The sequence below is a fragment of the Cupressus sempervirens genome, chromosome 2 (genome assembly GCF_028749045.1).
Source record: "Cupressus sempervirens isolate cs-2001-9-10 chromosome 2, ASM2874904v1, whole genome shotgun sequence".
NCBI classification, from domain to species: domain Eukaryota; kingdom Viridiplantae; phylum Streptophyta; class Pinopsida; order Cupressales; family Cupressaceae; genus Cupressus; species Cupressus sempervirens.
In genome coordinates, this window is record NC_143119.1 from 650,187,693 (window position 1) to 650,476,050 (window position 288,358).

At 35.4% G+C, this 288,358-nt stretch overlaps 1 protein-coding gene across 2 annotated transcripts; it reads right to left on the bottom strand.

Annotated features, from left to right (window-relative positions):
- Positions 1-26,610: 26,610 nt before the first annotated feature.
- Positions 26,611-173,121, bottom strand: XEG113 (xyloglucanase 113). 2 transcript variants are annotated; one of them, XM_089814912.1, is made up of 13 exons: positions 172,663-173,121; positions 170,433-170,717; positions 170,090-170,295; positions 119,382-119,487; positions 93,923-94,179; positions 93,577-93,712; positions 60,655-60,749; positions 60,458-60,511; positions 60,195-60,308; positions 49,303-49,401; positions 27,728-27,850; positions 27,411-27,497; positions 26,611-27,305 (listed from the first exon to the last, which is right to left on the bottom strand). In XM_089814912.1, the coding sequence occupies exons 1-13, from the start codon at positions 172,778-172,780 to the stop codon at positions 27,138-27,140; spliced, it is 1,848 nt and encodes a 615-aa protein (XP_089671038.1). In that variant the 5' UTR covers positions 172,781-173,121; the 3' UTR covers positions 26,611-27,137. The 2 variants fall into 2 exon arrangements, with proteins under 2 accessions (XP_089671038.1, XP_089671037.1); XM_089814911.1 differs by having other exon boundaries at positions 170,433-170,714; positions 172,663-172,942.
- Between the last annotated feature and the right edge of the window lie 115,237 nt (positions 173,122-288,358).

Below are 288,358 nucleotides of genomic sequence, written 5' to 3' on the forward strand. Positions count from 1 at the left end.
CAAGGCAAGTGGGGTGGGGGGGGGGGGGGGGGGGGGGTGGGTGTAAATTGGTTATGTGCTTAAGACAACTCTCCCTATCCTTATTGATTTTGAAACATGTCAATAGAAAATTCAATAATCGTACAAAGATAATCATGCACAATAACACCAAATATGTTAACTAGGGAATCCCTTTATTAGAGGAAAAATCTCATTGGGAATGATGCCCACAAGATGATGTACTATTATAAAAATTCCTTGTGAAAGAATACACACTATAAGGAGTCAATGAAATACAATTAGTACATAGAGTCCATGTTGGGATACTTTGAATCCCTATTAGAAGCTATTTTAACCCTATTACAAGTTGAAAAGAGGACAATTGAACCCAATGTCCAAATAGCCTCAAAAACAATCTTCAATAGACAATCTTCTAGATTAGCATATCCAAGATCTCTGAACTAACTAAACAGCAACCCCTTTTCTAGTATAGTTCCTTTGAACCTCATAATACATCAATCCACATTAATATCTGCTTTGATCAAAAGATAATCTCATTCAAGTTCTCTCAACCAAGAATCACAATGCATATGATCTCACTTACGATTTACCACAAGGAAATGACCCATCCTTTATACCAAATCCTAATAACAAGTATTGATTTGACCCAAAGGATTTTCAAATTTCCAATAATAATATAGGACATCTTTAAGATATTACATAACAATTATACACTTTCCACAATGATATCAGCAATAGTCGGCTCACAGGAAATAGTACTCTGAACAGTCTTCAATAAGTCATCTCAAAATACATATCTAATTTCACTATCTCAACCATAGTATCCTCAACATGTTTGTGAGCTTCCTCCAAGTGCACTTAACTAGGTTCCATCTCTATCAAAAGCTATAGTCGATTTACCAACAAATGCTTTCAAGAAACTATCTCTGAAAGAAACCTCCAAAAAACTTTGCATAACTCTACCAAAACTATAAATCTCTTTTTCTGAGCATAGGCATACATCAATATATACTCCTAAAGCCACCCTCAAGTTTACCTAACATAATTCATTGACCATTGGTTGTGCCAAACAATTCTTCCTTTGTAACTCTGGAATTCTTCATAGAATAAAGTGTATGTCGACATTAATGACAAACTGTCATGAATACAACACATATGCTCTAAATCATGGCTCAAGCATTGCTAACATACTCCCCCATATGAATACCATTAGAATTAATGCTAACATCAACACCATGTCAAGCTTTAGTAGTACTTGCTCAATAGGCAAAAAATTTGACAATCTTCTCAAAAAGTTCATATGGAATTGAGCCAAAGAGGTTAAAAAAATCCCACTTGTCAACTAGGATTCAACATGTCTACTTAAAGAGGAAAACAAAGGTGGCCTTAGAAAAATGAATCTCCAAAATAAAACACTAGGAGCCAAGCTAACATAGAAAATGTACAAACCAGACAAATTATGATGCAAACTAATCAAAACCAAATGCTTTAGTGACCTAGATTGAATTTTTACTATAGAAATACTCCAAAAAGTTCAGCCTCATGAAACTTTCTTTGGGAAAGTAGAAATATTCTAATAGATCATATGTCTTCGCACATTGGTAATGGATATAAAGCCAAGTTCCAGAGAGACTCTTAGGAAGGAGAAAAACCAATCAATGAACTCATCAAGGATCATGATTGGATCCTTTACATAGAAAAAAATACAGGGACAAAGTTGCTCACTATCTAGAAGCTAATCCCACTCCTAGAGAGAGATGGAGTTGGATATCAATTACCAAAAAAGAAAAAATACATTGTGAACAACTGCAATATATTCTTAGTAGCATATCAATAATCAATACAGGCAATGAGGACTCCATTTTTTGGTGTACAGCAAAAACAAAATAATACAACACTAAACTAGGATATGAAGTGCAAAGACAACGTATCCATAAATTCCTCTTGGCCAAATCAACTTTGTTGGAACAAATCCATACTCCCTAAAGATGCATCATTCCTTCAGATCACACTACACGAGAGAATCTTAATGAGCAATAGCTTAAAATCTATTGGTATAGAAGGACCCAATTGGAGTACTTGTCTAAACAAAATGAGGAGACACAAAGCCACCTATCACTATATTGTTCTAATGCCAACAACTATTGGGATTGGTCCAATAATTCTATTGACTTTTTCTTAGTTGGGAACAAAAAACTTTTGGACTTTCTTCAATCTTGGCCAAGAAGAGAAAAAACAAATGGGGGCTATTATGGTTAGTCGGTCCCTCATTGATCACTTGGCATATCTAGAATGTAACAAATAGAAGAATCCTTACCCATGAAATCTCTTACCCTCATAATCAAAATAGCTATAGAAGAAGTCATCAATGGTAAATACAATCCAAATGTTAGATATTTTAATGATTTGGACAAGGCTATTGAGACAAAATGCAACTTTATGAAACATGACACTCTCCCATTCCAAGGCAAAAATGAAAATAGATCCAATGCTCACTAGTTAGCTCCTCTAAAGGGTTTAGTCAAACTAAATTTTAATGGTGCTAGCAAAGGTTGTAACAACCCCTTTTTCCGGTCTTAGCTAACAACTAGTATAACATCGAAAATGTAGATACTACTTCACATTATTAAGAAGATAGTTATAATAGTTATACTCATGCAAAAGAGATTAACAGTTATACGTAGCTTACTGAAATATCATAACTAACAATTGAAGGCATCATCAATAAACCTAGATAGAGGATTTAAATTTTCCATACCCTAATTTTTTAAAACTAGAATCCACCTAGGGCAACATCTGCAAAACCCAAGTTAGTCCATATATTTCACTTAGGACACAAATGGTTATACCATTGTATCATAATGACAAATTAAATTTAGGGTTGTATATGTGAAAACCTTCTCTATTGGGAGCATGCGTAAACAATAAAACGTTAGCATCATGTACATATAACAACATTGGAATCATGATAACTACTAACTAATATTATGGTTTAATACTAATGCAACCGATAAACACGAGTCCTCATGCAACTTTGGAGTAGTTGAACAAGGGTGCCCACAAGAGGCCTTGTTGGTGTGCTCAAGATTCAAGGATGTGGATGTGCTCTTCCAAACACAACTATGAATTCCAATGATATGAAAATTCGATAATGAATATAAACCTATGCTAAATGGTCAAGAATACCTCAAGAGATGGTTATGGAAACAACCATTCTTGAGAGCATTCAAAGAGGTCAGTGATGGATACAAGGAAATAAACTAAGTTAACAATGCAAATGAAAATGAACTAGCAACTACTAATGGTTAGAAAAAATGGATCAAATTATTAAAGAGCTCTAGAATTACACTAGCATGATAACAATGCAAATGAGGGAGATGAGAAATGCTTGAGACAAGGGCTCTATTTATAGGCTTGAGAGAGGCCTTGGGGAGTTGGCATCTATGTGGCATTTACATAGGTGCCACAAGGGAGACACATGGGCTAAGGGGACAAGCCATGCAAAGGTCAACATAAGCATTTTTGGTGAAAGGGATGGCTCAAGGTTTGCTCACACATGTGTGGGCAACCTTTGAGAAAGGAAAGGGGGACAAGTGTGTAAGAGTGTAAGACTTTTTAAATAAAATAGTAAAATGGAAGCTTTCTTGGATCTTGAATTGCTCACACATGTTAGCAAATACTTAGGGACTAAGATGTGTTTAGAAAGGTGTTTAGGATTACTTAAGTGAGATTAATTAATGGGTAGGATCAGAAGGATGGGAGTGATGGGTGTAGACTAGGTTTTTAGGATGAGATTAGGATTAAATTTAATCATTGGATTAAATAATTTAATAGTGGAGGGATTTAAATAAATTAGAATTTATTTAAAAGGGGATTTTATGGAGCACTATGCATTAAATAAATTTAATACATTAAAGTGGATGTATTTAAATTAAATTTAACTATATTAGGGAAACAAGCCTATTTAATTAAATAAGTATAACAATATGAAAAATATAATTAATTAATTAATTGATAATTATAATGTCAAATGAAATATTAAATAAATTAATATAGTGTTTGGGATGATTTTAAGAATCTACACTTTGCCTCTCTTTGATGTGATGTTAGGATGATATTATATCAAAGAAATGAAAGTATAGGTTTCCCTAAAGAGGATAGGAGTCCTAGGAGTTGTGTTGTAGTGACAATAGGGGAGAAGGGTCCCCTCTCGTGAAAATAGAGGAAAAAAACTTCTACATTTTTTGCAAAAAGGATCCTAGAAGAAAAGAAAGGGTAGAAAAAAGGCATGAATGAATATTTTGAATGACTTGGGGATATATAAAGGTATACATGGTCAAGGCATGGGTACGATCTCGAAAGGGGACCTCGAAGAGCCTATATAAGGCTTCAAGGGATACATTGAAGAGTCATTTTCATACCTAGAGAGCATAGAACCAGAGTGAATGATGGATCTGATTGAGAGATTAAAACTTGGAGAGCACATTCGGGAGCACCAGAGATCAATTGACATGACACCACTGGTAACTCGACTATCTTAGCTTGTCAATTTTTTAATTCTACTTTTAAATTATTCATTTATTATGAGGAAAATAGGGGGGAAATGGGGTCGGGGCAGAGACGACAGTTCTTCACAGATGAAAAACTAGAGAAAGTAGATTTGCAGAGACTAAAGGATACATGTTATCATCTTCAAAGACAATAGGGTTCATCCTATCATCTGCAAAGATAGTGAAAAGGGGAAATAATAGGTCAGAGATGGGGTTAGAGATGATGGTCTCCATGTCATCATCTCCACAGACAAAAATATAGTGGTTGCCAGCAGGAAAACTGGCATCTACATAGCTGCCAGAAATGTCAAATTGATGTCTCCACAGTTTGTCATCTTCATGAGTCCATGTCTACATGGATTGGCATCTCCACTGATTTGGACTAATCGGTATATTTGGGTGATGAGGATGACTAGAGGGTGGAACAGAGCATGATGCCCCATGCTTAGGTAAGCCAAAAATAGCAGAAAATAAATGGTAAATTGATTATCGCATGTCTATGTTGTAAATGGTGGCATTGACATTTAGATTATGAGAGCACTATCCACCAATGATGGTTTTATGGTAGAGACTCATGAAGGTAGAGTGGGGACACGTGTGGCTATATGGACTTGAGTACATCCATTAGTGACCAGACCTGAGGGCACACTCAACATAGCTATCAGCACTAATAGAGCGGTGGCATACATTAACTTCTAGTTTCCATCTGCCTAAAGGAGAGGTGACATTCACTTTGCTAGATGTATGGTGGATACTAAGAGTGTTGATGCATGACATATATGTAGAATATGTGCTAGAGGGTGTAGATCCCTATTTGCAGGACTACTTTGGGCAGCGATGATAGAGGCTAGTGATACAACGATCATGGTTGGTATGGAGGGAGGCATTGGACCAGGGGTTGCCATGGCTTTCTCTATATTTGGCCTCACTCGTATGGAGGATGGTACCAAACCATGTTGGGCATGGATTTCTAATCAGATGGACATGAGTGTTGAGCACTCTTTTACAAGATGATGGCACAATTTTTTATTGGGGTCACACCATCTTGGCCTAGCTTTATTATGATCTCCATATGAGCATGTATAAGACATAGTGAACCATAGGTCCAGGTTTGATTCTACTCATGGTATGGTCATGGGAGCATATAGGCATTACATGACCTATTACAAGATGAGACACATGTCTCCCTAGTGAGCCATATTCATATCGGTACAAGCCACTAATTCAGTACACATCCACCAAGGCGATAGGATTCTAGAGGAGAGGCCTAGATGAGATTATCATGTTTGATTGGACACCATATATAGTTGGTGAGTATTGGGGAGCCATATTGCCAATAAGGGAGAGGATGACACCAAGGATCAGCTCTATCTATGGTAAATTTAGATGGATTGTTGGTTGATCAGCCAGATAATTCACATTGTCATGTGGTATATGCCCTCTAGGGTGCAATGCCAGTTCAGTTAGATTTAGGATTATGTACTAGATAGGTTCTTATATCCAGTGGTATTCTAGGAGTATAATAGATTGTGGGGACATAAGACCACTTTAAGACTAGCTAGGCCTTCATGGCATGGCATGCAGCTAGTGACATGGGTACATGGGCAAGATATGAGAGATGTAGGTATGACACCAACATATACACAATAATGGAAAGTGCATCATCCATTGAGACTAATAGTGCTAGGAGTGCCCCCACTAGCAAAGTAGCCACAAGGTAGGGGAGATGGGGCTAGAGGAGGAGATGGGGGTCAAGTACCAATAGGGTCTACAGGGATGGTGAGTGTGTCAACACCAATAGGGCCACCATTAGGGTAGGGACCGCAACTAGGTCCATAGGTACAGGGGCCACTAGTATAGGTACCACAAGAGCCACCTCAGTAGGGAGATGTAGATACCGTGAGGGCTGAGTGAGATAGCCTCTAGACTAAGGTTGCTTGACTATAGGGAGAGGTAGTGGCTGAGAGTACCAAGGCTGCAAACACACATGCAAAGATTGCCAAATTTTAGGTTGGCATTCAAGCAGAGTAGGCCATGGCAGATAGTGCACAGGAGGCCCTAGCAGTGCTATAGGTGAGGTTAGATGTTGGTGAGTTCAACAATCTAACCATGTAGGCAAAGGTAGATGAGCTAGCCAAGATAGATACTCTTTGGTAGAAGGTGGCCACCCTACGAGAAGAAAGAAAGACATTTTAGAGGTAGGTGGATGAGTATCACGACCAGGAGGATATCACTAGGTAGATGGTGCAGGCTGGGGGTATGGTGACTATGATGCAAGAGGCCATGAATGAATGGTAACATGGGACATGAGCCTTGTGAGAGGCAGTTTATTATAGAATATTGTATCATGATGTTGTGTTGACAAATCAACAACAACCTAAGTTCCACAAGGCATCTTTCTCATGGGCCACAGGGGGTCATCAGAGGTCAAAGCCATTAGTGGGACATGATAGGCCTCCACAAGGAGGGCGGACAGGAGGGGTAGGGCCCTCACAGCCAACCACATGAGTCCTAGAGCATTCATTTTGACACAATGATGTAGATGCAATGAGTTTTTGATTATGCATTATGCACGATGTACTACATGATTCTTTTGTATATGGACTATACATGGACACTTATTCTTTTGATATATATGACATGATTGAATGAGCCTATATGTATATGGATGATGGTCTCTTATGCATGTGATGTTTATGATATTTATGATCATTGTGACTGACATTGTGTTGTAGGATGTGTGTGATGTTATGTTTCCTATGATGCATATATGATTACTAATGTGTGGATGATGTAGGTCCTATGGCAATATATGCATTTTGTTATTTCACATGTATGGATCTACTATATGATTTGTTATAGATGTATCATGATTTATATGTTATGTCACTAAATGTAATGATTATGATATCTAATGGATTAATATAATGAACAAATAATGTGAACTAATGATAAATAATGAATAAGATGTATAATGTAATATGTAATAAGTAATGAATGCAACAATATGAACAATGAATGTATCCTAGATGAAAATTTCAATAACATGCTAATCATGAGTGAGCTAAAAATGTAAAATGAAATGATGTAAGCACAAAGTGTAAATGAAAATGCAAAAATGAATGAGACCTAAATGGTGGACTTGTGTCAAACATGTTAACTCATAGGAATCAAGTAGCCTATCATAGGAGGGGGGAATAAAAAGAACCTTTGTCTCAAGTAGAGTGCAATGAAATCCTATACTACATGAATCCTAGCTCTATGATACTGAGGGATTCAATTGTGTTTATATAGGAGAGCACACCCTATTTTAATTTAGCAAAAGGAGTTTGCACCCAATGCTATAGAAGCATAGATGACAAGGTTCCTTTGAATAGACTAAACTCTAAAAAATAGAGACTTTAGGACAGTAAATGTAGTTTTCATAGTCATGATGGAACAAATGTCATGTACACTTTGGAGAGGTCTAGGCACATCCAAATTATTTTTAGGCATCTTGGAGGAAAGTGTGCTAACCCATTTCCCCCAGTGAGCAATGCATAACCATAACTCGGAATTGACATAGATGTACTAAAGAATCATGAAAATAGATCATATCACAAATGACATGTGTAGTCAATTGGAGCCATTTAGGTGATACCAAGATATGGAAGATCAAGGCACACTGTCAAAGGTTACTACTAACACACAGAAATGAAATCAACCAAAAGAGACCTCATGACCAAGTAGTCATTCAACCCATAGTTCCTTCCAAGAATGCAAGTCCAAGAATGAAGGTTATAGTGCCATGTGTAGGAAGGATTCATCTTGTGAAAGTTTGTTTGTCTAAGTTGTTGTTGTGTGTGTACATTGGCAACGTCTATGAAAAGAACAATTTTCTCAAATCGTTAAGTCTCAAATGGTGATTTCTTTAAGTTTTGAGGTGAACTACTTTTAAATCAAAATTAAATATAAATTTGATTTGGTAATAAAGATTTACCTTTTATTTTTTAGGTGAACTACTTTTAGACTATGGTTTAAGTTTAAATGGATTACAAGGTGAAGTTTCCCCTCTAAACTATTGTTTAAATGGCTAATAGACTATGGTTTGAATCAAGTAGCCTAGCATAGGAGGGTGGAATAAAAAAAACCTTTATCTCAAGCAAAGTGTAATGAAATCCTATACTACATGAATCCTAGCTATATGATATCGAGGGATTCAATGGTGTTTATATGGGAGAGCACACCCTAGTTTAATTTAGCAAAAGGAGTTTGCACCCAATGCTATAGAAGCATAGATGACAAGGTTCCTTTGCATAGACTAGACTCTAAAAAATAGAGACTTTAGGACAATAAATGTAGTTTTCATAGTCATGATGGAACAAATTTCATGTATGCTTTGGAGAGGTCTAGGTACACCCAAATTATTTTTGGGGATCTTGGAGGAAAGTGTGCTAACTCATTGCCCCTAGTGAGAAATTCATAACCATAACTTGGAACTAACATAGATGTACTAAAGGATCATAAAAATAGATCATATTGCAAATGACATGTGTAGTCAATTGGAACCATTTAGGTGATACCAAGATATGGAAGATCAAGGTACACTATCAAAGGTTACTACTAACACACAAAAATGAAATCAACCAAAAGAGACCTCATGACCAAGTAGTCATTCAGCCCATAGTTCCTGCCAAGAACACAAGTCCAAGAGTGAAGGTTATAGTGCCACATGTAGGAAGGATTCATCCTGTGAAAGTTTGTTTGTCTAAGTTGTTGTTGCATGTGTACGTTGGTAAGAGCTATGAAAAGAACAATTTTCTTAAATTGCTAAGTTTCAAATGGTGATTTATTTAAGTTTTGAGGTGAACTACTTTTAAATCAAAATTAAATATTAATTTGATTTGGTAATAAAGATTTACCTTTTATTTTTGAGGTGAACTACTTTTAGACTATGGTTTAAGTTTAAATGGATTACAGGGTGAAGTTTCCCCTCTACACTATTGTTTAAATGACTTATAGACTATGGTTTGAATCAAGTAGCCTAGCATAGGAGGGGGCAATAAAAAGAACCTTTGTCTCAAGCGGAGCGCAATGAAATCCTATACTACATGAATCTTAGCTATATGATATCAAGAGATTCAATTGTGTTTATATGGGAGAGCACACCCTATTTTAATTTAGAAAAATGAGTTTGCACCCAATGCTATAGAAGCATAGATGACAAGGTTCCTTTGCATAGACTAGACTCTAAAAAATAGAGACTTTAGGACAATAAATGTAGTTTTCATAGTCATGATAGAACAAATGTCATGTACATTTTGGAGGGGTCTAGGCACACCCAAATTATTTTTAGGGATCTTGGAGGAAAGTGTGCTAACCTGTTGCCCCCAATGAGAAATGCATAATCGTAACTTGGAATTGACATAGATGTACTAAAGAATCATGAAAATAGATCATATCACAAATGACATGTGTAGTCAATTGGAAACATTTAGGTGATACCAAGATATGGAAGATCAAGGCACATTTTCAAAGGGTACTACTAACACACAAAAATGAAATCAACCAAAAGAGACCTCATGACTAAGTAGTCATTTAGCCCATAGTTCCTACCAAGAATGCAAGTCCAAGAGTGAAGGTTATTTTGCCACGTGTAGGAAGGATTCATCCTATGAAATTTTGTTTGTCTAAGTTGTTGTTGCATGTGTACATTGGTAAGGGCTATGAAAAGAACAATTTTCTCCAATTGTTAAGTCTCAAATGGTGATTTCTTTAAGTTTTGTTGCAGTCACTATTGTGGGAAAAAGCTTAGTGTAATGGGAGTAGGAAAAACATTCGACAGGAAAGTGCCTCATAGACTAGAGGTCTTTTGAAAGATGAAAGTGAATAAATGCCTCGCAGGCAAGAGGTCTTTTATTGGATGTATGAAAAGAGCAAGTTAGATAGGACTTTTGCACAAAGATGGGATGAAATGGCAAAAATGTGGTGATGTGAGATGAGCCTTATAGATTATGGACCAAAAAACCTTTTCTTTAAGGAACTCTTTTCTCTTTTTAGTCATTTCTTTAGAAACATTTTACATATGCTTTTTGGAGTTTTTCTAATTTTTTGATTTTTTAGGATTTTTGTGAAACTTTAACAACACGATACATGAACTGCAGAACTCAATCATAGAACAACTTGAGATGTTGGATATTTACAGGATTAGGGAACGGATCTCCCTTTGAAGTGGCAATCTAATATGCCCTAGGATCATACTTGGTTGTAATGATAATTGGACCCAACCAATTAGCTTCAAATTTTCCTTTCTTTTCATAGTTCTGGAGATTCCTCATGTTATGCTACAAAACTAGGTCACCCACCTCAAATTCTTGAGGTCTAACTTTATTGTGAAACTAGAGTTGAAGGAAATTTTGATACACACAAAGGTGGTTTAGGGCATTGAGGCATCTCTTATCGAGGAGATGCAGCTCTTGCAAGTGAGCAACTTTGTATTCTTCTTCGGACATCAGATTCTTGAGAGAGATTTTGAGGGAAGGGAGCTCAATTTTGATGGGTAAAACAACTTCAAAACCATAAACAAGGGAAAATGGAGTGGCTTCTGTGGGGGTACAAATGGAGGTGTGGTAAGCCCAAAGGGCAGGAGCAAATTGGAGGTGCCAGTCACGGTCAGCTGCATCAATGGTTTTCTTTAGTATTTTCAAAATAGTTTTATTAGTGGCATCAACTTGGCCATTGTCCTGGGGGAAGTATTTGGTGGAAAAATTTAGGGTGATTATGAATTTCCTACACAATGTGTCAACTTCCTTTTTTTTGAAAGGAGTTCCATTATCAGTCATGATGTCTTGAGGGATACTAAAATGACAAATAATGTAGTTCAAGATGAACTTCAAAACCTATTTTTGGTTGTGTAGGTTAAAGGGATAGTCTCACCCCACTTTGTGAAGTACTTAGTGGTGAAAATAATATAGTTATGGCCATTTGAAGAATTTGGATATATTTGACCAACAAGATTGAATGCCCAACGGGAAAAGGGCCATGTTGTGATGGTGGGTTAGAGGTCTTGTGCGGGAGTATGTATCAAATCTCCATGTTTCTGATAAGGAACACATCATTTCACAAAATGATAGGCATCAACCTCCATAGTAGGCCAATAATAACCTATTTTGAGGAGATTTTTCGCTAATGTAAAGCCACTAGTATGGGCACCACAAATTCTTTGGTGAACCTCTTCTAATGTCATTTTGACTTCATCTAAACTAAGACATTAGAGAAGGGTTCCATAGAAGTGCTTTCGAAAAAGCGTATCACCTAGGATATTATATCAAGCAATGCAACGGATGAAGGTTTTGCTTTGGTTTGTGGAAAAAGATATGGGGATTTTTTTATGATGAAGTTAGGAAAAAAATTTAGAGTACCATGGAGACTTGGGATCAACAATTTCACACACCAGCTCTGATTTAGGTTGCTCATAAGTAGGAAAAACAATATTCTCAACAAGAAACTCACACTTACGACTGTATTTAGGCATTGCGATCATGGAGGCAATGGTAGGCATAACATCCACTACTTTGATATTAGTCCTTGGTATCTATTGAAAGATCATCTCAGTGAAGTGTTTTTTAAGATCTTCAACTATCTGGTGATATGGCAACAAATTTTCATCCATTGTCTCATGTTCATCTATGACTTTCCTAATGAACAATTAGAATCTCCAAAGACAAGTAGGCTCAATATTCCATCTAATAGCTTGACGGATCCCTATTACTAATCCTTCATATTCAACTATGTTATTTGTGCAAGGGAATGGAATTTTATAATACTTAGGAATAAGGCCTACTTGCGATGTAACAAAAAAAATTCTTGCCCTCGATCCCTTTTGTGTGAAGGAAGCATCAAAATATATTTTCCATTGTGTACTAGGGGTAACAATGATAATTGTGTCATCTGGAAATCTGATATGATAGGATGGTCTCCTTGAAGAGGAGCTTCGACAAGTTGCTTTGCAATGACTTGTCCCTTAATGGCCTTGCAATATTTATAGACAATGTTGAATTCACTTAAGATCAAGACCATTTTGCAGCATGACCAGTGAGGGAATCTTTTGATAGAAAATACTTGAGGGATCTATCTTAGCAATGAGGTGTGTAGTATGATTAAGCATGTAATTGTGCAATTTTTGTGTGCAAAAGACTACCACTAAAAAAGCTTGCTCTATAGTAGTGTATTTCAACTCATAGCCAACTAATGTTCAACTGAGATAGTAGATAGCTTGCTCATTACCGTTGTCATCTAGTTGTGCTAAAAGAGCACCTAGGGCAATTGAAGTGGCAGAAATGTAGAGAATCAATGGTCATCCTGCGATTGGAGGGACTAGTATTGGTGGATTAGCCAAGTAGACTTTAACTTTCTCAAATGCTTTCTAACATAGGTAATACCATTGAAACTTGGTGTCCTTTGAAAGAAAATCTTGGAGGGGATGACATTTATTTGCTAACTGGGACACAAATCGTCTGATGGACTGTAACCACCCTAGAAAACTGTAGAGTTGTTTCAATGTAGTAGGTAGAGGCATTTCCATGATGGCTTTCACTTTGGAGGGATCTACCTCAATGCCTCTTCTTAACACTATCCAACCTAAAAACTTTCCTGATTGGACTCCAAAAACACACTTCTTGGGATTAAGGCACACTTTGTATTTCTGCAATCTCTCAAATATGCTGGTAAGAACAGCAATGTGGGAATCGCATGTCTTAGATTTTCCTAGAATATGATCAACATAGTCCTCCATTATGACATGTAGAAGATCATGGAAGATTGTGGTCATTGTGCATTGATAAGTGTATCGACATTCTTCAAGCCAAAAGGCATGACTTGATAACAAAAGGTTCCCTATGGGGTAGTAAATGTCATTTTATGTTGATCTTCTTCTACAATTTTGATCTAATTGTAACCAGAGAAACCATCCATTAAAGACAACATTTCATGTCCTGCAGTCAAATCCACTATAATGTCTATGTTAGGAAGTGGAACATCATCATTAGGACATGCGAGATTTAAATCTCAAAGATCTAAACAAATGCAGATGCCCCCAAATGCTTTACCTATAGGAACAATGTTAGAAACCTACTCAGGATAATCAATATGTCGAATTAATTTTGCCTCTAGCATTTTCTGTAGTTCTGCTTTGACCAAAAGTGCTACCTTAGGATGCATCTTACGTAACTTTTATTTAAAAAGTTTAATCTTTGGATCCACCACTAAGTGATGCGCAACCATATCTATGTCTAAACCAGGCATGTCTTTGTATGTCCATGCAAATTTGATTTTGCCTTTCTATAGGAACTCAATCTTCACTTTTTGTTCTTTGAGACTTAGGGTAACAACAATGTAGGTGATTTGTGGATTATCTACCATGCCCGAGTTAACTAGAATTATGTCTTTATTCAATATAGCTGACTTTTCTGGCGGTAAAGATTTGAATGGCAGGTCAATCTCTCCCTCTTGTAGCACCTCTAGGAAGTTTTCACAAAAAGATGCATCCTTTATTTTGTCTTTTTCTTCATCCAAGAGTGTTCCAAAATAATTTTCACTAGAGGATGTTTCTTCTATTTATTCTTTTCCATATTTGTGACTAAGAGAGTTGACTCGGCTACCAAAGTAGGCTTCCTCATTGTATTGGATCTCATGTCCATAATCTTGGACATTCTTAAGGCCAAAGAGTGTCATCATTGCTTCATTTGAATTGCAAATATCAAGAGCTAGAAGTGTGCCTTGAATGTCCCAGTCTATCATGTCAGGGTTAGTGAGGGGTAGGTTAGTGGATGAAAGGTCAGATATGGTGATGGCATGGACGTATTTTTCTAGGTCATCTTCAATGTATTGAAGGGGATTTCGAAGAATTCCTACTCCTTAGTCTCAGAATCAGGTTTGACCATACAATAGTTGTCAACAAAGGACACCTTGGGTTTAATGGAACCCAAACCATGTCCTTTAGGATAGCTATTAGCCTTAAGGGGTTGTATGATTTCATCTTCTTTAGGTCCAAGGTCAGTGTCATCATATCCCATGTTTTCAATGATGGGAGGAGCCTTGACATATTTATCTGTAGGGAATTCCATGGGATTCTCTTTTCCATAAAAATATAGCCAATCTAAGATATTAGACTCCATGTGTTCATCACTAAGTGAACCCCAATGTTCAAAGGTTGTTTTATTAACATGCATGGTATACTTATTTGTAGAAGGTGGTATTTGGGAAGGTTTTCCAAAGGATTAGGGGGAGAATGCTAGTTGTCCAAAACACAAGGAATTTTCAAACTTATACTCTCCCATTCCTTGATCATCAAAAGTAACCTTCTTTGTCTTGATAGCTTCAACCTTCTCTTTTCCTTTACGGGAACTGGAATCAATATTGGATAACTTTGGAATTGTTGTGGAAGGCGATTTTGTTATGGTGAGGGATCTAGGTATAACCTTATAAAACTCACTGATTGGAAAAAAAATTGTTGGGGCACCTGACATCTCTTACAAAAAGAAAAAGGAAAAGGATCGCCTAGAATTGTGACCTCTCTTCCCTAGTGAGGAAATTTCAAGCATTGATGATATGTAGATGGAACCGCTTTCAGTGTATGTATCCAAGGTTGACCAAGAAAGATTTTATATGGCAAGTCCAATTCTAGGACATGACACTCAGTATTGATTACAATTGGCCTAACCTTTAGTGGTAGCATGATAACTCCTTTTGATTCTCTTTCTCTTTCATCATATGCTTTAATGGTTATCCTTTTATTTATGTCTAGGAGATCTTCTGGGAGCCCCAAGAAGTGGATCATCTTCAATGTACATAGGTTTAAACTAGAATCATTATCTATAAGGACTCATTTTATTTTATGTCATTGTATAAGGACTTCAATGTGGAGCAAAAAATTGTGGTGGTGATTAGGACCTTGGAAATGTTTGTCTATGAAGACAAGGTGTTTTGTGACAAGATCTCTAATCATGGCAATGAATTGGGATGCATTAATATTTTTAGGAACATGAGACTCTAAAGGAGCAATCTCAAGAATTTCTTTATTGATAGGTGAGGTAGTGAGAAGCTCAAGAATGGATATTTGTGCAAGAGTCTTCCCTAACTAAGAGAGGACATCATAGCAAGAAGTGGGTCTTTGTAAAGTGGACGGTGCATTAGGCACATGTGGAACTGGTGGATTAGTGGGATTGGGAGTGACAACTTGAAAAGTAATTCTTCCTCATTGAGTGGTTGCACCATAATTAGCTGCTTGTAGGACAAGGGTATTTACATGAGTGTCCACTTCTTCAATGCGGCCACACATTGAGTCAAAACCACATATATCGTTTGTTTCTATTTTACCACACAAGGAGTCAAATCTTGATATGTGGTTAGTGGAATAGTCATAATGTAACACGTTAGATATGGAAGCTCGGTTGACATTGTTCATATTGTTGTTTCCATTATTGTTATTGTCATTGTTGTGGTTGGGAATGAATTTTGAAATATGTTCAATTTAGCATTTTTAGAGGGTGGTCCTCCTTCAACCTCAATTTCCCAATCATCGACAAGATTTTTGATGAAGACTTTGATCTTGATGCACTTATTAGTGTCATGTCCTTTGATGCAGTGGTATTTGCATTATTCATTTTCCCTATACCACTTGGATTTAGGTTTATTTTCATCAAAAGGCCATGTGTTGGGATAAATCATCCAATGGTGATCCATTAACTTTTGAAATATGGTATCTTAGGGCTCACAAAAGCTAGTGAACTTTCTATTCCAATCATAATTATGATTGTAGTTATTAATTTTTGTTATTGCAAGGAAAGAATTGAGTTTGATTGCAAGATTGTTGGTTGTTTTGATTGTTGTTTTGATTTTGATTCTGATTGTCATGGTTTGAATTGTTGTTGTTTCGGTTGTGATAGTTGTTGTTTTTGTTTCCACCTTGAAGGTTTTGTACACTTTTGACATCGGTGACACCATCGTGGGTAACACCTTTGTTTTTAGACCAGAATTTGGGTTTTCTATTGTTTTTCGTGTCATTGTTTGAGGATCAAGAGCTATAATGTTTAATGGAACCCTTGTCTAAGAGTCCATTTTTAATGTTCTTTCCTTTCTTGAATAATGTGGCAAAGTCCTTAGGACTAGCCATCTTCATTTGGAAAGACATCTCTGAGATCAAATTCTTGATAAATATGTCTACAACGTGGGAATCTTCAATTTTGTATGGCATGGGATTAGCAAGATGTCGCCATCATTGTAAAAAATTGGCAAATGTTTCACTTTTTTGTTGTTTCATGTTGCATAAATGACTCAATGAGGCATGATGTTCAATGTTGTAAGAATATTTTGCTATGAATTTCCCTGTCAAGTCATTGAAAGATGTGATGGAACCTCTAGGCAAGTTCATTAGTCATTCAAGTGTAGGGCTGTCAAGGCTTCTTGTGAAGAGCCTCTTAAGATAATCCTCATTGTAGGCCACTTCTTGACATAAGACATAAAATTCTTTGAGATGTGTGACGGGACATGTTTCTCCTATGTATTTGTCAAATTTAGGAATCTCAAAGTTTGGTGGAAATGGTATCATGTTGATAGATCTGTCAAATGGAAAGGGACAAATTTCCTCAAAAGAGAAATCCTTCACCACTTTGTTGTTCATATTATGGACAAAAATTTGAAGTTCATAGAACTGTTGGGCTAGATCTTGGTTTGGTTGCATTGGTGATGGTTGGGAATTGATGAACCCACCTCCAAAGTTGTATGGATTCCCAAACATATTATGAGGTGGTAGAGGTGGCGGTGTACCCGTTTGGCCAATGTATTGATATGTAATCGATTGGCACAGATGTTTTCATCATATTTGTTGGCATTTGTAAATAAGAGGAATATACTGGTTGTGTTGGGATTATCATTTGTTGTATAGGTACTTGCCCAATGTTTAAGCATCCTATAAATGGACCTATCAAGGTTGATTGCGGAATACTAGAATGTGTAGTTGTGTTGGGAATAGCACTAATGATTTGTTGAATATGTTCTGCACTTAATTGGAATGTGGGTTGTGTGGAAGTTGATGTAGGCATGAAACTAGTTCTCACCATAGGTTCTTTTTCCTTGCCATATGTTTGGGCTATGTTTGGAGTTGGCAACACAGGAGCACCATCCTAGGTAATTTGTCTAAACAAAATTCTCTCATCAAAACTCATAGGGACATTAACACCATCTTTAACTAGGTTTAGGAAGATCTCAGTCTTGTTTTCCCTAATAGATTTTTCCAACATTTCCAAGTTGTATGGATCTGCAAGAAATGTTTGGACATCACTAGGGATGTTATTATTGTCAATGGGATCTTCATCTTGGTACACTTCTTCCTCATCATGTCTATTACTCCCTAGAGTGGTGTTTCGAAAAGGATTCTCTAGTTCTTGTGTATCTATGTTGAGCTAGGCATACCAAAGTTTGCACTAGGGGGAAATGTGTTCCCCAATGAGGTTGATTGTGGAGGAAAAGGATTCTCTATCTCTTGTTGTCTTATGATTCCAATAAATGAGACATAGGGTTAAATGTGAGTTTGCCATATTGTGTTTGTACCATACAATTGTGCCCAAACCAATGGGTGGAAAATTGTGGAAGAAAGAGAAGATGTGAGAGAGCAATTGAACCTTATATGATAAAAGGGAAAACAACCTGAATGTAAACAAAAGACCTTATTGATTTGGTAAACCAAGTGTGATATAGGATAAAAGTATCTTTCTCCTACCAAAGATGGACAAGTGATCTTTGGGCAAGATAGGACACCAAATAGTTTACTCGATATTTGGAGATGGACTTGTGATCCCCAAATGAGTGAGCACAACTATGATAAATGTTTTCTTGTGGATAAGGTCTAGTATTGTAATCTTAGAATTTTTGTAACTAAGATGTTCTTAGGCCAAAAGATTATGGTCCAATGATCAAGCTCTCTAGAGGAAATTTTGTAAATGGAAGACTTGAAATTTCAAAAATGTATTGATGTGGAAAATGAGGGTGATGTGGTCACTATGCAGGTAACTTAATCTTCACTCACTAGAAACAAAAATCTTGGGTTTACTCCAGGGAAAACATACCAAATTCAAAGTTTACCATTGTATAAGATTATCTCATAATGATCCTGTTCAACTTCTTCCTTCTTGATGTCTCTAAAAGTGTATCAGAATTGTTTATGACTGTGTGCTAGGCTTTTCCTATACTTGTAGGCAAATGGTTCGGATAATTTCACCTTCTTAAGTTTGACTTTGTCGGACAAAACAGAAACAAAATAACCCCAATTAAAAGACCAAGCATAAGAACCTTACAAAAAATATTGTGAATAACAAGACCCAATGAATTTCAAATGTTAGACCAAGTATAAGGACTTCTAAGAATAATCATATGTTAAGAGGACCCGCTTTCAACCATTTTACTCACTGAGTGTTTAGCTCACCATTTCACTCATTTTTAGATCTATTTGATGTTTGGTATTGGTTTTGGATGTTTGAACATGCAAGGATGCTTAACACATCAACAATCCTAACAAGGCTGCAACTAGGATGTACAAAGATCAACTAGAGGGTGTCCTTGATATACGCAAGTACATGAGGCCCAAATCCGTAGATGAAAAAAAATAGTACCACATAGCCGAGAGGAGACGGTAACCCAAATATAAAGTTCTTTGGGTCTTAGCCAAGAGTGACAAAATTTTACTTCCAAGAGAGGTGTCTTTCGATTCACCTCCAATATTTATACTCTGCTAGAACATTGGAGTTGAGATCGTCCCAAGGGATGATAAAATCCCCAAGCAGGCCTCCTAAAAATAAAAAGAAGACCACTTATTTCTTGTGCACTCAAGATCACTCGAAGGTGCGAGAGGAGAGAATACATAAGTGGCCTCGAGGTTTAAAAGACATTTTTTCTTTTCCAATGAAGCTTTAGATTTTCTATCTACTCTTGAAGACACTCATGTTTAAGCATACATTGTTCTTTCCAACTCGACAACATTGTCAACATAATAAAAGTGAAGATTCATTAACAAAAGTAAATTGATCGTCATTAACATAAGCAAATTGATGAAAGTAGAAAAAATTCCCTTAAGTCATTCAAGATTGAGTGTATTCATTTTAACCACCAAGTCCAAATGTTTCATAGCAAGCATCTTTGTCCCTTAAGCATTCAAGATTGTATGAGCATGTTTTAAACCCAAATTGAAATATTTCATCGCATTCTTCTTTGATCCTTAAGCATTCAAGAGTGTATTTGATATCTAACCATTCATTCCAATGAAAAGCATGTCAATTCCTTAAGGCACTCAAGATTGCATTTTTCTACTTTAAACATCCATTCTAATGAAAAACTTGTTCATTCTTTAAGGCATTCAAGATTGTGTTTGAACAACATTCATTCCAATGAGATGTGTGTAAATTTCCTTAAACATTCGAGAGTGTATGTGTAATGTTACATTTAAATGCATTCAAGAATTTGTTTGGATTTAGGTATTAGTTGCAACATACATTCCAAGGACAAGTGATTAGTTCATACAAGTTTATTTGTCATCTAAATCCTAGAAGTGATTAAAATCACTATAAAATCTCCACGTGATTAAAATCACAAAAAATCTCCCAAGTGATTAAAATCACTAATAATACTCCAAGGTTTGTCTCTTGCAATAAAAATTCAATTAGCAATCCCTGTATGCCAAATAATTAGTAAGTTAGGCAACAAAAACATAACTTAATCTGCAAATAATCATGGATGACATAACACAAGTAGAGACGACAAACTCCCAAACGATAGAACACAAACTAGTATGCTATACTGTTCGCTTACACCTTGCAATCATAGACAATAGAACAATATCGCCAACGCCAAAACTTAGACTTTACCAGAATATCGCAGATGACAAAACACTAAAAATATTGACTTTGTGCCGCCCACAACGTAGATGATAAAACTTGGGAAGTGGAGACAACAATATAATGAAATAACAAGTTTAAATCCGCCCACAAGGCAAATGATAGTTTATAGCTAAACTTCGAAGATGACAGTCTAAGATTCTGTGGATATGAGGCCATCCACAAAGGAGATGACAGACCAATTAAAACAACCTAGATGACAAAGAAATCTACGGAGACGTCACCATGAAGTGGAGATGACAAAATGTGTTGGTTCACTAGAATGAAATAGTTTCACAGGTAGAGATGCCCAAAAGTGGAGACACTGATCTACGGAGATGACAAAGCATCTTCGCAGATGACACTACGTCCTAACGAAGATGATAGTGCATGGTTTTTATATCAAGATCTAGATTTTTGACCAATTTTTGAAAGTGGAAGAGGAACATGGCTCCCACTGGGTGTGCCAAAATGTATACGTGAAAACCTTCTCTATTAGGAGCATGCGTGAATAATATAATGTTAGTAGTATGTGCATATAACAATATCGAAATCAAGATAACTACTAACTAACATTGTGTTTTAATAATAATGCAATTGATAAACAAGAGTCCATATGCAACCTTAGAGCAGCTCAAGAAAGGTGCCCACAAGAGGCTTTGTTGGTGTGCTCAAGATTCGAGACGTGGATGTGCTCTCCCAAACACAACTATGAATTCCAATGATATGAAAATGCAATAATGAATATAAACTTATGCTAAATGATCAAGGATACCTCAAGAGATGGTTATGGAAACAACCATTCTTGAGAGCATTCAAAGAGGTGAGTGATGGATGCAAGGAAATAAACTAAGTTAACAATGCAAATGAAAATGAACTAGCAACTACCAAGGGTTAGCAAAAATGCATTAAATTACTAAAGAGCTCTAGAACTACACTAGCATGATAACAATGCAAATGAGGGAGATGAGAAATGCTTGAAACAAGGGCTCTATTTATAGGCTTGAGAGAGGCCTTGGGGAGGTGGCATCTGTACGGCATCCACATAGGTGCCACAAAGGAGACAAATGGGCTAAGGGGACAAGTCATGCAAAGGTCAACACAAGCCTTTTTGGTGAAAGGGATGGCTTAAGGTTTGCTCACACATGTGTGAGCAACCTTGGAAAAAGGAAAGGGGGACAAATGTGTAAGAGTGTAAGACTTTTTGAATGAAATAATAAAATGGAAGCTTTCTTGGATCTTGAGTTGTTCACACATGTTAGCAAATACTTAGGGACTAAGATATGTTTAGAAAGGTGTTTAGGATTAGTTAAGTGAGATTAATTAATGGGTAGGCTTAGAAGGATGAGAGTGATGGGTGTAGACTAGGTTTTTAGGATGAGATTAGGATTAAATTAAATATGATTTAATTTAATCACGGGATTAAATAATTTAATAAAGTGGAGGGATTTAAATAAAGTAGAATCTATTTAAAAGGGGATTTTATGGAGCACTATGCATTAAATAAATTTAACACATTAGAGGGGATGTATTTAAATTAAATTTAAATATATTAGAGAAATGAGCCTTTTTAATTAAATAAGTAGAAGAATATGAAAAATATAATTAATTAATTATAATGTCAAAGAAAATATTAAATAAATTAATATAGTGTTTGGGATGATTTTAAGCATATACAAAGGCATGAAATACCACTATATCATAATGACAAGTACTACTTATGCATCAAATACCATTGTATCATCCTTTTTTCTTCTATTGCTAATTGTGACAATAACATATAGTTAAAAAATATGTTCATATTCATTATTAACATAAATGAAAGACATACGTAACAACCATTTGGTAAGCCTATCTCATGCATATAGATACATTTCATGTTCACTTGAAAAATCAACTGATTTGAATAAATTAGAAGGAAATGATTTTTGTAATGAATCAATCTAACATATCTTCAACTTGTAATTTCAAATCAAAGAAAGTAAGATACTTGTTACTTGTAGATAATTGAAGCATAACTTATCTCTGTCTTATGCATGTCTTGGCATTTGGTGGAGAGGAGAAGCATTGTCGAGTGCTTTACCTCCCAACTGTGGGCCCTTGAATATCCCCACACAATCTCAATCAATAAAGGTCCTCCCTACCCTTGAATTAGGCCTTGGACATCACTGACCAATCACTGAGCAACCTGGTACCAGAGTAACAAACCATCACTCGACTTGACAACAAGATTTCTTACAAAGATTTACATGAGCTATCATTTTATTTGATTTAGATGTTAAATTCATTATATTTTTTCTTTGATTGCGTGAATTCTCCCCTCTCTTTCCTCCCTTAGCTCGACCATGATGGTCCTTAATACTTAGGGGAGTTTATACTAAATCTTAGGATTTCATGATGTCTTATTCCTTTGCCATATATCATGCCTTATCAGCCTATGGCATCATGAGATATTAAACTCATAAATATGTTATGTTATTTTAATGGATGTAACCCATCTCAGAGACATATTAGTTGTGCCTCTGTATGGACCTCTTGATCAAATCTTTTATTATCACAGTATGTCAATAACCACTTTGCTATAATAAATCCACATATGCATATTTTAGTTTAAAGAATTAATTTCAAATCTTGCAACAAGTATTAAAATAATGAATAATTTTGTAAAATATGGTGTGGCACATATGACTGAAAACTTTGAATAAAAGTTTAGGCCTGATAATCATGATATTTCACATACGATTGGCATGGCAATGAACTCAAGGAAAGACAATGCATGACCTGAATCACGATGTCGATCTGAGAATAGCAGGACAACTTGGCTCTGAAACTTTGTTCGGGTCGATGAATAATACAGCCTGACTTACGAGCTACGACTACCAAATGGCTTAGTCACACTACCTCAATGAAACACACGACAAGACTATAAAGCAAATGATTCTCAATGCTCAAAAAGGTTCTTGTAGATGAATATAGAGAACGATGATTATCAAATTCAAGAGCAACCCTCATGTAGGGAATTATAAAACATATATAACTTGTAGCGACCAAGAAGGTGAGGCATTCTGCATGTTAGTTAGAGACAAGATGGATGTGGTGTAAACGCTGCAAGATTGCCTTGATTGAGTTTTAAATTAAATGAATTTAAATAAACTCTTTGGTTCGATAACATGATGTGGCAATATTAAGGTTGGTCGAGCAATATTAGAACCATGTCCATGCCAAAGAGAAGGATTATCAAAGCAAGGTGCACAAAAAAGATATTTAAAACATATCTTGGTATAAGAATACCACTTACCAGATATTCATTGCCTGCCTGAGTCCTATGATATGTAGGTATTTATATTTGCATACCTACATATTTATGTGTACGCTAGTGATTAATTTGCACACATATATTTATATGTGTATATGTATGCATACGTACATATTTCCTACCCACACAAGCATGAGTATAGACAAGGTATTTTTATACCAAGGTATGTTAGCTTACACAAAGTGAGGAATTAATAAAGGTATAATTCTTACTTAAGTTTTATATATATGTGTGTGTGTGTGTGTGTGTGTGTGTGCGCGCTTATTTTATAATTATCTTACCAATTTGCTCATGGTCATCCTTTGTTCTTCTTGCTTGTCTAGTCATTTCATCCTTGGTCATAGTGGTTTAGGACTCCCAACTATTTGCTCAATGGTAGGTGGTGCTCCCTCGTGCCAAATTCCTTTCTGGCAATGCTCCCCCTCTTTGACATGTTCCTATAGGGAAGAAATTCTCCATGATAATATCATATTCCTAGAGAAAACCATAATTACCATAATAGTTATTATTCATAAACCATCATAACAATTAACCACCATTTCACTTTCCATGAGTTCATGATGAATAAACAACTTTGCAAGATAACATCAAAATATCATCATAACAGTTAACTAGCATGCCAACTTCATATTAAATTATAACAATAACCATCTTACCATTTCACATGGTTGTAACAAATTTTCCCTGTCAACAAACTTCACATAAAACCTCCACAACTATATGAACATTTTTAAATTGAGCCAAAAATTGGGATGTAACAAAGGCAATCCAGGGGAAGTAGGCTACTGGGCCATCACCAGAGATAAACATGGCAAGTTCATCTTAGGGATTTATGGATATATTGGCATTACCACAAATAATGATGCTGAAATTCGAGCATTAGAAGAAGGAATCTCACATTGCATAGACTACAAATTCTCGAATGTCATTTTGGAAGGAGACTCACAAATAATCATCCAAGCCATTACACAATGTAAGTTCCAAAATGGGAAACTCCGCAAATGGATACCCAAAATTAATTATCTTTTAAATATATACAACAATTCAAGCTCCAACACACATATAGAGAAGGCAATTGAGCAACTAATGCCCTAACAACTTTGGGGTCATGTCAAGCACTTAAAAAACAGTCATCACAACATCTTTCTTGAATTCTTAAGCAATTATCAACATTGTTGATCATGATTTATCCCATCTTCCTAAAAAGAGAATCAGATGATTTTACTCCGCCATTGCCATCTCACATACATAAAATTGGCAAATGTGGTACCTCTAGGATGAGATGGCATCTAAACCCTATGCTACAACTATATTGGTTTAGATAGAGAAGCACATTCACATCTAAGATAACACATAAGTCTAATCTTCTTTAGTTCTTAGGATTTGCAAATTTGGGCTTTAGATGAATCTTCTCGAACCTCTCCTATATCTTCAGCTCAAGAGAACACCTAGTTTACACATAACCATGGCTCCCTTTGTCGGCTTAAGTTGTATGAATTATGAGAATTTCCTAGGGAGGTTGATCTCGGACCTCTTCAATACTGCTCACAACATATTTGAGGCAATTTTTGGCATAGTGGACATCTCACTCTCTTTAAATAGGCACTAATATGATGGATCAATCTATGGAGCGCTCTTTAAGACCCCTAGTAGAGATACTAGACTCGAGAGAAAGGTGTGTCAAACTACTTCATGGCTTTATGAAGACCATTAATGGTAATGCAATTGCAAAGGCAGTGCTCGAGCAGGCTCTCGAGCAGATTAACAACTTCTTGAGGATCTACTTCGACCACAACACTTATTTCCCTTTACCTAAAGGCCATTCCGCCGACAACAACTCAGAAGATGATGGATCTCCAGTGAACATTGAGGATGATCTGGATGTCGATGAGGACAACGATAACGAAATGAAATTGCCACACTATGTCGTAAAAGGGCCTTCATTACAAGGGCATGGAGAAAATACAAGGATGGCATAATGCAGGGAACTTAAGAACTTTCAATAACATGCAAAACTTGGGAGATTGGTGGCTACCTACAAGCTCCACCGAATATTTTCAAACTGTGCAGATTATTGATCCTAGATCCTCTTCCACCTTCGTGGCAACTAAGGGTCCATCTATATCTTTAGCTACTTATTTAGGGTTCTTTTAGATTTAGGTTCTTTCAGTTTCTTTTGATGTATCCTCTACTCTTCATTGTATTTATCTTCATATAGGTAGATGTCTTTTGTCACATATCTTCTCCATTTTGGGTTGTAAGAAGAAGATACGTTGGCTGATTACGCTGAAGCTATGCTCCATTTTAGCCCCTTAATGTAGCTACTTGCACTTTCCATATATCAATAAAGGGTGCTATCCCCACAGCTATAACACTTACTTTAAAAAAATAAAATCCATTGTGTATAGTGATCAATTTGATGCTTTGCAGTTCAATATTTTCATTCACAATAGATTAAATTCAATAAAAAAAGATATAAGTTACTTGGAAGTTATTCCTCTTTCCTGCATTTAAGATAACTTCAATTTGGTCATCCTCAACAACTCAAACCATATTTTAGTAGGCTTCAAAAGATTCAGAAGCTTCACAACGGGATTAGTACAGTTATCTATTTCTTTGCAGTTTTGCGTGTTTGTACTTTTATTTGAATATATCTAAACCAGAATACAGTATCATGTAGTCATTAATACTGTTCGCATTTATCACTTGTGCACATATTTATAGATCTTTACTCAAAAAATTTACAGATAAATTATTCCCTAATTTCCAATGCCACCAGTAGATTTTTGCAATAGATTGACCTGAATGCAACAAATATCTTCAAACTTGAACAGTCAACACGTTTTCCAAAATAGATTTTCATAATTGCAATACACCTAGAAGCAAACATCTGGAAAGGAATGCCATAATATGCTTAGCATGTCCTCCATAATTTTGTGTAATTGATCAAATGTCTCATTTGACTGATATGCAATGGCCAGACCTAAAGGTAGCTAAGAATTATTATTACAGAAAGAGATTCCTGCCCAGGTCATCTGGTCAAGGATTGCTTTGTTCCACAAATGATTAGAAATTCCACAATTTGTTAGTAAGAATGAGAAAGTAGTAGGTTGTAGCTTGCTCTATGCTCTCCATCATTTGGAGATTCCTATAATACACTCAGAAAATTTTGAGGCTGTGATAGAGATCACAAAAAATGATTTGCAGAGAAGTGATTCTTGGAAAGATTCATTCAGAATAGATCTTTAATTGCACCGTATCTTCTGCAATGTTTTTGATTAAGGGAAAACTGGTGTATCTTCTGCAATTTTACTTGAAGAAGGCATATATAGAATCTTTAAAAGCCTTAACAGTAGGACCTTATTTGCCTCACCACTGAGGATGATCTTCTTCTTGGGTTGCAGGGGGGCTTGGTTTCCAGCCAGGTTTCTCATCCCAGTACATGTCGTACCATATATGACCACGCTGTAACCCTTGAAGACAGCACCAGATTCCCACATATCTTTTGACTCTATTCCTGAACTTCATTTCTTTAGCCTACAAAAATAACAGATATATAAAAGCATTAGGGGCAAGAAATAAGGAAATTATACTGAGAATGTTTTCAGAATATCAGCAAAGGTAAATAAGCATCTGCCATACTTTATTTGAGAAAGCGCCCAGTGCATCATTCATTGAAGAAAATTCTAAAACTTTTACATCCTTATATGGCAACAATGCTGCTTTAACCTGCAATCACAACAACAAATTTCCAATAAAGAACTAGAAAATTCTAACCCCCAGAATTCAAAAGTTAAAAAACTAATGCTCATGCATTTGACAGTTATGAAAGATTGGGGATTTGTACAAAGTTTTCTCCAGAAGCGTGCAAACCCTTGGCCGTGCTAAAAGTATGTTTTACTTATTACTGAAGAATAACTACAACTCCTGTTGAAATTTGTACTGGAAAAAAATAAAACCTGTTTTTCTGACTTATTTCTAGGTAGCTTGAGAACTTCGGTTTGTTCTTTAATAGTGCTCATAATACATCCATCAATGCCCTCCTCATCACACATTTCAACTTTCAGCTTTGATTTGTTAACCTGTTGTATTGAGACAAGAAAATTCTCAATAAATAATATGAACAAGGTAGTTTAGCATAATATCATCAGGTCAAAAAAAAAACTAGCAAAAAATATCTGTTAAACGTTTTATTTCTCAATGGGAATCCTTCTAACAATTTGAGAGAGAAGGAAACAGACAAGGATAAATTAGGACAGCCTCATTGAGCAACATGCAAGAAAATAAAATCTCTAGACATTTACTGCCCTCAACCTCTGCCAAGCGTGCTTCTCATTAATCAAGTGAGAAGATGGCCGAGAAGATGGCCAAGCATTGAGCAGCTTGATTTAGCTACCTAGATATCATACAAGTTAGATTCTTTGTTAAATCAAGTAATTAGGTGTCCAAGCATTGACCAGGTTGCTCCATATAAGTAAATACTCAGCTTTATAGATCAATTTTGGCACCAGCAGAAGGTTCGATTCCCTGAAATCCAACTTAAATGTTTTTGACACCCTTGAATAAATTTCTATTTGGCGTCTGGAGTCCATTCTGATGCACTTGCGAGAAATTGAAGTTTTACATTTTTGAAGGAAAACAATATACAACAGATGTTGAATGAACATGTGATAATTTCTGATGTCCTTGAGGGCATTGAGAATTCTCAGTTTCAAACCTGTTTTGTGAATCAGGTGATCTTGAAAATTCGTAAATCTGTATCTGATACTGTATCCATTTCCATGCAACTCTGATTTTATCTAAATTGTTCATAATGGCTGTCATCCTATAAAAGGGCATGGTTAGGAATGTTTATTGTTTTCTACTGATTCTACACTATCATATTGCGGCAATATAAATAACCACAGTAGTTAGTAACACAGAAAAAAAAATATACCAAATAAGAAAATGTATTCATGTAGTCTTTATAATTGTTCAGTACAGGGAGGTCCAAAATCAGCATACCTTCCCCAACATAAAGTTGCATCTAAGATTCTAAAATGACAAATAATCATGAACAACTGAACACAAGAAATTATATTGCTGCCTAATACCAACAACACAAAACAAAATGGTTCAGCTAAAACAAAACATTGTTAAATTAACAATACACACTATCCTCCCTTTTAAGTAAAATTGAAGTCCGCCAGTGTTTGGAAACTTGATGCTTTATGTTTTGTAAGCTGGCTGAAAAGGGTTTCGGGTCCCTTTAAAACTTGTTTTTTCAATTAATCATAAACAACACAAGAATTAACTCGGCAAGTTGTAGGCAGAATATAAGACATCCTTTAAGCTTTGAGTGCTGGTGAACTGGTCACGCTCCATAGTCCCCCCTCAATATGTCATACAAATGCAAGAGAAATAGTTTCATCTAGAAGCTATTTCATAAGCTAAGGAAGACTAGCTGTCATAGTAAATTTGCAAACTCCAAACACATTTCAGATGATGCAAACTGACTTGCATGCTCTCATATATGCACACATTCTCAAGTGTCGACATCCTTCGCAGATCTTCCTCACATGGAATACAAAAATTCTACTTCATAAGCAATAACAATCCACCATTTAGTTCCTTCTAAATGTCTGCACAACAATTTGGCAAAAGATTTCGAATGGTTTGGAAATTGTGCAGCCAGTTTTATGTGGCACAAAACTCACAGTATATGGGCACCAACAACCTATTCACTAGATAGTTTTGAACAGTTTTGGATCTTGGCATAAGTATTTCAATATGAGGGTTGGCACCATGATTGCAGGTTCAAAAGGTGCAACAGAACATATGGTGTCAGTAATGGAGCTTGCAGTTGTGTCAGATATTGACCATTTAACAAATGCTCCATCAAACCATGCAGGTCATACAGCAAAGGAATCATCAAGTTTTTTAACATTTATGCATTCTCTTTTCTTGTTGTACAGTATTATCAAAAGAAAAAATATTACCATATTGTACACAACCTTGAGTGGAAATAGGTCATCCAATTTCAGAGTAACAAAAACCCTCTAAGCACACATATCAAGGCAACAAAGATATGACATGTAAATACAACACTTGCATCACGTATGATGGCAGCACAGTTACCAAGTTATACAGCAGCAGCTACTTTGACACTGTTTTCTAAAGGCCTGGCACTATTTGCCTGTTGTTCAAGAGGATGTATAATGCACTTTTTTCATTTAGAGCACAGCTGCATTGAAAATTGCAAGATGTCTACTGGGGGATAATGTTATGATTCTTAGTTTGCAAAATTTGAGTGCATGACAAGTTCACAATTTGTAGGTCATACAATGACTTGGTTGGTGGTGGGCTCCGCAATGGTGGGTTCCTGACAATTGGTTGCACAGTGAGTTGGCGGTTGGTTATCTGAAATGAGTTACTTGATGGACTGTCTGACAATGGGTTCCCTAATGGCAGGTTGCCTAACAATGATTTTCCTAATGGTGTTATGCTTGATGACAACTTGCTTGATAATCAGCAGTGATTCAAACAACCTAATTTATGTTTTCTATTGTTTCTAATTCATCTTTGGAAATAAATATATTAATTTTATCAGAAGGATAATCTCTTGCCAAATGAACCAACTTATAGTTATTATGCTTCCAACATTGTACAACTGAATCGTTAATTGACCTTGGCCACCATACTCAATCTGACTTCCACTTCCAACCATGTTCTAGTGTCTATTATATCTTTAGTTTTGGTACTTGCTAAGTGAAACTTGCAGACCAGCTAGGAGATGCACTATTGTTCTTCTATTTTACTGGGGTTGCAAGTGGTGTTGATGGCTCTCCTCAAGCAAAGGGTACTAAGGCACTCAATCTGGCTTTTGCTTCTGACAATGTCCTGGCATCTAGATTCTATTATATCTCTATTTTGGGTACTCACCAGGTAAAACTTGTAGACATGGTGGGAGATGCTCTATCATTCTTTTACTTGGCGTATATCACAAAACATCTTCAAAGACTGACTTTGGTATGGCCTTTTTGTAATCCATATGCCAAGAGTCTCTTCTTCACCAGTGCCCTTTAGTTCCATTATCATTCTAAACATATTATTTCGAATAGCCTAAACAGATTCATCATTATTATATCTTGAATCAAAACCATCATCTTCACTTTTTCTCTGAGATGTCTTGTTTCTACTTTCAATATCCATTGCATAATTATATGCATCCTCATAAGATGGTGGACCTGCCTTATTCTTCCTTCATAAGGGAAGATGTCAACTCTTCAACGAATCACTCCTTCAATCCATTGCCTGGTCCTTCTCAAGTCTACTTCAAAATTATTTAGGCCTCGAATTGTAGGTTCATACAATCTCATGTCTACTAAATTAAGACTACAGATTTCTGCAGCAATCTCATTGTCAACCCTTACAAGTGTGAAGTCCATCTCAAATGCCTCCCTAAGTTCATCCCATGTGGCTTTCTCAAGGTGTGGGATATTAGCATACTAGTCAATTTCCACTCCTTGAAGTGTTGTTGGAAAGAATCTCAATGAGTGTTGTTGATCTATCTGCCCACTAGCGATCCATATGGTGATGTACATCCTACAATGACAGACTAAATGTTCAAATACATTGCTAGTAAACTTTGGCAACCATTTCTGTTCCTCTATCTCCCATATATTTGTTTCATAAGCAGTTTGTTCCTCTTTAGTGAAGGAATCAATGTTAAAATCTTCTTCAAAGTCAAGAATAATGTTCAAAAGAAAGGGTTTTATCAAGCCTTCTCTGGAGTTCATAAACTTTGTCAAGCTTGCCAACCTTACCCAATCTACAAGATCAGCAAGTCCTTGCTTTCAAAAGGCCAAATAGTCACAAGATCTCCACTTAGAATGTTCAAAAGCAAGGGCTCTATTTAGCCTTCTATGGACTTCATATTACTTTGTCAAGCTTGCCAGCCTTACCCAATCTACAAGATCAACATGTCCTTGAGGCCCAATTGTCACGTGATCAGCTAGTCAACACTACTAGGTGGTGTATAGTATTTCAGTATTGACTAAACATTTATTTAGTTTTCGTTCCACCCAATGTCCCATATTTTTAGAATTGACTTCCTATGGGAGATAGTCTCTCATAAACCTTGTCTTCTTGTTATTTGAGCAATTTTGTAGACCATCAAATGGTTCAATCCACTTTGACTATAATGTCCCCCCATGGGGTTGCAAGCAGAGTGGGTTTAACCATGGAGGAAACTCCATATTTAAGCACGCTCGAGTTGGAGTAGTACTGGGATGGGTGACCTCCGAGGAAGTCCCAGTGCTTCACCTCTATGAGCATCACCTAGATCCAATGAGTGCTAAGTGTTCCATTTATTCTCATGAGAGATGGATTCATGTTGAATCACTACTCATGAAATATGGGTCAATAAGTTTGACTCAAAAACTACACAGTAAAATCATGATAGCAATATCACAATGTTCCCCCAATCATACGGCTTGTGTGCCCACATCAATATACCTCGTATGGCTCTCAACAACTTGTGTATGATTCTAGAAATCCTGTACGACCTTGCATATTAGCCTAGGGTCTTCTAGAGACCTCGTATGGTCATCTGCGAAGGATTTCTCACTATTGTCTATACACTACCTAATTGCTTCATAAGGTCCACGTGCGCATAGAAAGTTTTCTCTAACACGCAGTCACACGATAGGTCCAATTAGTCATGCCTGTACAAAAGATGTTGTATGGTAGTTGGCTTTTAACATCATCATTTTGTGCACTGGTTCCACTTGTACAATGTGTCTACTGAGCCATACGGTTAATGAGAATTCCCAACCATAAATGATTACTTCCACTTTGAACAAAACTTTGGGCATATGAAATGTATGGATCTAGTGATGAAGTATGTAGTCAAAACGATGCCTTGGAAATCGTGAAATAATCAAACATTTATTGATCGTTGTCCATGGTAAACCGCAAAAATGATTGACTGCTTTAGAGATGAAGATTCGCACATGCAACAAGGGATTTGTATTCAATAAAGATAGAACTTCATAGTACGATAATTTTGAAACAAAACAGAGTAGCGTGAGGAGTTACTCCCACCAAAATTGCAGATATCAAGTAGGGAGGACCATTCAGCCCCGAAATGGAAGACAATTGAATTCCAATAGGAATTCACACATACAAAGTAAATACCAAATTCATATACCTTAAACAATGACTAAACCTGCCTTATATATGGCTCCGAGAATCTTCCCAGAGAATAACAAATGCACCTACACAGCCAAAACATTACCAACAATAAAATAAAAAGGGGCCCAAGGGATAATAATATTAATTTCCGGAGCCATACACAATCATTAAATTTAGTTGTTTAATAATATCGGGAACATTACAGTCCTCTTGGCCCAAGAACTGCTTGCCATCAAGAAACTACAGACTTTGGTGCTCTAGAATCTGTTCGCCTTCCTAGGTGACATCCTCAATTGGTAGGTCTTCCATCACACTAGGAATTCCTTGATGGTGCGTGACCTCAACTTATCTCTAACATCGATGATCTTAGTCTATTCCAGAATTAGTTTCCCCTCTCCATCATGGTAGTTCCTTCAACAATGTGATATGTTGTCTAATGACCTTCTTGAGGCACGACACATTATAAAATTTGTGAATACGACTCCCCTCAAGAAGTTCCAACTCGTAGTCGATTTCGCCCACCCTGCGAACCACTCTATAGGGTCCATAGAAGCACGGTTCAACTTCTCTGTACAACATTTCTTCAAGGAGGATTGTCAGTACGATTGAAGTTAGAGGTATACCAAATCACCTACCTCAAAACTCCACTTAACCCTGTTTTGATTGGCATACATCTTTTGCTAGTTCTGAGCCCCCTGCAAGTTGTCCTTGAGAGATGTCAAGATATCTAAACTTTCCTGCAACTAGTCCCTAGCCCTCGGTGTGCGATTGTCACCCAACTCTAGATCTACAAATGACGAAGGCTCATACCCATAGAGAACATTGAAGAGCATCATACCTATTGGCATGTGATAGGTAGTGTTGTAATAGTGCTCTCCTAAATGTAGCCAATGGACCCAAGCCTTTTGTTGTGTTGAAACATAGCTCTTGAGGTAATCCTCCACCCACTTATTCATGATCTTCATCTAACCATCCGTTTTTGGGTGATAGCTCGTGCTTGAAGACAACTTTGATTCTATCAAACAAAATAAATCCATCCGAAAAGTGCTCAAGAAACGGTTGTCCATGTCACTGACTATATCTGTGAAGACCATGCAAGTGGAACACCTCTCAAAAAACAACTCGATCACTTGAGTTGTTTGGCATCCTGCAGAAATGACAAAGAAGTGTACATATTTGGTTAAACAATCGACCAAGAAAATGATGTAATGTTTCCCTTACACATTGGGAAGCCCCGTAATGAAGTCCATCGAGATGCTTTCCCACTTTTGGCTGGGGATTGACAATGACTAAAGCAGTCCCACAGGCAAGGTATGCTCGACTTTGTTTAGCTAGCAAGTGGAGCATTTCTACACATACTAAGTACGTCATTGTCAAGGCCCTTCCAAGAGAACCTTTCCCGAATTTGTCTGTAGGTCTTCAGTTGTCCTGGGCGCTCAACCAAGTCTGAGTCATGCATTTCTTTTAGAATTATTTCCTTCATCTTGGATTTGGGTATCAAATATATTTTTCCCTTGTAGTAAATGATGTCATCAACCACCTTGCACTTGTCATCCCACACTTGACCATCCATTAGCTGACAGGTGAATGTATTCTTGGAGTATTCAACCAACAAATGTGCCTTCCAATTGGCGAAAATCTATGATAGAGAACATATGGCAGGCTTGTTGACAAGGAATCGGCTACCGCATTATTCTTACCCTTCATGAACTCAATATCAAAATCATATGCTTGAATTTTTCTCACCCACTTCTGTTGTCATTCATTCAAATCCTTCTACTCCAAGAAATACTTGAGGGTTTTGTGGTCTATATGCACAATGAATTTTGATTCCACGAGGTACTATTGAAACTCTATTAGTATGTGCATGATGATGAGCATCTCCTTGTTGTAAATGGCATATAGTCGCTCTCCTCTCAAGAGCTTCCGACTCTGGACGTGATGTTTTGAAGGTCTTGCATTAATACCCCTTCAATGCTTTCTCCCAATGTATCGCATTCCAAGATGAAGGGGCGAATGAAGTCTAGTAGTGCTAGAACCAAATAATATCTCATGACTTCAATTTGTCGAAGGTGTGTTGCACATGCTCATCTCAATGGGAAGATACCTTCTTTGTCAGATCGTCAGTGGTGCACTAAGCTATGAAAATCCCTTCACAAAGCTTCTTTAATAATTGCACAATCCAAAGAATCCACACAACTCCAAGAGGATCTTAGTGTTGGGATAAGGTGACTAAACCTTAGGATATTTTATTGGATAATTATTTATGCATTTTTGGAAAGATGCTAAATGAGACCAAATCTTCTACAAAAATAGACTTGTAGCAAAAATCAGAAAGTTTATCTTCTTGGCATATTCTCTTGGATTTGTTTTTATGCAAGAGTTGTGTACAGAGAAAGTTTCTAATATGTGGTAAATACATTGAATATAAATGCTTTAGAAACAGTTTACTTTTGCATGAAAGTTGTGTGAATACAAGGTGTTGCCGAAGAGGTGTGAGAGAGAAGAGAAGTTCATTACACAAGGTTATGCTGCTAAATTTTCTCTAGGATGGAGCAAGATGTAAATCTCCATGTAAAGGCTGAAAATGTATTGTAACTTGTTACTAAATAAATTATAATACATTAGCTTGATGTTTTGGAGTGTGGTGACTTTACTCCACGTATATCTATGTTTTCTATCATGTCTCATTTTTCTAATTTTATGATTCTAGAATATTAAATCTGAATGCTTTAATGCTGCTGAAATTTGTAATATTTGTAAATTGCAATCACTTTCCTTTAAGGTTTTAATTGGGGGAAATCAACTACGTTTGTTTTAGCTTTTATGGCATGGTTGTATGTACTTGTATTTTCTTATTAAAATCTATTGACGAAATCATTAGTTATTGGATGTATATATTGACGTTAGATATTTTTTGCGATGCTCTCATTTCCCTTCAATTGGTATCAGAGCTTAGATTTGTGAATTGCATGCTGCTTGCCTGTGAGGATTCATAGTGTTTCTAGTTCTGGGTATTTCTTTTGTTAAGATATCTTAGCTTGCAGATCTTGAAGAAATTTGTTCTGAATGCATTGGCTAATAATTAATCCTTTGATGAAAGGAAATTTTGCATTGGATTTGGTATTTCAGGAGACGACAAACATTTTTTGAAGGACGTCAAAGACAGAGAACATGGAGTTGGTCATGTTAAAATGACATTGACTTGGAGCTCTTGGTTGACAAAAGAATTATTCTTAATGTATGGGTATTGGAAGGCATCTCTTTTGTTACCTAGAATACATAGAGGCAATGGAGTTGATCATTAGGTGGTCTGGAAGTTTCTAGATAGCTTATCTCTCTTAGATGCATATGCTAGTAGTGGTTGTGGAAATGCTCTACAAGTGGGCTTGGAGGTCCTGCACTACGTTTTACTCTTGGATGATTGTACTTGCATGGCTTGGATTCTTGTCTGTTGGATCTTAGGGGTTTATAGATTTTCCTTTAAAATCTAGGGTGATGCTCCATCTATGATAATCCATTGCTTTGGGATCAGTTGTTTGGTGTTTTTAGACTTATGAGTCTTCCAAATGAGAAGTGGGTGTGGATGTACATGGGTGTTCTTGAACATACTGGTTTTGCATGCTCAAAGAAAAACTAGTGGTTTTTCTTTGTGGATCTACTGAAGAGTTATTTTCTAGACCTTGGTTTGTTTAAGGTGTTACTAGATGAGATAATTATAGTTTTGCATGCATGATTTGTGCATGGTGAGAGAAGGTTTGATTCTTTCTTTGCATGAGGATGCTGGTATACAACAAGTTACTCAACATTTCTATGGTGATGCTTTTTGGATTCCTATAATATGGTGTTTGATGTGTATAGAACTAGCAAATCGGATATGTGCTTGATCTGGTATATGAGTCATGTTGTTTAAATGATTGTTCTCTTTGAGGTATCATTTTTACCATAGTAACATGGAGATGCATCCCCCCCCTCCTTTGCCCCACGTCTCTAACATGGGGATGCACCAGGGACTTGGGGACTTCGTCCCTTTGTCCCCAGCATCGCCAACAAATTCCGCCATCTCCACCAAGGATGAGTTAACATCCCAATGTTGACTGTTTGCTGATTCAGATATTTGCGCTCACTTTTTGATGTTCCAGTTCAATGCAATTTCAAGTATTTACTCTTTTACATCTTTATATTTTATATTGCAATACATCTTTTCATAAATAGCATTTTAAGTACCATATGTATATGTTAGCATGAATGTTGATGGTATTCCTACGGGCAAGTATGTTAGCATTGCTAGAGACATAATTTAGAGCTTTTATGTTGCATTCATGATAGTGTTTGTCATTGATGTCAACATACTTGTTATTCTATGAAGACTGGTAGAGTTACAGAGGAAGAAATGTTTAGCGTGGTTTGAGAAGTGAAGATCAGCTTATGCACACTTGAGGATATATTCATCAATATGTCTAGATGCTACAGCTATGAGCGTGTAGGGAAATATCAAGACTGGTTTGAGTTATGAAGGATTTACTGAAGGTAGCTTTCAGACAACATTTCTGGAAAGCAGGTGTTGATGTTTGATTTTATCCTCCTCGCAAGGATGGAATTGGCTAATAATTAATCCTTTGATGAAAGGAAATTTTGCATTGGATTTGGTATTTCAGGAGACGACAAACATTTTTTGAAGGACGTCAAAGACAGAGAACATGGAGTTGGTCATGTTAAAATGACATTGACTTGGAGCTCTTGGTTGACAAAAGAATTATTCTTAATGTATGGGTATTGGAAGGCATCTCTTTTGTTACCTAGAATACATAGAGGCAATGGAGTTGATCATTAGGTGGTCTGGAAGTTTCTAGATAGCTTATCTCTCTTAGATGCATATGCTAGTAGTGGTTGTGGAAATGCTCTACAAGTGGGCTTGGAGGTCCTGCACTACGTTTTACTCTTGGATGATTGTACTTGCATGGCTTGGATTCTTGTCTGTTGGATCTTAGGGGTTTATAGATTTTCCTTTAAAATCTAGGGTGATGCTCCATCTATGATAATCCATTGCTTTGGGATCAGTTGTTTGGTGTTTTTAGACTTATGAGTCTTCCAAATGAGAAGTGGGTGTGGATGTACATGGGTGTTCTTGAACATACTGGTTTTGCATGCTCAAAGAAAAACTAGTGGTTTTTTTTTGTGGATCTACTGAAGAGTTATTTTCTAGACCTTGGTTTGTTTAAGGTGTTACTAGATGAGATAATTATAGTTTTGCATGCATGATTTGTGCATGGTGAGAGAAGGTTTGATTCTTTCTTTGCATGAGGATGCTGGTATACAACAAGTTACTCAACATTTCTATGGTGATGCTTTTTGGATTCCTATAATATGGTGTTTGATGTGTATAGAACTAGCAAATCGGATATGTGCTTGATCTGGTATATGAGTCATGTTGTTTAAATGATTGTTCTCTTTGAGGTATCATTTTTACCATAGTAACATGGAGATGCATCCCCCCCCCTCCTTTGCCCCACGTCTCTAACATGGGGATGCACCAGGGACTTGGGGACTTCGTCCCTTTGTCCCCAGCATCGCCAACAAATTCCGCCATCTCCACCAAGGATGAGTTAACATCCCAATGTTGACTGTTTGCTGATTCAGATATTTGCGCTCACTTTTTGATGTTCCAGTTCAATGCAATTTCAAGTATTTACTCTTTTACATCTTTATATTTTATATTGCAATACATCTTTTCATAAATAGCATTTTAAGTACCATATGTATATGTTAGCATGAATGTTGATGGTATTCCTACGGGCAAGTATGTTAGCATTGCTAGAGACATAATTTAGAGCTTTTATGTTGCATTCATGATAGTGTTTGTCATTGATGTCAACATACTTGTTATTCTATGAAGACTGGTAGAGTTACAGAGGAAGAAATGTTTAGCGTGGTTTGAGAAGTGAAGATCAGCTTATGCACACTTGAGGATATATTCATCAATATGTCTAGATGCTACAGCTATGAGCGTGTAGGGAAATATCAAGACTGGTTTGAGTTATGAAGGATTTACTGAAGGTAGCTTTCAGACAACGTTTCTGGAAAGCAGGTGTTGATGTTTGATTTTATCCTCCTCGCAAGGATGGAATTGGCTTAAGCGAACTAAGACAGAGGTTGAAGACATGATAGAGATGCCTTGGTTAAGAGGGCATAATCAGATGATCATCATGTGAAAAGTTATGAAGACTATGAGCCGACAGTTTATTAGTAATCTTGAAAAGTGTAAAATCATAATGTAACATGTATTGTAATATCTTAAGGATGTCTATATTATTATTGTAAATTGGGAAAGCCTCAAGGCCGACTCAATAACTTGCTTTAGGACTTGGTATAAAGGAAAGGTTGTTTCCCTGGTTGTAATCATCAGTGAGATCACTTTTTTTGTAATGTGAACTTGAAAGAGGGATCCAATGTGGATAATTATTGTATGAGTGAACTTGAATGCGAATATCTTTTGATCAAAGCAGAGATTGACGAGGACTGATGTGTTGTGAGCTTCAAAGGAACTGTATCGGCAAAGGAGTTGTTGTTTAGTCAGTTCAGAGATCTTGGATATGCCTATCCAGAAGATTGTCTAGTGAAGATTGCTTCTGAGGCTATTTGGATGGTGTTCAGTTGTCCTCCTTCCAACTCCTAACAGGGTTGGCACAACTCCTAACAAGGTTGGAATCTCCTAATAGGGACTCATATGTACTAATTGTATTTCATTGACTCCTAGTAGGGTCTATCCATTCACACAGAACTTTAATATTAGTACATCATCTCATGGTCATCATTCCCACCGAGGTTTTCCCTCTAATCAAGGGTTTCCCTAGTTAACATATCTGGTGTTATTGTGCATGGTTATCTTTCTATGGTTGTTGCATCTACTGTTTACATATTTTGGAATTAATAAAGATATTGAGAGTTGTTTTAATTGCATAACTGATTCACCCCCCCCCCCCCCCCCCCCCCTCATTATCTTGGTGGACTTTACTTTCTAACAGTATAGTATATACAACGCCCCCATCCCCCACTATAGCCCCCACATTGTCCCCAAATTAAGGCCTCTCTTTCCCCTCGTCCCGAAAAGTTGTCCCCCCATTCTACCATCCCCCAAGGCTATGGAACTATGATTTTTACATGTCACTAATGTGATAGTTGGTTTGCATGTTGCAGTGATTGGATCTACAAGTTATGCAGCCAACTGGGTAGGCCGTCCATTCAATTGCAGTAGGATAACTTGGATGTGGACTATCTATATCCTCCAAATTTGATTTAGTAATGGTGCAAACTTGTTAGTTGGGCCTGTCTGTGGTCACTTGGGCATTGGTGTGATTACTTTGGGATGAGAGGTCGGATGATAAGTGATTACTTCGATAGTCAGTTATGGGGTCCTATAATATGGTGTATTTCCTTAGTTTGGAAATCTTGGTTTCACTTGGTGTGATGTGTGGGCCTAGATGATTTTCAAACTTGGGGGATGGTGTGTCATATGCCTAAACAGCTTGGTATCACATGTTAGTGGAAGCTTTAGCAATGAGTGTATATTCATCACATAGTGATGGATGATCTTTTGAGTGTTGCAGATGTTGGAGGATGCCTTAGATCATGTTATTGCAGAAGTTCGTTCACATTTGTTGGTTCACTAGTTGGAGATGGTATCTTAATGTCTTAGAGCCACAGAGGACTCTCTAAGTCTTCGGTTGAGGTGTTCGTGGTGCTTGTCAAGTGATGTTGGTTTAAAATATGTTTGTGTTATGTCATGATACACTCTTTGATCGGACATTAGAGTTTTGGCATAATATATTTTTCTTAAGACCATGGTTTCTTCACTTGGAGAATGCTATCTCTTTGGAGGAGATGGTTTAGATCATGTTGTCACATTTATGTTCCTGAATCCATGGTTGGAGATTTGACATTGATCTTGGTTTAGTTTCTTGGTATTGAGTACTTTGATCAATTGCTTGATATTTCATGATAGTGTTGTATTGCATTTCGAGTTTGGCATGGATTGATTGATTATAGGTACTCATGGATACTTGGAGACTTAGGTGAGTCTAGATTTCTCTTGTGATGAAAGACACGTTGTTGAGATGGATACTCTTAATGAGATTTCAGCAGAAAGTGCAATGAGCCTACACCTTGGTTGGATATGACTTCAAAACAGACCTATGAGGAGATTGTTCTTGAATAAGTCATGATGACTCACATATCTTTGAGGAGCATTCTCATTATCTGATCTTGGTCTACTTAGTAGTTTATCACTTGAGAGGTATTGCCCAATGTTACTTTCAGCTCCTTTATGTTTTCTTTCATGTTCATGAATCTTGAGCTGCAGTTAGATTGTTCTAGAGGATTCCATCTTAGAGATGGATAGCATGGTTATCTCCTTGAGGTACATTTTCATTTAAGATGATAATAGGGGATGGTAGTGGGCTGATTTCTTCAAATGGAAAGTGGAGTAGTTTGATCTTCTTTGAAAGGCTTACATCCATGTAGATTCATGACATCCTGCTATGTTTGATCTCTTGCGGATGAGCAGGTTTAAATGTTGTTGTAGCTTTTCTCTTGGGATTTTGAAGATCATACTAGGTGGAGCTGACATTCAGAGGTGTTTGTCCAAGGACATGCTACAAGCTCATGATTTGCAGGTTCTCTCTTTGGTCTTGAATATCTTCTTGGATGATTGGGTCCACATTACATTGTTTTTTGAGATCTTAGTTGGAACTATGATGATCACTCTTTTCTGGTCATGTATTATCACTTGTACTTCATTGCTTTTCTTCCTTGGATGTGGAGAACATGGGAGGGTTGTGGAGACTAAATGAGAGATGTTTCTTGCAGCGATTTTTCTACACGATTTTGCATATCATTGTGGATGGTCTTTGGTACTAAATGGTTACACTTTCTCTGTGTTGTTATTGATAAATTTGGTATGCCTTTGATCTTTCAGATTTGACATTACCCATGCAGTGGGAGTTCTTGTATGTGTTTGTTCACCATTGATTGGTTTGCACATAGAGCTTGAGGGTGCAATCTATGGGTTGGTTATGCTGCTGGCATGAGTTTGCTGATGTTGAATACCTTTTAGGTATGGGTGATTGAATGGGTTAGCATCTGTTGTGGATTATTTTCAACCTCATGGGTTTATCAGTTGGATTGGAGCAATCAGTTTGGTTGTTGTTTAGGTTGATTTTTATCTTGTTTTCTGGAGGATTACTTTGCATTTGTGTTGGGCTAAGAAGTTGATGTTTTTGATGCTTCTGCATAGCTCGTGAGTGTAGTGGAGAGGTGGTAGTATTCTATAGCCTTTGTTATCAATGGGATCTTATGCTTGTGTTGTTTGGACAGGTGTTCAGTTGGAGCATGAGAGCGTATGTTAAGATTTATGTGGTTTGATGGATGACTATGATGACATATTCACCAGTTTGACTCCTGTAAAGTCTTCGTCAAGTGGGAGATTGTTGGGATAAGGTGACTCAACCTTAGGATATTGTATTGGTTAATTATTTATGCATTTTTGGAAATATGCTAAATGAGACTAAATCTTCTACTAGGATAGATTTGGAGCAAAAATCAGAAAGTTTATCTTTTTCGCATATTCTCTTGGATTTGTTTTTTTGCAAGAGTTGTATAGAGGAAGTTTCTAATAGGTTGTAAATACAATGAATGTAGACACTTTGGAAATAGTTTCCTTTTGCAAGAATACTCTACAAATACAATATGTTGCTGAAGAGACGTGAGAGAGATAAGAGAAGTTCATTACACAAGGTTATGCTGTTGGATTTTCTCTAGGATGAGCAAGATGTAAATCTTCATGTGAAGGCTCAAAATGTATTCTAAATTGTTACTGAATAATAAATTAGCTTGATGTTTTGGGTGTGGGATTTTTACCTAATAAAGGTTTTCCCCATGTATATCTGTTTTTTCTATCATGTCTCATTCTTCTAGTTTTATGATTCTAGAATATTAAATTTGAATGCTTTAATGCTACTGAATTATTTTAGATTTGTACATTGCAATCACTTTCCTTTAAGGTTTTAATTTTGGGAAATCAACTGTCTATTTGCACCTTTATGGAATAGTGGTATGTACATGTATTTTCTTATTAGAAGCTATTGAAGAAATCATTGGTTACTGGATGTACATACTGATCTCAAATAGTTTTTTGGGATGCTCTCATTTCTCTTCACTTAAAATGCGACCAGTACAAAATGGCTTGAATCTCTCTTGGCATACCTAAACCTCTGAGGCACTGAAGACATATCCCAAGTACAATATCTCTATCATTCCAAACTCACATTTGGACATCTTGGCAAACAATGATTGTAACTCCATGATCCCCAATACTTTGTCCAAATGCCTTAGATGTTCCTCCCATGTCTTGTTGTAGATGAGTATGTCATCGAAGAGCGCCAACAGGAACTTGCGCGGTTGCTTGTTGAAAATGTAGTTCATGTAGGACTGGAAGGTGACTAGAGCATTGCTCAACCCAAATGGCATGACAAGGAACTCATAGTGTTTATAATGGAAAGGAAAGGTCTTCTCCACATCTTGCTCCCTCATGCGGATCTAATGGTAGCTGGAGCATAGATCTATTTTGGATGTATAGACTACACTATGTAATTCGTCCAACAACTTGTTGGTCTTGGAAATGAGATACCTATTTTTGACAGTCCTTTTTTCCAGTGCACGATAGTTGACACACATCCTGAGGCATCCATCCTTCTTTACTAGCACTACTAATGACGCAAAGGGACTAGTGTTGGGCCTAATCCATCCTTTGTCGAGAAGTTCTTAGACCGTCTTCTCTATCTCATCCTTGAACTTATTAGGATGGTGGTAGGGCATGGTGATACTAGGCTTGGCTCCTCCCTCTAACTCAATGGTGTGCTCAAAGCAATGACGTAGAGGTATACCAGGTCGAATTTTAATAAAAACCAAACTATGCTTATCCAAACCATTTAAAGCTCCTCATTCTTGTAGTGAGCTTGCTACCCATGTATAGGTTCTATTGATACTAAGCAGTGTGCCACCCAGATCATGTATGAAGATTGCTTCCATCCATCGTGTCGAGATTTCCTTCGGACCACCATTTTTCATTCCCCTCAGCACCACCTTTTTACCATCCACTTTGAAAGAGAACTCCATCCTCTTTAAATTTGTGAGTACTCATCGAGAGTTTCCATCCATTAGATGCCCAATTTAATGTTGGTATCATCCAGATCTACCACAAAGAAGTCATTTGTCACTGTGTATCTCCCTATGGTAATGCTTAGCTACAGAGCCAAATATGTGCATGACTAGAGATTTCCTCCCGCCACCTTGACTTCGAATCCCTTTGATTCATGAGTAATGAGTTGATGAAGTGTCGCAACAGCGCTTCCTTGTCATACCAGTGTGGCAATCCTTTCTACGCAGTTTAGGTTAGTTCAATTCGAGTCTTTCTATCTTCATTTTGCCCTTTCGATGACTTAGTTTCCTCATGCTCCTCTTTGCAATCGGACATCACCTCAATGTAATGGATTTTCCCTTTGCCTAAGCATCAGTGCCCTGGTTCCCATAGCTCCCAGAAGGTAAAACAAACTTTCCTCCTCTTGAGCTTTTGTCTTGTGGCCTTATCCAATGATGGCTTCTTTGGATGGGGTTTATTGTCTTTTTCCTTCGGAGTGAGTGTGGCTTGGGGTGCGAATAAGTCCTGGAAGAAGAAGAGAATGTTGCCATGTCGCATGCCTTCTTAATTGCTTTGGTAAATGTGTTTGGGTCGAACCCTTTCACCCAACTCCTCAAAAGGTTTGATCGACCCATCCATGAATAACACAATCAATCGCCTCTCCAAGATGTCAGTTACAACCACAAACAATCTCTGGAATTCTATAATGTAACTATCTACTGATCTGAATTGCTTCAGTTGTGCCACCTCCTTAAAAGGATGTCCCCAAGTCTCGAAAATGTCCCCGATATTGAGACAAGGAAAATTAGGTTAGAGATGCAACTGTGGGCAACACTAATATGGAGAGCCAAAGAAGCTAATAAGCCTAGGCTTCAATGGGTTTCATGATGGGTTGTACATGAACCAACATAACATTTGGTGGTCACCATTTCTTCATTCACAAGGGTGTCCTTATTCCAAGATCCAAGGTATTCGTGCTTTGCACTTCATAGACGTGACATTCAAATACCTAAGGATCTTTTTTTCGACGGTTACTATGAGCTTGCAGTCATGGGATCACCTTCGGGTCCAGTTTTGTCTATCTCACCAAGATCCACAAACTTATGACTTGTTAGTCTCAACTTTTCCTTCACACATGTTACAGAAGCTTGGGATTCAATCCGCCAAGCCATGATGGAAGGATTGGAAGTGGTGTCCTTGGACTCCTCTGTCCAATTACAAACCCAAGATGAGTTATCACTGGTTGGTTCCCCATTAGTCAATGGTCACCATTCTTAACCAATGTTTGCACTTGCAATCTTCTTAGAAAACCTCGAGACTTTGGTTTCTTACTATCAAGTCTGCTACCATGGAACCCAAGTTTACACATTTTTCTTGGTGCATTATTTTTCATGGGTTGCCTTTGGGTTTCAAACTTAGACATTAGGGGGTTCCTCACCCTAGATGCCCTTTTGTGGGCAACCAGAGATGTTTCTCCACATCTTCTAGTTTTTTATAAGAGCTCAACAACATTGGATCTAGATACATGATTTATTGGCCCTTTAGTCTAGAACCCTTTTCTTGGCATATGGTCTTGCTGGGTGATTCTCTCAGGCTTCCCTTCAAATTCTCACAGATTTGGCTTGCTTTCAGGATGGAAATTCTATTCACTTTATGGATTGATATAAAAAATTGTTTACTCACTTACAAATTTATGGATATAATTGTTTCAATGTACACTAAAGCATGTATTTGCAATGATGTGATAATGCAGATCCAAGTTCAAGCCAATAAAGTGGCTTTGAAGGTGGCCCACCTACAGGAGTTACATCATTATTGGGGTAATGCCCCTTGTACACTCGTCAAAGTGTCGTTGGATTCTTCCTCTGGATATCAGACTTTGCCCCATGGCCATCATTGTGGTTGTAGTTCCTCAGCTCGCCCTCCAGGAGGGAGGAGCTAAGTTGCTGATTCGGGTTCGGGGACGAGTTCGGGTTTGGGGTTCGGTTCGTGGGTTTCGGGCAATTTTTTTTTTCCCCATTTGGGTTCGTGGGTGGGTTCGTGAGTATATATATATATATATATATACACACACAGAAGAGAAACATGCATAGTTGCAAAACAAAATCATTTCACAATATGAACAATTGTTGCTTGATCATTGATCAATGCCAAATGCCAAAGGGTTTTGGGTCCCTTCAAAACATGATTTTACCTGAATCTAAAAACATTAAATACTCGCTCATTAATCTATCTTCATGATTGTAAAGAAAATTATACATTGAATTACTAAATTGCAAAACATAGACTAGTTCATCAAATAATACATTGAATTACTAAATTGCAAAACAAAGACTAGTTCATCAAATAATAAAGTTTGAAACATTATGATAGATGACAAGTGTTTAGTAGTTTATCAATAATCATAGTATCAAATGCCCTTTAAGGGTCAATTGGATCATCATAAAATGAGAGACCAATGGCTTCATCCCCAACTGCAATTATATCTAGAGCTTCATCATTGGAACCCAAACTGGTTCCACTAGTCCCATATGCTGCTATATCATCGTCCACCTTGACATAAGGGATTAGATGAGTGAAATGTTTTTTAAATTTTTATTAAGTTCCTTTGAGAGTTACAGAAGAAAACAATTTAAAAAACACACTCTTTAAAGTTGTTTTTAGCCCCGGGTTTGTTGTGGGTTCATCTGGGTTCGCTCCAGCAAGGACCTGGACGAATCCACAGTCAAAACTAAGGACCTTGCCCAGACCCGCAGCAAACCTGGGGGCGAATCCGGACCCATGCGGACCCGGACCCAAATCCGGGCAGCAAGGGACGAATCCGGCAACTTAGGGGAGGAAGGAGAGAAAGAGAAAGAGAAAGAAGACGGGTGGATCCTTTTAGACCCAACCCCTAGCCCCTTTGATGTATGGGGAAAATAGATGATTAGGATCCCCCCTTGGCTGGCACTGCTTTAGCCGCCTAATGTGGCTTTCTCTGGGTTTTTCCCTTCATTTTTTTCATAAAAAGTTAATTTTGTACTTTGTTTCCAGCCTTGGGACATATAACTCTCATGGGTTGATCTTGTATCGCTGACATTTTTTTGTGAATATGTACTTTAATTTTATAACTTCATAGAGAAGGCCTATTCATTAGAAAAATTGCAACACGAACCAAAACCATTGAATATTCAACATAGTAGCATTGTACATACCCATTAGTAACATTCAAAAATCAAAATTCAAATACCCATCCTAACAGCAGCATGGTTGTAGAATGGTGGAAGTGGAGGTACTCGGGTATTCAAAGTACCTAGTCTGAGGATGTTCCAGGAAAGAGTACTTTGAGGTTTGGAGGGCGGGTTGCGAGTTCTTGAGTTTCATTGCTTCAATGTCAAGGGAACACTACTGTAAAATTTATTTGAAGAAACACAAGTTGAATTCCTTGCTTTATCAAAAACCCATTCATAGTCAATCCTCAAAATAAGTTCAAGCTAGAATCATGCCCCTTTTGTCCCATGTAAGAATGTTCAAGTCTGGTATGGTTATATATTCCCTTACCTAAGCCTAATAGGATGTCATAACCTGAGGATTAAACAAGGTAATGAGACCTTGTGTCTAGACTCTATAGATGAGAGTAATTTCATTTATTAATATATTATTTATTCAAATCTAAAATCCTATTTGGTTTGCTACATTTACAATCTATGACTTGTTGACATTGTTTCTTTCACCTTATCTAGCATGCGCAATTAGTTTCTATTATTGCACACAATTTTTACTTTAGCCAAATGAATTAAACACATCCAAACGAGATAGCAATGACAAATAAAGGGATAAAAATCAAGCTAACATGTTTCTAATAAACTATGCAGTTAATTGATGAAGTTATTATTATTGTTGTAATAGGTAAGATATGATCCTAATCAGCTCATCATGATTAGCATGTAGGATCCCTTGCAATCAACTAGAATATTTATTGAACAGTGAAAATCAATGATCAAGCCATGAGGACTGCATAACAATAACAATGTAGTGATCCTCCTATTGGCAGAACGCTTATTATAGAATATTTGAATCATTAGAAGCCATCTATAAGTCTAATTGTAATGTTATAATTCCAGCAGCACTCTTGTAAAAAAAGTCAGTTGCAAGCAAATACATCCATTTTGATCCATAAGCATAAAATATTATCAATAATTCCAAATGTGCCATTCTATTATCATTTAAGGCTATTTTCTGTAACATATATTTTATTTGCTAATTGGTAATCACACTCATTCACCATCCCTTAGCCTTTGGAGGAAATTGCAATACCATTGGTTTGATTATTAATACCAAGTGATTAATATTTCATTCAACTGGGAACAGCACCCAGCCTTTTGTCTTTTCTCACCAACCTTAACATAACCACAAAGAATGTTGACCTAGCACTATCAAATATGAACTTGTGTTGTTATCATTATGGTCGCTCCACCATTTGGACGTGTTCTTTCTTATGGTTACATTAGCCAATTACTAGCAATTAATAAAATATTAACTATGGATATTATTTTCGCCATGTACTTGAAAGGAAACACTATCATTAGGGAAGACATTTAGATCTACATTGAAAGTAAAGATTGCACTAGTTTCAATAGGATCTTGAAATCTCAATTTTACATATTGGAAAATTTTCCAAAAAATATTTGCTAATGTAAAAATTTCTGATATTTTAGAATTACCAAGATGTACATGTGCTAAAAACACAGCTTTTCATCTTCCTCATAATCACTCTTCGAAAAAAAAATTTTGAAGATAAAAGATTACTAGCAATTCTATAAATATTCTCCAACCATTCTTAAAAATGTAAAGTATTTTTCATTCCTTCAATCTTTATTCTTAACCAATATAAAATTGCAATTGATAATAAAAAAGAGAATAAGGTTTCCTCTGAACCTAATGTCAACTTATATTGATAGATGATTTGTTATAATAAGTTCAGATGAATTTTCCTCAGAGACAATAAGATACAGATAATATGGAAGTGCAGACTGCTGTATACTGTCTAGAGTATTATGATAAAAAATAAATGAATTTGCTAAAGAAAGAAAAGTGCACCATCTATTCATTCAAAATTTTGCATTCTTGCCACAATTCAAATCATCTGTTTATATCGGAAATCAGAAAAGCTTAAAAATAGTAAACCTGATTTGGAACTCGTGGATTCTCAAGGAATGAATACTCTCGAAAATCAATGTTTGGACCAAAATCATTTTCTGGTAAGCTTGACAGCATAATATTTACCTGCAACATTGAATACTTGAAATTGAGTGATATAAAGCATAAAATTCTTCTTCATGCTCAAAAAGGAATATATTTATATGCATATAAATCAAAAACTTTGAAAATAAATGAAATTTGACCTTTAAAAGAATGTATTGAACCAGCTAAATTTGAGAAAACTTAAATTTATGAAGATATAAAGAAGAATTTTACATACCAAAGTTACATAAGGACCTATCCCCCACAAAAAAATGGGTTGTTTCAACGAGGGGGATGTTACTGAGACTCAACGACTACAATACATAATCTAACCACCCCATCACCACCACCTTTAGGTACATTCATACAATCAGGGACATCTCAGGTTTGAGCTCCTTTACAAGTTGTGTTGGGGTGCCACCACAACAAGGCTGGGGAGTACATAGGTGTTCCTTGACTGTTCTACAAATGCCAGGGAATCCCCAAACTTGCCCAAATTGCTCTCTATAATGATAACAATTTGATTTGTGTCAAAGCTTTGAACATTTTTATTTGTTGTTTGTAGACACCCATACCCTCTTAGGCCTAACATAACAAAAGATAGATTCCATATCTATTAGTTTCCCATTTCTACGTGCAACAAAAGATTGCAGCCAAGTTGCAAAGACAAACCAGCAGCATTTGAACGTGCAGTTGAAAAAAAACAGCATTGGTTAGCACAAGTGGCAAGGAGTGAGATAGCAATTGGGAAGACAAGTGGAAGAGGTATGTTAATCTTCCAATTTTTTTGTATTTAATATTTTTTTTTCAAAATTTCAAGGATGCAATTTGATTTTATTTTCCTCTATTTTCAGATTACAATTTCCACTTGCAAATTGTATAACAAAACAAAACAAAATGAGAAACAATAGTGAGTGTAGTGAGGATGGTGACATGCAAGAAACAAATAAATAACAAAAATGTGAGAGTTACAAGTTCACTTGGGGGTTCATTAGGGTGTGGGAGTACTATAGGTGAAGGATAGAAGCCACAAATCCATTTGATTACCTTTTTGAAGTTTTAAAATCTTACGTACAAGGTCTCTTTAATTCCAAAAAACCTCTTCTTCAATTTGTGACAGCCCTAAAAAAAAACAGAGTTAGGAGGTACCAAAGTGTGCTGTCACACTTGTAAAAGTAATTTTAGAGGGAGCTACACAAGAGTGTATTGTCATCTAGTGGGCTATAAAGAAAAATGAAGGGATGTTCCTGAAACTTAGAAACTTCAAGAAGCCTTTCCCTTGGCTGTCCCATAAAATTAATGTTTAAGTTTTGATAATTTGTTTGATTTTCACTCTCATGTGAACTCTAAAATTATTTAATACAAATGTTATATGTTAAGGTTCTATAATTCATAGAAGCATACTTTATCCATGTTTTGATATGAATATTTAATATTTCCTTATATATTTTAAATTTTCCCTATTTTTTATATAGCTGTTACCACTGTCATCCCCTGCCATCCCATGCTCCGAGATTTAAAAAACCATCGCGGAAACCCTTTTCCCCATCCCCTCATCCTGGAAACCTAGGGCACCATAGGTCACATGCCACCCCTTTTACTAACCAATTTTTCACACTTCTTCAGATATTAGATGATAAGTACTTTGTTGAATAGTTTATTTACTTCCATGAAGAGGTCTCCTGGTTTATAAAATTTAATGAAGTATGGTAGGAAGAGCTTACTGTCTCATGCTCATGAATTAATATTAGCAAATCAAATTTGAAATTCATTTCCAAGGCAGGAAGCAATGAGAAGATCTGTAACAACAGATGTCAAATTAATTTTCTAAACAAGTAAAGGTCATTACAGCAAGTACAGAAAAATGGATTATACAAAATGCTAACCTCAGAGGGCGAAGAAATCTCAGACCCTGTATAAGCATATCATAAACCATAACTGATGCTTTTATGCACACAAATTGCCTCAAATATTTAAGTCCTTACTTAAATATTATTTACCAATTTGTAATTAATGAACCCAAATTGATGTGTTAAATTTTAATAATACATACACTTGTTTGATCAAATTGATAGATAAGATATATGAAATATATTATTAATTATTATTGCTTATTAATAATCAATATCGATCAAAATCTTAATAGAAAATAATATCAATCCATTAATATGTATGAAACTATGTCAATAATCATGTGTGTGTGTGTGTGTATTAAATACAATTAAAAACAAATAGTACATCATTACCGATGATAAGTTATAGTTGGCATCAATAATAAATGGAAACTAATAAATGTTAGCTCCGAGTGATGAAGATGGGAGGTTGTGTCGAGTCTATAACATATTAATAATGTATTGGAAAGTGGGGATGATTAGGCAGTTCTTGGAGTATATATGGGGATATGTGATAAAAGTAGAAGAGAGATAAAAAAGTAAAAGGAGAGGCTAAGAAAATGTAAGACAAAACTTCAGTTGCAATGCAAGACATAAGCCAAATATAAAGCGGACAACATAAATAGGGTGTTATACGATAACTGACAAGGAACATTTAAATTAAAAAAAGGTACAAGCTATGTGATCAAAAGACATGTCATCATCATTGGACGCAAACCACAAAGGTATGTTTTCAGTGCCCTTTTTATTATTAAGTTGCTATATAATATATTAAATGGGATAGGCGAAAGAAGAAGGTAAGGTGAGTCAAAGCCTTGGAAAACATGTGAGTATGAAGCATACCGTGGAAGGTGGAAACTAGTCACTGGTCCACACCCCATGCATCAACTGAGGTATTAAAGTACTACGGACCCCATTCAGTAAGGAATGCATGTAATTCATTTCTACTAACAAAAGGGAAGTGCTTATAAGATATATGGTGTCATGTCCCCAAATTTTAATTAATGTTCTTGAAAATTTTGGAAATTTCCTGAACGGTTTCAGAGATGCTCCCGTGCTGCGTGGCCTCAATTACCCGTGTTGCATGGCCACTTTCCCGAATGGTTTTGGAGATGCTCCCAATGGTTTCTACTTTGATACCATTGTAATGTTTCCAAGTACAGAGGACTGGGTAACTGGCGGGGATGAAGCTTGAATAATCCATACACGAATGAAAAGATCAATCGTACAATGCATTAGGGTCCGTACAATGGAGGAAAGTGGAGAAAGTACAGAGTTGCTGTCAAGAAGTCCGTACAGTGCCGAAGCAAAGCGCAGGAGAGGCCGTACAGTATCCCCAAGAGGGTCGTACGGTGAAGAAGCAGGAGCCATATGGTGGGTGTGTCAAGGTGACTCCCATACGGTAGAAATCAAAAGGCCGTACAGTGAAGGTATGTTTCAGGTCGTACGGTGGAATTAGTAGGCCAGTAGGAAAGTTTGGAGGAGGGACAATCGTCAATGAGTATTTGTGTCCTAAGTGATACAACCACAACAATGACAGCGATTTTGCTCATACAAAAATAACAACAAATTTAGATGAACTCCAGACAATAATAGACTTCAATACAAATAATCCTTCAATTAATATTTGCCAAAGACGATGCTCCGATTAGCCAGATTCGAGCAAAGTAATACATGCAACAATGGAATAGGGTGAGGGTTGAATCCCACCAAAATCGCATGAGCCAAATAGGAAAGATCTTTCACTTCCGAAATGGTGAATGATCCAGAACTCGAACAGGAATTCGTAGTACATAGAAAATAATCCAAAAGCATACCCAAATACTACCTACAAGCCGTGCTTAAATACCTGAAAGGAAACTTTCCGAAGGTGTACAAAGATAGCCGACAGTGACACAAACTACGAAAACAAAAAAAAAGCGTCCAAGATATATTAAATCAATCAGAACCACAAATACAAATATTAACTTGGGCCCCATCTTAATTAAAGTAACTAATTAGAAGGTCCTTATATTATTTAAATTCTAGGACTAGTTAATTAATTAATTTAATTTAATTATTACATTAAAATTTAGGGACATGACAAATCCTTGCTACCCAATGATTGCTTGACCTCAAGCAATCTGTCATCTGATGAAACATCAATAGCTCCAGGGTCCCAAATCAAACATGTGGGCGAAATGTGTGAATTGTTATCAAACCTCCCTTGCACCACACTATCATTAAGCATCTGTTGCGCCACTCTGATATAAACATTAGTGTAGCCTTCACCAAGATCCCACTGACACAAATTGATGAAATCTTTCATGTCATTATGTTCAAAACTCTCTTTGGGTATGGTCATGCACATAGACGCTAATGCTGGCACAAACTTACTGACACAACCACAACGATCACTATTATATTCCTGATGGATGAAACCTTGACGAAGAGAGCTTCAGTGGTGTGAATGTCGACGAAGGGGGCCTTGACTGTGAGAACCTTGGCGACAAGGGCTTCGGCGAAGGGTGCCGCGATGATGGAAGCCTGAGCAAAAAGTACCTCAATAAAGGGAATCTTGGCAGAAAAAACCTCAATGGAGAGTACCTCAACGACAAACAAAATTTTAGTTGCAGATAAAACCTAAATGACATGTAGAACCTTGGTTGAAGCCTCGATGATGGATAGAGCCTTGACAGCGAGCAATGTCTCAATGGTAGCAAATGTAGCTATTGCGACCGATGTAGCCACAATGACGGACACACAATGATGATGGAGACAGCCATGACATCGTCGACAGATACAACAGCGATGGATACACCCTTGACGACGGATACAGACTTGACATTGGTGACAGACACAATGACGTTGACAGACGCAACTACGGTGACGAACATGATGATGGACTTGGCAATAGACACAGCTACACTGATGACAATGGAGATGACAATGATTGCGGTGTCAGACATGGCAACAGACAGGCGATGGTGATGACAACGGACACAATGATGATTATGGATATGGTGACGGTGACAACAAAGGACACAATGATGGTGACGGACACGAACTCGATGATGAACACGGACTCAATGTCGATGACGGACACAACGGTGACGAATACGAACTCAACAAGGGACACAAACTCGGCGTCGGTAATGGACACAACGGTAATGGGAACGAACTGGACGTTGGTGACAGACACGACAAGGTGACGAACATGAACTCGATGATGGACACAAACTCGGCATTGGTAATGGATATGACGGTGTCGGACACAAACTCGATGACGGACACGTACTTGGCATCGATGACGGACATGACGGTGATGGACACGACAGTGACAAACACAACGACAGTGATGGACACCAACTTGACGACGAACATGGACATGACAATGAACACGGACACGGACTCAGTGTCAATGATGGACACAATGGTGTCGGACACAAACTTGATGACAGACATGGACCTTAGCAACAGACACCACTTCTATGATGGACACAACTTCGACAACTGATAGAGCTTCCTCAACGAATAGTGCGTTGTGACAGGCACAACCTCGAGCACAACATGATCCGTCCATGTCTTCACAAGATCCATGCAAGCAACCTCTTCCTTTTTTTGGTATTCTGCCCATGTTGGTGTAGTAGAAAGAGATTTAGCAAATCCTCCTGGAGTGGCCCTGTAATCATGTCTTCATTCTCCTCATGTAAAGCATCACCCTTATCATTATCATCCATTTTTTCCCACTTGTGCAAATGAGATATTAGTTTTTCTTCACAATGCTTGAAAACATTACTGACCAATCTATATGTTGCTATAGAGGGGATACAATCTAGATTACGAATAACTCATAACATAGATGTGACAGGTTGGGATATCTCATCCATCTCTTCAATGCACGAAATCATAAGACTCTCCATAGCAACTGGAATCTTAGTATCATGATCTTCCTTGATGGTGACCAAGAATTGATGAAACATATCATGGACCAAATTTTGCAATTTGAGATCTAAGAGAAGATTACTTACTTTGACATTTGCACAATTCTCCAATATTGTAGATCTCCTACCAAAAGGGTCACTACTGAAGTCATCAAGACTCTGAAAGCTGTCAACTATCAATTGCAATATCTCTATCATGGTGTTATCGTCATACGGTGCTTTAGGAGCCGAAATTCTCAAGACCTCGATGAGACATGCTGCAACTGCCAATCTTTTATCCTTGTCATGGTGTCTCAAAACCCTGGGTTGACTTAAGGCATCCTTAGTTGGCGAGAGGATTCTCTGTATAAATCTTGAAGGTAATTGGTCCACCTGACACAAACATACTTCCAATATATCTAATGGAAGATCAACACCCTCACTGAGCTCTTTGCCAATCCTTTGTGGTGCCTTCAACTACCACTCTCCATCGTTGTTCGGGGCCATAGTGTGATCCAAGTACCAAAGTCTCTCAATCATCCCAATAGGTTGGCAAGATCACCAGTTTTGATACCATTGTAATGTTCCCGAACGGTTTCGGTAATGTTCTCGGAAGTTTTGAGAATTTCTCGAACGGTTTCGGAGATGCTCCTGTGTTGCACGGTCATAGCCCATGTTGTGCGGCCTAAGTTAACTGTGTTGCACGACCACTTTCCTAAACGGTTTCGAGGATGCTCCCGATGGCTTCTGCTCTGATACCATTGTAACGTTCCCAAGTACAAAGGACTGGGTAACTGGTGGGGATGAAGCTTGAATAATCCCTACACGAATGAAAAGATCAGCCGTACGATGCAATGGGGTCCGTATGGTGGAGGAAAGTGGAGAAAGTATGGAGTTGCTGTCGAGAAGTCCGTATGGTGCCGGAGCAAGGTGCAGGAGAGGCCGTACGGTATCCAGAAGAGGGTCGTATGGTGAAGAAGCAGGAGCCGTACGGTGGGTGTGTCAAGGTGACTCCCATATGGTAGAAATCAAAAGGTCGTACGGTAGAGATCAAAGGCCATACGGTGAAGATATGTTTCAAGCCATATAGTGGAATTAGCAGGTCGTACAGTACAAATGAAGGGCAGTACAGAAGTTTGGAGGAGGGACAATTGTCAGTGAGTATTCGTGTCGAAAGTGATACAACCACAACAATTACGGCGATTTTGCTTGTACAAAAATAACAACAAATTTAGATGAACTCTAGACAATAATAGAGACTTGAATACAAATAATCCTTCAATTAATATTTGTCAAAGATGATGCTCCGATTTGCCAGATCTGAGCGAAGTAATACATGCAACAACGGAATAGGGTGAGGGTTGAATCCCACCGAAACCGCACGAGCCAAATAGGGAAGATCTTTCACTTCCAAAATGGCGAATGATCCAGAACTCCAACTAGAATTCGTAGTACATAGACAATAATCCAAAAGCATACCCAAAAACTACCTAGAAGTTGTGCTTAAATACCCAACAGGAAACTTTCCAAGGGTGTACAAAGATAGCCGATGGCAACACAAACTACGGAAACAAAATAAAAATGGGTCCGAGATATATTAAATCAATCGGAACCACAAATACAAATATTAACTTGGGCCCCATCTTAATTAACTAAAGTAACTAATTAAAGGTCCTTATATTATTTAAATTCTGGGACCAGTTAATTAATTAATTAAATTTAATTATTACATTAAAATTTGAGGACATGACATATGGATAGATACTATAAATTGCTCTATGAAAGAAGATATTTTAAAAGCATCAAGCTCACTAAGCACATTTATTATTATAAAGAAACTTACAGAAATTAATAATAATAAAGCTATTTTGTAATATGTCAATATTAATGTCATGGTAAATTTAGAAGATAACATTATTAAAAAATTGGATAGGTTCATAAAAAATGTGTCAAAGCTCGTAATGGGTAGGGAGTTTGCACCAAGGAAAGAGTAATTCAATCATGTTGAGGCATTTGAGTCCCAAAATGGGTGAGAACCATGAGGAAGCCTTGGGTAATTGTTTCTTTCTTCGAGCCACGGTAATTGTTATAAACCATGTTGGCTCTCAAACAATCTAAGCTGAAGAATTGATTTCTTTTTTTAATTTTTGATGCTTTGCGATTTTTGATACAACAATATAGCAGCAAAATAGAAGATATTGCGATTATAATTTCAACTCAAATATTTGAATATTACATAAGAAATATACAGCTGAAAATTCTAGATTTTAATATCAACTTAGATACTGAGTATTTTCACAAAATACCAACAACCCAGTTCATAAAATATCCCTTATTATCAAAATCCACAATACCCAAAAAAAATAGAAGCTACAATCCATGAACTTACACGTAACACATGCCTTGAAACCCTCCGAAATGAAGACTATCAGTAACAAAAGAATACTTCAACAAACAAATGCTGCTGCAAATATGAAGAATGTTGCTCCCAAAGTGTAGATAGAAAATAACGGCCAGCAGCAGATATAAATGGACGCTCAACCAACTCCAAATTAACCAGCACACAATTTGATATAACAATTCCAGTGAATCCCTTCACAAATTCCAGAACAACCCCCAACAACAAGAAAAATTTAAACATCTCCTTAGCAACAATTAATACAGTAGGAGAAATGACAAATTGTATACCTCAATACAATTTGCCAAAAAATCTTGAAATAATTCTCAGAATTGAATCTACAATACTTCAGTTGTAGATCCCAAACCCTTATACTTCAGCAAGGGCACAATAAATCAAAACTTCAGGAAAACATCACAAAGAAAACAAATTGAAGTAAGATAATCAAATGATCAAATACTTTTCTCATCAAATGGGCTCATATTTGTAATCTCTAAGTGGCACAAGTTTTCCAAATAAACTCCATAGCATTAAAATATTATGAAGTGTCATTATAATATAATTTATTAATTGGTTTTGACTCCCAAAAATGATCTTTTCCACCATAACATAATATTCTCACACATGAGGCCACTATTTCTTGTGCCCACAATTTAAAACATTTTGACCCAGTTCCAACGAGCTATGATACTGAGGTGACCAACATACAACAACAAAAATAGCAACCTCAACATATTTAGATGAATAATAATAAATTAATAATTCACCCATCTTGTGAGAACAACCATAGAAGTATCAGAATCAAGATCTAACAATATCAAAGTGATCCTCATGAAAAAAGATGATGAATGTACCTAGCGGGGTGACTTACTATAAATAGATGCCCCCTCCAAGATTCTTGGAGCCTGAACTAGAAGCCCAAAATAAAAACTGAGAGCATCACTCAACTCCTCTATCTCAACTGAGCTCATTAGAACCAACAGATGACTTAAGTCCCTCAAACAAAGCCAAAACACACCATAGGCTACTAGAAAGCCTATAACCCCACAACTGAGACCCTCAAATCCCACTACCAGCTTACAAGGGTCACGATGGTGAACTAACCAACCCAACTATAGGAACCTACTAAAAATGGGGACATTATAGTAATTCTACCATCTATTTCTGCCCTTTGAAAGAGTCGCAACTGTTCATCCTTGATAGTTATTCCCTTTAATGGATTCATGAGCAATGGTTGAATGATTGCTGATTTGACGTATTGGTCAATGCTGATTGATAAGTGATGATTGAATCATTGGAATGATCTTTCCTTTGTGTCATTTTAGTGGAAGAGTCACCACTCTTCACAAGAATGAAGTCACCACCCTTCATTTATGTGACAAGTGGCTAATTTTAAACGTTCACAGGAACATTTGAAAGTGCATTGAATGATTCTATTAAGTTTCTTAAGTATTTTGGAAAAAGGCAACTTTGGTGGTTATAAGCATTTCCTCAAGGCCACTTAAGGTCTCGACTCCTTGAGTGATCTGAGGGGGATCTTATTCTTTTTTAGTACCTATAAGTTTGTGCAATATCTGTTTTGTATCAGTTCTAGCAGACTAAACTTCCCTCATGCCTTATGAAATTGAACCAGACAAATAGAAAGTGATTTATATAAGAATGACATTTTGTGGAGAAAATACTGAAGTTGCAGAGTGCCATACTAATAAATGCATACAAAATTGGAAATGGCACAAATGCAGTGTTTAAATCAAAGCAAAACCACACAACAACAAGATTTGGGGTTTAGTTAGAGATATTGATGTCAAGCCAGATAAACATAATGCTGAAGGAACATGTAATCCTATGAGCAGGACACTTCAAAATTTACACCTCTAAAAAGATTGCAGTTCTAAATGTCAATTGACCCCATCAAGTCAAGTTTGAGTCCAAGATAAAGATTTATCTGACATCAAAAAATTCAAAATAGCTTCATCTCATTTTCATTTGCTCAGTTTACTCTGACTAGTTTAGGAAAATAAATCAGATTTATTGACATTATTAACAAATCTCATAAGTGCACAAGGGGTAAGAACTTCAGATCCCTGTTATTTAGGCATCTTCAAAGCCGTTTAGAAGTGTTTTGGAGAGAATAAAACAATTTTTTGAATTGATAAGTAGGAGATAATTTCCACAGCTAGTCAAATTGTGATATGAATATCAGGATTTAACTGTGTGATATGGGTCATCGAGTTTGACTCAAAATCACACAGTTAAATCCTGATATTCATATCACAATTTTTTGAATGTTGGCTAGGGCATACCAAGGCTTAAAAGGACACATTAGGTCCTTGTATAAGCTTGTTTCAACTAGACTGGCCTATACAAGCATTCTAGTGATCTTTCAATCTTTTCAATATATAGTAGCCCCCTGGCATGAATTGTTTAGATTTTAGTGCTTTGAGTAGTAGAATGATCACACTTACAGGACAGTGATCAAGAAGAAACGATTCTGGTTAGGAATGTTAGGGTGAAATAATCTGTTTAAACAGACCTAACTAGATTATTTTCCCACAAAAAAGATATATTAAAAAAAGAATCCACAGATTAAACTACTTAGTGTCATTATTCACAGAGATAAACCTATTTTACTTAAAATAATACCTCAAACACATGATCCATAGGACACAAAAAAGGCTGTCGTGTTAGAGTTCCTGGTAATATCCCTGGATGTCCATACCACATTCTGTCAAACCTGCACCATAGTGGAGGCATAATCTGCACAGAAGATATCAGGTCAGAAGAGTGGAAACAATTATAAGAAATTATGAATATGAATTAGTCATTCTTGAACAAGAAATAGATGTTACATCAATAAAAGTGTACAACACAGTAAAAAATACAGCCACTAGGAAACCAAACTATACCAATGTTCTCTTCAGTATATATGCAACAGCAAGTGCACTCCGTATTTGCTTTAACTGTGACATGACAATAATAAAAATGGATAAAAATTGAAGGACCAAATGTCTTGAAAATTTCAATAGAAACTGTTGGAAAAAGAAATTCTGAAAAGAACTGATATATTTTACGGCTCAACTACTATCAAAAATGTATTACGTACTTGATAGTTGACCAGAGCAAAATGTGATTCAACTGTATGTTCTCCTCCAGTCAGTAACTCCTTGGGAATAGAAGGATTAAATGACAAGAAACCCCCTGGAAATAAGAAGAGATTAAAAGTTTCAGGAACAACTGACAAAAGAATAAATTAGGAGTTTCAAATGTGCACCTCCTTTGGAACCAAGATCTCACTATTAAATTATGCTGTTGTACAGATCAATTTAAAATTTCCATTGTAATATTTAATGCTTGTCTCTATTGCCCAGATTTGTACACATAAAATTACTAAATGCTTTCATTACAAACATAACTGGACAGAAGCAAGCACATCCAGTGTATTGGGTCAACCAAGAATAGGTGCACCCTATTTGACACTGGAAACTTCAATAGACCAAAAATAAATTTTCTGGAATTCATCATAGCACACAAAGCTCCAAAACAATGTTTTCATTCTGAATATGAAATGTTACATAATCAGAAGCATATTTATATTAAATGCTACAAAAAATATGAAACCGGAGAGAGGTTAAGCTCTACTTCAGATGAAAATACAAACTCTTATGACACCGAAAATGAATCAGACATATCAATAAGCTAAAATCGAAGAAAACTTGTGACATACACCTATACATCTTTCTAAATTGACCATGAGTTTTACAGACTATGAGGTGAGAAGTTGTATCATATATGTCAGAACTCATTCTGGAGGGGAAATGCTGAGCCTACCTGGTGTTCTTATTAGTCAAAGAATGGGACAGAAATTATGTAGAGCTACAATAAATTAAAACCAAATTCTGTCAGGGATTAGCTCTGTCATCTGCCTGCTGGTAAACCTCCGTGTAATAACCCTCGATGGTTATAACTCCAAAATACATCAATTATTCAGATGTTTGACAATTCGTCAAACACTTGGCAAGTGAACTCAAAACTCAAGCAAATGAATTGGAGATGGATAGATGCACATAACTATATATAATACCAATATGAGAATTGATTCTCCACTCTTTCAATGATTTGATACATTCACAAATTGACTGGAAATTGATATCAGAATATTGGCAGACAATTAATGAGAAACTCCCCACTTAGCACAATTTCATTTATTGGACATGACACAATAGTGTTGCAGGTAAACACAGTAAATCTGGAAATGAAATATACAATAACCAACCAGCTTCCTCATCAAACACAGCTTGGAATGTAATGCCAGGACGGATTCCAATCTCTTCAAATTCTAATCTTAGCATAGCCAAATGAATCGCAGCCTCCCACTTCTACAAATCTGAAACTCATCTAACCAAATGCTGCCTATAGACTTCAATAATCAGCCAATGCCTTCGAACAAAAAATGCAGGTGCAAATTTAATAATTTTCCCCAATGCTAGTGAAATTCTTCAACACAGAACTCTCCTTAGCTACAGTAAAATAGTAGGAGAAATGGCCAATTGTATACCTCAACACAATTGCCAATGCCAACTTAGAACAAAATCTGAGATGTGAATCTACAATACTTCAGCTGTAGATCCAATGGAGCAACTCAAAATTCAGACCCTTATACTTCAGCAAGGGCACAAAAATCAGAACTCGGAAAAAGCCACAAAGGCAACAAAAACAGATAAATATTCAAGTATGCTTTTCTCAACAAATGGGTTTGTATTTATAACCTCTAAATTCCCTTTTGTTGCCAAAATGTATCTTCACTCAAGAAGCTTCACTACACAACATTAATTAGAAGCTTCCCTTAGATTCTCTCACTTGACTTGGCTTAACTAATTAATAAATGGCACTTTCCAATGATAGCTCAACTCTCAACTTAAGTGAAATTATAAAGTGAAATTATAACTTTATAATAAGCCATTTAATAATTTATAATAATTTGGCCACTAAAAATATAATAACTCCCAAAATACTTATCATTATATGCCATCTGAAATAGGAGTCATACCCATTATTTCTCCATGTGACCAAATGCACTTTTCAAAAATAGAAAGGGTCCATCTCGATCAACACCAACTTACCACAAATAGTAAGTACACAAAACTAAACCCAAACAAAGTCCGATTTGAGCCAAACGAAGACCAACCTATAGCTTACTGAAATGTGGAGAAGATAAGACTCTCCCAAGCCAAGTCGCTACCACAGAAGACCCTCTATCCACAATAATTAGCCTACGAGGATAACAATAATAGGCTAATCCTTGAAACTCTGATGCCGACAATATTGGGGACATTACACTCCGAATACGGCTGTGGATTTAATATTAATGCCATTGCATTTCCAGCTGTTGATTTGATGATGTAATGTGGGTAATATCATCAATTAGAGGCATCATACATTTCTATTGATTTAACTTAACACAACACCAATTACTGAATCTTAATCCTAATCAGACCTAGTCCAACAGGTAATATACCACACAGAATATGCAGATATGAAATATAAACTCTTGTAAAATGAACGGTCTACACAACAGCTTGCAAAACTTGATTACTCCTGTTATTAAAACAGAAATTACACTTACAATCGATTCAGTAAGCTAGAGATTTCATAATGACAACAAAAATATTATCATCAGAAAACATAATGAATCTGTAGCCAGTGAGCTGCAGGAGCCACCTGTGAATCACAACCCTGGGCACTGAGAAAACTTTCTGAAACTCAAACAAGCGGACATTATAGGAGCCACCCAAACAGCAAGTCAGTAAAGCTAAATTATAATCCCTATGTAGAATTGTCAGCAACTGGTTCATGGGTTTGTGTTAACAAACCAGCTATGGAAATTAGGGTATTTCTGTACCCTAATCTGCAATGATAGGCAAAAAAATTATCCAATCTATTAGAGTAAAATTAATGGATAAACTACCATACCACTCTTGGTCCTAGGCTTTGATTGAATGATGATTGTTATTTTTTTCAAATCCCTTCAAAATAGACCCACACACAACTTACTTATCTGTATAGCATTTACAAACAACATCTTGGCTTTGGATGATGAGTGGGATGCATTACCACCAAGAGTGAAGGAACACTTGCCTTTTGACAAATTCATGATTTGAAGGAGAGAGCATAGTAGGCCAAGGCAAGAGAGAAGGCCAAGGAACCAAAATAATGATCTTAAACATGCCACTAGCAAGCTCACACTTCTTACATTTAATGGCAACAGGAAGTTCATAACCAAAGCTTGGATCAGAAAATTAGACACTTTCTTGACTCTTTGACCCATGACAAAAGTGGCCCAGGCAAGAGAGAAGATCAAGGAACCAAAATAATGATCTTAAACATGCCACTAGCAAGCTCACACTTCTTACATTTAATGGCAGCAGGAAGTTCATAACCAAAGCTTGGATCAGAAAATTAGACACTTTCTTGACTCTTTGACCAATAACAAAAGTGGATGTTATTAAGTTTGAAACATTGCATCTAGATAGTGCAACTTACAATTAGTGGCATCACGGAATGGTTACCTTGCAGCATAACCTCAATACTTCCTATCAGGAATCGTCGGACAGATTGATTGATCCCTTCAACAAAAAGGATCTAGAGGTATACTTCAGATATCTTACTCAGCCTAGACAGATGGGCAGTTTGAATTCTTACATTAGCAAGTTTCAGAGGCTCGTTGTGATAGTACTTGATGTGACAAAGATCCACTTGGTTATGTTGTTTACTGAGGGCTTTCAGGAGCCTTTGAGAGGTTGGCTTGAGGCTTTTGATCCATGTTGATTCATAGTAGCTTTGGTCAGATATTAGGAATTTAGGATGATAAATTGTACTGATTACAATCATATGTGCATGCATGCATATATGTCAGTTCACTAACTGACATACATACACAACTGCTATGCTAAATTAGAATAATCATTACAAACCTTTGAAAATAAATCTATCTCCTTTATATCCAAATCAAAACTCTATACAAGATCAAGTATACAGTAATCAGTACTATCAGATTCTAAATATAATTATTCTCTCTTGGTAAAGATTGAGAAATGATCTTGTTAGTCTATCAAACAGATCAAGTAATGATCGGACATGTCAATAATAAGCCTGCTTGAGGATCGAGAAAATGACTTCTCCAAGTAAATGCAGATTGGTGATTTGACATAAATAATGTCTGGTTAAGTATTAACAAGACTGATTAGTACAAGATTAATAATTGTTTATATGAACAGTCATGTCATATTAATGGACATGTGACATGTCCTCTCGTGACATGCCTTTTTGTTTCATGTCCTTTCAAACAATACTTATACCCAGCCGAAAAACCAAGAGAGGCATCGAAATTGATAAATGCTCTTTCTCCCTTTGGATCGGTGATTTCAGACTGACGGAAAAGAAGTACTTCAGCATCATACCAATAATTTACTTTGACATGGTATCAGAGCAAAGCCTGGGTGTTCAATTCAGTCAAAACTAATAAACATTGGTGAACTCTTTATTGAAGGATTATCTTGGAACAGGAAAAGGAATAATCTTCATCGCACATCCTTGCTTGAGAATTTGTTGTGAGTGATCATAGGAATCTCCTCGTTGATAGTGTGCCCGTTATGTGCTAAAAGTTGAAAGCCTAAAACGATCCTTGCATGCAGTAGTATTGAACCCCATCAATACAATTGGGATGTGAGGTGTCATGATTTGGAATCACTGTTAGCTTGCATCTGAAATAAAATATATATACTTATATTTCTTTCCAGAATTTTGGCTCAAAGAATTTGAATATGGGATTCTGTTTGTGGGCTTCATTTTGGCAAAGCGCAGTCCATTTTTTTATTGAATCTCATATCCGTAAGTGGAAGTGGAGCCATACCACTATGGATTGTAAGGGGAAATTGATGCCTTTGTTGGTGCATGAGGTCTGGAAGGTCATTGAGGATCTGTTACAACCTTGGAAGCATTACTGGGAAAGAATTCTCAGATTTGCATGAGTATATTGGAGCCGATTTTCTGTGGCCTTTGGTCCTGTGTGTGAAGGTCTTCAAGCCTCCTGTACATGACTGCTTTCTGGGCATGGGGAATAATCATTCACATTGCTTTTACCTTGGCATCAGTTTGGAGGTAGGTAGAAGTAGAAAAGAACAGATAAGACTTGTAGTTACTGTTGTCAGGTATTGCAACCCACTTGGCAGATTATTGTATGTATTTTCTAAGCGAGTACAATGCTTAACAATCTGGTTTAGCAAATCAGAAGGAAAACATGGCTGAGAGGAGGTGACTTATACTTGCTTTTGCTTGATCATATAACCACACTCAAGTAAACTGTCAATCAGAAATCACCAGCAATAGTTTCTACCTCAGGAAGCATAGTAAATGTTTGAGCCTTATAAATACGAGTTCGATTATAAATATTGTAGACATGCATTTACTGGGATAATTCTGAAAGATCACAGAAGCCTTACTGCTGAGGTTGAGTCTGGATATATCTCTATTATAGTCATTGTAAGTATTGATCCAAAGGGGTGTAAGTCATATTTCTAAGATCAGACATTTATCTGTCCCCAATATCAACATAATAATATCTATTCAAGAGAATGGGAGTGCCATTGAAGGGCCATTATTAGGCAATCATTATCAAGTGTCTAACAGTACAATGGTACTTGAACAAATGGAGATGCCTCGACAAGGATATTACAAGTAGATAGACGGATCGAGAAAAATATTATGTTCTTGATTTCAGGCAAACCAAGCTTTCTTTACAAGTTGATAATCAAGGCACGTTGGCGGAAACTTCAAATGGTTCATACTCCAAACGATTGAAAATGTTGAAAACTTAGGGTGCAAACATCTTTAATCTCTATTTAACCGAAATACATAATGAATATCCTTCTTCATAACGTGAAGGGGTGTATTAATCAATAGAGTTCCAGGTTACATATATCAAGACAGGAACTCATTATCTACATGCTAGAAGGGGGATCACGACTTACTTGGCCTAGGACTGGTTGACTCTGCCTACATTGAATTCTTCAATGATGATATCTGTAACTATTGTTGAGCCTAAGGTTTTGTTGCAAGAGAGCTATTTCAGATCAATCCTATGTCTCATTTCTTCTGGCCTGAGTTCAAATACAGTGGTTGGTGGCAAAGAACAACACATGGACACTTTTGTGTGATGCAATTTGCAGATGTTGCAATTGTTAATGCACTGGAGAACATGGTGCAAAATATGTATGCTGCAGATATCTATCAAAGTGTGAAATGGAAAATATGAATGAGCGAAAGTTGATTACTACCTCCAAATGTACTGAATGAATTCACCAGCCTATGACAGAAGAAGTTGCAGACCAGATCAAGTTTGAAACCGAGAATGTTTCATAATGGGACCAACTCAGATGAGAGTCATCTTATTATGAGAAATAATAATTTTGGGATCCTCATATTCAAGAAATTTCATCACAATTCAAAACATGGGGTGGTGCCTTCAGATCTTTGTGATCAACATTACTCTACTATGTGGTCCTACAATTCATTTTATTGGAATATATTAGAGGGAAAATTTCTGGCTAATGATAGTGTGCAGATTATGGCTGGTAAGCTTCTTCCACTCAGGAATATACAGCGTTAGATTTCTTGTGGTATACAAATCTCGAGACAAGCACACTAGTGGGGTTGTTCAGATTCGATGTGATTGTCTCTCATTGGACTTTTGGTGACTGAAAACTCTATAAAATGGAACGAGTGGGACTTTTACATTTTGGGGGGGCGGGAATGTTCCATTCCCATCTTTAGAGGTGAGATATCAGAGAAAGGATGCCACCATAAGTCAACTATGAACCATCCTTTGATTTGATGCACATGGATCTTCATTGAACAACTTGTATCAAGGATGTTGATGTACAGGGATATTTTTCCAGGAAGAGAAGATTGATGAATTAGGAATGGTACTAAGGCATCTTTTCGGGTGATAACATCCAGAGTATAAATATAAGTCAAGACAAGGGGCTCAACCATTGAGTGGGAGAAGACTGTGATAGAATGATGTTATGACAGCAAGTCCAAGGTAGTATTGGATCTAGAACTTTCAGCTGTATGGGAATCATGACAGATGATAAGAGTCTCTTGGAGCAAGATATCTTCCATGATTGTAAGCTTCCATGACAGAGTAAGTAACTAGAGGATCTACTTCAGTTGACATTGGAGGAGCTTGGACAAAAGGAAGTCGATCATGTTGAGATAATTTCTCTAGTGATCAATCAAGAGGACCAAGATTCACGAGGTGAAGTTCCATGTTGAAGAATAAAATAACTTACTACCATGGAGCTGAGTTGGTCGAACATATCTAGATCAGTTCTTTGAAAAGGAAGAATTAACATTCAAAGGAAGTCTGAAAATCTATCACAGGCAACCTTGTATGAGGAGGTCAAAAGGTTGACATATGATTCAGAGGGAGTTTGACAATCCAGACGAGAAAACCTTGGACAAGGAGGTCAAAAGGTTAGTGTTTGCTTCATGAGTTATTCTTCATGAAGGAGAAGTTGAAGGTGAAATCCCTTGTAATACATTCTTCTCTATAAGAAATAAGTTTGAGGTGAAAGTTCCTCTGGGAGTAGCTATGGTAGATCCACCCTCTGATGTGGTTCATGGTGGATGTCATGTGTGTAACGCCATGACAACAACATATGAGAGAATCCGTGATGACTTCATGTAAAACTCTTTTGTCATGTTGATGAAAGGTGCTCCCCTTAATACCACAAACACATAACACAAACAAAGAAATAACAACAATTTGTGAGAACAACATATGGACTTCTTATTATCACCGCAAATGCGGAATTACAAAATTTTGAAATACAATATGCAAACCCATGTGGGCACCTTCTTTACAATATTTTGTAACATAGAGTTGTCAACTATCACCTAGAATTGTTCTAGACAATGTACGAGAATTCTTTAAATAGGCATTTGTACACCACCTAGGAAGTTTCTAGACAAAAAACAGCTAACTCTAATTTTACATATAGAGTTGGCCTGATACACCTTTGACACTTATTTCAGAAATTTTGATTGGCCCAACTTCGAAAGGCCATTACTTTCGAACCATAGCTTCGATTGGCTATTATAACCACTTTTTGGAATCCTTAGCTTCTGATCTACAGGGCACCACTCGTGCAAGCTCCAGCGATCCCATTTTGGATCCCATTCAGGGCCTCTAAGGTCTTCAACAGTGAGCCTGAAGTTTTTATACCAAAATTTCACACCAAAAATCTGCAATAAACCCATGAATACTCATAATATGGTATTGAGCCTCAACTAGTAGGCTGATATATCCAAGATGAACATCCACCTTTGAAATTAGGACATTCAAAACCCATATGATTGACTTACTAAGTAGCAAGCCTCTAGAAACAAAAACTTTTCTCTGAGACAACCCTTATTCAAGAAACAAAAAGGGAATATTTTTGGGTGATGCAAGATTTCTCTTACACCTAAGATGCTCCTACATCAGACACTCAAGGTAATTTGAGAAGTGACCCCATCACGTCTCAAGTGTTTAGAAGAAAATCAAGATGGTCAACCTCCTCCCTTGCTAGCGATGATGAATCTTCTATTGGCCTCCCTTTCCATTTGACCAAGTATTCTTCATAAGTTCTATTCCTTGTACTTTTGGCAACACGGCTGTCCAGTGTCTCCTCAATCTCCTTTGTAGCTGAACTAGTTGCTGGAATACTCCATTGTGTTGCTACAGCTTCATCTCCATCACCTCCTTCATAATACTCTGTCAAATCTGAAATGTTAAACACTGGCGAAATATTCAATTCAGCAGGCAACTCCACTTCATAGGCATTTCTAGAATCATGCCTCTTCACTATCTTGCACGGTCAAAACTTTTTCATTTTCAACTTATTATATGTACCCACTGGAAAACACTCCTTTCTCAAATGAACCATGACTTTATCTCCAATCTAAAATTCCTTACGCCTCCTTTTCACATCTGCCTTAGCTTTATACTATGTATTCATCTTAATAATGTGTTTCCTCACCTCCTCATGGATATTCTTCAAATGTTCAGCAAATTCTTCTACTTCAGCACTACTTATTTCTTCTTTATCCAACTGTCTCAATTTAGAAGCATTTCTAGGACTGCTCCCATATACAATCTGGAATGGTGATTTACTAGTAGTCCTATTGACATAATTATTGTATGTGAATTCTGCTTGTGGTAAAATCAGATCCGGCCCTTTGGTTTATCTCCAACCAAGCATCTCAACAAATTACCCAAACTCCGGTTCACAACTCCTGTTTGTCCATCAGTCTGTGGATGATGTGATGAACTAAACTTCAAATTTGTTTGCAATTTCTTCCACAATGTATGCCAGAAATACCCAACAAACTTGGTATCTCAATTTGAAACTATGGCAAACCATGTAGTCTAACCACTTCTTTGAAAAACAACTCCGCCACATGAAGAGCGTCACTAGTCTTCTTGCAGGGAATGAAATGTGTCATTTTTGAAAATCTGTCAACCACCACAAATATTGAATCATACCCACACTGTGTCCTTGGTAAACCAAGAACGAAATCCATGCTGACATCCTCCTACGGCTTTTCTGGTACAAGTAATGGCTAATACAACCCAATATTTTGTTTTACACCTTTTGCTATCTAACATACTCTATAACTTTACAAGAACTTCTTCACATCCTGCTGCAATTGTGGCCAATAATAATTCTTAGCAACCAAATCAATGGTTTTATCTCTACCAAAGTATCTAGCCAACCCTCCACTATGCTTCTCCTTGATGAGATCTCTCATAGAACTTTTGAGAATGCACAATTGACATTCTTTAAACAACATACCATCTTGGATTATGAAATCCAACCACTTTGTCCTATCAAGTGTAATAGGTTTTGTACAAGCCCTCCAAGCTTCGCCAAAATCAGGATCCTCTGGATACAAATTCTTGAGTTCTTGGAACCTAACCACCTCAATCTGCATTTCTATCAGCAAAAGGTGTTTTCTACTAAGAGCATCTGCAACTCTGTTAGAGTTCCCACTCTTTTGTTTCAAAACAAATGTATAACTCTGCAAAAACTCAACCCACTTCAAATGCCTTTGGTTCAATTTTCCTTGACTATTCAAATATTACAAAGCTTGATGATCAGTATACAAAACAAAATCCTTATGAAGAAGATAGTGCCTCCACTTCTTTAATGCCTGAACTATAGCATAAAATTTCTAATCATAAACACAATATTTTCTTTGGCATTATTCAACTTCTCACTGAAATAAGCAACAGGTCTACCTTCTTGGCTCAAAACAACTCCAATTGCAGTACCACTAGCATTGCAATCTACTTGAAACACCTTATTAAAAATCTAGAAATGCTAAAATAGGCTGCTTCGTAATTTTTTGTTTGAACAGATTAAAACTCTTATATACTCCTATAGTCCACTTAAATACTTTCCTATCCCCTCTCATTGTTTTAGTCAAGGGTCCACACATACTGTTAAAACCTTTAATAAACTTTCTCTAAAAACTAGCCAGTCCATGGAAAAATCTTACCTCAGTTGCACTCCTTGGAGTGGGCCATTCAAGGATAGTCTTCACTTTCTCAAGGCCCATTTTCAGACCTTCTGCTAATACTACAAATCCCAAGTACACCAACTCCTTCACAAAACTACACTTCTTTCGATTTATTAACAGCTTTTCTTCCCTCAACTTATCAAACACGTTACAAAGATGCATCAAATGCTCCTCCAATGTCTTGCTAAAGATCCAAACATCATCTAGGTAAATAATGACAAACTTACCCAAAAACTCCTTCAGTACCTCATTCATGAGCCTAATGAAAGTGCTCGGTGCATTGGTTAGCCCAAAAGGCATGACTAACCACTCGTACAATCCTTCCCTTGTCTTGAAGGCAATCTTCCACTTGTCTCCTTCTTTGATGTGAATCTAATGGTACCCACTCTTCAGATCTATCTTTGTAAAATACACAGCTCCACTCAAACAGTCCATAATATCATCCATCCTTGGCATTGGAAATCTGTACTTGATTGTGATCTTGTTGATAGCCCGTGAATCTATGTTCATCCTCCATTTTTCATTCTTCTTTGGTGCTAATACTATTGGTACGACACATAGACTCAGACTCTCTCAAATCAACCCCTTATGCAATAACTCATGAACTTGTCTGTTCAACTCTTCACTTTTTGTCGGTGTCATTTTGTGTGCTACTTTGTTTGGCAAACTAGCTCCTGGAATCAAATCCATTTGGTGACTGATCTTCCTCACTAGGGGTAATCCATCAGGCACGTTGTCTGACACAATATCATGAAACTCTCCCAACAAATCTACAACTTCTGCAGGTACCTCCTCTACTTCTTTACCATCTATTGGGATTACAACAAAACACATATGCTCATGCTTCATACCTTGGAGAAACTCCTTTCCATCAACAAAACATATTTTGGCAGCACTACATACCTTTTCTTCTTTCTCCTTCAACGATTTCAACTTATGTTTCACTCCATCCTTTGTCAGAGTGTAGGTATTTGCTCACCCATCTTGTATAGCATGCTTGTCAAATTGCCACCGCCTACCCAGCAACATATGACATGTCCATAGCTATGATCTTAGAAAGCACCTCATCATGGAAACTTCCAATCTTGAACTTCATTAGGCACTGCTCATTGACCATGACCTTGTAGTCATCTTCCACCCAGGCAATACGATATGGACGTGGGTGTTTCTATCTCTTGAGATTTAACTTTGTGACCATCTTTTTTGACACCAGATTGTCAGTGCTTCCACTATCAATGATCACATTACAACACTTAAACTTCACATTTGCACCTTGTGCAAAACAAACTCCTCCTTTGATCGGGTTTATTCTCACCACTCAGCAAGGCTCTTCTATTAACTAGGACTTCTTCTCTTTCAAGATCTTCAGAATGGTATGATTTGGCATCTTCGGCAATATGCACAACTCTGGCCTGGCCTTCAATTCTTGTATCTGTCCTTCTTTGGCGCTGGGAACATTCAAATGCTACTTCTCCATAGTGAAAACACTTTCCATGAAAATCTCCTCTTCTAGATCCTTGCCCTCTTCCTCTTCCTCTCTGATCTCTATTATTCTGATCATGGAAACAATTGGAATTGTTTCCCCTCTGGTTCTGACTGCTACTTCCGGCCTCATCCTTGGTCTTTTGATCATCATTTTGGCCTCCATAAGACCATTCGCCAAATCTTCCATCGCGACCTCTTCCACTATTCTTGTTATCAAATTTTTTGTTCAACTTTTCCTCAACTTTTAGGGAAAATGGGTACGCCACCTCAATAGTGATCATTTGAACTAGACTTAGCTCCTCTTGAATGCTTGCCCTTAACCCATTAATATAACAGGCAACTTTCTCCTTATCAGCTTCCGCATGCCCAGTTATAATGAGAACTCGGTAGAACTCTTCAGTATACTCTTGAATAGATCTTCCTACTTGCTTCAACCCTTGCATTTTCTTTAGCAGATCAAGCTCATAATCCACGGGAATGAATTATCGCTTCAATTTAGCTATCATCCAGTCCCACCTGGTGATTTGTCCTTTCCTCTTTTGTTCCAACTAAATCTCCTCCCACCAAATCTTCGCATGTCCCTTCAGTTTTGCCTTCGCAAACTTGACCCTATTAGAATCCTCAATATCTTCATACTCAAAGTATTCGTTCAATTCATTGATCCAACCGATCAACTCCTCTGGGTTAAGATTTCCCAAAAATGTGAGAACATCAAACTTAGGATTTTCCCAATCTTGGAGATGTCCTTGAAAAGTCTTTCTTCTTCTAGGTTCAGAACCACCTCTACTTCAGCATTTTCTTCTTCTTTGCCTTCATCCTCGCTTTCATCTCTTACGACAAGATTTATTCCTCTACGCATTTGTTCTTCCAATGCTTGTACTGTCTTTGGAGGGCTCTAAAACCCTCAAGTTAACACCTACGACTCTTCCACCATGCTCTCTGCATGGAGGCATTTTTTGTGCTCCCACTGAAACCCTAGTGCAAACTGCCTCACAATCGGCAATCTGTCTACATGCTCAACCTAAACCATGAGCCTGGTGCAATTGCCTCACAGTCGGCGATCAATTTACACACTCAGGAACTCCTGCTTTGATACCACTTAATGAAGGGTGCTCCCCTTAATACCACAAACACACAATAGAAACAAAGAAATAACAACAATTTGCGAAAACAAAATATGGACTTCTTATTATCACCGCAACTATGGAATTACATAATTTTGAAACACAATATGCAAACCCGCATGGGCATCTTCCTTACAATAATTTGCAACACAAAGCTGTCAATTATCACCCAGAGCTGTCCTAGATAATGTACAAACATTCCTTAAATAGGCAATTTTACACCGCTCAAGAAGTTTCTAGACATCAAACCCTAGCCCTTGAGACCAACTAACTTTAAAATTACATATAGAGTTGGCCTGATACACCTTTGACACTTATTTTGAAAATTTTGGTCGGCCCAACTTCAAAAGGCCATACCTTCCGAAACATTGCTCCGATTAGCTATTATAACCACTTTTTGAAATCCTTGGCTTCTAATCTACAATGCCCGACTCTAGTCAACCCCATTTCGAAGCCCATCCAGGGCCTCTAAGGTCTTCAACGGTGAGCCTGAAGTTTTTATACCAAATTTGCACACCAAAAATCTGCAATAAACCCAAGAATACTCATGATATGGTACTGAGCCTCAACTGGTAGGCTCATATATCCAAGATGAACATCCACCTCTGAAATTAGGACATCCCGAGCTCATGTGACTTACTTACTAAGTAGCAAGCCTCCAAAAACAACTCCTCTGTACTAAAACAACCCTTATTCAACAAACAAAAATGAAATATTTTTGGGTGATGCAAGATTGCTCTTACACCTAGGATGCTCCTGCATCACATATGTGTGACTATGACTTTATGGGCCCCTTGTGTACATTATTGAAAGGTGACGATCTTTCAAATAATATACACTTGCATCCAACATTGTAAGATGACGACTTTACAATGTTCAATATCATGATGAATATCATGTGACTTGATTTCATAGACATGCCATGATAGTATCTCTTGGACATTTTGATAGATATCATGAGCCGTGATATCAATTAAATATCATTATGTTCTTTATGAGATAATCATGGTGAATATTATGTGATGTAATATTCACAGACATGCCATGATATGTTATGTTAGGCATCATGGGACATGATGCTAGTTCATGTATCATAACTTGGATATAAGAAGAATGTCATGTGACTTGATGTTCTTCATATCCTTTGATATCATGAGTTAGGTGATATCTCTATTGATATAAACTTGATTATTGTCCCTAGTTAAAAGGGAGTGTTGATTCATAGTAGCTTCGGTTAGATATTAGGATGATAAATTGTACTAATTACAATCATGTGTGCATGCATGCATATATGTTAGTTCACTATGTGAACCGACATACATACATACATACACAACTGCTATGGTCAATGAGAATAATCATTACAAACCTTTGAAGATAAATCTATTACCCTTATATCCAAATCAAAACTCTATGCAAGATCATGTATACAGTAATCTGTATTATCAGATTCTAAATATTTATTCTCTCTTGGTCAAGATCGAGAAATGATCTTATTAGTCTATGAAACAGATCAAGTAATGATCGGACATGTCAATAATAAGCCTGCTTGAGGATCGAGCAAATGACCTCTCCAAGTAAATGCAGATTGGCAACTTGACATTAATAATGTTTGATTAAGTATTAACAAGACTGATTAGTCTAAGATTAATTATTTTTTATATGAACAGTCATGTCATGAGCGGACATGAGACATGTCCTCTCGTGACATGCCTTTTTGTTTCATGTCTTTTTGAAGCAATACTTATACTTAGCCGAACAACCAAGAGAAGCATTGAAATCAATAAATGCTCTCTCTCCCTTTGGATCAGTGATTTCAGACTTATAGAAAAGACGTGCTTCAGCATCATACCAATAATATACTTTGATAATCTGCCTTTCTTGCATGGAGCCATAAAAAAGGTAGAGGAGTATGGAGCTTGCAGCTCCTAAGAACCAATTTCAGCCTAAGCCTAGCACCTTGCCTTTTGCGGAGGATTATCCACCAGTTGCAGATCAAAAGAAAAAATACTATGGTATTGGTGAAGAGATCCCTATGACCGTGATCATAATTGTCCATTGAGGCCAAGGGACAAATTCAACCATTCGATGAGGGTTAACTATGATGATGAGGAGTCTGAAATATCAGACCAGCCAACTCTTTCTGAAAAAAATGAGGTTTGGAAAGCCTCTCTAGAGTTTGGATTTGATGCCAAACTATCCTTCTTGGCACTATCTACCACTGCACCAAGTGCATCTTCTTTCAGAATCAGGGGTTCAATGGATATATGGCAATGTACTGCCATGATAGAGACTAAGGGTACACATAATTTTATTAGTGAGGGTTTTGTCAGTATGTGTAGACTTCAAACAGAGGACTTTGTTGGATTCCGTATTAGAGTGGCAGATGGTTATACTGTTTCTTGAACTAGAAGGATATGTAATCTCATTCTTTCACTTGATGACGACAAGCTACAGGCTGAATTTAATGTAGTCAACTTGGGTGAGTCAAATATGATATTGAGTATGCAATGGCTCCAAGATATTGGAGAGTTCACCCTCAACTTGCGTATGATGGAGATGAGATTTGAGTTCCAAGGCAGGAGGTATGTGTTGAGGGAGATTACAGAGCGGATCTTCCACTCTATTTCTCTTCTTAGAGAAAAGAGAAAGGTAATAGAGGAGATATATAAGATGATCTAGGAGTGTGACACCTTTCATGACTCCGACAATTCAAAGGTGTGCAGTTTAGATCAGCATAATGATGAGGTTCACATTGTAAACAATCTTTTATTTGCGGAGGATGCTGCATTGTCATAGATAAGATAAGATAGATAAGATAATGATATTAATGTCCAACAAAAGACCAACAAAGGGTCTATGGGACTGAATAATTACAATAGAGAGGCTGACAACAGCAGGAGCACACAAAGGTGTTTGAGAAAGAATACAACAAAAACAAGATAAAGCATCAAAGAACCAGAGAAGAGGCCAAGAAAGAGTTTAGGAATCCTTTCTAGGCGAAAAGAAGTCAGTCATTGAATGAAATGTATGTCGATGAGTAAAGGCCCTACCCTGTATGTGGCCACTAGTAGAGGAGTGTCGCTGATGCAAATAGCTGGTCCGGGATCTGACGTATTTGGAATGTTTGGTAGATCTAGTAGAGCTAGAAGGCCTTTTCACCCCACGCAAAGGAGATAATGGTGTGCAAAAGGTAGTAATGAGTTGAGTAGATGTAATGTCCCCATTTTAGCAGTTGACCAAGTGTGTATGCGTTAGCCTTGTTCTACATGGTCCCGAGGGCTAACGAAGGGTTTAATGGGATCTTGGAGTGTTTTGGCCTAGTCATTTCCAGTTTGGGCCAAAACAAAGTTGATTTACTCAGTTTCAGGCATACTTACTATTTTTAGTAAGTCGACAGGACACAGTGCAGGTCAATTTTGGTGATTGGATTCGATACTCCTCAGTGAAAGCTTTCCGATGAGCTATCACTCGCATTATTCGGAGTCCGATTGCTAATACATTTTAATGCCTGAAGTTTTATTAAAGTAACGTCTAATTTAATTGTAAAATATTAAAGTGTTACTTTAATATTTATTTTATGGTGATGTGTACCCAAGGGAGACATAAGGGGTATTTTAATATATGTTTTATATTACACATCTTTATCCCACATTACCCATATGAGTTGACCGGACCCGTGGGAATAGAATAAAAGGAAGCATTTGTAGCTTCATTAAACAGGTTGAATATGAGAAGAAATTGGTGTGTGAGTTGCAGCTTTGTTCTTGGCATTTGAGGACGTCTATCCTCTCTTGTAACATTCTAGACGTCATTCCCTTGGGGTTTGGCCTTTGGAATTCTTTCTTATTGGCTTCGTTATCAGGCAGTTTAGTTGCATTTCCGGCTACAGGCAGATTTGATATTTTGCTCATATCTTCTTCACTACTTGTCTGACGCTTATGCCGCTTGGAGGGAATGGTATTATGAAGGTAGTGGACTGATTGGAGGACAAAGTATTGTAGCAGCAAGTTCGTAAGCATGGGCTGGAGTATTATGACAATATTGCTGAAGTAATTAGTGAGTTGATAAATCTGCCATGTATTTGGTTTTATGAATTCTGAAAATAACATTTTATTAGCAGCCGTTCATTTCCACTTTACAAATTATTGTAGTTTCTTTCTTGTTTATGTTGTATGATACCAATTCCATGCACGAAACACAACAAACAAATAAACGTTTGATTTCCAGAGTTATAAGGGGTTTTAAGAAGTTGAATGCAAACTGTTTGACATAATTCCTTTCAGCAATTTGGTTTAGTTTTTGGGACATTCAGGGGTGCCCATTACAGTAGACGAGTGCCGATGCGAAAGCAGTGACTGGATCGTGCTATCACAGAGCATAGTGGTCTCTCGAAAATAAAGTGCAAGACAGTGCTGATCATAGTAGCTGAAAAAATCATAAAGAGAGAAGCAATCCCGAAACAAGTAGAAAAATATCCCTCTAATCTCATAATAAATGGGGCAACGGAAAATGAAGTGTGTCTCAGTCTCCACCTCACTCGAAGTGCACAGTCTGCAGATCCGTCTCCACTGTCTGGACCGAAAGATGGTGAGACCCAACTCTGAAAGATCCCAAAGAGATGCACAGAGCATGAGACCATCTTCGAGAAAGGTAGCTAGGACGAACAATAATACCATTAGACATCTCTAAAAAGTTCTTCGTGTAAAAGGACATCCGTGGGCGTAACCCACTAGGAGGGTTAACCCAGGTAGTGGCAATGTACTGTCTGTAGATGTCAAGTCTGACATGTTCATTCAACTCCTGCCGAGATGGGAGGAGATGAATTGAGGCATCCAGTGAGAACTGAAAAGGGGGGAGGCAGTCAATATCAATCCAAATCGAACCGAGTAGAGAAGAGGCATGTGCATACCAGCAACGTGTGCAAGAGCCAGACTCAATGCTCACAGTAGATACAAATAAACAAAAAGCTAAATAGGAGTACCAATCATGATCACCAACATGATCCGCAAAGCCACGGAGACGATGAAGGAACCAAACCAAATATAAAATGGCCGCAAGATTGAACGGATGAGCACCGAATTCCGCAAGAATGATACTATGAGGGATGAACTTGTGACATCTAATGATGCGCCTCAAAAATAAAGTCTAAACCCGCTCGATCGAGGCCCAGTCAGAACCAAGGAGAGATGGGTCCCAAACCACAAATCCATAGAGAATAGTAGGCCTCACAAGAGAGTCCAAGAGAGATAACTTGGACGAGGTATCCTAGAAATTATGCTTGAAACACTGTTTCTCAAGCAAAGCAAGAGAACCCATACCCTATTTAACTTAGGGTGGATAGCTAGCCTCATACTAAATCATGGTCCTGAAAACTCAACTCCCAAATAAGTATAGGATGTAGTGATCTTGATCTCTTGACCTTGAAAGAATAAGTGGAGATGTGAAATCTTTAAACAATTGAAAATCATGACCCAAGTCTTACTCAAGTTAACCACAAGTTGTCGCTGATCACAGAAGGAAGCCAAGCCATCAAGAAGCCTTTGTAAAATGTCTGGAGAGGGAGCAAGGAGAACCACATCATTGGCAAAAAGAAGGATGGAGATCAAAACCTGGTGAAGAAAATAGCCATCTCCATGAAGCGAGTACCTCCGTAGAAAGTCCTCAAGCTCATCAATATATAATCTAAACAACGTAGGGGAGAGAGGACAACCTTGCTTAATCCCAATGGTGTTATGGATCGGATCCAAGAAACCCTCGGGAGTCCTGAATCTACCAACCACGGTCTCATAAAATCTCATAATAGTGGTATGTAGCATCACAGAAATGCCAATCTCCCTAAGCCTCTCAAACAGAGCCACCCTGGGAACTGAATCAAAAGCTTTGCGAAAATCGACAAAGCAACAATATACCTTCTCCGATCTGTGTCTAGCCTCCTCGATAATACCTCGTAGAGTGAAGATGTGGTCCATAGTCTGATAATCAACTCGGAAACCTGCCTACCCTCTGGATCTACAACCAATCTTGTCCAACCTCACCTGATAACATAGTATTAAGGGTTGTTACATACACTTTGGCAAACGTGTGCCCAATCATGATGGTTCTGTAGTTCCTCGGATCAAAGACCGAACCGGTCTTATGAATAGGATAAATCAAATGCCTAGACCAGAAAGTCGGAAAACCAGTGTGAATCACTCTATTAAAAAGAATAGAGCGATAGGGATCCAAAACTAAGGCACCAAACTTAAAATGCTCAGTCTGAAAGCCTTCCTCATCAACAGCTCTACTACACTTCATGGATCTGATGGCCTCAAAAATGTGGGAAGGGGTGAACAAGTGCTCGAAAGGAGGCGGAATGGGATGGATGGAAGGCTGCCCCAGAATGTAAAGAGCCATGATGTGCAAGGGAAGGGAGCGAAAGTCGAGGGTAGAGGGAGGAGGAGAACCACAGGGGAAAAGAGTGCGCCAAAAACTCAGCGTTGAGCAGAGGGATTTGCACTTGGAAGTGGCAAAGGAATGCTTCTTACCACGAAGAAAGCGAAGATAAGAAGAGTGAATGCGGGTAAAGTCAATGGAGCGAGCCATAAAAGCAAAACGCATAAAACGATGGAAAGATTTGCAGTCTGTATCAAACCATTGGTTCATAGGACAAGTATTACGGCATTTTCTATGAAGGGGCAAAGGAGGGCGATAAGGAATGGAAAGAATGGCAAACTTCTAAATAGTTGTCGCAAGCAGGTCAAACATGGAAGCAGCCTCGCACGTGGCAGAGAATCATGAATGGTTGAGGAGCCTCAAAAGGTGAGTGGAAAAGAGCTCACAATCACCTTCGATAAAACAAAAGCGAATGGGTGAGTGGGCAGTGGCAGAGGAAAGATGAGAGGCCGAGATAGTGGACAAGAGACGAGAGGAGAGGCGAAGGTGAATACTGAGGAGAGCATGGTCTGCAAGAGGAAGGCACAAAATGGTGATACTGTGAATGTAAGAGATGAAAGAGGGACAGGCAAGGACATAATCAACAACACTAGCACCCCCACCATGAGGCCAACAAGTGAAGAACTCTGAACTAGGGAAGCAAGAAAGGCCATTCAAGATTACCAAAACAGAAGACTCACAAAACCACAACAGATGTCTACCATACATAGATAACAGCCCAAGAACATCCTCAGAGTGTCACTGAAGTCCAAGGGAAGTCGGATCAATCTCAATAGAGTAGATGATGTCCGAGCTACGATCAAAAAGTGGAGTTTGGAGTTCCCTAGTTCTCACATTAAAATCCCTGAGAATAATAATGTCACCAAGAGCAACAAACTGAGAAATAGTGTCTTGAAGATCAACGTACGGGTCTCCGTCCTTGGTACCATGAATAGCATAGTGGGAGAAAGTTGGCGGGAAATAGCAAGTAGCCAAAAAGAGATCTCTCTAATGGTGACACTTACAGTCAATGCGGACTCACATAAATCTGGCAAACATATTTGAGTGTACAATAGAAGTACTTCTGAAAACATCCTCCTTGATCAAACAAGCCACACCACTCGAGCCACGTACACCACCAGAAGCACGAACCTCCTCTCTACATATAGATAACCACTAATAGCCAATAACACCCAGAAGAGGATGTACAGGACTCTCATGAGTCTCTGTAATGACAAGAATATCTGCAGATCCCACAGCATTACATAAGAGGCCAGGTAATGACCAGAGGGACCCATTGCCATTCCAACAGTTAACAAGAAGGGAGCAAGTGGGGGTCTCCCTCTTGTCCGAGTGCTTGTGGGACCATCATTTGGCCTTGGGGGCTTGCCTCTCTACCCACCCACTGAGAGGGGAATCTCTAATAACTGCATTTAGATTCTTGATAATAGCCCATTTACTGGCTTTTCTCGCATCCACGACTATCCCACGAGCATGTTTTAGCTTTGCAACCTAAGCCTTCGTAAGATCTTCATCTAAGAAAATCTTGGAAGGTAGAGATAAAAGCTTACTCTTGGCTCGGAGAGTCCGGAGTCTGTCTGCAAGTGAAAAAAACTGATAAATAGGATGTCACCATGTCCAACCCAGCATCTATCCAACTTGATATTAATAAGACCAAGATGATTGCAAAGGAAAGTGTGTCTAGCTTCAAGATGATCAAGAGGGGGAGGGAGTCCACGAACTTGCAGGTTGAGCTCATGAACCTATCTCACCCTCTCATCATCGATCTTACCTTGTACCATTTTATCAATACTAGCAAGAGATGCAATGTCCGTGTTACTACAAAGGGAGGCCCATGACTTAACTTTCTCTTCAGACAAGAGAAGAGAGCTTAGCTGCAATAATGGATTGTTGTTCCTTGATGGCATCAAATTCCTCTAGTTGTGTGATGATGGAACCAATATTGGTTTGCAAGCCTGATGTTTCAATGGTGAAAGTATCTGAGAAACTTTGTAGCAAAGTCGAATTGGAGGTTGAGTCACTCTTCAGTTCAAAAATGGTGTTCGTTAAGGAAACAACCTTCTCCCTCAGCTGCATATTATCCATTTCTAGTTTGGAGATTTTGTCACACAACCTTTGCTATGTGATAGGGCAGGAATCTCCGATGTCTGCCATAATCGGAAGAGCAGAAGACCAATCAGTCAAAACCATTCAAACCCTGCAAAAAAAAACCTTACTATTCCATATAGTAAAAATCTGAGCCAAGAAAAACCTGTTTGCACAGCAAAAATTCGAACCCTAACTGAAGCAAATCCGGCAATGGTAAGTCTGGAATGAAACAGGGCAAATCTGGAATGAACCAGAAAAATCCATAACAATAAACACATTTGCATAGCAAAAAACCAAACCCTAACAATGAAGCAAATCCGGCAATGGTAAATCCAGATTGGAGAGAGAAAAATCCGCGCTGATAAACACGGAGCTCTGCAATTCGAGCAAGAAGAAACACCTGCAGGGAACTAGAAAGAAACCAAATCGAGCTCCCGGACCATGGGAAGGGAAAACTTGTGATGGAGTGCGAACGCAACACTGGTCGATAGGAATGCGTTGCAGAAGACGAACACAGGAATGAACAATGGAAAGACGAAGCAAACTAAAGAAGCCCTATGAACCCATAGTCAGTACATCACCGAGCTCAAATGCCATAGAAGACCATAGTGAGGAGCAAGTGCGGAAAGGAGAGATCGCAATGGGAGGAAGGCATCAGATCCAAGAAAGAAAGAGAAGAGCATATGATAATTCTCTCTTCAAGGTTGATGTTGATCACTCTCTTGAGATGAGCATTCATGGTGTTTTGGATCATACTAGTGCATCAGCATTCCAAACAAGTTTTGTAGAGGATTTTTCAAGCGTGTACATGGTAAGGAGTGCATAACGTTTTCCATTTGAACCTCATGTACATGATATATTCCGGATGCACAATCTAGTTGCACATGAGCTAGATGATATGCATCATAGATTAAAATCTTGTCGAGAAGTGGCAGATATCTTTGCTTCTCATGTGAACTTTTGAAAAATGAGAAAAGTCAAGGTTTTCTAGCAAGAAATTCAAGCCAAGAAGACCTTAAATTCTCGGCAAGAAGTTGGCAACTTCTTCGTGATAAATTGCAAACTTCTCACGGTAACTTAATTACTTTTGATAGGTGGCACTAGTAAAACTGTGACGCCCAACAACTTGCCCATTCATTGTTTATCTTGCAATTTTGAGTGTTAGGAGAGAAGGGTTTCGATGGAGAGATATGGTCTTTGGCAGACTTCTAGATCGACTGCAAGTGGATTTGAAGTGGACTCGAAGAGATTTTTCAAACGAATTTGGATTCACAAGTAAGTTTTCTGAATTCTTTTTCTCTTTAGTTAAAAATCATTTTGTCTTGCCTTAGTTGCACCTAACATTATAGAAACTCTAGAATACCATTTGCAATGTTCTCTAACACATTTTAGAGCATAATGAATAGATCTAACACCATTTTAAAGTTTTTTTATATTAAAAAATACAATTTTCTCAATAATCTCATAACCTAAACATTTTTGGTTTTTTCTTTTAAGTTTCAATTTGTGTTTAAACTTATTTAAAGTTTTAATCTAATTTAGTTTGCTCCTAAATATGTTTATTAAATTTCTAAATTTGTGGCTTCAATTTGTATTTTGTATGTGTAAGTTGATTTTATATTAAATAGCAAAAATAAATTCCTCTACTAGAATCTACCAATGGCCCTATAGGTAGATGCCCATCTGGGTTTGTAGGCACACACCCTAAAAGGGCTAGAGACAAGGCATGAAAATATGCTTTTGAAGGAACTAATTATAATAGCGTGATATGCATAAAATGCAACAAACTAATGGAGGCATATCCCATTTGAAGTACATGTTAGATTATGGTGACTGATCAGGAAAGTATTGTACATACTTCATAATTAGTGGAAAAAAAATTTTGGGCCGTGGCCGACGTTGTAGCCGACATATTATGGCCGACATGTTGTAACCCTAAAACGGATAAAATACTTGTATAAAAGGGTTTAGGGTTAGCTATTTTTCATTATGTTGTGATGCGAAATTGGTTCTTGCGGCGGTATTGGGCTGTAAGGGATTACGGACTGTAATCAGGTTGTAATCACTGGATTGTAATAAGATCGGACTTGCTGTTTGGTGGACGTAGCCCAAGGATTAGGTGAACCACGTTAAATTTTGGTGTCTTGTGTTCATTTCTGTGTGATCTATTATTTTCTGTTATTGGTTATATTTGCATGTAGTTTTTATTTCTGTCTGTGGTTTATCCTAACAAGTGGTATCAGAGCCTAGTTTTTTTAGTTATCCTCTGCAGGAAAGTTTCACAGTTAAGTGGGAGTCTCACGGTTGAGTGGGAGCAATGGCAGATGAAGTTAAACTGAGGGTTGATAGGTTTAATGGGTAGAACTTCCAGTTATGGAAGATGCAAACGGAAGACTATGTATCAGAAGGATTTATGGAAGCCATTGGAAGGCAAAGCCAAGAATCAAGGAACTATGTCAGATGTTGAATGGGATCTTTTGGACAGAAAGGCACTCGGAAGCATTCGGTTATGCTTGGCACCATCAGTGGCATTTAATATTACAAAAGCAAAGACGACAGAAGATTTGATGAAAACCCTAGCGACACTATATGAAAAGCCCTCCGCTTCAAACAAGGTATTTCTCATGAAGCGTTTATTTAATATGAAAATGGCAGAAGGTGGATCTGTTGCAGATCATTTAAATGAGTTTAATACTATTACTAGTCAGTTATCTTCTGTGGATATCAATTTTGATGAAGAAATTAGGACTCTCTTGATTTTGTGTTCTTTGCCTGAAAGCTGGAATGGCTTGGTAATGGCGGTGAGTAATTTTGTTCCTGGATCTAGTACCCTAAAATATGATGATGTGATCGGTGTTGTTTTGAGTGAGGAAACTCGTAAGAAATCCTCAGGTGGATCTACATCAGGAAGTGCTTTGAATGCACAAAGCAGGGGCAGAACGACTGAGAGAGGAAGTAACTCTGGAAATCGTGGGAAATCAAGAGGAAAGTCAAAGGGGAAGAGGTCTCAATCGAGAGGACCAAATGATTGCTGGTACTGTGGGAAACCAGGGCACAAAAAGAAAGATTGCTAGAATCGAAAGAAAAATGAAGGAGATAAATCAGATGGAGACAAGGAGGCAAATGTGGTAAGTAACAAATCCAAAGAGGATGCTTTGCTTTTGTGTTTAGAAAGTGTTGATGATTCATGGGTTTTAGATTCTGGTGCTTCATTTCATGCTACACCTCATAGAGGTTATTTCATTGATTATGTCCAAGGGGATTTTGGGCTTGTTTATTTGGGGGATAATGAACCCTGTCAAATTGTTGGAAAGGGAAAAATTAAGATTAAGTTGCAGAATGGGAATCATTGGCTACTACATGAGGTAAGACATGTTCCAAGGCTGAGTAGGAATTTAATTTCAGCAGGGCAACTCGGTGATGAGGGTTGTGTAGTTACTTTTAATGATACAAATTGGAAGGTTTCAAAAGGTTCCCTTGTAGCAGCAAAAGGTGTGAAAGTAGGCACCTTATATCTTTGTATAGGTCATATTGTTCCTTCAACTTTGATTGTTTCAGAGAAAAATGAATGTTCAGGAACAATTGCTGCAGTTGAGCAGGGACAACAAATAGCTGTTGTAGATTTTGATACAGCGTTGTGGCACAATAGACTTGGGCACATGAGTGAGAAAGGTATGAAAGTACTTCATTCAAAGAAAGTTTTACCAAGTCTGAAATGTGTTAATATGGATTTCTGTGAAAATTGTGTGTATGGAAAACAAAAGAGAGTGAGTTTTGTAAAGACTGGGAAGGAAAACAAAAAAAGAGAAATTAGAGCTTGTGCCTACAGATGTATGGGGGCCAGCTCAGGTATCTTCCCTTGGGGGCTCTCATTATTATGTTACATTTATTGATGACGCAACTAGAAAAGTATGGGTTTATTTCCTTAGACAAAAATCTGATGTATTTCAAACTTTTAAGAAATGGAAATGCTTGGTTGAAAATGAGACTGGTAAAAAATTAAAATGTCTCAGATCTGATAATGGTGGTGAGTATTGTAATCATGAATTTGATGATTATTGCTCCACTAATGGTATTCATAGACAAAAACTGTTCCAAGGACTCCACAGAAAAATGGAGTGGCTGAACGCATGAACAGGACTATAATGGAGCGCACAAGGAGCATGAAGTTGCATGCTGGGTTGCCCTTACACATGTGGGCGGAGGCTATCAATATTGCAATATATTTGATTAATAGAGGTCCCTCTACTCCTTTGGGCTATGGTATTCCAGAGGAAGCATGGACTGGTAAGAAGGTGAGTTATTCTTTTCTCCAGACCTTTGGTTGTGAAGCTTTTGCTCATATAGACTCTGAAAATAGAACCAAGCTAGAAGCTAAATCAAAGAAATGTGTCTTTGTTGGATATGGCATTAATGAATTTGGTTATAGGCTTTGGGATTTTGAAAATCATAAAATTGTTAGAAGTCGGGATGTCATATTCAATGAGAAAGTGTTGTACAAAGATCTGATGTAGCAACATGAGAAGAAAGAAGATGATTATGTAGTGCTGGATGATACTCCAAAAGCTAATGTTTCAGTCATTCCTCATGATGTGCAACAACTGCAACAACAAATACCACACACACCAGTGAATGTTAGACGGTCAACGAGGCAAATTAGACCTCCACAAAGATTTTCTCCCTCTTTGTATTCTATTTTACTTACTGATGCTGGTGAACCTGAAAATTATGATGAAGCTGTGCAGATGAATACTAAGATTCAGTGGGAGTCTGCAATGAAAGATGAAATGGACTCTTTGCTGAAGAATAAGACATGGGATCTATGCAAGTTGCCTACAAGTAAAAAGGCTTTACAGAATAAGTGGGTTTACAGGTTGAAAGAAGAGGAAGGAGGTGAGAAAAGATTTAAGGCCGAGTTAGTTGTAAAAGGATTTGCACAGAAAAAGGGAATTGATTTTGATGAGATATTTTCTCCTGTTGTTAAAATGACTTCTATCCGAACAGTTTTAAGTCTTGTGGCTACTGAAGATTTGCATTTAGAGCAACTGGATGTTAAAACAGCCTTCCTTCATGGTGATTTGGATGAAAAAATATATATGGCTCAGCCATAGGGATTTGAGGTCAAAGGTAAGGAGAACTTAGTGTGCAAATTGAAGAAAAGTTTATATGGCTTGAAGCAAGCACCTCGGCAATGGTATCTGAAATTTGACAGGTTTATGCATGAGCATGGTTATAATAGGTGTCATTTAGATTATTGCGTTTATTTTAAGAGGTTAGATGATGACAGCTACATTATTTTATGTTTATACGTTGATGATATGCTTGTAGCTGGGTCTAACATGGATCATATTAAGGGGCTGAAACACCAGTTAGCACATGCATTTGCTATGAAGGATTTGGGGGCAGCAAAACAAATCCTTGGTATGAAGATTTGTAGAGATAGGAAGAACAGAACATTGATGCTATCTCAGATTGATTATGTTGAGGTGTTGCAACGTTTCTCTATAGAGAATGCTAAAGCTGTCAGCACACCTTTACCTGATCATTTGAAGTTGACTAAGGAAATGTGTCCTAAGACACAAGAAGAGGAGGATAAGATGTCCAAGGTACCTTATGCTTCAGCTGTAGGAAGCTTGATGTATGCTATGGTGTGCACTAGGCCAGATATTGCACATGCAGTGGGAGTCGTTAGCAGGTATATAAGTCATCCAGGATTTGAGCATTGGAATGTTGTCAAGTGGATTCTCAAATATTTGAGAGGAACATCCAATAAGTGTTTACACTTTGGGGGCTCTACTACTGATTTACAAGGCTATGTTGACTCAGATTTGGCAAGGGATATTGATACCAGGCGGAGTACTACAGATTTTGTCTTTACTGTTGGTGGGGCAGCCGTGAGCTGGGTTTCTAGGTTACAGAAGATTAATGCTCTATCCACTACAGAGGCAGAGTATGTTGCTGCTACAGAGGCAGCCAAGGAGATGATATGGTTTCAGTTCTTCTTGGAAGAATTGGGACACCCTCAGAAGGATAATTATTTGTTCACAGATAGTCAGAGTGTCATTCATCTTGCAAAGAATTCAGCTCTACATTCTAAGACCAAACACATACAGTTGCAGTACCATTTCATTTGGTCAGTTTTGGAGGATGGACAGTTAAAGCTGGAGAAGATCCATACAAATGACAATCCAGCAGATATGTTGACAAAGGTTGTAACAAGGGAGACGCTGAACTCCTCTTCAGTTTTGGTTGGTCTTCTAAACTGAACATGAATAAAAGAATAGTAGAGTCCAGGGTGGTTTGATCCAATGGGAGCCCCATGTGGTAGTGGTATTGCTACAGGATCAGTCTCCAAGTGAGAGATTGTTGTAAAAAAATTTGGGCCGTGGCTGACATTGTAACTGACATATTATGGCCGACATGCTGTAACCCTAAAACGGATAAAATACTTGTATAAAAGGGTTTAGGGTTAAGTATTTTTCATTATGTTGTGATGCGAAATTGGTTGTTGCGGCAGTATTGGGCTGTGTAAGGGATTACGGATTGTAATCAGGTTGTAATCACTGGATTGTAATAAGATCGGACTTGTTGTTTGGTGGACGTAGCCCAAGGATTGGGTGAACCACGTTAAATCTTGGTGCCTTGTGTTCATTTATGTGTGATCTATTATTTTCTGTTATTGGTTATATTTGCATGTAGTTTTTATTTCTGTCCGTGGTTTATCCTAACAGTACCACCTTGTAGGTATCAAAAAGAATGACACAAGGATTTGCGATGAGATCGTAGAGAAAATAAAAAAATAAATGATTCCCTTGCTCACTGCCCAAGAAGAGAAAAAGTTGCAAAGGAAAAGGGCAAAATTGGCCATTAGAGCAGCCATTTCTGAGTTGCAAGATATGTCTCCTTTTTAAGAATCATTTATTATTTTATAATCACCATTATTAGTTTGGATTGTGTTAAAACAATGATCATAATGAAATGATGTGGGTTATAACTAGGTATCACAACCACCCTTGATGAAGAAGCAGTAGTTGAGGGCATAGTCGGCTCTTTTCATGGCCCACGGATTGGCACACCTACCATCCACTCAGCTTCCACTTTCGTTGGTTCTAGTAGACCACAAAAATCTTCTCTTGATGGTCTTTTTTGTGTATAGAAACACACCTGGGGCACAACCATCACTAGAGGGTATTGGACTGAAGAGTGATGTGCATCGGCAAGTTGACATTCAATGTGTCAATTTTTGGTATTTTAACATCCCCTTCAATGTTGTAGCAAGTCCCTATTCTCTAAATTTTGTGACTGGTTGATGGTGGCAGGAAAGGGCTACAAGACACCTACTCTTGTAGACTTGAGTGGGAGCTTAGTTCACTTCTTTCAAATTTTAGTACTTTTACAGTTTTACAATTTACTTATTTATGTTGAATGTAACTGCTTTTAATCAAATTTGTGTACTTAATGTCATTTTTATTTTGTGCTTATAGATTTCTCATGATGTTTATAGGGCTAAAGATGTGGTTGAAGATCAAAAATTACAATGGAAACAATTTGGCTGCACCATACTTTCAGATGGATAGACGGATGGAAGAAACTGTACCATCATCAATTTTTCAATTTCTTGCAAGGATCAAGAAGTCTTTCTTAAATTCTTGGATGCCTCAAACAAGGTAAAGACAACTAAAACTTTAGCTCTAATGTTAGAGCATGTTGTGATAGAGGTTGGGGCCGATAATGTGGTGCATATAATAATTGACAATTCAGTGGCATATGTGGAAGTGGGTAGGATCTTACAAGATAAGCATAGCACACTCTTTTAGTCTCCTTGTGCAGTGCATGTTATAGACATTCTTGTGGTATATATGGAAATTGGATTGGGTGAGACCAGTTCTAGAGGATGCAAAGAAGGTAACAAAATATATCTACAATCACCCTTGGGTCTTCACTTGATAAGAGAATACATCCATGGGAAGGAGTTGAAGCAAGAGTTTGTGAGTCAACTAGACTCAAGTTATTCAAAGAAGCCTAATGGACAGAATGTTGCACACATTGTCTTTAACAAACACTTTTTTGATGAACCTACAAAACTTGTAGAGGTAGCTTGGGAACTTCAAAAGTTGAATATTTAATTTTTTTGTATTCAATAATCAAGTCTTTCATTATTAATTTATAACCCTACTCTCTAAGTAATGATAATTGTTTTCTACGTTTCAATTGTAGGTCGCGAAGCCCTTGGTTAAAGTTCTCTACTTGGTAGGCAACAAACCCTAATGGGGTCTCTGTATGAAGCCATGGATAGAGCCAAAGAGGCTATAAGAAATCATTGCAAGGGGGACAGCCTTGGTTAAAGTTCTCTGCTAGGTAGGTAACAAACCCTAATGGGTTCTTTGTATGAGGCCATGAATAGAGCCAAAGAGGCTATAAGAAATCAGTACAAGGGGGACAGCCTAAAATTTGAGCCCATATGGGCAATTATTTATAGGAGGTGGAGCAATTAGCTCCACTAACCCATTCATGTGGTGGGGAATTTCTTCAACACTCATTTCGCTTCTCTCCATCTTACGGGGATCCCTATAAAGAGGTTGTGGAAGGCTTTAGTGAATGCATGCAGAGGATGGTACTTGACATTGAGGTGAGAGACCTCATTGTGGCCAAGATGGAAGTGCAAGCTATTCTCCTCAAACTTGGCAAGGAGAGGCAGAAACACTCAAACCCCAAGTACAATATTTGGATTTTGGAGTCTTTCATATGCATGATAAATAGATAAAAACTAAGTTACAAAAACATGTTCTCATTTTGCTTTCTAACTCTTTAATATTTATCTTGCATATGTTTGGTCGCGAAACTGGGGTGGAGATGTCCCAAATTTGCAAAAAAATTCCCTTTGCATCTTATGTCAGTCATGTAGCTCATCTAGTTGTGAGCATAATTGGAGCTTATTTGAAGCCATTCACACAAAGAAGAGGAACAAGTTGGCACAGAAACACCTAAATGACCTTGTCTTTGTGCAATATAACCTTAAGCTGCATATAAGAAAGGTACAGTCAACACAAGTCAGTCCACTTGATCTAGATGACATAGATCCCTTTGGTGATTGGACAACACAAGAGCAGCCTCCACTGTTCACAAAGGATGACATATATGATTTCGAGAGGTAGGCTATGGAGGAGGGTGGTTTTGCACCCGGATTGGATGACATTTGGGAAAACAGTGAGAGCGAGGATTCAGATGATGAGGAGTCATTGCCAGTGCCAGCACGGGCTATATCTAGGATGTAAATCGAGTCACAAAGACATTCACAGAGGACTGCTAGGGCTAGACACCCTCCCACTCCCATAGTTTTTACTAGAGCTAGTGGGAAGGGGAAGAGGAAGATGTAGATTAGTTTCATATTGTACTTGAAATTTGCATTTGCTTATCCTTTTACAAAGACAATTTGTTATTTTTAGTTTGCTTCAGAGTTCAAAGTCTCTAACTATGGCTACCATATGAGGATATGATTTTGTTACATATTTCATTTATATATATCTAGATCAGCTTGTTTAGTTTGTTTACTCAATTACTGACTCATTAGATGCATCTCCTTATTGAATTTTGCAAAAAATAATGCATTTCTAATTAATTTTAAGTCATTTTAAAATTCTCGACATTTTTCCGAGAAGTTGTTGATTTATCTCCGACATTTGCCAAGATTTTTTGTTTTGCCTCACCAATAAGTGGCAGAGAATGAGATTTAAAAACTGTCATATGTATGACAATTTACAATGCGGAGTCTCGGAGGGCAAATATTGTCAGTCTACAAAGTTGCTCTCACATGATATTTCTGTTCCTGAGATATTTGTCATTGAAATTGTTGTAGTTTGGCAGACTCTAGTGATTCCATTGATGATGTTGTTGCAGTAATTGGTTAGTGACAAGAGGGACATTACACAGCTCTAGCTGTGGGTGATTATAGAGGAGTTGTGTTTTCTCTTTAGGCCAAGCACAGTGATCTTCTGGATGAGAGATTGATTGTATACAAGCAATTTTAGGGAGGGCAAACTATAATGTCCCCGTTTTAGCTCACCTTGGTTTATGATTGGTTTAGCCTATCATTGGCCCTCACAAGCTAAGTCAGATTGTTAGAGGGTCCTAGTTGACAAAACAAGAGGCTCTTTCCCTTCTAGAATACAAAAGTGTTCAAGATTGCTCTTTGTTTGGTTCAATTTAGTACACTTACAATTTATTGTAAGTAATTTTTCTAGCATATCGTTATTTGGCAGGGCATCTAGACTAAGGTCAGTGCAGTGATGACCCTTCGAACAATTGATTTGATCAAGTGTTCAGGGATTCACTAAATATATTAAGTCAAGGATTGATAGAGAGGGACCCTTACTGCTTTTAGTAAGGAAATTAGTAGTACAATGGAAGCAGTGGTTGACCTACAGGCTCAAACGGGGCAGAGAAGTGATGAGCAATCAATGAGATATCAAAATTATAATGGCATTAAAAGATTTGTTTATAATAGTCATACTATAAAGTATTCTCAGGCTGCATCCAGTCTGATCAGCAGCAACATAGCTACTCATTCCTATCCATTCAGTTTGTGAGTTGATTTAATGCATCTTGAAAAAAATTGAAAATTTTGACACCCTATTTCAGATCTCATAAATTTACTGTTCTTAATGTGGTAATTTCTGGTTAAATTATTGATTATCAACAATGAAATGCTGCTATAAATGTGATCAGTTATATTTATACTTTCAAGTTTTCTAGGGTTTCATTGATTGCTATTCATTTAGTACTATTATCATTAAGCGACCTAATCTAACATTATATCTGATTTTTACAGGATCCAAATTGATTGTCCATTAATAATCTTCCAGATCTGTAATACATCAATGGTTGTGTTTAATTCTGAAATTTCATTTTTCGGATCAACATTAAGTTAGAGTTTTGTAAATATTGCATGTCATTGCAGTCTTCTATAATCAGAAAAATTAAAAAGTACAAAAATAATTGCACATTTTCCTAGGTTCCTGGTTGGGGACATTATAAACCATCAATACATCGTCTAAGAAATATGAGAAGGAAAGATATTACATTAATGTCCCCAAGTGACCAAAGGAGATCAATAAGACTCAAAGGCACAAGTTACAAACAACATCTACAGGTGTTAAAAGTAAAACAAAGAACTGATCAGGCAACCAACACAAAACAACAATAACCCTAACTAAAGGAACTAAGAGTCGTCGTGTAACACATGACATTCATAAGCACTAAACATGAATTACCTTTTGAATCGTAGTATTCTGGTCTGTCATAGAAGACCTTAGCTTCGCGCAGCCTATGTCGCTTGCCATCAGTTCCTGCAAATTGGAATGTAGTATGCACTGCATATGGGTCCAGATTTAGTTGCGCATATTGGGCCTGTAATTTTACAGAGATTAATCAGACAGACACCAATAGAAGGGTCTATTTAAACGACAAAAGATAATGTTAGAAGAATGCTTGAAAGGGTATAAAACAAAAAATATTTTTAATTGCAAAATAGAAACCCAAAAAGAGTTCTTCACTTCTTATTTTTTCCCAAACACTTCACCATATAATATTTCCAACATCAGACATTATGTGCTCTACCTGAACAAAATATGTATGACCACTGCAAAAGATACTTGCAGGTAGAATGCCGAGCTTAAGTGTGCCATCAAAAGCATAAACAAGACCACTTTCTGAATCAACAGGTGGACCAAAATGCCTATGCATAAGTTCATTAAAACCATTTTGGTCCCATATTGTATCATCTTCTATGAGCATATCATGCCATTTCTTTGCAAAAAATTTTGTCACATTTGACGAACGCCAATGGAAAATTCCAATATTTAATGCACCTGTCACTGATAATATAAAATTTACTAGTTAGTAGACATGATCTCTCAACAAATATGTTTCAGCAGATTTACTCCCATTTTCATATTGCATATGACTATGATCCTCGTCTAAAGACTTATCTTGTGTTTTATGTCAACTTTTTTGATAATATTTTGCAAATACGAAAAAATTCTATATGCTTACATATAGATCAGTTGAAAGCTTTATTGTCTTTTTATCCTCCAAAGAGATGAGTCAAAAGGAAAAGAATACAATGAGAATAAAGTATTTCTAAAAAGCACAATAAGTTGCACACATTTTATAGAACCCAAAACTATTAACAGTACTAGAAACTATTCCCACACATTTAAGGGAGATAATTCTGTCACTTATACAACACTATAGAAAGTACTATAATGAAAAGACTATCTTCAATATTCCTAGTGAAACAAACCTCCTATTTCTTTGATTGGCAATTTATCAAAAAACTTTCTATGTTAAAAAAAGAATGTATTTACTTATGAATGTTCCTCTGAAACAATTATGCATGTTAAAGAGAATATTATAATATATTAAAATGACCTTGAGATTGATCGACTAAGAAGTCTACCATCCATTCTCTTTTTTTGGAATATGTTGAATGCCTGTGGAATCAAAACATGTGCTTAGAGAGGAAAACTAAATTATTATTCTATATTAGTAACCCGCATGAAGGTATAGAACAGAGTGTGCGAACCAGCAAGTGAAGAGAAAGTAGGAGAAAAGAGGGACTACATAGTTTGGGGTTTCTAGAAGAGATTTAAGAAATTGAAGCTCAATTAGGCAACTTCCTAGGGATACCAAGCACATCATCTTCTTCGGCCTCAGCAGAAAAAGAGAAAACTTCAGGCTATTTTTTAATCTATGGACAAGGGAAAGAAGAATCAGAAATGAATGGGGAGAAAATGATGATGGAACAATCAAGTTTATTGATGGAGTATGGAATTCAGATGTTTGGGTTACCGACACATTTTAAAAAAAGGACACAAGCAATGAAGAAAATGGCAAACAATTAGATAAAGGAGTGAGATTAGGAGCTGCCCAACGTGTTTGAATGACATGGAAAATATGAAGACCAAGAAGACCTCTACATGCAAAAACTTGGTCATATAAATTACTGAATAAGTTCCTATCATCTCTAGGTTCCAAAAAGAAAAGTTTAAGATAAGGTTACAACAAGGTATTTGATATAGCTCTGATTTGCAAATTCATTGGAACCAAACAAGCAGGGAACCAATATTAGAATTTGTTGATTCTGAGATGTAATGAGCAAATAATTGCCTAATCCGAAGTCCTTGAGATTCCCCCCAAGAGCTTCCACCTGCTCGACACTTTGAATGCCTTCCAGGAGAAGAACTCTCTTACCCATAGACACTCGTGCTTACCTTGATCAACATAATCTACTCCACATGTGAATTGAAAATTCTAATTGGATATGAATTGGGAAACCTCTTGCAGTATATGGGTTTGCAGCTTTACCAGCCCATTTTGTTGTTGACATCTTTCTCCCACGCCCATTACAAAAACAATGCACTTCAAATTGACTGTAGAAAACACTTTTGCAAACAACTTTTGCCAGGGTGGTCTTCTTTTTCTGGCGATCTACTATGTTCAGTAATCTCCTCACATGCTCCACAGGCCAGTCTAAACCAAAGAATTTGGGAGTATCCAAATGAACCTTATGTCTCTAACATTTCCACTACATCCCTCATAACATCGCTGACAAACAGTTTCTTTGAAGAACCATGAGCTCATATCGGTGGATTCTTTGAGTTTATATTGATCTCCAGACCAACCACATGTACAGGAAACATTCTCTACTGTGCCTGTTAGACCTTGATCAAAATATTGAGCAGATATAACCATATTTTGGTGTCGAACCTCTGAAGAAACAATATCATAAAATAGGAGAACAATTTTGATGCTTGACTTAACCATAAAACTCACTTCATTCAAAAAGGATTGCAACTGCAGAAATGTTGGGAAGAAAACAGGAATACAGATCCTACTTTCTCGTATGCGTTGATTAGAAGGCTCATCATCTGTAAATTTTCTTTCTACGCAGGTGAAAATGCCTGCTCCATCAAGAGCAGAGCACAGTCGGCTAGCAAATCATTGGCATTTGTTGTCAGGGCCATAAAAACTCAAGTAAACACCATATATTTTGAGATTGCTGATTCCAAACAATGGCTGGGTGAGCGAAGGAATGGCTGTGGGAAACATATTGAGCCTGCAAGTTTCTCCAAATATGAAGCCAGATAATTCCTCAGACCAAAAATTTACCTTCGTTTATATGGATTAATGAAGTTTCAGCCTAGTTTCTTCTGAATGTATGCATGAAATTGTCATCCCCCAAATGGAATCCGCTTGGAAGCAGCAGGGAATAAATTTTATCCATAATTATAATATTCATTTTAGCCTAAACCATTGATTATTATCATAAATGCAATGCAATATATCACAAATGACAGATGATTTTATGGGATACAAAAGTTGAGTTGTAGCCAAAATGATGTGTCCACCACTCAAAATTACATGGAAAGAGTAGAAAATAATTTTGCTCTATCATCATCTTCATTTTTATACAATCTAGGAATGTTTACTGTCTGTGGTGGATGAGATTTGATAGGACAAAATTGATTTCACAGCCAAAATGTTGTGTCTGCTACTTAGAGTACTGTGTCATTAGTCTTTGGGGCGCAGCTGCATAGAAAGTGACATGATTCTGTTTTCAAGAAGGAAGGAGTTATTATTGCTCAGATATTCTTTTGTAAAAGGATTAAAGAACAACAGTTAAAAAATGTCTGATGGTCAAAATGACTTTAATGGTAGTCAAGACCTCTGCATGGTTTTGAACCGTTGGATTGAAAATTCGGCTCTTACATCCCATATAGAGAAACGCCTTTGGCATAATTACATAGAAATTTAAAACATGAGAGATTTCATGCAATAAAGTGGAATTTCTACTTAACATTGCATGTCATCACATATGCAACTGATTTTTCATTTCCACTATCAATATTTTGAGCTAAAATCGTAAAGGGGGGTTTTATAAATGGAAATACATGTATCAAAATCAAAGTTGTAAATACATGCAAAACGGTTCAAATAGCCCGTCATTATTCTTGATGGCCTTTTAAACATGATTGCACATATTATAAACACTTTGATTTCTCATATGTATCACTTTAAGCAAACACATGCAAATGCATTTGAAAAGTGTCTTAAGTGATTCTAAGAGCAAGGTGGTGATTTTGACTCACTTTACATATGTTTTGAGTTAAAAAATATCTGAAGTGTTTCTTAAAAGACATCATTACTACTTCTAAAATCTCTTTGAGTAAAAGTGGTGATTTTTTTCCCAATTGCATATGCATTGGTTAATAAAAAAAGCGTCATTAAAAGATTTTATACTTAAAAGCTCTTGGGTGGCGATTTTAAGAGAGTTTGCATATGTTTTGAACATTTAAAAGCACGTCTTATCCTCATCATTGCTGCTTTTTCTCTTGGTGGTGATTTTGGGTGTAAACACATGATTTAAATGAAGGCAATTTTCACAAAAAGGCCCATTTTTATTATTACATGCTGTGTTTTCCCTTCAAGAGACTGAAGGCAGCAATTTTGGGCTCATTCGCACATCTTTTTCACTTGCAAATACATTCAAAGACCATGTTTTTTTCCTCTATATGAAGCGTTTGGCTTCAAGAATCCATAGGCGGCAATTTTGAGAGCATTTGCATGCTCTTAGAGGCTGTGTTTTGCAAAGAAGAGTGGTGGACAAATGCAGGTTAGACTACTGCAGGCTAACCATCAAGAAAATAATTGACTTCAACCTTGCCAAGATCCCTGTCGGGGTTGAAGATGAGAATGATGTCCTTGATCTGGATTATGCAAAGCATCATGTGGAAAGCTTGCCTATTCTACCACCTTCATGGTTAAGCAAGGAAAGCACATCTATTTTGGATCAGTTTCAAGCTATCCTTGTCAATACCAATATCTGGTTAAAAAGGAGAGGCCTTAAGTGCATCAAGATCAAGCCAGGAAAGACTTTGATCCTACCATTCTACTTGGAGGTCTGAGATCAAAGGCATGGGTAAGGATGGTACATAAACTTCAGCATCAAAGCCTCCAGTTCCATCCATTCCAAAACTTGGAGGGAGGTAAGGCTAAAGGAAGGGTCCTTGAGATTAAGACCTGTGGAACCCCAAAGGATTCAGATCGATTCCAGTGATAATGAGATGCCTAAGGAGCCTAAGGAATGCATCCCTGCAGTACCTTATCCTGTAGATGCATCTCTTGCGACAACACTTCTAGATTTTGCGCCTGCATCAGATGAGTCTCTTGATTCACCGATGGACACAACTATGGCCGCATTCACCAAAGAACATGTACCTCCTATGGATTCGGTTATGATAACTCTAGCCTTCCCCATCTCCTCAGCTGCTACTGCACTAACATTAAAGGATCAATAGAACAACTTCGAGAATGTGTTTTGACACATATTCCATGTTTGTTCCCTCCATGTTAGCTCCATCTATGGAGTTGTTGGGTACCACCTCAGCGCAGTTCGAGCACTTCATGGCTGAGGTCACACATAGCAGTCCTACACCAATGGTCATTCAAATGGAGACTCCCCCTATTGTAACCACAGTTGCATAGGTGGACTCAATTACCACATTGGTTACTACATCCAAAGCAGCTTCATCTTCCTTCTCTTTATGTCCATGGTTGAGTGCAGTAACATAGAAGAGAAAGAAGAAAGAAATCCCACTTGAAGATTATGATTTCAGACAAGCTGCTAAACCCAAAGAGCCAAAGAAAAAAAAAGAAATAAAAGGTTTCAAGGATTCTAGTTGATGTCAATAAGGTCAAGTATGCTGAGGTAGTTAAACCTTTGGTTGATAAACCTACTAAGGAGATGCAAACAACTGATTACATGTTCACCTGAGTTGAAATTGGTAAGAAAACACACCTCAATTGTCAGTAGGATGCACAAGATGCAGCCACCTTGCTCACACAGAGGAATGATAAGTTGTGGGAGAAGAATAGGTTGAAAGAAGAAAATGCACAACTGCTTGAGACCATTGAAAAGATGAACTCTTCTCAAAGAGTTGATCCCATTTCTACATATCTTCTTGAGCATGTTGTACGAATGGAAATAAAAGGCCAAGGCTCAAGATGATTGGTGCGGTAGCTTGGGATCACAAGTTGTACTAGTGATCTGAGATGGATTTTGTATGTTGCATAATGCTAAGGGAGGTATTGCTAACTTTGATGATCATCTTGTATCATTCAATCAGCAACTGAATGTGCTAGAGGAAGACAAATGTTTGCAAGTTCACGTTGGCTCTTGATCTACAAATACTACAGGAATTGATGTCATCTCCTCATTAGAGATATATAACGATTACCTGGATCTAATGGTTAACAGACAACATTTTATCCAGGGGTATATAACAAAGCTTAGAATAGAAGTGGACTTGTGCAAAATGCACAAGAAGGTATAATCAGTAGAGGTTTCTCAAAAGCTGGCATGCATTTTGGTAAGTGAAGAAGGTAAGCTCTGAGACAAAGAAACAATAATGACTGAGTTCACAAAAGTAATTCATCTACAACTCGAGGCGGATGACTTTGGTTGTGATTCTATTAATAAGCTAACAAATTTCAAAGTCTTACTGAACAATCTCCGGAAGAGTATTGGGGAATGCAAGACAACATTTTATCCAGGGGTTGATAATAAAGCTCAGAACAGTAGTGGACTTGTGCAATGCACAAGAAGGTATAATCAGTAGAGGTTTTTCAGGAGCCGAAATGCATTTTGGTAAGCGAAGAAGGTAAGCTCCAGGATGAAGAAACAATAATGACAATGTTCACAAAAGTCATTTGTCTATAGCTTGATGCGAACAACTTCGGTTGTAATTCTATTAATAAGCTAACAAATTTCAAAGTCTTACTGAATAATCTCCGGAAGAGTATTGGGGAATGCAAGAGAACATTTAATCCAGGGGTTGATAACAAAGCTCAGAACAACAATGGACTTGTGCAATGCACAAGAAGGTATAATCAGTAGAGGTTTTTCAGGAGCTGACATGCAGTTTGGTAAGTGAAGAAGGTAAGCTCTGGGATGAAGAAACAATAATGATCAAGTTCACAGAAGTAATTTGTCTACAGCTTGAGGTGGATGACTTCAGTTGTAATTCTATTAATAAGCTGACAAATTTCAAAGTCTTACTAACAATCTCTGGAAGAGTATTGGGGAATGCAACAAGCTAGTCCATAAGAGCGCACATGTGGTCCTTAAAATGATCCTTATTGCTAAAAACATAGAAGCACTACATCCATCTGTCGTGCAAGAGACTCTCAACAAGTTCAAAGCCTTCATCAATTCACTCTTATGACGGCTCCAACGTGTCATGGACACTTAGTTATTTTTACAAGCTTTCATAGAGTAGGATAGTGTTGTGATAATATTTTGTAAATACAAAAAAACATGTACCTATATGGTAGCTTCATACAATCAAGTTGCCAGTGCTTTGGGCATAGCAACATTGAATAAGTCAAAGTTAGTTTGTCATATAATAAATCAAGGTGGTCGAGAGTTTCCCCTTTTCTCTCCACCTTTTTCTCTCCTCTTTTCCTTAAAAAAGGAGAGAGCCATTGTATATAATCATCTTTTGTTATAGGCAAGAAGGCTATGCTTGGATATCTTGTATTTTGAAGACATTGTGTTTCATAGTACAATTTTCAGAACTGAATAGACGAAGCAAGATTTTCCGAATTTGAGTTGCAAACTTGAGATTTATTGATGTTTCCTTATGTTGCATTAGTTAATCAATCTTGAATTCATTTGTTATCTCATCTTGTGTGAATCATTTGAGTGTTCAGTTTAGTTTCTTGAAGACTTGTGCTTCAAGGAAAGCAATTGTTATAGTTCAATAGCAGTTGCAATCACCAAGAGTTGGAGACATTGAGCTTCAACTTTGAGTGTTTTATTTAACTTTAAGGGTAATTGGTAGGAGACTTTGCGCCTTAGTACTTATTCTGTTCGTTTCTTGAATCAGATTGATCACAAGAGACTTTGGGCTCTTGTTCTTGATCTACCAAATATAATTGTAGCTGTTGTCTTAAGAGTTGTTCTTAAGTCAACCAGCCACCTGTATTATCGAAGCATTAGATACCTTTTGTTGAATTTGAAGTCATAGTTGTTCATACATCATTCCTAAAAAAGAGGAAATGATTCAGAGAACTGCCCATTTTGTAATTTCAATTAAGTCTCCATTGAAGCCACCTAGGATAAGAAGGAGACCTCCCCTATTGCTAAGAAGAGAGATTTATCTCAGTATATGTTGCCAAAAATTGCAATTTTGTATGTTGCAGTATTAGTGTCTTACAAAAAATTTAGCCAACAAGACTATTTAGGACTGACTACATGTTGTCATTCTTTAATTAAAATCTCACCTAAGTGGACTTTTCATTGACCATTGCATAACATGTTGGGTGTATTTACATGTAAAATGGAAATAATAATCCATCTTTATATGTCTGCTTAAAGATATATGAGCAATAAATGAGTTTATAATGAGAAGGTGGGTTCTAAACTCTGATTACGTGTTTTCATTTTTAAAGTTTGCTTGTGGATACACATGAAAATACCTGTCATGTGCAAGGGTGGTAATTTTTGTATCCTTTGCATGTCTTAAATCATGTTTGAGCATGTGCTTGTTTTAAAATCCATTATAAGTCAATAGTGGTAATTTTAAATGCATTTACATGTATTTACAAACACATGTCGATGTTCTATCTCTGTGCATATACATGCTATGCATATATAGAAAAACATTAGTATGTACGCGCTTTACATATGGAAACCCATCTAAGCTCTAAGGTGGCAATTTTTGTCTCCATTGCATGCTTTTAGATGCATTGATATGCATGAATTTTCCTTCCAAAATCTCATTATGAGTATTGGGGCATATAAAGAGTATTTAAAAATGTGTTTAGACTTTTTGTGTTGCATTTAAACTCTGTAAGGCTAAGTGGCCATTTTCTCAGCTTTTGCATATACGAATAAGGTCTTAAAAATGTGCTCTAACGCATTACAATACCTGTATTTTTCGTGAGACATATGATTGGCGATTTTTGAGATGTTTGCACATCTATAGATGAAATTAATACACGTGCAAATGGTTCCTAAATCCAGTTTTGGGGCATTTGAGTCAAAACGCAAGGCTTAAGGGCATGAACACAGCATATTAAAGCCTGTTTTGAGTCTTTATTGCTGCATTTTACATCAAGAACTCCTGGGCAGCAATTTTGGTTTCCTTTGCATCTTCTCTTTTGCATTTAACACCTGTGTTTTGCTTTATTCAGCCCACCTAGGGCATCATTTGGTCAAAAACAGGATTTGTAGGAGTGTTTGCAAGCATTTCAATTTGTAACTTTCAGCTACAAGCCTGCCTAGAGCATAAACTCTTCATTTTTAGCTTGGTTCCTTCATCAAAAATCGTGTTCTTGATACTTAGAATGCAGTTTTTGGTTGTGGTCACATATCTCAACATCTCCATTGCGAGAAAAAATATTTGCAATTTTTTCTCAAAAATTTTGGGAGTACATTTCCTTTGCTCTTCTCAAGAGGAGTGTCACATGCCCATTCATTTTCTATGTTAGAAGGAGCTTCTTTGCTGAAAGGAAAGGAAAAGAAAAGAAGAAAATAAAGTACCAATATGATAAGTATCACAACTTTATTGCATCTTCACAAGTGACCACAAATGAGGATGAGGTTCGAGATACCAACCTTACTCACTTAAACATGGAAGATTTTCTAAGAAGGGTTGAAGCTTCTACAATTTTTGAAATGGTTTACATTAAATAGAGCTAAATCCATGTGGCCTCTACGAGTCCAACACCTTCGAGCCATGCATATACAAGTTTATTTCCATGATCGTCAAATCCAAACAAAAAATCTTCTGGGGGGAGTCAATCAATGACACTCTCTATGAGCAATTATCTTAGGTTACCTCCACTTGTACATTCTACGTGAACTCGTACTTGGTATACATTGTTTGTACATTCTTTCTACCGAGGGGAATCGGTCATTGGTTCATTGTGGGACTACTATGAGCAACTAACCCTAAGACCCAATCAAGTACATTATAGGAGAGTATATGATGCTTTCTTTGGGTATTTCATGTGTCTCAGTGACAAAGAACCTCAGAAGGAGAGAGTGAGATGAAGTGTAGAACAAAGTAAATGAATATGGCTGCCTATTCTTATAGTTTCCTATTTTCACCTATCTCAGGGTTCGCTACTTTGGAGGTGAACATTGCACCTTGCCATAGTATCCCATTGATAAGATCATTTAGATGGAGTTAGTAAGGCAGCTCATGGCAGTGCAAGCATGTCAATCAACCTTGCATAGGCCAGGGGTGGAGATTACTTCACGAAATCCACTTAAGATTGGTGGCAATTTCTTGGAAATGGTCCCAAAAGCTAAGTGTATGGAGTTTGACCTTCAAGAGATTACTCTCAAGAAGTTTATGGCTAGGAATTGCTCTGACTAGAGAGGCATGAATGACAAGATGAGGAGACAATTTGTACACATTCACCTCCTCAAGGATATCTGGATTGACCTTTGCATTGAGGTTGATATTAAAAGGATGAATTACTTTTTGCTAACTACCTAACACTTAGTGGATTTTAACTTATGTTAGAATCCTAATAGAATTGAAGAAGATAGTGACATCTTGGATCCAGGATACACGAAGCATAATCTAGAAAGTTTGGCTATTCTACCACCTACATGGTCTCACAAGGAGGGGACATCTATATGGGACAAGTTCTAAAACATCTTGGCCAACAAAAACATTTGGTTGAAGAAAAGGGGTTTCAAGTGCATTAAAATCATGCCAGGCAAAGGTTTTGATCCTACTCGTCCTATTGGTTTGAGGTCGGAAATTAGGGATAAATAAAAGGACGGGATATTGAATTTGAAGCCCCCACTACTATCGTGAAGTTGACCATCAAAGAAGAATAGGGCATGCAAAAGGCTCTCGAGTCAATTGCAACAAGTCGGGAAATTGTAATGTCCTATGTCGAGACTATGAAATATTCTTATTTTAATATTTTGACATGAGTTGTAGTGTCTCTTTGTGTTAATTTCCTAAATTCATGGGACTAGGAAGGGTGGTTGCAACCAAGACTACTGGAGAAGGAGGTTTCTTTGGAGAACATTTTCTTGGCGGAGGAGGAATCTCATTGTCGCTAAGAACAATGTAAAACTTGTAAGGTTTGGTGGATTTCACCTCTAGCACACATCTTTTGCTTTTGTTTCCCTTGATGTTGAGATTTGGAATGGTTGTTGTTGAAGACTTTGTGTGATCCTTTTGTTTACCTCTCATATCAACCCTTGGACAAATTGGACCAACAAGATCAAAATCTTTTCCACACTTCACCTTTATGGTCTTCAACCCTCTTTTCTTCAGTCAAATGTTTGTATTGGCAAGAATAGGTTAAAAATGGTCCCAAATGGAAACGCTTTCCTTGGATGAATAAGATGGAGACGAGATAGGAAGCCTATTGGGGTGATGCCCAGTGTACTATGGATCCAAGACTTGACCATTGTCTTCAACCCTAACAAGGATCACTACAAGATCGAAGTCCATAATTTTCTGAAGGGTTAGCATACAATAATCCGTCTCATGGATATCAATCTCTGTGCACAAATCAACCCAAAGACCTTCAAGGTGATGAACATGAATTTATGATTTTTTAATTTTATCATCCATTCCTTGCCAATCAAAGCAAGCATGTACCATGAACTTCTTCAAAGTAATCCTTTATAGTTCAAACTCCATGTTCTTGGCCTTTGGCACTATGTCCAATGAGTAGCCGGAAATCATGAAATACTAACATCTGGCCTTTGGAAGGAAGATTAGTATGATTGTACCACCATCAATTGCCTTGCTAACTCCAAGAGAATGATCTTGTTGGTAGGATACTAAAGAAGAGTATATGGCTCATCTCTAAAATAACCAACTCTCATGTAGGTAAAGTTGGGAAATTGGAGGACGAGACAACTATATTCATTCACCTTCACCCATGCTTCATCATACACCCGCTTCTTTGCAATTCCTTCCCAAAATATCCCATATTGGCACTGTCTTGCGGTCACCCCTGGTAGATAGGCCTGAGAATGAACCTAGGGAAGCAGCAATATATACTATAGGAGTTCATATAGAAAGTCCCAGTTGAAGAGAGTTGGGATAGCTGCTCCAATAACATGTCACTCATCATCTCTCCCCAAAAGATTTTCTTTTGCTTTGAACAAACGATGAGAGATATACTTTTATATCCATGACTGGAAGACATTGGATTAATTAAGTCTGGCAATGCAACTAAGCAAAGTGATGAGATCATTGATTCCTTCTTTGAAATTGGAATAACACACACGCTTTGGCCATCTAACAAGATTCAGCCTCTTGTTTATTAACTAATTTGCATTCAAATACCTACTACATTCAGTCGTTTCTTGGATTTAGAATGATTCCACGATGGAGAATTAAACAGACTTCAAATCTCGAATCAATCTTTACAAAATTTGAGTCAAAATTTGCAACTTTCCAAGTGTAGGAAGTTAGAGATTAAAATTGCATCATTTTAGCAACCATTTTGACCAAACAATGTGTAGTATGCAATGCATATTGAAAATGGTGTCCAAAGCATAATTATAATGTCCCCATCATAAAATAAATGTATTTAATTAAATGTTGTTAATGGGTAGTGTCAAGCCAATATAACACCATTTTAGTTGAAGGATTGGACATCCTTTACTACCAAAGTACTATGCTGGTCTTCATTAAATATCAATCCGGGAGCGTGAACTTGAGATGATGTCTGCAAAGTATATGCTCTAGCCTCTACTAAAAGTCACTACTACCTTGAATAAAATAACCATTAAGGAAATCTATTTTATCAAAAAGAAAGATAACTATCTTATGACTGGAAGGAAACTCAGATAATTACTTAACAATACATCTATGCACCTACTGCTGCAGGAACAGTGACTGGTTCTGTTTCCAATGGCTGCAGGAACAGCAGTTCTAAACTTAAAAAACTAAGTCTAACTCCTAATTGCTAAAGGAAACTTCACCTTCCGTGTGGGCCCCCACAGAAGAGTGAAGAAAAGATTAACCTAGACTGAAGTGTAGAAACTCAGTAAACTCATGTATTCATTCCATAGGCAATGTTACACTTACTTGAAAAACAACAAAATATTTGATAACTCTTGACTAACTCTATTCACTCTTTCACTACTTGACCTTTTAGCTATAGACAAGGTCTTATTTAAAAGAAAGGAAATAACAAATTCCTACAATCACGACTTCCTCATAAAGGATAGTTCGTTACAGCTCCAGATTCATGCAAACATGAAACATGATAAGAAACATCGGGTATCTCCTTAAGTTCCCATAAATATAGAGTGTAGTGGATGCTAGATCTGCTTTGCTACATGACTTTAATGATTCCAAGAAATTAGGTACCGTGCAACAGTTCCTTATTAAGAATGCATGTTGACTAATTGATCGCCCTATTGACTTGCCCTCTCGTATAGTAGCCTCATCAGGTCCCTTATTATTCTATTGCTAAGTTTTCGGCTGTAATGGTGCCATAATGCACCTCCTTAAGTACTTGTGATTCCACAACGCTAGACCTTCGCTTGAGTTGTTTTAACCGATTCTGACTCAGCTTGGATATCTATGGTCATCATTCAGTGCACACAAGACTTCCTACAAACATTTATTTATATTTATTAATTTATAAAGAAAAAGCATTAGTATTCAATTAACAGTCTTTGCAATCTCTTCGGCTACAAGAACATCTACCCATGCCAAACATTCATGAAGAAAGATTTTTATCAACAGAATGAACCTTTTGAGACATAATTTTGATTATCACTTTTATGCCATATGTTCATAACTTACACATCAAAAAGTACAAAATATTATACTTAAAGGATGACAAAGTTCAGCATATTATAAGCAAATGTTCATAAAAAGGATCAAAAAGACATCTATTTCTTCATGTCATTAGGTTGATTGATTTAGTATATCCCGGAACCATTTTTATTTTGTTTCCGTAGTTGGTGTTGTCGTTGGCTATCTTTGTACACCCTCGAAAAGTTCCCCGACGGGTATTTAAGCACGGCTTGTAGGTAGTCTTTAGGTATGCAATTTGGATTATTTTCTCTATACTGCGAATTCCTGTTGGAGTTCTCTGTTGTTCACCATTTCGGAAGTGAAAGACCTTGCCTATTTGGTTAGCCGATTTCGGTGGGATTCATCCCTCACCCTATTCCGTTACTATGATTCTTCGCTCGGACCTAACAAGTCGGAGCTCATTATTGTTTGCAAAGTTGCATATTATCTAGCATTGTCTATATATGAGTTTCGTGTTTGTGTCGATTTCATCTCCCTTGGATACCACGACCATCTTCGTACTCCATTGTCGTACTCCCTTCTACCTCAATTTCACACTGCTTACACTTCACATCTCTAGCATCTTATCTCGCCATCATTAGCCCCATATACCATCCACGCACATTTCTGTACGGCCCTCTTACCATTGGCACACTTCCTACATACGAACACCCAGCCGTATGGCCATCACCCCCAGTTCATCGTACGGACAACAATCCTCCCTGTACGGCTATCAGATATCCCCTCCCATACAACCATCAGGCCCTCACCTCCCCATACGGCCATCAAATTCTATCTCTGTACCACCCCTCCCTGTCTACCATACGGCCAGACTATTCTTCCCTACGGCCTCCTCAGCATACAATGACCGTACGGCCTGTCCAAGCCTTCCTGTCGCCTGAGGTATTTGGAGAGTCTTCAGTCACCACACGTACAAAATCTATTACTAAGGGTTAGAAGGGCATGGGAACATTACAGTGGTATCAAAGCTTTTGATCCTGCCTACCTGTGGAAGTGAATGCAAGTTTATACTCAAAGGAGAAGGTTAAATAACCCTATTGATAGAATGGCAGATCATCAGGATCCTACGACAGAACTCATGAATCTTTTAAAAGAGCTGAATAGAAATCAAATGCAAATCAATGAAACCCAAAGGCTTATGCAGGAAACTCTACAAAAATTGGCCAAGGGAAAGACAACAGGAGAACAAAATGGGCATATCGACAATTCTGTTTTGGGAAGGGCAAACTTTCAACCCTCTTGCTCTCGACCCTCAATACCCATCTTCCTTCCGAGGACAGAAGCACCACGCAAAGGAAGAGAGCCCACTTTTGAGGAAATGCAAGAAAAACTTCGGGAAGATTGGTGGAACGCAAATATAGAAGGTGATATATCTTATAGAGACTATGTTGATCTAAGAATGAGATATTCTGGCAGGGGAAATCGCGGCTATTTTAATGATGATCTCAAGAGAAAGATCGGAAAGGTAAACTTATCGCCATTTGATGGATCTGGAGTCATTACCGCATAGTCATGGGTCCTAAAGGCAGATACCTATTTCCAACTCAATCCAATGCCCGAAGAGGAAGCAATCAAGTTCGCAGCACTTAATCTAGAAGGAGTGGCGCATGAGTGGTGGCATCATGGATTGGTCACTCTCGGTCACGACCAAGTGACCTCTTATGTCAAGTTCACTGAGAGGCTCATTGACTATTTCGATGGGAAGGATCCTGAGCTAAACTTCAAAGATCTAGCTCAGCTAAAGTAAACGGGCATAGTAGACAACTACATCACTGAGTTTCAAAGGTTGTTAGTACTAGTCATAGCCATCTCTGAAAGACGCCAAATTGTGTTATTTATGGATGGGCTGAGAGAGCCTTTGAGAGGTTGGATCAAAGGGTTCAACCCGTGTGCACTCAACGAAGCTATTAAGAAGGTGCGTAACATGGCCGCATCTTCCTCCAAAACTCACCTAGCTACACCAACATCATCCCCACAAGACGACAAGGACAAGGAGACAGTTCAGAAGAAACCTTAGATTGATGAAGATTTTCGGCAAGAACTCTAGAGGAAAAAGATTTGTTTCACATGCAAAGAACCATGGAGACCTAGTCATCGCTACCTTGCGAAGGGAAAGATTCATTATATTGAGGTGATGCCTAATGACGACAAAGGACAAATACCTGCAACAACTGATGAAGAAATTACCCAACAGGAGAGAATAAATGCCCTGATACAAAAAGGGGGTTCCATTGCTACCCTCATTACATTGACTGGAAGTGGTATCTTCAGGGTTCGCAACACACTTCACAGAAAACAAGTCCCAATTATGATTGATAGTGGCACCACACTCAATTTCATCAATTCATCTTTGGTCTCTAGTAAAGGCCTGCGCACAGTAGAGCATGGAGAATTTGAGGTGAAGGTTGCAGGAGGAACCTTGTTAAGTTGCACTCATGTGATCCCATGCCTACAAATTTCCATAGGAAACTATACCATGGCAAATCATTTCTTTGTCATATATCTGGTTGATACTGATATCATTTTGGGCATTCAGTGGTTGAAAACTCTTGACCAGTACACCCAAAGTTTCAAAAGGATGGACTTTTCATTCGAGACAGATGGCAAGAAGGTGATCCTAAGAGGAATGTCAAATAAAGGATCGAGGGAAGTCACAATCAAGAAGATGGAGGCAATTTTTAAACAGGATTTGGTCCCGGACGCGGCAAGTAAAAACAAGATAGTCAACACCACACCACATTCCTTGGATGATTGGCGGGCCCATCTACTGGTCAAGTATTCCAAGTAACACTTTTGCATGTGAATTGATGGATGGCTCTGTACATGATGTAAGATACAAAGTTATTGATGACATCATTTACTTCGGCGGGAAGATCTACTTAGTACCTGACTCAAAACTGAAGGAGCTGATTACAGAAGGTTTCCTAGAACCGGATGTGCATTTGCTTGAGGACAAGCAAATTTTGGGACGGGAGGACTATAATGTCCCCATCAAAAAATAAATGTATTTAATTAAACCTTGTTAATGGGCCGATTGATTTAATATATCTCGGACCCATTTTTATTTTGTTTCCATAGTTGGGGTCGCCGTCGGCTATCTTTGTACACCCTTGGAAAGTTTCCCAACAAGTATTTAAGCATGACTTGTAGGTAGTCTTTAGGTATGCAATTTGGATTATTTTCTCTATACTGCAAATGCCTATTGGAGTTCTTTGTTCGCCATTTCGGAAGTGAAAGACCTTCCCTGTTTGGTTAGCCAGTTTCGGTGGGATTCATCCCTCACCCTATTTCTTTATTGTGATTCTTTGCTCGGATCTAACAAGTCGGAGCTCATTATTGTTTGCAAAGTTGCATATTATCTGATATATTCTCTTTGCTCTAGTTACTTTCAATCTGGCATTGTTTGTATATGAGTTTCGTGTGTGTCAGTTTCGTCTCCCTTGGATACCACGACCATCTCTGTACTCCATTTCCGTACTCCTTTCTGCCTCAATTCCACACTGCTTTCACTTCACATCTCTAGCATCTTATCTCGCCATCATTAGCCCCATATACCATCCACGCACATTTCTGTATAACCCTTTTACCATTGGCACACTTCCTACGTACGGACACCCAGTCGTACGGCCATCACCCCCAATTCTTTGTACGGACAACAATCCTCCCCATACGGCTATCAGATATCCCCTCCCATACGGCCATCAGACCCTCACCTCCCCATACGGCCATCAAATTCTATCTCCATACCACCTCTCCCTGTCTAACGTTCGGCCTACCATACGGTCGGACTATTCTTCCCTATTGTGGACTGTATGGCCTCCTTAGCAAACAATGACCATACGGCTTGTCCAGGCCTTCTTGTCGCCTAAGGTATTTGGAGATTCAGTCACCACACATACAAAATCTGTTACTAAGGATTAGAAGGGCATGGGAACATTACATAATATGTAACTTGAAAGAGTTGTAAAGAAGATAGAAATGATAGGCAATGCTTTAGAACTTACCTTGAGCCCAAGAGTTGATTTGATGAAGAGAAATGCTCAATTACAAGGCATTTTTAGGCGAATACGTGCCCTAGATGGGTTATGGAATGAGCAAAACCTCTTTAAACTTAACTTTTGAATAGCTAGGAATGATCCTTGGACAATTACATGCAAAAACGACCTAAAGATCTTCAAAATCCACCAAGTATTGACCAAGATATGAGTAATTGTTTGCTCAAAATCCCGTTTTTCACAAATAACACCCAAATTGGTGGGTTTTTACAAGTAAAAAAATGTGGTTTTTGTCTAAAAATCGCCACCCATGCTTGTACAAACATAAAAGCCTTGCAAAGTGAGTAAAGAAACACTCTTTGGTGCTTAAAACATGTGTTTTCATGCCTAAAATTACAACCCCCTTCAAAATGCTTGCAAAATGAAGTGTGCTTTTCAAGATAAAATTACCACCCATATGCCCAAAAGTTATAAGATGACTTAGGATGCACTTTTTCGTAGTCAAAACACATGCTTTTGGGTCCAAAATCACCACCTCAATGTTTTTCGATCTAAAATCCATATAAGTAATGATGTGCTTTTTAATACAAAAGCATGTACTTCTCTGGCTTAACAATCGCCACCTTTATGCATTTAAAAGCAAATATAAGTAATGAAGTGCTTTTGGGGGTGAAAAGCACATGTTTTGGAGATCAAAATGGCCATCATATGCTTTTAACATATCAAAAGCCTCTTGTAGAAGAAGTAATGATGTGCATTTGGGGAGGAATAACACATGCTTTTGATAATGCATGTGCTTTTGGGTTCAAATTCCCCACCTATATGCATTTTAACATTAACAAAAGTTAATAAACACATTAATAAACTTTAAAAATGCAATAACATGTGCTTTTGGGTTCAAATTCCCCTCTTATAAGAGCTTGAGTGATAATTGCCTCTAAAAAGTCCACCTATATGAATTTAGGATTTATATTTATTGACAGTGAAGTTTTAATAGATCTTTTGCATGTTATATGTTTTTTATGCATTTTTAAATGTCTCATGTGATTAAATTTAATAAATAACAATGGTTTTCAATAAAGTAACATGAAAATAAACTTAAAAGGGTAATTTTCATAAAACATTAAAAACTATAGTCAAATCAACTTAGAATGAGCTAAAAATTTAAAATGGATGTCAAAATCCACTTTAAAACTCAAATATAACTTTATTTTGTGCAATTGCCAATAAAAAGCCCACTTTTGGAGGTTTTTTAATCACGACTTGTTGCCTTGAAAACCCCGCTTTTTCCTTCATAACTTGAACTAGGCAACTCCATTTGAAGCCTAAATTAGCTTGAATAAGAGGGATTGCAAGGGTTATTACAAGACAAAAGCAAGACTGAAAACTATTTACAAGAAGAAAAAAAACACACAAAAGATGCAAAAGTTTACCAGAACTCAAGCGTTTGCAACTTTGTAGTCAGAGAAGAAAAACTCTTTCTTACAAACATTGGGGATTAAAATTGATGGAAACCTTCAAAAGAAATATACAAATAAAGTTACATAGAGTACAATTTAGGGATAACAAATTGTCTTTAATGATGCTTTAACAATACATTAAAACAAAGAGGCTATATCTAAGAATTCATGAGAAAATTGTGAAGGTTTGCCTCAATTTTATGATGTCTAAATTGAGGACAATAATATTCAAATCTATTAGAAAAGGATTGTGATTTGAGGGATTGTCCTCTATATTATTTAAGCTTTGAACTTGAGTGGAAGCCTTTGCCTGAGCGATGGTGTGTTGAAGATTATCTTTTCAAGCACAGGATTGGTCCAACACTCCTAGATTTGGAGAAAATTCACTAATTTCATTATTAAAAAATGCAAACCCCTCATTGCTAAGAAATTTTATATTAAAAGGATTATTAACCCTATCTACTATATTTGGTACCATTCCCAATTTGGAAAGGCATTTTTCTAGAGTAGAAAATTGATTAGAGGGTACTCTCTTATTTTCGATAGGACCCAACTATATCTTTGGAAACAATTCATAATTGAAAATGTTAGTGGATACCGTGATAGATTTGGGTTTACAGATAGACACTCTATTTACAAAGATTTTAAATTCCCCTATATCGAAACCAAGTTCTTCATAACCCAAAATAAAATATCCCAATTAACTAGCTCAGCTAGTAGGTGGCCCAAGCAAAACCAATTAGGTTGAGATATCAAATTAAATGAAGTTGGAATAAAATTCAGAATCCAATCAAAGAAATGAAAAAACATTTCCATTGAATATCAATTTGCTATCAAGTTTTTCAGATCTAACTTTTACATTCTAACATAATAAATTTCCTTTCACAGTGCATAGTATTGACTTGCCCGTTGAAGTAGGAATCTCACCATTGCTCCATTCCTTTTATGCCCAAAATTGTTCCTCCCCACATTGCCATTAAAAATATTGACTCCTACCGATTTTGGCTTGATGATGCCATTGTAATTTGTTCATTTGCATATTCCTTAGCTTCCTGTTGCGGTCTAACATCACTAAGCTTGTGGTTTTTTTAATATCCCTTTTATCACAAGCCTTCATTTTCTGTTGAGTCATCGTGTTTGATGCACACCTTATGATGAATGTTGAGGCTCTAAATATCAAATTTTGACGATATGAACTCCAGAAAGGAATGTCGGAGTTGTGTCTGATAGTGGGATTGCCCATACTCCACCAAATTGGGAAAAGAGGATGAAGTTCTCTTTTTATTAACAACCTATGTGTGAACCTTGCAATTGCGATCTTAATTTCTAGTAAAAAAGAGAGGACTATGCTTGCAATTTTTTGGTGTCTATCTATATTTATGGGCTATGGTAAGGTATGAGCACATCATTGCCAAAAATTTTCCTTTACCAGATTCTTCCCACTACCAGGTACCATTCGCCTTCCAAGTCACTATTGGTGGATATTTCCTTATGCAGAGTGAACTTTGAAACGCCTAGGTCTTTTATCAGGACGGAGAAAAAACGCTCATTGCCTAATGTTAATTGCTAAAGTTAGTTGTTTTCATATATAGTAGAAAGTTTTTCGTAGATAGCAGAAATGCACTCCCCTTTAAAGCCTTAATATCACTCTTGAATAGGGGCCGAAATATCCTGTTGTTACCTTAAATTGGATTTGCCACATCTAAGAAAATTAACAACTGAATGTTAGGCTTAATTTGCTACTCAAGCAATGGAAACTTTATTGCTGATTGGAGGAGTTTGGTGTCTTATAATGCAAAGACCGAATTTGCTGTCTTATAATCCAACTAATAATAATCTAAATAATTTTAATTATTATAGAACAAATTTTTCAATATTTTATTTTACAAAATTATAAAGAAAAGTGATGTACACAATTGGACATAGTTTGTACTCCCTAGTATTCAACAATGGACATTTCTCTATCAACTCTACTAACAATTTTCAACACATTGCAATACACCATTTTATGGATGCAATCTTTAGTATCAAGCATTTACCATGATAAGCGTAAGGAAAACATGAAAGACAAAGAATAAAACTTGCAAGGGATACAATAATATGATTGCAATAGAAAGATAAACTAATGAAACCATAAAGAGAAAAAACTCTAGCAAGAGCGAGTATTCTGCTACTTCCCCCATATTCTCAGTATTCAACAATTAGTATCTCCCTATCAATACTACCAACAACATTCGGCACATAATACACCTTTTATGGATACAATGATCAACATAATGCAACATAAAGGAAGCACAAAAAAGATTTTATAAAGAATAAATTTGCACGAAACATAAACAAAAGTGACTACAACAACAAGATAATCTATTGAGACCCCAAAGGGTGAAAACTCTAGCAAGAGTTAGCAATTTGTAGCTCATCCAACTATTTCAGTAAATTTCATAGATTTTACAATGCCTCAAAGGATAATTGGATTCATTAAAATGTGTTCAAAGTCCTCCACACCTACTATGAAACCCTCCAACTCAATAGCCATGTGTCAATCCCTTACAATCACACTTAATGAAGAGCCAACACTTTAAAATATCAATTAATCAAGAGCCAACCCTTCTGAGGTCATTTGTTTACACTATTACCTACCGCTATCTTCCCATGGTACCAAAATGGAAGAACAAATATGAAACGATCCGATTCAATAGAAAAAACCCTTCATATTCCATTTTTTGTATGCCCAACAATAAAAATGCTACTTCCAACAAACTAGCAATTGTGCATTCACTACACAATTTTGCATTTTCACCATTGTAACAACCACTTTTTCCCGAGTCTTAACTAACAACTAACATATCAAAGAAATACAGTTATTACTTCATTTTCATAGGAAGACAGTTATATCAGTTACGCTCAAGTGAATGAGATTAACGGTTACAATCAGTTAAACGAAATTTCATAACTAACAATTGAAAACACCATCAATGAATTTACTATGGAAATTAAAATCTACATACCATGGAATTCGAAACTGAAATCAATCTAGAGATGCTTCTGCAAACACCCAGGTTAGTCCACAAATACCACTTAGGATCAAATGACGACTACCATCCAATACCACTATATCAAAATCAAATGACGATTACCATCAAATACCACTATATCAATTAGGGCATCACATATTGTTGCATCAATTAGGGCATCTATTATCATTGGATCATTTAGGGCATCACATACCACCGTGTTAATTAGGGCATCAATTACCACTGGATCATCTAGGGCATCAGATACCACTGTATCATTTGGGGCATCAGATACCACTATATCATTTAGGGCATCAGATACCATTGCATCATTTAGGACATCAGATACCTCTGTATCATTCCTTTTCTTCCTATTGCTAACTGTAGCAATAACATAAGATTAGAAGATATGCTCATAATCATTATTCTTATAAATGAAAGACTGAAATAACAATCCTATAGATATATTCCATATTCAGTTGGAAGATCATCCGATCTAACTGGTTACCAATTACACTGACGAGAAAGATTGCTTACAACAAAGGAAATAATTGAATTCAGCGATATAAATTAATCCATCATATCTTCTACTTGTATAGATATCATAAAAGTAAAAATACCTGTTACCAATAAATGTTTGAATGCTCAACTTATCTTTATTTGATACATATCCTAACATCTTGTGGAGAGGGGAAACATTGTCAGGGGCTTAACCTCCCAACCACGGACCTCAAACTTATCCCCACACTTTCTCTAATTAGAAAGGCCCTCCTTACCCGGAATAGACATAGAGCACCTTGTCAGCCACTGAGCATCCTGGTACTTAAACACACCACTCGACTTTACAATAGAGAATGAATTTGGACATGCATGAGCTATCAAATGATTCCCTTTAAAATAATAAATAATTGTAATGTCGCAATTGATTCTTATTTCATGCTAATGCAGATTCCTTTATCACCTCTTCCTTGGCCATTCAGCCGGATGAGTCCTAGGTGTTTAAATCTCCGAGTAAACCAACTCAATCTGCTGATCTTCAGCTAGTGTATGATTAATTACATATTCAGTATATCTCAGCTTTTATGGCTTATCAGCTTTTATGGCTTAAGGAAACAATCTTAAGACTTGCAAAAGTACAATTCGATTCTGCCTTGCAACAATAAAAGAAAGATGTTTGGACTCAACATGACAATTTGTCTTTACTCAATAAGGAAGATCAGTCTCTTTGCTATTACAGTGCAGACTTCTCATGGACGTACTTCCTTCTGCTATAATTTATACTGCAGAAATAAAAGAATGAAGATTCATCACTTAGAAAAGAAGTGACCACCCTGGTCTAACATAATATAGAAACATGAGCCTTGGCTTGATGTTTAATAGCCGGCTTTCTCACAAAAGCAATCCGTATGCAATATCAGAACGAGTCTGATTTTCGGCTTCAACAAGGATGTAGAAACAAGGAGTGAAACTGTGGAAAGAAAATGCAGGAGTAAAATCGTGTGGAGGCGAAATACATATCCAACTTCTCTCGGCTTGCAAATATAAATTGATAAAGAAAATATATATACATATCAATTGATTATGGAAAGTCGACCGCATAACCTGGTGGTTGAAAGAAGGAAGAGCCTTGGCTGGGCGCTAAGTTCTTCCACTGGAGAAATTCCGAACGCACAGCTCTAAGTGATTAATAATCACGACTTTCAGCAGAGGTAGAAAGAAAAAGGGAAGGACGTGACAAATATTGCAGAGATAAATCGAAAATAGAATGTGAAGAGAAAATCAATTCTTCTTCTCAGTTTCTCACGGCTCCCAAATATATAGGGGTATTCGATTTCTCAAAGGCTTTCAAGAAGCTGTAACTCTTAAAGAAAATGTTTTGCCTTCTTGGATGCCGATATAATATGCCAAGTGTACATTACGGTTTCTAGTAAAGAATTGAATAAATAAGGAAAAGAATTTGAAGGTTATAAATCAAAAGAATATTATAAACATATTTATTTACTTGCACGTAAATATATCTTATTAAGATGGCACATAGTAATGTTTATCCAAGGTCGTACCTTTTAAATATGTATATCTATATACATGTTTCATCTTGAAGATTTATTTTATCTTCTCGTACATGCATTTAAATGTACGTATTAAATAGATAAAATCTTGTATAAAAACAATATTATGATGTCACCTTTAATTTATGTGTATGTACATAAATATGCATTATAATGATGTGGTGGAAAAGTCAACCAAAAGCCATTTGAGGTACGAATTAATTAAGTTAAAATAATTAATATTTTAAATGTTTATTTAATAGCTCATGCGTGTCTAATGTGTGTATCCGGTTATACAGTCGTTAGGTCCTCAACCATGGTGATTCACAATTCATACCCATTTTCCCAGCAATGGTGATGCTCCTATGCTCAATTCTTTTCTGACAATGCTTCCACCCCTTTGACATGCTCCCTACAAAGAAATTCTCCACAGTTAAATCATATTACTATAACAAGTTATTAATCATAATTAATCATAATGGCTAACTGCCTTTTCAATTCCATGAATTTGTGATAAATAATCAACTAGCATGTTATCTTCATATGAAATTATAATGACTAACCATCTTACCATTTCCCAGGATTACAACAAATTTAACTATCAACTGACTTCATGTGAACCTCAACGGCTATATGAACATTTTAAATTAGGTCAAAAATTGGGATGTAACAACCATGGTATCAATGTTTTTGTAATGGTCAGTAATGTTTTCACCACTTGTGAAAATTGATAAAACATGCTTTCAAGTTTCCCACTTGAGTTGAAGTCTGCAACTTATTGCAAAGATTCTTAAGATGCTCCAGATCATTGCAGAGACCTCTCCCACATGTCCACAACTGCACATTCAATATAACCCGATGTTTTACCAAACTTGATTCCAAGTTATTAGCACCTTCCCCATAGAAGTGGTTCTACTTGACTGTCAACCCCACTTGTTTGATGTCTAGATTAAGGTTGGGGTTGGGGTATAGAGGTTGTTGAATCATTTGTCGTTGCACCAAAAGCTCAAACTATCAACACCTGATACAAATGCCAGATTTAACACCCCCCATGGGAGGTGGTTAAGCCAAATCTATGTCACGAGTCCCCAAGGAACTGCTAACCACCAAGTCAACAATATCCCCCTTAGCACAAAGCAAGCCTTAAACATTCACTAAAGGGAGATTCAAACCAGTAACCCAAGGCTTTGATCCCAATTGTTGGAATCATTTGCCATTGTGCAAAAAGCTCAAACCATCAACGCTCAATACAAGTGTCAAATTTAACCCGACCCATGGGAGGCGGTTAAGCCATGTCACAAGTCCCCAAGGAGATGTTGATGACCAAGTCAACAAAGGTTTGGGTATGCCAATATAGAAAAAATGTTTTGGGATTAGGTTCTTTTTGGATGTATTTGTTCAAAAATGATGCAAAAATCATAAATTTATACATACGTGTTCATTAAATGTTCTTCAAGTATGCTTTCAATCATATGACATGGATATTTTATTCTTTAAAAAATCAGTATTTATCTATTTGAAATTACAAATATATATATATATTTTGCAATGAATGTTGGAAATTCCAAAAAGGTATATTTCATTATGTATGGAAACTAATGCATCGTCATCTTTCCCATAAACTGCAAGAATTAAATTACAACAAAATTTGAGTTCCAAAATAACTGCAATAATCACCTCGATCCCAAGCTTCAAGCCTATCATCTAACACTGTAGGCACCAATTGATCACTTGATGTTAAAACATCTGCTGCAGGAAAGCGGGCAAAATATGGAAGAGGATTCTGTTTCATGAGATTGGGGTAAGAAAAAATATTAATTATTCACAAATTTCAAAGATGAGCATTATGCAAATGAATGCAATTCAAATAAAGTCCACATTTTTACTTTCATAACATGATCAATAGCCAAGAAATTGATATAGCAGGAGCAGGGTTCAAAGAAAATTTTGACATTCCCACCATGGAAAGAAAATTCACTTTATGTCTTTCTTTAGTCAGTAAAAAATGCCTAAACTTGTATGGTACTTTGCATGCATTTCTTTCTAATTTCAAATGACATTATTAACAGAGGAACTCTGAGATGCATTGATGATGAACACTTTTTAAAAGAGCATTCAACAATATTAAATTAAATTGTAGTTCATTACAAATGATGAGTAACCAAGAAACTTAAATTGAATTGTAATTGATTACAAATGAAGAGTAGCCAATTTCAACTAGCAAGCAATTGCCTTCAAAATGTCAATGAATTAAAACAATAACTATCACAAATATGTGACTACTAAGGAACCTTAAGAGAATTAGTAACATTATGAATATGCCTTATGACATCGTACACCAATTCATTTTGGTGGCACTTTTTTGTTGCATAAGGTTGACAGAATAGACCAAAAAAAGTGTCCAAAGGATGTTAGAAATGCCCCTCAACCAATAAATTAGATGCTCAGAAGTTTTTGGAATTATCTATTATGTCTTGAGCAATGTTTTGATGGCCTCATTCACAATGGAGTGACAAATAATATTAGCAATAAGTGCAGTATTCATCATCTCCCCCTCACAATTGATACCTTTAAAAACACTGCCCCTTAAGAGAACATTGATCAAAGGCTGATTTTTTGGATCCTTCCATCCATAAAAAATGATGGATACCCTTGTCTCAGCCAAAGAATCACTTATGGGTTTCAATAAATGTTCAACAAAATTCACGTCCCTGTGCAATTAAGGTGCTACACATCTTTTCAAACCCCATGCCCCCGTACCCTTTTGGAGCATCAACATTTGCTTTCACCATAGTTGCCAATGTGGTGAGAAAACAACACTAAAATCCAATCCATGTGAATAGACACATCTTGCAAAGTCAATTGGCAATCAGACTTGTTGTGAAATGCCATTTCCACCAATCCCTTTGATCTCTTACATGCTGCAAGTTAAAGTGGGTGGCTCTATACATGCTAAAGATTAGATGGCAATAAAGGGGGCTTCATTCCTCAAGATCAATTTTTAAGCAAAGGGTAATTTGATTTATGACCTACCTCTTTCTCTGTTTTTCCCTACTCATTAATTCATGCTATGGCTTTTGCTAGAGTGGATACATTAATTTTATTGGATAAGCACTGATGTCCAACCTGACCGTGCCACACAAATGGGATTCAGCCAATGTAGTTGGGTCATAGCCTAAGCAATACACCCATTGCGGAACCAATATAATCCCTACATGCAAAACCAATTGTCCCATAGAAATGGTATTTCCAAAGGGGTAAATATAGGTCTATTTTGAAGTGGGATCAGACCACAAAGGTTGAACTCCCACCATTGTTATACATATGGTAACAAATTAAATAAAAAACACCTTCAAAAAAAATGAAAACAAACATCATATAGAAACTAAAAAATTTGAGCATATGCCATTCACAGAAGGGAAAATTTTCAGAGCAAAACAAAAATGCAGGAAAGAAAACCAATAGCTTCTGCAAAAATTCCTCCACGGTATCCTTTGTAAACAATGGGCTCTTACACACACATTGGAAAAGCAAATTTATCATTTTGGAATCTTCACCAATCAATTTTCAACTCTATTTGGTTGATGGAAAGCAATTGAATTACTTTTCTGTTATGCATACACAATGAAACAAACTATGTTTCTGTCTTTGAAATGCCTTTAAATGAGGTTTTAGGACTAGGGATGCATTCAAGTCAATCTCAAATAATTTCAACCATTAAAAAATACAAAAAAGTGTCACAAAACATCGCATTCACCCATGGGCTGGTGAGAGTTGGCCTAGGTTCTCTTGGATGAACCCATTGTCTTCAAAGTGTCCCTAGACGCATCCCTGCCTTCCCCAAACCAATATCTGAATCCAGTACCAATTAGATCTAGTCTCAGCATATGCTTCCAACAAATAGATAACACAGCTTAAAATATTTGGGTGTCCCCATAATATGTCTAAAAAGGGAAGCTAATTGGGATACTCAACATCCCTGAGAAGACTAGGGGTCGTATTCCCAAGATCTAGTGACCCATACAAGGCATCTGAAATGTGGACATAGGCAAAGATTTCTTCTCACTAGTTGCCCTCCCTATCATCTATTTTGATATAGATATTGGATGTATCCTACATTTTTGTTTTCACAAGGAATGCCCTGGCATGCCTAGGACAATCATAATGTCCCTTGATCGTCTTGGGAAAGGAAGAGTATCCTCGCAAACTCTAAGCTTTGCAAAAAATTAAAATTAAAATTATGTTTAAAAAAGGGAACACTTATGTCAAACGGAGCAAAGAAGAGTGAGGAACTTAGGTTGCCTAATATATTTGATGAAGCTAAATTTATAGCACACATCTGCTCAATTTGTCACTCGTTATTCCAGTCCATTCGCATAAGGATTGGGAAGACTCATTCCTCAAAAAACTCTAGCTGAACCCAAATGCATTCACGAACTAAATATTAAACATCAATTCCTTGGCATACATTTTACTTATCCATTTTCCTTGGAGAGAAAATTAGCAAATTCTGCATGAAGATAAAACACCCAATGACAGTGAAGAATACAAAAAATAGAATACAAGGGGGCAAAAATGTAAAGAAAATAAAAATGAGAAAGGAGGTAATCAAAGAATCCCAAAAAAGAATCCATATCACAAGGATCCTAGAATAATCATCAATCAATAACATGAAATAAATGTAAGAAAATCTACCGATGTCATCCTGGAATAATCATCAACCAAGAGCATGAAATAACTCTCACCTTGCAAGCTTTTCATCCTTGTTGGCCCACATAAATCAGTGTAAACAATTTCCAAAGCCTTTATCATAGAATAATCCTTAGTTGTTTCTTTCTAATTTGGACATTGTTGGCAATTAATATTTCAAGGCTTTGCCATCTTCAACATGTCCCTTATGGCATGCTTTTTGTTGATCTTCACAATGTTGTCAAAGTTTAGGTGTCCTACCATGCCGCAACTAACTCTCATTTTATTGCCTCATATAGCGTTTCTCCCTCAACTTCACTAGGAATGTACATATCATAGATGGCAAACTTGCAAATTACTCTACGAATTTCACAAACTTGCAGAATTTTTTAGATGGGTGAGTTTTTCTAAGTCTTACTTGCCAAGGGAAACTTGCCAAGCTTTCCAAAAAGAATTCATCAAAAACCCAGCAATTTTTTTTTGGAAAACTTGGCAAGCTCGAACATAAAACTCAACCTGTCAAAACCCAACCACGTAAAGCAAAAAATGGCACTTTTTTTGTTATATTTGAGTTCTCAGTTTGTCTACTTCGCTGTGAGGGGCGAATGTAGATTTTCAAGCCCTTGGTAACTGATTGTAATCAATTAGAAGTAGATTTGTGCAGATTTCAACCTTTTTTTAAAAAAAATCACATTCCCAGATAGGTTTGTTGCGTTTATTTCTGTCTTTTTAAAACATTATATTCATTTATTGTTGCATGTAAATGAATAAAAAAGCATTCCTACATAGTTAGAAATTATTTTGAAGCATTAGAACAAGATTTAGCACTATTTTTGACACTTTTTGTTGTATCTTTCATTATTTTTTTGAAGAACGTCTAGTTTTTTTTTAAAAAATCAAACCCTAGTAGTTTTTTTGTTTTTTTAACTTAGAATGATGTCTAAAAATATTGAAACTAATTTAGATAGTTCGTTTACTTGTTTAACTAAAATACTTACTTTGTCTTTTCACCTTCTATGCATAGATCAGCAGTTCGCCATTAATTCAGAATGGCTGATTTAGAGAATGATTGGCCACTCGAACCATGCCCTTCCAGATTTATAGGCACCCATCCTAAAGGTGCTATTGATAAGGCATGGAAGTATGCCTATGAAGGACCGGAGCCTGAGAAGGGATTTGCATAAAATGTGAGAAAGTAATTTCTAGAGGCATAAACTGCCTCAAATACAACTTTATACAAATTAACAATCATGATACTATGAAATGTGATAAAACCACACAAAAGATAAAAAGATTTGTTAATGCCATACTTGCAGCTAGGGAAGAGAAAAAAATTGCAAAGGGAGACGACAAACTTAGCTATGAGGGCAGACAATTGAATCTCGAGGTTCTTCAATTGACATGAAGACGAAGAGGCATTTCAAAGCATAGTGGGCTCTCGCCATGGCCAATGTATGTGAAAAACAACCACCCCCTCTTTTACTACTTCAGCTTCCTCTAGTAGAGTACCTGCTCCCACATCATCATCAAGGATATAGCCTATAGGCAATTATTTTGTGCAGAGGAACACATCTAAAGCACAACCATCATTAGAGGCCACTCGATGGAATAAGGAGGTACATGTCGTCAATAGATTTTGCATTCTATAGCCGACTTGGTTATGCCGTCGGAGATTTTGTAGAGTACTATTGTTGCTGTTCTTGTTCATTGTCTATGTGCATTAATCAATTAATCTATGCGGTAAACAGTACATAAGAAGTGAGACACTGTTGCCACTAAATTTTGGTATTTCAACATCGCATTAAATGTGGCAAAGAGTACTTAATGGCTCAATTTGGTGACTGCAATGACAACTGTAGGAAATGAGTACAAGGCCCCTTCTTGCAAGGATTTGGGTGGGAGGTTAGTAAATAGTCCACTCGATTTCATTTTTTTATTTTAATTGGTTTTCTCATTCATTATATCAAAATTGTGTACTAATACATTATTTCACTTTGACCTTATAGGTCGCTCACAAATACAGTTGATATGGCAAAAGAGTGATGGAGAAAATAAAAGAGGAAAATAAATTTGGCTGCACCATTTTTTCTAATGGGTGGACAGATGACAAAAACCAGACCATTATTAACTTTTTGGTTGCTTCCAAGGACAATGTGGTGTTCTTGAAATTAGTTGATGCCTCTAATAAGGTGAAAAATGCACATACAATGGCATTAATGTTGGAGAATGTTGTCATGGAGGAGGGAATAGAGAGTGTGGTGCAAATCATCATAGAGAATGCAGGAGCATATGTGGCAGTAGGTAGAATCCTCCAAGAAAGGCACCCTACTCTTTTTTGGACACTTTTTGCAGCACATGTCCTTGACCCTCTTTTGGAGGGCATAGGAAAACTTGATTAGGTGACTCCACTTCTGGAAGATGCAAGGCAGATCACAAAATATATCTACAATCACCCTTGGGTAGTACATTTGATGAGAGAGCACACTCATGGGAGAGATTTGGTGAGATCAATGTCACAAGGTCTGCAATGATTTTCTTGATGTTAAAAAGAAATCCTAGTGTATTTACTTCTTTAAAACAAATATTTGTGATTCAACCATGGCTAGACTCACCTTTTACTCAAAGAAGGTTGAAGGAGAGCTTTTCATAACCATAGTCTTCGACAACCATTTTGCACAAAAGGCTACAAACACTGTGAAGGTAACTTTAAAACTTGATTTTGTTGTTATATTTATTTCGAGTCTCTCTTTATTAATTTGTAACTTACTATCTTAATTAATTAATCTTTTATTAATTTGTATTTTTCAATTGTCGGTGTTTAAGCATCTTATTAGAGTTATGTGCTTGGTAGATGAAGATCAAACCCCCATGGAGTATCTTTATGAAGCCATACATAGGGTCAAGAAGTCTATAAAAAATTACTACAAAGGGGATAGACTCAAATTTGATCCCATTTGGGAAATTATTGATAGGAGGTGGAACAATCAACTCCACAACCCATTCATGCAACAAGGTACATCCTCAACCCCCATTTTAGGTTCAAAGATTCTTATGCAGATCCTAACGAAAAGGTCATGGTGGGCCTCTGGATGCATTGATAGGATAATACCTGATGTTAAAGAGAGAGACTCCATAGTGGTCAAACAACAAAACTATGTGGAAGCAAGAGGTTAGTTATTCTCATCAAAGCTAACGAAGAGATCAAGAGGCACTCAAATTCCAGGTAAAACATTTTCCATTTGGATTTGTTGTCCTCAATTTTGACATCACAAAATTGACGCAACCCTATAGAATCTTCTCATGGATTCGTAGGTGCATCCTCTTTGTGAGACATCAATAAAACCATTCATTATCTTCGAATTGTTCTTGGTGTAGTTTTGTCTATGTGGTCTTTTAAAGGTTTTCCATCAAGACTATCCCCAATTGTTTGTTGGTAAGAGTTTTTTTTCTCGCACTGCAAACACTCGATTTTTGGTAAACTTTCACATATTTTCTTTATTTTTCTATGTTGTAAATAGTTTTTTTTTTTTTTTTTTTTTTTTTGCCTTACATGAATAGCCCTTGGAATTTCATTCAATTCGAGCTAACTTAGGTCCAAAACGAAGTTGTCTAGCTCAAGTTATAAGGGAAAAAGTGGGTTTTCTCAAGTCAATTGCATATTTTGATTAATAACCTCATAAAAGTGGGCTTTTATTGGCAATTGAACAATATAAAGTTATATTTATATTTAAAGTGGATTTCATGGACCATTTTAAAATTTAAACTCATTCTGAGTTGATTTGACCATAGTTTTTATGTTTTATGAAAATAGCCTATTTCTATTCTATTTTTTATGTTACTTTATTAAAAAGTTAAAACTATAGTTAGATATTAAATATAAATACATGAGAGAACTTAAGTGTGTAGAGTGAGATTTTTATTTCATATTGCATATATCCACATGCAAAACACTTCATAAAAATCCACTGCCAATAAATTATAAGTCACAACATCAATTTAAATGGACTTTTTATATGCAATAACACATTTTAATGTTTTAAGTAGGTTTTTAATATGTATTTACATATTTTAAACTTATTTAATTAATGTAAGTGGGAAAATATTACTCATTACATATGTTGTTGCATGTATAAGTTTATTTTATATATTAATGCATTTAAATGGGGTTTTTCTAACCCATTACATATACATCTTTTAAAATTGCTATATAATGGACTTTTTAAGTTAAAATACATGTAAATCCACTAGGTGGTGATTTTGGACCCAATTGCATGAGTATGTAATATTTAAAAACCCATTTCACTTAGCGTAAGCCAAAGTGGCATTTTTTGGCCCAACTACATGCATTTAACAATGTGTTTTCATGTTTTAAAACCCCACCAAGGCAAAGTGGCGATTTTTTGCCCAATCGCATGTCTTCCAAAAACATGTAAATGGTCTCCAAAAGTGCGTTTTGCACTAAGTCCTTGATGAAAAACACAAAGTGGCAATATTAAAGCACATTGCATGCATTATGATATATGTATTTGCACAAGGAAATCCCATTTTTAACTTGCAGCTTGCATTTGGAGGGTTTTTGGGCACATTTTTCACATGCAAATGCAACCAAAAAGTGTGTTTTTACTTCATAACATGAGACTGTTGTTGGATCTCAAAGCTTCACTTTTTTGGGCGTTTTTCTCCAAAAAAGGGGTTTTTCCAGCCTTCTCATACTCATATCTTGAGCATTTCTTGGTCATTTTTGATGATTTATGGGTCGTTTTTGCCTAAAATCACCCAAAGAACACATTGGGCAACTCAAAAATGGAATTTGTTGAGTGTTTTCTTCATTTTTCAACCCATCTAGGGCACATTTTTGCTCAGAAAATGCCCTATTTTTGAGCAATTTGCACCACTAAAATAGCAGGTGTTTGGATCAAGGTAAATTTGAAAGCATTTCCTATCCTTCCTAGCTTGCATTCAAGTCTTCTATATCACTTGTTATGCTTTGGACAACATTTTCCAAATTCTTTGCATGCTGCACCTTGCTCGGTCAAAACGGTTGCTAAAATGATGCAATTTTTTGCTCTAATTTCCTACACTTGGCAAGCTTCCAATTTTGACACATCTCTTGCAAGGATCCAATCAAAATTCGAAGTCTATTTAAAATTCATCTTGCAATCTTTCAAAATCCAAGAAATCTCTTTGATTGCGTTTTCAAATTTTTCACAAGTGTTTAAAACGACTTCTTCTCTTGCCTCTTGATAAAAGGGTATGACTCATTGTTATTTTTCATCAGGTTTTTGTTGTATATATTTGTTGCGTTGTGTATGCAAGTCTCATCATTTCCATTTTCAGATTTCCATGCTTTTGTATATATATTGTCACTTCTTTTTCTTTTGTCCTCTTCTTCAAGTTGCATATGCAAGGTCCCATTTACTTGCATATGCAGTCGAGGATAAACTCTCATTCAAATATGGAAGCAAGTCCCTTTTTTCCCCTCATGAGAATGCAAGTGCAAGTCCCATCAATACACATTCCATGAACCTCCATATGGTTGTCCTATGGATGAAAAAGAATTCCCCACATGCTTGCTAGATACATAGTATGACTTACACCTTTTAAAGTATGCTATGTTTCCATTTCATTACACTTTAACACATTCTAAAGCTTGCTGTCCACATATGCAATCCACTCCAGAAAAACCCATTTTTGTCTATTCTAGTCATTTTTTAGTCAATCTGAGCTTGTAATGTCCCTGTTTTTGGCTAGTCTGTGTGGTTGATAGAGTTAGCTCATCATAGTGACTCTCGTGAGTTGACAGGGTGTTTTCAGGGTCTCAGTTGATTACTTACTATTTTTAGTAAGTCTATTATGGGCAGTTGCTATTTTCAGCAGCGCAGTGGATGGCTTGGCAGTTGGTTGTCACCTGTGGTTGATTGGGTTAATAATTGCATTAGCTCTTATGAAATATCCCAAATGGATATTTGCTCTGCTGCTACTTTTGTTTAATTATATAAATTATATTTTCCTGTAGATTTTTCTTTGATCTTATAGAGTTAGATAGAAGTTGCAGAAGAAAGTTGTTTCTTTTTGTATTTTTCAAAATATATGTATTACAATAAATAAATAACAATAACTGATAAAATAGAAGTGATAGAAATCATAAGCAGCAATATATACTATTCTAGAAATGATTCTAAAACTGTACCAGCAGAGTTTGATTTATTTCAGAATAGTACCAATACATATGTACTTCAAACAAGGTCGATTCCAGCTGACGATGGGAACCAACTACAACCAAACAAGTTCAAATGATAGAGCCCAAGCTGCTGCAATAAAACAACTCCAGTCTACTGCAAATAAACACTCCAGAATTCCTCCTGCGAGTTGTTATAAGGAAAAGTCAGACTGAACCAAAGTGGCTGCCTTCCCAATAAATCCACTACCTGCAAAGTGTGACTACAATACTAGAAATTGATCCTCTATCGTGATCAAACTGTATGCATAAGAACCTTCAAATCTAATCTTGTTGAGCTACGTCCCAACAAATCTGCTCTCAACACTAGGGTTTGCGTCCTAGGTGAGGAATGCTCTTCTAGAGCAATGGCATCCAAAATAGGTTGACAAAATGATAAAGATACTCATCTTTAGGTTGCCTTCTCCTTATATTCCCTCTCCAAAGCAATTCGAACCCTAGAAGAACCCTAAAATGGATTTCATTTGAACTTTATAATATAACATTATTTTCCCAATAAAGGCGTCCAAATAGAAGGAAATCATTACTTTATTAATGACAAATAGCTCCAAGCATCAAATAAGTTCCGGCAAATGATAATCAAATACTAGAGACTGAGCTCTTTCCAATGAGCTATCACACATAGGCAAATCGATCCAAATGGAGCCAAAAAACTCCTTATTACTCCAAAATAGCTAAATACTTAGCCTTATTTAAATTATTAAAATGCCAACTTAGGAGAATATTTAAATATATTAAAATATTTCCCAAGTAGCCAAGGAACAACCCAAACACCTCTAAAAGATGAAACTGAGTTTGTCACCTGCCTGTGACTAATGCCAGACAACCTGGGCCAACTGGCAATCACACCCTCAAATCTAAGGATACTCCTAAAATATAGGAAACACACCCAAATCTCCTGAAATTGAGACCAGGGGGTGATCTCACAGAACCTCAACTTTGAAAACGTCACCACCTCCTAAAGGTAGGAATCTCCTCCTACAATCAAGGAATTGCTCTCAACTGATCTACTACTGCCTGTAATACCAAATCCAAACACTAAAAACCCTAATTGAGTCCTTGATCACCATTGTTAGCCTAGGAGACTCCATAATAGGCTAACTCTCATGTCACTGCTAGACAGAGCTAAAAAGAAGACATGACATCTTATTTATTTATTATTCATTGAGTTGCATTATTATATTAATGTTTATATTATAATAATAATGACTTTAAGAGATATTTCTAAAAAGCAAGATGAAAAGTTTCTAGTGTTGAGTTCTTTTGGGAAACTTCCACATTTTCCAAAGTGGAGTTTTATGGAAACTTTTGCCAATAAAAGCTTATAAATGAGAGCTCGTTTCATTGGGAGAAGAAGACATTGATTATATATTTGATTTTGTGCCTTTGTGGCTTTTTCCTAGGTTCTTAACTATATGCCCTTGCTGATGTATAAGGGTCTCTGAAGTTTCTGATGTTTGAAGTCACTATTGATGTATAGTGATTTCACTCACTAAATCTCCTATTTGTGTTTCCTGTATCTGGGAGATTGTTCTGGTAATTTCATTGCAAATTGTGTTGTTATAAACAATTTGTTGAATCTCCTTACTATAATCACTGTGGCTATGGAGATTGTTATTCTGAAGGAAATCAATTGTGTTTTGCTGCCAACTGGCAATCAATTTGATTAACGTTTTGAGGAAATTGAATATTGTCGTTTCTCTATTGGGCTGACGTCTAAAAGACTATGGGTTTAATTAGTGTTGGAGTCATACTTGTGCTGGGCGGAATTGTGTGCAGTCGGCACTCTTAAAATCATCCACATGCGATTTTCTTATGGCTGGACGCCTCTCCTTTCTTTGCCGCAATTTGCATTGGGAGTTATTTGCATTAACTTCAAACTGTTGTGATAACGTCTCTAGCTTGCCTTGTGGATAAACATGAAGACGTGGGGTTGAGAAGCTGCCTTTATCTCATATTTGGATTTCTCTTTCAGCCGACAAGCACGAGAATTAGGTTGTGGAGAAAAATCAGGTTTATTTTCTGAATTACTAGTGGAATTTGATTCATGTTTATTGTATTGCCTTTCTACTTAAAATTATGAATATTGTTGAAGTTGAGTTGCTAGTATTTTCCTTGCACTTTTAATTTATTGTGAAAATCAATTCTAATAAAACTAAGTGGCATAGCAACATTGTTCATTGGCACCAAAAAATCCTATCAGAGCACAGAGTTTTTACAAAGCTTGACCCATTTTCTCATTCCTTGTCCCTAATCATTCCATGTCCTTTCCCTATAAATACCTTGCTTGAATTTGTGTTTTTTACACCCAAGTTTGTATGGATCCTTCACATGATGTTGTTCATATACTATGGAACTTTCATGTGACAGTTGTGCAAGCACACTGTTTGGCAATGTCAAGAGAAGTTACACTAGCAAAAGGGAAAGAGACTATTGTTGGATTAAATGGCATTCTTAAGTCACTCAATCATCAACTTCAGTTGCTGGATGGAATCTTGGTGCCTGGAACAACATGATGGAGAATGATTTGGACGTCTTGTGTAAGTACAAAGTCATCACATCTGTTGAAATGTACCATGATTATGCACATGCGATGACCAACAAAGAGAAAGTTCTACAAGGACTTGTAAAAGATGTAAAGGCAGCAGTAGGCAAGATAACTAACCAAGAAAGAATGATCAAAGAGGCACTCAGAGGGCTATCATGCGAAATCATCACTAAAGATAACGAACTCAAGAATCAAGAAGATGTTCTCACAGAGTTCGTAGAGCCCATCCGCTTACAGCTTGAAGTGGATGACTTCAACATCAGTGTAATTGATAACTTTGCAAGCTGGAAGTATTCATTGAGGAATCTACAAAATCAAATGGATATTTGTAACAAAGAGATATATGGAGCAACAAGCAATACTTAGGAAGGCTACAATGATCTCGCAACACACCAGTGAACTAGATGTTGAAGTTGTACGCAAGTCCTTGCGAAAGTTTGGAGAGTTGGTTGATACCATGTGAATACTTCAAATCAGATTTTCATATGCTTTAAGTAGAATAGCAATAGGAGGATTACATGTCAAAGAGCAATTATATTGTAAGTATAGGATAACATGTACCTATACAATCAGCTCATGTAGTCAACTTGCAATTGCATTAGGCATGCAACTTTGAATAAGTCAAATTAGTTTGTTAGAGAATAAGTCAAGGTGGTCGAGGATTTCCCTTTTTCCCTCCACCTTTCTCTCTCCTATTTTCCTATATAAAGGAGAGAGCTAATTGTAAATAATCATCTTTTGGCAAAGCAAGAAATTCTGTCAATTTGTATTGTGCACCCTAAGACTTTGTGCTTGGATGTAAATCAAATTACTATCAATAAAAGAGACAACTTGCTTTCAAACTTTGTGTTGATTCAAGGTGTTATGTGACGACATTTTCTAGATTTTGATTGCAAGTTTTGGAACTTTGATCAAAGAGGGATTTGAATTTGATTGTGCAGACTTTGAGCTGCCTATTACATTCAAAGTCAATTTGAACTTTTGAAGACTTTGTGCTGCAGAAGGACAAATTGTAATCGATAGTAGTGGCTACAATTACTTAGAGCTGAAGACTTTGGGCTTCAGTTGTAAGTGTTTTTATTAACATTTGAGAGTATCTGAGACTTTGTGCTTTACTGTTTATTCTACTTGAATCTTCACTCGAGACAAGTGCAAGAGACTTTGGGTTCCTGTTTTTGTTTCACAAAATACAAAAAGTAAACTGCTGCCCTTGGTGTTGTTCTTACGTCAATTCTAGGGTCACCGATATTATCGTAGCAATAAGACACTTTTTGTTAACTTGGAAAGTTAGAGTTGTATGCAAATCATTCCTAAAAAAAGAGGAATTGATCAAGAGAAGCATCATTTTTGTAATTTCACTTAAGTTCCTATTGAAGCCACCTACAGTAAGAAGGGAGCCTCCCCTATTGCTGAGAGGAGAGAGAAATCTCATGACATGTTGCCTAAAGTCACAATTTTGTAAGTCGTAGCTAGTGACGTACAAAAATTTTGGCCAACAGGAATTCAAGGTCTAAAGTAATTGATAAATTGTTTTTGCTTTTCTTTTTTTATTCTAACTTCTAAAAAAATTATTTTGCAAATGCTTGGTGGCAAAGTTGGGCGGAAATGCCCATCTCAACAAAATTGCCCTCAGATTCCTATGCCAACCTTGTAGCTCATCCCATTTGAAGCTTATGTAAGGCTATCCACATAAAGAATAGAAACAAATTAGCCCAAAAACACCACGATGACCTTGTATTTGTGAAATATAATCTTCAATTGTGCATAAGAAAGGCCCAGGAAGCAGCAGCAGCTAGTCCATTGATTTGGATGATTGTAATGTCCCCACTACCAAGATAAATTTTCATAATAGAGTTAATATAAGGAATAAATAAATAGATTGTAATTATAATTAAAATAATAATTATATTGATGAAGTTAAATAAATACTAATAATATCTTATAAGAATAGAGTATCCAAATTATTATTTAATAAATAAATTGATAATATTAAACAAAGTTATCTTATATAATGTCTATTATATATTTTTCTTTGAATTATTACAATAGAATAATATATTATAATTAAATAGTAGTATCAATAAATATTATATATATTTGAATAGAGATTCTACTATTAATCAATAATCAAGAAATCATAAATAAATAAATAATTATATGTTACAACATCATTATATGTTCATATAATTACGTATGATGATAACTAATAATAAACATTATAATAATCATTGTGACTCTAAGAAGAGTCACGACCATTCCATCTCCATGTTATATATAGATAGGAGAAGACTATTTCACAGGAGGAAGGGATTAGGGAGTTCTGGAAAAATATGAGAGTCTATATTCAAATTTGGGAGTCGGATAAAATCAGCGATAAAGAGTCTGGAGTCATCTGAGATAATCAACGATCAACACGTAGGAAGAATCTCATTTTCTTTATCTCACAAACTCTTCTTCTGTGAAAAGATAAGGATTTGAGGCCCAACAATCATAAGCATAAACACAAGGAAAAAAAAGATACCACCCAAAGAAGCTAATCAATCGCCAATCAAGGAAGGTGAACAATTCAGCGCACATAATTGTAAATAATTACAAAAGGTACTTTCTCGGGCATCAGACACACCATATTCGCTGCCAACAGAGTACGTGAGCACACAGCATAGGAGGGAATTACCACGAGAAACATATTGTTACAAGCATGTTGGAAAATGAACAGAATATAGAGAATTCTACATAAAATTGCATACCATTAAAAAAATTCATAATTTATAGAGAAGATAGCAGTTCATATATATGATTGCAGAATATATGATTGGAGAAGATTCAGAAGTACAGTGAAAATCACAAGGGCACCTCAATACATGGGAAATGCTAAACTTAGCATTCCACTAAGGAGACATATGATATAGTTATAGTTGACCAACTCTGCATACTATACCGCAGATCTAAGAAAAAACATAAGAGAACAATATAAAATTCAATTCCACAAATTTGGGTTCTCACCTAAAGAAAAGAGAAGAATCAAGTAACATTCTAAAGAAAAGCATCAAATATTTAAATCATCTGTTTTGCAGTCTTAGGAAGGCTCGAGGAAAATGAGTAATATGTATTGAGATACACCACAAAGCAAGAAGGAAAATATTATATCAGATTGGTGTTAGAAATCAGTAGAACATCGAATTGGTATATATACAATCAACACCCCAATATGAATTACATGGCTTTTCGAGTAATATATTAATATTATAATAAACCCGATAATATATGCAAACAAGGTTCATAGAATCCAAATAAGTCCCAAACATACTAATCTTCAAGATTGGGAACTCATCAGAATTGGAGTTATTACAATGATATAAATCCTTACAATGATTGAATGGCACAGTAGCTGCCTCCATTGCTTAAAGAGGATGACATCACTGAATTGGAGAAGTACTATGGATGAGGGAGGTGCATTTGGTTTCACATTGGATGACAATGAGGGCAACGAGGAGGATGAGTCAGATGAGAAGGCATTGCCAATGCTAGGAGGAGATTCATCTAGGATGGAGAGCGAGCCACACACATCATCAAAGATACCTATTAGAATCAGGTAACACTAGGGGGCGCATCAGTGTTGTAAAACTTTAAACAAATTATTCTTTCTTTAACTACACCATACAACATTTGAAATGACTAAGCATAACAATAAACCACACACCACAAAGAAACTGATAACAACATCATTTGTTCTCGAGGAGAACTTGGCAAAGAGAAAACCTCGGTGGGGATGATACCCACTAGATCATGCACTAGTATAAAGTGTCATTGTTAGGAGACTTGACCCTGGTGGGAGATGATACAATGCATCTAGCACATAATCCCTATTAAAGGACAAAACCCCTATTAAAAGGCCCTTCAACCCCGGTAGGAGTTGATGAGAACAAATGGGAGCTCACTGCTCAAACAAAAAGAAGGTTAAAGCCAACTTCAACAACTTATTGTCAAATTATATGAAGTATTACATGAGAGTTTTGGATCATATCCAATGAGCTACCCTTAGCATCACAGTGCCTGATTAGTTCCAATGAAAGATCACATCTACTCTGCTCTAATATCTAGTATCAGTGCTCGCACATCACAACATCATACCAAAAAAATCTACATCGTCGCATCCGAAAATACATTCCTTTATACCAGTGTAACGGGACTCTGTGAGTCTGACTAGGACTCTTTGAGTCCGAGGCAAAGTCCCACTTTCCGAGGCAATTGGCCTCTGGACTCGGACTCAGCCGAGTTCTAGCGGAAGTCCACGAGGAGTCGTTGAGTCCAAGGACTTGCTAGACTCGCTGAGTCCTGAGCCCAAGACTTTCGCTGGCAGCAAACACATAAAGTGCAAAAAAACATAAAATAACATTGACTTAAGTTGCATTTTTCTAGTTGTTATAACATCTAATTGACCTAAAAAGGTCATTCCACCATTTTCTTATGCTTGCGATAGAGAGGAAAGAGTTAGAGAAGAATATTGGGGTTTTGAGAGAGAAATCAGCAAACCGGTTGGCTCTCTTGTATCGATTGTTGATGGTTTGTGCAACTTTGTAGCTTGTACTTAAGCATTAAGAGGAGCTTAAGGAAGCATTTGGAGGAGGCTTCTACAAACTTATTTGCATTTCCATTGTTTGACTTTGTGCAAATTTGAAAAGGTAAGCAACAAGTTGCATTTCTTTGTGTTGTTTTGTAATATGTTTTACTGTTTACATTCATATTTTTTACTTCCCATTTTGTTTACATATGTTCAGTTTCTACTTCTACTATCTACTATTTAGAATCTAGATTTATTCTAATTTATGTTGATGACAAAGTAAGAAGGCCCTAAAGTTAAAAAATCTGATTTGATGCTAACTTTTTTCTATTTATAATATATTCATATTGCAGCAGCAAACACATCGACATAATGCCTCAGGGTGAGCCTTCTGAAAGTGGAACTAGGTCTGCATTTAACCCCGATGCAGACCCAAGTGCAATAGCAAGGGATAGGGCTTGGAAACATGTCATCCCAGGGCACAAAAAGGGAGTTGTTACATGTTGGCATTGCGGTGTAGTATATAATGGGGGAGGAATAAATAGATTGAAGTATCACCTAACACATATACCTAGGTGTGATGCTAAAAAATGCAAAGATGTACCCCAAGATGTTATGCCAAATATGCAAACTCTTCTAGAGGAAAAAATGGAGAAAAAAAATTCAAAAAGAAGCAACAAGAAGAAATGGCACAACTAGCCCAACAGGGATCTTCTAGTTTTCTCTCTCCATTATCCCCTACTCCACCTATGGATACCACTGCTTCTACGAGTGTGACCATTGGGCCTCGCATTCATAAGCAAAGATCGACACTTGATTCCATGTTTGTTCCACGCACGGCTCCAAGTGCACAACCATCGCTTGAGAGCATGGGTTGGAACAAGGAGAAGCATGATTATGCAAAATTGGCACTTGGAGACTTCTTCATCTACAACATTTCATTCAATGCAGCAAGGTACTTATTTATTTAAATTTAAATTTATGTCTTACTTCTCTTGCTTTCAAGTTTCAACTTTCAACTTTCAAAAGACAATAATGTGCTTATTTTGTTTATTTTAATTTGTATTTTGTTTTCAAATTTATTTATAATATACTAATTTGTTTAACTTTAAATTTTATTTTATTTGTTTTAGGTCCTCTTATTGGCAAATTGCAATCGATGTTGTTACTGTTTGTGGTCCGAGGTTCAAGCCCCTAGTGCTAACGAGCTAGGAGACCCTATTTTGACTCAAAGGGTGGCTAATGTAGAAGGTGCAATCAAGGAGCGGCGTGAGGTGTGGAAGACGAAGGGTTGCACCATCATGACTAATGGTTGGACTAATAGGAGTAGAACACTCAACTTTCTTGTCTCCTCATCAAGTAATTGTACTTAGAGTCTTAGACATTAAAAATTTAGAAGTAGAACTTGCACTTAAGTGATTAAGTTTATAAATTATGAATTTATAAATTATGATTCATCATTAATCATTATACTAATTTATTTATTTTTCTTCAGGTGCCACAGTTTTTTTGAAATCAATTGATGCCTCAAGAAAAACAAAGAATATTGAATATCTTTGTGAGGTAATGGATGAAGTGATAAAGGATGTGGGTGAGAAGAATGTGGTGCAAATAGTTACAAATAATGCAGCAAATTATGTTGCTATAGGAAAGCTTCTTATGGAGAGACACCCTCACATATTTTGGACCCCTTGTGATGCTCACTCCATTGACCTCGTGTTAGAGGATCTTGGCAAACTCCCTTGGATAAAAACAGTTAGAGAGTACGGAAGGAGTGTATGCAAATTCATATATAATTATACATGGGTTCTCAACCTCATGAGGAAACACAATGAGCAAAAGGAGTCGTCTTGTCTAGGGGTCACTAGATTTGAAACCAATTTTCTCACATTGAAATCTTTGTTTGATTCAAAAGGAGGTTTGAAATGCATGTTTGTTAGTGAGGAGTGGATTGCATCATCATATGCAAAGCCCACTGCAGGAATTGATGCAGCTGATCACGTTTTTGATGAGGCTTCCTTTTGGACAACGATTGCTGATAGTGTGACGGTAATTTTCCTTTTTGTCCTCATTTCAACTTTATTTTGTTTATGAAATTATGTTATAAATTATTGTTCATTTTTTAAAGAAAAAACTTAAAGCTGATTATTTCTCTTCCAACTTTCATAATGATTGCAGTTTGTAAAGCGATATTGTGACGGTAATTTTCTTTTTTGTCCTCATTTCAACTTTAATTTGTTTATGAAATTATGTTATAAATTATTGTTCATTTTTTTAAAAAAAAACTTAAAGCTGATTATTTCTATTCCAACTTTCATAATGATTGCAGTTTGTAAAGTCGTTTGTTGTTCTCCTACGAACTGCTGATGGGGAGAAGCCCTGAATGGGCTACATTTATGAGGGCATGGATAGGGTGAAGGAGGCCATTCACTCTTTTTTTGGCAAGGAATCGAGATAGGTATGGGCTTATATGGGATGTCATTGATAGATGTTGGCACAATCTACTTCACAGGCCTATACATGCAGCGACCTACTTCCTTAATCCAACATACCAATCTAGCACACATTTCAAAGTTGATGATGAGATGTGGAGTGGCCTCTACGATGTTGTAGAGAGAATGTCACCTAATTCAAGAGTTGGAACAATTGTAGTCCGTGAGATTGAGTTGTTTAAGAAAGCTCAAGGGGGACTTATTTGCACGAGAGTTGTGCAAGAAAAATAGGACAGAATTGATGACTAGTAAAAAACTTTGATTCTACATCCTCATTTCTAATTCTATTACCCTTTTGATTTGATAAAGTCAAAGTTATTGATATGATTTAAAATTTTCTTGTTTCAGATGCATGGTGGGAGATGTTTGGCACAAAGGTGCCAAATTTACAAAGGATTGCGATTTGCATCTTGAGCCAGCCATCTAGTGCATCAGGATGCAAATGTAATTGGAATCTATTTGAGCACATAAACTCGAAGAAGCACAATAAATTGGTAGTGAAAAAATTGAATGATCTTGTCTTTGTTTACTACAACCTTCACCTTCGCCATAGACAAATCCTAAGAACCAATATATCACCTATTGTATTAGAGAATGTTGATCCACATGCAGAGTGGAACACAGAGATTGTTGATCCTGTCTTGAGTGATGAAAATGTGGAGTGGGTAGATCAGGTGGATTGGGAGGCTGAGGCAATAGCGATGGCAATCGAGGAGACAGAGAGCAGGACCCTAAGGCTAGGCGTGATGGATCTGAGTCTTATGATGAGGATTACGTGGGTGAGGATAAGGATGATGATGAGGATGAGGATGAGGCTCAGCCTCAGACACAGGGAGAGAGGATGGTTCTACAGTCTTCCATGACTTATCTTAGGTGTACTCGTAAGAGGACATAGACTACTATGAGCCTTAGTGTTCTAGTTGTTATTTTGATGTGTTTTGAACTTTTGATACCATGGATTTCATAATCCATGAATATTATAGACATTTGAGTCTTTGACATTGGAGTGACACTATGTTTATTATTTTATACTTTATAGTTTATATTGTGTTATTCAATTTTTTCCTTTAGAAAATCGCTTTTATATTTATGTGATCTATGCAAAATTGTGTATGCGTATTAAGTAGCTTCTATTTATCTCAATTATTGTGTATTTGATGTTAATTGACTGAAAGAGGCATGAAACAATCTTAAAATCCTTAAAAAAAATTGAATTTCATGGGTTTTTCAATTTTTCGAGTCCTTGCCGAGTCCGCTTGCCAAGTCCAAGTCCGAGTCGAACTTTCCGAGTCAAAGGCGAGTCCAAGTCCTATAACTATGCTTTATACCAATGCAATTCATTATCTCCGTTGGCTCCAATTAGGACTTAACCAAATGTGTTCATATCCAACAAGTTCTTTCATCTTGATCCTTGTGATATCAATTTGTTCCTTAAGCCTTTTCATATAATCTTCTGCATCCTTAAACTTATTATTTAATCTAACATTATTTGCATTTTCTTTAACCAAGTCATCAAGTGTTGCTTCAAGATTCCTATGTAAGTTGCTCAAATCCATCAGGATCCTCCTCAAGTTGTAAGACTTCTTTTGAGGAACTAGGATCTGATACCAATCATTAGGATCAAGCGACACTGAGAGGGGGGATGAATCAATGTTGCAACACTTTTAAACAAATTATCCTTTCTTTAAAAACACCAAACAATGACTGAAATAATAAAGTGTAAAAAGAAACCATAACTCATTACACCATTTGTTCTCAAGGAAACCTTGGCCAAGGCAAAACCCTAGTGGGGATGATACCCATTTGTATAAAGTGTCGTGTTAGGAGTCGATACAATACATCTAGCACATAAGTCAATGTTAAAGAACAAGACCCCTATTAAAAGGGCCTTCAACCTTGTTAGGAGTTCATGAGAACAAAAGAAAGCTCATTGCTCAAACACAAATAAGGTTAGAGCCGCCTTCAAGGACTACTATGCAATTATATGAAGTCTTAGATAAGAGTTTTGGGTCATACCCAATGAGCTACCCTTAGCATCACAATGCCTAATTAGTTCCAATGGAATACTTTGCTCTAATATCCAATATCAATGTTCGCATATCACAACATCATACCAAAAAACATCAATATCATTGCATCCCAAAATACATTTATTTAACCAATGCAGTCCATTATATTTGTTGGCTCCAATTAGGGCTTAACCAAATGTGTCCATATTCATATCCAAGAGTTAAGACCTTGGATGTCGTCCCTTCAATACCAAGTAATTGAATTGGTAAACCAATTCTATTTGCTAAGCTAATTATCCCAATTTCCAAAACCGCTCTACCTCACTGCCTTCCTAGACCCGTGTCACTTCATGACCTCATACTTATACTGCATCCCATTCCAAAATTGGCGATCATGATAGTAGACTATATACATCATATCCATGTAATTATAGTCATCTGATCATTCCTCTGTCGTCAACCACAGCTATCTGAGTGTACTTTGTATAGCCTTCCTAGACTTAGACATTTTTCAAACAACTGACTCGGCACTACATGTCATCAAGGCTAGTGCCCATACTAGAGAGATATGTTGCCCTCAATGATAAAACATGTATGGCCACATGGCATACACTTGCCAACAATACTGAGCGAGGAGGCATGGTCATGCCTAGCGCAAGATTCTAGGACTAGACCCTCTAGTTTTACCTCTCCCTTATTTGTTAGTAGAGATGAGAAAAGGAAGATGCAACTGTAATGATGCATTTACTTTTAGTTTTATAGAAAGTATTTACTATTTTTCTTCCAACCATCAACATTTCTAATGAGAATGCAATTTTGTACCCACTTTTTGTTTAAATATATCAAGACTCAGCTTGTTTCTTTTGTGTTCTCATTAATTCACTCATCAAATGCACCTTCTCATTGAATTTTGTAAAACAATGCATTTCTAATTAAATTCAAACATTTTTTTCGTTCTCGAGAAACAAGTCGAAGTTTTCCCAAAAAACAAAACAAGCCTTGGCAAGTTTTTGCCTTAGGCAATTGTTCCAACTATGGTACATATTACCATCCATAGATAAACTAATTGTCATTTAATTGGTCATAGTTGCCTACTAGGGACTGACAACAAACAATAGCTCATTCTTGTTTTTGTGAGTTGTATGTTTTTGTTTGGGGTTAGATAAAAGCATCCAAGCTTCTAAAAAGGTGTTTTTGAACAATTAAAGCAATTTTTAGTGGATTTGAAGCGGAATTGAAAAGGTTTTTAAAGCAAGATCACATTCATGTTTAAATTTTCAATTTTCTTTTTCTTTTTCTTTTTTAGATCATTAAATCTTCTCTTTGTTGCATATAGGTTTATAGAAACTCTAAAACAACATTTTCTAAGTACTTAGAAAACGAAAAAGACTTCGTTCAGACTAAAATTCTTGGACCTCTCCTCTAGCCTCAAGAACTCATTTATATAGCATGAGTTGCAACACGCTTCAGGCATAGAGCGAAAAAAACAGTTGTCCTTAAAAACAAACTAAAGATTGCAAAACAAGACAAAATGTCATTTTTTTCATAGTACAAGAAAACAGAAAACATTTGTGGCATTTTGCTCAACAACAAAGTAGTTCCTTCATTCATTGCTTTGTGGTAGGGCCTATTTTGTTTTGTCTATTTTTTGTTCCTCCACAACCTCTAATGATTGGTCTTCATCTTTCTGCTCTTCTTCAGGTTGTGGGGCCACCTTTCCTTCTACTCTACTCAAATGTGATTCTTTTATGTCTGCAGCAGGTAATTGATTGTCTCTTTCCTCAACCACCTCTGATGTCATCATGTCTTTAACTTTCTGTATTGTTTGAGTGCTCGTCTCATTTAGCTCCATCGTGGTTACTTGAATGGCTTTGTTAGACATTTCTCTCTCCTCACAAGCAGTGGATTTATCCATAAATTTATCCTCAGATGCCACCTGTAAGAGTTTTGAAGCTTAAGAATATTCTACCATCCACTTATTGAAAACAATATCATCTAGCCAATTGAAATTGAAAATTTCCTATTCTCTCTTTAAAATATCTTCCCCTAATTTCTTAATTTCTTCAAAATTTTGTTGGAAAGTATCAAAGAAAGTTTGGATATTAACCACTTCCTCATAGCTCTTGCAAACCAGATGTAGTTTTCATTATTAACAACATTATTCATCCTAATACTCAATATTTCCTTCTTCACTTCCCCATTCCTCTCTATCTTTAATAATGCCAAGGCTTTTTAGCACATGAGGAAAAAGATCAAAATTCCTACTGAGATACTTAGAGAAACATGTTCTCAACTTTCTTGTAATATATCTCTCTTTAGATCAAAATTCAATAGGTCACTTGCTTGATCATATGTTTTGTCAATCTGATCATCAATCTTGTCAATGACAGTAAAACATAACACAGTGATATTACCTGCCCTACTGATCCATTTATTCAAACTTGCTATCAAGGTAGCATCATTATTTTCTAATTCCTTCCAAATACCTACTAACCTTGACATCTCCAAATAGAACAGAGACCAGTTTATTCCATCTACTAGAAACAAAATAGTGTCTCTAACCTTGTCTTCATATTGAATTTGCACCTCTACCTGTGCTGCTCTGAGTTTAGCCTTTCCTTCACTCAACTCATCTTCAATATAGAATTCTTGATGCTGAGGTGCATCAAGGATTTCAACGATTGGCCCAGTGGAACGAAGTGGAGCAAGAGAAGTTGCAATCATAAGCTGGCTGGATTTGTCCCCCACTTTTCTCTTTCCTTGTTGTTTCTGCAATTTTAAAACGACTTTCTCCATTTCATAAGTTTTCCTTCCCCTTTCGTCATAAGCCTCTAACACTTTTTCAAATTTAGCATTTAGCTCTAGAAACTTATTTTTATCTTTCACAGCCACTCCCACACCAAAGTCAGCTACCTCTTTATTCATACGGGCAACTTTCTCAGTAACTACATCTGCCACTCTGTACACTACCAGGCTTCCTATAAACTCTGCATCTGAAGCTTCCTGGAGTCTAGATTTGTCTTTCTTCTAAATAGACCATATTACTACGGCCTTATGATCATTACTGTATTTTACCCCTTTATGGGCTTCCTTGATGTAACAACCACTTTTTACCGGGTATTAACTAACAACTAACATATCAAAGAAATATAGTTATTACTTCATTTTCATAGGAAGACAATTATATCAATTATGTTCATGTGAATGAGATTAACAGTTACAATTACTTAAACGAAAAACTCATAACTAACATCTGAAAACACTATCAATGAATTTACTATGGAAATTAGAATCTACATACCATGGAATTTGAACCGAGAAATCATTGTAGGGATGCTTCTACAATCACCCAGATTAGTCCACAAATATCACTTAAGATAATTTGACAATTACCATCAAATACTACTATATCAAAATCAAATGATGATTATCATTAAATACCACTTATATCAATTAGGGCATTGATTACCAATGGATCATTTAGGGCATCACAAACCACTGTATCAATTAGGGCATCAGATACCACTGTATCATTTAGGGCATCAGATACCGCTATATATATTAAAATAATATTGTGAAAGATCATTCAAAATCCTTTGAGGTACGTATTATATTTTAATTAAATTATTTTATGTTTTAAATTATTTATTTAATAGCTCATGTGATTCCATCGATTGTGTTCTAATGTTCAGGTCGCTAGGTCCTCAACCATGGTGATTCACGATTCATAACCACCTTTTCAATTCCATGAATTCATGATAAATAATCGACTAGCATGTTATCTTCACATTATAGCAACTAACCATCTTACCATTTCGCAGGATTATAACAATTTAACTGTCAACTAACTTCATGTGAACCTCAAGGCTATATTTTAAATTAGGTCAAAATTTGGGATGTAACACTTGACCTCTTCTTCTATGTTAAATTTGGTCTCTTTTTCTTTCCTAATAGCATCAAAAACCATTGCATTAACAATGTCCCATTCTAGGAGTATAAAGACACCTGAATCCCTTAATAATTGTCTTCCCCCCTCAGGGGTTATTTGACTGAAGTTCTGCATAAATTCAGTTTTTATCTCTTCCTCTATCTTAGTGTCTTGTTTATTAGATTGCTTTGCCTTTACCTTTTTGCATTTTGCCTCAAAATTTGATATATTGCATCTCCATAAGAATTTAAAAAAGCTCTAGACTTCACAAAGTTATAATCATCCAAAAAAAATTAGCAATTTGTTCTACAATAGGATCCATCTCTTTTCCTTTGAAATCCTCAACAGTGAGGGCCAAGAGTGGCATTGGGGGTTCTTCAAGTGTTCCCTCCTCTATTTCTAATGTTGTTATCAGAACATCATCTTGGCCTCCTATCTGTTTCAATTGCTCCCTCATGGAGTCTTCATTGTCAAAATGAGTGGGGATTTGGGAAGGAGAATACTCTTCTACCTTTGATGAAGATCCCTCTTCCAACTTCTGCCTTTTAGCTACTGGTTCTAAGGGTGGGCTTTCTGAATGTTGTCTATAAACTAGCACAGGATGTGCTCCCACATTCCTAGCAACTACATACCCAGCCTTCCTTTGGAGGGTATACTACCCTGGACTGATGACAATCCTATTCACCATTCTTCTTTCTAGCTCCTTGGCCTTGTCTAGGTATGCTTTTATCAATGCCTCCTTTTTATTCAAAGTTTGCATAATACCAACAAAATGTGCCATCAATTTACTTACCTTATATCCCCAAAACTTTATATCAGCTAAAGGATCATACTTTCTATCTAATGCATTAACAAATTCTAGAACTCTACTATACACTCCATTTTTCTTTCTTTACTTCATGTTCTTGCAAAGAGAAATCATTTCTAATTATATCTTCAGGAAATTAAAATATATGCTCATAGGATTTCACCTTAGTTCTTTCTTTGAATATTTAAAAAAATCCTTCTGGATCTATAAAACGAGAATGAGATTGGGCCATTTGATATCTAACAAGAAACTTACCCAAGTATCTCCATCCTCCTTTAGTCAGCACAAAATTATGGACAACTGTAAAGTTTGGAAAAATTGTCCCCCTAGATCTTCCCACCAACTCCCTCTCTTGAAGTCCTCCAATATGCCATAAGAATTCAGCAATTCCTACCTTCAAGGGCACTTGGTATGGTAGGAGATGAGGCTTCTCTTGGAAACCATACACTCTAAAAATAGTAGACACTAAATATGGGATGATGTCTCCAGTCTCCCCAATTGTGACTAACCTTTAGACCCTTAGCATGATTCTTAGGCCTGATCAGCTCCAGCAAGGGTTTAGGAATTCGAGGATTGTCTCCACTTAACAACGTCCTCATCTTTGATGCAAAACATCTATCAAAACGAGCAAAACCAGCATCGGTGACTTCCCAAGTCATATTTGCAATCCAGAGCTATACTGGTAGCTTCTCTCCATCCCTTTCTCACTCTAGTTTCATGTTTTTTGCAAAGACAAAAACACCCTTAAAAAGACACATATAGATCAGAAAAGAATACCAGCCAAAGGGTTTGTCAACCTTATGCTTGCTTATGCCAATTAGCCCATTATGTATTTCGTCAACCAAATGGGAGGCAAAATCAAAAATAGAGCTCATTCCATTCTGCAGAATTTGAGCCATCATAAAAATTAAAGACCCTGGGATGTAATCCTGCTCATCTATGCCAAAAATCTTGCAGAGGGAAATATTTAGGGCCTGTGCCCTAGGGTTGAAATATTTCTTTAATAAGGGCTCTGGGGTAGAAGGTGTTACTAGTGTCAGATGCCCTACCTTTACAAAATGCTCTTGCAGTGGTCCCCCTCGAAGGCATATTCTTTGAGCATCATACCTGGACTACAAATCATCCAAATCGATCTTCTCATGGAAAGCAAGGTTAGGGTTTTAACATAAAAATCTCTCTAATCACCTTTGTTGTTACCCTAAACAAATTATCTCTAGCATGGTTCTTCACAACCCGCAATAGAGGGTCATGCCCCTTTGCTAACGTTGCCAACAAATCATCTATCATACCCCCATTTTAAGATAGAATTTTAATAATAATTAAATAATGCAATGTTAGTAAATAAATAATGATAGTAAAGTTATATTAAAACTAATACTAAAATATAAAACTAGGAAATTATTATTATTTAATCTATATTATTAATGAAATAGTACTTTTAGTATGATATTTTAAATAATAATAAAATAATAAAATCTGAATGAGTAAATAAAGAAATAAAATTAAATACTAGAAACAATATTGTAGAAAGTATGTTAACTTTCTAAATAGAATTTAATAATAAATAATAATAAAAACAAATAAGTAAGTAAATAACTAATATAGCATAGAATGATATAAATTAACTAAATCTAAAGAAAAGTCAAGAGATGTTTAACAAATAGACATGACTCCTTAAAATTAAGATATAAAAGGGAGGAGAGTTTATTTTAGAGAGGGGGAAAAAAGAAGGAGAAGAGAGTTCAAAAAGAGAAAATGGAAGAGGAAAGTAATATGAAGAAAATAAGTGACTTTTTGAAAAGGTGTCAATGATATTGAAAGGATGTGAATCTTAGAAAGGGTCATAATTATGAATAGTTGTGACTCTTCAAAAATATTGTGATTATAAAGTAGTGGGAGTTTTCCAAAGGATTTTAGTTATAAGTGTTGTGACTTTTTGAAAAGATTATAACTATGAACTGTTGTGACTTTTCAAAGAATTTGTATTATGAAAGGGTGTGACTCTTGGAAAAGAAGAAGATAAGAAAGGTATGTTTATGAATTGTGTTTGTTTAATTATGTTTATGAATTTATTTATATTAATGAACCATACTTGTGGATAATATTGTGTTAGCTCATGGGGTTAACACAATGGATATTAATGAGACCCAAAGCATGGAGCATGTGAGATATTAAGATCTTCATTGTCTGCCATGGTCAAGAATCAATGTGAGCTCGAAGCATGGAGCATGTGAGATATTAAGATCTACATTGTTCACCATGCCCGAGAATCGATATCGAAGCATGGAGCATGGAGATATTAAGATCTCCATTGTCCGCCATGGCCGATAATTGATGTGTCAAAATATTCTAATGTTGTCAACATATGCATATGTGAGTAGCCTTGGATAGAGGACGCCCGTCCAAGAAGAATCTTAAAGGATGCGCTCCCGGGAAGATGGCGAGGCAACTATGAGCTAGGAAGCCCAACTTGGAGACGTCCTTAAGATTGGGGTTAACGTAGAGGGTAGAATAATATAGTTAGTTTTGTTATTGTTGTGATTCTAACCATTATTTTGCAAAAATTACTTGTTCCAAACTAACCCTAATTGTGGAAACATTACAGTAATATCAAAGTATGATCTTGCCATCCCGTAGAGTAAAAGAGGATGTAAAAAATAATTTATATAAAATACTAATCTAGAAAGTTAATGACTATTAGAAAGGATTCAAACATATCCATGATAGCAACATAAGAATTTGGACTAAAAGAAATATATATTTAAACTCAACAAAAGAAATTATCTAATTGCTTGAGGACAAGCAATTTGAGGAAGGGCGGACTGTCATATCCTCATTTTAAGATAGAATTTTAATAATTATTAGATAAGACAATGTTATTAAATAAATAATGATAATAAAGTTATATTAAAACTAATACTAAAATATAAAACTAGAAAATAATAATTGTTTAATCTATATTATTAATGAAATAATATTTAGTATGATATTTTAAATAATAATAAAATTTCAATGAGTAAATAAAGAAATAAAGCTAAATACAAGAGACAATATTGTAGAAAGTATGTTAACTTTCTAAATAGAATTTAACAATAAATAATAATAAACACAAATAAGTAAGTAAATAAATAATATAAATTATTTAAATCTAATGAAAAGTCAAGAGAAGTTTAACAAATAGACATGACTCCATAAAATTAAGATATAAAAGGGAGGAGAGTTTATTTTAGAGGGGGCAAAAAAGAGGAGAAGAGAGGAGTTCAAAAAGAGAAAATGGAAGAGGAAAGTAATATGAAAAAAATAAGGAAGTGACTTTTTGAAAAGGTGTTAATGATATTGAAAGGATGTGAACCTTAGAAAGGGTCATAATTATGAATAGTTGTGACTCTTCAAAAATATTGTGATTATAAAGTAGTGGGAGTTTTCCAAATGATTTTAGTTATGAAGTGTTTGTGACTTTTCGAAAAGATTATAACTATGAAGTGTTGTGACTTTTCAAAGGATTTGTATTATGAAAGTGTGCAACTCTTGGAAAAGAAGAAGGTAAGAAAGGTATGTTTATGAATTATGTTTGTTTAATTATGTATATGAATTTATTTATATTAATGAACCATACTTGTGGATAATATTGTGTTAGCTCATGGGGTTAACACAATGGATATTAATAACTCGAAGCATGGAGCATGTGAGATATTAAGGTCTCATTGTTTTCCATTGCCGAGAATCAATGTGAGCTCGAAGCATGGAGCATGTGAGATATTAAGATCTACATTGTCTGCCATGACCGATAATCGATATCGAAGCATGAAGCATGGAGATATTAAGATCTCCATTGTCCGCCATGGCCGATAATCAATGTGCCAGAATATTCTAATGTTCTCAACATATGCATATGTGAGTAGCCTTGGATAGAGGATGCCCGTCCAAGAAGAATCTTAAGGGGTGCGCTCTTGGGAAGACGGCGAGGTAGTTATGAGCTAGGAAGTCCGACCTGGAGATGTCCTTAAGATTGAGGTTAACTTAGAGGGTAGAATAATATAGTTAATTTTGTTATTGTTATGATTCTATATTTTGCAGAAATTACTTGTCCCAAACTAACCCTAATAGTGGGGACATTACATCATCATCCATGAAGACACCTAGTACAACCAGCTTTCCAATGTCAAAATCTCAAACATTGTTCAATGGTGTATCATGGTTTCTTTGTGAAAACCATTTCCTGAACAATTCCAAACCACCAACTGATGTTTTTGCGTCTCTCAGCCAATTTCCTTTATCATAGAAACCCTCATCAATCCTCAGTCTACGATTCTTTGGGACCAATTCCTTTCCCTTCACAGTTTTGCTTGTGGAAGCGAGCAATTGTTCAAGGAAATCATTATGCACATTTTTGTGCTGATAGTCTGTCTTGCTAGAAAAGTCTCTTCGCAGAGGCATCTTATCAATTCAGAAAATTTTGAAACAAAAAAACTTTTCACAGCAACAATTGGGAACTTACTCACAAATATTCAATCATAGCAAGAAAACTTGTTCACAATAATTCGCAGTATAAACGCTAAGAAATCCAGGCTCTGTTCACTCTACTTCAATTTTGTTTTGCGTTGTACCAGATCGTAGAATGAATTACAAACTTTATGCCAAATGCATTCACACGAGGTTGCCTTGAAACACCATTAATCCTCTAACAGTCGAATTGTGCATGTAATGCGAAGAATTTGAAAATTGGCCATCAATCTAAACGAAATCCAACGGCTATGATTCAAACATGACACTACATCACCTTTTTGTTTAGTGGGACACGTATCACTCTCGCTTTCTCGATTTGGTTAACCTTCTTGCTTATTTCTTTTTCGAGAATGCGGCCACTGTAGATTCTTAAATATTGGACAGTTATGATTTATGCATGCTAGTGTGTTAAAAAGTTGGCCTACAGGGACACGTGGCGATCCCTCGCATTATTGCATTTCTTAAACATCAAGCATTTTCATTTTGCGAGATAACAAGAAGCATTGATCATCCTTTGATATTACGGTGGGAATAAGACTTTAATGTTGCTAGTCATAACACTAAGAGCGAATCAGAACATGCCACTTGGTACTTTATGTTGACATCATTCCTTTTAAGCTCGTAATACAAACTAGGTTGACCAACTCCACGTGTCACCCTTAGAACGAATCAAAAAATGCCACCTGGTACTTTATGTTGACATCATTCCTTTTAAGCTCGTAATACAAATTGGGCCCACCAACTCCACATGTCACCCCCTCGCATTCTCCTTTGGTTAAAAACCCTTCATGTTTCTTTTACGAGAATACGACTATTGTAGATCTTCATCTTAATCTATGGTTGAGAAAATGCACGTTCTTCAAACTGTTCAATGTAGTGCGGACCCACCAGGACACGCGTCAAGAGCTCGCATTCTCGCATTCCTTAAACATCGAACACTTTTATTTTGCAAGAATACGACTATCGTTGATTTGCAATTTGATCGGCGATCAAGAGCTTACCAAGAGAAAAAAGCTTAATCCGAATTGAGAACCAATCATGGTGTGGTAGGTGGCATATGATGACGAAGCATTTCAAGAAGTCTTTTACGGGCCCACAATGTCCACGCGTCAAAACATCGCTATGTTGCATTTGTTCAATCACACACAACTTTATTCAACAAGAAGCGTTGATCTTAGCAAGATCTAAGGGCTGAGATTAGAACTACTGATTACTGTGAACCTTTGGTCCCACAAGACAGGTGTCACAAACTCGTATTGTCGCATTTCTTAAATAGAGAATATCTTCATTCCATTCCACCTCCTTTCTGTCATCTGTTCACTTCCTCTTGTATCTTGGAGGCTATTAGATCCATGAGATGTAGTAGAGTTGCGGACGAGGATGGTTTCCAGGCAGAACCCTTCAAACTTGGTGCTTCAGTTCTTGGTTCTTATCTTCCTACACTCTTTAATATAGTTATTTGTACTGGATTTCCTGAGACATGGTCGAGGCATGTGATTTATCCTATCCATAAATCTGGACCTACTTCGAACCCGGGTAACTATAGGACTATCATGATCGGACATACCTTTGCCAAACATTACACTACTGCTCTTAACACCATATTATCTGGAGAGCTAGATAGGAGAGGTTGCAGAGCTAAAGGGCAAGCTAGTTTTCGTACTGACTATCAGACTATGGATCATGTCTTCACTCTGCAGGTTATTATTGAGGAGGCTAAGCATTGCTCTAAGAAATTCTACTACTATTTTGTGGATTTCTGTAAAGCTTTTGATTATGTTCCTAGGATGGCCTTATTTCAAAGACTTCGTAAGATTGGGATCTCAGTTATGCTTTTCACTACTATTAAGAGACTGTATGAGAGGTGATTGGTAGGCTTAGGACTCCGGAGGGTTTCTCTGATCTTATTCAGAGCACCATTGGGGTGAAGCAAGGGTGCTGTCTTTCTCCTACTCGTTCGGATTGTATATTGACGAGCTAGAGGATTTTCTTGCGAGCTCTTCACATCTCAAGGATGGTTGTTATTTGCATCATGTGTTGATATCCATTCTCCTTTTTGCTGATGATGTTGTTCTCTTGGCCTCTTCTCCAGACAGTTTCCAGAGACTCCTTGATGGTTTGGCCTCTTTCTGTGACCAGCATCAGCTTGTTAATCTGGCTAAGACTCGAGTGATGATTTTTAACTGCTTGAAGACCTCTCATCTTCATTTCTATTTCCAAGGGTAGGAGATTGAGATCACTTCTTCATACATATATCTTGGTGTTAAGTTTTCAGGACCCCGCTTCATACATAATTCAATCTAGAATTAGTAAGGGTATGGGATCTCTAGCCATGATTGAGAGGCAGTGTTTCAAGCATCATTTTCAAGATATTTCGTCCAAGTTGTCCCTCTTGGACTCCTTGGTCAGACTAACTGTTCTCTATGGATCGGTGGTTTGGGGGCATTCTCTTCTTGCTTCTGGTTGGGCTTCTATTGAACGTGTTCAAACATTAGTTTTACGGCGCATTATCAGATGTCACAAACTCATCCCCCACAGTATTGTTTTTGCTGAGTTTGGAGCTCATCCTTTTAGGCTTTCGACCATTTTTTACTTGATCTGGTTTCTCCATAGGCTTCAAGGTTTCATGGACTCTGATGTTGATCGCCATAGGTACTCTCATCTTGCATACTGCTCTTCTGTTCAAATTAGGAGATCTAACACCACCACTAGATCTCGTCATTGGTATGCTCTTGCCACCTCTCTATTGGGTTCAATCGGGATTGACATTGATCGTCTCCCTCCTTACCAGTTCTTACTGGACGCTCCTACTCATCTCCTCCCCTCTCGTCAGGAGTTGAATGACTATGTCAAACAGGATATCTACAGATAGTACATTATCACTACTTGGAGTAATCCTCCTGAGGGATTACGTCCTAAGATGGCATTTTATGCAGAGCATTTTCTTGAGATTCAGGATGGTATTATTGTGTGGCCTACTTATCTCTATCGGCATTGGTGTCATTCCCTTCGATTCTCTCTAGGCTCTTTCACAGTTGACTCTCATCGTCTCCATATACGGACTGATCACCATATGGACAAAGAGGATTGGGTTTGCAGATTGTATTCTTTGACAGAGGTCGAGTCTAATACCCATTTCTTATTCTGTTGCCCTATCTACTATGAGATCCGAGGGAGATTTTATTGTCTTTTCAGGGATTGTTTCTCTCTCTCAGAGTTCTTCAATTATATTGATCAGCGGTGTCTTGCACTCTATCTTCGGGAGGCTACCCAACTTCGTGAGCATACTCTTCAGTTAGCTACATCTCAAATCCACACCTCTGACTAGCTCATTACCGCCTTTTACTCCCCCTTATCTCCGTCACAAGGTGTTAAAAGGCCTTCTAGCACTACTCCTAGATTTGTCAAGCACTATACCAGTCTTTTTAGGCAGCGACATTCCTCCAGTAGATCTCAGTGTAGTTCTAAGAATTTGATCCGTCTACAGTCATATCCTTTTGTCTCTAATTATTTTGTACCAAGGAATAACTCATAGTTCTTACCTTGTGTTTCTTGGTCTTCTCTCTTGTTTTGTTTCTTTCTAACACCGTTTTGCTTTTTCTGGTTTAGCCTGCTCTCTTGTTGTATGCTCAGTCTCATAAACCTTTCTAGTTTTTTGGTGGACATTAATATTATTATCTTATCTTATCTTGTCTTATCTTCATTTTGCGAGAAAGCATAAATCATAGATCTGAGGAAGATCAATGGTTACCAAGAATAACTCATCACTTGGGTTAAAAAATATATTTATAACTAAAAAGTGACCTAACCCAGACCTAACCATGGTTTGAGCAAAACACAACATAAAAGATTAACTTTATTCCGTGAAAAATTAAAACTAACAAGGAAATAACCCTACCAAAGGTATTTTTTGAAGTAATACTAGGGTTTTTTGGTATTCCACGTTTGCATTTAGAGTTTATTTCAAAATTTTCCACCCTAAACACAGGATATGACCATTGCAATTTCAAAAAATTTACAAAACTACTTTGAAACAAAGGGGCACAAACACAAGGGCTAACAATTCTTTCCTCCTTAACTTTCAGGGAAGAATCCACTTACCTGCGAAGCAACGGACAAGATAAAATCTCTCAACACTTCTAACTAATAGCTGGAAATAGTGATACCAATACCAAACACCAACTCAAAGGCTGACTGAAAGCATATTGGTTTGGCTCTAAGTCCTGTTTTAATCTATTCTATACGAATAACCTCTACCATTGGGGCATAAAGACTTCCAAAAGTAGGGAATTCTAACTATGTTTTGTGAATTGAGATGGCAATACAAGCTACAGTCAAAGCTTCTAGTCTATGTATCACCATAATCGCTCCCGGTCAAAGCTTCGGCTCCGATTGCTTCTTAACTCACTATGCTCTATTATTAAACATACAATAACAACATAAATCAAAGATAATAGATGTAAATTCAGTCAAAGCTTCTAATTTGCAATATCACAATTTCTCTCAATCAAAGTTTCAACTCCAATTTCTTTTTGTATTCACTTTTCTTCAAAATAGTACTACGCAATCAAAGTTATACTTGCACAATTCTTCAGAGCTTTCTTGCATACAATAAAAGATGATTTTTACAATGAGGGGGGAGGGGGGCACTTCTTATATAGGAAAAGAAGTGAGAGAAAGAAGGAGAACGTGAGAGCAACCCAACCACTTTGACATGGTAAAACTATGTGAGAAGAATTACTAAATTACATGTCATAGGGACATGCAATTGCATTACATGCAATTCATCTTTTGCAACTACAACAATATGAAGAAAAAGTAGGAACTATTGAATCAATCCTATAGATTGTCAATAGAAGCCTTTGTACTTGGTGACGGAAACGTGGATGATCATCAAATTGGAAGTCCCTGTATTGTGCACTATTGTACTCTCTTTAATGAATTTCCATTTATTATTTGAAAACTTGATGTAATCAAGCTTTTCCGCATTCCACAGTTGTGAATTATTCTTTGTTAAATTCGTACATTCTGGAGTTTTTGACAATTTGAAAAACCTTCTCAATGATGTCTAGATATAAACCCGAAACAACTTTCCCATCAACATCTTCAAATGATTCTTCTCTTCTTTTTGTTTTTTACAAGTTAAAGTGGTTTGGTGCATTCCCACATGAACTTAGGTTCTAGGCCAGCCACTGGGAAAGTGGAGACTGAATGAATTATTGCTTTCTTAGATTCAAAGCACGTCTTCTTGACTTGAAGAGTTCGCCGTAACATTAAAATTCCAATGAATGAACACATCATCTGACAAGAATGGATCCATGCAAAGTATGGTCCTTGAGTTACAATAACAGATCTATGAAAGGATAGATGCTCGAAGTATTGATTAGATACTTATTGAACGTTCTTAGAAGGCTGGAAATGAATGGAGCGGCTTGTATTTTGACAAAAATGGTCAAAACCGGGTTTAGAATGATGGATTGCATGTGGGCAAAGTGGGGTTTTTGCTTTGAATGACCAAGAATGCAAGTTGTAAGCATCTAAATGTGTGCAAAATGAGAATTTTGGCTTTTTAAAGTGTGAGTTTTCATCCAAACTGGGTTCTCTAGATGTCATTGCATGTTTTAGTCAAATAGCAAGAGGTAAGTTGTTGTTTCATTTTTAATTTTTCTTTCTTGTTTGTTGCTTGTTTTTCATTTGTTTTTGGAGAAATGTTGAAGATTTACACCCAAGAATGCAAGTGTATTTCCATGTTTCCACCTCCCATACTTCATCCATTTTCCAAACTCCTTCATTTTTCACTTTCCCATACATGTAAATCGCACTCTCCGAACCTGATTACATGCAAATGAGACTCTAGAGAGGTCATTGCATATTTTTAGAACTTAGCATTTACATATTTGGAGCATTTTAGTGCAAATTGCACTCTATGAGTGCAATTACATGTGATGTTTTTACATGTAAAGGGGAGTTTTCATGTAAATCGTTCTCTTGGAAGCCCTTTACATATTTAAAATGACTTGCCTTTTCATTTGCCTTGGTCAATCTTTCCATCCAAGTGCAAAATCGAACTCTCCAAGTACATTTGCATGCTTTATTTTTGGGCTCAAGTGCAAATTGCACTGTCCAAGCGCATTTGTATGTGTTGGAAATATGCTTTGACTTTACATGCAATTGGGTAAGACAAAGTGAATCTCACTCTCTAGATGCATTTGCATGCAAGAGGCAAATCTCATTCTCTAGATGCAATTGCATGTAACATATTTTTTTAAAAAACATGTTATTGAGTTGCACAACTTAAACTTCTATTTAGCACAAGTCTAATTGATTTTTGGGTAAATATCACTTTAAATGTGTTAATAGAATATTTACACTATATAGTTTACATGGTGTGTCAATATTTATTTAAAAGAAACATTTTACTTAGATTTTTAACTTAAACATGAAAGTAAATCTCAACATTAAATTAGACTATATAGTGCACTATAGCCATTTAGGTGAAAAATCAAAAAGCAACTCAATGTGAAATTATAACATAAAGTGCACTATAGTCACTTAAATCACTTAAGTGATAAAGTAACTTAAAAACATAACATGAAGTCATTTTAAGTTATATTTTTCAAAAAGTGAAAGTCAACATTAACATATAACATCCATATTTTAAATATGTGATTGTGCCTAGAGAGTCCACTTTCTGAGCACTTAAATGGTCATATATTTTGACTACTAAGTCCAACTAAGCCTTAAGATGTACCGAATCGAAGGGAAAACCAAAAGTGAGAGATTAAAGGAAACCAAAAGCTAAAAGAAAACTAAACATGTTGATGTTTTGCAGCTTCACTCGGATAAATTGTAGCAAAGATATGTATATAAATTTAGTATACATAAAATGTAAATATACTTAAATATATATATAATTTAGAGATATTATAATAACTATAAGTATTTTCATTATGCTACATGTCTATTCTAGAATCAATTCTCTTATAAAGTTAAGAGACCACTACATTTGAAAAACATATACCATAATAAGCAATGCAAATACATTTGCAGCGATCACCAAAAACCCAACATGATATCAGAGCCAACTGCAAATGTATCAGAGAGAAGGTTGAAAATGATATTATCAAGAGTGCGATGATTTATAATCATATCTTATTTAAGACTTTTTCATGCCACATTATAAACAGAGATAAAAGAAATATTTTTTTCTTTCAAAGAGGGGCGAATACAAAAGTTCTCGACCCATTAGTATCAAAGGTACAAGGCAAAAAGACATATTGTCACTAGGGCAAGCATTGGAAGGTCAGCATACAATAAATACCCACAGAGAAACAATGACCAAACAATGAGGAGAATAAGTATGAAAAGCACAGGAAAGGATAAGAGTAGATGACCATGACCATGATGTTTCATAACTAATTCAAAGCACATGGATCTGCAGATGTGATTGTTGAAATAATTACTGGCGGTGATTATTATTGAAGACACCACAAACTTCTAACATTGTCGATTGGGAAGTAAAGCCTAGGGATCTTTCAAATAGTTATTATTTGACAACATAGTCGAGAATGGTATACTATTCATTTACCATGAAAAAGTTAGACAATGCAGTGAACGATTGTAGATGTAGCATCACAATGGAGCGATAAGGAAAGAAAGGAAATAAAAGTACGTGGGCATCGAACACATCACCCACCGATACATACTCTGAATGCACATAAGCAAATAGAGGGACAAATCTGACATAGAGAGCAACATGCAAGGCAGCGCTTAATCTCGCATTGATCAAGGACCCACCTCACTCCTGTTGCGCTAGGTACAGACCAATGAATAGGTGTTGACCCTGAATAAAATAAGGAAGGGAGACCGCAATTGTACCAAGAGTTTAATTGGTGAAAACCTGATTAAGAAATGCTGACAAGGGTGGAAAACATTAATGGTGAATGAGACTACTTGTCCAATGTGTGGGTGTTGAAAACCCTTTTTTGGAATTCAATTGTTATAACCAATGATAATGCGAGGCTCATGTGGAAAGAAGTAAATAACCAGTCCAAGCGAGTCCACCACATGCAGCAAACCATATAAGAAGGGTAAGTGATAAGTAAAGCAGAGTAATAAATATAGGTGGTGTCCCGTATAATAATGCAAAGAGGAATGTACTATGACAAATGAATAAGGGCTCAATACATAACCCATGCAAAGTGGGATTAGGCGAAATCCCCATTACATCACGTAAAGTCTTGGCAGATATTAAAATGAGGGTTTTACAGTGATAGAGAGATAAAGGTCTCAAGCACCAATCCAATCAAGTTAGGTATAAAGGTATGTTATAGAGTTAATATTAATTTTATGAGATAAATATGGTAATAAATTTTATATGTATATATAAAAGATGGAATGTATATATGTATATATGTTCAATGTATATATTTAATGGGGATCATTCTTAAAGTAAGATAAGAAAGGAATGACGTTAGCTTATAATTATCGACATTTTATTGGAAAGACCTTGTATTGAGTATTATTGTAGTTTATCTATCTCTTTTGTTTTCAATACATGCTATAAGAGCTATTTGTCTTGATCATTTCCAAGAGTGTTCTTGCAAGAAAAAGAGGGAGATTGAGATTCAAAGGGAGTCTGAAAATCCATGTGTGTGACTACATGATTTTAATGGGCCTGCCCCTTGTGTATATCATGAGGAAGTGACGACTTCCAAATGATTATCACTTGTATTTGCACAAGTTATTGAAAGGTGATGATCTTACAATAACTTAATTTTCTATTATGATTGATATCTTACAATGTCCATGCTAATCATGATAGATTATACTTTGCATGGTGGTTGTTCATATGGTAAGCATTATGAGAGTGTGTGTGCACATACCTTATGAACATTTTTTAGTATATGGTGAATGTTATGCAAATTGAAGTTCAGGAGGCCATTACCAAGAGTACTTGGTGAATATCAAATGAGTTGACATTCAAGAGGCCATTACTCATAGTACTTGGTGCATATCTTGCAACTCAACATTCATGAGGCCATTGCTCAAAGAGTACGTGGTGAATGTCAAATGAGTTGACATTCAGGAGGCCATTATTCCCAATCTATTACATTGAGGTAATATATGGTCTTATGTTTATCCTCCCTAGCTAAGAGGGAGTGTTGATGTTTTGTAGCTTCACTAGATAAATTGTAGCAAAGATATATATATTATTTAGAGATATTATAATAACTATAATAATTTTCATATGTGCTAATTAATAGACATCTCCCATGAAGGGACATGTCTACTCTTAGATCAATTCTCTTATAAATTTAAGAGGTCGCTACATTTGAAAATCATATACCATAATAGGCAATGCAAATACAATTGCAGCGATCATTGAAAAGCCAACAAAACAAACACTCGAAAACGCAAATAAGGGCTTTGAAGGCTTCAAAAATCAAGTATAGGCTAACAAACTAAAAAACGAAAAACGACTAGACAAAAGCCTTCACTAAGACACTCCATTATATGAATTGATAGTAATTGTTTGATCAATTCTTACCAATTAAATTATGAACTTACTTAGAGAAATGCGAGATTTAATTGGAAAAGTTTCGTACTGTCGCCTCCATTTTGTGGCGACAAAATGGAGGACAACAGTGCCAACAAAGATCTGCAAAAAAACAAAATTGTTGGCTGGATTTTGACAGTTGATCCAACTAGTCTTTTCTCCATGGTTTTCTCTTCAAATGGTTTTCATGCAAATCTTGTGTCTCTTAGTAGATCTTGTGTACTTGCTATTTTCAGGTAGTTGAATTTATTACAAGTTAAAGATTGTCTTATGCTGCTTCACCCCAACTCTAAGTATAGGCGTGTGTGCCCATTAATAATGACAAGCAAATATTGAAAAGAAGAAACAATAAAAAATGCAAATGAATAGGAATGGAATAAATGATAAATATACATAATTAAAAAAGCTGAGAGCACAATACCTATTCTCATTGTTATCCTCTTCATAATTACAGATTATAAAATGTGATCCAAAAGTTGATGTGAAAAAACGATACACAGTTTAAACTTTAAACTAAAAGAACACTTATGATTTCCAAATCTATGAAATCCAATTGTAAAATATACATGAGTATGGTTTAACAATGAAGGACTTGACAAAGAGGTCAAGATAATGGTCTAGTAGAAATGTGAAATAATCATTTGTTGAACATTTTAGCTTTTATTTTAGTTAAGGACTATTTTAAGAAAACTTTCAAATTAAGTGTCTTGTCAAACATCAGAGACTTCTTGATGGCTTGGCTTTATTTTGTGATCAGCGACAGCTTGTGGTTAACTTGGGTAAGACTCAGGTCATCGTCTTCAATTATTTAAAAACTTCTCATCTTCACTTCATTTTTTAGGGCTAGGAGATTGAGATCACTTCATTCTACACATATCTGGGGGTTATGTTTTCCGGTCCAAGGTTCAATATGAGACCAGTTATTCAGCCTAGAGTTAATAATGGTATGGGTTCTCTTGCTTTGCTCGAGAAATAGTGTTTCAGAAATCACTTCCAGGATACCTCGTCTAAGCTCTCTTTTAAATGTTGTTGTGCGGCCGACTATTCTTTATGGGTATGTGGTTTGGGGCCCTTCTCTTCTTAGCTTTGATTGGGCCTCGATTGAGCGGGTTCAGACTTTGTTCTTGAGGCGCATCATTAGATGTCACGGGTTCACTCCTCACAGTGTCGTTTTTGCTGAGTTTGGTGCTCATCCTTTCAGACTCACGGCCATTTTTTATTTGGTTTGGTTACTTCATCGTCTTCGTGGGTTTGTGGATACTGTTGGGGGCAGGGACCGCTACTCCTATTTACTGTTCCTTTGTTTCTACTGTGGATGCTGAGTCTGGTTCTCACGCACAATGTTGGTATGCACAGGTTTCTTCTTTGCTGAGTTCGATTGGGATTGGCATTGATCGTCTCCCCTCTTTTCAATTCTCTTTGGATGCCCCTACTCATCTTCTCGCCTCTCAGCAGGAGTTGAATGAGCATGTTCATCTTGACATGTATAGACATTACATTACCACTACCTAGGTTAACCCTCCCGGCAGGTTACGCCCGCGAATGTCCTTTTATGCGGAGCAATTTTTTGAGATTTCTAATGGGATTATTGTCCATCCTAGCTACCTTTCACAAAGGTGGTCTCATGCCTTGCGGATCTCCTAGGTTCTTTCAGAGTTGGTTCTCACCATCTTCAAGCTCAAACTGATCATCATATTGATAATGGGGAGCGGATCTATATGCTCTGTACTTTAGGAGAGGTGGAGAATGAGGCTCATTTCATTTTTCGATGCCCTATTTACTATGAGATCAGAGGGGGATTCTTCTGTCTGTTCCAAGAGTGCTTTTCTCTCTATGACTTTTTCAGCTATTATGATCAAAGATGCCTTGCACTTTATCTTCGTTAGGCCACCACGCTCTGAGATAGCACAATCCAGTCACTACTTCCTCACTAGCACTCATCTACTCAGCTCATTACTGCCTTTTTTACACCATTATCTCCTTTGTGGGGTGTAAAAAGGCCTTCCAGCTCTATTTGATCTAACGGGCTTTCCAAATGTGTCAAATCCCGTTCTGGCTATTTGCACCAGTGACACTCCTCTATTAGTGGCCAGAGACAGTACAGTGCCTCTACACATCGGCATGTGTATCATTCAGTGACTGATTTCTTTTCGCCCAGGAAAGACTCCTAACGCTTTCTCTATCTCTATTCTTTGTTTTTTGTTATTGCTTTGGTTGTATTTGTTTATTTTCGGACACCTTTGTGTGCTCCTGCTAGTGTCAGCCTTAATGTTGTAATCTTTCAGTCCCATAGACCTCTTTTTGGTCTTTTGTTGGACATTAATATCATTATCTTATCTTATCTTAGGTGGCAGTAGTTGAAAATAAAACATTGACGCATCATGTCATTGCAAGAAAGTGTCAAGAAAAGAAATTACTCAGCTTAAACTAGCAACCACATCTAGCTCCATGTGCACTTTGCTTTTCAGATCTTGAGTAACTTTTTAAGGTTTTTCTCAATAGGGTTGTCAGGTGGAGAGCCCCCGTCCAAAAAAGTTGTCTCCAGCACAGGTAAAGGTGGTGCTACTTCTTCTTCAAGGAAAGCCCTTCGTTGAAACTCCAAGACATTTCCTAAATCACCACCCTATGGCCTAAATTCCTTCTTTCCAGAGGAAGATCTAATCTTATGTGGACAATGTAGTGGGATGCACATATCTGAGACCAGCTAAATTGAATATTTTAGGCCCTTTTAAGGTGTCACGCACAATGCAAGGGCTTGACTTGGTATTGCTGAATGATCTAATGAAGAACTGATTGGTGATTTTCAACTCTGGCTGGTTGGTAAGTTCCTTGTTTTTCGTCCTATCATTGATCAGGTTAGGAGATTAGCGTACTCTAAATGGAAGTTAAAGAGAAGGGTTAGCAACAGTGTTACAGCCTGTGGTTTTATCCTTTTAAGTTTTGTAGTTGAAGAAGATCTATTTTAAATGCTTACTAGGGGCCCTTGGAATTTTGATACCGGTTTTAAAATTAATTTGTCTCTATGCAAAGGAAGCTAGGGTTTGATCTGTTGACGGATTTGGGTATTGTAGCCCCAGCCTGGATTTGCCTTTTGGGTCTCTCTCTGGAGTTTTGGAACTATTGTATCTTCCAAGGAATTGCAAATTAATTTGGGATCTATTAGCAGCAGATAAAGTTACCTAGCAAAAGTCTAGGTTGGTGTTTTCTCAGATCTGTGTTAATGTGGCAGAAATATAATGAATCCAACCAATAGGCTATGAGAATGCCAATTCCTTTTGCCAAAATTGTTGACGATTAGAGCTCCTCAGTAATACTTGTAAAAGACAGCTTTCAGGAAGTAAGAGGCATGTAACTGGTGAGCAGAAAAACCAATGGCTGGTGAGGCAAGGAAGGAAAATGCAAACCCTGATAAACAAGTTCGTGAATCTAAAAATGATCTTCAAATTGGAGATGGAAACAAAAAAGTTCTTTCAGAAAGACATTTAAATGTAGAAAGATAAATAGTTCGGTAGGTTGATTCATCTATAGCAATTTCAGGCGATAAGTCAGATGTTAAAAACCTATCAAGAAGCAAAAAGTAATGTAAGAAAAAAGAAAGAGCCAACTAGGATACTCGAACAATTATAAAAGATGATATGCAAGGCACAACTAATCAGGGGACAAAGGATGAAATAGTAGACAAAATATAGATAAAAAATGGGAACTATAAGAAGGTTGAGGAGGAACAGATTTCTGGAAAACATGCGCCTAAGGAAGTACTGGAAGACCAGGATGATCAAGAATTTCTTCCAAAGCCTGTACAAGAAGAGATAATGACTAGAGAACTCGGGTTTAATGGAAATCCAAAATCCTTGAATATCCTAGGGAACGAAGGAAAAGATTTGTTAAGGTCTGGTAAGATTGCTTCTCAAACTTCACATAAGAAATCAAAGGAGGATACTTCAGAAGAAGATTGGGCTCAACTTAGTGGAAAACAATTACAAATGAGAAGAAGAAAACTCTTGTCGAAATGGAAAAGAAACAAGGTAGACCCTCTCAAAGGGATACCCAAGCTCAAGATAAAGTAGGGATGTTGAAATTGGGAGACAAAAACCCTGGACAACCTTTCAGGGGTTAAACAATAAAAAGAAGCAAAATATGGAGTAAATTCCAATTAGTATCAAGGTTTGACTAATTCTTTATTTTTTGGTAATGAAGATCCTATATTGGAATATTTGTGCCTGAATAGCCCTTTCAAACAACATTTGTTGAAGAGTTGTCTAATGGGTTTGAGAGTGGAAATCCTGTTAATTCAAGAAACTCAAATGAAAGAACTGACTTTTGATAAAATCACTAAAACGTGTGGCCTATAGAGGATTATTTTGTTAGAGCAATGCTGATGGAGCTTCCGGAGGCATTGCTACTTTGTGAAATCCTACAAGGTTTAAGCGGACTAAAGGTTTTTCCTTAAAACTAGCCAAATGGTTTCTCTGGAAAATTTGATACCTATAAAAGATGGAACCTTCTCAACATTTGTGCCCCTAATTCTTGTGTTGCTAGAGTAGTGTTGTGGGATTTTTTTGCTACCTAGATATTAGGGAGACGAGGAATGATAGATGCTTGAAGAAGATTTTAACACACCATTGTTTCCTTCCAAAAATTTTGGAGTTTAAAGAATTATCCAAACAGTAAGATGGATCTTGCTGACATTGTTTTTTGGTTGGCTATTTGATACTGAGATACATGATTCCCTTTTTACTTGACTGAATAGATGACAGGATGACCATTTAGTTTAAGTAGAACTCAGCTGGTTTCAGATTCAAATAATTGATATATTCTGGCTAAGCTATCCTTATCTGCTCTTCCTAGGGCAGGTCCAGATTGTAATGTTCTCCTTTGCTAAGAAGACAATGCTCATGAAGGCCCTTATCCCTTCAAGTATGAAATTAAATGGACTTTCCACCTTTGGTTTAGAGCTTTCGTACAAAATTGGTGGAATATGCCTTGCGATGGAACTCCTATGTATTGCCTAACTCAAAAAAATTAAAAAGGATAAAGAGAAGGTTAAAGGATGGAATAAAATTTCTTTTGGCAACATCTTCCATAAAAAGAAGACTATCTCTGCTAGTCTCATAGAGAAATGGGCTAAAATGGAGGAAGGTGTTAATGACACAGATATATGCATTAAAGAAAGGCAGTTGAGGATACAGTGTAAAAGGTTTAACTAAAAGGGGGAAGATTTTTGGAAACACAAATCAAAATACAGTGGCTAACAAAAGAAGATTGGAATACTAAAATCTTCCATTGGTCTACTGTGGAACATCGAAGTGGAAACAGGATAAGGAGATCAGTGAAAGATGGAACTCTATTAAGTGAGGAACATGACATTGTTAATGTTGTTGTTTCCTCCTCTAAGTTTCAAAAGGATTCTAACTCTCAAGTACCAAGGATGGAGGAATTGCTTCAAGTTATTCCAGAAGTTATTACTCATCAGAACCTCAACAACCTGGTGAAACCTGTTTCTCTACAAGAAGTTAAAAATATTGCCCCTTGGACCGATGAATTTCCCCATGCTTTTTCTAAAGATTTCTAGGAAACTGTGTTTTTAGATCTCTTAAATCCTGCTAGAGATATTTTTAGACCAGACTGTCTTTTAAGTAAAATTTATTCTACTTTAATAGCTCTTATCACTAAAAAACAAGATCCCCCCTCCATGCAAGACTATCGTTCTATACACTTATGCAATATGATGTAAAAGATTTTCTCTAAACTTATGGTAAACAGGTTGAAAGATCTTCTCAAGAAGATGATTGTTAGTAATCAAAAAGGTTTTGTTAAAGAAGACATTTTTTGGATGATGCTTTAACCACTCATGAAATCATTCATTCTATGGAATTAAGTGAAAGACCGAGGATCGTCTTAAAATTGGATTTTTCAAAAGCGTATAATAGGGTGTCATGGCCTTTCCTTATGATTGTGTTGCAAAAATTTGATTTTAAAGGGACTTCTCAAATTAATCTCTTCCTGTGTACCAAACCTAGCTGTTCAGATTTGGTTGATAGAATCCCTAGAGGCTATTTTATTGAAGTGTGGATTAAGCCAGTGTAATCATCTTTCCTCTTGCATGTTTATCATGATGTCTGAGGTTCTTGGGAGAAATATTCAAAACTTGCTCGATCAGAAGTTATTAAAAGGGATTAATGTTGCTTCTTCTCTCCCCAATGATTATCACCAATAGTTTGTGGATGATACCATCCTCTTTAGGGAAGAATCTGTTATTGAAGCTAGCTATTAGAAGTCTATTTTAGAGGACTGTGCTAAGGCTTCTGCCCAACATATTAATTATGATGTAAAAAAAGCTTTACTTTTTTATGGTGGACCAGTCAATCAAAGAAAGAGTCATGAGGATCTAAGGGTGTCATTTTGTTGTTCTTCCGGCCTCCTATCGTGGTCTGCATTTAATCTCAAAGAAGCCAAACAATAATTATTGGAACCAAACCACTGAAAGGTTTCAAAGAAAATTGCCAGGGTGGAAAGGCAAACATCTAAGTCGGACTTGGAAGTTAAATGTCCTAAAGGCCTCCTTGCATAATATTCTTGTCTATTACTTATCTTTCTTTAAATCCCTGCCTATAGTAGACAAAGTTTAGTAGATCCAAAAAAAATTCCTAACCACTGAACTGAAAAACACCAAGAATCGCTTTAGTATGTTGGGATAAAGTTTCTGTTCCTAAACAGTCTGGAGCTCTTGGCATCAAAAGGGCATAACTGTTTAATAAAGCTCTCCTTGCTAAAATCAGATGGCAATTCCTGGAAAGAGCTAAAAAAATTGGGTTAAAATTTTTAAAGCTGAAAACTTGAAGAATAAGGAACAGGGGTACTTTCTCTATGCTACTGACTTGCCTTATGGTTTGATTATATGGAATATTATTATGGAAAAACAGACATGTTATAACACAAGGGGTGAGAAGACGAGCCGCAAATGGGACAAAGAATACCTTCTGAGAAGATGTCTGGAATAATGGTCCTCCTTTATACTCTATGAATGGTTTGTACCACATCAAAGAAAGGTTGCTAAGATTTTGTGGTAGACAACTTCATGATTATATTCAATGGGAAGGCGAAGAGCCTAAATGGAAAGACTTCCGCAAACAGTTTCATGGAGGTACGTTGCTAAGAGGTGGAAGATAGCAAAACTTGGATGCTGCCTTACATATTCTCTATCGTCAAATCGGAGATTGTTTATTCTATGCTAGGGATAGGGATGATGAGTGGACTTGGACCATACATTCTTCTGGAAGTCTTTCTGCTAAATCTTCTTAGTCATTGTTGGAGAATTCTCTTATTGTACAGCGTGCTTTCAAATGGCAACAAGTGTGGAATGCTAAACTCGTACCTGAAATCAACTTTTTCTGGTGGACTACCATCCATTAATACATTTTCACTATAGATAAAAGAGGCTTTCAATTTGTTAATAGATCTTCACTCTATTATGTATACACAGAAGATATAGATCACCTGTTTTTCCATTGTCCTTTTCCCAGGAGGTATGGTCTCAAGTCCTGTCTTTACTAATGATAAATTGGGTTTTTACTAAGTCTTTTGAGCAAATCATTGAAAGTTGGAACAGATGTCTCTGCTCTCATAATATCTTTATTGATCAATGGAGGCGAATTCCCCTTTTTGTGACCTGGGGGTTGTTGAAGGAAAGAAATAATAGAATATTCAAAGATCAAAAATAAAAACAGCAGAGATGTGTTTATGGCCATAATTAGAAAATTCAGGAAGAGATCAATGTTGATGCTTATAGCCATTTTATACAAATGCCTACTTACAAGGAGCTTAGAATCAAATAACTTTGGGTAAAAGCAAGACTTAACCAGAATAAATTGGATCAATCAAACTATTAGAAAAAATACAATTTAGTCTCCTCCTGAGAATAGTTAGGTTATGTGCAATTGGTTAATTCTTCAAGGATATGGCAAAAACTTGGGTGTGTCTACTAATAATACTGCTAAAGCAATGGCTGCTCGGTGAGAAATCAAAAGAATGAACTAGATTTCTCAAAGGTTGTCATATTAGGAGATTAGATTCTAAATTGTTAATTGAGATTCTGAAAGGGGATGTGATTGGGCCTTGGGAGATTAGAGATATGATGTATGAAAGCAAATTATTAATCTAACACTTTCTTCAGTCCAAATTGAGCATACTAAAAACAAAGGAAACAGGGCAGCTAATGAAGCTATGAATCATCAAAATTCAAAAAATCAATATAATAAAACTATGGGTGGAGTTGAATAATTTATTTCTTGGAGGTATGCTGACAGATGAGGTAATTATAATTGTTATAGTTATGCCAGCTAACAGATACAAATGCAGTGATCATATGTTGAATGTGAAGCCTCTTGTCAGTAAAAATCTTATTACATATGACACAAAATATTAGCCCATCAAATATTAATGATGTTTTAAGCCATGGGATGTCCATCCTCTCTCATGTGTCAAATAATCATTCCAGAAATTTTATCAAGATTATTATTGATAACAACAAAGTTGATATGGAGAATGATGATACAGCAAATCTCACATTTTGAGAGAACTAGAAAGCTTGGATCTTTGCTATCATTTCCCAGCAGCCTAATAGCTAGCTTTTGTCTTTTAATGTTGCAAGTTTTAAATTTACTGGCAACAGTCACAGTGCTCTGCATATAACGTCTAAGGAGATTGGTGGATTATTTGGGAAAGATTTTTTGGTTAAGGCTGTGGTCAGAATTAGTGAGGAGGGTATCATGAGAGGCCCTAGGAAGAGATCAAGGTTGGTTGATTGTGACACCCTTCAGTAAAATGTGGAGCTCTGGGACCTATTTGTCAGAGCAGAATTTATTCACTTCTTCCAAGCCATGCATGGCTATAACGACACCCTCACCTCAAAGTTTTCTAACTCCTAATTTAAGGGTTAGGTAACTATTGGTAGTCTTTAGTAACTGCTACTACTTAACTGATAGCAGAGGTTTTGGGTCTGGGTTGTGAGGGCATGTAATTTGTGCAGAGCACAAGGAAATGCCAAAGTTATATAGGCAAAATCTCTGAAATGGGAGAGAAACTGCAGTGATTCCAAAATTCCAAAACAGGTACAACAGACTTAAATTGCCTCCCCCTTATGCTATGATGAGTCTTCATATAATGTGCTATTTCACTTCGGAAGGCATTATATGACCATCCACGGGTGCCATTTTCCAATTTTTTATCACGTTAGGCATGATGAAAGGGTGAATGTACCTTTTCATTTGTTCTCCTCCCTCCAACAAGTGTAGAGAAAAGTCTCCTTTTTCTAATTTTATATCATCATAGGCATAACAGAAGGGTGAATGTACCTTTTCATTTGTTCTCCTCCCTCCAACAAAACGTAGAGAAAGGTGTCTCCTCTCCCCTGCATCAAGGCCTGATTATGGCCCTATACAAATATGTGCTAGGCATCAATCCACATGGTAACCCAATGTGAACCCAGTTATTACCCCTGCTCCCCAGGAAAATGAACTGTTAGCAATTGCCCTAGAAAGATGTAAACCTTGCCCTTTCTTCCAGGGTCATTAAAACTGAAAAAGTTGGGTTTAAAGGGGCCTTAAAAAGCGTGAAACAATTAACTTAATCGATGATCAGGAAGGCAACAAGAAGAGAGTAGTGAGTTGAAAAGCAAGAGGGTATTTCTAGCACTGCCCGATCAAGGGGGCAGAGGTTCGGTCATTTGGCTAAGGCTACCTCCTCGGATAAAGGTAAAGATACCAAGGGCAAGAAATTGGCTAAGATGAGGAAGCAGATGATTTGTCATCTGAGGAAGACTTTATTCCTGTGAAAGATGATGACAACGATGGGGATTGAGAATGCTGAGGATTGCGAGCAGAAAGTAACTGAAGAGGAGATTCAGGAGGAAAATAATAACTCTGGAAAGGACAAGGACATCACAGATAAGGAAATTATGGCGACTGATGCTGATGGGAAGCAGAATAAAGGTAACAGGAATTGGGATGAGGAAAAGATTGATGTCGCAGAAATTCAAAATATAGTTGATGCAATTGATGGCTTGAGAATTCAAAATTCAAATAGCTGACCTTCACATTGGAATGGCAGATTTGGATTTGAAGGGACGGAAGCTAATGACAGACAGAAACACAAGGAAATGAAGAATGCCATAAGCACTTATAACAGATGGCATTGTGAAAAAACCATAGTAGGAACAGTTTCTGGACAAGCAAAGATCATGAATCAGCTGAAGAAGAATGGACAGACTCCAGAGGACAAGACTGCTGAAAAGAATGGGAATGAAGTGGTCAAAGCAAGATGGAAGGAGTCTCTGACTGCACTTAAGGAGAATTGGGACCTAATAGCTGCTCCCAAAAGTTGACGTTCTCTTTGTGTTGTTTTTTGTTTCAATGGTTCATAGACCATGTCCGGTTTTTTTGTTATGGCCTACATGACTCGATGGTCAAAGTATTTATAGTTTATGCTCTTTCCTGCTTAAGAATGAACTATTTTATTTTGATAGCTACTATACATATTTGCTACTAAGTTTGGTGGTTGTTCATCTTATTTGTTTTTTGATGACTGTTCTTGGGCTTATATTGTTGGATCTTTAATGGTCGTAATGGCCTAGCTCTGCTGCTTTATCTATAGGATCAGGGCCCTTCCCCTGCTTGTATATTTAAAAAATTACTCAGCTTAGAAGTTTTAAATTGTACCTTGTATCAAAATCATAGGTGTGTCAAATATCAGTAGCTGAGAGCTAAACACAAAAACAATTTTCACAAGGAAAAAAAGCTTGAAACATGGCCTCGAGGCAGCAGGAACTAGGAGGTAATCATTTATTTTGCATTTCACCTTGAATTTTACATGAGGGCCATTTCTTAAAGGTTTTTAATGTGATTTTCACACCAAAACTGTCATACTTAAAATAGCTTAGCAAAGTGGAAACACCATGTCATCCATTGGAATAAACAAATAAATGATTTAAGAAAAATAAAATCTGAACCAAATTGGCATACAAACTAATCAACTCGGATGAAAAATGTACCTTCAACCAAACCATGTCCGTGTCACAGATCAATAGCTCAGAACCAAAAGACATAAAAACATTGATCAAAAATACTTTTTCTCGTCCCATCTTATGGAATGTTGGTGATCCCCAACCAGCATCAGCTGTTTTCATTTTGCTGCCCATATCAAAAACTGGAATTCCTTTCCAGTACAAAGCCTCCACAACTTTCTCATCCATTCCACCTAAAGATAAATGGTTACAATCATTTTTTCCCATCAATAAACATATTGATGACCATTTATCAAATATAATAAAAGATGGTGTAGAACCAAAAAGAATACTTTGTAAGAAAAAGAAGAACAAAATTTTCAGCAATTACCAACAAGAAGATTATCAACTCCCAAGTCTGTGAGGTGTTTGACCCAATTAAGAATAAAATCCATGAATGCATAATTCCCAAATGTGACAACAATAATGTTATCTTTTGATCGATAGTCAACCATTTCCTTGCTCAATAAGAATGCCTTAGATGATGGCTTTTTACTGCCGCTGGGTGGTATTTGCCAAATGGGCTTTTTCCAAACTGAACGAATTGATGGCTTTTTAGGTGCAGATGGCATTGGTGCAGAAGCATTTAAGTCAGAATCATCCTTAATGATTGCTGCTGTCATTACAAAAGAGTTCAATTAAGGTCAAGAAATAATCATTAAAGGCATGCACAAATACAATTGAGAAAAAGCATAGCATGCCACCGAATTTCAGAAGTAGATATGTGCAATATAATGATGTCAGTAGGAATTCGTTTTCTCAGTTCCCTGTATAGACATTTATACCAGCCTTTGGACCTACTTTGTATATGAAGATGATAGTCCCTTTGAATTTGGCCCTATAGACACTGGTTGGCCTATGCCTTATCAGAGAATACATAGTAAACTCATTTATTTATGTTGGATAACAACTAAACAAAATCAGATATCAAGACCCAAGCTCTGCATCGATCTAATGACCTCAGGTCCTTTGCACGCTAATGAGTAATTTAATTAACCATCTGTATCTCGAAATGCCTCTTCTGAGTCAGAGACTGTCATTCATACCACGTACAGGTCATTAGTACTTATTTGTACATTTGCGTTCAAAGTAAAAAGGCCATACAAGATGCTTCAAAACAGGCGACTCTAGTTTCAATGCTGGTTCCAAGTTACAGAATTATTGCACTTGGCTCAGTTTCAACAGTTAAATGACCAAAGCCTGTCCAATGTGGCTTTATGGTAAGAACACCTATCAATGTCAATGGAGGAACCTATGTTCGAGTCCTAGTAGGTTTTCATTGAGTAATGCCGACATTAACTTGGATTTGAAACCAATAGATGGAGAAACAGTTACAAAAGAGTGGGAGATAAGAATATGCCTGTGTTCCATTTCGGTGAAGTTGAGACAGAATGGTGCTTCGTATGAAATATTTTGCCTATAGCAGCTTGTGAGCCACGTGATCACCCTCCTGAGAGCCAACTCTAGAAAAAGTGAAGATTTGCAAAACAGGTAAATTCCTAATCAGATTCTTTTGTTGAAAGTCCACCATCAAGAAGCAATCTGCAGTTCTACAAATTTGACCCTGGATTCACTCTTTGAGCACACTTATCTTATACATTTAGATCACAGCTTTGGCTTTGGTGTCCCAGGCATTATCTTGGTCTCATTAAAATTGTGATATTGCTATCAGGATTTAACTGTGTAGTTTTTTGAGTCAAATTCATTGACTCGTGTTTCATGAGTAGTGACTCACGCAAATCCATCTCTTATGACAATAAATGGAACATGTAGCACTCATTGGATCTAGGAGATGGCCAAGAAGCAGGAGCCAAGACAGATGCAGATCGTGATAGGGAGTAAGAATAGTAAGAATCTGATGCTCGTTATTCAGGTGCTCGTGATCCAGATACAAATGCTTGCCCTATATAGTGGTAGGGAGATAGAGATTCAGATAGAAACCCAAAAGCAGGAGAAGAAGTGAATCACTACTCATGAAACATGAGTCAATGAGTTTGACTCAAAGAACCACACAGTTAAATCCTGATAGCAATATCAAAATTTGACTGGCTGTGGAAAAAATATCTCCTACTCATTGACATTGTTCCATTTCATTTCAATCATATCTCACATCAGAAACTAAAGCCCAGATACAATGGCCTATGAAAGGGTCCTAGCTATCCCAATTATTTGGGAAAACAAAGCAAATGCACTCTACTGGTAGACAATAGCAACTGTCAAAAGGTGATCAGGGGATATAAACACACCAGACCTAAAATTTAGACGTTACTGATTCTTAGCTCACTGTTAGTAGATAAATAAGTAAGCCCAATTCAATTGATCATGGCGAGTGCCTATCCCCGAGCAAAACAAAAAAACATGGACCACCGACTCAGCAAGAAGCTACAGACATAGCTCAAGCCTAAAAGTCACTTGGCTCAGAAAAAAATGCCAATACTCCTAATGAGCTTCCATGACGAGCAAAACCAAGCAAAACACCTGGTAAAGTTCCACAAAACAAAAAAAATACTAGAGAAAAAATTATTAATTCAAAAAGACTGACTAAAAATTAATATAGTTACCAGAACTGTTAAATGTCTGATTCACGATGTCCCAGTACACAGGCTTCCCTAAATACGCCATTGCTATCAGAGTCCCCAGTACCACGGAGATTTGAATGGCAATGAAAATTGGCTTCATCTTTTTGAGCCGCGCAACTAAAAGCACACACTTTACTCCAAATAGGCATCACCAAAACAAATGTCAAGTCACGGCTTTGATCAAACTATATGCCCGCTTCACCAACATTTGCAGGTGCAAGTTGCAACCATGGTTGACGAAGATCTAAATCATGTGTATAATAAGAATTATGCTGACCAGACTGAGACGTAAGTTAACCAAGATTTTGTGAAACCCAACCGAGGTTAATAAGAGGTCAACTCAAGTTGCGAGACTGCGGGATCTGTCGCCGTCGCAGGACATATTTCCTCTCTTTGTTCACGTTGCTGCCAATCAACATTTTAGTTCATTTTACTACTATTCAAGTTCTTCACATTTTTTAAGTTTTTGCAATGGCTGATTTTGAGAGTACGAATCAAGTTTTACATATAATTAGTTTAATTAATTTTAGGACAAAGGGAAAAAAATCTATGGATGTTCAGATTTATGAGTGAGGTTGAAGTGTATTTTTAGCTTCTGCCTTGGCACGAATAGTTATGCATTTATGTCAATCCAAATATGAGATTAACACTAATCAATCAAATTCAAGAATTTAAAAGATTATATGAGATTTCAAATGTTTATATCTTTTTCTAATTTTTCATTATTTTATAAATCACATTTTTCATCCATTCTATTGGTCCATACTATTTTTGGTGGGAGAAAAAATTAATTTTCTTCAAAAAAAAATACAAATATTTTCTAACAACTTCATATTGCATTAATGAATGTATTAATTATAACTTTATCTTTTCCACATTTGTGACAAGTTGATAAGATTTTTTAATTTTTTTTAAATCATTTTATTTTCCACCTCACACAATGTGTCTAATTAATATTAATTATCACAATCTATTAAATATTTTTAATTTCTTATTTTAAATATATTTATTATCAATTTTACATTGATGTTTATTTTTGACTATTTGATATAACTTGTTCCTAAAACTTCATGTAACGCATAAGTTCAAATTATATATATATATGTCTTTTTAATATAATTTCAAAATGTTATATCTTTGTATTTGAATTTCTATTTTTTTTTTAACTTTGTTTTTTTAATAAAAGTGGTTAAATTATTACTATTATTTTACTTTTATAAAAATAAATTAAACAATATTATTTTTTAATTATATTTTATAATAGTGTTTGTAATATGTATAATTGATGAGTGTTACAATTTTTAAATTATATTATTTTTATTATTAATATTTTTTATTTAAACAATTTATCATTTAGTTTAAATACATTTAAAACTTAAATATATATTTTAATATTAAATTAATAATTATATTTTATATCAAAAAACATGCTAAAGAAATAAACACAAAATAGAAATAATTCAATTCTAAATGATATATAAATTATTATTAGGTTTTTATAAACTATGTATTAAAATTAAATAGTTATATTTTATTTCTTATTTATTACATCATATTTATTCATCAATTTCAAATTTATATGTATTACATCTATTTATTATTTATAAATGTACATATTAAATTATATAGATATTATTTCATTATTTAAAAATTACTTAATTTTATGAAAATTTTAAAAATATAAAACATTAAATAGTAAACCTTCTCTAATTGTGTAAAATTAAACAATTAGTTTTACTTATAAAATATTTTTATATTTCAATACATTTCATTTTTTCTTATAGAAATGTGAGTTGTAATATAAAAATTAAATTCTTAGTTTCATTAATTAAAATATAATATATTTTAATTCTTTATTATAACCATGATTTTATTTTGACTATTTGTTTTATTAAGAAAAATAATACACACAACTTATGTTGGTATCACTCTATCTTACTATTTTCTCTCTTCCTCTTCCTCCTCTATATTATCTATCATTTTTTCCTCTGCATATATGTTTATGTTGTTATTGTTGTATACTGTTATTTATCTCTATCTATATCTCTATCCTAGTTTTTGTCCAGTGCTAATGATTAAAAATAGTGTGAGTTCCATTTGACAATCAAGATGAGAATAATACATAGTTGGGGGAGTTATTCCAACTACTTATGATTGTCTAGCAGCATGCATGGTATGTTTAAACATATAATGTGATACTTCAAATGCTTCATCACTTCTTCAAGTTCTATAATTCAAATATTGGTATGGATATCTTTCCTCATTGCACATAATTTAAGTTGTCAACTTAGAAGGTGCAAATTTGTCTAAAGCATATGTATTGATCGTAGTATGATATTAAGTACTTAGTGTCATATTGAGGACTTTGGCATCTTATTCTTGGGCTTAAATGCCCAAAGATATAATAATATAGCACAAGAACTTAACAACAAAATATAAGCCATCCTATCAGATCACAAGTGCATTTCTAGGATGAGAATTTAACAACAAAATATGAGCAATGCTATCAGATCACAAGTGCATTTCTAGGAAAAAATTAATGCATTCATAATATTAATTTAGATTCTCACTCATCTACACCTCTACAACCATTATGCATTAGGCAGGAACTATGACGCATTACGTCTCTTATTTTATGATGGTGGAGCCTTCTATTCATCAAGATTCATTTGATAATTTATTTAGATTTATTAACTAGACGATGAGCAAAGAATGGCATTCATTCATGTGCTAAATGGAACATGAAAAAAAATATTTATTGAAGTGAAAGTAATTTAATAATCTTCCATTAGGCATGAGTCTACAACACAATGGTAAAATTGTGAGCCTCTTATTTGGGAGGTCTTAGGTTTGAGTCTATCCGAGCTTAATAAATACTACGAATAATTAATCACAACACATAATAATAAATCTTAGCTCAAAATCTATATATTTACTACAATCCTACCAAAAATATGGTATAAACTTCATGGAAAATAAGCTTACAATTTCAATTGAAATTTTTCTAATCTAGCTCTTTGAATCTCTCAAATGCTACAATTGAGTGCTCCAAAAGTTGTTAGAGTTAACACATAAGATCAACAAATAAAAGGTCAACCCAATAATGGAAGTGTAGTCATTGATCATGGAAATATGATTTTCTTTGTCTGATCTAATTTGTATTGGTTATTCCAATTGATCATGTCCATTGGTGCATTTGGAAGCCATAAAAAACCATGCACATGAGTGGAAGCTTGTTGTTGGCACTTGTACCTACACCAATAATCATTTAGAGGACTAACACTTTTAGGTAGCTCAACTTCTATGCAAGGTTGGTGGATACCAAATTTTGTTATTTGGTTGGATGAGATAGGTGATTTTTCTTCTTGCATATTTTTCTGAGTATGTACAACACAAAGAAAGTTTCAAGCATATAAGATAATATTAAGGAAGACTTAAAAATCATCAAATACAATACAAAGAAAGTTTCAATCATAACTACTTAGTTCATTTTATTATTATTGATTAATTAAAGTTTTCTTTTTCAAAATTCATTTCCTTTACTGATTCTTGATGAACAATGGAACTCTATATTTCATTGATGTGTAATTGGTTAAAGTAAATAATATTTAATATCCTAGATCGAATTTCTATTTAGAATTGAGATGTAGAAGGAATTTAAAGAACATGGACAAAATGAAATATGCCAAAACAAAGTGTAGCTTGGCTACTAGGTGAGCATAATGATCGGTACAATGCTAGTAGAGCTTGAAAAATCAATATAAATTAGTCATAATTCTTTGCAAAAGTTAAATGAATTTTTTTAGAAATTTATCAGAAATATTGTAACTCTATGTTATTCGATGGATTTGGAAGGAGTTTCAGATTATTTTTTAATCTACATATTATGTTTAAATTTTATTTGATTAGGATTAGTTTCACCATTCCACTCTAATTTACATCTTATTACAATGAGACATAAGAGACACAAAATGAGTCCTCATTTTAGGACACATGACACAGTTACGAAAATGATAAATTTTCCAATTTTTGTAAGAAGCAAAACTAATTCCAATACGACTTCATAATAAGTTGTAAGAGAAAATAATATAAATGGAATATTTTACATTAATTGAATATATATTGAATATCATTTACTTTAAAAAAAATTGATAGCCAATCAAGAATTCTAAGTTTATGTCATTTTTACTTTGATTATTATTTTAAGAACCATATGTACATATATTATATATTTTATTGTATCATATAATTTACATAATTAAATTTAAAAAATTGATTTAAAATATTGTCTACTTTAAATAGTTTTAAAAATAATAATTTTAAAAAATTAATATAGAACATTTTTTAAGAAAACTAATATAGACTAATTTATAATATAATATAATATTAGTATCAATACTATTAATATTTTCATAATTAAAATAAAAATAAAATAAAATACTAAATACAAACTAATTTAAAAAGTGCATGCAATTGAAAATTGTAACAACTTACAAAATGTGGGGTGAGTCTTAGAAAAAAGTGGTAGAGAAATTAAGACTCCTAATATTCTACTCTACCCACTCCGTCGATCATTCAAATCAATTGTATTCAACATTGATGTAAAAAAAAAATTTCTTTCTATTTCATTTTGATATAATAGGTACATTTTTTGTCTAAGGATCAAGATAAACAAAACTATTATATTTCATGTCGATTTTTGTGTCATGGATCTTAAACAAGAAACTCTCTTTTGTGATAGATGAGACGCAAAATTAATGCATTTAAAAAAAAACTCCTCCATGTGGATTCTTCTATTGCCAATATTAAACAAGAAACTCCTCTACATTTCTTTTCGAGTATTCATAAAATCAATGCATTTCAAATTTCAACTATTGTTTCCATCGAGAAGATAGGTTATGTTGTTTGATCGGAAACATTGTTGATAAAAAATTCACAGTGTGATTCAGAAATGAAAATTTATGAAATGCTCTTACATATATTCTTATGTTAATTTGTCACATACATGATTCTTCTATCATGCAATGATTTTTCTGAAAATTATTTAAAGTCAAAATAGTCTCAAATTCCTTTCAAACTACATTTACATTATTCTAAAAAAAACTTCAAAAATGAAAAAGACGAGAGGCCTCTCTTAATCGACCTTGCAATACAGATGAAAAAAGTAGAAATTGCATGATAGAGCTTTGAGCAGCACCAACCAAACGTCCAAGACCTAAGTGCCTTAGGGTTCCTAGAAGAGCATTAGCAAGGATGTTGAGTACAAATATTTGTGAGTGTAGTCTAGAGTGAAAGAAAAGGACAAAGATGAATGAAAAGACACCAGTGGCTGACCCTTGTGATGACTAGTTGTGCACCATGGGAGAGAGAGCACCACAAGTGGGTTTTGGCTTTGTTTGTGATCAAAGGTTGGTAATAGAGGCTCAGAAAATCCACTAAGATCCTGCCACCAATCCACCCCACTCTACAATTAAGTTAAAAACAATAATAACAAATGTTATTTTTGTGTCATTTTATAGAATGTCATATTTAACGCATTTTGTTACTAGTGTGGAAGGTGGTTGCTACAGCCATTACCTCATATATTTAATGCAAAATGAAACAAAATGAAAGAAGAAGAAGATCGCCAACAACAGAGAGAAATTGTGTGAGTACTTAGCGGTGGGCAGAGAGAGAAAAACACTTTAAGAAAGTAAAAGTGTTGATGAAAGATAAGTATCATACCTAAGGTGTCAAGCTCAAACCTCGTCGAGGCCAAAAACTAAAGGCGATCGATCTATACAAATGATCACGTAGATTAGACAATGATTTGGCTTTTGTTGTAGATTATTACAAAGTGCATAGATTGAATTTGAGACATTCAATAACAATGTTTAAGGCTATCCAAAAACATTTATAGAAAACCACAAAAGACATATAAATCAAAGAAATAGTAACTTCAAAGAAAATTATAAAGCAAAGAATTAACAACTTAACAAAAAATTAGAAAGTTTATATAAAAATGATACTTAAAAAAATTCTAAAAAATAATGTTTATCAAAAAATCTATCGTAAAATTAAAAAACAATTAGACTAACAACTATTTCATCGAGAATTATTTTTTTGGGAGCAAAGCTCCCACATAAAGCCTATTAGCTTGATTAATTTTTAAATTACATTATAGTTATTTAGTGATTTTTAATTTATGTAATAAATGTAAATATGTACAATTTAATTGTTGCATTTCTCATTTGAAACCATTCAACTTCACTAGTAGACCAGAAATCATGACTTTTTTTTTTTTTTTTTAGTCTTCCAAATTATTCAAGAGCAAGCATTCAACAAGATTTAATTATTAATAGACTTGATTTATGTCTATTTAGACAAGTGTCAATACCTCTTTATTTTTTTTAGATTATTTTATTTTATTTCATATATAATTTTATTTGTATTAGTTATAGACAATTATAGGCAAGAGCCTACAACACAACAGTAAATTGTGAGCCTCTTATCTCGAAGGTCTTAGGTGTGAACCTACTCGAATTAAATGAATAAATAAAATTAATCAAACAACATAAAAATTAATCTTGGCTTCAGCCTCTTACCTATCAAAAATAATAATATTAATTATAGACAATTATAAAGTTATAGCAATTTGTTTTTTATATTTTATTTTAATAACTTTTTTTAAATTTTATAAACAAACATAAAATATAAATTGTAATTAATCTAAATTTGCAAACTAGTTTTAATTTGCATTGATTTTAATGTTAGATATGTATACACCAAACTATTATTAAGTAGGATATATTTTTGTTAAAGAGTATACAGATGAAATCATAATAGTTGTACCATCTTAAATTTGATGCACTTAAATTTAAGACATTTTAGCTCCTCTTTAGTGTGTTTGCATTTCATGTTTTCACCTTTAGCACACACCTCGCATCTCTTCTCTTGTTTCTCTTAGGAAAAACTAAGGTAGGACCTAATCAATTCTCCTTGATTTCCCTTCATCAGTCACACAATCATTGAATCAGGACCTAATTTGCAAGTATCCTCCCTTTCTAGGACCCCAAAACCCTAAATTAGATCTTTGAATGATAGTCTAGGACACACATTTCATCACTAAACCTCTACTAGTCAGAAATCTAGATAGGGAGACCCTAAAGGTCAACCTTATGGACTAGATCGACCTGGTCCCAGTGCTTCCAATGATCTTGGACTTGTAGTTTTTTAACACTCGTTAAAATCTTGCTTGTGTCATCAGCCCCAACAATTTAAATTTGTGATTATTTCAAAAATTTACTATAAAAGGGCATACAATCCCTCATTTTCACAAGAGAAGAACGTGACATGGCATGGCATGGTAGGAGTGGAGCAAGTAAGTGTGGACACCCCAATCTAACTTAAAGCAATTGCAAGGATGTCAAGTGAGGCTATTATTCTACAATCAAGCATTGATGGAGTTGCAAAGGGATCTCGAAGATGGTTAGAGTACTTTAGCCTTGGGGGCTTTGTATGATTTCTACATCATTCTTTAGATTAGGTTCTTTGCACCTTCATAAATTTACATGAATTTACATACATGCATACTTTCATGCTAGGTTTTGACTCATAAGGTATATTCTTAGCATATTTACATTCTTAGATCTACACATCTAGGATTACAAACATACACATACACACGACACTTTTCCTAATAGCTATTTGTGGAGGTAGAAATCACCAAAGCAAGGGGTTGACTAATGCTAACCCCTTTGTAACCACCCACACACACAAAATTATTACAGATTTGTAGGTTAGAAGCAAAAAGAATTACATATCTAGAACCTACAATTCACAAGATTTTTGGAGTCGTTAGTTTTAGAGTCACGGACTAGGTCAACCTAGTTGTAGGATGTCCTTCCAAGTTGACATAGTCCTTCAATCTTAGATTTTGGGGAGCTTTATGGGTTTTGATCCTTTCGACATTTTAGTCTAAGATCCGCAATCAGAAGTTCAGAAATAATTTAGATTTGTGAGTTCTAAGGTCAAATCATATCTTCCACTACGCATTTCCAAATAAGTACTTTATCTCTTATTTTCCTTCTTAGCATACATTTACTTTTAGATCTTTATTGGGTTATTTGTGTGTATTTCATATTTATAATTGTCATATCTATTGTGTACATTGCATGAAAGAGAATTTGCTATCTTTGACAAGTTTCTAGATTTTGCATTAGCATCCCTTATCCTCTTTGGGGTCTTGCTAATCAAATTTAGGGCTTATCGAGAGTTATGCTTAGAAGCCCCTCTTTCTCTTGTATTGAATGTCTTAGGGTGAACATGTTTAACTTTCCTAGTCTAGATTGTTTGTTGTTGGTGCCATTTTCCCCTTGAACATTTTGGTGAACCCAACGTGAACACTCTCTTTTGTTTGATCTTGGTAGGTAGATCTTTCTTTTATCCATTACATTTATAAAAATAATTTTTAAAATAATTTTTTGCATTATTAGGATTTTTTTACATGTTAGTCTTAAGTAATTTTTTTTTACTTCAAGATGTATGATTCCTTTTATGAGTACTTTGATGATGTGTTTTCTAGAGAACCTTCAAAGGTGTATAGTAGCAAAGAGCGAGATGACAAGAATGAGATCTTCATTAATTTCATTCCTCTTATAACTTCCTCTACATCTTTTGCAACTAAACTTTATAGTAGAGTTATAGCATGGCTTCCTATGTGTGATATTGTGTGTAGTACATTGAACCTATGCAATTTTCTCAACCTATTATCACTCTTAAAGGAGTTCCTCAAGATGATAAGCCTCTTATAAATTACTTAAAGGAAAACTTTATTAAACTTCAATTACTCACACTTATCAAACACAAAATAATCCTCAACTAACTATCTCAAGCACCTCGTCTACCAAGTTCCTTTGGAAAGGAGTATGAATTAGTTGAGTAGTTGTGTGATACTCTTGTTAAGATCTCTTTATGGGAACTTCTTCAAACATCACCTACCTTTCATGAAGCTGTATAGAAAGCTTTATCTACTCTTCCTAAACCTCCACCTAATCTAGATAACGTAAATTCTTTCTTAGAGTGTATGCATGCTAAACCTACACATCTTTAGATTGTGTTTATTAACAAAGATTTGTCATATAAGGAAGTTCAAGATTAGTATGATGCTCTTATGGTTGTGGTTCTTATCAATGGGTGAAAGCACAAACCTGTGTCACCATTTGTGATATTTGGAGGGGTTACGATCGAAATATTTTTGGTCATAATGGTTACGACCGAACATGATTCGAGTGTACATATGTGGTAGGTTTCCATGTCAACGTGGCATGCAAGGTTACGGCTGAAATGGTTCTGGCCGTAACCCCCATGTATCAAATGACTCAAAATATCATAAAGAATGGCCAAAAAGTGATTGACAACAATTTTATAAACTTGGGGGTTTCAGTTGTAACCCTTCTGGCCATAATAGTTACGGCCAAAACTGTTTCAGTCAAAACTACCTATGTGGTAGCCACACAAGCAAAAATAAGAACTTCTACAAACTTCTCACTTTGAAGGCCAATTTGACTCACTAAATTGAAATTTTTTTAAAAACTAAAAATATAGTTTTGTAGGTCTCAAAGTCAAGATTATGATCATATAATTTTATTTTTATTTTGATTACGGATAATATGTTATAATTTGAAAATAGTACAAGTAGGTATTTTAAGATTCAGGAAGATGTCTATTCAAAAATAAGAAAAAAATAGTAAATCATGTTCAAAAGTTATTATTTTTTAATGTTGCACTAGAGGAGAGAGTCTTCTTCAAGAATATGTAATTTTTTTTTAAAAATATGTAGATTTGATGGAAAAAGTTTGACGGGAGATGAAAACTGTCAATTTCTGATAGCTTTGATTTTGACTAGTTATAACTTGAAAAATATTAGCCCAATTTCAATTTTTCTTTTTTGGTGCACTAGGTATACATGTTGACTCTAAGATATTCCAAAATCAAACCAAAATATGAACATTTGCATATATTTGTTTGATGGGAAAAAAACTCTATATTTTCAGCATTTAAAAAAAAATTAAAAATAGACTTTAAAAATTAAAAAATAGATAAAATTTTAACTCAATTTTTTTAAAAAAAATCTACAAACATAAAATTCATCTAATTTTACACATTTCATTAATTTACATCATCTTCAAATTCTAAGCACAAATGCCACTTTATGTCATTAAAGACTTCAAATTCTGATATCACTTTTCCTTTATAAAAGGTGACACAGGTTTGTGCTTTTACACCAATGGGAATCACATTTGTAGAACCTTAATTGATAATGGATCAGAATTGAATGCTTGTAGTCTAGATATGTTGAAAGCTGTAAATATTGATATATCTACTATAAAGTCGGATAGCCCACCTAGCCTACCTATCCATGGTTTTGATAACATTACTAAGAAAATTTTGGGAGCTATAACTCTTCCTATCAAGGTTGGTCCTATGCTATTACATATGTTTATCCATGTGATCTCAAGGCATCTCAAATACAACCTTCTTCTAGGGAGACCATGGTTGCATAATATGCATGTTGTTCCCTCTACTCTTCATCATACAGTGAAGTTTATATATGATAACGTAATGTACACCCTTTCGGATGATAACCCTAATAATTGCTATAGTATTGAAGCTTCTAAGGTACCAGCAGCTAGGGAAGAGAAACAAAAGGAGAAAGCTGAAGTTAAAGAACAATCAAGTGAACAAATTTTGTTCTTGTTATCTCATGATGACTGGGGTACATTGAACTTTAATCCTACATTTATTAGAGAATACAAGGTCTCTAATCTCTCTTTTATGAAGACTTACGAATAACCTAAGGAATAAAAAGTTGTTTCAACTCCTCTTTTTGGTGAATCAAGTAACAAAACCAAGTTAGGAGATAGTTTCTTATGAAGCTCCTTTGACTAAATCTGATATGGTAGATTGCTATGGTCCTAGATACCATTTTCTCATGAAGCATGGGTTTTATGGTCAAGGATGTGGAAAATATGAATAAGGAATACAAGTTCCTTTATCTAATGATGTTTATGAGCATACCAATGGTTTGGGATTTAACCCTTATAAACAACAATCATTCTTTCTTAATGTTAGTCATATCTATAATGGTCCTTTGAAGCTAACAAATCCTCATCTCATTGCATTTGATCAATCCACTTCTTTGGATTTTTTCTCCTCTGATGATGCCTTGGTTGATTTTCTAGGTGCATATGAGAATTTACCTTCTTTTCATCATAATAAGAGAAATCCTTGTCTTATGGATATTAATGGATATTTTGGAGTGGAAATGGAATCAGATTCACATATTGCTCCTCCTCCTCCTATTTAAGAGACACAAAAGAATAATATGTTGATCACTAAAATGATAGATGTGCCCATTGATCTTGATGATTTTGAAAAAGGTTATTAAGATTAGAAAATATTTAGATGAAGCAGAACAAAAGCATCTTACTGGACTTCTTCTAGAATATTCTGATATCTTTTCTTTGAAATATTCTAATAAGCCTTGCATTGATCCTAAAATTATCACTCACAATATAGTCCTGACATCAAATTCTAAACATGTTAAACAAAAGATTTGTAAAATGAATCCTAGCAATGCTCTCTTGGTTAAATTTGAGACAAAAAAACTTTTAGATGTCGGCTTCATACATCTTATAGATTATTCCTATTGGATTTTGAATATCATGGTTGTCTCTAAAGGTGAAAATAATTTAAGGATGTGTATTGATTCCAGGATTTAAACAAAGCATCTTTGAAATATGATTTTCCTTTACCAAACATTGATATGATAGTGGATTCAACTATTGGACATGTGTTGCTATCTTTTATGGATGTAATAGGATTTTTATTCCTCCTTATGATCAATACAAGACTGCTTTTATAACTCCTTGGGGAACTTTATGTTGGGTAATGATTCCTTTTGGATTAAGAAATGAGGGTGCTACTTATCAACATGCTATGACATTGATTTTTCATGATTACATGCATAAGATTCTTGAAGATTATGTGGATGATATTTGAATGAAGTCTATAAGATGTGATGAGCATGTTCCTATTCTTAGAAATATCTTTGAAAGGATAAGAAAATACAATATACGTCTGAACCCATGAAAACATGCCTTTGGGGTTGACAGTGGAAAGCTCCTTAGGTTTTGATGGAACCTCAAAGTTTGAGTGCTTTTACCAAATTTTGCAAAATTGAGACCCCACTATGAACTACATTTCAATTTCGCGATTTTGGGATATATGAAATTCTCAGACTTTGATTTCACAATTTTGGAACTAAGTCTCTTGTGAAACTCCAATTTCACAATTTTGAAACTAGACTTTCAGTTGTGTTTTGATTTCACAAATTCAACAAGGAAGATATCTTTGGTCTCTGATTTCACAATTTTGATGCCAATGATTCTCTGTCATTTCATAATTATGAGGATTACAAAGGATCATTTATTTCATTAATCAACTATCATAAGAGGTTATGTCAAGGATTTATTTCATTCATCTAGTTTTCTCTCAAGTATAGCATTAATTGAGGATGGTTTGTACTTAAGGATTTGAAGGAAATATGATCATTAAATGTGTTTTTCCTTGATCATAAATATAAGGGCATTTGGTAAGTTTATTCTTTTATATAAAAACATTCTTGTATGATTTTTTGTGTTTATTTTGCAGAGCAGAAGATATGGGTTTATTAGTACAATCACATGATGAGAATGCACTACCTCACTTGGTCATGCAACCTAGGTTGGCACCAACTAAAGAAGACCAATTTGATGTCATCAACAACATATATGCATTTGCATGGGATTTGTGGACAACATATGTTTGATACCAAAGTGATTGCCATGAGATCTTGATGGAAGAGGAAAAGGGGAAGCTTTGAATATGTTTATCAAAGTGCCAAATGAGGAGGTGGCGAAGCACTTGGAAGAACTTCTTGATATGATGAGATAATTATAAATATCTTTTGAGATCCTTTTTTATTGTAATTAATTTGGAACAAGTTGTATTTAGTTTTTAGTTAGTTAGGATGTACATGCCTGAAGCTTTTTTGCACCGTTTCATGTTCTATAAGAAAGGATACCAGGGCCTTGTATAGATATAGATAGAAAGAGATTAAAAAGAAAAGACAAACATTATGAATATAGGATACATAGTGGAAGTTAGATACTGCAACTTGTTACAGCCCAGTTATACCTTATTTTTTGAATCAATAAAATATACTGTGTTCTTTTTTGAAAGATAGGGAATTGGTTGTTGATTTTGCTAAATTTAGAAGTTTCTTGGATTTATACTATTTGCAGGACAAAACTGAGGCAAACTATTGGAAACAAAAACCATATGCATATGCATGTTTTGTGTAATTGGCCTTCATCCTAAAGTTAAATTCGATAATTAAGGGTTTGTTAAAATCTCTCAGTTTGGTTGCTCATTAGTTGATGGTGGTGTGGCCATCTCCAAGACAAGATTTATTCAGTAATTATTAAAGTCGACTCTCTTCTCCAATTTGGAAGGCACTGGTCATATCAAAATTTGAAAATTGAGGACACCTTTATGGAAGGTAAACAATTAGTATTAGTTCGCTTTCATATACTATTACATTTTTTTTGAAACCCTCCCCCTTTTATTACAAACATTTGTTATTATAACCAATTTCTGCCTGAGAACTTTTGCCAACTCAAGAGCATTTATAAGTCTTCAATCACAATCATCACTTCATCACAAGTTAAGGTACAACCACCTAGGTCTTGTAGAGCCTAAAATGTGGAGATTGAATAAAATTAAGATTCAATCTTTTTCATTGACTAAAATTGTGTTGAATTTCCTAGCATTGAGTAGGCAAGCTCGTAGGAAGTCAACCAACAATTTTGTGCACCAATAGGTTTATCATATCTAATAGAGGTATTGAGGTGGATAGAGAAAATATTGATGCTATTATCAATATGCCTCCTCCTCGTAATATCTCACAACTTCATAGCTTACAAGGAAAGATACAAGCCATTCGTAGGTTTGTTTCTAACCTAGTGGATCATATTATTCCTTTCACTTCCTTTCTTAAGAAATATTCTACTTTCTCTTGGAATGAAGATTGTAAGCTCTCATTTGAATAATTTAAGGCTTACCATTCTAATCCTCCTATCCTTCAACCAACTCAACCTAATAAGCCTTTTTTTCTTTATACTTTTGCTTCTTCTAAGATGTTAGGTGTTGTCTTGGCTCAGCACAATCAAAATGGTAAGAAATATCTTGTTTATTACATAAGTCATATGATGATTGATTATGAAATGGGCTATACTACAATTGGAAAACAATGTTTGGCTTTAGTATTTGCTTGTCAAAAACTCAGACATCGTCTGCTTATTGTAGAAGTTAACATTTCTATGAAGTTTGATCCTTTGAAGCATCTCTTTTTAAAAAATGATTTACCTGGGCAACTTGCTAAATGGGCCATGCTCTTAATAGAATTTGATTTAAAGTTTCTCACTCATAAATCTATTAAATGGAAAGCCTTAACTGACTATTTAGTTGAGGCTCCTTCTTTTATTTCTACACTGACACTTGATAATTTTCCTAATGAATTTGTCTTACCAATTGACATAGATGAAAAATGGGTCTAGAGCAGGTGTCATATTAATATCTCTATCTTGGAAACCTATCCCTTTATCTTACAAACTTATCTTTGTGTGTACTAATTATATTGATGAGTATGAAGCCCTTATCGTTGGATTGAAAGAAACTTTATCTTTTAATATTAGACATATTAATATCTTTGGTGATTCACAACTCATCATACAACAAATTAATGGGACATATCAAGCTAAGAATGATAAATTGACCAAGTATCACAATAACTTTGAACGTACTTGGAAGATTTTATTCTTTCTCCATTCAAAATCTACCTCAAAAAGATAATTGACATGTTGATGCTATAGCTAGTTCAACATCCTTAATCACATTACAGGAAGGTGTGTTAGATTTTTAGTTCATGATTCATACTCTATTTGAACCTGCTATTTCACAAGATTCCTCACTAGATGTAACTTTTCTTAGCTTACATTTGGATGAGTTTTATTCTCACATTTATCAATATCTTAAAGATGGTTCTTTCCCTAAGTTAGCAACTAGGAATTATAGAAGTAGAATCTAGAAGCTAGCAACTCGTTATATCATTCTTGTTGATGTTCTTTATAAAAGATCTTATGATTTACTTCTCCTTAGATGCCTTACTGAAGCTTAAATCCATGTAGCTTTGCAAGAAGCTCATGTTGGATGATGCAGGGGACATTTTGGTGGGATGTCTTAGTTAACAAACTTCTTCATATGGCATATTATTGGAAAACTATGGAACAATAATCATTCTCCATTGTCAAAAAAATGTTTATAGTGTTAGCACCATAACAACATTATTCATGCTCCTGTGTATGCTTTGCACCCTCAAGTTCCACCATGGCCTTTTAGTGTATGGTGTTTTGATCCTATTGGTAAGATATATCCCCCTTCTTCTCAAGGACATACTTATATCCTCACTACTACATATTACTTTACTAAGTGGGTAGAAGTTGTACCTATCCACTCTATCACTGTAGATGTAATTTTTGACTTCATTCTTCAAAACATTATCGCTATATTTGGTATTCATATGGCTATAATATCAAATGATGGAGCTCAATTATAAAACAAGGAATTTAAGGCCGTTTTAGATAAATATTGTATTCATCATCTTTTTTATTCTCCTTACTTCCCTCAATCTAATAGATAAGTTAAGGCTTCTAATAAGTTTGTCAAACAAATCCTTCAGAAGACAGTTAATAAACATGCTAAAGATTGGCATACTCATTTTGTTTATGCTTTGTGGGCTTATAGGACAAATGTTCAAACTACAACCAGGACATCTCCTTATAACCTAGTTGACGGGGCAAATGTAGTGATGCCTTTAGAATTAGAAATTTCTTCTATGAGAATTTCTTTCAAAAGTATAATTGACAAAGATACTTTTTGATAACAACATTTACAAGAGCTTGAGATGTTGGATAAACACCAAATCAATGCTTTGGAACACATCATGACTTATCATAAAATAATGAAAAAAATATACGATGGCAAAGTGATTGAACTCTTTTTCTTTATAGGAGATTTAGTTTTTTACGAGAATCAAAGGACTGTAAATGCCTTACTGGGCAAAAATGGAAAGTTAAATCCTAACTTTTTAGGTCCTTATATTATCTCAAAGGTATATGGATCTAGTGCATATAAGATTGTTGATATGAATGGCATGCCTTTTAAGGAACCTATTAATATTATGCATTTGCAATGATATTATGTGTAATCATTCATTTATTTCACATATTTTCTTTTCTTTTTATTGCAATTAGTTATAACAATTAATCAAGGAAAGAAATAGAAAAACATGTTCATCATATATATGTTATCATCAAACTATTTTGGTATACATAAGGAGGTACTCATACAAAATGTGTCTGATAACAAAATAGGTACAATTAACTCTCATCTATAGGACGATGAGATCCAGACCTCTCTCCTCTATGATGTGATGATGAGGTTGTCCTTCGAATCATGGATACATATGTATGAATCCTAGAGGTACTCCTCTTTGATCAGGTATGTGATCTATGTCGGTACTCATGTAGCTCTCGTAGCTCACAACCTTGCTAATCTAGCTACTCTCGCATCAACAGTAGCTCCATTACTACAGGTGTAAAGATGTTTGAATAATATCTAGGATCTCATCTCCTTGTGTATTAGATCTATGAAGTGGATGGAATCCTTTCTTCTATAGCTATGTTTGTCAAGTTATCTTGCATAAAGGATCTTCGTTCCTCCATAATAGTTTCACATATTACTAATTTCATCAATTGTATATTTGATATCATTATTTATGCATTCATTCTATATCTCTTGTCCATACTTGGATCTCCTTCCTAGAACCCAGGATCTATATCTTGGAGATGAGTAGATGGAGGTGGATGACTCAAATCTTTTATGCTCTTTCTATTTGGTCCTAGGGTGAGACATCTTGGTATGATCTCATGGTGTGTGTGTGTGTGTGTGTGTGTGTGACTATAGTGGTTTGGCTACTATAGGAGATGGTGTCCTCTCTTGGGGTATCTACCCACTACTGATGTATCCTCCTCACCCTCTCTTGGATCTACCTCTGGTAGAGGCTCGTCATCACTATCCTCATCATCATCATCATCTATGCCATCTCCTCATGTTTCTCTATGATATGGACCTAAATCACTTGTAGGGTAGTCATCTGGGAATGTAGCTATCACACCATGCACACTAAAATATTGTAAGTACTCTCTTGATACTCCTGCATCCTCCAATGTAGGAGGTACCTCTATGTCATCTAGACCCTCAATATTTGTTACTATCACATCATCTATAGTTAATCATTGTGTAATGCTCCACCAGGTGACCCAAAAGAACTAACCTAAAGTTTCATTAAGTTTTCCAAACAATTTTTTTTTCAAGTTAAAATAAAGATATAACAACAAGTTATAGAATAGCGAAAGAAATAACATACAATCATACATAAGCAAACATGATAGATTACATTCCTTAAGGATCCCAAGGCGTTGGATCACATTTAAATTTAAATAATACCAAGTCCAATAAATAACACATCCACATGAAAGAATAATTACAAGTTCAATCCATTTAAATAATATACATTTGTTCTGAATGCCACTTGGCATTAATTTGGAATGCACGATCATCCACTATACATGTCACATGGTATGAGAGGCTGAAATAATATACATCATGAAATAAATTACATTATCTCTTAAGATCTTATGAAATCAAATACAATACAATAGTACAACCATCCATCATAGAAATACAAGAATAGATATAAAGTAACATCTACACAAACACATCCAAAAGCGGCATCCAACAATTGGATCTCAATGGTATAAGAAAAAACACTACCACTCAACCTTGTGGAACCCAAAAAGGCCCACTCCACTACGCTGAGGAGATAAACTCAAGTTCCAAATAGGATAACAAACTCAAAAGTCAAAACCAACAGCTAGGTTCAAGGAATCACATAAAATCAAACTATCTCAAGGGTACCAAGACACAAGTATCAACTAATCCTAGAGGCAACACAGACACGTAGGAAATCTATTATGCATTTGGGCAAGTGTCATCACATGAACCAACTCTAGGGTTACCCGACTAGTCTTTTAATCATTCAGCCCCCTAGTGACTCTATGTGACACTAGTATCCTTTCGTACTGACAAGGCATACTAACAAAGCATGGTCATAACCAAGCGTCCTCTCTACTCTCATCCTAGCCTATACTAGCACTTGAGATATGGGTGAGGAAATGGGTTACCCACCAGCCTCTTTAGGGCCTCAACCTCCATTGCAAGCCACTTCCCAAAATGACATATAGATAACCTATCCTAAGCTCAGTAAAATCAAAAGATCACAAAATACCACATACCATACATCATTTCTTAAACAAGCAACTGACAAGTACTGGAAATCACTGATCATAATCACATATTCCACCAATACGATCATCCTAACAGGATTGATCAAAAATTAAGTACTCATAAACCAATCCATGTCATAACATGACATCACCAAGAACAAATCATACAAACACCTTAGTCCTATACAAGTGACTGGAAAACAATTCCAAAAAGAATTCATCGAAGACTCAAAGGTTATATCAGATAGGTCACACCATTCACCTTAGTTTCACACAAGAACATTGGAAATCAATAACGATCAATAGATCAAAACACCTCATAGAGCATACAAGACACATTACCATGGTTGAGTATAAAAGATCATGATGAAAAAATCATCATGCCGTCACAAAACAAAACTCCTAAGCCTTTAGTAAACATTCTAATTTGGTCAAAGCTAAGTCAAACCCTAGAAACCCAACAATAAAATCACATGTCATAAAAAGAGTACATATAAAAGTAATTTTCACAATATATTAAGTTTTGAAAACACGCTAGTTTCATTTTCACTTATAGGTTTTCAAGTTTTCAGTTTCGTTATCAAATATATCAATTCATAATGTTTTTGATCTCAATCAAGGTTTCAGTTTTCATTTCTCTGATTGTCAGATTCACTAAGGTTTTTAGAGTTCACTAGAATTCCAGACAATTCAACAAATCATATAAAGTTGTTTAAACATAGTTTCATAGTTCAATTCGTTATCAAACATAAGAGTTCACTAACCATACACATTACAATTTTCATCTTTTTAAAGTATGTTAATTACTAAGGTTTTCAAATAAGAAAATTTTCCTAGCAATATAAATCATTTTCATATAAAATCGAATCATCAAGCACAACCCAAGTTTACTAAAGATAACCATTAATTCTCCCAATTAATTTCTTTGTTTTTCAATTTACTTTAGAATTACATTTAACTAATAAAGTAATAAATCAAATTTTCAAATAATTAAATTTCAAAATTTAACAGTACTTATTAAATTATTAATAATTATTATTATCAATTATTACCATAATAATTTTAAATGTATTAAACTTTGGAAAAACTTTCCCAAAAAGGAAACCTACTAAAAATAGAAACTTCCAAAAATAGAAACCTGCTAAAAATAAAAACTTTCCAAAAATGGAAACCTACTAAAAAATAAAATTTCCAAAAATAGAAACCTGCTAAAATAGAAACTTTCCAAAATAGAAAGCTACTAAAAATAGAAACTTTCCAAAAATGGAAACCTACTAAAACAGAAACTTTCCAATCATAGAAACTTATTAAAAACATAAACTTACTAAAAATGGAAAAATACTATTAAACAATAGAATATTGCATTTTTTAATTTCAATTTATTTTTCCAAACCCTCAGCCCAATTTTAACAATTTTAATACGAATCACCTAGTTCATCAAACGAGGGTTTCAATTCTAAATTAACAAACAATGATTTCAAAAGAATGACATTCATTCATAGACGTCTTCAAAAATGAAGAACAATAAATATGCAAAGAAGGGTTTCAACCCATAAGAATTCTGGAAATAGAAACACAACAGACACAGAGAAGACGAAAATTCGAAGGACTGTACAAATAAACCACAAGATCCTACCTGGATCTGATGCTAAAATGATAATTTTACGAAGCACACAAAACAATCCCCTTTCTCTGAAAACTTCCTTTTTCGAAATTGCTCCTCCAAAACTTGTGTAATTTCATAATGAACTCTAGATCTCTGATAAAGAGTTCTTTAATTTGGGGCTTTGATTGTGAAATTAGGCGATTTCTAATAAAGAATTCTCCCTTAATTTAGGGCTTTGACTGTGCAATCACGCGAGAGAACGTGCTGATCAATGACTGTTTATTTATCTTATTATCTTTTACATCTTGATGCACACTTTTAGCAATTTAAAATATCTTTATTAATTAATTTTCTTTCTCATTGTATTTAATTTATTATATTTTAATTTCATGCATACACTTTATGCAATTTAATTGAATAAACTTTATTAAATAATTGTTTACTCTCTCTTTAATTAATATTTGAGACATTTTTAATATAATATTTATTAACTTAAGTAATAATAATATTTAGCCAATAGTGGCATGTTGTGATGGTTAAGTTTTTGCGTTGTTATCCTTGCCATCAAGGTTCAAATCTCATGGGGATGCGGTCCCCCGTTTGTGGCCTCACTGGTTCATAGCTTCAGGTCAAAGCGTTTACCCCTCTTAAAATAAGTAATAATAATATTTAGCATTTTGCTCTATTTTTGAAGATGGTTAAACGAAATCATGTATCAGGAATTTGGCATTTTGACTATTGTTCTATGCTATGTTTATTGACATTAAATATATTATTATTAAATTAAATTAATATTATCATGCCCAAAATTAGACTATAGCTTTATCTTTAATGAATTCTTTTATTTAATAAATTCATGAGATGTTTTAATAATATATTTATTAATTCAACTAATAATATTATTTACAGTTTATTATTTAAAATAAAACTCCTAAAATATTATTATTGAATTAAATAAATATAATGATGCCTAAATTAGAGCCATAACTTTATCTTTAAGTTTCATTCTTTTATTTAAAATGGCGAATAAGAAAAATTCACAAAAAAACCTTAAATCGTCGACTCAATTCCAATATGCCCACCAACAACAGAAAAAGGAACTCAGTCCTTTGACAACTAGCAACAAATTCGAAGCCCTTTCCTCTCAGAACAGAGAGCGACCGAGTAAAACTAGAATAGGCACAAATGGGTTTGAAAATCTAATCTAATAGCACAAAAAATAATATGTGAAAATTATTGAGAGTAAAAAATGTAGAAATGAGGATGGATGACAGATTGTGCAAAGTAGGAAAAAGAGAAATCAAAATCAAGGACAACAAGACAAGGAAGGAGTTACAACAAAAATACGAATCCAAAAAGAGTTTTTTAGTATAACAAATCATGCTCCGCTATCAAATCTAAACCTTGGCCCAAGGAAGCTAGGTCAGACAAGGCAAGCAAATTGGCCTAGAACAATCTTGGAGGCCTATAAAAGTCCTTTAGGTCTTGCACCAAAGAGCTTCTGGAAGACATTGGAAACCCATGGCTCACTAAAGAGCAGTTGTGAAAACACCCCACATAAGGCAACATTCCACCTAGCAAAAGAGGCATACATTCCACCACACCAAAAGAAAAATTGAGCAACAATCATACAAAGAGAGGCAAGAAACCCTAATCCAAGATCTCCAATCAAGAACAAAAACAATGAAGGAATCATCATCAGTAATTTGCATAGTGAAGGAAGATGGATGGATTGCGCAGAAAAGGGCATCTATATGTACTATAACAGACCACCAAAATATAGAATCAAGCTGGCACGAATCATATCTAAGGAATGGGGCAACAAGGTAAGTAACATAACTTGTTTTGTAGATAAATACTGGTTCATTCTTTGTCAGAATTCAAAGGACAAAGCTGAAATTTTAAGCTCTGAGAATTATTTCTATAAGGGACATCACATTAACTTCTCAGCTTGGCAACCAAATTTTAATAAAAACCACACTAAAAATACAAAAACTATCAAATGGATGGAATTCTCAAAAATACCATTAGAAGTAATGGAGGATAATATTATAAAGAGAATTGGTGAATCTTTAGGATATCTCATAGGTTTCGAAGACAACATAGTTAAATTCAATAAAATTAGGGTTCTAGTAAAATTAGATCTAAACAACATAGTAAATAGGAAAATTATTACCAACAAATCCATTTACAACTTATCATTCAGAGAATACTCAGGAGATATAGATAAAATTAAGGATCCAAACTTAACTAAACTGCATATAAAAAACAACATTAAAAATAGTATAATAATAGAAAAAAGCAGAGGTATGGGAAAAGAAAGGAAAGTAGAAGAAGCTGAAACAACAAGGGATAATAGAGGAAGCCAAAGAGTAGTAGAAAAAGATTAATAATCTAGAGAAAAAGAAGAATTCTTACAAGAGATTATGGATACAAAAGGAATGGAGGAAAAATATTAGATGGCCAATATAAACTATCAACACTCTCTGGACAAATTTAAAAGATGCAAGGACTGTCAAATGGAAAGAGAGATAGTAGAAGAAATGGAATTTAATATTAAAAAAGTAAATAAGTTATTCCATGAAATCCTTCTACTATAGAATGATATGATAGATCAAGGCATATAGGCAAAAGCTACTCACAAAGAGCACAAAGGAAAAAGGATACAAATATTAGAAACAGGGTAAACATCAAAGAACATAAATAACCAAACTGAAGTCCGAGGAGAAGAAAAATTAAAATTCTTAGGTGAAAAATCAGAAATTGAGCAGATGAAACAAAGAAATAATAAAGGAAATGATCCTACAAATGACAGAGTTCAAGGGAAAGCCCACGAAATAAGGACATTAGAACAAGAAGTAGACATCCCTCTAGTAGATTAAGATCAATGGAGTAACATCACTATCAGAAAGAAAGCAAAAAAGAAGAGTTACAAATTTTGGGAAACTCCCAATAATGGTAAGGACATGTTTGCATCAATCACAAAAGGAATAGAATCAAAATTAGGAATAAGGGTAACAACTCCAGAGTTAACAAACACGATAATTGAAGAGAAAATTATATGGAATGACTTAGGGAAGGTAGATACAACAAAAAGATCAAGGCATCAGGGAAAGACCAAATCTCAAAATATAAAGATGATCAAATTAATAAGATGATAGTCAAAGAAATAATTATAGAAGACATCCAATAGAAAGAAGATTCAAAGATTGTAGAAAAAGTGCTAAAGGATCAAAATTTGGAAAGGATAGGTATATTAGTAAATCAAGAAGGTATGAAGATACCAAACTGTGGGAAACAAAGCAAAAATGAGGAAGAAGATCACTAAAATAACTTAGGGAGGCAGCATGATAGGCAAAGGAACAAACCAAGATCTCTAATATTCTACAAAGTGGGAAGGGGAAGATCCTTCCCAAGGACCAAAGAGAATCACAACTTGGAATGTTAGGGACTTAAATGCCCCTATCAAAACATGCTTATTAAAGTTTAATCTCGCCTTATTTGATTTAGACATTACATTATTATAGGAAACAAAACTAAACAAGGAAGAGGGAATAAAGTTAAGTCAGAAACTAGGGAAGTGGAAATTAGAATTTAATCAGTCACAGGGAGCTTCAGGAGGTCTTGGAATCATATGGAATTCTAGGCAAGTGAATATAGAGAAATAACCTCCCCCACTAATTGGATGGGAAGTAGAGCAGTCAACACAAAATCAAACATATAGGTGATTATAATAAATGTTTACAGATGCCAATAGTGGCATGTTGTGATGGTTAAGTTGTTGTGTTGTTATCCTTGCCATCAAGGTTCAAATCTCATGGGGATGAGGTCCCTCGTTTGTGGCCTCACTGGTTCATAGCTCCAGGTCAAAGCGTTTACCCCTTTAAAAATAAAAATAAAAAAATAAATGTTTACAGACCGACTCAATCAGTAGAGAAATCAGCCATCTGGAATGAAATCAGTACATTTATCAATTCAAAGCCAAATGAGACCTTCATCATAGGAGGAGACTTCAATGTTGTTTTAAGAAAAGAGGAAAAATATGGAGGAAATTATCTAGTATCTAGAGCTATGGAAGATTTCAAAAAATGGATCTAGAAGGATTCCCTTATTCATATTATCACCAAGAACGGTGTATATACATGGAATAATAGAAGGAAAGGTTTTTGTTATATAGTAGAACATTTGGATAGATTTTTCCTGAAAGGAGAGCTCTACATAATGGATAAAGTTGTAAATGTAGAAATACTACCAATGGTAGGTTTAGATCACTTCCCAGTAAAGTTGGAAATCAAAGAGCAATTCAAACCTAGCAGGAATTCATTCAAATGTGAAAAGATGTGGTTTATGGACAAATCTTTTATGGATCAGATAAAAGGATGGTGGTAGGAAGAATAATTTTAGGGATAAAAAATGTTTAGTTTAGTTTCAAAATTAAAAAGTATTAAAGAAAAAAATCTTAAAATGGAATAAAACGTAATTAAAAAATATCTTCAAAGAAAAACTAGATATAGAAGAAAAAATAAGTAAATTAAACAAAGAGATTTTAACCAGGGGGAGGAATAATGAATCTTACCTATTAGAGAAAGAGTACCTATTAAAACAAGAAAAACTATTAGCAAAAGAAGAAATATTCTACAAACAGAAATCTAGAGAAAAATGGTTGTTAGAAGGAGATCACAAACAAAATTCTTTCATAACAACACTATTTACAATAGAAACCATAATAACATAACAAAGATAAATAATCTGCAAGGTGAGCAAACTGAAAATCCAAAAGAAATAGTTGATATCTTTGTCAATTATTTTAATGATACCCTTAATAATTTTGACTCATCTAATAGAATAGATCAAGAGGAAATGTTAATATGTATTCCCAAGTTGATCACAAATGAGGATAATAAATTCTTAAATAAACCTGTTACTCTTCAAGAAGTTAAATATGTGCTTTTAAATATCAATTCAGACAAATCCCCAGGTCCAGATGGGTTTGAAGCATTTTTCTTTCAACAATGTTGGGATATAATAGGAGTAGATCTATGGAAAGCTTTGGAAGGCGCCAAAAATGGAGGATACCTCTTAACAAAAATTAACCATACTTTCCTCACTCTTATTCCCAAAAAAAAGGAATGTGTAGAACCAGGGGACTTTAGACCAATTGCTCTTTGTAATACTATTTATAAAGTGTTCTAAATTTTTTTAGCTAATCATCTCAAAAAATTCTTGTCTAAACTTATTTCAGAAGAACAAACTAGTTTTGTCCTAAGAAGATCTATCTTAGACGAGATTTCTATCATACAAGAAACTATCCACTATGCAATTAAAAACAACGAAGCATGTATGCTATTAAAATTAGATATCCAAAAAGCTTATGATAAAGTAGATTGGAGATATTCCTTTGTAAAAGTTTAGAGGCCTTTGGCTTCTCTAAATAGTGGATAAACATCATCTATCAGTGTATATCCACCCCAAAAATTTCTCTTCTCATTAATGGTACTCCGAAAGGATTCTTTAACACTTCGAGGGGTGTTAGACAAGGAGACTCGATATCCCCATTTCTATTCATCATCATGGCAGAATCATTTGGAAGAGCAATCAAATCCACACAAGTAGAAAAAAAAAATTAAAGGAATTAAAGTAACAAACAATGTAGAAAATATGACTTATCAACAGTTTGCAGATGAAACTATTCTTGCTGGAATCAACACTTTGAATGAGGCAGAACATATGCAACATATTTTAGAGACATATACTAAAGCATCAGTTCAAAGAATCAATGTTGAGAAATTGGAAATCTTCTTCTTAAGCACACTTGAGGAAAGAGAAATTTAGATATGTAATAAACTAGGGTTCAAAAAGAGTACTTTTCCATTTAAATATCTAGGAATGTTCCTAGACAAAGGAAGTAAATCCAGCCCAGGATGCGAGCATATACTAGGGAAAACTGATAACCAAATAGAATCATGGAAAGGAAGATGGCTAACCAAGGTAGGAATAACTACTAAAATCAAAGTAGTTATATCCACAATTCCCACCTACCAGCTCTCTTATATGCAATAACCTAAAAACATAAATCTAAAAATTGAAAAGAAACTCGAGATTTCTTTTGGAACAGACTAGAGGATTAAAAAAAGGTAGCCCTAATCAGTTGGAGCAATATCTGCAAACCTAAAGAAGCAAGGGGCCTAGGAGTCAAAAATCTAGAATGGTAGAATGAAGCATTAGGAGCTAAACAAGTTTGGAGATTGTACCAAGAAAGGGATAAGAAATGGGCCATAATCCTATTCACAAAATATCTTAACCTGTCAGATAGTACCTCTTTATTCAGAATTAGAGAACCCCCTAAAGGTTCTACAGGATGGAACTTCATTATTTACTATCAGAACCTGATATCCAAAAACCTAACTTGGGATATAGGGAAAGGAAACAAAGCTCTATTTTGGGAAGATTCATGGAATCGACATCCACCACTAAATTGTATAGATATCACCTCATAAGCTATGAATCACCTGAAGACAACATGGGGGTCAAAAGTAAAAGATTATGTAGAGGAAAACCATTTTGAGGTAGGAAAGATGTGGAAATGGAAAACCCTATCTAATTGTGGACTCAACTAGGTGGATCAAGAGAGATTTGAAAACATTCTAAAAAATTATCCAATTTTAATTTAAAATAGGGAGGACAAACTAATTTGGGCAGCGTATAAGGATGGGATTAATAAAGTTAAAGAAGGGTACAGATTGATAAAAAACTCCCAAAGATGGGAAGCTAGTACCATCCTAATAAATTTATGTTGGGATCCAGTAGGACTCCCCAAAGCAGGCATGTTTCTTTGGGCAGCCATGCAAATGAGAATACTAATAGCAGATAGAATTAAAAAAATGGGTCTTGAGGGACCGTCAAGATGTATATTATGCAAAGAAAGTGAAGAAACTATAGAACACCTCCTATACCTTTGTAAATATACTTAAGAGTGCTGGAGGTGGCTCTAATACAAACTCAACTAGACAGCCCCTCTTGCAGGTAAATGGATTGAGCACCTAATGGGTTGGCCTAAAGACCCTCCTAATCAAATATATGGGAAACTATGGAATATATCCCTAGCAATTCTAATCTGGGAAATTTGGAAAGAAAGAAATAGTCATATTTTTCAAAATCAAGATCTTAATATGCAAGCTCTCCTCACAAAGATTGAAGTAGCTATTATAGAAGTTATGAATAGTGATTGTAGGAAGAGACCACAAGAACAAAGAGAATTTATAGAATGGGATGCAGAGATTAAAAAATTATGGCCTCTTATAATTAACCCTACTCTCTACTATAAAAAGAAAAACAATCTAGCTAGGCAAGCTTGTAAATGGGAACCCCCACCGCCAGGATGGAAGAAATTGAATTTCGACGGGGCATCAAGAGGTAATCTAGGTAAGGCAGGTATAGGATGTATAATAAGGGATGAATCAGGAAACTAGTTAGCAAAAAGATCCAAATCACTAGAAATATTGACTAATAATGTAGCAGAACTTGAAGTAGTAAAAAATATGCAATAACCTTAGATCATGATTGAAGGGGATTCTCAAATCATATTAAATGCTCTCAGAAAAGGGGAAACACCAAATTGGATCCTAAATTCTAGATTAGAAACAATACTTAAACTACTAGGAAAATTTGAAGAAGTAAGATTCTCACATATCTATAGAGAAGGAAACAAGGAAGCCGATAGCATAACTAATAAAGAAATCGATGGAGAAAATTTACTAATTTATAACCAAAAATTATGATAATCTTTCACCTTAATTGTTTACTCTCATTCCCATATTATTCCCCTATCAAGATTTTATAATCATTAAAGTGAGCCTTGTACAAAATTATGAGGTATATCTCTCTCATGTATGAAAATCTGCCTCAATTATGACTTAGAGTGACATTTTTGAACCCATTATGGCATCCTTGTCATTATTTTTGTTTCTAGATTTTTCCTTCTTAATTCTATAACTAGTGGTTTCGGCTAGGAAATCTTTATATTTATTGTAACTGGTGGTTTGCAAATCTATTTCTCCATGGTTACAAATATCTGTCTTTATCATGCATTTGAAAACCACACCATGGCCTTTTGTGGTCCAATTAAGCAAGAGAGATGGAATAGGTTATTTCGGTGAATAGACGACATGAGCCAAATTATAGTTAGTAGAGCGCTGGGTGAGGGGGTTTTCGATTATGAGTATTCATGGAGGACAAACAATGATATTTTAGGGCTATGGGTAGGTTGCCTAGCTAGGGCAAGAGTGGAGAAATGGGACATTGTTAGATTGAGCTACAACATTTTGACCCTAGTTGGTTGCTAGGGCTTGAGATAGTGGTAGCTAACATTGATGCTAGGATTTAGATCTCCCTTCCTGAAGCATACATGGAATATGAGTTGGATAATCTAGAGCTTGGTAGAATCTTGAGGTGTCCATGTTTGGTAATTAGGGACAACATTCAATTTTTTAAAGAGTGGACAAGGATGGAAGCAAGCATTAACTTCTTGCTAAGATGGAGAGGAATAATTGAGGATCTTGGTAGAGACTGGCTTTTGAATTATTTAAGGGCCTTTGATGCATACATCCACCCGGACGTAGATCTCTCTAATTTGGACAATGTGGAAATTTGCCTCCCAAATTATGATAAATCAAGCAGAGGCAAGATGGCCTACAAGTTTCCTTCAGTTCAAAAGCCACAAATCTGCATGAGGCTTCAGAGATTATCATGGTTTTTAAGAAACAATAATGATATACTTAGCTATAATTATGGGTCATTTTGATAGTAATATTTTGACCTAGTTAAATATAGGGCATAATACTTACATATAGGTATTAGTTTATTACTTTCTGCAGACTGGTTTGCAATTATAGTTTCTTATTTGACAAAGTTAGTTGTAAGGATGCATTTTTTAAGAAATCCTCTTATTTTCCCGAACCTATCATGTATAAGATTTTAATATGTAAATAGTATTACAAGAATAGATAAAGATAGAATCTTATGACATTTCTTCCAACTTCATAATCTGGTTAATGGTCTCTCTAATTTTGGCATGTGGGCATCATTTCAATTTTTTAATTTGGGTTTCCTTCATGTGCATATGTGTCACTATCAAGATCATTTTCTTGCCACATATAGTTTTTGACTTTTCCCATGTTCATTTGCTTCAACTTTGTAGAATGATTTGCACTTAAAATTAGGGATTATTCACGTTAGGCCCCTTGATCATTTGATTATTTGTAATAATTTACTCTCTATATCTCGATTTCTCAAGATTATCTGCTATATGATGGAGTTTGTTCCCTTCAGATTTCATGAAACACTATCACAATTTAATTGTTAATTTTTAATTTTAATTATGGTTTTCTAACCTCTAACACCCCTTGCTATTTATTATGTGATGTCTTATAGAGATCAAGATTTCTATGGCAACATGCCAAGATGGTCCAAAAATCATATTTAAGCATTTGATGATGTAATCACCTTGACATTACGTTTGAATTTTAAATTGGGGTATGCCCCTTTTATTGATGTATAATATAGGACTTCAATCCTGGGCTAGACTGGAGGTTTTCTTTCTCTGTTCTTTCTTATTAGTGCCTATCAAAACAAAGGAACTCTTGTATTTTTCAAAATTTTTTAATATAAAAGATTTAAAGGCTTCAACTGTTTACTAAAAAAAAAAGAAAAGGTTTCATTAAATAAGTTCACGAGATGTTTTAATAATATATTTATTAATTCAACTAATAATATTATTTAGAGTTTATTATTAAAATAAAACTCTTAAACAATTATCATTAAATTAAATAAATATAAATACGTCAAAAATAGAACTTTAATATAATCTTTTAAATTTAATTCTTTTATTTAAATAATTTATCAATTAATTAAATATAATTAAATATAGAATTTTCTTTATTAACTTTCCATTAAATTATCTTTTAATTTGATTTAATTATAACAGAAAATCATCACATGCCCACAAGACTGAATACGAAAACCCATCATACAGAACATAAAACTAAATGAAATACCAGGGTCAAAATCACAAATTCATGTCACTTGACGAATTCAGAAAGGTGAAACTAACTCAGATACTTGTCCTATTTTCTAGGACAACTAGCTTAGGTTAGGATTTGGACTCAAGAGTTATTTCCCCACTTATACCATTGAAATATTGTGATAGGCTATGCTCATCCTAGTAGTTCAAGGAAGTCAATACTCGGTACTTGCAATCTGCATAAAATCCATGCATGGACAAGCACAATATTCTAAACTAAATAGGAAATGATAGGAAGTGGTTCATCATGTAGATCCCGACTAGCAGGTGACTACGACTCCCTTCCTCAACCACATTAGAAACATCACACATAAAGAAAACATACACACACACCATACACATGCAGTATGGGGTAAGTATCCATAGAAGCACATATAATTAATCCATCTATTTAACCATCAAAAAATAACTAAAATCACTAACTGAACATACATATATCATCATTGAAAGGATAAACATAAACACATGAAATAACTGAACAACTCATCACATTAATCAACTAAGTATGAAATGAATATAATCAAATCCAGTAACCAAATACTGATAATCATAAAACACAATTAGAAAATTGGCCTAAAAGAATCTGACACCACAATAGAAAGTCAAGTAGGGTAAGCATTACACATTGTGTGGTCTCGAGTATATTTCTATACCTAGCTCTATATGGGTATTGGGGCATAGGTGTGGGTAATCTTGCTGAAGACTTAATTGTTGCATCACTTTATCATAATAGTAGGGCACCACTATGTACTCGCGTTTTACCTCTAGTACTCTTTGTCTCTGCATCCATGCCAGTTGTACTCCTGAGTCTGGTCATGCTATCATGAGGTGGTAGGGTCTCCATGTAACATCACTAGACTGCAACTAGTCAAATATGGTCCTCTAGTATAGTATATCTCCAAACTATCAAGGATGATTTAGTGAGTAAGCATACACTCTCAGTAACTCTGTCAGAATCTTAGTCAGAAACCCTCATCTCATTCAAAAATTGTAATTCCTTTGTGTATGTGAGGTTCTCAAAGACCCACACCTATAAGCATGTACATGTCATAAGACTAGCTTGCTAATATCTCACAAACTTCCCCAACTCATAGTGTAGGTGCATTATCATTAGGAAACCCTATTAGAATCTAATGGCATAGATGTTAATATCTCTCGGTGACTATGTCATAGTTTTAGTCAGAAACCCTCAACTTAGTAAAAAACCCTAATACCCTTATGTATGTGAGGTGCTCAAAGGCCCATGCCTATAAGAGTGTACATGTAAGACTAGCTCACTAATATCTCACGAACTTCCCCAGCTCATAGTACAACTAGGACATCTCCTTACAACTTAGTTGATGGGGAAAGTGTAGTGATGCCTTTAGAAATATAAATTTCTTCTTTGAGCATTTCTTTCAAAAGTATAATTTAAAAAGATACTTTTTGATAACAACATTTACAAGAGCTTGAAATGTTGGATGAACATTGAATCAATGCTTTGGAACATGTCATGACTTATCATAAAATAATTAAAAAAGGATATGAAGGTAAAATGATTGAACTCTTTTTTTTTGTAGGAGATTTAGTTTTTTACAAGAATCAAAGGAATGTAAATGCCTTACTGGGTGAAAAAGGGAAGTTTAATCCTAACTGGTTAGATCCTTATATTATCTTAAAGGTATATAGATCTGGTGCATATAAGATTGTTGATATGAATTACATACCTTTTTAAGGAACCTATTAATATTATTCATTTGTGATGATATTATGTGTAATCATTCATTTATTTCACTTTTCTTTTATTTTCATTACAATTAGTTATAACAATTAATCAAGGAAAGAAATAGATGTATCATCTTAAAATGTAAACACTTCTATGTTAAGAGTGTTTAGCCCTCTAAGTAAGTGGTATGGGGTCATTTCAAGTGCCTTGAATAGGTCTTTGCATGGATATATCTATTTACCCCTGTTTTTCTTCTCTCTCTCTCTCTCTCTCTCTCTCTCTCTCTCTCTCTCTCTCTCTCTCTCTCTCTCTCTCTCTATTTCTAGCTTGTTTCTGACAACTTTCTATGTAAAATTGAGGACTTTGACTTTTTGGCTCAAGGACGATTTGAAGGGTCAAGGTTGACCTTGACCCTAACCTATGTCAAGGATGAGCTCGACCCTAACCTAGGGCAGAGTTGACCTCATCCCTGATCCCAGGTCTGATTTTCAATTTTCAGAGGTTTCAAGATATCAAACTTTTGGAAGTTTTATTTTCTCGCTTCTAGGTCGGTTGTTTCGGGTTTTGAAATAGTACACTCTTAAATTGCATTTAATCTAGGTCCATTTCTAGGAGTTAAGATTAATTGAGATTTAATACTCCCGTGTTGGCCTTCTCTAGAAGTTTTTACCCTAGATCTCTATATAAGGAAGCCTTCTTCTCTCATTTTGACATCCACCTACTATGAAGTTTACGCATACAAGAGAGATATTGAATGAATGATTATTCTATGAAGTGAAGATCTAATATCTATCAAGCATTCAAGAATTTCAAGCATTCAAGATCCAATTCAAGGAGGTCCATTATTAGCCATTGAAGTATTTGATCTCTATGGAGCCCTCTTGTTGAAGATTTCTCCATCCATATTCATCCAAGCCTTTTTCTATGCAAAGATCTATTCAAGATTGGTGTTAAAGATCTAATTCCATTGATTTGAGACATCTTACATACATTCCTACATTCATTTGGAGCATTCATGCTTGTGGATTCAAGGATTCAAATCCTCCACAAGGATTTCAATACAAGCAAGGTGAATAGTTCCATTTACTTTGTTTATTCATATTGCAATTTCAATTATATTTCAAGGTTGATTCCAAACTAGGGTTTGAGAAAGGCAAACCCCCATCAAAAGATCAAAACTAATTTTCTTGTAGATATAGGTGTGGAACAACGAATTAAAATGCGTATTTGGATACCCTTTTTGCCAAACTTGTGAGATCCACAAACAAAAATTCTGTCAAAGTAGTGTAGGTCAAGATCGACTTTTTGGGGCACAATTGTGGCTTGGGGTAAGATTGTGCCCTATTATCTGGGTTAAGGTGACCTACCTTCAAAGGAACAAAGGTTTTTTGGGTTTTCTCCATCTTGACATTTCCAGTCTAGAAGAGGTTACATAATTTCTTGAAACTGTACACAGACATAAGAAATTGACATTTTCCAAATTCACTCTACATTGAGGTTAGTATTCATGGTTTATTCATTCAAGGTTTCAAGAACTTACTTTCTATAGTAGATTATAGGATTTCCTCCTTTCTTCATATTCTCCATTGTTTGATTCATTTGTACATTGATCACTTCCTTGTGGTTAATCAAATTGGATCATTCCTTTTGGGAATATGGGTTAAGGATAGGTCCCATATTCCCCTTCACACACATTTTTTTCTATCATCCATATTTTCCTTTATACATTTAGGTGAAAATTTTTTCACCTTATTCATTTTGGTGAACCTAGCATGCTTACCCTCTTTTCTTTTGTGGAATTAGATGCCCTATTGTGTTTTGTGGTGTTACATTTCATTTCATATTTGTTAGGTCTTTTCTTACATTAAGACTAGCTTTAGTTTATGCTCTTGCACTTTAAAATTTAAAAATACAAAAAAATTACAAAATCTCTTTCAAAATTCAAAAATATTTATGCTTTATGTTGTCTTAGTGTAGTTCATTTGAATTGCATTGGTTTATGAGCTTTATTACTCCTAGTCCTACTTCTAATCTTTTAGTTAGACGAAGTCGTAGACTTATGGGTATCTTTGAGCTTGAGTCTTCTTCTCCTTTCCTTAGGATCCTGGATGAGAATTTGATTCTTCCTGATTCTAATCCTATTATGGAATAAAACTCTTCTCTCTCATCTCATGATGAGGATGATGCTTTAAGAGTTCCTCCTGAACAAGCCCAAAAACTTTCACCTGAACTTGATAAAATAAGTAATTGGCTTATTCAAGAAAACCATAATCAAGATTCTATTCAAGCTATAGAGGCTCTTAAGAAAGTTCTTCATGATAGACATCAAGGTGTAAATCTTTTGCATGATATTACTCACCTTATGCATTCAAATGTTAAATCTTTAGCTCAAGAAGCTCAAGAGTAAGGGTTGATTCCTCCTTTCACTAGTGTAGAACCTTCTTCTATTCCTTTCCATAGTATTGCTACCTTAACTTCTTCTTTGGTGATTGTGATAGTTCCCCCTATTCCTATGAATGTTCCTCATATGTCCCTTCCTACATCACAACCTTCTTATCATAATGTTCCTTTTACTTATTCTAATCCTCTACCAATTGTAGTTCCTAGTGTTCCTCTTATTTTGTCTTCCATTCCTATAGCTTCATACACTTTACCTAGTGTTTCTAATGTTGCTAGTTCTCCTATTTCCTCTAATGATTCAACACTTATTAGTTTGGCTCAAAACGTGCCATCTTTACAATAATGACTTGCATCCTTGACTCAAAACAAGTTTAGTATTTCTACTTATGACATGGGAAGTCCTTTGTCTTGAGATATCATTTGTACTTTCATTCCTCAATAAGTCAATATGCCTTGTCTTGAGAATTACAATGGTAAGGAAGACCTTGTTCATCATGTTAAAACATTTCAAATCCTTTATAGTGATTATGCTCATGATCGTAGGATTTTAGCCAAGTTGATTGCTCAAAGTTTTCATGACAAGTCCTTACAATGGTTTTGTTCTTTGACTCCTTATTCTATTGATTCATTTCCACAACTTTCCAATGCTTTTATTCAACAATTTCAAAACAACATTGGCCTAGAATTGTCTTTGACTGATTTGATGCATTGTAAACAAAATTTTAAGAAAAAATTGAGTGTATTTATTGGTAGATTTAAGCATCTACATGCTTAGATTTCCTATCATGTTCCTAATATTGATATTCAACGTATGCTTATTTCAAATTTGCAAAAGGATATTAGAGATAAGATTCTGCTTACTGAATTTACCTCTTTTCAACAACTTTGTGCAACACTTCATCATTATCAATTAAAAGTGAGTCAATTTGAGAGCACCAATCTAGTGGCTCCTATTCCTATTGTTAAAAGTGATGTTTCTCCTAATCCAAATCAAATTCAAAAATTCAACAATTATGTAAAGATAAAAAATAAGAAAATGCAGTTGTTGTTGCATCTCACAATGCCACTTCTACATTCTCTGCTTTTTAATTAAATCATATGTTTACTCCTCTTTTAGAATCATTACATTGTATTATGATTAGGTTTTTAACTGCTAATATGATTACTTTGCCTCCTATTCGACCTCTTTTACCTCCTACAATGGCATCTAAATCTTTTGATTCTAAAGCTTTTTGTCAATATCATCATTAGAATGGTCATGATATTGAGAAATGCTATTCTTTAAAATGTAAGGTTCAGGACTTGATTGATTCTAATGCTTTATCTATTAATAATTTTGATGGTAGTGGGAATAAGTTTGTTTCTACTCCTAATCAAAATCTACAAATCTATACGAATCCTTTACCTACACATGATACTAATACTATTACTCAACCATCTTCTATGGATGTGTATGATTCAAAGATGGATGATCTTAATCATGTTGTTAATCAAGTGGAGCATGTTGTTCAATTTGTATCTCCACTTCAACTTTAGCTTCAATCTCAAGTTTTAGCTCAACCTCAACCAAAACCTAAGCCTAAATTGAAGCATCGACCTAAACCTCGACAACAACCTAAGAATAAAAGACCTTGGGAACTTTTGATTACTTTTGATGATTCTAAGACTATTAAAGATCCTAATGGTCTCCTTTATATTTATGCTAGGATCCACGAACAAAAAAAAATTTGGAGCAATGTAGGTCAAAGTCAACTTTTTAGCACAATTGTGCCTTAGGATAAGATTGTTCCCCGCTATCTAGGTCAAGGCCAGCCTACCTCAAAAGGACAATTTTTTTTTTTTGTTTTCTTTGTCTCGACATTTTGAATTCAGAATAGGTTGTGGAATATCTTGAAAATATACACAAACATTAGAAATCAAAATTTTCCAAATTCTCTCTACATTGAGGTTAGTATTCATGTTTTATTCATTCAAGGTTTCAAGTACTTACTTTCTATAGTAGATTATAGGATTTCCTCCTTTCTTCATATTCTCCATTGTTTGATTCATTTGTGCATTGATCACTTCCTTGTGGTTAATCAAATTGGATCATTCATTTTGGGAATTTGGGTTAAGGATAGGTCCTATATTCCCCTTCAAACACATTTTTTTCTATCTTCCATATTTTCCTCTATACATTTAGGTGAACAAATTTTCACCTTATTCAATAGAAAAATATTTTCATCATATATATGTTATCATCAAACTCTTTTGGTTTACATAAGGAGACACTCGATACAAAATGTGCCCAATATCAAAATAGGTATAATCAACTCTCATCTATAGGATAATGAGATATCAATCTCTCTCCTCTATGATGTGATGACGGGGTTGTCCTCGAAGTCATGGATACATATGTATGAATCCTAGAGGTACTCTTCTTTGATCGAGTATGTGATCTATGTTGGTACTCATGTAGCTCTCATAGCTTACAACCCTACTGACCTAGCTTCTCTCATATCAACTATAGCTCCACCACTATAGGTGTAAAGATGTCTAGGGTCTTGTCTCCTCATGTACTAGATCCATGAAGTGGATGCAATCCTTTCTTCTATGGCTATGTCTGTCAAGATATTTGCACAAAGGATCTCCACTCCTCCATAATAGTTGCACATATTACAATTTTCATCAATTGAATATTTGATATCATTATTTATGCATTCATTCTATATCTCTTGTGTATACTTGGATCTCCATCCTAGAACCTAAGATCTTTATCTTGGAGATTGGTAGACGGTGGAGGATGAGTTGAATCTCAACACTCTTCTTGTTTGGTCCTAGGGGGAGGCATCTTCATATGATCTCATGGTGTGTGTATGACTATAGTGGTATGGATGCTATAGGAGATGGTGTCCTCTCTTCAGGTCTCCTACCTGCTACTAGTGTATCCTCCTCATCGTCTATCGAATCTCCCTCTAGTAGAGGCTCATCATCACCATCCTCATCATCACCATCATCATCATCATCATCATCTCCACCATCTTCTCATGGTGCTTTGTGATATGGACTCGAATCACTTATAGGGCAGTCATTTGGGAATATAGATCTCACACCATGCACACTGAAATATTGTAGATAGTTTATGGATACTCTTGCATCCTCAAATTTAGGAGGTACCTCTATGTCATCTAGAACCTTAGTATCTATTAGTGTCACATCATCTATAGTCAATTATTGTCTGGTCCTTTGTAAATTTCCATACCTAGCTCTATATGGGTATTAGGGCATGGGTGGGGGTGAATCTTCTTGAAGACCAAATTGTTTCATCACTCTATCATAATAGTAGGGCACCACTATGTACTCATATTTTACCTCTAGCACCCTCTATCTTTGCATCCACATCAATTGTACTCCTGAGTCTGGTCATGCTATCATGAGGTAGTAGGTCTCCATGTAACATCAATAGACTACAAATAGTCAAATCTGTTCCTCCAGTATAGTATATCTCAAAACTATCAGGGATGGCTCAGCGAGTAAGCATACACTCTTGGTGACTCTATCAAAATCTTAGTCAGAAACCTTAATCTGAGTTCAAAATTGTGATTCCTCATGCATGTGAGGTACTCAGAGGCTCATACCTATAAGAGTTTATATGTCATAAGACTAGCTCACTAATATCTTAGGAACTTGCCCAACTCATAGTATAGATGCATTATCATTAGATAACCTTGTCAGAATCTAATAATACATATGTTAATATCTTAGGTGACTATGTCAAAATCTTAGTTGGAAATCCTCATCTCAATTAGAAACCTTGATGCCCTTGTACATGTGAGGTGCTTGAAGGCCTACACGTGTAAGAGTGTACATTTCATAAGAATAGTTCACTAATATCTCATGAACTTCCCCAACTCATAGTACAACTAGGAAATCTCCTTATAACCTAGTTGATGGGGAAAATGTAGTGATGCCTTTAGAATTAGAAATTTCCTTCTTTGAGAATTTATTTCAAAAGTATAATTGACAAAGATACTTTTTAATAACAACATTTAAAAGAGCTTGAGATATTGGATGAACATCAAATCAATGCTTTGGAACACATCATGGCTTATCATAAAGTAGTGAGAAAAAGATACGATGATAAAGCGATTGAATTCTTTTTTTTGGTAGGAGATTTAGTTTTTTACAAGAATCAAAAGAATGTAAATGCCTTACTGGGAAAAACAAAAATTTAATCCTAACTGGTTAGGTCCTTATATTATCTTAGAGGTATATGGATCTCATGCATATAAGATTGTTGATATTAATGACATACCTTTTAAGGAACCTATTAATATTATGCATTTGTGATGATATTATGTGTATTCATTCATTTATATCACACATTTTTTCTTTTCTTTTCATTGCTATTAGTTATAACAATTAATCAAGGAAAGAAATAGAAAAACATGTTCATCATATATATGTTATCATCAAATTATTTTGGTATACATAAGGAGGCACTTGATACAAAATGTTCTCGATATCAAAATAGGTACAATCAACTCTCATCTATAAGACAATGAGATCCAAGTCTCTCTCCTCTATAATGTGATGATGGGGCTGTCCTCTGAGTTGTGGATACATATGTATGACTCTTAGAGGTACTCCTCTGTGATCAAATATGTGATCTATGTTGATACTCACATAGCTCTCATTTCTCATGACCCTGTTGATCTAGCTACTCTCACATCAACTGTAGCTCCACTACTACAAGTGTAAAGATGTCTAAGGTCTCATCTCCTCGTGTAATGGATCTATGAAGTGGATGGAATCCTTGCTTCTGTGGCTATGTCTTTCAAGATATCTCACACAAAGGATCTCCACTCCTCCATAATAGTTGCACATAATGCAATTCTTATCAATCATATATTTGATATCATTATTTATGCATTCATTCTCTCTCTTGTTCATACTTAGATCTCCATTCTAGAGCCTGAGATCTATATCTTGGAGATAGGTAGATGGTGGTGGATGATTTGAATCTCCATGCTCTTCTTGTTTGGTCCTAGGGGGAGGCATCTTGATATGATCTCATGGTGTGTGTGTGTGTGTGTGTGTGTGACTATAGTGGTTTGGCTGCTATAGGATATGGTGTCCTCTCTTGGGGTCTCCTAACCACTACTGGTGTATCCTCCTCACCCTCTATCAGATCTCCCTCTGGTAGAGGCTCATCATCACTATCCTTCTCCTCATCATCATCATCTCCACCATCTCCTCATGGTGATCTGTGATATGGACCCGAATCACTTATAGGGTAGTCATTTGGGAATATAGCTCTCACACTATGCACACTAAAATACCATAGGAAATTGCTAGTTACTCCTACATCCTCCAACATAGGATGTACCTCTATGTCATCTAGACCCTCATTATCTATCATTGTCACATCATCAACAGTCAATCATTGTCTAGTCTTGGGTATATTTCTATACCTTGCTCTGTATGGGTATTAGGACATGGGTGAGGGTGAATCTTTTTGAAGAACAAATTATTGCATCACTCTATCATAATAGTAGGGCACCACTATGTAGTTGTTTTTTACCTCTAGCACACGTTATCTCTTCTTCCACCTTAGTTGTACTCTTGAGTCTAAACATGCTATCATAAGGAGATAGGGTCTTCATGTAACATTAGTAGACTGGAACCAGTCAAATATGGTCCTTTGGTAAACTATATCTGTAAATTATTGGGGATGACTCAGTGAGTAAGCATACACTCTCAGTGACTCTATTAGAATCTCAGTTAGAAACCCTCATCTTAGTCAGAAACCCTAATGCCCTCATGCATGTGAGGTGCTCAAAGTCCTATAAGAGTGTACATGTCATAAGGCTAGCTCACTAATATCTCATGAACTTCCACAACTCATAGTATAAATGCATTATCATGCTCTGCCCCCATGGATATGTTGTTGAATCTCTCTCCATATGCTTGAATATATGTTCTAGAGGAGTCAAGAATATCTTACCCTTTATATTGGTTATGACAGTGGTGGCCATGAAGCATAGCATAATCTTCCTAAGTATAGGTACCCATCCAAGGATGATTTTCTCTAGGCACACCTGGTTTGGTATTTGTCTCTCTTTATATGGAATACCCATACAATACTCAAATCTATCATAATCTCTCTATGTGATCTCTATCCTTGGGGTCTCACTTTAAGTCTTTGTACTGGAAGGCATAAGATCCAATAAACATCATTCAATGTGATTGTCATCTCTCCCACTGGTAAGTGGAAGGAGCATGTGGTCTCATCCCATCTCTCCATCAATGATAACAACATACCTTTATGGAATCTCACACGTTGTTGTTGTTCTATCGAGTGCAACCCTATATTCTTGATTATATGTACCTCTATTACTCTAAGATCATGAATGTGCTCTCAGATATAGATCATCACATCTAACAAATATTGCTCCTGTATGACTGGTGGATCCTATAGAATCATCAAAAAAGAGATCTATTAGCATATCACATCAACCTAATTTCCACCTAGTCTGCCACTTGATTACATCGACCTCCTAAGGGACTAAGTCAACTTCCCTAGGACTAGTTCAACCTCCTAGTGGACTAGTTCGATCTTCATCTAGGATAGGTTGACATGCCCCTAGGACACCCTAAAAAATCTGAGGACTAGGTCGACCTCCTATGAGGGACCCTACAAATCACCTAAAACAACTAGATTCTACAACTACATAAAGAAAAAATGCATAAGATAATGAAAATATGGGTCTAATGCTTACCTCCTCCAGTGCAATGCCATCCAGTACATCCTATTACAACACCTCCATCTATGTGGTTTATAGTGGCTTCATCTTCAACATCTCTCTTCCTTCTTCTCTCCTTCAAGCAAAAGGTAAAAAATGAGCTTTTCAAAAGGTAACTTGCACTTATATAACATTGTTTTAGGTTACATTTTGAATATGTTTTACAAAACCCAAATTTACATGTATCCACTCTTCTTATGATATCATGAGTTGTGTAACTTTGATTTACTCCATGTTATAGGTGTTTGAATCATGATTTATGATTCAATTACCTAAATACTAATTTGATAGTGCTTTGAGGGCTTCTTTTCATCACTTCCTAGTTAGAGTTTGTTGCATTCAACACGATCCCTTGTTTCATGTTTCTAATAAGAAAGCCAAAACAAGGGGGGGCATGGCTATCCACAAACTTTAATATCTTTCTATAGTAAGTCCTAGGAGATTTTTGGATTATGACCAACCCTTGGTTTTCTAGGATGTTATTACTAATGTTTTCTTGTAGGATTTGCACATGTGGACTTTGCTATATCCTCTTTACAAGTTATGATTATGTTTTCTTACTTTATCTTGTATATGCACGTAGTTTCATATCCTACTAAAGTGGGGGCTAAATGTACCATATTAAATCTGACATTCTTGGATTTAAGACCTTTTAGCTCCTGTTTAGTGTGTTTGCATTTTATGTTTTCACCTTTAGTGCACACCTCACATCTTTTCTCTTCTTTCTCTTAGGCAAAACTGAGGTAGGACCTAACTGATCCTCCTTGATTTCTCTTCATCCTTCACATAATCACTGAATTGGGACATTATTTATGAGTATCCTCCCTTTATAGGACCCCAAAACCCTAGATTAGATCTCTGGATTATAGTTTGGGACACACATTTTATCACTAAACTTTTGCTAGTATAAAATTTGGATAGGGAGACCCTAAAAGTCAAACTTTTGGACTAGGTTGACCCAAATCAAACTAGTTCAAAGTATGTTGACCCAAGTTGACTTGGTCTCAGTGCTTCTAGTGATTTTTGACTTGTAGTTGTTTAACATTCCTGTTAAAATCCTACTTGTGTTGTCGAACTCGACGGTGTAATTTTGTGATTATTTCAAGCATTCACTATAAAAGGGAATCCAATCCCTCATTTTCACAAGAGAAGAACATGACATGAAATGGAATAAGAGGAGCATGTAAGTGTGGACACCCCAATCTAACTTAGAGAAATTGTAAGGTGGAAATAAAGGCTTGTTTCTTATTCTTCAAGGCAAGTGAGGCTATTATTCTACAATCAAGCATTTCTGGAGTTGCAAAGGTATCTCAAAGATGGTTAGAATAATTTAGCCTTGGGGGCTTGGTATTATTTCTAAATAATTCTTCATATTTGATTCTGTGTACCTTTATACATTTACATGCATTTACATACATACACACTTTCATGCTAGGGTTTCACTCACATAGTATATTCTTAACACATTTGCATTTTAGATCTACACATCTAGGATTACACACATAGATATACAAATGACACTTTTCCTAATGACTATTTTTGAAGGTGTAAATTACCAAAGTTGGGGCTTGACTAAGGAAAAACCCATTTATAGCCACCCACACACACACAAAATTATTACAAATTTGCAGGTTGGGAGAAAAAAGAATTATAGATCTAGAACCTACAACTCGCAAGCTTTCTAGAGTTGTTAGTTTCAAAGTTGTAGACTACATCAACCTGGTTGTAGAATGTTCTTCCAAGTTGACCTAGTCCTTTAGTGTCAAATTTTTGGGAGATTTATGGGTTTTGTTCCTTTCAACATTTTATTCTGAGATCAACAGTCAAAAGTTCAAAAATAGTTTAGATCTGTGAGTTATAAGGCCAAATCATATCTTCCACTACACATTTTTGGATAAGTACTTTATCTATTATTTCCCTTCTTAGCATACATTTGCTTTTAGATCTTTATTGGGCTATTAGTGCATATATCATATTTATACTTGTCATATCTATTATTTTTATTGCATGAAAGAGAACTTGCTAGCGTACTTCCTTGATGAGTTTCTAGATTTTGCATTATCATCCCTTATCTTCTTTGGGGTCTTGCTAATAAAATTTAGGGCTTATCAAGAGTTATTCTTGTAAGCCCCTCTTGCTCTTGTATTGAATGTCTCTGGATGAACGTGTTTAACTTGCCTAGTCTAGTTTGCATTGTTTGTTGTTGGTGTCATTTTCACCCCAAACAACAACAATATTATAATATTCTCATATTAAATAGAGACACTAATGTTAGTGGACAATGGCTCTATGGTTTTTTTTTGTGAGCTAGGGCATGTGCACCCTAGCTTGCTCAGTGTCTTATGCTTCCACTTATTTGTCGAGTTCTTCCAGTGAGGGGTGCTTATTGATTGTGAGGGAGGGTTTCAGGGATAACTTTAAGGAACCCCCCCTCCCAAAATTTATAAAATTGAGGCGAATCACATGTCATTTGGGTGAAAAAAAAATTAATAGTGTTGGCAAATTATGCGTCAATCGATGGAGATTTGGTGGCGAATTTTTTAATAGTTTAAACAATTTTTATAAAATAATGGCGATTATAATTTTTGTTTTTAATAAAATTATTAATATTGATGGTGAATTATGTTTTGAAATATGGATATTGGTTGGCGAATATTTTAATAACCGATACCTTTTTTTATAAAAAAATGGCAAAATTATTTTCCAAATAATTGAATTAATTTATTTGTTATGGCGAGTGGTTTTCAAAAAGTTATAGTTGGTATGGCTATTTTCAAAAGATGGGAAATAACTAGCCTAACCTAACATACCAACTTACATAAATTATTGGCAACTGGCAAGTGATAGTTTAAAGACATGGTTGTTTGACCGTACATTATGGAAGCATAATCTTTGTCACTACCACTGTAATTATGTTAAATGTATTATTTGAGAACTCAAACTGTCTGAGGATCCAAGATCAATGGCTGAGGTTTAATTTCGGCCAACATTTCTTGAAGGAAGAAGAATTGTCGAGGTAGTCACCGAAATGTTGACACGTATCAAGGTAAGTTGTCTGCAGAATACAGTTTACCCGGAAAGAATTAAATGCCATGTCAGTGATAGTGACATTCTCTCGCTAGTATGCTACCACTAACCACACACCACTTCCCAAATTGTACAGCCAATTTTTGACAATTTTTTATCGATAGTTACCAATACCATTGCAGTTTAGTTTATCTATAACTATATATAATAAGCCGAAAGATATCTTATTGTATTTGCCATAGGCAATATACTATTGCATTCACTCTCTCCTATTATTCAATTAGTTTAATTAGTTTCCACCAATTATATATTAGTATTTTTGGAACATTTAAATATTTGTAAATTTTTATTATTAATCTATCAATTTTATATGTTGTAGAAATTATTTTTCTCAAATTTTATTGGTTGATTTTGTTTACTCTTATAGGGCCCCTTTTTACAAAGACTTCCTCCATCTTGCTTTTCTTTAGGAAAGATTTTCAGAGTAAATATTAGTTTATAGATTTATCTTTTCTATTTTGCATACAAGTTGATTGATGAGTGCAAAATAAAATAGACTAAAGTATCTTTTTAAAAAAATATGTACAATTAAGTGAGCAACAACAACTTTACTATTATTAAAAAAATTAAATTTAAATTTTTAATTGAACCAATTTTTAATATAGATTTTGAAAAACTCATAAAATTAATGAAGTACAAATACTCCCATCAAAACATTGATGAAGTACTTTTAAATTGTTATCAACAAATAAACTATTATTTTCACATATTTAAATATTTTATATTGATAGAACATATCAATTTTAAAAAGATATTATAAAATAAAATTTATTGATCTCTTAAATTAAAAAAATGTTCTATTTATAACCTCCCAACACTGAATTACTTAGTGTGAGGCTTGGAATTTGACAATCACCCCTAGTTGTGAGATAAATTTTGTATTAAGTTTAATTAGTTAAATGTCTTTAATATATTTTTAATAGTATACACATTTTGATCATGGGTTTATAGTGTATAACTGCATGAAAGGAAAAGTAAAAATATATTTTTAATAATAAAGGAAACATTTTAGCAAGAATTGCATATTTATTTGGTTCTCTAACTAATTTAAAATTAGAAATATTCAATTAGGTAAAAAACAAAAATAAAAATTTATAGTAAAGATATAAAATACTATCATTAAAATTTAGTCAAATGACTTTTACTTCCTAAAAATAATTAAAATGATTATTTGTTAATCTATTATCTAACTAGGATTCAAATGTGTTATATGATAAAAAAAATTGTTTACAATTTTTTTACAAATTTTATAATTTGCAAGTGTAACTTGAGAGCATTATATTTTTTACTTTAAATTGACAATTTATAAATTGAACTTATATTTCTAATTACTAATTAAATTAAAACTATAATGGCAAATACACGCCACTATGTGGCACTTGTTATTATTACCAATACAAAATGAACAAAGCTCGGATGATTGAAATGATAAACATTAATTACATGTAGATTATAAAAAAAAATTTAAAATTTAAAATGAACAAAGCTCAGGTTATTTAAATGATAAACATTAATTACATATAGAATATTAATTATATGATTCAGACTACTGTCCGATGATAATATATCAACAGTTGAAGGTTTATTTCAGGACCAAACATCTGGAATGAAGCCTTGACCTTGTTCAAGTGTTCGAAATGGTGACACGTTTCTATCCAACGTGTATCACTTAAGTTGTAGGAGATAGTATATTGATGTCTTGTCACTGTTAATTACAATTTACGATTGGCCTTTTCCATCGGCTAAGCAGCTTCACACGCATTATAGGACATGACATAGTCCACTAGCAGTAGTACTATTAGTCTTAATTACAATTGGCCTTTTTCATCGGTTAAGCAGCTTCACATGCATTACAAGACAATGGACGGTGTTAGTTTTTAATTACAATTGGCCTTTTCGGCACATACTTGCAATTATGTTCAAGATTTGAGAATATTTTCTAATTTAATATAATTGAATTGGCAGTCAGATGAAAATAAATAAATAATCCCCGACACCCTGCCCACCAAGCTTATTTATAAGTGATTGAGCTACTTCTTTCATCATTGCTCACCTCATTTTTAGTAGTCGATAGGTCTAGTTTGTTTGGTGTTAGTCTGCTAGAACTTAGAGTTTGAACTTTGCAGTAAAGATGGACAACCCTATTTGCCTAAGATGCACTTTGGAAGAGGAGCAGAAGGCCTTTCTAGGTCACATTCCTGAGGAAAACCTCTTGTCAATTTGCAATTAGGTTGTTCCATGCTCTGGTGCGAAGTTTGTTATTGCTACTGTCAAAATGGTTCTAGGGCGTGAGTTTTTGAAGAATAAGAATCGGTATCGTGTCAACAGTGACATTACATCACAATTTCTAGCCTCCCTGCTTGACCTCAGAGAAGCAAGGGAAAAAATTGTGCTACTCCTGAGAAAGATTTTAAAATTAGTATATTTGGGTGATGACATTGAAATTGTCGCTCATGCAATTTTAGGAGTGGGGATCCCTTGGGCAGGTGAAGTCCACAATCTTCTGGAACTTAGCTATAATGTGGTCTTGCAACCATTTTTACTGGGCTTGATTGTTGGGTAGTTACAACACCATAGGAAATGCGCAAGAATTGGGTTGAATTTTTTTCAAAAATAGTTTTTCCTGGATGAAGTGGAAGATGGCAACAACCGGCTACAAGATCTCGCAACCATGGTCAATTCTGGTGGTCTCTACGACGAATAGTACAGTAGTACTAGAGTCTAGGGTTTCCCCTATTTTGTAAATTTATAAATTTCAAGAAATATCAATGAAATTTCTAGAGTTTCAATTCCATATAAAATTGTATTTCATTGCTTTAACTTCTTATGCTTACTTATGCAACATTGCAATATTTTGCATTTTTGAATTTTCTATTGAATTGTTTATAAAAGCCTATGTGAATATAAAATATTATTTATAATGATAATCACTAATACATTTCCCCTAGAAACAAGGTTGCAAAGCAACGTAGTTCCTGCCTCAAACTTTACCTAATAGCAAAATATGTTATTACTTATTATTAAAAAATTATGTAAAACTTGATTGGTTAAAGTTGTTTATTTCAAACACTGGTTAAAAAAGTTCATTGCCTATAGTTCCTACGACAGGCACTGATAACTAATGTCCAAATAGTAAAGTTAAACTACCAAGATTAATTATGTAAATAATTGTATTTCTACCTTCATTACAATTGTTAGGTAAAATTTTATTATTTTATGTATTTTGTTGCTTGGGAGAAGATCCATTTTCCACTTCTTTTGATTTTAAAAAAAGTTTTACCAAAAAATAATAATAATAACAACTACAAGAGCTCTGTTGGAGCACGAGTCCTTGCCTATTGTGAAAAGAAAGTAGAAATGTTAGAGCTAAACTTAAATAATATTAGTTAGAGATATAATTTGTGAATATATAATATTAATATTTTAATACAAATTTTAGATATATATCTGTGTCTTATGAAATATATTTGATTTTAGCTATATAGCAAATTTAATTTAATTTTTATAAATTAACAAATATATTAAATTGTAATTTTGATTTGAGAATTTGAGGTAGACTCATTGACCCATGTTAATTATATGATTAGCACTTATATATTAAATCTTGAGATGATTAATAATATTAATATTAATTCAAAATATTAATGTATAGATAATGTCTTAAAAATCTATTAATATTAGTTTTGATTGTACTACCTAGTTGTTTTCCCAAATATTTAATTAAAATTAAATAGTAATATTATCTTAAATTACTCTATATATGCAATTATGCAAATCAGTAGTCTCACGGGGCCACCACACTGTTCACAAATCACCATTGTCATTGGATGTTTATAGATCAATGTCCGAAGTTGAGTTTCAGGCTAAAAGGAAAAAGAAAATTTGACATGTCCCAAAATCATGACACGTGTCACTAAACTCCTCGATCGACCAACAAATAACAATGTCGTTTCAATTTGGTGATGACATGACACTGACACATCTGACTCATGATGTGAGTTATCCTGATACCTGACTAGCTTAGTTAATGGGAGTGGGACCCATGACCCACGGGGCCACCACACCATCCATTGGTGCTGTTGGATGTTTATAGATCAACGATCGAAGTTGAGTTTCAAGCTGAAAGGAAAAAGAAACCTTGTCATTTCAAATGCATCTCGAAATCATGACACGTGTCACTAAACTCCTCAGTCGACCAACAAATAACAATGTTGTTTCAATTTGGTGATGACGTGACACTGACATGTCTAACTCATGATGTGAGTCATCTTGATACCTAACTAGCTTAGTTCATGGGAGTGGGACCCGCAACCCACGGGGCCACCACACCATTCACCGATGCCATTGGATGTTTATAGATCAACGACCGAAGTTGAGTTTCGGGCTGAAAGGAAAAAGAAACCTTGTCATTTCAAATGTATTTTGAAATCATGACACGTGTCACTGCTCGGTTAACACATTGACATAATCACATTCCACTTGAAGTTAATAGTGATGTTATGAATGAAATTAATACATTATGACGTGTTAGTTAACACTTAACGCGTTTCTAGTAACTAGTGGTCCATGATTCCACTCACATTTAAACTGAAAGTGTACTATGTGACAAGTGTGATGACTATAGACTATAGAGTACAGATTGTACAATTTTGGCGCTTTAAGTTTCTTTAATTTTGCAGTTATATGTTGTCTACAGATTTATAAATTAGAAAGGGGTTACAATTTACAAAGTTACAGCACAACAAAGTTATAGATTCTTAATTTTTAGGTTGAGGATTGTGGTCCGAGGAAAGCAACAAACTATAGTCTCTCAGCTCTCTGCAAAAATCAAAACTAAGGGCAACATAAACGTGAACGGGTAAGTGCAACTACTAAAATCCTAAAAATTTACTTCCCGCATTTTAAATATTTCAAGCCTCTTGATTTACAACTTTACTATTTATATTATATATAAAAATTTAGTCTATAAGGTTTTAATTTTGAATCACCCCTGTAGGTTTGTAGCTGTGTTTAAATATTTACCACGATGGGAAAAACAAATACCAAGAATAACATGGGCAAAATAACAAAATTCCACAATATGCTTAAAACACCAGGTTTCAGTGATTTATTCTATGATATACATGATCTTGTTATTCATGGAAATAAGGGAATAATGGAGATAAGATTTGCACTTGAAAACAATTGGAACAATCCAAATAAGGCTTCAAAATTTTGTTCAATTAACCCTAGTGTAAACACAACTACAAATAAAATTGCACCGTGGCTAGCTGGGTTGACACACATGGCGTTACCTCAAGTATGCCCTTGGCCAAAAATTGTTATGCTCTGCGCCAAAAATTATGATGAAAATAGAAAAGCAATTGTGAATAAAATTTCTTAGGAGGAAATTTTGTCCATAACTGAGAGTGAATTTGCTAGTCTGTTGAACCTAGGGTTTTAACAACAACAGTCAAATGTATATATTGACTTGGGAAAGTTGGCAGATGATTATGAAAAATTAGATGCAGAACAGAGAGATTCTTATATTAGAGGAATAACAAGCGATTGTAGGCTGAGTCCAAATCACATGCCTCCTTATGATTTTGAATTTTATTTGGGATTGGATAGTAACAAACAAGTGGATGCTAGCATTCTTGAAATGCTTTGTCATATTCATTTTAAAAAAGAACCAGTAAGATATCATTTTATTGAGCACATTGTTCGTTGCATGCAAGATCAATTACTAATGATTCAAAGAGGTTCAAAGAAGACATTTAGATTCACAACCTACTTGTGCTATCTTCTCCTAGAAAAGCATCATGCATTATTTGAGGCAAAAAAGCTTTGCAATTAGACTCAAGGCCAAAATCCAATATATGAGTGGACACCTCAGATAAGGATGATTGGTAATAGAAGGAACTACAACAATTTTGTAGACTTCTTTTTGGCACCAATGTACCATAAAATTATAGGCACTCCAATGCCTAGATTGCCTGTTACTTGTAGAAATTGCATTCAACTTGGAAGTGAACTACAATTGGCTGACTGGTACTTAATGGAAGAGTATACTGTGTTAAGGTTATATAGTTCATGGGTAGAACCCTACAAACTTCCAATACATATAACAGAGAGGGTATTTGCATTGGAATATGTATGACAAATGGAGAGCACAATGGCCAGCAAAAGAAAATGATATTTCCCTCCTTGCCATTATCCTTTGGAGGGTTTGCATTTGAAAGAAGAGGATTCAAAGTGGCAGAAGCCTTTTTTTCAATTTTTCGATTTGATGTTGACAGTTATTGGCAGTATGATCCACTGAACATAATTGGAGCAAGGCTTAAGGGCATTGGGACTTCTGCAAGAAAATATCAACATGAAAGTATGCCTTTGATTGAAAAATTTAAAAACGTGGACTCCTAGGAGGAGGTCAAAAAATAGATGGAGAAATATGTTGTTGAAAATAATATTTCAATACAGGAATTGTCATCACAAATAATGCCATTGCACAAACAGAAAGGAAAAGTGCAAGGCATAACATTGTCCAATTTCTACAAGAAATCTGATAAACCATCTACAAAACCTATTCCAAAAGAGCTAATGAATGAATATATAGATGTTGGATGGAGTTGAAGCAAAATTTCTCAATTTTGGGAAATGAGGAAGAATCTCAGTGAGCCAAAGACCTCTTTAGATCGTGATGAGGTTGAAGAGGATACAATGTTTGACGAATTGTGGAATAAGGAGCATCCACCTATTAAAGCACATCACAGTGATATTGATGATGATTATGATGACCAGGATTCTTTGAATCCCTCATCTAGTACACAAATTCAAAGAGGAGTTGATGCATCCACCAAACTTCTATATAGAAAAAGGGGAGAAATTGTAGAAAAAATGGGCTACCAAGGTTCTACTGGTTTGGGTCCCAGTGGAGAAGGGGTTTGGTTACCACCTCAAACACCAATTATAGCACCAAAAAATGGTCAGAAACTAGGCCTTGGGCATGGAGATCAATCATCAACTCAGTCAATTAGATCCACATTAGATTCATCTTAGTTAATTAAATTTGTTCTTGCTGCATTTATAGTTCCACTTCCAAGCACTCAGATTCAATCCGAATCAACAGTCACTCCCACAGCTGTAGATATCATGGGTACAATTACAACTAGTGGTCTAAAAAGGACATTGTATATAGATGCAAAAAAATTTGGTCCCAGAGATCAAGAAAGTGTAAAGAAGCAGAAGGTTATGACAAGTATTAGTACTACTACCAGTACAACAACGCCAATGGTGACTGTGAGTCCAACAATTGCCCATCCTTCAAGACAAAACCCTCAGAAGAGTCCAAAAACCCCACTAATGGGTCTAGGTGTTGGTTATCCTCATGGTATTGGTAGAAGCTTGTACATCAGAGCAAGTGCTACTGCTATTTCACCATTCAAATGTTCAATTGTCTCACAAAATCCTGATTTTCATTACAATGAATTTGTAACTAACTATGAAAAATCAAAAAACAAGAATAGACAAAATAGTAAGACAATGAAGATGGAAGCAATTGCTGCAGCTCATGATGTAGAACCTGCAACCAACAGGTTATTTCCCACATATGACCTAGATAAAGATATGATGGGATTCATGGTTATGCCCCCAACTAGAGATAACAATCCACCAGAGAGTCAGTTAGATCCATCTGAATTTCAAGTTAGCACCCTCCAAATGGATTCATCCAAAATTAAAAATGTGGACAAGATAAATGTGTCCAAAATGACCAACCAAGTGGTCTATAGTTCAGTGATGAAGTTGGAGAGAGAGAAAGGAAAGCTTCAGGGCACAATAGATAAGTTAAAAGCAGACCTGGCAAATGTAAAGGCAAGTGAAAAAGCAGTAGTAAACAGGTGCAAAGAATTAGAGAAAAGGATAAAAAAATTCATCCTCTGGCTCTAAAGAAGCAATTGAACAACAAGAAAAAATGGACGTAGAACTGAAAAATTTGAGAGAAAATTTGGAAAAAATGGAAAAAAAAACTTCAGGATGAAAAATACTCTTCAACAAAGTTATACATAAACTTGGAGAATGCTGCAAATGTAAATAATAAGTTAAATAAAGAATTGGAAAATGAGAGGGTAAAAACAAAAGAGTGGGAAGAGAAAGAAAAAGGGTGGGAAAATAAAGCAAAGCAAATAAGAAAACATAGTGAATACTAGTACCCAGAAATGAAAGAAAACCTAAAGAAGGGAAATGATATTATTAAAAAATTTGAAAATGGCTTGAATGACCATGTAAATAATACAGTAAAGAAAATAAAAAATTACTTCTGAGGGCAGATAAAGACTTCTACTGATAGGTTGTGTGATTGGTTCGAACTCTACAAAGTTCTTACAGATGTTTTTGGGAAGCTGAAAGAGCAACTTGAGGAGAACAAAAGTTTTGGTCAGAGATAGAAAACTGCAAAGTGGATTATGGAAGAAATCAACAACACTGCTGACAGACATTTGGCAAGCAAGGGAATTCAAGACCACATTGGTTCAATAATAAAGGCAACCTTTGTATTTCATAAATGTCAAAAATTAATAGAAGAAAAAGAAGTTCTTGCTTTATTTGGGCCAAAGCTCACCAAGATGAACAATAAAACAACAAAATTGATATCTCTTGGTTTACCGAGTCCTGGACCTGATTTCTCAACAACGGGTTTCGTTGGAAGAGAAGTTTACAAACAAAAGTTGGAGGATCAAATAACCTCTGATTTAGGCAACCTTCCTCCGGATAGAACTCATGAAGGCATTGCAGAGTGCATCAAAACATTCACAAATTTGCATGCACTAGTGGTACGAACATTGCTTGAAACTCGCTCTTCCAAGTATGGAATGCTGACAAGAATGCAGGTCATTTACCATAACATCAAATTTTTTTCCCTTCCAACCAAAGAAGAATGGAGCATACTACAGAAACTTATAGTCTGTATGTGAAAGTAATTTCACTTTCAATCATCTCTATATCTTTACTATATATGAATATCTTTCATATTATCCTACATACTATAGTCTAGACTCTAGAATTGAGTTTAAAGTAACAAGTTTGAACTTTTTTTTTTTTAACAGGATCAATGTTGCAGTCTTGCAGATGCTATTGCCTATGCTAAAATTGCTAATTTACTAAACTGGCCTATCAAATGCAAAAATGTACAACTAAATTTGTATAGATGTTGTAGACTTGTAGATGTCTTACTGATTTAGATTTTGAGACTTCACATTAGGCAAATCAATTTGAAGTTGTTGTTGCTCCCTTGTTTCTATAAAAGGGAATTTAGGGTCATTGGCTTACAAAAATTGTACCATATTAGCTGAATATTGCAAATGAAAACCATTAATAATTATTAATTGTGGAATTGAATCTATGATTCTATCTAATTTTCATGTTTTCCAATTCAATGTATGTTGAATAAATGAATAAAATAGAGAACAAAATTTCATTCAGGAATTTCAAATTTAAATATGAATGATCATTGATGACATGATATAAACTACACTCTACAGTAATAATACTCTTTATTCTCAAATTTTAATGATGAAACATAATACATTCTAATTTCTTTCTTTTCTAAAATGAACATTGAATGATAGGATATCATATAGTAGTTAATAAGTTCAAAAAATACCTATTGGTTGCCACTGCTAATTTAGCAAAAATTTCCTAAATTTTCCAATTCATCTCTATGTTGTCATCATCATCTAATTCTAGTAGTCCAGTTGCTTCATTGTTCTCTTCATTTTCACTTGTGTCTTCTTCAACTTCAAGTTCACTCTAACCTCCAATTCTATGACTCCCAATCCTATGGCTAGTGCCACTACCAACTGTACTTGTCCCACTTGGATTCACTATAGGAGATTGGTTAATGGTGTTTCCCAGTCCCACCCCTCTTTTTTTGCATCTTTTCTTCCAGATTTCCATTGCTTTTTGAAAAGGAAAAGTATTGACATTATGCCTAGATGTGTATACCCTCAAGCATGATTCCAAATTTGGATGATCCTGATAATTATTTAAATATCATTGAAAATTGAGATTTATGTGTTTGTGTAAGGGGATTTCAGATACTAATGTACTACAGTGCCCCAAAGAAGCGAGCTACAAGAGTTATAAGGGAAGAGTTTACCAAGATCGTCGAGTCTATAGCATCTACTGCAAGGGACATAGCCTATAGAGTTTCCTCTGAAATAATATCACAATTCCCATATGATCAACTGCTTGAGGCCATGGCAATTGTGTTTCCTCAATATTGGTCCTTCAACAATAAGGAAGATTATCGTAGAAGGCTGTTGATTTTGATAAAGGAATTTTGAAAATCTATAGAATTCAATGGAGTGACTATCAATGAAATATTAGATGAGGCTCTTCTTAGATAGAAATCGGGCACCTTTTCAAGGACCATGAAGCATCAATATCAATTAATGCATAACCCACATGAAGAGGGCTCGGCAACAAAGCTTTGGACAGAACTAAAACAGAGCACATTGTTGTGTGAAGAAATTTTAGAGTACTTCAAGCTTGCTGATCTATGTCAAACCATAATATTGGGTTCAATGGAGGATGAGAGAGTTTTTAGTACTTTGGGCTTCTTAAAATCAAAGCTAAGAAACAAACTAGACAAGAATCTGTTAGTTTCTGCCAATGATTAAATTTATCATCAGATAAATTTAGGTCGGTGCAATAGAGACTATCAAGGGCTCGGCATGACATTTTACGCAACTGATCATATTCTGCAATATACATGTCTCTTTACTGGGCTTTTTTCATAATTAACCTCATTTCTTCTAGCATGGGAAGAAGAGATGCCAAAGTCAAAAGTGTCTCTATATTGCTTAACCTTCGAAGCAGGTTGCCACATCTCTGATTTTTTGCATTGTCCCGATTTTCATACATCAATCCAATCAAAGATTGATATTCAAAAAATACTTGATGTGCTGGTCCATCCAAAGAGATCCATCTGGTATCAACATCTTTTAGAAGCTTGTTTCCATCAGTAATTCCATCAGCAAAGTGCTAAAATTCCCTAAAACACTTGGGACTTTGACAAAAATATGCATACAACTCTCTTACTAAATCTTCAACCTTGTTTATTGAAGGAAACTTCTTCACAACTCTAAAAGCAAGATTCATCCTATGGGCCATACAATGAATGGCAACAACATATGGTGAACAAGAAGCCTGCATCTTTGCGCAAAGACCATTCCTTTAACCTTGCATTACTGAAGCTCCATCCGCTCCAACATAGATGAACTTCTTCGCTATTGTCAATTCATCCATAGCTCCATATTCAATTAAATTGCTCTTTACTAACTGAAATAAAGTTTTTGCTGTCGCATTGTCTCTCAATTTAGCAACAGATAGTAGATGTGGTTGGTAGACATTATTCTGTACAGTATAAACATGCATGCATACCCACGACATATTATCTATTGTTGTAACTTCATCTAAGGACAATGCAATAAAGGTTGACTCTTTTATTTTTCTTTGTACATCCTCTATTTCAACCTGTGCAATACAACTTGCCCATTCCCATCCACTGTTTATCGACTAATGACTAACAAGATAGTTAGGAACTTTCAGAAAGAGTAAAAAATGACTCATTTCTGGATAGTCTATCATTGGACGCCCTCTGCTCAAAATATAAAAAAACATTACTTAATTGAACAACTTTTCCACATTCTTCTACTTCACTTGCTTTTACAAAAATAGCATTAATAGAACCTTGAACTTCACCAGGCTTCTTTTGAAATTTCTGAAACATATAATATTCTTCAACATTCCTTTATGTTGACATTACTCTTTTGTTTTATATCTTACCACTTTTATTTCCTTACCATCTACAGTTGAGGTTTCATAAATCCTACCAACATGTTTCTCTATGGTGTTTAGTTTAAGCTGCAACCGCTTTTCCTTTTTATACTTCCAACTACAAATTGCACATCTGCATTCTACTGGTGGCTCACCTATAATTGGATTGTCCACGAGCTCAATGAATGGATACTTTGCTGCCCAATCAAATTTAAATCTCCTGGCCATCTCCCAGTGACGATCAATTTTTTCTTTTGATTTTCCTCTCCCTTTAGTGTTACTGTTAATTACACCATCATCATCACTGAAGTTGATTGATTCGTCTTGGTACTAGTTATTTATTGGATATTCTTCTTCAAGGTCATCTTCATTAGAGATATCAGGTTCTGCAACTCCATCACCAGATTTATTAGGCTCCCCAATTTGTTGAATGGACTCCTGTGTAGGTTGAGATTGTATAGGATCCTCTGATGATGTACCTTCCTTACTTTGACCAACATTGTTGCGTCTACCCCCACCAAAGTATGAAGATATATTTCTACATTTCATTGCCCTCTCTTGGACATCTCCACCTTCATTAGTCCTACTCCTCTTCCTATTTAAATTTGACTGTGACATCTCCATCAAATTAAGGCTGCAATAAAATACTATGGACTTGTAGTCATAGTCATTCCGATTCTCTACTGATTGCAATACTATGAAGAAGGCTCCTTCTTTCAGCATGTTTCAATAATGAAACTCATATATCTTAAATAGACAACTAAAAATAAACCATTTTCATTTTGACAAATGGGTTGATCGTTACATATGATAAGAACTAATATTTGGCAAAGCTCGCGTAATTTCAAGTAATCTAGTGGGCGAATAGGGTAGGAATTTGGGACCCCATTGTGTGTGATGCATGGCAAATCGGGTCCTAGGACAAATAAAAATTTCACATAGGAAAATGGGAATTTGGTGAATGATGATCATTGAAAGAGACACTCAATTAATTCTATGGCAAATAAGAGTAAGCATTCAAGAGAAATATGGGCAAAGAACTCGACTACCAAACTAAAATTACGTAATAATAGTGGCAAGCATTCCAACCACTATATGAGTATTTTATAAAATATGGGCGAATCGGTCAACTAGTATACAATGTTTTTTTTGCCAATTTCTATAGCTCAATTGGGACTTATTTGCCAATTGGTGACTAATTGCCACTAACAAAATCCCTAGAGCATTTTGGCTTGTGTTTGGTTGTGGTGGCCATTTTATTTGTTTCATGTGTTCTTTTTGGAAGACTAACACCAATTTGGAATTGTGGGTTCTTAGACCATCTCACTTCCTTTTGTTGAGAGTTTGTATTTGTGAATCCATGGAGAATTGAAGGGTAGCCTCTTCTCGAGTAACTTATGGGGATTTGAGATGGAAGAGTCATCTTCTTTGTTTCATGTCAGTGTCAAGGAGCAATCATGTAAATTCCCAATCCAAGGTTGGTGTCAAATTTTCAACAAGGACACTTTGAATAAAAAAATATAAATGGATATTTTGAGAGAACAAAAAATCAACCAACTTTACTAATTCAACTTGAGAAAGTTTTGGAAGATGTTGAGTATTAGTGCAATCATGTTGTCATTCACAAATATTTCATTTTACCTCTTTCTTTACCTATATCAAAATTTTGGACATGTGGAGTTTGGAATCCCAAAGGGGACATGAATATTCTTCTTGTAACGAACAATTACTTTCTAGTGATTTTCTCAAAATGTCATATATGTATGAGGTTTTTGAAGGCAACCACACTTCTTGAACTAGATGGGCTCTTCATTAAGCCTTAACACATAGCCTTCAACCCTGTTCAAGAAATTTATTCTCATGTACCTATGTGGGTTTGATGTCTAGGCTTTCATTAGAATTATGTAGGGAAGATATTTTCCACTTAATCTAATTGCTTCTTGGAAAACCAACACCCAAGATAATAGAGCAATTTATTATGCTTGTATTTGTATTAAGGTTGGTTTAAATAATCCTTTACCAAATCCTATGGAAATTTTCATGTGGTTTTCTTCTTGAATCTAATAACTAGATTACAAGACCTTACCATTTAGATACAGATTATACCATGAATATGGTCATTTACAATGTAGATGTCCCAAAAATAGGTATTCTCCCTTAGAAAATTCTACTTGTCTTCATTTTTCCTCTAGGATGGACAAGGGGAAGGTCCCTATATCTATGGGACCTGTAGGTGACTAGGGTTTAATAATTTTTAAATCCCATAGAAGGGGAAAAAGAAAGAAGAGAACTTGCATGAATAGACATAATGAAAGAAATTTTAACAAGTTTGGTGTTCTTGATGAATTGGTCCAAGAGGAAGGGATTCTAGTTGATATTTCTTCCAGGGACAAGGTTTAGTTTGAAGTGAAGAATGAGGATACATGGAAAGAGTATTAGACCTTATCTTTAGGGGATCAATATGTAGTTAGAGGGCTTTGGATTTTCCTCGTCGGGTTTAGGATATCAATGTTCTAAGAGGGTCATAGGTTCAGGACAACGGTGGTGCCTCAAAAATTGTGAAGGGTAACAAAGAGTTTTCTACCTTGCTTCCATAAAAAAAATCCTTTACAAGGGAACCTTTGGAAAAGCCCAAAAAAAATGGAAGGAACATTCATCTACAAAACATTAGGATTATGGGAGACACATTGGTTGAGTCGAGATCTATTAAACCCATTGAATCCCACTTCTCCCAACCTTATAAATGATTATGTTGTCATGGAATGTAAGGGAGTTGAATAAAATCCCTAGAAAAAAGGTTTTTCACATTATATTGAATCACAATCACCTGATATTGTATTTATTTAGGAAAGTAAACTTTTAGTAGATGGATTAGCTAATTTTGCTCCTCATATATGGCTTGAGGGCTATAGAAAAGGGGTGGGTGCTTACGGAAGTGTTGGAGGTTTTTCTTAATTTTGGAATCTTAGGAAGGTCTCCCCCTTGGGGTGGATTTTTTTTTTAGTCATTTATTTCCATAGTTGCTTCTAGCATTGGGACTAGAGAAAGGTAGATTTTCTCTTATATTTATGCTCCTACTGATCTCTTGGGTAAGTCACATCTTTGGATTCATGTTAATGTTTTTCTAATATCTATTTTGTTTACTTCCCTTAGATTATGGTTAGTGATTTAATATGGTTACTAGTTTGGATGAAAAATGAGGTGGCTAGCTAAGCTAGACCCTTTTTTCAAATTTACTTAGGGATAACATTGGCTTCTTGAGTCTAATTCATGTGAAATTGGTAAATGGTATTTTTACATGGAATACTAGGAGGATTGGTGTTGAGGATATTTTAGAAAGGCTTGATAGAATTTTGGTTTCTTACTATTAATTTCATGATAGGTGGTTCATTCACTCATAAATTCTTAACTAGAGGGGTTCCAATCATTGACCTATTATGTTTTATACCACTTCATATAGTCTCCAAAAAGCCTTCTTACAAATTTTAGTGTGTGTGGCTCTAATATTAATCCTTACAAGATCTTATGATGGTTTCATATTATGAACAAATTCCTACCCATGGTACTTCCATGTATACCTTTGGAAAGAGGTTTCAACATGTGAAGTACAAACTTAGGATACATAATAATCAATTCTTTGGAAAGCTCCATGCTCTAAAGATGATTGCCCAATCTAAGTTGGATAATGTCACTTGAAAAACTTGTGATCAGGGGATGTCTTTTGATCTAATCATAGTTGAGCCCTTGGCCCTTAAGGACATAGGAGTGGGAGCTATGAGAGGAGATCTTTTGGAAATAGAAGTCTCATATAGACTGGCTTCAAGAAGGGGATAAGAACACATATTTTTTCCATAACATAGTGAAATCTTGTAGATATAGGAGTTTTATTTCCTTTCTTATCTCTTCAGATGAGGCCCAACTTGCTTATAGTCAAGATATTATGAGGGAAGATATTATATATATATATATATATATATATATATATATATATATATATATATATATATATATATATATATATATATATATATATATATATATATATATATATATATATATATATATATATATATATTTAAAATCACCTGGGAGGAATCGACAACTATAGCCAAGTAGAGGGCCATCTTGGATTATATCCCTTCTCTAGTTTAATTTTTAGATGAATAAGGCCTCTTACACCCCATCTTGTTTTTTGAGTTATAGAAAATTGTGTTCAATAGAAATTAAAAAAAGAGGCAAGGCCTCTGGCTCAAATGAGTTCCCATCAAGTTTTTTTGGGAATTTTGGGAGATTATAAAATTTGATTTTCTTGAAGTGGTTTGAGAATCTCATATGAAAAAAAAATGCTCAAGTTTGTGAATTCTACCATGTTGGCTCTCATACCTAAGAAGGGAGGGGATAATTGTTTAGACAAATTTAGATGCATAGTATTATGTAATGTTATCTATAAGATCCACAACAAAGTGATTTTTGAACATCTTAAGCCACTTTTGGATGCTTTAATATATGTGGATCAAGGTGAATTATTGGTGGAAGACAAATTTTAGATGGTGTGGTAATAGATATTGAGGTTGTTCATTTTATGGGTCTAAGGAGAAATCTATATTTAGTAAGCTTGATATGGCTAAAGCATATGATCATAATGAGCTAGGACATTTTGCAAAAAAATTCTCTTGGCCTTTGATTTTGAGGAGTGGGTGAATTGTGTACTTAGTTGTGTGAATTATCCCTCCTTATTTTTTCTCATTAATGGGGAACCTTTTGAATTCTTTAGGGTTTCTTAGGGGTTTAAGAAAGGGGACCCTCTATCTCTTTATTTATATATTCCTATATCAAAAGAACTTGGCATATTTATCAAGTCTCAAGTAAGGTAGGGTCTTATCCAAGATTGGAGATAGAATGATAATCTTCCTCCCTATTCTTATCTTCAATTTGTGGATGGCACTATTTCTATGGGCATTTTTAGGATTAATGAGGTGATGGACTTTATGAGAGCCTTAGGCATCTATTTGAAAGTGTTAGGGTAGTGAATTAATGAAGATAAATCTTCCATCTATTTCTTTAATACTCCTCAAATAATTCAAAATATGGTTGTTGGGATTATTAGATTTCACACTAGTTCACTTCTCTTAATGTACATTGGCATTCCTTTGGTATTGAGATCTCAACATAATAATTATTATAAAGATATTTTGGACAAATTTCATAATAAAGTTAGTCAATGGACTTTCATGTGGCTCTCATTTTTTGGGAGAGTGACTCTTCTAAATACTATCATGTTGGATCTTCCCATTTATAGGTGTTTTGTGTAGGTTCCCCTTCCTCCTTTCTCAGATAATTTAATGCTCTCTTTCACCAATTCTTTTAGTCTGGTAGTCTTATCTCTTCTAAGTTGGGTTTGGTCAATTGGGAGTGGGTATGTAGGCCATATCATGTTGGGGGATTGGACTCAAGTCTATTACTTTGTTTATTGAGGCCTTGGTGGCCAAGTTGTATTATAGGTGGTGAAATAATCAGAATTGGGATTTGGATAGGATTCTAACTCATAAGTATATTCGAGGTGATGATATATATTATGTTTCTTGCCTTTCTTTGTTAGCAAAGGGATCTTGTATCTAGGATATTCCTTAAAAGGGGGCTCAATTTGTTAAGGATGACCTCTTTTGGATATGTAATGAGGCTCCAATGCTTTTTTTTGGTAATATTCTTGGGAAGACCATCCTCCTATTTTATCTAGCTTCCCTCATCTTTAACCCCTATGTTATATTTTTACTAATGTTGGGTGGATTAAGGTGGATCATTCTAAAACTACCACAAACATATGAGTAAAGGGGAGATGACTTGTTGGAATGATCCTAAGGAGTGGCCCCTAGCTGGTTCTAATGAGGATCAGGTTGTTTTGGTTAAATTATTAGAGGATGGATTTATTAGAAAAAAAATAGAACAACAAATTAAAAATAGAGAGATTAAACATGAAGTTTTTTATTATAGAATAATTGATGGATATTTATACAATAGATTGACCCACCAATATTCATAAATGAGTGCTAATTAGATTGAAAACAAACTACTTCATGATTGAAAACACACACATAAACTTGACATCTAACTGGAACTTATGAACACCTAACTTAAACACATCTAAAATTAATTATTGAATCAAACTAAAACTCTTTGACTTACACCTGAACTAAACTTATGTTGCCAACAACTCAAATAAGGTTTTCCATGTGTGCAACAATCATTTATTTACTACTATTGGAACATTAACTCCAAAAACCCCATTTAATGTGACAACCAAGAAAAGCATTATGTAGAAATTATGCTTTGAAAATAGGTCATAGAAAAGCAAGACTTCCTCAAGTTTCTCCCAACTATTGGTATAGTCATGTAACTATCATCTAGCTTTGAAACACCATTAGACAAACCATTTCCACATGAAATGCCTCATAACCATCGTAAAGGTATGATGCCAAGATTCTAAATTTTTAGATCTTACTAAACTATTGGACACCAATCCACACATGTGTGTCTCATACCCCAATGAGGTATAGTTTATCTAATTCATTAGCACTTCATACTATTGAGCATCTATCTAGCCTCTACTACATTCTTTCTTATTTTTAGGACATAAACTTCTTCAAAATAAAATATGACATTCATCTTCAATCAAATCATCATCACCATCAAGATATGGCAGTTCTTCTCTAGGCCTCATCTTCTTGATAACTTTTTCCTAATACACACAATTTAATAGGAACTAGGCTCTGATACCATGTTAGAAAATATAGAACAACGGATTAAAAATAGAGGGATTAAGAATGAAGCTTGATATTATTGAATAATTGATGCATATTTATACAATAGATTGACCCACCAATATTCCTAAATGAGTGCTAATTAGAATGACATCAAACTACTTCATGATTGACAACACACACATAAACTTGATAGCTAATTGGAACTTGTGAACACCTAACTTAAACACATTTGCAATTAATTATTGATTCAAACTAAAACTCTATGACTTACACTTGAACTGAACTTATGTTACTAGCAACTCAAATAAGGTTTTCCACATGTGCAACAATCATTTATTTACTACTATTGGAATAGTAACTCTAACACCCCCATTTAATGTGACAACTAAGGAAAACATTATGTAGAAATTATGCTTTGAAAATATGTCATAGAGGAGTAAGACTTCCTCAAGTTGCTCCCAACTATTGATATAGTCATGCAACTATCATCTAGCTTTGAAATACCACTGGACACACCATTTCCACATGAAATGTCTCATAACCCTCGTAAAGGTATGATGCCAAGATTCCATATTTTTAGATCTCCCTGAACTATTGGACACCAATCTACATATGTGTGTATCATAACCCCAATGAGATATAGTTTCTCTAATTCGTTAGCACCTCAGACTATTGAGCATCTATGTAGCCTCTACTATATTCTTTCCTATTTTTAGGGCATAAACTTCTTCAAAATAAAATATGTTCTTCATCTTCAATTAAATCATCAGCACCATCAAGATCTGGTGGTTCTTTTCTAGGCCTCATCTTCTTGATAGCTTTTTTTCTAGCACACACAATTTTACAAGAACTAGGTTATGTTACCATATTTGAAAAAATAGAACAACAGATTAAAAATAAAGATATTGTACATGAAGCTTGATATTATTGAATAATTAATGCAAATTTATACAATAGATTGACCCACCAATATTCCTAAATGAGTGCTAACTAGATTGACACCACACACATAAACTTGACAACTAACTGGAACTTATGAACACCTAACTTAAACACAACTATAATTAATTATTGATTCAAACTAAAACTCCATGACTTATACATTAACTGAACTTATGTTGCTAGAAACTCAAAAAAGGTTTTCTACATGTGTAACAATAATTTATTTAGTAATGTTGGAACATTAACTCCAACAAGATTTTGTAGTTTCGTCAAAGGGTGAGACACTTTGGCCTAGAGTCCTAGCCCAAAAGGTAAATTTGTTGTTGCTAACGGATATGGTGTGCTTGACAAGAAACTACATGGTGTAGGTATACTACCTAAGTGGAAGAAGGTTTGGAACAATTTTTATTGGCCCAATTGCAATTTTCTCTTATGGTTGGTTTCTTAGAGAAAATGTATCACCTGAGAGAATAACAACAAGAGAGGTTTCTAGGATCCCCCTATTTTATCTCTTTGTGTACATAGTGAGGAAATGAATTCTTATATATTATTTCTTCGCCTATTTTCTAGAGAGATCTAACACAAGTGGTGGGAGGCTTGACAACATAGTGGTATTCATGATACCTCCCTAATTGAGTTTTGGGAGAGCTTGGGTGGGCCTTCAATGAAGACATCCTTCCTTCAGGTGGCCTTGGTTATTGCCTTTATTTTCATTATATGGACTAATTGGTTGGAAAGAAACCACAAGATTTTTTGTGACTCCAAATTGGAAAGTTTTTTAGCCATGGAAAAGGATAGTTTGTAGGCTTCATGAGACTATTTTTGTTAAGTGTGATATGTATGAAAATGTTAATTCTGGCAATTCTTCTAGTGTGAGGAATTTGACCTTGGGGGTTAGTATAGGGGGCTATAGTGATGAAAAGAAACATCATCATGTTAAACAAAGGATTTGTCAAGATGGGAAATGGATGCCCCCGGTTGAGCTACTAAAGATTAACATAGATGACTCTTCCCATGGTAACCTAGGAAATGTTAGTATTGTTGCAATAGGTATGCGGTTATGATGGTTTTTCCCATATATTATGCAAGTAGACCAATTTAGGGGATACTTAACCAATTGAAAAAGAGTCATACAATAGGCCTGTTGACCTTACAGATAGACTATTTGTGAATCAATGCTAAAACACTTACTTATTTGGTTGGTTACATTGTCACCAAAAACTACCAAGTAAACCTTGTAGACAATGTTGACTAAGCATGGAAGTGTACAAAACTTAACAGTCTTATGCAGAATCTCCTAACCAAGTACATACTTTATTGTATTGTATAAACTCTTTCACAAGGTGGACCTGACATACCTTGTTGCTCCTAATAGGGTAGATCATCAAAAGTGATCATTTGTAAGCATAAGAGGAGTAACTGAGAGGGGAGGGGTGAATTAATTACTACAAAAATAAATCCCAGATCCCTTAGATGTCAATACAAATTAAAACTCTGTTAAACTGTATTATGTTGTAACTCGACAAACACACATGCACTCAGTTTACTATAGAAAATGTTGTAACTTGGTAATAAAATAATATACTGATTGTAAGGTGTTTAACCTTAAGTTTAACATAGTTTCATACACATAAAATAAATAGCATAAATACAAGTAACACCAAGATTCAATGTGGAAACCCAATTTGGGCAAAACCACCAATTGCAACTAGTTACTGATTTTCACTCTTCTGAAGTGAGCCCTATTAGGAGCCAACCCTATTAAAGGTTACAAAACGTACTGTTAGATGTGACCCTATTAGAGGATTTAATCACCGTATTAGGAGTGGCCTTGTTAGAGGTCTTTAGACACTTCAAATAGAAATGCCACCTTGTTAGAAGATTTACAAATAATTGTTAAGCCAACTCTATTAAGAGATTTTTTATCATTGCTACAATGTTTAGAGAGTAACAATTAAATGACTTAATTTTTGATGTAATTGAATTGTTGATTATAGATCTCAATTTTGGCTTGAATAATGGATCCTTCTTGATCAAATTTATCTTTGTAGCTCAATAAGTATATTCTACTTATCCTTCTAATTCACTTCCTCTAAGCATCTTCAAATCTTCTTTTTATGTTCCATAAATTCAATTCTCAACTTGACCTTATATTTATATCTTACACATTATCAAGTTGGCTTGAATACAAATTTGAATACTTAATATTCATTTCCTCAGTCAGCTAGAACCAACAATTAAATCAATTGAACTCAATATTCTAAAATAAGAAAATCCTTCATTAGCCAACCATGCTCGGTAGACACTAACTCATAAACTATTTTCCTATGTTAATTAAGTGAACTCAGTTAACATTGTATATTGAAAAAGTTCCTTTGGTAACTAAGTGAGCTCATTTAACACTAGTTCCATTTGACATTTTCTTCTTTAACTGAGTGAGCTCGGTTAACACTTAACTTCTGCAAACTTTCCTTTAGCAACTGAGTGAATTTAGTAGACATTGTCTTTTGAACCAGGAAAACTATGAAATGCTTAGCAAACATAGGAAACTGTCTTCATCACCTAAGTGAGCTCAACATACACTAACTAGAAATGATATGAAATTTTGTGTAACATCAAAGACAATACACAATTAATCAATTATTTCCAATAGATGCAACAATTAAAGACTTACTTGAAAAGAATGTCACTCTACATGAAGAAGTCAGAAAATTGAAAAGAGAACAAGAAATTTAGTCTGTTAGAATGTGTGAAGACATGTAACAAAAGGACATAGCAAAAGAAGTGAAAATATTGCTAAATGAAAAGATAAAAGAAAGGATAATGAAATTCAACACCTATCTCTTCAACAAGCAAATTTTATAAATAAACTCAATTGTGCAAATCAAGAGCTTATCAACTTGAGGACAAATAATGAAAAATTACATAATGATCTCAACATAAAAAGGCAAACAAATGAAAGAATGATGAAATCTCAAGAAAAAATGAATCAATTAGAAAAGAAAACTCAATTTAGATACAAAGCCAAAGCTGGATTAGGCTATAAAAATGAAGGTGAATCATCGCATCAAGGAGCTCTGAAGAACAAAATGCCTGCATGTAATCATTATGGAAAGATAGGGCATACATCAAGTGTTGGAGCAATGGTAAATCAAAATTTAGTGGAAAATATTATAGTTGCAACAAGAAAGGTCATAAAGCAAGTGAATGCATAGAGAAAACCAAGTTTGAAGGAAAATATTTCAATTGCAACAAAGAAGGGCACAAATCTTTAGAATGCAAAACCAAGAAATGGAATCCAACTAAACAAACTGTGAAAACTATCTTTGGTTGGGATTATAAAACAATGTGAAGATGTCACTTATATGGTGAGAATGAACACATTGGAAAAAATTGCATAAGAACTCATACGAGGAAGAGAGACCCTACAAAGACATGTTTTGTATTCAAAGAACTTGGTCATCTAGCCAAGAACTGTATGAACTGAGCTACAATTGAAGATGAAAAGAAAGCAAAGGTTGACAATATTAGAAGTCAAATGAGGTAGCAATAGGTAAATAAATCACCAAATATTGCAAGGCAATGTCATGAGAGCATTGACACCCAAGTCAATGAATTGGGTGATTCAACCATTTCAAGCTAATTATCCATGGAGATCACTAGAACTATTATTTAAAGAAACATCTTATATTAGTTCCAATCAACAAGTAAGAAGATCCAAATCAGCATTTTAGATGCATTAGGATCACTAAGTTTGAATCAGTACCTTAGACCTTACCAAGCAAAGTTGAGTTGCATGACCTAACTAAGTAAAGTTGAGTACAAGTTATTTCTAACTGATCTTTATCGAGTTCAAAGTCCTAATTGAGCACAAAATTAGATGGCATTTATCAAGTTGAAGACTAAAGGTATTAGCCAAGCATGTCACATATGATGAGTTAAACAAGCTGTCACTGAGCTGTTCATTGTACGATACATTTATGTTATCTTAAAGAAAAAAATTGAATAAAAGGAAGAATCAAATGATTTAAATCTTAACCATGAATTTAAGAAACTTTGAGCATCCAATAAATTTAGAGAAAATTCATCAAGGATCATCCTTCCATCACTAAGAGTTATGGCATCCCCATCAAGTAGAAAGGTTAAGAAGGGATCTGAGATGTTAGTAAGGAATGGTGTGCCTCCAGACATGAAGTTCAAGCTTTGTCTCACAATTGTAGAGGAATTGGACCCAATTGGTGCACACTCAAAAATTTCACTGAAGGAACTATTAATTCATGATGTCAGATCTTTTTATCACTGTTAAATTCAAGAATTAAGAAGTCTAGAGTTGAATCAAGCATATGAGGCATTATGTGTGGATGGAAATCTTAAACCCAAGCACAAAAACCTAAAAGAAAAGGGTTTAACCCATATTTTGCATATGCCAAAGAATTTTCAAATCAAATGGATTAGGTCCATTCTAAGTTGTGTTCATGATTTGCAATTCTAGCTTGATCAACCCATCAAGATCATGAATAAAATGATTCATAGGGTTACTGGGTTTCCCATGCTTGATAAATCTAAGATGAACAAAACCCTAGGTCAGGTTGAGTTGGAAAAGAAGACTCTCACCAAGTCGGATGACAGAGGAATGGAGCTAAAATGGAGTTACTGACATGGAAATTAAGTTTGGTATTCATGTGATAGCACATAAGATCTACAATTCTAGCCTACCAAATAGTGTTGAAGATCAATCTTTCTTTTGACTTCATTGGGTTGTAGCTAAACTAGTTGAGCAAAAATATGGAAATCATCCAAGCATCCAAGACAAATCTATGTAAGTTTGGTTCACTTTTAGTTTGCTTATTCTTTTATGTTCAATTTTTTTTTCCTTTGAAGGGCAATGTAGTATGGAAAAAGGACAAACCTGTTGCATATCAAATTAATGAATTCATAAATAAAATGGGAGACAACTTTGAGGGCATAATGGAGGCATATTTTAAAACTTTCAAGGAAAGGATGCAAAGTAGATTCAAAATTCTTATGCAACTAGTGGATGACTATGAACAAGGCATATGTTTCCTTGTAGACTGTGATAGGGTATATATTCAGGTAGTCATACCTAGAGTTGCATGGGTAAGACCTCTTGGCTATGAGGTGAATATTGATGATACTAGGGACATGATTGAGGCTCTTGTCAATGAGCCTGTGGAACCCAAATCACCTTAATTTGGAACCTATGATGAAGATAAAACTAGGATCTCACTTGAGATCAAGATTCCTCAAATTATGAAGAGAGGAAGGAAGAAGGTAGAAAATATTAAGAAGGAGAATGTGAAATATGGTTTCCCTCTTTTTCTCATAAAAGGTAAGGGTGATGGAATTGAAGAAGAAACAAAGGAACATTATGAAGTAGTAGAAGTAGAGGAACATGAAGAAGAAGAAGAAGAAACAAAAGAACTACCTAATAAAAAGGGGAAAGCTGCATCAAGGAGAATTACAAGATCAACTCCTACTTTTAGCACTATAAAACCCACCAAATAAAGAAAGAAGATCAACACATTTTGTCAAGATCAGGTATTTGATTGACTTGTAGGTAGAGTTATTGAGAGAAGAAGCAATAATTAGGGCTACATTGTCAAAAATTTAGAGTTTGATAATTCTAAACATGGATGTAATATAGAAACACATTGTTCATGCAAAGACATTAATCCATAACAAAAAAATTTCTATTGTTGATCATATGATGGAGTTATCAGCTAAATTTCAAATAGCTTTGCATACTTCTAAAGTTTTGCGAGAAAATTGGGACAAAACCATGTCTCTAATTTTGAAGATACATAGTGATTTCCTCTCACATTTTGGTATTACCTTGTAAATATTCATTTTTGGCATTTGTGTTAAAAACAAGGGGAAATATAGAATGTGAATCCAAGGGGGAAATATAGTTCTATATAGTGTTTATGAAAGAATCTATGTATATAGTAAAGCTACAAAACAATTTTGAAAAATAAAAATAGAGTCACTATCAATCGAGTATCAACATAGTAGTCAAAACTAAGCTACAAATCCAAGTACATTGATAGGGGGAGTTTTGACTCATCATTTTGAGTATTTAAATTTTTTGGTACAATAAGTGTTTTTGCCACTAATGCCAAAGGGGGAGATTGTTGACCTTATGGCTAGACTATTTGTCAATCAATGCCAAAACACTTAGTCAATTGGTTGGTTACATTATCATTGAGCACCACCGAGTAAACCTTGCAGATAGTGTCAATTGAGCATGGAGTGTTGACCAAGTAGGGCTGATAGTAGTGTTGACCAATCTGCAACAGTAACCAAGTTATTATAGTGTCAATCAAGCTCTTTTGACAAGTCATCAGTGTTAACCAAGTTCACACCAACTCCTATGTGATCAATGTGGACCGAGTACCAATTTCAACCGAGTGCCAGAGATTGCCAAGTTTATTGTATTTTTGAGTATCATAATATAACCCAAGTGGACTTCTATTTCCATGTGTCAACATTGAGCTGCCTAGGTGAAGATTGTTTAGTATGGTATTGTAGATGACTTCATAAGGTAATTATTTAGATTGGTATAAGAGATATCTTGTCATATCTTAATGAGTATAAAATATGAAGAACATGTGAATTTGAAGGCTACAAGAAATATAAGAAAAAGTTGAGTCTCATCCATCACATTAAGGTGATCTTTCTACATCAGAGGAATCTCATTCAATCAACCAAGTTGAAGAGCAGAGATCAACTACTGGTTCATCCTAATAGGTGCATTAGTCAAATCCTCTAACAAGGTGAACTTAAATAGTCTTATGTAGAATCTCCTAACCTAGTACATACTTCATTAAATTCTTTCACAAGGTGGACCTAACAGTCCTTATTGCTCCTAATAGGACAAATCATTAGAAGTGATCATTTGCAAGCCTTAATAGGTCAACTTTATACTACAGTACTAAAACTTGTGGGTATCATCCCCACCCCAGTTTTAATTTCTATTTGGAAGGTTTTTGGGTTACCAAATATTGTTTCAACTATTATGAATGTTTTATTACTTTGAGTCTTCCATGCATGTAATTAGATCATATGAGTTTATGAATGATTAATTGGTGAATTGAAGTTAAATTTTTATCGATTCTTGATTCACCCCCCCTAGTCACCTAGCCTTCTCTACATTTACAATAGTACACTACTAAAACAAAATGATATTTTAGTCCAATATGACAGAGGGAATCAAACTAGTATTATACTCTAAAGAAGGTAGCACAATAGACACCAAAGAAGGAGTATGATAGTTAGAACTAGTAAAATATCATGCTGCAGTGGAATGGACTATTATATTGTAGTACATGAAGCATTGTACAATAACTCTAGTTGAAAAAAAAAATTTAAAACTCATCTATACAAAATCCAATGAAAACAATGAAAATGGAGCTAAACTACAAGGTTCAACTCATGATGGGTGCCAAAAAATGTATGCTCAAAAGGTGAACACACTTCCATAGATCATTATTCTTGAGATAACCCATGATAGACAATGTCCCAAGAGGATTCCTATAGATTCCTATCAATGACATGTAAGGATGGTAGTATGGTACTCTCAAATGAACCTAATTAAGCAACCCTTTTAAGGTGCACCATAGAATGAAAGATTCAAGGGAGTATGGGCAAGAGTGTCAATACCCAAGAATCACATATGAAATGCAAGATGCAATTTAAGATAAAAGAAATAAAAATGCAAGAGTAAGCTAACGAAGAGTTACAAAACCCCTAATTAGACTAGGTGATCTAAGATATTGCAAAATAATAAATATAATTTAATAATGCAAGTAAAACAAGTAAGTGAAAATGTTCTTAGGAGTGCAAGTACAAAATGACAACATAATAAGAGAGTGCAAGCATAAAGTATGAGAGAGCAAGGAAAGAGCCTCATTTTAAAGAGAAATGGATGGTAGTGACTAAAAGGCAAAATCTAATAGTAGAGAATCAATCTCAAGTTGACTTTGTGCACAAGAGTCTTCAAGAGGCAAAATCAATTGTAGTTTTAAGAAGAAAAAGATGTGCAAAGGAGAAAGGAGATTCCAACCACCTTGAAAAGTGTGCCCTCACATGTGTAGAAAAAATATTTTTATTTTTATTTTTAAAATAGGAAATTCTTATTATGTGGACACATAGGATGAAGGGGATTTTGGGGAACTTTATTTAATTAAAAGGGGACAAGTTCTTTTGATTTAGTAAGACTTAGGATAATGTGGTTAAATATAAAGTATTTTGAGTTAAATCAAGATTTGATCAAAGAAAATAGATAAAAGAGATTTATTCTAGCATTTAGGAATTTAAAAATGTAGTTAGGGGCCTCATAGTTTACTGGACTATAATTGGGTGATTACACCATCCCCACCAAGTTTTTCCCTTGGCCAGGGTTTTCCTAGTTAACAAAATATGGTGTTATGAGTTTTTTTATGGTTTTCTTATTATTGCTTTTATGTTTAATCATTTATGAAAGTTTAAGGTTAATATTTGATATCCATTAATCCATATTTGTAACAATTATTTGGTGGATACAACGAGAAATGTTTCTAGGAGAAATATAATTAATACTTATAAAAGGAAAATTGAGTTTTAGAGAGGTAAATGGATATCATCAGTAGGGACATTAGATATACTAATGTTGTATTGGTATCTATCCCATAGATGGTTGTATAGGAAATCTAGAAAGAGTGTAACATAAGGGTTTTTAAGGGATAATTTGTGACAAAAATAGAGGCATCCATTATAGAACTAGTATATGGAAAAAACCAAATGAAAAAGAATAAAACATTACTATGTGGGATGATAAAATGTTAGAGTTCAAGAAACTAATTGTGTCTTCTTAGATGGGTACTAATGATTTCATTTAGAAAAATAAGTTGTGTGTGTTGGTCTTAGATTGGTTTTGACAATTGAGTGTCAACACACTTAAAAAATTTCTTAGTTGATACTGAGTATAATATGGATGTCAAGCTACGATATGTGCTGAGCCAAAAATTCAATAGGTGCTAAGTTATTCAGATGCTAAGAAAGTTTCAAGTGTCGAGTGACAATTGATGCCAAGCTAGTATATGTGCCAAGTAAAGTATAGGTGTTGAGCAAGATTGAATTACTATAGGAGCCGAGCAAGAAAAAATTCCTATAGATGCCGAGCAAGATAGAATTCCTATGTGTGCCTAGCATTAGTAATCAGTAAGTGTCGAGTAACATAGAATCAACATAGGAGTTTGTGTCCTCACAAACTTAGATGTAAACCATTTTTGAGCTGACTCAAGATGAATCTCGAAGGATCTAAAAGATAAAATTGAATCTTTTTTATTCCCTATGAAATCAACATGCAACCAATCAGAAAAATGGAAAGAAATGAGTAGGAAAGATGGATGAATCTCAATTGTAGATTCATACCTAACCCTAAGTCTTGAAACCTTTTTAAGGAGGCTGAAACCCCATAATTCAAAATTATATGGAATGCATGAGAGAATGCTAGTGAAGTTTGAAGGGAAGTGAAAGGGGTGAGAAGACTTAGAAGAAGGACAACATTGAAGAAGCAGTTGATGAGAACAAAGCATCAACACTTCAAATAGAGTCATATTAGATCAAGAAGGATTAGATCAGATTGGACAGAATAGGGATCTAAAATTAGCAATTAAGGACTATAAGTTATCATGTCATCACATTCTACTTTCTAGCCATTGTATTAGGAGAATGAAAATCCTATGAAGATAGGTTGGTTTAACAACCATATTGTAAATCCTTTCACAGGGTGACATTCCAAGTGAGTGTTTGTAAGTCTTTTAGATAGGTCACTTTTATCAGGGTGTTAGAGCCTTTAACAGGGTAGGCCTTTCACAAGGCAAACCATTGATGATGGTCAAACTTTGTAACCTTAACCAGTTACATATTGTTGTAGTGATAAGTTGTGGGTGTCATCCCCACCCTAGTTTTACCTTCTCATTTTGGAGGGTTTCTGGGTGATCAAATCTCGTGTTATCTATTTTCATGCATGTCTTTACTTTCATGTAAATTAGATGTGTTACATGAATGTGATTCATTTCAGTTAAAAAAGGTTTTAGAGGATAAATTTTATTACTTCTTATTCATCCCCCCTCTCAGAAGTATTCTTCCCACTTGTAAATTTCAACAATTGGTATCAGAGCTAAGTTCTCACAAGGAGAAGCCTTATAGCTTGGAGAAAAAGATCTAGAAATGGAAGTCTACAAACTAGGGAAGATCATAGAGAACCAAGAGATTGAGATACATCTCATTCTACATTCTCTAGAAGAAGTAAGGGAAGAATTGAGGAAATCCTTAAAAAGAAGAGAGATTGCCATAGCTGAGAATGATACACAATACAAGGAGATTGACACCTCATAAGTGTTTGCTAATGGAGATTCCAAGGAGTTTAATGTAGCAATAGAAGACCTGATGGAGAAGAATAGAGCTCAAGCAGAAGTGATCAGAACTCTCAAAATTAAACAAGAATCACAAGCCTTGATGCTTTATGAAGTGACTGAATAGAAGAGAGGAGCTATTGAAGATAAAGCTATGATAGAAGATGAAAAGAGAAACCTTGCCAAGAGATTGGAGAAAAAATCAATTGAGCTTGCAAGAATTGCTAAGATGCAGCTAGACACCCTAAGCCAAATGATGAATGCACATCATGAGCTGAATGTCAAGGACATTGAGATCTCCACATTGAAGATGCAAAATGAACAACTGCAAAATGACTTGAGAAGAGAGAAGTAAATTGTAGATAACTTCAACAAACCTAATGAAGCTATCAAGTACTTTGAACAACTTCTAAAATCACCAAGATCTAGTAATGACACTTTAGGATTAGGATACACTAGCACTAAAAAATGAGAGTCATCTAAGACTACAAAAGAAAGAAGTGACAAAGGTAAGAACACTAAACCCACTTGTAATTTTTGTGGTAAAAAAGGGCATACTTCTAATGTGTGTAGGAGCAAGAATGCTAATCAACATGGAAAACCTAAGAATATGGGTCACTGTCACAAGTGCAATAAGAAAGGTCATTAGGCACATGACTATAGGACTAGAACCATTAGAACACCAAAATTTGAAGGTCACTGCTACAATTGCAAGAAGTATGGACATAGAGCCTTTGAATGCAAATCAAAGCCTATGTGGACATCTAACCAACCAGAAAAGACAAAAATTCATGGACATCACTACAATTCGGACTACAACACAAGAAAAAGATGTCACTACTATCAAGAGTATGGAAACATTCTTGAAAACTACATAAGAGCACATTTTAGTTGCAACTATAATAGGTGGTTGAGCCAGACTACATGCTTTAGTTGCTTAAAGACTGGACATATCAGCAAGTATTGCCCACCAAGATCAAAGGCACCCAACTCAAAGTTCAACAAAGGAAAAGGAAAAGTTGATGTTGAACACATTAAAGGAGAAATGAATAAAACATGGAAGAAGAAAGGAGGTAGCACATCCAATGGAGGGATCACTTCACCCAAAGGGTCAAGTGGTCAAACTTCATCCAACTAAGAAAAAGAAGGTATTTGGAACTGATATACAATGCTTTATCATACATCAGTTCCAAGACAAGTAAGTATTGAAAATGATAGATCAACATGAATAAAGATGCAAAGTTAAAACTTAAAATTTTCATAGTTTTGCTGAGTAAGGAAAGTTTCCTTCAGATGCTGAGTAAAATTCTAGCATATGCTGAGTTGTCTGCCAAAGTCAGTAGGAGCTAAGTTAGCAGTAGATGCCGAGTGAAGGGAAATTTGTATTAAAGCCAAGTATGTGAAACTCCAATGTATGTCGAGTGTTGGAAAGACAATGGAAGCCAAGTACAGCAGAATTGCTTAAGGAGCCGAGTGGACAACTATACAAGCACTAAGCATTAAATGCTATGAAATGAAGGGTATATGGTCACATTTTTTATCATTTTTTATCATCATGAATACATAGCAAGAGAAAGAAGGGCACAAAAAAGGCTTTCCAAGCATAGATTCAAGAATTTGAGCAGATTCCAACATAGATTCAACACCATTTCATCAATTTTAAGGTATTTACATTTGTGTCGAGCTACATAGTTAAGCTATTTCTACATGTTAAAACTCTAGATTTTAGAAATGGCCTCTAGCTCTAGGAAACCCCAAGAACGTAAGTTGTTTGAAGTCCAATTGGTTAGTAATGAAGTTAAACAACCAGACTTTAGACCAATCGCCGAGGTTGCATACAAAAATGACCCTGTTAGAGCTTTATCCATTATTCCACCTAAAGTGATGATGGTGCCAGATGTGCAAAGATGTTACAATTGCAAGATTGGTGCAATAGGCAATATGGAAATCAGGGAGGCATATGAAAATTTGTGTGAGAATAGAGTTTTGAAAGAGGAATTTCAAATTGTTGAAAGGAAGGGCTTAACCCATGCCCTAGATTTTCCTACAGTATTCAAGATAGAATGGATTAGAATTGTGTTGAGTTGAATTCATGATGGAAGCCTTTGGTTGGAGGATGGACCTTTTAAAATATCCAAAAGAATTATACATAGGGTGACCAGGTATCCAACCCTAGAACAACCTAAAACCCTAAGGAGTGACTCTAAAGAAGCTATAGAGAAGAACACTGGTGCAAAATGGAATAAGAGAGGGATGACCATTGACACCATCAAGGAACCTCTTGTTGAATTTTTAATTGGAGCCATATCCCACAAATTTTACCAATCAAGCCAAATCAACAATGTTCCCTATATTGTAGTGGATGATTGTTACAAACTTGTCTAAAAGGATCATACTTATGATCTAGCTGAACTGTCACTACAATATATTATTGAAAATTTGGGAACAATACGGAGAATAAAGGGAGCCCAATGCAAATTTGGAGCAATTCTGATATGTTTATTCATTTATGTATAGAATGAATTCCATTCTTTTGGAAAGGTAAGTTGGAAGACAAATAGGTCAATAGTAGCATAGGTTAATGAATACATAGAGTAGATGGGGGAAAATTTTGAGACCATAATGATCGGCTACTTTGAAGACTTCAAGAAGTCTATGAAATAGAGACTCAAGATACCTATTTCATTAGTTGAGTAGTAAATTAATGACATATGTTTTCTATTGGACATTGATTATACATACATCCAAGCAACAATACCAAGGGTAAGATGGCTGAGGCTGCTTGTATATGAAATCAACATAGATGAGGCATCTACAACAATCACTACTCTGCTCACAGAGGAAGTAGATAAAAGTGCCCAACCCTTTGACACTTATGATGTTGTAAGATCCAAGGTGGACATGGAATTGAAAATTTCTTCAACCTTGAAGAAAAAGGACAAAATGGTCAAGAAGATTAAGGAAAAATTTGGTGAAGGCACTTTAGAAGGTGAGGAAGATGATGAAGAGGCAGATGATGATGAAGAAGAATAGGACCAGGAGCCACTTGCATTGACCCAAGGAATGAGTGAAGATGCTAAAGAAGAAAAAGGTGTCAAGGAGGAGCAAACTAAGGAAGCACCTAAGGTAGAGGTGAAGAAGAGAAAGGCACAAAAATAACCTGCAACTCAGCCTAAAGGTAAGAAAACAACTAAACCTAGCCCAGCCAAACCCACCACAAGGGCAGACACCAGAGCTACAACAAAGGTGGATAAGGAAAAAAGAAAAGATGAAAACCATTAAATAGGAAGGACTAGCCTAGAAAAAGAAAACAAGAAAATATGTTGCACCTCCTAAATCATACGAAGAAAGAACAAAGCCTGATGACAATGGACAATTTAGAGTGGTAAGTCACACCACTAAATCTGATTTAGAAAATATTTGTGATAATATTAGAGATAGTGTAGATTTATCAGGCTTAAAAAGCATTGACTTTAATAAGTTAAGTAGAGAAGAACAAAACATGGTGGAAGAGTCAGTCTACACCATGATGACAAAGTTCATGAATACTCCACTTGAACTTGACAATACAATGCCTAAGGAGTTATATTGAATTATAGAGAATAAATGGCATTATTTCCTGAATATGGAAAAGGAAATAAGAGAGTCAACATCAGCTCATGTTATGTGTAAACTTACTAAAGGGAAAATAAGTAAGGCAAATAAGAAGCATGGGAGAAAATTTGCACCCAAGTATAAAGCCTTTAGTATACTTCAAAATAAAATTGAGGATGTTGTGAAGAAGTCCAATCTAATGTGGAAAGTAATCTATGGCCTCACAACTATAAAGGAACTACAAGAAGATCCCTTTGAAGGGATAAATAATGGAGAAGAAGAAGAGGATGAGAATGACAAGGAAGAAGAAGGAGAAAAGGATAAGGAAGAAGTTACAGTGGAGAAGGAAACGCAATAGATTGAAATGGCAACTATTGAACAACAACAGACAGATCAAAGTGTGCAAGACAAACAATTGCCTCCACTAAGTCCTCCACATGTAACTCCCACACCTGCAAATACAATAATTATATAGGATGTTCCTAAAAACTTTGGTCTGAACATCAATCCAATGACTGTAGAGGACCTTAAAAAGATCCTTCACCAGACTACTTTACAATCACAATTATGTACTAACCCAGTCTTGGTGTGTGTGGAAGAATTGCAAAAAGTTGTGGCTGATATAAAAAAGGAGAAGGTGAGTCCATAAGAACCACCTTCACATATCTAAACAACTACAAGTGGACAACCCCAAGAGAAAGCTGCACAACACACACCAGCTAGGGTTGACTCCATAGTTATATTCACAACAACTGCTGAGGAGCAAGAAAAGGATCAAATAGGATAGAAGGATACCTTTGTTCCTACTGCACAAGGACAAGGTGCACCACCTCAGATCATAATAATTGATCAAGGTAGAACAAAAGAGGAGGAGACCCCTAAGGAGAAAGAATATGAGGCAATGCAAACACTGATAAACTTGCCTATAATAGGGACTCCTATAATGCCTTAGAAGCTAAGTACTATTTCCATGCCACTACAAATATCTGCACCAGGCTCAAACTCTACAAGTGTTGCAAGGGTACTTCACTATGGAGACCCTGCACTAGATGAGGACATAGTCATTCCAAAATATGACTATGAAAATATGAACATAGATCATATATATGAAGTGCAAGAGGCACTTGAGAGAAAGAAAAAGCAAGAGATACTTAGAAATGAGTATAAATAAAGGAAATATTTGATTGAGATAAAGGAAATCTTTTAAGATGCATTCAACTTGCAGGTACCTGATGAAACCAAGCCAATTATGGAGCAATTAGCTAGTATAATGGACCAGGTATAGAATGAAGACCTTGATACCAACACCAAATTGTTAGAATGGTTTGAAAAGAAGTTCCAAATGAAAGTAAATGAATGAATATCAAGTGAGATAGCACTATGTCAAGTGGAGCTAGCAAAGAAGGTTGAAAAGGTAAAAGAAGTACTTGAGAACATGTTCTCATTGTACTCCAAACTATGTGATCCATCAATTTTCACACAAGAGGCCATCCAAAGGATAATGAGCTTGGAGAGAAACCTAAAAATATCAAGCATACAACTACCCAAGGATCCAACTCAGAGTGAGAAGCATTTTGCTACTACGCTTCACACTCAGAAGGAACTAGCTATACTTACAGCAGATGAGGCAAACACCAAGACCAAGCTAATACAAATTCAATCTGCCATCACCCCTCACATGAAAGTTTTGTAGAAGGAACTAGCCTATGTTGAGAATGTTTTAAAGAAAGACCCCAATCTTTCCACATTGGAAGGCCTAGTTCACCTTACAGTTGAGACAACCATCCAGCTTAAATCATTGGAAATTGCACTAGACAATTGGGATACTGCTTTAAAGATTGTTATGGAGGTAAATAAATCCTTTTTGGAAAAGTATTCAATTAATGTTTAGCACCCTTTGACATAAGTATCAACAAATGGGGAGATTATAAAAAAAAGGGGGAAATAACATTTAGGGGGAGATAAGAAGATAAATTTTGAGAAGCCAAAAGGATACAATAACTGCAAAGAAAAATGAGTGAAAGGGGGAGCTAAAATAGAGCAGATAGAACAAGATAGATAAGGCAGAATGATAAGGCAAAGCATAATCAGCATGAGACAAATTCAACATGAGAAGTTTTGGGTACAACAAAGGCACATTAGCGCAGGGGGAGATACAAATTTTGAGGTATCTTCAAAAAAATTTGAACAATTTTAAAGTTTTGTATATATGTCGAAAAAGATGTACATTATACTCATAGAGATCAGATTCATAATGTTTAGTTAAGTGTTTTTGACACTCATGTCAAAGGGGGAGATTTTTGGTCTCAGATTGGTTTTGACAATTGAGTGTCAACACAGTTAAGAAATTTCTAAGTTGATGTCGAGTATAATATAGATGCCAAGCTATAGTATGTGTCGAGCCATAAATTGAACAGGTACCAAGTTATTCAGATGTTGAGGAAGTTTCAAGTGCCAACTAAAAATTGATGCTAAGCTAGTAAATATGTCGAGTAAAGTATAGGTGTTGAGCAAGACTAAATTACTATATGAGCCAAGCAAGACAAAATTCCTATAGATGCCAAGCAAGATAGAATTCCTATGTGTGTTGAGCATTAGTAATTAGTAAGTGCCAAGTAACACAGAATCAACATAAGAGTTTGTGCCCTCACAAACTTAGATGTAAACTATTTTTGAGTTGACTCAAGATGAATCTTGAAGGATCTAAAAGATAACATCAAATCTTTTAGGTTCCCTATGAAATCAACATGCAACCAATCAAAAAAATGGAAAGAATTGAGTGGGAAAGATGGATGAATCTCGATTGTAGATTCATACCTAACCCTAAGTCTCGAAACCTTTTTAAGGCGGTTGAAACCCCATAATTCAGTATTGTATAAAATGCATGAGAAATGCTAGTGAAGTTTGAAGGGAAGTGAAAGGGGTGAGAAGATTTAGAAGAAGGACACCATTGAAGAATCAATTGATGAGAACAAAGAATCAACACTTCGAGCAGAGTCATATTAGATCAAGAAGGATCAGATCAGATTGGACTGAACAAGGATCTAAAATCAACAATTGAGGATTGTAAGTTATCAGGTCATCACATTCTACTTTCTAGCCATTGTATTAGGAGAATGAAAATCCTATGAAGATAGGTTGGTTTAATAGCCATATTGTAAATCCTTTCATAGGGTGACATTCCAAGTGAGTGTTTGTAAATCCTTTAGACATGTCACTTTTAACATGGTGTTAGAGCTTTTAATAGGGTAGACCTTTCACAAGGCAGACCATTGATGATGGTCAAACTTTGTAACCTTAACCAGTTAAATATTGTTGCAGTGATAAGTTGTGGGTGTCATCCCCATCCTAGTTTTACGTTCTCATTTTGGAGGGTTTCTGGGTGATCAAATCTTGTGTTATCTATTTTCATGCATGTCTTTACTTTCATGTAAATTAGATATGTTACATGCATGTGATTGATTTCAGTTAAAAAAGGTTTTAGAGGTTAAAGTTTATTACTTTTGATTCACCACCCCCCCCCCCAGAATTATTCTTCCCACTTGTAAATTCCAATAGTGTGAGGAAGTGCAATAATGTGCAACAAAAAATGGATGGATAAAAAGTGAATTTTGATGAAGCTTCTAGTGGAAATCCCAATGCCATCAATATTGGATGTATTATTCTAGATGGGGCCCTAAAACATCATGAAGAACACTCATAACACATTAGAATTTCCACAAACAACATGACAAAATTTAGGGTTGTGATATGAGGGTTGGACCTTGGAAAGGAATGTTGGGTAAAGGAAAATAGAATTGGAAGGAAACTCAATAATAATAATTAATACTATCCAGAAAAATTATACACCATATTAGAGATTAGATAGATGGATCACACAAATGAGAAGAATAATTGAAGAGATAGATTATTGCAAGGTTAACCACATATCTCCTCAAGGTTAACTACATCTACCATGAAGGAAATTATGTTGTATTTAAGAACTGACAAAGAAAGCTATAATAAATGAAGGCAACAAATGAGGTAATTGCTAGTGTGAAATCTTAGTATTGGTGGAGAAAGGAATGGTGAAGTCGGTCATAGACTTAAGGTTGACATGAAATAATAAATGTGAGAAGAGGAGTCAAAGAATTAGGTAAAATTGACAATTAAAGTTGGCACATGCTCCAAAGAAAATAATGTTTAAGATGATGTGAAGATGAGTTAAGGGAAAATAATGATTATTGTAGTAAAATATCACATGACAAGTGTATTTTGACTCTCTTGCCAAAGAAAACACATGGAAAAGGATAGAAGGTTGTGTTACCTATGGTATAAGGTGTAGATATTTAGAAAGGCTTAAGTACTCATGGAATAGATTGGGAAGTACACTTGAAAATGTTGTATGTGGGTAGTTACACCATATCGTCATGGCAACTTTGTGTAATGGGGTATGTCAGAGATTATAAACTACAAAGATTGGTGGAGGATAGTTATTGTGTGTTAAAAATGTGGACACACTTCTATAAACCATTATAGTTGGGAGTACCCATGAAAGAGGAGCATCTCAAGAAGCAACTTATAGCTTCCTATCTATGACATGCAAGAGCTATGAGATGATTTCTCTCAAATGAACCCATCTTATGAAAACCCTTTGCACCATAAAATGGAAGATTCAAATGGAGATGAAAGGTAGTCCATAATGAGATACGAAATGTAAGGAAAGAAAATTCTAATCTACTAGCATGAAAGTAAAGATCTAAGCTAACAACAAAAGAGTTTTTCTATGATGAACACTTTTCTATGATGAGATGCAAATGCTCCAAAAATGCAAGAATGTCAAGAGAATGATGATTGCTCCAAGTACTCCAAGAGCTATATGAAAACCTACAACATGACAATAGCATAAGTGTGAAAGATATGAGAGACTGAGGAGAGAGATCCCTTTTAAAGAAAAATGGGTGGTTGTGTTTGAGAGACAAAATCTAACAATTGAGAATAAGTCTTAGTTGATCCATGTGCATGCATCTCTTAAGAGGCAAAATCAACCGATGTGTTTAAGAGGCAAAATAATGAGTGGTTAAGCTTAATTTCACTTTAATTAAGATAAAGAAGAGGATTTGAATTAAATTAAATTTAATCCAAATAGATCCACCTTGGAAAAAAATATTAAAGATAAGATAAAATAAAAACACTTTAATTGAGATAAAGAAGATGATTTTAATTAAACCCAAATGGGTGAATTCTCTCTTCTTTTTATTTTTAATTTTTAATTTTTAGAAAAGTGATTTTTCATGTGCACATAGAATAAAGGGGATTTTTCTATTTAATTAAAATGGAGAAAGTTCTTTCAATTCAATAAAGACTTAGGATAAGGTGGCCAAACCATAGGTTATAATCAAATAAATAATAAAATGAGAATTTGATCAAAGCAATAGATAAGTTTGTAAAAATAGCTAGAAATGGGGCTTATAGCCTAGATGACCATTTTTGGATGATTATGTTTTCCCCTCTTTGACTAATGTGTGATCAATCTAGGAACACATTAATTCAAAGAATGAAGATAACAAATAAAGAAATCTAACTCTGAAGAATAAAGTTTAGAGTGATAGAAGATCCTAAATACACAGCAAGTTAGCAACATAACTGAATATTGGGAGAGAGAAAGAAAAAACCAATACCCAAGATGAGAACTAATATGTCAAGCCAAGCAAGTAGATAGACCAAGAGAAAATAGATAGCCATAGGAGAAAAGCAATTTGTATCAATGATAGAATATTCTTGCCCCCTAAGGATCAAAATCAAAATGAGGTACAGGAGATGCAAAAATGAGCTAGATTTGATCAAATTGAGATAAGCCAAAGTCCATGATGATAGATAAGCAATTAAAACCAAAGAGTGGCCACCAAACAATGAAAATATGCCCTAGTGTGAAAAAGTTTCACCAAGAAAGCTAAAGCATCAAAATTAGGTCAAAGCAAGAAAAAAGATGAAATGAGATGAGATGAAATGAATAAGAAGAGTGAAAGAGAGTAGAAATGAGGAATAAATGAAGAAATGATGAATGCTTCAAAAAGATTCAAAGATTAAGTCTCAAAAGGTCAGCCAATTGCATAAAAGGAGGAAATTTAAAATATAAATATGATTAACGAGATGAATCTAGATTTTGATTTCAACCTTGAAAATGGATCTAGGATGTTGAAACTAGGTTGGGGTACAATTTTCGCACAAATGTGAGGCTTTCAAAAACTAGGTCAAAATTAGGTTGAAATGTTATATATGTAAGGAAACTCAGGTGCAGAAACAACTTCCTATACTAATCCCTTAAGGAAAGTATTGTGAAAATTCCTATTAAATCCTTACAATTTTAGATTTGATATTATGTAAATAATAATGTTGCAGTCAACCATGAATATAGAAAACAGATAGAGAAATCAAATACATAAACACAAAAATATGCTAGTGGGGAAAAACCTTTCGGTAAAACAACTCCACCGCTCCAAAACCCTCACAAAGTATTATCTTCAACACAAAGGTTACAACACACTTGAAATTCAAGTTCTTTCAAGACACAAAAGACTAATTCAATAGCAACCAAAAATACACTTTTTCATACTTTCCTATCTACAACCCTAAAAATGCTTATATCATGCACTTTCCATTTTTAGGGAAACTTCCAAAGAACAACCATATTAGGGTTCTACTATTCTCTTGAAAAGTATGAACCCAAAAAAAATTTCAAGGCGATGCCCCAAACCCTATGTGCTAGATGGAGACTCGAGTGTACACTACTCAATGATCAATTGCCACATGTCTTCATGTCTTCACCCATCATCAAATCTTCAAAAGATAGCTCTTGTGTATCATAGGAATCTATCATAACCATTTTACTCATGATCTCCTTACACACAATTCAAGATGCCGATACATGCAAGTGGAGTGACACGTCAACATGCCAACTAGACATGTACACTCACACTTAATTACATTATTTGCAAAAAATACATTTACAAAATAAATAATAAGAATAGGAATTATCCAAGGTTGAGACACCTTATTCCTAACAATATAAGGGGTCTAAAAGATAGATATGGTTATGAGATTAACCCTTTGTGATGAAAAGATAGAAAATATATGAGTGAAAGCTAAGAGAATATGACAAGTTCAAGAGAGATGAAGACATGGTTGAGAAGAATCAATAAGATGAAGGGACTTAGTCAACACATCCATAAAAGATAAGAGGAATCTCTCAACATTCACAATGTAAATCTAAGCTAAAATGAACCCTAAAATGCAAAATAGTAAGTAAAGGTGCAATTACAAGGGTTACATAAGTTGGTCCTAGTTTTTATCATCAAGCCTTATTAGGAACATCAAAATATCATACAATCATCACTAGCATAGCTATGAGGATATGAATATGATCTATATTAGATAGAAATGTGGGAATCCAACCTATGCATCAAAGACATGAAGGTCAAGTTGACTATGCAACTAGATTCCCTAAGTTTAATATATACAAATTACACCTGTATTAAGGCATAGGTTCTAGGATAACCCTTCAGTGCAGTCTTGCAAGAAATAGAGAAGGATGAGACATTGTAGATTCTAAGTGTCAAGTAGGACAAGCGTAAATGCTCAAGATAGTTAAGATCAACAAAATATACCCACATGAAAAAATCAAAAGAAAACATGCTCCATGTCCTCAGTCCTCTAGTTCATGACATCCTCAAGAGACTATTAGGGAGGGAACACTTGGAAAAGAAATCAACATAGACAACACACAAAGAAAAATAAATCAACAAGTCTCAACTAGTTATTAGTTGAAGTGCATGTGTGAAAGTCACATGACCATCTCTTTAGGACTCAAGTTTTGCCAATGAGAAGTATCATAACATCCTAGACAATAGCCAAATTATCTTGATGTCAACGGGAAGTGTTGAAAGACACTTTTAAGAGAGATGCCAAAGAAACACTTACACAACAAGGAGACCCATGATAAGCTATATAGTTTATGCCCCCTAGATCTAGACATGAGAGTCAGTCCCAAGATAGGAAAATAAAAGAAAAATAGAGTGAATGTGTATGAGTGCAAAGTGTGATAGACATAAGTGCAAAGGGTCTCAAGTAGTACATGTCTGAGGTTTTCATCACTTGGTAGGATTAAATAGCTCTCAAGCAAGATCACATCATTTAGTCCCAATGTCAAGCAAGGTGTAGGGTATGATAGAGTAGAAAGGTAAATAAGATGGATAGAGCAATAATGAAATCCTCAAGGACTGACTCCTCAAGAGTACCCAAGATAGGGAAAGGGAAAACATAGCTATATGAAGCATGTTTTAGATAAGCAATGGAGAAAAGAAAGTAGATAGCATGTAAGATAAGCAATGGAAGCCAATAAGAAAGATAACATATAGGATAATCAATGGAAGCCAATAAGAAAGACAACATATAGGATAACATATAGGATAAGTAGTAGAAGCTAATAAACAAGATAACATATAACATAAGCAGTGGAACCAAATGAGTGAGATAATTTTTAGGATAAGAAATGGAAGCCAATAAGAGAGATAACATGAAAGCATACAATCTAAAAGAGTAGACATGTCAAGAGGTCCATGAGAGCCATGTTTTTCTTTATGTGATCAAGACCAAGGGGTCAATTGGATAGGATAGAATTATGATAGAACAATAAGACTGAAGTTAGGTATGGAGGTTACAAGTGAACAATTTAGGATAAGCAAGCTCATGATATTGTAAGAAATAGAGAAGATAAATAGTGCTCATGGATAGCTCAACATTGCCAAGATCAAAGAGGAAAGCTGGAATAAATGGACGATGGAAGAATTATACATGATGGCCAATTTTTCGTCATGGTACTTATCCAAGGTGCCATAAGAAGTGGTTTTCACCATAGGAAAAATTTATTTCTCTTTACTTTTTCTACCAAGGTGCCTGTTTACCAAGTTTTCACCAAGGAAAATTTTTCTTTTATCTCTCTTTTTTGAATGATTTTAATGATTTTTTGAAAAGAGCTCAAGCTATTTAAATTTGGACAATGCTCCTATAGAAAGGGTAAGCCATTATAAGCTAAGAGGATAGAAAGGTATTCTCAAAGATGTTGATAGGGTGATGGAAGAGAGATAGTAGTGGGAAAAGTATATGGAGAATATGGTTTTAGGCTTTGGATGAGATAAATTGGATGGAAGGATAAAATATGAGAGGATAGTAAGTGGAAGGATAGTAGACAGGGTGTTGAAATGATTTCACAAGGGTGGAAGAAAAAGTGGGTAAGATCAACAGTGACACACACCTTGAAGGGTGATGGAATGCTAGAGGAATCATGGATGAAATAGCTTGAGTAGCTTTGAGTAGCTTTGATAGGAGCAATACCTTTTATAGAAACATTTGAAGCTTGAACATAGTTTTGAAGTAGATATGAAGAAGTAGAACAAGAAGGGATACTTTGATCTTGACAAGTTTCTTTGGATAACATAGGCATATAATTTTTCTCATGATTTTTAGTAAGCTGAAGGGAAATAGTGGAAGTGGTATCATCATCATACTTAGGAGGTGAGTGAGACATAGGATATGGAGGGGAAATATCTTAAAGGAGATGAAAGAGCACTTGATATTGATATTTCTTGACATTTATAGCTTTTAATTTTTGAGAGTCCTCTTGACATGGATCCACTTTTAAGGAAAAGGGAGAATGTGAGGTTTATGTGGTAGGAACTTGAAGAGGTAACAAAGGGCTAGTTGAAGTGGGAATTCTTGGCATAGCATCACATTTAGGTTGAGGATATTTAGTCTTAGTAGCATGGAAAAGGTTTTCACTCAAGTTAAGGCTAGCTTGAGTTTCATTTAGAGGTGGACCTTGAGAATAGGCATAGTCAATGTGGAAAGAATTAGGTTCCTTGTTTGATGGAGGTGTGTTGGAAAGTTTTGAAGTTTTAGGAAGTTGGTGAGTGTTGGAAGAAGTGGAGGTATCAAGAAGACCATCACTAGACATAGGTTCATCAATATGATCTTTCTCACGAGTAACATCTTCATTACATAAGTCATTAGGGGTTCCAACATCAACAATCCCATTATTAATAAGATCTTGTATTTTATCTTTCAACTCCATGAAATCTTTATTTTTATGACCTTTGTTTCTATGGTAGTTACAAATTTTGATAATCTCTCCTCTTAGGTTCATAAGGTCTAGATTTGTATGCTAAAGTGATGATCTTGTTTTCAACTAAGGTCTTAAGAACCATGTCATATGAAAATACCGAAGGAGTCAAAGTTCTCTCAAAAGTATGTATAGGACCATTTTTTCATTCTCATCTTGGTCAAAGATAGATCCATCATGAAATTTTGGCATATTCTCAAAGGAGGTATACTTTCTTTCTCTCTCAAGAAGTCTTTGGATATAGAAGATGAAGAAAATTTATGTCTTGGAGTAGAATATATAGACCTTAAAGAATATGACACATTTATGTAAAGGTCTTAAGGAAAATTCATGTGAGGCTTGTATTATCACCTCTAACCTTTTCTCAAGTTTAGATGAAGGTATGCAAGATCATCTTGTTGATCTCTAAGCCTATTTTTCCAATTAGTGACCAAACACTTAGTCATTTGCGAGACATTTACTAGGAAAGGTTACAAGGTCATTAGTACGATAGAGTTATCTAGTAAAGGCCGAGTAGAACAATGATTGTTGAGTATTCAGTAGAGATTGAGTAGTTATGTGAGCCAAGGAATATAGAATGAGCCAAGTATTCAATAACGACTGAGTATATTGAAAAGTTATCAAGTTCCAAGAACATAGACTTATAGAAGTCAAGCAACAACATACATGACTGAGCATTAGAAGCACTTAAGTGTTGAGAAATAAAATTTTGTAATGTGAGTTTGTAATGGAACAAGGTCATATGTGAATCATTTTGGCCAACATTTCTATGAGATTTAACATATGTAAAGTCAAATCTGATTCTATTTATGTGTCATTAGTAGAAGGCAATGATCCCTAAGCAAACAATTTAACCAATTAGAAAAAGGGACATAAACGATAAAAGATGATGAAGTTTAAACCATTGATCAAGATCTGGAATCTTTACATAAAGTCTATTTAAAGAGGATTATAAACATATAATCCTATAGAGAATGAAATGAAGAAGGGAACACACACGCGAAGGAGTTGCAAGTTAGATCCATCAAAGAGAGAAATCAAAGCAGTGAAGGACTAAATTTTTTTATCAGATTAGGAGAATTAGATTAGAGACAATGGAAAGAGGAGACCCAAGCTCAATTTATAGAGAACATTGAGGGTCAGGTACTAGATTAGGTATTTTATAATTGAGATATAGAAAATCTCTTAAAAGAGTGGTCATAGTAGGCCTATGTAAATCTCCTAATCGAGTCTTTACTTTATTATAAGTGTCAAGCCCTCTAACAAGGCAAGACCTAATAGTATTTTAGTCTTTAACAAGACAAACCTCTCACCAAGAAGATCATATTTTATGATCAAACATTGTAACCTTAATAGGTTAACTTTATTGTTGCAACATTGAAGATTTGCAATTTTCATCCCCACCCCAGTTTTGCCTTCATCCTAAAGTATTTATGGGCAACCAATTTATTGTGTTATGTGTTGAACTATTATGGATGTGATGAACTTATTTTATGTTTTAGCATTATGGTTTTAATGATGAATTGGCTATGATTTAATGAGAATTATTTTAAGTATCAAAAGACTAAGATCCTGATTCATCGCCTCTCAGTATCTTGTTTCCCATATATATTCCAACAATTGGTATCAGAGCATAGTTCTCTTGTCAGTAAGATTAACAACTTAAGAGACTAAGATCATGGAGATGGAAGTATACAACATGGGAAAGATCATTTAAAATCAGATAATTTAAATATAGACTGGGTTACAACAATTGGAGGCAACAAGAGAAGAATTGAGAAAATCTTGTAAAAGGAGAAGAGAGATGGTTGCACAATTTAATGACACTCAATACAATGAATTTGACATAGAAGGTTTGTTGGATAATGGAAAGACTGATTAAAAAGATGAAGTAATGACATAATTAATAGAAAATAACAATGTCATGGTGAAGGAAGCAAAAGATCTAAAGAAAAATCAAGAAATCCAATCTGTCACACTTCATGAAGCCATTGAACAAAAGAAAAAGGCAATAGAAGATAAGCTTATGGCTGAAGAAGACAAAAGGAAAATAGCTAATAAACTTGAAGAAACATCATTTGAAGTTCAAAAGATTACAAATACTCAACTTGATATGATAAATCAAATCATGATTGCAAATAAGGAAGCAAATAGAAAGGATTTGGAGATCATAGATCTAAAGTTACAAAATGAGCAATTGAAGAAAGAATTAAAGCATGAAAAGGAACTCATAGAAAGGATGAAAAAACCAAATGAAGCAATCAAATATTTTGAAGACATGATGGTCATTAAGAGAATTAGACACATTTGGACTTGGATACAAGCAATTTTGAACTACTGAAGAAGGATAATCATCCAAAAGTGGAGAACAAAGGATTATAAAACCAAAAGATAAACCTACATGCTATTACTATGGAAAAATTAGACGTACAAAAGAAATTTTCAAAAGTAAAAATGGTAAGAAAACTCCTAAGCCTAAGCCAAGTGGTAATTGTTCTAAATGCAATAAAGTAGGACATCAAGATCATAAATGCAAAACAAAGAACAATGATTCAACTAGAAAGGCATCTAGATTCCAAGATCACCACTATAATTCTGAAAAGTATGGACATAAGGCCTATGAGTTTAGACTTAAGAAGAAATCACAATGGTCACCTGAAAACAAACTTGTACAACAAAGAAAGGTAATTGCATTGACTAAGATTATAACACATGGCATAATTGTCACTATTGTGGAGAATATGGACACATCCTAGAGAATTTCTTTAGGACACATTTTAGAGGAAACTACAAGAAATAGTTAAATAGTGAGATAATATGTTTAAGTTGTCTTAGAAAGTGACACATCAGTAAGAATTCCAAAACTAGGACACCTGCACCAGCATCAAGAAACATAAATGACAAACTAGAAAAGAAGAAGACATGGATAGAACTAGTAAGAGCTGGAAGCTGTAAAGTAGAAGACATTGTGATCACCCAATTTAATGGATCTGGCGATCAAACCACATCTTGATAAAATATTAGAGGTCTGTAGGAACTGTATTATTGAGAGTTGTATTTTACATCACTTCCTAGCATTAAAGTGTTGAAAAAATATATTTGCATAATTAAGAGATGAATGGAAATTTAGTAAGTATTGAGCATTAGTGGTATAGTCTATATTCACTAAGTGCTAAAATATAGACCAAGTGATAAGGAAGGATCACATACTGATTGCGTGTGTTGGTTATGACTGAGTGCTTAATATTGATCGAACAAAAGTTAAGACCGAGCCCAACTGTCACACAATCTCTAAGTATGAGGAAATTTATTGCAAACCTAAATTGGAAGTTCAAAGGTATATATCAAATTTGAATGATTATTTTTCTTACCTATTGATCAAGAGTTCAAAAGAAGATTGAAGGTGATCTTTGCAACTAGAGAAAGGAATCACAACAAGGAATTATCAAATTTGTGAAAAGAAGTAAGTATTACTCTTTTTGTCAAGTAAGATACTTTGTGAAAGATTTTATTGAAAACCTCAGTTCACAAATGACATTTGGAAGTGAAGTGGCAAAGAATAACAATGCACAAATCATAAGGAATGATCAAATGCCTCCACAAAATTTTAGAAACACAATTAATATTGAAACCCCTATTGATAATGATGGATCATTGTCATTGTTGAGAATTGTCTCTCAACCTTGCAAGCTTTTTCTAAAAAACTCACGAAAATTTTAGCCAAAAAACTCTAGAAATTTTTAAGAAAATTCTAGAATTTGTTTGTGGAAGTTTTCCACATGTTTATGAGTTGGAAAAAGGTGTATGAGTTGTTAAAAACATGTCTAGTCTCTAGAAAAATGTAGAAGGGCTAATTTTGGAGTGTAAACAACTCATTATATGACTTTTATGGGGTTCTAAACTAGAGGACAAAATTATGGACGAAAATGGAATTCTTAGAGTTACAAATTACAAGTGGGTAACATGTGGCATGTTTGTTTTGCCTATGGTTTTGGCCCATGGTTTTGTAAAACCACAAATGGTTTCCAAGTGGAAAATCACTATAAAAGTAGGGCTTGGGGAGGTTTTTGAACCATCAAGTTTAGTATGCAAGAATGGTGGTAGAAGGAGTCTCTTTGAGTCCAAGTCTAAGTTTGAGTTGTGGTGATGCGCTCTTGTAAGAACTTGCATTGCAAGTATATTGTAATCTTCTAGATTTGAGAATACATTGTGCAGGTTTTGGAGGGTGGGGTTTTTCTCCCGAAAGGGTTTCCCCACGATAATCTATTATGGTCCTAGTGGGAGGCCTTCACTAGCACCTTAGGGTTTTGGTGCAACGGTTCGTACCATGTGGTATCAGAGCCTCCACCTAGGTTCGAGTCACAGAGCGGGTGGCAATGCCAACATTGCAGTGTTTTTTTGGAGCTCATACAACCAAGGGAGGGCCCACCATATGGGCACACATCTAGCCTAGAGACTGGACTATGAAGCATGGTTGGATGTTATGATCCTAGTGGGCAACCTTCACTAGCACCTCATATTGACAAACCCTCTTTGACAAACCAAACATTTAGCCACAAATTTTTAAACATCACCTTTTAGCCCTTCCCAAAAAAATCTTGGTTGACCTAATGATATGCCTTCAAAAATCCTAAATGACCACCAACTAGGGACTCATGTAGTTCTTTGAGAATCTTGTATTTAAGAGTGGAATTCTTGTAGAAATACAAGTGCTCTTTATACCAAAGAATATCCCCCTTTGAGAAAAACTTATTTGAACTACTAAGTTCACTTTTTATTTGCTAGATGAGATTACTTGTTGCAACATCATTTTGCAACTCTTCTTTGGCTTCTACCACCCAATTTTCTTGTAATATTGAAAGGGCACACAATAAGGCTTCATCTATTTCATCCTTCCTGGAAAGTGCATTGGCCACAATATTTTCCTTCTCTTTCTTGTATACAATTTCAAATTCATATCCCAACATCTTAGTGACCCATTATTGCTGCTCTTCTGACGATAGTCTTTAAAAAAAATAAAAAATTTAGGCTATCATGATTTGTCTTAACCTTGAAGTGTTGACCTATTAAATTTGAAGGATTGCTAGCATTTCCTTCTCATAAATAGGTTTGAGTTAATTTTTACCTTTTAATTGATGACTCTCAAAAGCATTTGGTTGACCTTCTTGCATGAGAATTTCTCCTATCCCATTTCCAGAAGCATCAGATTCCACAATGAATTCCTTAGTTAAGTCTAGAGTGGCAAGCACTAGAGTTGTACACACAACCTTCTTCAATTGCTCAAATGATACATTAGCATATTCATTCCAATAAAAAGAATCCTTCTTCAATAGAGTGGTAAGAGGTGCTACTATATGACCATAATTCTTGACAAATATTCTATAGTATCCGGTCAATCCCAATAAACCCCTTAACTTCTTAATAGTTTTTGGAATAGGCCATTCCATGATAGCCTTAATTTTGGTAGGGTCAACCTTTACTCCTTCATGTGAAACTATGTGTCCCAAATACTCCACCTCCTTAAGAACAAAATCACACTTGGATGGCTTAGCATAGAGTTGATGATCTTTGGGTAATTGTAATGCTTGATCTACATGCTACAAATTTTCTTCCCAAGTCTTGCTATAAATTAATATATCATAAAAAAAAACTAACACAAAATTTCTCAAAAACTTCTTAAAAATGGAATTCATCAAACTTTTGAATGGAGATGGTGCATTGGTAAGACCAAATGGCATCACAAAAAAATCATAATGACCCTCATGAGTTTTAAATGATTTCTTACAAATATCTTCCTCCTTAATCTGAATTTGGTGATAACCCGATCTAAGATCTAATTTGATGAAATACATAGCTCCATTTAATTCATCTAGAAGATCATCAATTACTGGAATAGGAAACTTATCTTTAATGGTGTACTTGTCGAGCACTCTATAATCTAGACACATGCACCAAGTTCCATCCTTACGCACCATCACAATAGGTGAGGAGTAAGCACTTTGGCTATGCCTGATAATTCCTAACTCTAGCATTTCCTCAACAATTTTTTTTATCTCACTTTTTTGTATGTGTGGGTACCTATAAGGCCTGATGTTTGGTGGCTAGCTCACTAGAACTAGTTGTATTGCACGATCATGATCCCTCTTAGTAGGAAGTCCGCATATCTCTGAGAATCATTGAGTAACAATCAATTATTGCTTGTAAATCTAGATGAGTAAGAGCATTAGATTAAGAGACTTCTAATGAACATAGTTGGACCACAAATCCATCCACACCTTTCTTAAGAAGCTTTTGCATTTGATGAGAGCTTATCATATGTGGGGATTTCGCCTTCAATCCCCTTAGCTCCACTACCTTTCCTTTTGATTGAACTTGCATGAATAGTTCTTGGAAGTTCATCTCAATTGTTCCTAATGTAGTAAGTCATTGTACTCCCAAAACAATATCCACTTCACCCATGGATATCACATAAATTGGGGTATCAAGTTGATAATATCCCATGGATAATTTGATGCTATGAAACTTTCATGAACAACTAACTATACCACCATCTACAATCAAAACCTGAAACTTTGGAGCTGGATATATAAAACAATTTAGAAGAGTTGCCAACTTTTTGTTGATGAAATTATGAGTACTACCTAAGTCGATCAACATTGTTACTTTCTGCTTCTTTAAGAAACCTACTACCTTGAGAGTTGTGGTGCATTACAACCTGAAAGTGCATGAAAAGAAATGATTGGTCAAGAATCATGTGATTCCTCACTTGACTACCTATCCTCCTCTGATATGGGTTCATTTTCTTCTTCCTCACTTGGACCTTCAATATAGAACAATTTCTTTTCATTACATTTATGTCCTTAACTATATTTACTATCACAATTGAAACACATCCCTTTTTCTCTTTTCTCCTCAAATTTTTGTGGAATTAACCTAGTAGGTTGAGGAAGAGAAGGTATTGAATGTTCTTTTTCTCTTGTCACATTAGCCCTTTGCTTTCTAGGAATCAAGAACTTCTCCTCTACCCTACATGCCAATATAAAAGACTCATTTACTGAGCTGGAACAAAACATGCGTACCTCATGTTGAATGTGATCCTTGAGACCACCCAAGAATAAATCATTTAAGTTCTCCTTTGAAATTGTATCCACTCTTAAGGATAGATTTTGGAATTTTAGAATATAATCCTTTACGAATTTTGTTTGTTGAAGCTTAGCAAGTTGGCTAAAGTATTTTTTTCTCACACTATTGCTATATTGTGCTTGGATTTATTTTGTAAAAATTGACCATGATACAGTGAGTCCCTTTTTCCTCCTATAAGTACAAAGCCAGTGATACCAAATGAATTGATCTGGTTCTAGATATAAGGAAGCCATCGTGACCTTTTATCCATATGGGATTTGATGTACTTCAAAAACATTCTATATTTGATTTATCCATGTTAGAGGATCCTTGCCATCAAATTTTCACATATCCACCTTTGGGAAAAAATTTCTAGATCCTGTAGGATTAATAAAATTTGTTTCATTATTAGTCAACTTAAAAGTTTCACCTTAATTTCTTGAGAGCTCCTTCCTTGTTTCATTCATATAGGTGCTTAACATGCTTTGTATATATGATATATCTCCTCGTAGGTCATACATATCCCTCTTAACCTCTTCCTTGAACTTACTAAGTTCCTCATTGGGATTACTATCCTCTGTTGCGTCCCAATATTGATTAGAGGATTTCTCAGGTGTGGTAGCATTCTTTTTGCCTCTTGTTGAAGGCTTCGTCATGGTGGAAACCAATTCTTCTGAAATAAATCACACTAATGAAATGTAAATTCTCTGATTTATTTATTTATTTCTCACTATAACTTACTAGGGCCAAGATACCTTTACTTGGAAAAAAATCCCAATGTTTTTTAGCAAATTTTCTGCCTTGAGAGAGAATTTTCCTAAATTTGCAATATCTTGCTTATTTTTGTTTTTCAATTTCTCTAGGCTTTGAATTTAGGCTCCTCTACTATGTACTCAAAAACTCAATACAAGTTATACTCTAATTCGGCAAGATTTGAGAGATATGAAGATCTCAATAAATTGTGTAGAAATAGTAATTCTACAATAATTTTCTCAAACTTCCTCCAATTCCTCTAAATTTTGGACTATATCTTCTTTAATATGGTCTTCAAAAACACTTTCAAAATCTTTGAAAATTTTTCTAAAATTTGAAAGTTACGCTCTTCCCAAAACTTGCCCCAATGTTGAGAAAAAATCTTGCCTCTATGGTGCCAAGATCATGCTCTGATACCACTTGTAATGAGATAATTTGCAAAATAGAAGAAATATTATGAAATATTATATAAATACTTGATAATGACTAAGAGTAATAGGCCACTTAAAGGGGGCAACCTCCAAATATCTCCAATGAGAACACACTTCACAATATGATGTTGAAATAAGACTCACATCCTCCTATATATACCTAATTATTCTCACATTGAATAGACACAACCCTACATAACACCTAGGCCAACCTACCTACCTAATAGTAATATAATAATGACAACATGACTTAGTTAAGGATTAAGATAGCCTCATGTTGACTATTCATAACTCTATATACACCAATATTAAGGGTGTAGCATAATAATTGTGTTATGCGTTCATTGCTATTTATTATGTTATTATGCATTTCTCGAGATCTTTGCAATAGTTAGTTGAATTTTCATAATTTTCCTCTTAAAGGTTAGTGTAGGAAGTGATTTTTCACACCTTATCTTCCTTATAGGTGGTATTAGAGCCTGGCTAGTTTTGGTTCTATTTGTTGAGTATAGGGTTTTTTGAGCTAATCAAGGTTTGAGTGAGAGCTTGTACATAGGTTTTTATTTCTATGTTGCAAGATTGAAAAGATGGTAAACACATAAGGGAGGATTGATGTAGAGAAGTTTTCTGGCACAAAATTTGAAATGTGGAAGCTGAAGATGGAAGATCTATTAATTGATTGGTATCTATGGGATGCAATCGATGAAAAGAAGCTAGGGCCCATAGATCTAACTTCAACCACAAAGTATGATGTGAGAGAAAAAAAAGATAAAAGTCTCATTAGATTGTGTCTTATAGACTCTATAATTTTTAATGTCCATGAAGAACCTACTGCGAAGAAGCTTTGGAAGAAGCTAAGTGAGATCTATCAAGTGAAATCACTTGTGAACAAGATTTCCTTGAGGAAGAAGTTGTATTCCTTGAGAATGGAAGAAGGTGGATAGATTTCTGACTATATTGAAAGTTTTAATATGTTGGTGACTCAGTTGACCTTAGTTGGGGTGTGGATGGATGAAGAAGAAAGGTGCCAAATATTGCTATGTCCATTGCTAGACTTATGGGATAGCCTTTTCATGGCCATAGGTAGCACTTCAATTGTCTTGAAGACAAAAGATGTTGTTGGTTCTCTACTTTCTAAAGAGATGACAAGGAAGGTCTCTCTAAATGCCAAAGAGGCTTTGAGTGTTTGAGGAAGACCAAATGAAAGAGGCAAGAATGAGAAGTAGCATGGCCATTTTAAGTCCAAGAATAAGGGGAGATCAAAATCTCGTGGTGAGTCCAAGGTGATTTGTTGGAATTGTGGAAAACTTGGACACTTCCAAAAGGACTGCAAAGAGGAAAAGAAAAACAAGAAGAAGCAAGATTCTAATTCTGAGTCCAAGAAGGAAGATGGAGATGCTTTCATCATAGCCTTGGCCACTCATGCAGCTAATAATACATGGTTGATATACTCAGGTGCATCTTTTCACATGACTCCTAATAGAAATTGGTTTAGTAAATATGAAAAGTTTGATGGTGGTAAGGTGCATTTGGGTGATAACTCAGTTCTTGATATTGTTGGTCATGGAAGTATTTATGTGAAATTTTCTGATGGTAGAATTAGAAGATTTGATGTTGTCTTGAATATCTCGAGAATAGCAAGGAATTTTTATCTATTCGTAGACTAATAGATGTGGGTGTGCATATACACTTTTCTAAAGTAGGCGTGAAAATGGTGAGAGGTACTGTGGTAATAGCAAGAGGAAGTAGATTGGGTACATTGTACCAGCTTGATGCATGCATAGTTGAGTTCAATAGTACTTTTAATAATATTGTGAAGAGGACTACTTTGTTGGAGAAGGAGAAGGTTTCTCTTTCAACAGATGGTCGTGGTTTTTGGGTACCCAAGGGTGCTCTATCTATTGATTCAAAGTTACTTGTAGAGAAGACTATGTTATGTCACCAAAGACTTGGCCACATAGGTGAGAAAGGCCTATGGACCTTAAATAATAAAAACCTTGTTGATGGGTTGAATGACTACAATCTTGATTTTGATTTTTGTGAGCATTGTATCTATGGTAAACAAAACTGCGTTCTATCTTACTCAAGTTCTCACAAGTCCTCATGTATTTGGTCTAGTTGATGTTCCTTCTATTGGTAGATTAGTTTATTATGTTTCTTTCATTCATGATTTCAATAGAAGAACATTGGTTTATTTTCTTAGAAGTAAATCTGAAGTTTTTAGTCATTTCAAAGAATTTAAAGCAATGGTTGAGTTGTAGACTAGAAAGAAGATAAAGTGTTTGAGAACTGTTAATGGAAGTGAATATTGCTCCAATGATTTTGACACATTTTGTAAATACTGTGGTATTAAAAGAGAGAAGACAACTTTATATTCTCCACAATAGAATGAAGTTGCAAAAATAATGAATAGGACCTTGATGGAGAAGGCTAGGAGTATGCTGAGTGGAGTTGCACTAGAACAAAAGTTTTGGGCCGAAGCTGTAGCCACTACCTACTACCTGATAAACAAGTCTCCTATATTTTCTCTTTTTGATAAGACAGCAATAGAAGCATGGTTGGTCCACAAGCCTTCACTTAGACATCTGAGATTTTTTGGTTGTGAGGCATATGCTCATGTGCCAAAGGAGAATCAGACAAAATTAAACAATAAAGCTATCAAATGTATCTCCATTGGATATAGTTATGGTGTGAAAGGATACAACCTTTGGGATCCTATTGCACAAAAGGTATTTTACTCCAGAAGTGTTACTTTTAGAGAAACTAAGCCTTCTTCTATTACAGTGCAGCTAGAATAGATAAAAGAAAAGAAAGATGTGATTCAACTTTCTGATACACTTGAGAAACTTGAATAAAGGCCCTTAGAAAGGAAAGTTTTTGAAGAGAGCTCTATGAGTTCTAAATCATTAGAGGAAGACGAAGAACTTGATCATGAACCTAAACCTAAACCTAAACCAAATCTTGTTAAAAGGTCTAGTAGATGGAGGAAAGTACCAAAAAGGTATGGATATTCTCCTGATGATTGGAGGTGTATATTTGCTTTGAATGGTAATATTGATGAACCAAAATCTATAGAAGAGGCCCTTGGTATGAATGATTTAGAGTCCTAGAAGATAGCTATGGAAGAAGAGATGACAACTCTTAAGAGGAATGACACATGGGACCTTGCACCATTGCCTGAAGGATGGAAGCATGTTGGTTATAAATGGGTATTCAAAAGGAAGATGGGTTTAGATGAAAGCACTGAGAAGTATAAAGCATGATTGGTTGCAAAAGGTTACTCCCAAATTGCGGGAATTGATTATGGTGAAACTTTTTCTCCTGTAGAAAAAATGACATCCATTCAATTTTTACTTTCTATTGTAGTAGCTTATGATCTAGAAGTTGAGCAGATGGATGTGAAGACAAATTTCCTTCATGGAGATTTGGAGGAAGAAATTTATATGACACAACTAGAGCACTTTGTGGTGAAAGGTAAAAGTCATTTGGCTTATAAATTGAAGAAATCCTTGTATGGTTTAAATCAAAGTCCCAAGATGTGGTACCAAAAGTTTGATACATATGTATTGAGTTTGGACTTTGTGTGATTATAAATCTAATCATTTTATATACTAAAAGTTTGATGGTGATTATTTTCTAGTTATTGCCTTATATATTGATGTCATGTTTATTAGCAAACGAAAAGTTTTGATTGCAGAATTAAAATCTCAGCTCTCAACAAAGTTTGAAATGAAAGATCTTGGTGCAGTAAGGTACATTCTATGAATGGAGATTATAAGAGATAACAAAATAGAAAGATTTGGTTAGGCTAGAGTAAGTATGTTGGTAATATTCTAAGAAGATTCAATATGCAGGATTCTAGACCATTAAGTGTTCTTGTTACTATGGGAACAAAGATTTATAGCTCATAATGTCCTTCATCCCCATTGGAGATCGAAGAGATGATTCAAGTACCATATCAGAGTGTTGTTGGAAGTTTGATGTATGCTATGGTCTGTACAAGACTAGACATTGCCTAAGTAGTGGGAGTACTTTCCCGTTATATGTCTAATCCAGGAATAGCACATTGGGATGAAGTAAAAAGAGTTTTCAGATAATTGTGGGGTACCTCAAAGTACTTTATATGATTTCATGAAATAGGATATGAGCATTCCTTGGATATTCAAAGCTATGTGGATTCCGACTAGGCTAGCGATGTTGATAGAAGAAGATCCACCAGTGCATATGTGTTTACATGATTCAATGATGCAATCAATTGGATGAGAAAGCGACAAGTTGTCATCACTTTGTCCACTATAGAGGCAGAGTATATGGCAACTACCCATGCCTCCAAGGAAGCCATCTAGCTTAAGAGAATTTGTTTAGATATAGAGTTCAAACAAGGTGTAGTGAAAATTTATAGTAACAGTCAAAGTGCAATTTGCCTAGCGAAGAACCTGATATTTCATGCCAAGACCAAGCACATTAATGTACAATATCATTTTGTGAGAGATATGGTCGAGGATGGCAAGGTGAAGCTAGAAAAGGTGGAGACTTTGGTGAATGTTGTTGATGCATTAACTAAGCTCATGAGCACAAAGAAGTTCAGATGGTGTTTAGAGTCTATGGGCCTCTCAGTCCCTAGTAATTAAGTCCATGAAAGTGTGAATCCCCTAACTCTTGCAAGGTGTTCAAAAAGTGGGAGAATGCTGAGAATTGTGTCTCAATCTTGCAATCTTTTTCTAGAAAACTCTAGGAAATTTTAGTTGGAAAACTCTAGAAAATTTTAAGAAAATTCTAGAATTTGCTTGTGGTAGTTTTCCACATGTTTATGAGTTGTAAAAAGGTGTATGAGTTGTTAAAAATGTGTCTAGTCTCTAGAACAATGTATAAGGTCTATTTTTATAGTGTAAACAACTCATTATATGAATTTTATAGGGGTCTAAACTAGAGGACAAAATTATGGACGAAAATGGTATTCTTGGAGTTACAAATTACAAGTGGGTAACATGTGGCATGGTTGTTTTGCCCATGGTTTTGTAAAACCACAAATGGTTTCCAAGTGGCAAATCACTATAAAAGGAGAGCTTGGGGAGGTGTTTGAATCATTGAGTTCATTTTGCAAGACTGGTTCTAGAAGGAGTCTCTCTGAGTCCAAGTCCAAGTTTGAGTTGTGGTGATGCACTCCTATAAGAACTTGCATTGCAAGTGTATTTTACTCTTCCAAATTTGAGAATACATTGTGTGGGTTTTGAAGGGTGGGTTTTTTTGTCCTAGAAGGGTTTCCCCACAGTAATCATTGTGTTATGCATTCATTGTTATTTTTATTATGTTATGATACATTTCTTGAGATCTCTGCAATAGTTAGTTGAATTTTCATAATTGTCCTCTCAAAGATTAGTGTAGGAAGCGATTCTGTGCACCTTAGCTTCCTTACAATCATCTATTCCACCTAGAGTCTTGATTGTGTAAGACATTAGATCATGTTATCAATGTAAAATTAGAGAAATTGGAGATTTTAAATTAGAACAAATTATGACAAGTTGTGTGTAGATGAAATTCTAAAAGATGAATTCAAAATCATTGCAGACAAAGGGTTGACTCATGCCCTAGATTTTCCCAAAGTTTTAAGAATGAATGGATAAAAATTGTTCTAAGTTGAGTTCATGACATGAAAGTATGGTTGGAAGTTGGGTCAATCAAGATCAACGAAGAAATTATTTGAAGAGTAACTGGGTATCCAACATTGGATCAACCTAAGAGCATAAGGAGTGGCACACATTAATAAATTAAAAACCTAAGTAAGTCAAAATGGAATGGACGTGGAATGCCAATAGACTACATTAAGGACCCACTAATTGAATTCATTGTTCATGTGATTGCAAACATGTTTTATCAATATAGCAGATTGAACAACGTGTCATGCATTGCAGTTGATTTGGTATATAAAATTGTGAAGAAAGATCATTAATACAATCATGTCAAGTTGCAGTTACAACAACTTATAGAGAACCTAGAAGTAGTTAGAAAAGCTAAGAATACATCTCGTAAGTTTGCATCCCTATTAGTTTGTATATTTTTTCTATGTACATAACTATTTATTTGCTATTAGAAGGATTTCATGGGATAGGAATAAAACCATTGTAGATCAATTGAATGAACTAATACAAAGATTAGGAGATAACTTTGAAGTAGTTATCGACAACTATTTTGATGAATTAAAAAATAAAATGAAGAACAGGATGAGCATTCCAAAATTAGTTGTGGATAAATATTATGATGAAATTTCTTTCATTATGGACACTAACTTTATGTATGCACAAGAAGTAATACCTAGGGTAGCATGGTTGAGATCAATGCCCTATGAGGTAATTGTGGATGATATATCAACAATTGTCACTGCACTACTAGCAGAAGACATAGATACTAGTGCCAAGTAGTTTGGAACATATGAAATAATTATTGTCGAGGTGACTGCTGAAGATGGTATTGTAATCAACTAAAAATGGTCATCTAGACTATGAGCCCCCTTTCTAACATTTTTCCATAATTTGTCTAATGCTTATCCTTGATCAAATCCTCAAAATTGATTTATTCAATTTTAACCTATAGTTTGACCACTTTTTTCCTAAGTTCATATTTAATTAAAAGAACATGTCCCCCTTTTAATTAAATAAAATTCTCCACTCACCTCTTATCCTAAGTGTGCACACATAAAGCATTATTCCTATTTTAGAAATAAAAGGAAAAGGCATTTTTGTCTACACATCAATGCACAATTTCTTATTTGAGATTAATCTTCTACTTTAAAAATAACTTTAATTCTCCTCCACACATTTGAAACCTTCTCAAAAGTCAGCTATTAATTGTGATTGGTTGAGATGCTTGTGCACATGGATCACTCCCACTTTCAAACTCCACCCTCGATTACATTCATCTTGCCTCTTAATCTCTACCATCTATTTTTCTTTAAAAGGGAAGGCTCTCTCTTCATTTGAAAAATCTTAGTCTCTCATGCTTTTTTTTTTTTTTTGGATCGATAATAAGATATTTTATTAATTAAAAGGAAATTACATAGTTTGATTATATTATCCTTTCAAAAGTTTAACCATCCTTCATCTAAGTCTTATAGACCTCCCCTATTTAAAAAAAATACATCAGTTTGACCATTTGCTCGCTTTACATTTCTTTGTAGCTTTAAACATAATTTTTTAAAATAATGTCCCCTTTACACAAATAAACACCAAAAGACTAAAAGCTTTTTTGATTCAAACCAAAACCTGCTATAAGGGGCCAACTTATTGCATGTTCAACTCTCTTTCGCTCCAAAATGCTCCCTTCGAACATTGTTTGCCATCCCAGGCGCACTCATTGACATTGAATATCTTCCACCGAATGCTACCACCAACCTTGGGTTTGCCTTTCCACCTTCTTGAAACAAAAAACCAAGAAACCCAGTAACCCTTTTTGCTTCTATTGTTCATATCTAGTGGCAACAAAAAGGATTATGCCACCTTATCACAAAAAGAAAAAAAACTAACATTCACCATTCATCGATGCCCTCTATAGACACCTCTACCCGAATGCAATTTCCTTGGAATGATCATATTTAAGGGTTCATGCCTTTGCTACTCATTAAACTCCAGGATTGCATTTTTGAGAGTGTTCCACGCTATTCGATGCTCATTTACATAGGTCTCTTGATCCAAATATCCATGAGGCCAATTCACAAACGGTAAGATACCCTTCTCCCTACCTTCCACCTCATCTTCATAACCTTCAGAAAAATTGATAGCCCAACCTGGATGGGCCCATTCTAGATATGATTCTATGTTTGGAATCAATTCCTCTTTAAAAAAGTGTTTCATTAACCATCCTACTACTCGCTCATGCTCTCCGATTTCTAAGCCCCAAGCCATTGTCATAGCAGGGATATCTACCTGAACTTTCTATTTGTGCTCTGAATCCTAAAAAAGGGGGCCCAATGTATCCTGTAACGCATCCACCATAGCTTGAGATGGGCATTTTACCATCTTCTTCAACCTTTGGTCTACAACTCACCCGAAAAGAGCTTTCTATTGTCACTGGGTTTTGAAAGTAAATGATGGCTCCATCTCTGCTAATTCACACCTTGCCCTCTGCAATAACTGACTGCACTATGTTTCTCCTAAAATTTAGACAAAAATAAATGCTGACTTAAAGGCAATTATTATCTTTCCTTGCTAATTATTTATAAGACCTGCGGACACTTCCACTTAAAGGATTTCACACGCTTAACAAGATTTATGAGATCATGCCAAGCTATGTATCACATTAATTAACTGACATTGTCCTGCTTTCTAGCATGTGCTTTTAGGATATTGAAAAGTGCTCCTTTTGAGTTTTCCTTTTCTATCTTTACTGTCTCATCATTCATCGTTAATGCCCATTTTGAAATTAAGTTTTCTTCCTTATTACCTTCTCTTTTTATATGTGAAACTTTAAAGTCTTCAAATTTATTCAATTATTGCTCTATGGTATTGATAGATGGTTGTAAATGCCATGCATTTACACTCAGCTTAGATATTGTCTGTATTGTGATAAAAAAATCTCCTTCCAAATGAATTTTTTTAACCCCTTCCTTAATGGCTACTTGAATTGCTAATAATGTTGCTTGGCATTCTGCAATATTATTCATTCCATAAGGGAGTTTTTTCGCTCCTGCTAAAAGAAGGTGCCCTTTGCTATCTCTAAAAACAATCCCAATCCCTGAGTCACTTGGGTTGCCCTTTGCTGCTCCATCAAAATTTACTTTGACCCAACCTTCCTATGGAGTTTCCCATTCAATTTGCTTCTTCCTCACTTTGTTGTTACTCATTACCAATGTTCCTGAAGGTGATTTGAATTTTATCCTTGGCCATGAACTCTACAAAAGTTTGCCATCTCTTGTAAAGGGGATTTTCATAGCTTGTTTCCTTGTAGCCGACACACTAATTGTTTCTTCTATTGCATTAATAATTCTGCTTAAGCATCTCCTCAAACTTTCTTTTTCACCTCTAAAGATCCTCCTATTTCTTTCCTTCCACAACTCCCATATAATTAGAGATGGTACTATTGTCCATATACTCGATAAGGTTGATTTCCTAGTCATCCTTGGCCATCCATCCAAGGTTTCCCTTATCATTTGAGCTCTTGGGCCTTGCCAACGTAGTTTAAATTGGACTATATCCCAAAATTTCTTTGCATATTGGCATTGGATTAAAAGATGGTCGATGGATTCTTCTTGTTTCTCACAAAGTGGACATCTCGATGGTCCTATAATCCCTATTTTCCTCAACCTTTTTGCTATTAGAATTCTCCCTTTATATGCTAGCCATGCAAAGGCCCCAGCTTTAGGCAATATATCCTTATTCTAACATAAGTCTCTAGAAAAGAAGCTTTCCTTTCCTGTTTCAGCTAAAAGATTATAACATAGTTTGACTGAATATTTACCTGATAATGAGCTAGACCATATTACTTTATCCTTCCTCTTAGTTAGCAATGCATTCCTAACCTTAAAGATTTGTTTCATTTGCACTTCCTGTACTTTTGTCAGCTCTTCCCTAGACACATCCTTCTAGCACCATTCCTTTCGAATTAGACCATCTTTTTCAATCAAATAATCTTTAATTGAATTACCCCATCTTTCTTTAAAGTAAGATTTTAGTTCATTGTTCTCAGTAGATTCTCCTAGAACTTCCATCCCATTCCATGAATCTTCCCAAAATTTTGCAGATGTCCCATTCCCTATCTACCATATGATGTGCTTGGTTATCACCTCTCTACAAGATAACATAAAGTTCCATATAGCTGAACCTTTTGGAGGATTCTAGATTGTTAAAATTCTATGATCTTCCATAGAGTCTAAATATTTTCCTTTTAGAACTCTTACCCAATAGAGTTTTGGGTTTTCATATATTGCCCAGATTAATTTAGCTCCAAGTGCTCTATTCATAAAACTCCAATCCCTCAGACTAGCACCCCCTTCCTCCTTGGGTCAGCATATTTTTTCCCATGCTATCAATGGAATCTTGTTGTCTTCATTGGCACCATTCCAAAGAAACTTCCTCACTTTCCTTTCCAAGATTTGGACTACTTTTTTTGGAATCTCAAGACACATCATTGGGAACACCGGCATAACTATTATCACTATTTGAAGCATGAGTATTCTACCTGCCAGAGTCAACCATTTACCCCACCATCCTTCCATTTTATTTTGGCAATTTTCAATGAGCTTATCCCATAAGTCATCCTTATTCCTTCCTGCAAAGAAAGGGATGCCTAAATATTTGTTTGGCATTAACCCCATTTTAATATCCAAGGTTCGACAGATCCTACATCTAAGATTATAAGGAGTATTGAAGAAAAAAGTTTTTGACTTTTTCCAATTTATAAACTGCCCTGAGATTTTTCCATAAAGCTCTAAAGTGTTCTTCATCACCCTTGCTTCTTCTAAACTAGCTTCTCCTCCTAGAAAAGTGTCATCCACAAATTGTAAATGTGTAAGGGTTTCTACTGTTTCTGTGATTTTTATCCCTTTCCATGCACCTTGCTTCCTTTGCTTTTGAATCAACCTACCCAACACCTCTGCCAATATTATGAAAAGGAAAGGTGATAAAGGATCACCTTGTCTTATACCCTTTTCCTATTCAAAAAAACCTTGAGGGCTCCCATTTATCAAAACAAAAAACCTAGGTGTTTGAATACAACTTTTCACCCATTAGATCCATTCCTCACTGAAACCAAATTTGCTAAGCACATCTACCAGAAAGCTTCTATTAACCTCATCATATGCTCTTCTAATATCTAATTTGACCATCACGTTTTGAGTTTTTGAAGCACAAATGGTGTGCATTGCTTCATGTGCCACAAATACTCCCTCAAAAATTGATCTCCCTGGAAGAAACCCACTCTACTCTGTTGAAATAATGGAATTCAATACTTGCTTGAGTCTATTTGCCATCACCTTTGAGATGATCTTATAAACTGTATTGCATAAAGAAATAGGTCTGAAATCCTCAAAGGTTTGTTGTGTTTCCTTCTTTGGCACAAGAGCTATAAAAGTGTTATTAAAATCTTTAAGAATGAAACCACCTTGTCTAGACTCCTCCACTACTTCCCATAAATCTTTCATGAAAATAGAGCTTAAATTCTAGAAAAAAAAAAGCTGGAAAACCATCTAGTCCTGGGGCTTTGTCCCCTCCTAATCCCTTTAAGGTTTGAGAGACTTCACATTCTATGATTGGATCCATAAGAGCTTTATTTTGTGTTCCAGTTATCACTGCAGGAATGATATTCAGAACCTCTGCAACCTCAGATTTGTCCCTTGTTTCCCATTGTCCTTTATGTGAGAAAAAATTTATGGCTTTTGAGTTTATTTCCTCACTATCTATCTTTAAAACACCATTCATATCTTTAATTTCAAAGATCTTATTTGCTTCCCTCCTTACTTTCACTGAATTATGGAAAAAAGTGGTGTTCCTATCTCCATCTTTTAGCCATGTTTCTCTAGATTTTTGTCACCAATAAATTTCTTCTTTATTTAGGCAGTCCTCCAAATCCTTCCTCAATAATTTCTCCATTTTGAAATCATCCTCGAACATTCCTTTTTCTATGACTTTGATACTTAAAATTTTTAACTTCTCTTTAATATCCTTTTTTTTATCAAAGATATTACCATAATGCTCCCTATTCTGAATTTTTAATTGCTCTTTTAAAACTTGCAACTTTTTGAAGAAAATAAAAGCTTTGTTACCTTTCCTGAGTGGGGCATTTTTCCACCAATCCACAATCAAATCTAAGAAGCCTTCTACTTTCAACCACATTGCTTCAAATTTAAAGGGGCATCTATCTAGAGTTTTTTCATCTTGAATGTGAAGAAAAATGGGAAAGTGGTCTGAACCTTGGTAAGGAAGAATTTCAGCATTACAAGACCAGTTTTCTTCTGCCCAATTCCTTGCCACTAGAAACCTATCCAACTTTTTTGCTATATGCACAAAACCTTCCCTTCAATTAGTCCATATGAAGTCTCCTTTTTTGAAATTTATATTTACTAACCCATTTTCATTTACAAAGTTGCTGAAATCTTTTTGACTTTCAGAGAGCCATCCTTTCCCTCCCTTTTTGTCTTCTGAATTTAAAATGGCATTAAAATCCCCACCTAAAATTGTTACCTCATTTGGAAACTCCTACACTTTTTCAGCAATAATCTCCCATAACCCTCTCTTCTAAACATTGTTATTTGGGCCATAAAAATTTATCACCATAAATGACCAATGAAGATTCTTAACATAAACCTTTGCCCATTGCCAATTTGCATTTAAAATAGACTCTGAAATTGCGATTGTTTTGGGTTTCCAAAGAATCACCATTCCACCTGAAGCTCCCTGTGCACTTGTCAACAAACATTCCCATCTTCTAAATTTATTTTTAAAGATGGAAAAATCTTCTTCTTTTATCTTAGTTTCTTGAAGAAAAAATAAATCTGGCTTCGATTGATCAAGGCATCTTTTGATCAATCAAATTTTCTCAGGGGCATTGTAGCCCTTGACATTCCATGATAGGGTTTTCATTCTCCCAGGAAAAGGCCAAGCCTTTTCCTAATCTCAACATCTTTGTTTGGCTTGCTTCTTTGCTCCCATTTCTAGCTTCATTCTGACTAGTTTTGGACCTCTCTTTTTCTGACTTCCAACATTAGGCTTCTTCTTTTTGGAACTGATTTGTTCTAGTGATCTTTTTTCCATGATTCCTAGCATCTCTGATAGGCCAAGATCATTTAACAGGTCCTCTTCTAAGGGTCAACCCATTTCCTCCATTCCACTACAGCTATCCAAGGTTTCCTCAAAGGAATCACTTAGATTTCTTTCTGGGGAGACTTCAATGTCTTTAAAAACTATTTCCTCATTTCCTGCAGGTTCCTTATTTCATGGAGTTTCACACCCTCCACCATTTTCTCATAATGGGAACTGCTTCTTATGTGAATTGGGTTCTTCATTACTTTCAATCAGCCTACTTAAATTTGGAGGAGAGTCTACCATCCTTTGTTGGTCTTTGTCTTCAGCCTGGTAGCTTCTTTGTAGATCCATTTCACTTTGTTCACCCCCTTCTTCCCATGGGGTTTCTATTACCCTTTGAGTAGAATTCTCTATATCTCTTTTATCCCTTTCTACCTCTTCCCTCATCATCATATCTCCTTCCTCTATCTGCAAATGTTTTGAGGGTTCCTAAATCTCTTCATCAATGTTTGTGGAAGTTGGATAACTAGATTGTTGTGCCTGAAGCATCTGCCCTTCTCTCATTTCTAGAAATTCTACAAGTTTATCTACCTCCAGACCTTTCCCTTTCCTATTGCTAATATTCAGGGAGACCTCTTCTTAATTACTACTATCCTCTCCTTCCCATTTCTCAACCTACTATTTCCAAACCCCATATTTCATGCTTAGGTTTATATAATCTGGGCATGGATTTCCTTCCTTTAGAAGGATCAATAGTCTTGGATGGGAGGATGAATCAACTTTGTTACGAACCATATCAGATCTTACATAATCTCTTATTGTGTTTCCAATATGTTCCAACACCTTTTCTCCCTAATATTCCACTAGTAAATTGTGAAGATTGATCTAGATAGGGAATAACTGTAATTTTTCTTTGTTTGGATCAAAATTTGGCACCTAGTCCTTTAAAATGATACCCTTTTCTTCCAAAAGATAAGGGCCATTACTCAGAATGACATCTTTATCGGATCGACTTGGTGCTATTCCCATATAGAATTCATTTGTTAGGGTTTTAAATGTGCAATCTACCCCCCATAGAGATTGACACCCTTGCCTAATAGTATAAATTAATGGCCATGGCCCTAGCCACTTAAAGAAAAAAGCTTTCTCTTTCAATTCATCAACTGATTCAAGCCGGTTTTCACTATTAATGTGTATTATGGACATTACCTCATAAGTGACATTGTCCTCTTTGTTATGAGAGTGGTCTTTCACCATTTCTTTATCCCCCATTTCTATTTTCTCTTGCTTCTTCGACCTATAAAACTTATGTGTAATATTGGAATAGTTGAACTTATCAAATCGCCTATAAAACTAGTCATTTCTATTCCCTTTATTTCCCTAGTTCCATTCATTTCCATCATTCTGTCTTCTCAGAGAGGGATTGAAGCATCCACGAGCCTGATAGTAGGGTTTTTCTTGCTGCCCCCCATTTTTTCTGTAATGGTTCATTGGCCATATATTATTAATATGTTCTCCATAAACCCATCCCTCATGGCATTTAAAGCCTGGAATCCTCTCTAGAAACCTCTCCTACTGTCTTCTTCCAGTTGCACGTAACCATTGCCCCCATCATTCAAACTCGTGTTCACTCCATGTCATTTTCTTTTAGTTATATTGCCAAACACTTTTCCTCTCATGCTATTGTTATGCTATAGGTTTTCTTGGTGATTTTGGAGACTTGGAGCATTCTTGCATTTTTGCATGTTAGCTTAGCTCCCATTCTACTTACATTATGACATACCTTTTAGCTTATTCTCATTTATGCTTTAGCTTAGTTCTCTTTGTTAGCTTGCATTTCTTTTAGACTAGCTTGCATTTGCATTGCATTTTATTCTAGATTCTTGGATATTGGCACTCTTGCCTCTACTTTTTGAATCTCTCGTTTTATGGTGCACCTTGCAAAGGTTGCATAGTTTGGTTCATTTGAGAGCCGCCATCTCATAGCCTTTGCACATCATATATAGAGATCTATAAGAAAACTCTTGAGACTCCCTCTTCCATGGGTTCTCTCAAGAATAATGGTTTATAGAAGTGTGACACTTTTATGCACACATTTTTGGTGCCCACCATGGGGCTAGAAGAAGCTTCTAGCTCTATTTCCTTGCTTGCATTTTGGTTACATTATCATTTTTTATTTTTTACATAAACTTCTTGGATCTAATCAAGTGGTTTTGTAGAGTTTTCACTTTGGTTTTAAGGCTAACCCATATGCATATTGGTTTGAAGGCCAAAATCCTAGGTTTTTGAAGATTTGATCATATCACCTCAACCACTTGGAGTTTGGTTTTGAATTTTATTTTTTGTAGGTTGACTATGCATCTAAGATGTCTCAGTCCAATTTTTAGATAATTTTGACTTGATTTGCGTTAGTAATGAATTTTTCTTTATTTTTCATAAAAAGTAATTTTTGGTTGCAAATTAGCGAATTTTTTAGAAAAAATCACATTTTGAGAAAGGTTTTTAAATTCTAAAAGGGGTACTTTCTTTGTGTTTTTAATTTTGAGGTCATATTAAGGATCAAAAACTGGATTTGATAAATCTAGTTTGTTTTGACAAAATAGGTTCCTAGGGCACAAATGAAGAGATTTTTTTTGAATTTATTGCATTTTTAGAAAACTCTCTAGTTTTTAGTAGGGGTCTCTTCTTTTCATTTCTATTTTTAGATCCAAAATCATAGCATAAAATTCTAATCTTATTGACTAGGTCAAAAACAAAGAGTAAAAATGAGAGCATTTATGATTAGCTTGCACTTTCTGTGCATACACTTGGTTGGAAGATAACTTGGATCTTTGAGGCAACTAACCACTTTTTGTTTCAGGTCTTACTTGGTTATTATGCTCTAATATTGGTTGCTTTGTAGGGAGTTTCTCATTTTTATTGCTAAAAAGAACACATGTCAAAGCTTCAAATGCATAAGGCCTACTAACACTTGTTTGCAGGGGCTGCCTAAAGCATAAAAACCAAACTTTCTTGTATTTATTTTATTCCATGTATGGTAATCTACTAGTTTATTTCATTTCATAGGCACACATTTTTTTTGATTGAGGTTCTTTGGTGATAGGAGAGTATGCTCTTCACCCTGTGGTGAATCAGAAAATCTTGACCCACCTTTGGATTTTGAAAGCAAGTGGATAATTGAATCTTCTTGGTGTGTTTGTGGGAAGAAATCAAGATAGTGGAGTATGCTCTTCATCCTTGAGGTGAATTAGAAATCTTGACCCTTGAGAGTGGATCCATTTTGTGGTAGTTTGAATCCTTTAGAGGGCCTGCTCTAGGGCAAATTGAGAGGAACGACCCAAGTGGGGACAAGCAAATTGCCTAGCTCTTCCAACCCACTATAAACTCAAGGCTATCAAGGACACAAAACCTTGGTAGAAATAGTGTTTATCTTTTCTTAGTGTGATCGCTTATGGGATTTTGACCATAAGGAGATCACTAGGAAAGAATGCTTAAGGTGCTCTTGTGGCCACAAGGTCTATTACCCACTACAAGGTGGGGTGTCCCTTGATTGGGTAGAAGAGGAACATTATGAATGGAAGCCCTTTCTAAACACCCTAGGTTAGTAGCTACCCTATTTTTCTACTCAACTTCTTGGTGCAAGGATTGATCCTAGTGGACTACCTAGATCACCCCAAGATTTTACACTCACCATCTATGTTCCCTTGGTTATGCTTATGGCACTTCCATGACAAAGCCAATATCTCTTGTGGGAAAACACTTGGTGTGAGGCAAAGGAGCATCAAGCGTGGGCCAATTTGTTGACTAATAAACTATAACTTTTAGGTAGATATTGCTTAATGTGTTCTCGAATGTGCTAGACTTGTGGAAATATTTTGAACATACACATGATGATAGTTCTAGGGCTTTCTTTTAAGACCACACATATTCTTGTATCATGCAAGGTTGCTTTGTCCCTTGATTGATTGATTGAAGACTACTCCATGTGTCACTATCTTTCTTGGAAAGAAATTGCTTTTGAACACCAAACTTGGTATGCTATCAACAATCATCAAACTTTGTCAACCAAGTCAAAGCATCAAGTCTTAACATTTTTCTTGTGTTTCTTGCTAAGAGGAGTTTCATCATTTGATTTTTCTTTTCTATGTCTCTAGTGCTTGAACATGTTTACAGTGATTCTTTGGTCTTAGTAATCTTGGTCTTTATATCTTCATGGTCTATGTCCACTTTCTAGTTATCTTTTTGCTAAAATGGTTACCTTAATTTCTTGACTACACTCTTGGGTTGGGAAAGTTGTTCACTTGTCATTCCTCTTGCTCTATCTACTTGGCTATTTGGGCTTCTTTCCTAGCTATTGACTTGAGTCATTCATGTCATAAGTTTCTTGGATACATTTTTCAACATGTCATTTTCTCATTGCTACCCTCTATTTGACAAGTGAACACTCTACCTCTCTAGTTTGGACATCAAGTTATCTTCTAGTCTCTTTCATGCTTGGCTTTTCATCTACCACTATGGCATTCAAACCTTGTGCTACCAAACCTCAACCAAATCTAGATGATCATGATATCATCCATGCCACTAAAGAGTTTCAAGATCTATATGCTCAATACAAAGAACTAGAAGAGACAAATCATCTTTCTTACCTTCATTTCTCTAAGCGCACGAAAGAAATGAAGTCTAAATTTGAGAAAAGGTTAGAGGAGAAGATTTAATTCTTAAATGATTATCCCTTAAGACCTTTACATACACATGGGCCATCTTCTTCAAGGTCTACATATTCTACTTGAAGACATCAAATGTCTTCATCTTCTAGATCTAAAGACCTCCTTAGAGAGAAAGAAAGTGATACCTACTTTAAGCCTATTCCAAGCTTTCATGATGGACCTATCTTTGACCAAGATAATGATGAAGAAATGGATACATACCATTCACTTGAGAAACAACAAAAGGAATCTAAACACAATTTTGATAGAACTTTTGCCCCCTTGAAAGATTCTTATGATGATACTTTGCAAACACTTCTCGACACCAAGCTCATCACATTACCTAAGTCTAGCTCATATGGAAACCCATTCTTGGATATCTATTGTGCTTATCATCAACATAATGAGCATAGTACCTCAAATTACATTGAGCTGAAACATAAAATCCAAGATCTTATTGATAATGGGATTGTTCATGCCTCTAATGACTCATGTGATGAGGATACTTTTCTTGAGAAAGATCATATTAATGAACCTATGTCTAGTGATGGTTTCCTTGATACCTTCACTTATTCCAACACTCATATACCTCCCAAAACTTCAAATATTTCCAACATGCCTCTATCAAATAAAGAACATAATGCTTTTCATGTACACTATGCATATACTCAAGGGCTACCTCTAAAAGAAACTCAAGCTAACCTTCACTTGGATGCAAACCTTTTCCATGCTACTAAGCCTAAAGATCCAAGCACTACTCCCTTCACTCTTCATACTCCCTTGTCCTTAGAAGTGGCTCCATGTCAAGAGGACTCTCAAAAAGAAAAATCTATAAATGTCAAGAAAGATCAAGATCAAACACCCTTTCATCTCCTTCAAAATTTCACCCCTTCGTATCCTATGTCTTTTCCATCCCCCAAGTATGATGAAGATACCACTTCCAATATCTCCCTTGAGCTTACTGAAAATTATGAGAAAATTTCTCTTCCTATGCTATCCAAAGTTACTTGTCAAGATCAAAGCATCCCCTCATGTTCTACTTCTCCATATCCACTTCAAAATTCTGCTCAAGTGCTCCCATTAAAAATGGTGTTCCTATCAAAGCTACTCATGAGTCTATTGATGACTTTGACCATGTTGCTCACTCTAAAGATGTTAATATCCCTTTCCACTATCCATTTGCATATCCAAAGTCTATCCTTGGTCCTTATCCATCAAAGCTAATGCCTTCAAACCTTTCATCTATATTGGGACCTTATGTTCCTTCATCTCCTACATTTTCCACTCCTAGCTCTCCCATCATACCCCAAGATCAACAAAGACACTCATCCTTGATGACTTTTCACCCATCTATCCATCTAAACTAGTCATATCAGCCTTATTCATCCACAAATCCCAAGTCTTTTGGAAGTGAGAATAAACATAAGAATCTATTGAAAAATGAAGATCACTATGTCCCATCTAAATGACATGTGAATGCTAAGAAAGAAAATGTGCAAAAGAGATCACAAAGGTCCACTATTAAGAGAGCTAAATCAAAGAAAATATGGGTTCCTAAGCCCATTATTGAAGAAATATGCTCTAAAGTATCCAAAGGAAAATCTAAAGCTATATGGATTCTCAAGTCTCTTTTGAAAAACTTGAATATTGAAAATATTTCAAAGTTGACATTCAAGCTTCCATAGGCTTCCATTCCATCTTCTTCCAAAAATCTTCCTAAAAATATTCCAAAGCCTTCCACTCCACCTTTTTCCAAATCTCTTCTACCACCTCATACATCTAAACCTCAAGCTATTTCATCCATCATTCCTCCATCATTCCAATACCCTTCAAGGTGTGTGTCAATGTTGATCTTGTCCAATATTTTAGATACCCTCATGAAATCCTCTAAAGCTTACACTTACTTTCTATACATGAACTCTTATCCTCCATATACTCTTCCTACTATCATCTCCCTTCCATCACCCTATGAACATCTTTGAGCATACTTATCTATGGTCTTAGCTTATCATGACTTATTCTTCCTATAGGAGCACTATCTAAATTGACAAAACTTGAGCTCTTTCTAAAAATTCAAAAAAAAGAAAAGAAAAAGATAAAA

What these genes read in the sequence shown, in the direction of transcription:
- XEG113 (XM_089814912.1), bottom strand. Translation starts at nt 172,780, where the DNA reads ATGAAGCCAATTTTCATTGCCATTCAAATCTCCGTGGTACTGGGGACT. An exon ending in CGGACATGGTTTGGTTGAAG is followed by an intron (nt 119,488 to 170,089) that starts GTACATTTTTCA and finishes CTCATGAAACAG; the next exon opens with AATCCTCTTCCATATTTTGC. An exon ending in TTGCTCTGGTCAACTATCAA is followed by an intron (nt 60,512 to 60,654) that starts GTACGTAATACA and finishes GTCATGTCACAG; the next exon opens with TTAAAGCAAATACGGAGTGC.